The sequence below is a fragment of the Oncorhynchus tshawytscha genome, linkage group LG24, assembly GCF_018296145.1.
Source record: "Oncorhynchus tshawytscha isolate Ot180627B linkage group LG24, Otsh_v2.0, whole genome shotgun sequence".
Classification (NCBI taxonomy): Eukaryota; Metazoa; Chordata; class Actinopteri; order Salmoniformes; family Salmonidae; genus Oncorhynchus; species Oncorhynchus tshawytscha.
Window position 1 is genome coordinate 26,016,245 of NC_056452.1, and position 247,500 is coordinate 26,263,744.

At 43.8% G+C, this 247,500-nt stretch overlaps 4 protein-coding genes across 12 annotated transcripts in view; 2 read left to right on the forward strand and 2 right to left on the reverse strand.

Moving 5' to 3' along the window:
* Nucleotides 1-36,271: 36,271 nt before the first annotated feature.
* On the forward strand, nucleotides 36,272-204,052 carry LOC112223358 (myocardin). 8 transcript variants are annotated; one of them, XM_024386346.2, is made up of 14 exons: nucleotides 36,272-36,477; nucleotides 48,330-48,708; nucleotides 122,971-123,176; nucleotides 167,338-167,403; nucleotides 193,364-193,578; nucleotides 198,964-199,059; nucleotides 199,181-199,497; nucleotides 199,635-199,791; nucleotides 199,997-200,521; nucleotides 200,629-201,129; nucleotides 201,461-201,604; nucleotides 201,946-202,074; nucleotides 202,407-202,464; nucleotides 202,757-204,052. In XM_024386346.2, the coding sequence occupies exons 3-14, from the start codon at nucleotides 123,014-123,016 to the stop codon at nucleotides 203,359-203,361; spliced, it is 2,976 nt and encodes a 991-aa protein (XP_024242114.2). In that variant the 5' UTR covers nucleotides 36,272-36,477; nucleotides 48,330-48,708; nucleotides 122,971-123,013; the 3' UTR covers nucleotides 203,362-204,052. The 8 variants fall into 8 exon arrangements, with proteins under 8 accessions (XP_024242114.2, XP_024242118.2, XP_024242115.2 ...); XM_024386350.2 differs by having other exon boundaries at nucleotides 202,826-204,052; XM_024386347.2 differs by having other exon boundaries at nucleotides 48,333-48,708.
* Nucleotides 110,524-112,182, reverse strand: LOC121840664 (histidine-rich glycoprotein-like). The gene is made up of 2 exons (XM_042305246.1): nucleotides 111,177-112,182; nucleotides 110,524-110,546 (listed from the first exon to the last, which is right to left on the reverse strand). Exons 1-2 carry the CDS (start codon nucleotides 112,180-112,182, stop codon nucleotides 110,524-110,526), a joined length of 1,029 nt encoding a protein of 342 aa, XP_042161180.1.
* A 7,306-nt stretch (nucleotides 204,053-211,358) lies between the features above and the next one.
* Nucleotides 211,359-225,220, reverse strand: LOC112223363 (dual specificity mitogen-activated protein kinase kinase 4). 2 transcript variants are annotated; one of them, XM_024386356.2, is made up of 12 exons: nucleotides 224,906-225,217; nucleotides 224,242-224,277; nucleotides 218,376-218,487; nucleotides 217,728-217,902; nucleotides 217,141-217,260; nucleotides 213,074-213,193; nucleotides 212,916-212,967; nucleotides 212,683-212,810; nucleotides 212,490-212,567; nucleotides 212,150-212,298; nucleotides 211,929-211,974; nucleotides 211,359-211,829 (listed from the first exon to the last, which is right to left on the reverse strand). In XM_024386356.2, exons 1-12 carry the CDS (start codon nucleotides 225,027-225,029, stop codon nucleotides 211,716-211,718), a joined length of 1,254 nt encoding a protein of 417 aa, XP_024242124.2. In that variant the 5' UTR covers nucleotides 225,030-225,217; the 3' UTR covers nucleotides 211,359-211,715. The 2 variants fall into 2 exon arrangements, with proteins under 2 accessions (XP_024242124.2, XP_042161520.1); XM_042305586.1 differs by lacking the exon at nucleotides 213,074-213,193 and having other exon boundaries at nucleotides 224,906-225,220.
* A 14,567-nt stretch (nucleotides 225,221-239,787) lies between these two features.
* LOC112223362 (growth arrest-specific protein 7) overlaps nucleotides 239,788-247,500 on the forward strand; it is a 94,324-nt gene continuing 86,611 nt past the window's right edge. Inside the window, exon 1 of the mRNA XM_024386355.2 lies at nucleotides 239,788-240,266. Within this exon, the coding sequence (XP_024242123.1) occupies nucleotides 240,087-240,266 (180 nt within the window). The 5' untranslated portion in view covers nucleotides 239,788-240,086. The remainder of the gene's footprint in view (nucleotides 240,267-247,500) is intronic.

A 247,500-nucleotide genomic window follows, 5' to 3' on the forward strand; every position in this document is an offset into this window, starting at 1 on the left:
GAAATCATTGTTGGCATTGATGATTTTCATTCAAAACATAGTGAAGTATGAAAGCATAACCGGTGAGGGAGGGTTAGGTTTCTTTTCACAATCTGGGATAACTTTTGAAAGGATCGTGTTGTTCAGCCACTAAAACTAAAACGTTTATGACTTTTCTCTGTTTTTCTATTTCAGCCAGACACAAAAGCACTTCATTACACAAAACCCCACCAAAAGCAACACGCATGGCTAACATCAAACTGAGAAATTATTGGATTCCTCTAAAAGCGACCATCACTTTTCAACATGTTCTCCATCCATACTCGAGTACGGTACGTGCTGTTTCTCCTCCTCTCCTTCATCACTGTTCAGACACTGACAGAGCGGCCAGTCACATTAGAGGTTCCACTGGGCTTTAGCCCCACAATTACTCCTTACCTGGACTTTACAAAGGGAATGGCAGCAGTGACGGCTAGAGTTAGGCAAACCAAGGGGTTGTGGCCCGCCGAAGGGTCGGCCATGTTGTTTCTGCTAAACTCTGTCTACTGGCCATGTAATCAGGCCACAATTAGGAGTCAATTAGAGCACAAGAATTCACCCATGAGGTCAGCGAGGAGAATGTTCCTGGACACACACCAGTTTACCCTTTTATAAACTATAACAAAGTCTTTCAGACTTGGACGGTGGAGGCAAAGGCAGGGGAGGCGGAGAGGGAGGCGGAGAGGGAGGCGGAGAGGGAGGCGGAGAGGGGAGGCAAAGGCAGGGGAGGCGGAGAGGGAGGGAAAGGCAGGGGAGGCGGAGAGGGAGGCAAAGGCAGGGGAGGCGGAGAGGGAGGCAAAGGCAGGGGAGGCGGAGAGGGAGGCAAAGGCAGGGGAGGGGAGAGGGGGAGGCGGAGAGGGAGGCAAAGGGGAGGCGGAGAGGGAGGCAAAGGCAGGGGAGGGGAGGGAAAGGCAGGGGAGGCGGAGAGGCAAAGGCAGGGGAGGCGGGAGAGGGAGGGAAAGGCAGGGGAGAGGAGGAAAGGCGGAGAGGGAGGCAAAGGCAGGGGAGGCGGAGGGAGGCAAAGGAGGGGAGGCGGAGAGGGAAAGGCAGGGGAGGCGGAGAGGGAGGCAAAGGCAGGGGAGGCGGAGAGGGAGGCAAAGGCAGGGGAGGCGGAGAGGGAGGCAAAGGCAGGGGAGGCGGAGGGAGGGAGGGAAAGGCAGGGGAGGCGGAGAGGGAGGCAAAGGCAGGGGAGGCGGAGAGGGGAGAGAGAAAGGCAGGGGAGGCGGAGAGGGAGGCAAAGGCAGGGGCGGAGAGGCGGAGAGGGAGGAGAGGGAGGCAGGGGAGAGAGGAGAGAGAGAGGAGAGAGAGGGGGGGATAGAGTGGCTGAGGGAGTGAAAGGAGAGAGAGAGGAGAGAGAGAGGGGGATAGGGAGCGGCTGAGGGAGAGAAAGGCAGGGGAGGCGGAGAGGGAGAGAAAGGAGAGAGAGAGAGAGAGAGAGAGGGGGATAGGCAGCGGCTGAGGGAGGGAAAGGAGAGAGAAAGGAGAGAGAAAGGAGAGAGAAAGGATAGAGAAAGGGGGATAGAGCGGCTGAGGGAGGGAAAGGAGAGAGAAAGGAGAGAGAGAGGAGAGAGAGAGGAGAGAGAGAGGGGGGATAGAGCGGCTGAGGGAGGGAAAGGATAGAGAAAGGAGAGAGAGAGGAGAGAGAGAGAGAGAGAGGGGGGATAGAGCGGCTGAGGGAGGGAAAGGATAGAAAAAGGAGAGAGAGAGGAGAGAGAGAGAGGAGAGAGAGGGGGATAGAGCGGCTGAGGGAGGGAAAGGAGAGAGAGAAGGAGATAGAGAGGAGAGAGAGAGGGGGATAGAGCGGCTGAGGGAGGGAAAGGATAGAGAAAGGGGGATAGAGCGGCTGAGGGAGGGAAAAGGATAGAGAGAGGGGGATAGATCGGCTGAGGGAGGGAAAAGGATAGAGAGAGGGGGTAGAGTGGCTGAGGGAGGGAAAAGGATAGAGAGAGGGGGATAGAGTGGCTGAGGGAGGGAAAAGGATAGAGAGAGGGGGATAGATCGGCTGAGGGAGGGAAAAGGATAGAGAAAGATAGAGGGAGGGAAAGGAGAGAGAAAGGGGATGGAGGGCTGAGGGAGGGAAAGGAGAGAGAAAGGAGAGAGAGTGGGGATAGAGCAGCTGAGGGAGGCAAAGGCAGGGGAGGCGGAGAGGGAGGGAAAGGAGAGAGAGAGGAGAGAGAGAGGGGGATAGAGCGGCTGAGGGAGGGAAAGGAGAAGAGAGAGAGGAGAGAGAGAGGGGGATAGAGTGGCTGAGGGAGGGAAAAGAATAGAGAGAGGGGGATAGAGTGGCTGAGGGAGGGAAAAGGATAGAGAGAGGGGGATAGATCGGCTGAGGGAGGGAAAAGGATAGAGAGAGGGGGATAGAGTGGCTGAGGGAGGGAAAAGGATAGAGAGAGGGGGATAGATCGGCTGAGGGAGGGAAAAGGATAGAGGGAGGAGGAGAGAGAGAGGGGGATAGAGTGGCTGAGGGAGTGAAAGGAGAGAAAGAGGAGAGAGAGAGGGGGATAGAGTGGCTGAGGGAGTGAAAGGAGAGAGAGAGGAGAGAGAGAGGGGGATAGAGCAGCTGAGGGAGAGAAAGGCAGGGGAGGCGGAGAGGGAGAGAAATGAGAGAGAGAGAGAGAGAGAGGGGATAGAGCGGCTGAGGGAGGGAAAGGAGAGAGAAAGGAGAGAGAAAGGAGAGAGAAAGGGGGATAGAGCGGCTGAGGGAGGGAAAGGAGGAGAGAGAAAGGAGAGAGAGAGGAGAGAGAGAGAGAGAGAGAGAGGGGGATAGAGCGGCTGAGGGAGGGAAAGGATAGAGAAAGGGGGATAGAGCGGCTGAGGGAGGGAAAAGGATAGAGAGAGGGGATAGATCGGCTGAGGGAGGGAAAAGGATAGCGAGAGGGGGTAGAGTGGCTGAGGGAGGGAAAAGGATAGAGAGAGGGGGATAGATTGGCTGAGGGAGGGAAAAGGATAGAGAGGGGGGATAGAGTGGCTGAGGGAGGGAAAAGGATAGAGAGAGGGGATAGATCGGCTGAGGGAGGGAAAAGGATAGAGAGAGGGGGATAGATCGGCTGAGGGAGGGAAAGGAGAGAGAAAGGAGAGAGAAAGGAGAGAGAAAGGATAGAGAAAGGGGGATAGAGCGGCTGAGGGAGGGAAAGGAGAGAGAAAGGAGAGAGAGAGGAGAGAGAGGCTGAGGAGAGAGAGAGGGGATAGAGCGGCTGAGGGAGGGAAAGGATAGAGAAAGGGGGATAGAGCGGCTGAGGGAGGGAAAAGGATAGAGAGAGGGGGTAGAGTGGCTGAGGGAGGGAAAAGGATAGAGAGAGGGGGATAGATTGGCTGAGGGAGGGAAAAGGATAGAGAGATGGGGATAGAGTGGCTGAGGGAGGGAAAAGGATAGAGAGAGGGGATAGATCGGCTGAGGGAGGGAAAAGGAGGAGAGAGGGGGATAGATCGGCTGAGGGAGGGAAAGGAGAGAGAAAGGAGAGAGAGTGGGGATAGAGCGGCTGAGGGAGGGAAAGGAGAGAGAAAGGAGAGAGAGTGGGGGGATAGAGCGGCTGAGGGAGGCAAAGGCAGGGGAGGCGGAGAGGGAGGGAAAGGAGAGAGAGAGGAGAGAGAGAGGGGGATAGAGCGGCTGAGGGAGCGAAAGGAGAGAGAGAGGGGGGATAGAGTGGCTGAGGAGGGAAAAGGATAGAGAGAGGGGGATAGATCGGCTGAGGGAGGGAAAAGGATAGAGAGAGGGGGTAGAGTGGCTGAGGGAGGGAAAAGGATAGAGAGAGGGGGATAGATCGGCTGAGGGAGGGAAAAGGATAGAGAGAGGGGGATAGATCGGCTGAGGGAGGGAAAAGGATAGAGAGAGGGGGATAGAGCGGCTGAGGGAGGGAAAAGGATAGAGAGAGGGGGATAGAGTGGCTGAGGGAGGGAAAATGATAGAGAGAGGGGATAGATCGGCTGGGGAGAGAAAGGTTTAAAGAGAGGGGGATAGAGTGGCTGAGGGAAGGAAAGGAACAGAGAAAGGGGGATAGAGTGGCTGAGGGAGGGAAAGGAGAGAGGGGGATAGAGCGGCTGAGGGAGGGAAAGGAGAGAGAGAGGGGGATAGAGAGGTTGAGGGAGAGAAAGAGAGAGGGGGATAGGGTGGCTGAGGGAGCGAAAGGAGAGAGAGAGAGAGAGAAAGTGGAATTTTCTGCTCTTTTTACCATCTCTGCAACAAGGGGCAGATTTAAGGTGAAAGAGGCTTATACTTGCAGAGCAGTGTTCATAAGGGAAAGGGGAGTGCTGTGCAGACGTGGTGTGTGTATACTTCACTGTGTATACTTCACTGTGTGTACTTCACTGTGTACACTTCACCGCATATACTTTACTGTGTATACTTCACTGTGTATACTTCACTGTGTGTACTTCACTGTGTACACTTCACCGCATATACTTTACTGTGTATACTTCACTGTGTATACTTCACTGTGTGTACATCACTGTGTACACTTCACCGCATATACTTTACTGTGTATACTTCACTGTGTATACTTCACTGTGTATACTTCACTGTGTGTTACTCACACGGTATTATTCAGTTTGTATGCTTCACTGTGAATACTTCACTGTGTATACTTTGTGTATACTTCACTGTGTATACTTCACTTTGTACGCAATATGTGTATTCACACACTATAATGATAGTCACATCGATTTGGACTAGGCTAACATGCAGTAGTTGGTCTTCAACTAACTCTACACTGTTTCCTGTCTACTCCAACGGTAGGGGGTCTTCCTGCCGTTAAAACGTTGGTGATGTGACATTTCAGTGATGCCAATGCCCCCAGGGCTGTCCAGTGTCCCGTACCTGACAGATTTCTGTAATTCGCCTAAAGTAAACGTGGGCCTAGTTGTATCCAGAAGTGCACTGTTTGTTTAACATGGCCACTGCTCTGAGTAATGGTTGGTAATGATTACTCAAATGCCCAGTTGTTTGGGTTATTGTACGAGGGCAGCCTCCAAACAGGCCCACTGGTGTTTATTTGAATTTTCCATTTTATATTGCCACGTGTCATTTGGCTGTTTACAGTTTACCTCGGGTGATGGATCTCTCTCTCTCTCTCTCTCTCTCTCTCTCTCTCTCTCTCTCTCTCTCTCTCTCTCTGTCTCTCTCTCTCTCTCTCTCTCTCTCCAAAATCTTCTCACTCTCTCTCTGAACTCTCCCCAAACTCTCTCTCTCTCTCCAAACTCTCCCCAAACTCCCTCTCTCACCAAACTCTCCCCAAACTCTCTCTCCAAACTCTCCCCACTCAAAATATGAGAGGATTGTACAGAGCAGAGCTGTGGTCAAGTGTGCAACACTCCCAACAACATGCTAATGTGTGCTTTCCCACAGGAGTCTATGGTTCAATTCCTGCCTCTGCCTTTTGTGTCTGTCTCAATGAAACAAAAATACTTATGGTAGAGTGGAATTCCACTTTCCATAAAATGAATGAGAGGTTTATTAATTCAGCAATTAAATTAACACTTTGTTGTCAAATAACCTGTTGATGTTAATAACCGGAGTTGAGTGTGATTGTGTCATATTTCCTCTGAAGAAAATCACTCAGACACTCAAAACCAAGCCCATCATTATCATATTTCCCAGCATGCTTTATTGCAGGTTGATTTTTAGAATAGTTTCTTTCAATATCTGTGTTTTTGTGTGAACATTGGTTGATTGATCTTATGCCGTAGAAAGATAAATAACATACATTTTTCTAAACTAATCCAATCCGTCAGTAGTTGGATTTATTGCACCGGTTACTGAGATAGTTGTTCCAGTTTAAATGGTTTAGGTAGTCTCATTTGCTGAAATTCCTTGGACATTGGCAGTCATTCTAAATGCAGGTTGCAGGTGATTAAAAGTTCCAGTTGTTGGAACTCTGGTTGGGTTCCAATAGGAATTGCATATACATTCGCAAGACAACATGTATATACTGTGTGGTCCCCACAAGAACCATCAGGGTATTTCCGAAGGACAAACCATGGATTAATGGCGAGATCAAAAACTCATGAAGCATTTTTATTTTACTAGGCAAGTCAGTTGAGAACAAATTCTTATTTTCAATGAGGGCCTAGGAACAGTGGGTTAACTGCCTGTTCAGGGGCAGAACAACAGATTTTGTACCTTGTCAGCTCAGGGATTTGAACTTACAACCTTCCAGTTACTAGTCCAATGCTCTAACCACTAGGCTACCCTGCCACCCCAAGCATGAAGAAGATTGCGTTCTCCCATCGGGATATGCAGTCCCTACGCCAACTCAACAGTTCCCTCAACCATCCAACAAGCCAAACTAAGGTACAAGGACAAGATGGAGGAGGAACTCAGAAATATGAATGCTAAACAGGCCTTTAAAAAAGTCAGGAAGTTGGCAGGCTACTCTGACAAACCATCTCCACCGGCCAATGATGACCCATGCACCTTGTCCAACAACCTCAACCACTTCTTCTCACATTTAGTGAGGACTGTGAGCAATGACATCAACCACTTCTTCTCACGTTTAGTGAGGACTGTGAGCACCTGCTAGAAGCTACTCTACTTCACAGACTCCCCAGCCCCACCCTTCAGTGTGGAGGAGGTGGTGCTACAGCAGTGGAAAGCTAAGTGCAAGGCACTGGGGCCAGACGGGATACTGGGTCAGAACTAAAAGCATGTGCTGCTGATTTCAGCCCCGTCATCCACAGACTGTTTGACCAATCGCTATCTACTTGCATAATCCCCACCCTATGGAAAACATCTACCATCATCCCTATTCCCAAAATGAGTTCAACCATTACCGGCCTGTTGCCCTCACGTCACTGATCATGAAATGCTAGGAAAGACTGGTTCTTTAACATCGTACTGCCCACCATTCACTCCTCCCTTGATCCCTGCCAGTTTGTTACAAAGCGGGGAGAGGAACGGATGACATGGGCTGCATGCAGGCTCCTGGAACACTTGGAGAGAAATGGGGAGTTACGCATGCATTCTGTTCATGGATTTCAGCTTTACCTTCAACACCATCCAACGGCACACTATGATCCAGAATCTCAAAAAACCTGGACATATCTCCCGCTGGATCCATAAACAAATAAAGTGTTGTGTGAAATTGCGCAAACATGTAAACAATGTGGTGCGTTATGGGATACCGCTTTGCTCTGAAGCCGGCTGCGTAGCTGACTCAGTCGAATAAGGCTATCGGAGGTTCTAATTCCTTACATTTTCACCTTTCACTTCCTGTCTTTGGGATACTTAGGGCGGAGGCGTGCGTGAATGCACAATGGAGGGCCAAGTGGTGAGGGAAAGGAGGTGTTTTGGGATTCTGCCATAAGGTGCATAGTTTGAGCTACTCCAGGAAGTGACGTTGCAGGCTACCTCAGGGTGGGGATTGTGCAAGTGGATAGCGATTGGTCAAACAGTCTGTGGATGATGGGGCTGAACTCAGCAGCACAGGCTTTTAGGACTACCCAGTATCCCGTCTGGCCCCAGTTCCTTGCACTTAGCTTTCCACAGCTGTAGCACCACCTAGCAGGCTGCCAGTAACATCTAAATTGTCCTTATAAATTCTTCTGCGATTTTAAAATAATTAATTCATGGACATACATCTGGTGTAACAGAAGCAATTATTGCTACCATAATTGAGTTAGATTTTTTTTGTTTTATTTACACGAAGATTGACCAACAATATTGCCATTTTCCCATTCACTATAATGGGGTCTGCTGTTTTCTGAGAATTATGCCTGCAATACTGTGGTCGGCCTTGAACTTTGTGGCTTGAATAAGGCTGACTAACATCACTTGCTAGCTAGCTAGCCACCTTCAGCTAACAGTCATGTCAAACATTGCATCTGGAATGACAGTAAACAAGCCACAGCTTTTTTTTCTATTGGTGTTGACTTGAATAAATCCATGATAATATAATATACACTCAGTGTACGCAGCTGGGTTTTCTACGCTCAACAGTTTCCTGTGTGTATCAAAAATGGTCCACCACCCAAAGGACATCCAGCCAACTTGACATAACTGTGGGAAGCGTTGGAGTCAACATGGACCAGCATCCTTGTTGAACGCTTTAGACACAGTGTAAGAGTCCATACCCCCGACCAATTGAGGCTGTTCTGAGGGCAAAAGGGGATGCAACTCAATATTAGGCAAGTGCTCTTAATGTTTTGTACACTCAGTGTACTGTATAATTATATATATGCCATTTAGCAGACACTTTTATCCACAGCAACTTACAGTCAATCGTGCATACATTTTACATATGGGTGAACCCTGGCATCACAAGCACCATGCTCTATAAACTAAGCTACAAAGACTTGATTTAGCCTGGCGAAGAAAAAGTACATTTCTCGTCTGGTCACCATTTACTCTGTATGGCACAGGGCAGATCGCATTCCAAAAGTGAAACATTGTTACCGAGATCGGACAGGCAGACAGCAAGACTTATATTAACCTTGACTGTACCAAACCAAATGGTAGGTTTATGTTAACCTCCACTGTACCAAACCAAATGGTAGGTTTATGTTAAACCTCGCTGTACCAAACCAAATTTATGGTACCAAACCAAATGGTAGGTTTATGTTAAACCTCCACTGGTAGGTTTATGTTAACCTCCACTGTAAAACCAAATGGTAGGTTTATGTTAAACCTCGCTGTACCAAACCAAATGGTAGGTTTATGTTAACCTCCACTGTACCAAACCAAATGGTAGGTTTATGTTAAACCTCGCTGTACCAAACCAAATGGTAGGTTTATGTTAACCTCCACTGTACCAAACCAAATGGTAGGTTTATGTTAAACCTCGCTGTACCAAACCAAATGGTAGGTTTATGTTAACCTCCACTGTACCAAACCAAATGGTAGGTTTATGTTAAACCTCGCTGTACCAAACCAAATGGTAGCCTAGAAGAAAGGGGAAATAATGTGAGAGTTGAGATAAATTCAAGAGATGATTCGAACAGCAAAACACACATGATGATACTGTTACAGAGGCGTAGTGATAATTCAGATGGTCCTGTCAGCAGGCATAGGTGTGTCTGTGTTGGTGAATACAACACGGCCGTGACCGCCGCTCGTTAGTATGACTAAATGCATTGTATTCATCTTAATCGTAAAATGATATGAGTCTGAGAAAAAATATGTTAATCAAAGAATTGTGAAAAATGTGAAGAACTAAAAGAATGTAAAGGATAATGTCAAATATCAAAACGCCTTAGCTATGTTATGACTCCTATAAACCTGGAGAGTGTCAGAGAGACATCCATTATTCCAGCAGCATTGCCTCCGTGCTCCATCAGCTATGGAACTTCTGAAGTGAAGACCTTTGTAGAGGACTGAAAACACAGAAGACATGGATTCTTCTGTAAGCTGTGCAACCTAGCTTGTCTGTGTTGAGATGTCCCAGTAGATTTAGAAACAACAGTTTATGTTGGCTACGAAGGGATACGTTTCAAACTCCTTTGACATATTAAAGTCACTGACTGCATGATGTTTAGACACCTGGGAGAAGAATTTCAATTGTATTTGTCACTGTTTGTCATAAACCTTTAAATATACGTATACACACACGCCTGCTGAGTTACGGCCTTAGACTCACTCTATCATAGCTTTCAAAGTTAGTTGCGCCAATTTTTTATTTGTATTCCTTTATGAGGAACTGTTTGTTGAAAATATACCATTCAACATTTCTGAAATGGTTCCCTTTTCCTCTGAAATACTTTGTTTTCAGCCTCCCAAACCAATGCACCGTAAAGGTAACATGTTTCACACATTACAGAACAAACATGTGTATTCCTATATGATGTCAGCCTATACGCTAACATTGTATTCTTACATGTGATTTGCAATGTGAAATCTGTTAATCGCCACACTGACGAACCATGGAAAGAAAACACAGTAATGTGTAGCAGAACAAACAAATTACACCTTAAACAACTAGAGACGTTGAAAGGAAGTTGATTCTAAAAGTTAATCAAATGAAATCTCGTGCCTTAGCGTGTGAACACTTTCCAAAACCCTTGATACATGTTTTGGATTTATTGAATAAACCGCCTGTGTGACCAAGTGATAAATACATGTAAAGGCATTTTCTATTGAACAGCTTGAACGTATCACTCCCTGACATAAGATAGTTGTTATGTGCCTTCGTCACATTATAAACACATTTTGGGGGAGTCAGGTGGTTTCTAACTTGGGTAATTCAATACAGGATTAATATAGTTCAATAAAGGCGACCATGGCAGCATTTGGGATCCATTGCCTCATTCCTTAAGGGGGAAACAAGTCAAATTGCATCTGATTCAATGGGAGACAGACACAGAAAACAAAAGACTCCACCAAACAGGACAGATAATTTAGCCCATCTCCTTTCAACATTTTTGATGTTTATTATGTTGATATGGAAAGAAGGGAACTTCTCAGGCATTTTCTAAGCTGTTCGTGCCAATATGTCTAGCATAGTGTTAGCCCTGTGATAAGAATCACCACACAGTGAAGCAGCATCCTAGCATCTGTATGTAATTACTGGGATGTAGTGTGTGGGAGGCAGCGTAGTCCAGTCACAGTTGGAGGACAGTAATACCTACAATGTTCCAAACCCAAAGAGTCCCTCTGAATGTTTCTAATAATATTGAAGAGCATGTTTTGCAACTCTTTTACCTTTTCTCAAATGTTGTACAGTTAGACTTCCCTACTTGTAGGGGCAGCAGGTAGCCTAGTGGTTAGAGTGTAGGGACGGCAGGTAGCCTAGTGGTTAGAGTGTAGGGACGGCAGGTAGACTAGTGGTTAGAGTGGAGGGGCGGCAGGTAGCCTAGTGGTTAGAGTGGAGGGGCGGCAGGTAGCCTAGTGGTTAGAGTGTAGGGACGGCAGGTAGCCTAGTGGTTAGAGTGTAGGGGCAGCAGGTAGCCTAGTGGTTAGAGTGTAGGGACGGCAGGTAGCCTAGTTGTTAGAGTGTTGGGACGGAAGGTAGCCTAGTGGTTAGAGTGTAGGGACGGCAGGTAGCCTAGTGGTTAGAGTGTAGGGGCGGCAGGTAGCCTAGTGGTTAGAGTGTAGGGACGGCAGGTAGCCTAGTGGTTAGAGTGTAGGGACGGAAGGTAGCCTAGTGGTTAGAGTGTAGGGACGGCAGGTAGCCTAGTGGTTAGAGTGTAGGGGCGGCAGGTAGCCTAGTGGTTAGAGTGTAGGGACGGCAGGTAGCCTAGTGGTTAGAGTGTAGGGACGGCAGGTAGCCTAGTGGTTAGAGTGTAGGGACGGCAGGTAGCCTAGTGGTTAGAGTGTAGGGACGGCAGGTAGCCTAGTGGTTAGAGTGTAGGGACGGCAGGTAGCCTAGTGGTTAGAGTGTAGGGACGGCAGGTAGCCTAGTGGTTAGAGTGTAGGGGCGGCAGGTAGCCTAGTGGTTAGAGTGTAGGGACGGCAGGTAGCCTAGTGGTTAGAGTGTAGGGGCAGCAGGTAGCCTAGTGGTTAGAGTGTAGGGACGGCAGGTAGCCTAGTGGTTAGAGTGTAAGGACGGCAGGTAGCCTAGTGGTTAGATTGTAGGGAGGGCAGGTAGCCTAGTGGTTAGAGTGTAGGGACGTCAGGTAGCCTAGTGGTTAGATTGTAGGGAGGGCAGGTAGCCTAGTGGTTAGAGTGTAGGGACAGCAGGTAGCCTAGTGGTTAGAGTGTAGGGACGGCAGGTAGCCTAGTGGTTAGATTGTAGGGAGGGCAGGTAGCCTAGTGGTTAGAGTGTAGGAACGGCAGGTAGCCTAGTGGTTAGATTGTAGGGAGGGCAGGTAGCCTAGTGGTTAGAGTGTAGGGACGGCAGGTAGCCTAGTGGTGAGAGTGTAGAGGCGGCAGGTAGCCTAGTGGTTAGAGTGTAGTGGCTGCAGGTAGCCTAGTGCTGTGGGGGCTGTGCTTTGTCAAAGTGGGTGGTGTTATATCCTTCCTGTTTGGCCCTGTCCGGGGGTGTCCTCGGATGGGGCCACAGTGTCTCCTGACCCCTCCTGTCTCAGTGTTGTGCCAGTAACCGTAAGGTTGCTAAATTGAATCCCCAAGCTGACAAGGTAAATATCTGTCATTCTGCCCCTGAACAAGGCAGTTAACCCACTGTTCCTAGGCCATCATTGTAAATAAGAATTTGTTCTTAACTGACTTGCCTAGTTAAATAAAAGGTTAAATAAAAATAAATAAATAATTGTAGCCCACCAAGACATGTCTGATCAATGCCCCTCTAAGGGCCTTCACCTAAGAGTCCAGGCTTGTAGAAAACAGACATTTGGCCACCAGCTGGTTGCTGTTCAATGCCTTATTCAAGTACAGCAGATTACAGATAAATTTAACTATGTGGCTCGATGCCACATTTGTGAACAACATTTACATTTCATAAGACTATATGGTTCCCCTTGGAGCATTCAGACAAATACTCTGTAAAGGAATTTGTCAGTAGATGTTATTTTTGCGTTCATATTTTTTTTAATACGGAAAATCGACCTATTCCACCTCTACACAAAAGGCCTTGTCTTTATCCACAGTGATAGGAATGTACGTAACAAATTGTTAATAAAGATTTCAGGACTTTGAATGGGGCTTCGAGGCAACCGATATGTCTGGCTTCTCTGGCTTTGCATACATCCCTTTGTGAACAGACAGGCACTAATATGAGCATGTTTTCAGTTTGCACCGGATAAGGTATGATATATCTGGATGTGAATTATCGTGTTTGTTTTGTCATTATATGCTGGGTCAGGTTCAGCATACCAACAGTTTTTTGTTATGATTGGAAAACATCACCCTCTCAGCTCAGTCCTCCAGCGCACTCACTCAAAACGGCTAAAACTGAGGTAATATCTGGGTCCCTGGCCAGATAGACCGACCGGGGGAGAACAGAAATACAGAATCAGATCTAAATTTAGACAATTGTTAGATTGTTATGTAGACCCTGTAACAGTTTAGTTCGTTTTCTAAAAATGAATTAGATCATGTTTTGCACAGTTGTATTCGAGGTAGAAAAAACCTTGAACCGAACATTTGTCTTCAGTAACAGCTGAATCTTTGGAGCGGAGGAATGACACGCGAGATAGCCCGGACGCCAGTCTGTTTCTGCTTTGGATTTACCCCCTTTTGTCTTCAGCCTTGAATGTCTGCCTAGCGATTTGACTAAGGCAGGAGGAACAGTCAGGCACTCAGGCTACATGAATGATTAAAAACATTCAAGGTGAAATGCACCATCAAAATGATACGGCAGCACACTAGCTACACCTCAGACTGTTTTGATGCTTTCGTGTTGACCAGAGCTTTACTGTTCTAGCTTCCTGTGATTACCAGACAGACTTGAACATATTTTTATTTATTTTATTTAACCAGGCAAGTCAGTTAAGAACAAATTCTTATTGACTTATTTGCTCTTATCCAGAGCAACTAGGGTTAAGTGCCTTGTTCAAGGGCACGTTGGCAGATTTTGTACCTAATCGGTTCTGGGATTCGAACCAGTGACTTTTCATTTACTGGCCCAATGTGCTTATCCACAAGTTTACCTGCCGCCCTAAACTGTACTCTTGATAAAAGTGTGTAACAAATGGTATTACATCATGTATACTGCCTGATTGCCCTCAATTAACTGCTATTAAATACAGTGAGGGAAAAAAGTATTTGATCCCCTGCTGATTTTGTACGTTTGCCCACTGACAAATAAATGATCCGTTTATAATTTTAATGGTAGGTTTATTTGAACAGTGAGGGGACAGAATAACAACAAAAAAATCCAGAAAAACACATGTCAAAAATGTTATAAATTGATTTATTTTAATGAGAAATAAGTATTTGACCCCCTTTCATTCAGAAAGATTTCTGGCTCCCAGGTGTCTTTTATACAGGTAACGAGCTGAGATTAGGAGCACACTCTTAAAGGGAGTGCTCCTAATCTCAGTTTGTTACCTGTATAAAAGACACCTGTCCACAGAACAAATCAATCAGATTCCAAACTGTCCACCATGGTCAAGACCAAAAAGCTCTCCAAGGATGTATGGGACAAGATTGTAGACCTACACAAGGCTGGAATGGGCTACAAGACCATCGCCAAGCAGCTTGGTGAGAAGGTGACAACAGTTGGTGCGATTATTCGCAAATGGAAGAAACACAAAAGAACTGTCAATCTCCCACGGCCTGGGGCCCCATGCAAGACCTCACCTCGTGGAGTTGCAATGATCATGAGAACGGTGAGGAATCAGCCACGAACTACACGGGAGGATCTTGTCAATGATCTCAAGGCAGCTGGGACCATAGTCACCAAGAAAACAATTGGTAACACACTACGCCGTGAAGGACTGAAATCCTGCTGCGCCCGCAAGGTCCCCCTGCTCAAGAAAGCACATATACATGCCCGTCTGAAGTTTGCCAATGAACATCTGAATGATTCAGAGGACAACTGGGTGAAAGTGTTGTGGTCAGATGAGACCAAAATGGAGCTCTTTGGCATCAACTCAACTCGCCGTGTTTGGAGGAGGAGGAATGCTGCCTATGACCCCAAGGACCATCAAACATGGAGGTGGAAACATTATGCTTTGGGGGTGTTTTTCTGCTAAGGGGCAGGACAACTTTACCGCATCAAAGGGACGATGGACGGGGCCATGTACCGTCAAATCTTGGGTGAGAACCTCCTTCCCTCAGTCAGGGCATTGAAAATGGGTCGTGGATGGGTATTCCAGCATGACAATGACCCAAAACACATGGCCAAGGCAACAAAGGAGTGGCTCAAGAAGAAGCACATTAAGGTCCTGGAGTGGCCTAGCCAGTCTCCAGACCTTAATCCCATAGAAAATCTGTGGAAGGAGCTGAAGGTTCGAGTTGCCAAACGTCAGCCTCGAAACCTTAATGATTTAGAGAAGTTCTGCAAAGAGGAGTGGGACAAAATCCCTCCTGAGATGTGTGCAAACCTGGTGGCCAACTACAAGAAACGTCTGACCTCTGTGATTGCCAACAAGGGTTTTGCCACCAAGTACTAAGTCATGTTTTGCAGAGGGGTCAAATACTTATTTCCCTCATTAAAATGTAAATCAATTTATAACATTTTTGACATGCGTTTTTCTGGATTTTGTTGTTGTTATTCTGTCTCCCACTGTTCAAATAAACCTACCATTAAAATTATAGACTGATAATTTCTTTGTCAGTGTGTTACGGTTTTCTTCCGTCGAAAGAGAGTCGGACCAAAATGCAGCGTGGTTAAATCGATACATCTTTAATGACGATGAAACACGAACAATACAAAACAACAAACGGAACGTGAAAACCTATACAGCCTATTTTTTTTAAATAAAAAATATTTTATTACCTTCAATACCATTCATTCTTTACAACTCATAATTTTCATACATACTCCAACAATGGTATTTTAATTTAACTAAACAAAACAAAAACCCCAAACAAAAACTCAGGGGAGCATCTTCCCTCCCCGTCACCCTACAAACTACTTTTCCCCATCTCCCCGTCCCTAATCTATCCCCTTACAAATCTAAATGACACCCAGCCCTAAACCCCCCTTCCACCTCTCCCGAGCAGCATGCTGCCCCCACTTCTTCTCCTCCCTCTTCATTCTCCCCCTCAAATCTCCTTCCACCCTCCTCACTATCCCTTCCACCCCCAATCTCTACCTGTCTTCACCATGTTCTGCCTGGCTTCCCACAGCCCCCGTTTAAAGAGACTCATGAGAAGCCAGAGCAGAAACCTGTCCCTATCCGTCCCTCTCGCTCTCCCTACACCTCTCTCTAACCTGGCCCACGTCAATACAAAATCCCCCCTTACCAAACCTAACAACACCCGTGCCCTAGCCCATACTACTCCGGCAAAGGCACAGTCCCAAAAGACATGGCGCACAGTCTCCTCCCTGCCACAAGAGGATCTTGGACAGGTGGGGGATTGCACCAAATTATACCGGTACATGATGGAACGTACCGGCAAGCACTTATGGAGGCTCAACCAATTCAGGTCTTTGAGCCTGTTGTCCAGACCCCGCGCCTGCACTCCCTCCCAGACCACTTCCGAGATGCCCACTACAGGCGCCGGACTCCCTGCCTTTCTGACCTCCTCGTACAGGTGCCTGTGATCTAAACCTACTCGGGCAACTTCAACCTCAGGGTGTACACGCAGCCACTTGGGCCGCATGACCAAAGTGCCACGGCAGCTGTTCCGCCCGAGGACCCGTGTTAGACCACACCATTTCGCTTCTCGCCTGATACGAGAAGAACACACGCAGGAGGTAAACGGACGGGTGTATCACTGGATGAGCAAGCTCCGTTAACAAGAAACAAAAATTGCATCCAGCTTGAGGGGGAAATGTGGTACTCCCCTACCTCCCTCCCCGATGGGACAGAGCATGCGTGCCCTGGCGACCCACTCGCACCTGCCACTCCACATGAACTGAAACACAAGCCTCACTAGAGGCCTCCTCAGACAAGCCGGCAATGGGTAGATGTACGCCAAATACAAAAGAGACGGCAACACATCCACCTTTAGGACCAGGACTTTGCCCATAAAAGACAAATACCTAGCCTTCCACATTGCTAGCTTCCTCTGTACCACTGCGATACGCATGTTCCAGTTTAGCGTCGCTGAGCCGGAGGTCTCAAAATGGACCCCGAGAATCCTCAGGGCCCCCTCACAGAGAGATAACCCCGGGCACATCCGTTCTACCGCGCCATCTTCCGAAAAACTTGACGGAAGACTTTGCATGGTTCAGAACCGCTCCCGACGCTCGGGTGAAATCCCCAAAGATGGCAAGGGACCTTGTCAGGCACGAGTCCTTGCACAGCAGCAAGGAAGTGTCGTCGGCGTACTGCGTCATCTTAACACGCAGCCCACCACTTCCAGGGATCAACAAGCCTTCCACCCCTGTGTCTGCCCTAATGGCAGCCCCCAGAGGCTCCATGTACAGAACGAAGAGGAGAGCCGAGAGTGGGCATCCCTGCCTGACCCCAGACGAGAGGTCAAAAACGTCACCCAAGTGACTATTTACACTAACTCGGCACCCCGCTCCGACATATAATGTACGAATCCATCCTATGAACTTCTCCCCAAATCCTAATCGACCTAACACTCTGAATAAAAATAATCTATTCACGCGATCAAAGGCTTTCGCCTGATCTAGCGCTGCTACCATTAAAGGCAGTCCTCTATCTTCAACCCAAGCGATGGAGTCCCTGATTAACTGTAGGTTCCATCTAATAGAGCGGCCCTCTACCCCGCACGTCTGATCCTCATGGACGACGTAGGGAAGGGCTGTGCGCATCCGGTCTGCTAAAGCCTTTGCAAGTAGCTTGTAATCTACACACAGCATGGTCAACGGCCGCCAGTTGCCAAGGTCTGTTACTTCCCCCTTCTTATATAAAAGTGACAGCACACCAACAGCCATTGATCCCCCCGGGACCCCCGTCTCAAGGATGGCCTTCAAGACTTCGAGGACCACTGGTCCAAGTATACCCCAAAACTTGAAATAAAACTCAGCCGGCAGCCCATCCATCCCAGGCACCTTCCCTTTTCCCATCCTCCTAAGAGCGCTCTCAACCTCTTCTAGCCTCCATCACTTCTCTAATGTCCTCCGGCAACCGCCTGGACAAGTGTTCTAAAAACACATTTCCCTGCTCTACATCTATTTCCCTTTCCTTAAATAAACCTTGGAAATGATCAGTTGTCACCCTGACCATATCCTCTGGTTCTCTAACTATACTACCATTTTCTTCCCTAACCCCATGCATTACCTTCCTACTCTGTCTGGCCCTAACCGACTTAAAGAACATAGCAGAACAAGTCTCATTATGTTCTAGAAAGCCACTATGCGCACGCTCCAGGAAAGCTCGAGCCTTCCGCTCCTGCAACTCCCTGAGCTGCGCCTTTAGGGTTGCGGATCTCTCCCAGTCAAACGACCCGCCGAGGTTGCCTGCCTCGTACTCGAGTTCAATTAACCTTTGGATACGATCCACCTCCCTCCTCTCCTCCCTTTGTTTCCTCTTGCAATACCCTATTATAAAAGCCCTAATCCTCACCTTAACTAATTCCCACCACTCTAACACCCCCTCGCACATGGACCGGAGGCCTTCAAGCCTCCAAAAGAAACCATGAAACCCATCAACAAAAGCCTGCTCCTCCAGCACATCCCGATGTAACTTCCAGTACCCCCTACCAAAGAGGCAGACTGGCGACCCCACCTGCAGGAGCACCCCGTCGTGATCCGAAAAGAAAACAGGCAACAGCCGCCCAGACAACTTACCCAAAGACCTGGGTACAAAAATATAGTCGAGCCTCCGCTCAACCCCCCTGGAGTTGCGCCATGTAGGACCGGCCATTTTCGGAGTAGTGTGCAGACCACCATCAACCAGAACATGGCAAGCCATTAGCCTGGTGATGGCGCCTGCACTGCTATCCCCCCCTATTCCTAAATCTGTATTAAAATCCCCCCTATCACTAATTTCCTATTTGTGACACACAGGGGCGTCAGACAGTCCACCATCTCCCTCCTGTCTGCCACCACCTGTGGCCCATACACCACCACTAATCTAAATTTACAATCCCTTATCGTGACATCCACCCCTATAACCCTCCCCTGCATTACCACAAAAGAATCCTCCACTTTTACCTCCCTGTGCCCACACAAAATCCCTACCCCGATGAGTGCACCCCCCAATACCCCAAACCGACTCCCCTCGTCCCACTCCCTCTTAAACCTACTAACATCCCCTCCATCCCTCAGGTGAACCTCCTGTAAAAAAACAAAATCAAACCCCACACCCTCCAAATAACTAAAAACCACCCTCCTCTTAACAAAATCCCTTAAACCCCTTACATTTAAACTAACAAAAGTAAAATTAGACCCCATGAAATAATAAAATAAAAACATGTAATACACTCAAATTCTAAACCCAGACAGAAAAAAAACAAAAACAGGAGACTCACCCGATCTCACACCATCTGTACTCCCGACATCCCCCCCTCTTCCTCCATCTCATCAACCCAGGATGCAGGAATAGTGTTTGGCTCCGGGGTGCCCTGCACCCTGGGTCTATCCCCACACTCCTCCCCCTCCCCAGTGCTGCAGCTGGTTTGGAAAAAAATCGGGGAGGCTGAGTCCCCAAACAAAAAACTCCCCACCTCCTCCTGTACCCAGTCTTGAGTCTTGTTAGGTGTGTCCCCACCCAACAGAAGTTGAGGGCCTGGGGAAACCAGCAGCAACCCAGAGGTTTCTCCCACCCCCATCACTCTCTTGGCCATCCCCTCCCTCTCACTGTCGGCCAATCGCACCCTCCTCTTCATTCTTCTTTGGTGATGGCGGCAGTGGAGAGATACCACCCTCCCCCCCCGCCAGCTCCTCCACCATACCCCTCATCTCTTCCACCAGGGCACTTTCCCCCCAGTCCACTTGCTCTTCCACCGTCTCCTTCTCCAACACTCCTCCCTCGCTTTCTTCTCTCTCATGCTCCTCCACTCGTTTGCCTTCTTCCGCCGCTTTTCCTGGTTCTCCTACTCCCGTGCCTTCTGTTTCCTTCTCTCTTCCATCCGCCTCTTCTTGCTCCTCCTCCTTCCTTGCGGCCTTCCCCTCTGGACCTGTACTCTGGTCATGAGGCGTGCTTCCTTCACCTCCTCTTCTTCCCCCATCCCCGGCTCCTGCTCCCCCCCCAGCCGCAGACGCATATGACCTCTGACGAGCCGGGCACCCCCGCCACAGGTGTGCAGACGAGCCACACCCGTGGCATGCCTTAGGCTTGTCACAATCCCTCGCCTCGTGTTCCTCAGATCCACAAAATCTGCATTTTCTTGTGCTGCACGAGGCGAATATGTGGCCGTAGGCCATACAGCGCCTGCAAAATGGGGGCTGACGTGCATAAAACAACATCCCCCTGTCAGCCCCTAGGGAGAACATAGCAGGAGGATGGAGGTAGCCACCATGTCCCTTTGGGTCCTCCCTGAGGAGGGCCTGGAAGCCTCTCCTCCCATTCCAAAACCCAAGGGAGTCTTTGAGGTGCCTTGCTGAGGAGACGTTATCCATGTATCTCCCCAGAAAGGCCCTCACCTCTTCATCCTTAACGTATGGGTTGTAAATGTTGACAGTTACAACCCTAAAGTTGTTCTTCGCCAGGCTTGTTATTTCATAGTGGCTCATCGGCCTCTCACCTCCCACTGCTCTTGCCTTTCTCAGGATATCATCGTGTTTCTCCTCTGTATATAGTGCCACGTCGTATGCTCCCTCCAACGAGTTGCCTTGGAAACAAAACACGTCCTTCACCGTCAGCTTTAGAATCCCCATCAATATTATCCTTCCAAAAGTTTCCCGTCCTAAAGGCTCCAACTCCTTATCCTTCCAAGCAAACCGAATCGTGTTGGCCAGCCCAATCCCAGGGACCGACCGTGTTGATGGATTTAGCACCATCTCCGCAAGGAGAATGGCGCTCGTTCTCTTCTCTTACAAAACAAGGAAAAAAGAAAAACCAAAGTGACTGAGCCTATCTGGTGAATACAAAACACAGAGACAGGAACAATCACCCACAAAACACTCAAAGAATATGGCTGCCTAAATATGGTTCCCAATCAGAGACAACGAGAATCACCTGCCTCTGATTGAGAACCGCCTCAGGCAACCATAGACTTTGCTAGAAAACCCCACTACATCCCAAAACCTACGAAAAACCCCCATACATAAACACAACACAAAATAAACCCATGTCACACCCTGGCCTGACCAAATAAATATAGAAAACACAAAATACTAAGACCAGGGCGTGACACAGTGGGAAAACGTACAAAATCAGCAGGGGTCAATACTGAGAGAAATGTAGAGTGTGGAACAGACATGAAGGTTTAGTCAATACTGTGGGAGAGCTATGTACTGTACACTCTTAGAAAAAAGGGTGCTTTCTAGAATCAAAAAGGTTCTTTGGCTGTCCTCATAGGGAACCCTTTGAAAAACCCATTTTGATTCCTAGTGGAACCCTTTTCGGTTCCATGTAGAAACTTTTACACAGAGAGTTCTACATGGAACCCAAAAGAGTTGTACCTGGAACCAAATGGGGTTACACCTGGAACCAAAAAAAGTGCTCCTACTGGACATGCGCAGAACCCTTCTGAAACTCGTTTTTTTTAAGGGTGTGAAGTATGGGGCAGTGTGGACCAGACATCAAGGTCTAGCCTAATATCTGACATAACTATTCATGTTCATCACATTACTTGTGTTCTTGTTGCGAAATAAAACACATTGCATTCCATGGCCCCCCCTCTCCCTAGTTGTCACGATCTTCGTAATGAGCGGACCAAGGCGCAGCATGAGTATAGTGCCACATATTTTTAATCTCCGTGAAACAAACAAAACAATAAAGAAACAACAAAACGTGTAGTCATGACGTTCACACGGGCAACTAAACACAAACAATATCCCACAAAACACAGGTGGGGAAATGGCTACCTAAATATGATCCCCAATCAGAGGCAACAACAAACAGCTGCCTCTCATTGGGAACCATATTAGCACCAATATGGAAATAGACATACTAGAACACCCCATAGTCAAACCCTGACCTACTACTGTCACACTCGTCTGAAGAAGTGGACCAAAGTGCAGCATAGTGAGCGTACATCATCTTTTCTTTTAAAATGTCGCCAACAAAACAACAAAAAGCAACCACTTTGAAGCTTACAGGGCTAAGTGCCACAAACAAAGTTAACTACCCACACTGAAAGAGGGTAAAAGGGCTACCTAAGTATGATTCCCAATCAGAGACAACGATAGACAGCTGTCCCTGATTGAGAACTATACCCGGCCAAAACATAGAAATAAAGAAACATAGAAAACAAAACATAGAATGCCCACCCCACATCACACCCTGACCTAACCAAATAGAGAAATAAAACGGCTGTCTAAGGTCAGGGCGTGACAGTACCCCCAAAGGTGCGGACTCCGGCCGCAAAACCTGAACCTATAGGGGAGGGTCTGGGTGGGCATCTATCTGTGGTGGCGGCTCTGGTGCGGGATGTAGACCCCGCTCCACCTCTGGCTCACCCCACTTTGGTAGCGCCTGGTGTGGGGATCCTCACCGCCGACCCCGGACTGGGGACCCTCGTTGCTGGCCCCGGACTGGGGACCCTCGCTGCGGGCCTCAGACTGGGGACCCTCGCTGCGGGCCCTGGACTGAGCACCCTCGTTGCGGGCCCCGGACTGGGCACACTCGCTATGGGCCCCGGACTGGGCACACTCGCTGTGGGCAACCCATCATCATCATAGGCTACTAAGACCTGTTTGTAGTACTTTATGTACTTGTCCTCAGTGGTGTAGACTATGGGTCTCATTGTATGGAAACTCTAGAGATAAGCCAATGGAACGAAGGTTGACATTTATTTTCAGGAATCTTGCACTGGAGGCCGAACTGAGCCATTTCCGCTAGTTGGGCCCGCTGCAAAGTCAAAATTGGCTATATTGTAAAAATTCATTTGTTTTTGCTTTTTAATTTAAGGTTACGTTTAGGCATTCGGGTTAGTAGTGCGGTTAAGGTTTGTGTTTAAAATGAAGAAAAATTTGAAGAATTTCAAATATATTTTGATTTGTTTAACACTTTTTGGTTAACAACATGATTCCATTTGTGTTTTTTTTATTTTTATAGTTTTGATGTCTTCACTATTTTTCTACAATGTAGAAAATAGTTTAAAAAAAATAAAGATAAACCCTTGAATGAGTAGGTGTGTCCAAACTTTTAACTGGTACTGTATAAATCATTGGTATGAATAAACTCAGAACATCAGAATAGTTTGTCTAAGTTTTGTATTGTTTCTGTCTTGTATCGTTACCAAAGTAACCACCGGTTCTCATGTATTACCTGTCACCTGATTTTCTAGAAATCACTTCTGTACGATTACCTCGCCAATCTCTCAAACCGAACTCCTTGAGGCCCCGGATCCGGTCGGGCCCCGGTTCCGGTCGGGCAAACAGCAAACAATATTTTGATGAACATAAATACAGTGCCTTGCGAAAGTATTCGGCCCCTTGAACTTTGCAACCTTTTGCCACATTTCAGGCTTCAAACATAAATATATAAAACTGTATTTTTTTTGTGAAGAATCAACAACAAGTGGGACACAATCATGAAGTGAAACGACATTTATTGGATATTTCAAAAAATTTAACAAATCAAAAACTGAAAAATTGGGCGTGCAAAATTATTCAGCCCCCTTAAGTTAATACTTTGTAGCGCCACCTTTTGCTGCGATTACAGCTCTAAGTCGCTTGGGGTATGTCTCTATCAGTTTTGCACATCGAGAGACTGAAAGTTTTTCCCATTCCTCCTTGTAAAACAGCTCGAGCTCAGTGAGGTTGGATGGAGAGCATTTGTGAACAGCAGTTTTCAGTTCTTTCCACAGATTCTCGATTGGATTCAGGTCTGGACTTTGACTTGGCCATTCTAACACCTGGATATGTTTATTTTGAACCATTCCATTGTAGATTTTGCTTTATGTTTTGGATCATTGTCTTGTTGGAAGACAAATCTCCGTCCCAGTCTCAGGTCTTTTGCAGACTCCATCAGGTTTTCTTCCAGAATGGTCCTGTATTTGGCTCCATCCATCTTCCCATCAATTTTAACCATCTTCCCTGTCCCTGAAGAAAAGCAGGCCCAAACCATGATGCTGCCACCACCATGTTTGACAGTGGGGATGGTGTGGTCAGGGTGATGAGCTGTGTTGCTTTTACGCCAAACATAACGTTTTGCATTGTTGCCAAAAAGTTCAATTTTGGTTTCATCTGACCAGAGCACCTTCTACCACATGTTTGGTGAGTCTCCCAGGTGGCTTGTGACAAACTTTAAACAACACTTTTTATGGATATCTTTAAGAAATGGCTTTCTTCTTGCCACTCTTCCATAAAGGCCAGATTTGTGCAATATACGACTGATTGTTGTCCTATGGACAGAGTCTCCCACCTCAGCTGTAGATCTCTGCAGTTCATCCAGAGTGATCATGGGCCTCTTGGCTGCATCTCTGATCAGTCTTCTCCTTGTATGAGCTGAAAGTTTAGAGGGACGGCCAGGTCTTGATAGATTTGCAGTGGTCTGATACTCCTTCCATTTCAATATTATCGCTTGCACAGTGCTCCTTGGGATGTTTAAAGCTTGGGAAATCTTTTTGTATCCAAATCCGGCTTTAAACTTCTTCACAACAGTATTTCGGACCTGCCTGGTGTGTTCCTTGTTCTTCATGATGCTCTCTGCGCTTTTAACGGACCTCTGAGACTATCACAGTGCAGGTGCATTTATACGGAGACTTGATTACACACAGGTGGATTGTATTTATCATCATTAGTCATTTAGGTCAACATTGGATCATTCAGAGATCCTCACTGAACTTCTGGAGAGAGTTTGCTGCACTGAAAGTAAAGGGGCTGAATAATTTTGCACGCCCAATTTTTCTTTTGTTAAAAAAGTTTGAAATATCCAATAAATGTCGTTCCACTTCATGATTGTGTCCCACTTGTTGTTGATTCTTCACAAAAAATACAGTTTTATATCTTTATGTTTGAAACCTGAAATGTGGCAAAAGGTCGCAAAGTTCAAGGGGGCCGAATTCTTTCGCAAGGCACTGTAGACACACAGTTAGTATCAGAACAGGGCTGGAGCAGTGCAACACTTCAGTACATCCCTACACTCGGTCAGGATTACCCTCCTTTACTGCAGCAGGGTAGCCTAGTGGTTAGAGCGTTGGACTAGTAACCGGAAGGTTGCAAGTTCAGACCCTCAAGCTGACAAGGTACAAGTCTGTCGTTCTGCCCCTGAACAGGCAGTTAACCCACTGTTCCTAGGCCGTCAATGAAAATAAGAATTTGTTCTTAACTGACTTGCCTGGTTAAATAAAGGTAAAATAAAAAATAACAGGTCTTCTGCTGAATGACCACACTGCACTGTACTGTCTTTTCCTCTAGCCTTGCATCTGTGGAGCAGGGTGGGGGTCAGTACATCAAGTTACTCCATGTTAGTGAGTGAATTTAAATGGAATTCAATTCAACTCATGAATTGAAGTAAAAGTGTATTAACGAGCTGAAATGAAATACAATTAAATGCAGTATATTGTTCAATTCAATTCATGGATTGAATTGAACAATCCAATATGCCACTTTTTCAGTTGTTGAACTCTTTTTCAGTTCTCCTAAATTGAGATGGATCGCCTGGGCTCAATTGTTGGTATGAAGAGTATGTTGAACCTCTTTTCACCTGGGGTGATACAGATTTATCTATCACAACAGTCTAGTTATCAGGAAACAAGGTAAGACCCAAGTGCAGACTGTGTGAAGTAACAATGTTTATTATAACACCAGGGGCAGGCAAACGACAGGTCAAGGCAGGCAGGGTCAGGGACAGGCTCAGGGTCAGGCTCAGGCTCAGGGACAGGCAGAGTTCAGTAACCCAGAGGTGGAGCGAAGGTTCCGTTACGGCAGGCAGGCTCAGGGTCAGGGACTGTCAGAGTGGTCAGCGAGGCAGGTACAAGGTCAGGACAGGCAAGGGTCAAAAACCAGGAGGACGAGAAAAAGAGAAGCTGGGAAAAGACAGGCGCTGACAAGACAACCGCAGGTAAGCTTGACAAACAAGACGAACTGGCAACAGACAGACAGAAAACACAGGTATAAATACACAGGAGATAATGGGGAAGATGGAGGACACCTGGAGAGGGGTGGAGACAAGCACAAGGACAGGTGAAACAGATCAGGGCGTGACACTAGTAGAGTCATTATTATAAAATAATAGTAAAGAACAGAGTTTATAACATAAATATCATCCATATATTAACATGAATATGTTCTTGTTCCATTCCTTTACTTAGAATTGTGTGTACTAAGTAGATGTTGTAGAAATGTTAGATCACTTGTTAGATATTGCTGCACTGTCGGAACTAGAAGTGCAAGCATTTCGCTACACTCGCAATAACGTCTGCTAACCATGTGTATGTGACCAAAACAATTTGATTTGATTTGAAATATCATGAAATAAAAAGACTCGTAACATAGCTGTCCGATACTTGACTAGCTCATTATCAAAAGCTTGTAGCAGTTTGTTGATTGACTCTTAATTTAGTGAAAATATTTCATTGAAGTATGCTGTGTGATACAGGCTTCTAAGATGTTTCACTAAAGTACGCTGTGTGATACAGGCTTCTAAGACATTTCACTAAAGTACGCTGTGTGATACAGTGTTCAAAGGCAGGTGTATTAAAATGTGTAACTGTAGGCTTTGGAAGGGTAATCTAAGAAGATAATAATAGCCCCTGCAGATGCTAGGGTGATAATGCAAAATTGAACCACACTTTTTTCTTGAAACATTGAAACAGCAGTAGGGGAAAGAGCACCACTGTCCACCCCACCGTCGTTGTTTTTGTTTTGTTGACAGAGCAGAGGTGAGGACTATTCTATCCAGTGGCGACCCGTCATTCAGGGCAGTTGGGGCAGAGCCCCACATCTTTAGCAAAAAAAATATAATACAAAATAAATAAAACATTTTTGGGGGCTTGCCTGTTTTGCATGTTATTTTGGCTTTAATACGTGTCACATATCAGTTTGCAAACAATGTAAAATATATATATATATATATATCATTGAGTTAATAAAGCTGCATACAAACATGGACTCTTTTTTGTTTTCTTGAGTGAGGCAGCTCCAAAATGCAGGTGTTTCAGCCTAGCTCAGTGCTTTCTGTGGTGGTAGGGCAAGCCAGCAGAAAATTTGGAGCATTGCACCGTGATTGGCTCAGTCTTCTGTCAATCAAGGGGAAACTACATCACAGTGAAGTCTAAGGGGAGACCTCAAAATTTAGAGCCCTTTGGGTATTAACATTAACATTAGAAGTGCCCATCCAAGAAGGCTCAAGGTCATTGGCCATAGATAAAGTTAGGTCAACTCACATTATATGTACCATAGCTTTGATTGGACTGATCATGTCAAGATCAAGTCAACTTTCCAAATCTTAGCTAGCAGTCATTATCATGAATCAAGTCAACAATCTACTGGCAAATCCTTTTTAATGCTTGTCATATGAAGATAAATAATCGAAGATGAATTATAGATAAAACGTATCGGTGCTCATCAGCCATTGGACATAAACGTTACACAGAGGATGAGAGAGGGAGGGATAGAGGAAGAGAGAGAGAGAGAGAGAGAGAGGGGGATAGAGGAAAAGAGAGAGAGGGATAGAGGAAGAGAGAGGGATAGAGGAAGAGAGAGAGAGGGATAGAGGAAGAGATATAGAGGAAGAGAGAGAGAGGAATAGAGGAAGAGAGAGAGAGGGATAGAGGAAGAGAGAGAGAGGGATAGAGGAAGAGAGAGAGAGAGGAATAGAGGAAGAGAGAGAGGGATAGAGGAAGAGAGAGAGAGGGAGAGAGAGAGAGGGATAGAGGAAGAGAGAGAGAGGGAGAGAGAGAGAGGGATAGAGGAAGATAGAGGAAGAGAGAGAGAGGGATAGAGGAAAAGAGAGAGAGGGATAGAAGAGAGAGAGAGAGGGATAGAAGAGAGAGAGAGGGATAGAGGAAGAGATAGAGAGGAATAGAGGAAGAGAGAGAGAGGGATAGAGGAAGAGAGAGAGAGGGATAGAGGAAGAGAGAGAGAGAGGAATAGAGGAAGAGAGAGAGGGATAGAGGAAGAGAGAGAGAGAGAGAGAGAGAGGGATAGAGGAAGAGAGAGAGAGGGAGAGAGAGAGAGGGATAGAGGAAGAGAGAGAGAGGGAGAGAGAGAGAGGGATAGAGGAAGAGAGAGAGAGATAGAGGAAGAGAGAGAGAGGGAGAGAGAGAGAGGGATAGAGGAAGAGAGAGAGAGAGAGAGATAGAGGGATAGAGGAAGAGAGAGAGAGGGATAGAGGAAGAGAGAGAAGAGATAGAGGAAGAGAGAGAGGGATAGAGGAAGAGAGAGAGAGGGATAGAGGAAGAGAGAGAGAGAGATAGAGGAAGAGAGAGAGGGATAGAGGAAGAGAGAGAGAGAGGATAGAGGAAGAGAGAGAGAGAGAGAGAGGGATAGAGGAAGAGAGAGAGAGGAAGAGAGAGAGAGGGATAGAGGAAGAGAGAGAGAGGGATAGAGGAAGAGAGAGAGAGAGAGAGGAAGAGAGAGAGAGGGATAGAGGAAGAGAGAGAGAGGGATAGAGGAAGAGAGAGAGAGAGGATAGAGGAAGAGAGAGGGGATGAGGAAGAGAGAGAGAGGGAGAGAGAGAGAGGGATAGAGGAAGAGAGAGAGAGGGAGAGAGAGAGAGGGATAGAGGAAGAGAGAGAGAGGGATAGAGGAAGAGAGAGAGGGATAGAGGAAGAGAGAGAGAGAGAGATAGAGGAAGAGAGAGAGAGGGATAGAGGAAGAGAGAGGAGGGATAGAGGAAGAGAGAGAGAGAGGAATAGAGGAAGAGATAGAGAGGGATAGAGGAAGAGAGAGAGAGGGATAGAGGAAGAGAGAGAGAGGGATAGAGGAAGAGAGAGAGAGAGGAATAGAGGAAGAGATAGAGAGGGATAGAGGAAGAGAGAGAGAGGGATAGAGGAAGAGAGAGAGAGAGATAGAGAGAGAGAGAGAGGGATAGAGGAAGAGAGAGAGAGGGATAGAGAGAGAGAGAGGGATAGAGGAAGAGAGAGAGGGATAGAGGAAGAGAGAGAGAGAGATAGAGGAAGAGAGAGAGAGAGGGATAGAGGAAGAGAGAGAGAGGGAGGAAAGTTTGGAACTGTTTGTAAATATTGCATGTCGGTTTGGAATTTAGAGGGAGCAAGTCAGTAAGTGACAGAGAGAGAGAGAACAAGAACGAGAGAAAGAACGAAGAGGAGAAGGAGAGGAGAGCATGAGTGAATACATGGCACGTTGAATAAATATCAAAATGGAAGCACTTGAGTGCTGTTTCAGAACGATGACAGTGTGATAGCGCTGGTGTTGACGTTGCTGAGAGTCACTGTGACACATTGTGTTTAGATCTATCCTGGCACACACAGTTAACTTCAGGGATGCTTGCACTGTGACGTCAACCAATGTTCAAAATAAGATTATAAATCAAAAGTGTAGCGAGCAGTGAAGCCTCGTAGACGTTTTGGCTGGGGTGAACGGGGCGAACAGCAGAGAGGGGGTCTGGGTCTAATGAAACCAAGTGTATCCGTGTGTGTGTGTGTGTGTGTGTGTGTGTGTGTGTGTGTGTGTGTGTGTGTGTGTGTGTCCGACGAGGCCCAGTCAGATCAGAAAGTAGACGGTTGGGTTGCTTATAGAAGGAGGTATGCAACGTCGGTTCAGAAGGAAGGTATCTGCTGCTAATTACAAACAACTGGCCAGAACTCACTTCAATGGCTGGAGATTGAGAGAGATCTGTGTGTTGTGGAGCTTGGCTGGTGGCTCGGCTGGCTGACAGAAAGAGGCAGGCAGGCTGACAGGGTGCACCTCGGGGCATCTCTGTCCGTTAAGACCCTCCTGGGTCTGTCTGTGTTAGTGTGGGTTTTACAGACGGTAAAGACAGAATTGAAGTCGAAAGGCCACCTGCCTAGCTGGAACACACAGAGAGATGTACACAAACACACACACAAAGGCTACATATCCTACATAGACACACTGTAAATTCCAAATGTCAAATTCTTTCATGTGTTAGTGCTTGCCCTATTGCCATCCAGAAACATGACATCATACAGGGGTCTGGTCAGGCAGTACTGTAGCTCCTCATTGGTTTCTACTCTTTCACCACTCATCATTACTAACGCTGTTATTATGATCAATCTTTATTCCTAACCAAACAAGAGCTGAAACTGCCACGCCACTAAGCCAGACAAGGTTTGAATAATATCTACAGCTCTACACTACAGGGGAAGTTGACCTGAAAATGGCACTATATATCCCCCAGTGATTGTCTCCAAGTCAGGCTAGAGAACTTCAGTCAGGCTATAGAACTTCAGTCAGGCTAGAGAACTTCAGTCAGGCTATAGAACTTCAGTCAGGCAATAGAACTTCAGTCAGGCTAGAGAACTTCAGTCAGGCAATAGAACTTCAGTCAGGCAATAGAACTTCAGTCAGGCTATAGAACTTCAGTCAGGCAATAGAACTTCAGTCAGGCTATAGAACTTCAGTCAGGCTATAGAACTTCAGTCAGGCTATAGAACTTCAGTCAGGCAATAGAACTTCAGTCAGGCAATAGAACTTCAGTCAGGCTATAGAACTTCAGTCAGGCAATAGAACTTCAGTCAGGCTATAGAACTTCAGTCAGGCAATAGAACTTCAGTCAGGCTATAGAACTTCAGTCAGGCAATAGAACTTCAGTCAGGCTATAGAACTTCAGTCAGGCAATAGAACTTCAGTCAGGCAATAGAACTTCAGTCAGGCAATAGAACTTCAGTCAGGCAATAGAACTTCAGTCAGGCTATAGAACTGCAGTCAGGCTATAGAACGTCAGTCAGGCAATAGAACTTCAGTCAGGCTATAGAACTTCAGTCAGGCTATAGAACTTCAGTCAGGCAATAGAACTTCAGTCAGGCAATAGAACTTCAGTCAGGCAATAGAACTTCAGTCAGGCAATAGAACTTCAGTCAGGCAATAGAACTTCAGTCAGGCAATAGAACTTCAGTCAGGCAATAGAACTTCAGTCAGGCTATAGAACTTCAGTCAGGCTATAGAACTTCAGTCAGGCTATAGAACTTCTTGTGGCGCTGCGATCCAGACATAAAATATCCTAGCTTTCAAGTCAATCTAATTCTGTGGTCAAATCATGACATGGAAGAGCTCCTCATTGACTTGGCATCGGGACTCTGAACGTCTGCTGGCCGGGGCACTACATCCAAGGTTGTAATATTTCAACTATAGGATGAGATTCCACGTCAATATTCATCATAATGTAGATGAAAATGCTATGGTATACTATACAGTGCGATAGTGTTACTGTTAAAAAATATCTTTACATTTCAATTATAAGGCTAAATCTCACCAAGGATATTAATTAGTGTAGATAGAAAATGGAAGAAGGGAAAGATGTTTTGAGGGAGGGAAAAGGGAGTGTTGAAAGACTGTGGAGGCATGGGGTGTCCCATGCCACCCAGGCCATCATTGTAAATAAGGATGTTTTCTTAATTGACTCGCCTGGATAAATAAAGGTTAAAGGAAGGTTAAATGAAGATTAAATAAAGGTTAAATCAAGGTTAAATCAACGGTAGGTAAGGTTAACTGAAGGTTAAAGGAAGGTTAAATAAAGGTTAAAGGTTAAATGAAGGTTAAATAATAATACAGTAACCAGAGCATCCAGCCAGATACCTGTTGCTTATTTGAGTCTAAAATAAAGAACATACAAATCAAGGTATTTTTCAACAAAACATTTCACTTTTGGATACTACTGTACAGACTCACAATTCTGCCTGAAAGTAATACCAGCGACTGAGTCTGGTTAAGCTAGTCATTTAATGGTTGAGGAAATGTCAGACTCAGATCTCGAATGGTCAACACTGCCACAATCCACAATCCAAAGGCTCAGTTAATGTATATTTATACGCCTTCTGATGCAGTATGTCATACCACATATCACTGTCAGACTGTTGTGGTGTGTGTGTGTGTGTGTGTGTGTGTGTGTGTGTGTGTGTGTGTGTGTGTGTGTGTGTGTGTGTGTGTGTGTGTGCACTGGAAGTTATTTTAGCTACAGGCTTTTAAAGGCTAAAAGGTCTCACTTTAAATACTGTAGGACATCATAGAGAGACGGAGAGAGGGAGAGAGAGAGAGAGAGAGACACGGAGAGAGGGAGAGAGAGAGAGAGAGAGAGAGAGAGAGGTACTTAAACTATTTGTACATCATAACACTGTACATAGCCGTAATATTACATTTGAAAGTGTATTTCTTTGAAACTTGTGAGTGTAATGTTTACTGTTCATTTTCTATTGTTTATTTCACTTTTGTTTATTATGTATTTCACTTGCTTAGGCAATGTAAATAATGTTTCCCATGCCAATAAAGCCCATTGAATTGAATTGAGAGAGAGAGAGATTGAGAGAGAGCCAAAGAGAGAGAGAGAGTGAGTGAGCAAGAAATAGAGAGAGGGAGAGAGAGAAGGAGAGAGAAACAAGAGAGAGAGTGGGAGAGAGGGAGGAGGGAGGAGGGAACCAGTCCACTTGGAGATGGTGATTAACTGTACATCATGGTGATTAATTGTACTGTAACTGCAGAGTGCAGTTTTCAGAGTGGAGAATTAAGATTCACTATGAAAAACGACAGAACTCCTGACCTTCGTCACAATCACGTAACACAAACTATGAGAGTAGGGGTTGTTAGAAGTAAGTCCAAACCCACTGTTGCAGTCTGAGGGATTGTGGGGAGCTTTGTATATTAGACTAAATCAATTTACTCTCTGTTATTTAAAATACACTCCTAGCCGGAATGAAAGAGAAAAGGGCAAGAAACCAAGTCCTGGAAAAAACAACACATTTCCAAATATTAACATTTCTTCACTCTGGACTTTTGCATGGAGGAGAACTGCTCTTCAATCATAAAAAAAAATTAATGATTGTTAGTAGTTTGCTGCAGATTGAGTATGATTGAGAATGGTTCTGTGGGTAGTTTGCTGCAGATTGAGTATGATTGAGAATGGTTCTGTGGTTTAGTTTGCTGCAGATTGAGAACAGTTCTGTGGGTAGTTTTCTGCAGATTGAGTATGATTGGGAACGGTTCTGTGGGTAGTTAGCTGCAGATTGAGAATGTTCTGTGGGTAGTTAGCTGCAGATTGAGAATGGTTCTGTGGGTAGTTTGCTGCAGATTGAGTATGATTGAGAATGGTTCTGTGGGTAGTTAGCTGCAGATTGAGAACAGTTCTGTGGGTAGTTTTCTGCAGATTGAGTATGATTGGGAACGGTTCTGTGGGTAGTTAGCTGCAGATTGAGAATGTTCTGTGGGTAGTTAGCTGCAGATTGAGAATGGTTCTGTGGGTAGTTTGTTGCAGATTGAGAACGGTTCTGTGGGTAGTTTGCTACAGATTGAGAATGGTTCTGTGGGTAGTTTGCTACAGATTGAGTATGATTGGGAATGGTTCTGTTGGTAGTTTGCTGCAGATTGAGAACGGTTCTGTGGATAGCTGCAGATTTAGAATGTTCTGTGTGTAGTTAGCTGCAGATTGAGAATTGTTCTGTGGGTAGTTTGCTGCAGATTGAGTATGATTGGGAATGGTTCTGTTGGTAGTTTGCTGCAGATTGAGAACGGTTCTGTGGATAGCTGCAGATTTAGAATGTTCTGTGTGTAGTTAGCTGCAGATTGAGAATTGTTCTGTGGATAGTTAGTTGCAGATTGAGAACGGTTCTGTGGGTAGTTAGCTGCAGATTGAGAATGGTTCTGTGGGTAGTTTGCTGCAGATTGAGAACGGTTCTATGGATAGTTAGATGCAGATTGAGAATGTTCTGTGGGCAGTTAGCTGCAGATTGAGAATGGTTCTGTGGGTAGTTAGCTGCAGATTGAGAATGGTTCTGTGGGTAGTTAGCTGCAGATTGAGAATGGTTCTGTGGGTAGTTAGCTGCAGATTGAGAATGGTTCTGTGGGTAGTTAGTTGCAGATTGAAAATGGTTCTGTGGGTATTTAGCTGCAGATTGAGAATGGTTCTGTGGGTAGTTAGCTGCAGATTGAGAATGGTTCTGTGGGTAGTTAGCTGCAGATTGAGAATGGTTCTGTGGGTAGTTAGCTGCAGATTGAGAATGGTTCTGTGGGTAGTTAGCTGCAGATTGAGAATGGTTCTGTGGGTAGTTAGCTGCAGATTGAGAATGGTTCTGTGGGTAGTTAGTTGCAGATTGAAAATTGTTCTGTGGGTATTTAGCTGCAGATTGAGAATGATTCTCTGGGTAGTTAGCTGCGGATTGAGAATGGTTCTGTGGGTAGTTAGCTGCGGATTGAGAATGGTTCTGTGGGTAGTAATCTGCAGATTGAGAACGGTTCTGTGGGTAGTTAGCTGCGGATTGAGAATGGTTCTGTGGGTAGTTAGCTGCGGATTGAGAATGGTTCTGTGGGTATTTAGCTGCAGATTGAGAATGATTCTCTGGGTAGTTAGCTGCGGATTGAGAATGATTCTCTGGGTAGTAATCTGCAGATTGAGAACGGTTCTGTGGGTAGTAATCTGCAGATTGAGAACGGTTCTGTTTGCTCTCTCTTTTTTTTCTCCTTTCCTTCTTTTTCTTTGAGGGGAAAGAACGAGATACAAAACACATTCTCTTGACGAAAAGCATCCAACAGGAACACAGCAAACCAAAATAGAAGCAGCTATTTCTGCTGTTATTTTTTAGAAAAAGTGACATGCTCTATGTTAAATTACAACATCATAAGGTCAGTCTGAACTCTTTTGTCTGCCTTCTAGCCTCCAGCCTATGACTCATGAGAAGTATGCAGTGACGTCAGTCCATAGTACTCACCCCTAGTACCGATTAAGCATTGATATTCAACTAGCTTGTTCATTGACCATTGATTTGATTCGACCAATCAAGAGGATAACTCACTTACCGTCACTTAGTCAACATACCTCAGGAGGTTGGGGAGGACGGGCTCGTGGTAATGGCTGGAGCGGAATCAGTGGAATGGTATCAAATACATCAAACCCATGGTTTCCATGGTTTCCATGGGTTTGATGGCATTCCGCTCACACTGTTCCAGCCATTATTATGAGCCGTCCTCCCCTCAGTAGCATCCACTGCTACATATCAATCTGCTTCTTGTTTGAACAGATGGTTTGATATATTATATTACCAACAGGTAATTCTCTACAGCGATTATCTTTAGAATTAGATTTACAGTTAATGAGTTGACGTCGATTACACTTGTTTTATGTTGCCCATCGGGGCAAAATTGGAATTGAAATGCTTTGATGGACAAGCTTCAGTCATATATTGGTTGTACAGTACCTTCAGAAAGTCAAAACATGTGAGGGTGTTACAGCCTGAATTCAAAATGTATTAAATATATTTATTTTCTATCAACTATCTGCACACAATACAGAGTGAAAACATGTTTTTAGAAATCGCTGTACATTTATTGAAATTAAAAACAGAAATATCTCATTTACATACTGAATGTATTCAACCTCCTGAGTCAATACGTGTTAGAATCACCTTTGGCAGCTGAGTCTTTCTGGGTAAGTCTCTAAGAGCATTGCACACCCGGATTGTACAATATTTGCACATTACTCTGAAAAAAACATTCCTCAAGCTCTGTCAAATTGGTTGTTGATCACTGCTAGACAGCTATTTTCATGTCTTGCCATAGATTTCCATGCCGATTTAAGTCAAAACTGTAACTTGGCCACTCAGGAATATTCAATGTCATCTTGGTAAGCAACACCAGTGCAGATTTGGCTTTGTGTTTTAGGTTATTGTCCTGCTGAATTTGTCTTCCAGTGTCTGTTGGAAAGCAGAGTGAAGCAGGTTTTCCTCTAGGATTTTTTACTGTGCTTGGCTCCATTCGATATATTTTTTTATCCTAAAAACTACAATGTTGTTGATCCATCCTCAGTTTTCTCCTATCACAGCCATTAAACTCTATAACTGTTTTAAAGACACCATTTGCCTCATGGTGAAATCCCTCTTCAGCAACTGAGTTAGGAAGGACTCCTGTATGTCTGTAGTGACTGGGTGTATTGATAAACCATCCAAAGTGTAATTAATAACTTCACCATGCTCAAATGGACATTCAATGAATGCTTTTTATTTTTTATTTTTTACCCATCTACCAATACGTGCCCTTCGTTGCAAGGTATTGGAAAACCTCCCTTGTCTTTGTGGTTGAATCTGTGTTTGAAATTCACTACTCAACTGAGGGTTCTTACAGATAATTGTACGTGTGGGGTACAGAGATGTGGTAATCATGAAAAAATCATGTTAAACACAATTATTGCACATGGAGTGAGTCCATGCAAGATGCCCTTGTTGTCACCCCTGGAAGACACCCCGGGAAGATGCCCCCTGGTCACGCCCCTTGACCTTTTCCACACTTTGTTGTGTTACAGCTATATGTGTTGCTATACAGCCATTATGTGAAAATGAAATTGTGTTTAAAGATTTTTTTACAAGTAAATAAAAAATGAAAAGCTGAAATGTCTTGAGTCAATAAGTGTTTATGAGTCCGCCAGATCAGAGGCAATAGGTAAGTGCGTGAATTGGACAATTTTCCTGTCCTGTTAAGCATTCAAAATGTAAGGAGTACTTTTGGACGTCAGGGAAAATGTATTGAATAAAACGTACATTATTGTCTTAAAAAAAATGTAGTGGAGTAAAAGTTGTAAAAAACATAAAGAGTAAAGTACAGATACCACCCAAAACTACTAAAGTAGTTCTTTAAAGTATGTTTACGCCACTGGCTGCCACCACAATCCTATTTTCATCGGTTTGAAGATTGAATGACTCGGCTTCACTCCGACACTCGGCTGTTTCCGTGAGCGTCGAGCAGTTGAACCGCTTCGAAATCGAAACACCTTCAAGGACTTTTGAATTAAGTGGAATGGCAGTCTCGCTTCACTCCCGACATCTCCTATAACATACAACAGAGAGTTATCCCTCTTACCATCAGGTTCCTACAGGTATTTTGGGGTTTTTATACAAAAGTTACAGCTTTATCAGAAATATTCAATGGAATGCGAAATGAAACAAACGTATACCTGTGCGAGAGAGAGGAGTGTGTAGGTAGTGAATTCTCAGCGAAATGTGATCTTTGCTACAGTTTAACGAGTTCGCTTATTATTAATATAACGTTTTAATTTACGTTTAGAATATGAAATACGACTCAAGCGGGTGCAATTCTGGCATCTCACATCAATTGAGAAAGACAAAGTCATAGCGCAGCGCTATTCTATACTGGCCCATGGAGATAGGTCTGACTTGTGTTGTAGTGTGAGGTAATACTATTTATTATAACATGTCTCTTTGAAAGTATCCCTGGAGAATATATGATATGGGAGAGTACATTGAATTGTTAGCTGATTTGCCTGTGAAAGAACAAGGCATATTGTGGCTATAGTGGACAGTCAACATAGTATAACTGTTTTAAAATGACAGTTGGGCTACTGGCAAATTTGGTTCATTAAATGTCAGAATACCGTTTTGTGTTGCAAGGGGTCTGCTCTACACCTGCAATATTATCGACTGGGTATGACAGTAGTCAGTCAAATTAAAGTAGGCACATGTGTGAAGGCTTTCAAATGTTATTCATCTCTCCTCTTTAGGTCATTACTGAAAAGGAAATTGGACATAAAGCTGTTGGATAACCATATTTCTGAGTTGTGAACAAAGCTACAGTAGTGAGCTAAATTCAAACAAGTGAATGCAATTAGTGATGATTAAAAGCAGCTCCTTAATTCCCCGCTAGTGGAGACTGAGGGATCTACTTGTACACGATTTTATCTAATACGAATTTCAATTAGTTGTTTCTGTGTTAGCTAGGTGGCCAACGTTAGCTAGACTAGGGGTAAGGGTTAGCTAACATGCTAGCTAAGTAGTACCAAAGTACCGTAGTTAGTAGTTTCAAAGGTGGCTGAAATGCTAAAGTTGTCCATCATGGGATTCGAACATGCAACATTTTGGTTGCCAGACCTTTGCGTTATACGCACAACCGTTCTGCCCGACAAACCTCCCTCCTATCGTTTCTGTATTAAGTGACTTACTGCGTTTATCTGTATGTAAATGAATTGTCTATAACATAGTGTGGTGGACATGTTAAGAAACAAATACATGTTTGTCGTTTTCATGAATTTCGCATTAAATAATTGGTTTATTTCACGATAATTTGTCGTTTATAGGATATCTTGGCTCTCTAGGTCCACACAGTGTTCATGTACAACCCACCTCTTGCTCTTATCACCTGTTTATTGACTGTGAGTACACTGAATCAATGAATCTGTAATATAGCTAACAGTCATGTCCTGGATCAACGTTAATTTCAAAACATTTGGATTGAATTATCATGGAGATATGATATCCAAACAAACTGCTTTCATCTATTAGTAACACGATTGCATCGTGCAATGTGAGCTAACCAAATGCATTCAGATGTTTTATCATATCTTAAAAAATAGAAGTAGTTAACTTGCCATTATGGGCAAAATACGATTTAGAACAATGACACAGTTGAATTTTTTTTTTTTTTGCTTCGGGAGTGTCCTGAACTTGTTCAAACTGCCTTCTTTGTGATCAGATTTAGAATCTGTTTCATAGGTATTGTTCTGTAATCAGATTTAGAATCTGTTTCATAGGTATTGTTCTGTAATCAGATTTAGAATCTGTTTCATAGGTATTGTTCTGTAATCAGATTTAGAATCTGTTTCATAGGTATTGTTCTGTAATCAGATTTAGAATCTGTTTCATAGGTATTGTTCTGTAATCAGATTTAGAATCTGTTTCATAGGTATTGTTCTGTAATCAGATTTAGAATCTGTTTCATAGGTATTGTTCTGTAATCAGATTTAGAATCTGTTTCATAGGTATTGTTCTGTAATCAGATTTAGAATCTGTTACAAGGATTACATGCTGGGTAATTCCACATTAACAGAATTACACTGAGACTCAGATTTCTCACTGTAAAAAAATGTATGCCAAACCAAAAAAACAAATGATTTTAAAAGTTTAAACAAACCGCACAGCTCTATGCACAAGGACTATTTGGAACAATTTACACAGAATTTACTGGCTTTGCATCTGCTCAGTTCTTCCAGTAAATGTGTTTTTGTGAAATTTTCGGTGTAAATCTCCTTCCGAGTTTATGCGAACACGTTTTTCCAAAAACTCAGTTAAATATCTGCGCCGAATTAAGATTCAAAGATGCCTGCAGAAAGAATGAGGTGTCTGCACACTGTAACATTACTGCATAATTGTAGCGGGTTTCCAAACACGTTAGCTCTATTAGCTATGCTGTCTACGATGTTACGGTGTGTGTAGCGGTTTGACTTGGAACAGCTCTATTAGCTATGCTGTCTATGATGTTACGGTGTGTGTAGTGGTTTGACTTGGAACAGTTTTTTTTCCGCTTGGTCACATACTGCTGATGTGTTGTGCATTTAGAATTTGATTCTGTCTTAAAGTTTCTTAAATGGAACAAAACAGGAATTAACATACCTGAATTTGTCCAATGTACTAATGATTACACCCTATATCAGCTAGATGCAGTCGAGTGTTTTAGGCGAGATTGAATGGACTGTCTGTCACCTCAAATTTGTCTCTCGACCTATGCGCATCTACATTGTAAACTTTAATTTGAAGGCTAGGATGTGGCAACCTCATGATGAGCACAGGGAAAATGTGAGTATCATGTAGTAGCCTAAACCTATCAATGTTACATTAAACTGGGTGTATGGAATATGAATGACCAGGTTCACCTGGAATGCTTTTCCAACAGTCTTGAAGGAGTTCCCACATATGCTGAGCACTTGTTGGCTGCTTTACCTTCACTCAGCAGTCCAACTCATCCCAAACCATCTCAATTGGTTTGAGGTTGTGTGATTGGGGAGGACAGGTCAACTGATGCAGCACTCCATCACTCGTTCTTGGTCAAATAGCCCTTACACAGCTTGGAGGTGTGTTGGGTCATTGTCCTGTTGAAAAACAAATGATAGTCCACTAAGCACAAACCAGATGAGATGCCATATCGCTGCAAAAATGCTGTGGTAGCCATGCTGGTTAAGTGTGCCTTGAATTCCAGATAAATCACTGACTGTGTCACCAGGAAAGCACCATCACGCCTCCTCCTCCATTCTTCACTGTGGGAACCACACATACAGAGATCATCCGTTCACCTACTCTGCGTCTCACTAAGACACAGCGGTTGGAACCAAAAATCTCAAATTTGGCCCAAAGGACACATTTCCACTGGTCTAATGTCCATTGCTCGTGTTTCTTGGCCCACACAAGTCTCTTCTTCTTATTGGTGTCCATTAGTAGTGGTGTCTTTGCAGCAATTCGACCATGAAGGCCTGATTCATGCAGTCTCCTCTGAAAAGTTGATGTTGAGGTGTGTCTGTTACTTGAACTCTGTGAAGCATTTATTTGGCCTGTAATCTGAGGTGCAGTTAACTCTAATGAATTTATCCTCTGCAGCGTAGGTAACTCTGGGTATTCCTTTCCTGTGGCGGTCCTCATGAGAGCCAGTTTCATCATAGCGCTTGATGGTTTTTGCGACTACACTTGAAGCAACATTTAACATTCTTGATATTTTCTGGATTGACTGACCTTCGTGTCTTAAAGTAATGATTGACGGTCATTTCTCTTTGCTTATTTGAGCGGTTCTTTCCATAATATGGACTTGGTCTTTTACCAAATAGGGCTATATTCTGTATATCACCCCTACCTTGTCACAACACAACTGCTTGGCTCAAACGCATTAAGAAGGAAATCAATTCCATAAATTAACTTTTAACAAGGCACACGTGTTCATTGAAATGCATTCCAGGTGACTACCTCATGAAGCTGGTTGAGATAATGCCAAGAGTGTGCCAAGCTGTCAAGGCAAAGGGTGACTACTTTGAAGAATCTCAAATATAACATATATTTTTATTTTTATCTTTTTAGCTTACTACATGATTCCATATGTGTCATTTCATAGTTCTGATGTCTTCACTGTTATTCTACCATGTAGAAAATAGTAAAAATACAACTCTGGAATGAGTAGGTGTTTCCAAACTGTTGACCGGTACTGTATATAGGGTTAGAATATAAACAAATATATGTAAAACATTGTAAAACGTGTGTGTGTGTGTGTGTGATAGATATATTATATATTTAAATATACACACAATGTTTTACATATTTGTTTATATTCTAACCCTATATATATATATATATATATATATATATAAGTGCCTTCAAGAAGTACTCCTACCCCTTGACTTATTCCAAATTTTGTCATGGTACAGCCTAAATTCAAAATGTATTAAATATATATTTTTAAAATTGCACCCAACTGCACATAATATTGAATAATGACAAAGTGAAAATATGTTTTTAGAAATATTTGCACATATCTCAATTTCAAAAGTATTCACACCCCTGAGTAAACATGTTAGAATCAACTTTGGAGGCAATTACAGCTGTGAGTCTTTCTGGATTGCACAATGTTTGCACATTATTCTTTAAAAAAAAATTGTCAAGCTCTGTCAAGTTGGTTGTTGATCATTGCTAGACAGCCATTTTCAACTCTTGCCATAGATTGTCAAGCTGATATAAGTACAAACTGTAACTAGGCCACTCAGGTACGGATGGGCGATTTGATATAGAATTAATTCAAATTGATGTTTTAGTGCAATGTTCCAAAAGCCAGTATTGCAAGAAACTAGGTTTTAAAATAAAAAAAATAAAAAACTTTTTATGTTCCAACTGCCACATTTTAGAACAAAGCAGACTCCATTGAAATGGGACTATCAATGAACATGATTGTAGAATATTAATGCTCAGTTTCTGTCGCGCCTACCACGCACAGCTAGCAGCATTTTAGTCACAGACTGTTATGTGCTAGCTGTCATGTCTGTGTTTTATAAATGTGCAATGAGCATAAAATATGAATTTATATAAGGAATTGGCACCTCATTCTGATAAATTAACATCTTTCTATCCAGATAGCTTGTTCACTTTGTTTTGATGTTACTATGTTGTTCAAACAGTTGTAGACGGACATGAGGGTGTATTCATAGCAGTTCTACCTTGTTAGCGAGAAAATAGCTCCAAGTAATCTAGAAAGATGGCTACTCATTAGCGTGTGGGCTTGTGCTGGAGAGATTATTTGAGACCTGTGTTAATTGTCTCTAACGCCTGCTACAAGAAGTTGGTCATTATCAGTAGCATTGTACATGATTCTGGTTACATTTTAAACTAAATGGGCATTTTCATAAGACAGACTTGAAAGCCAGATATTTTGATTGTGTCAAAAAAGCAGGTTAAACTGTCCTAATATAAAATAATTTAATTATTAGTGTGTCTTTTATGGTTATGTCCTGAATTCATTAGATTATTCCAGACTGTTTGACATGCAGTGTGTTGACCTTTTTTAATTGTGCAATTAACCTTAATTAGAGAACTTTAAAAACATTGAGCTATATCGTGAATCACTCAGGAACATTCAATATCATCTTGGTAAGCAACTCCAGTGTAGATTTGGCCTGTTTTAGGTTATTGTCCTGCTGAAACATGAAATTTGTCTTCCAGTGTCTGTTGGAAAGCAGACTGAACCAGGTTTTCCTCTAGGATTCTGCCTGTCCTAAAAAACAACCTTAGTTTTTGCTGATGGCAAGCATACCCATAATTGATGCAGCCACCACCATGCTTGAAAATATGAAGAGTGGTACTTAGTAATGTGTTCAATTGGATTTGCCACAGACAATGTTTTTATCTACCAATAGGTGCCCTTTGCTAGGCATTGGAAAACCTCCCTGGTCTTTGTGGTTGAATCTGTGTTTGAAACTCACTGCTCGACCGAGGGTTCTTAGAGATAATTGTATGTGTGGGGTACAGAGAAGAGGTAGTCATTAAAAAATCATGTTCATCATTATTATTGCACACAGTGTGTCCATTTACTATGTGACTTTTTAAGCACATGTTTACCCCTGAACATATGTATGCTTGCCACAATAAAAGGGTAGAATTCTTATTGACTCAGCATTTCAGCTTTTTAATTTTATTTATTTGTTAACATTTTTTAAATAATAATTCCACTGACATTTTTGTGTGTTGTGTGTTGGCCAGTGACACAATCAAAATGGTATGAAATTCTAATTCAGGCTGTAACAACAAAATATGGAGAAAGCTTAGGGGTGTGAACTTTCTGAAGGCACTATATGCCTCATCATAAAATAAAAAGTTATATATAAAGAGAGAATGTGTTTTAATGGATTTACAAGGCAATGTTTCTTAAAATTACAGAAGGGAAATCCTTTCTCAAACTATATACAGTGCATTGGGAAAGTATTCAGACCCCTTGACTCTTTCCACATTTTGTTACGTTACAGCCTTGTTCTAAAATGGATGACATAAAACAATTTCCTCATCAATCTAACACAGTACCCTATAATGACAAAGCAAAACCTGGTTTTTAATTTTTATTGCAAAAAAAATAAACAAATACCTTTTTTTACATAAGTATTCAGACCCTTTGCTATGAGACTTGAAATTGAGCTCAAGTGCATGCTGTTTTCATTGATCATCCTTAAGATGTGTCTACAACCTGATTTGGAGTCCACCTGTGCAAAAATCAATTGATTGGACATGATTTGGAAAGGGATACACCTTTCTATATAAGGTCCCACCGTTGACAGTGCATGTCAGAGCAAAAACCAAGCCATAAGGTTGAAGGAATTGTCCGTAGAGCTCCGAGACAGGATTGTGTCGAGGCACAGATCTGGGGAAGTGCACCAAAAAATGTCTGCAGCATTGAAGGTACCCAAGATCACAGTGACCTCCATCATTCTGAATTCAAAGACGTTTGGAACCACCCAACTACTACTGTAGAGCTGGCCGCCTGGCCAAACTGATCATTCAGGTGAGAAGGGCCTTGGTCAGGGAGGTTACCAGGAACCTGATGGTCACTCTTACAGACCTCCAGAGTTCCATTGTGGAGATGGTTGTCCTTCTGGAAGATTCTCTCATCTCTGCAGCACTCCACCAATCAGTCATCTATGGTAGTGGCCAGACGGAAGTCACTCCTCAGTAAAAGGCACATGACAGTCCGCTTGGAGTTTTCCAAAAGGCACATAAAGACTCTCAGACCATAAGAAACAATATTCTCTGGTCTGATAAAGCCAAGACTGGATTCTTTGGCCTGAATGCCAAGCGTCACGTCTGGAGGAAATCTGGCACCATCCCTATGTTGAAGCATGGTGGTGGAAGCATTATGCTGTGGGGATGTTTTTCAGCGGCAGGTACTGGGAGACTAGTCAGAATCGAGGCAAAGAGACCTCTCTGGAGAGACCTGAAAATAGCTGTGCAGCGATGCTCCCAACTTGACAGAGCTTGAGAGGATCTGCAGAGAAAAATGTGAGAAACTCCCCAAATACAGTTGTACCAAGTTTGTAGCGTCATACCCAAGAAGACTCGAGGCTGTAATCACTGCCAAAGGTGCCTCAGCAAAGTACTGAGTGAAGGGTCTGAATACTTATGCAAATGTAATATTTCAGTTTTATAGTTTTAATGCATTTGCTCAAATTTCTAAAAACCTGTTTTTGTTTTGTCATTATGGGGTATTGTGTGTAGATTAATGAGGGGAAAAAAACAATTCATCCATTTTAGAATAAGGCTGTAAATGTGTAAAAAGTCAAGGGGTCTGAATACTTTCCAAATGCACTGTATGTGTTGATATTATTTGGCAGGGGTCTTTAAATGTATTTTCATCTGTGCATTTCTACACATTTTGCTATGTGACAAAGAGAAAGATCTCCAGTTTTATAGCTAATCTCATGCTGTTGTACACATTTTGCCATGAGAATTCTAAATATTTGAAGCTAACTAAAGCAAAAAAAAATTGGTGTGTTGACTGATAAAGTCACTAGATTAAGAGCTGTCTTGTTTGCTAAATGAACAAATGAAGTCACTGGCAAGTGGTGGTCCTGTCTATCTCTAGTGACATCTGGTAACAGCCGAGCTGTAGTGGAGAGGTGTGTGTGTCTTCTCCTGGGGTTTGTCTTTGATTTCATACAAATTCCTCTCAACTGAAGTAACAATATCATTGCGCTTCATGTGTTCCTCTCTCAAATCCAGCAGAGCCCAGAGAGAGGCTCGATTTAGGCTGAATATCACTGGGAGAGGTAAGCCATTAGGGCCTGGAGTCATTTCTATATTGGATATACTTGGGAGCGGGACATGGCTTTTGTTAACTTCAATGTTCCCTATCTGTGGCCCAGATAAAAGCAGCTTTGGATGGAGGAGAAGTCACATCGCAGACGTTTTATTTGCAGACAGATCATTTAAATGAAGTGAATGCCGTTTCAGTCTTTGAGGCTTAGGCTGAGTGCTTCACTAATGTTTCATAGGGCTCTTTCTCTGTCGTCACACAGCGTCTCTAGATCATCATATTGGATACATAGCTGGATATATATATATAATATTAAACAAGAATGACTCAGACTGCTACTGTCAATTTTATTAAAACATGCAGGAGGTCTCTGTTGGTAGAGGAGGAGCTAAGATGTGAAAAATGTACACCGTAGTGTCTTTTCACAGCAGTGTGACTGACACGCAAGGTTATACACACAATGACTGCTATGAGTATCACCACACCTCACATGTTCACCCTACATCCCATTTTATGTTCTAATTTGTCAATAGGCCTAACTTTCCTGGCAGATAAGTTCCATGTATCCATTTAAGTTAGTCAATGCCCTGCCATTCTGTCCAAAAGTTGCTATTCTCCTGAGTAAGGCCTGTTCCCACTCTGGTTTCCATGGCATCCAGCTCCTTTTAACGTCCTCTGATAACTGTCTCTTGTTCTCTTCTGTCAGAGACACTCTGATAACTGTCTCTTGTTCTCTTCTGTCAGAGACACTCTGATAACTGTCTCTGGTTGGCGTCTGTCAGAGACACTCTGATAACTGTCTCTTGCTGGTGTCTGTCAGAGACACTCTGATAACTATCTCTCGCTGGCGTCTGTCAGAGACGCTCTAACTGTCTCTTGCTAGCGTCTGTCAGAGACACTAACTGTCTCTCGCTAGCGTCTGTCAGAGACACTCTAACTGTCTCTCGCTGGCGTCTGTCAGAGACACTGATCCATTTAGCACTGGCTAGCAAATAGGCTGTAGGTCTATCTTGGGAAGCTTAAAAGTAATATCTGACCATCCATATGAAAATAGTAATAATGTTTAAATATATACATATATTGTCGACTATTTTAGTTCAACTTCATTGTCTTTTACGTGTGTACCATGAACTAATGTTTACACTACAGGAAATGAGAGGGGGGTGGGCCACGCCCCCATCCACATCGATGGGGCGACAGTGGATCGGGTCGAGAGCTTCAACTTCCTCGGTGTCCAAATCACTAAGGACTTCAAATGGTCCACACACACACGTGTACAGTCGTAAAGAAGGCGCAACAGCACCTCTTCCCCTTCAGGAAGTTGGAAAAGTTTGGCATGGGCCCTCAAATCCTCAAAGTTCTACAGCTGTACCATTGAGAGCATCTTGACTGGCTGCATCACTGCTTGGTAAGGCAGAAGCACCGCCCTCGACTACATGGCACTACAGAGGGGGGTGAGAATAGCCCAGTACATCATTAGGACCGAGCTCCCTGACATTCAGGATCTATATCAGGCAGTGTGAAAGGAAGGCCCAGAAAATCGTTAAAGACTCCAGCCACCCAAGCCTTAGGCTGTTCTCTCTGCTTCCACATGGCAAGCAGTACCGGTGCATCAAAGTCTGACACCAACAGGCTCCTGAACAGATTGTGTCTCCATGCTATAAAACTGCAAAATAGCTAACTTAATAGCTAACAAAATGTCAACACAGACTGAGTTGACCCTTGTATTTTATTTATTTTCAGTACAGGCTCTACACACATGGACACCACTCAAATACAATCATCATTTACGCTGCTGCTACTATGTGTATCATATATCCTGATGCCTAGTCATCTTACCCCTATACAGATCTACCTCTATCACTCCAGTATCCATGAACATTGTAAATATGGTATTGGAACTGAGCCTGTATATTGTTTACTTACTTCTCCTGTTCTTCTTATTTCTTTATTTCTTGTGTATTTTTGTTCAACCTTATGTTATTGTTTGTATTATACCGAACAAAAATATAAACGCAACATTTTCAAAGATTTTACTGAGTTACAGTTCATAGTAAGGAAATTGGTCAATTTAAATAAATTCATTAGGCCCTAATCTATGAATTTCACATGACTGGGAATACAGATATGCATCTGTTGGTCACAGTTTATGGTAGAGAAATTAACATTACATTCAATGGCACACCTCTGGTGGTCATTCCTGGAGTCAGCATGCCAATTGCATGCTCCTTCAAAACCTGAGATATTTGTGGCATTGTGTTGTGTGACACAACTGCACATTTTAGAGTGGCCTTTATTGTCCACCCAGCACAAGGTGTACCTGTGTAATGATCATGCTGTTTAATCAGCTTCTTGATATGCCACACCTGTCAGGTGGATGGATTATCCTGGCAAAGGAGAAATGCTGACTAACAGGGACGAAAAACAAATGTGTCCACAACATTTGAAAGAAATAAGCTTTTTGTGCATATGGAACGTTTCTGAGATATTATTTCAGCTCATGAAACATGGGACCAACACTTTACATGTTGCATTTATATTTTTGTTCAGTAATACATTGATATTTATTACTGCATTGTTGGGTTTAGTTCTTGCAAGAAAGGCATTTCACTGTACTTGTGCATGTGACATTAAAACTTAAAGTAGGAAACTAACACTACATACTTAACAGCGCATACTAGCAAAGTTGTGTAATGTGCGTGTCGATTAGATCCTTACATGTATTTTCACATCCAATTGTGATTTTAAAGTTAAGGAGATTTGAATTACCGATATATTTTTCTGAGATCATATTTGTGACTCCGTTGGTTGAATACTATGAGTATTTAAGTTCTGCAGAAGCAGACTCAAATGAAAAGCATCTGTTTTTGACCACGCGTCTGTGCTTAGTTTTTAATCTGTATTGTGTGAGGTACTGTCAATTTCATTCAATACCTCACGCGCACATTCTGAACCTGCACAGGATGTGCGTGTGCAGGTCCAGGATGTGCAGGTCCAGGATGTGCGTGTGCAGGTCCAGGATGTGCAGGTCCAGGATGTGCGTGTGCAGGTCCAGGATGTGCAGGTCCAGGATGGGCGTGTGCAGGTCCAGGATGTGCAGGTCCAGGAGGTGCAGGTCCAGGATATGCGTGTGCAGGTCCAGGATAGGCGTGTGCACATCCTGGACCTGCACATCCTGGACCTGCACACGCCTATCCTGGACCTGCACATCCTGGACCTGCACACGCATATCCTGGACCTGCACATCCTGGACCTGCACATCCTGGACCTGCACACGCCCATCCTGGACCTGCACACGCACATCCTGAATCTGCAGTAGATGCATGATATTATCCTTCTCTACAACATCTAGCTCATTTTAAAGTGAACTTCAGTGTGTTGTGACCTGAAGAACTACGAGTACTGTTGACATGTTGACAGAGTGTAGTTGTAGCAGTAGTGTTTTTATTAGCATGAGTATACCCTTCCCCAGACTACTAAGTAAATTACTTATTAATTGTGTTCGCTTAGCCTATGTTATATACGTTCACAGTAGCAGGATGGTTCTGTGGCCATAGAAAACAGCTAAATTGCATTACTGAGGGTAGATGAAGACAGGAACCTCTAAAATTGCACCAATCACTGTCAGTTTCAAACACATTCACATATTTACCCCCTCCTTCTCCTCAGCAGCAGCCACCTCTGAGTTCAACTGAAGTCTCTCCTGTACCAAATAGTTGAAAACGAGACTGCCATCGCTCCAAGTCCAGAACTGACCTCACTGGGGTGCTCGGGTAGAGGAAGACATCCCAATGATCGGAGCCCCAGCAGTCCAAGATCCTTCGCTAAAGCAGAGAGACCAGAAGACCACAGCCTGAACCAACCCTTTGTCTTTCAAACCTAATTCAACTTGAAATATCTTTAAAAAATAATAGCCCGTGTTCATCTGAGAGGGAGGGGAGAAACAAGCATCAGACTCTGGTCTGACTGGAAGACACCCATACACAGTCACCCTACTGTCCTCGGATGGAGACCCTCGCTGGATGCAGACTCAGCTGCAACATTACAGGTATGTCTTAATGATGTTTTTAGGGTTGCGATCGGTTTATTTCCAGTCATAATATACACTAAAGTAGATCGTTGAGGGTTTTGTCTTTCATAATTCTCCTAGGTGAGATCGGCAAAGTTATTTGGTGTGTAATTAACACTTTTCATATAAAAATGATTAATATTACAATATTTATAGCAGAAGCTTAGTACCTAATATGGACATAAACTTTAATTGAAAATGTGGCATTTTGATAAGGGGGATGAAACATTTTAAAATAAGCTTCAAAAGTAGAGACATAGGCTCCTGCCAGGTTCAGCAACACCTTTACAAATGTTTTAATATGTTTATTCTTCTACTTTGTGCAAAATGGTTTAAGTTGTCATTATGGAATGTTGCTGCTGAATTTGGTTAATATTTTGGCGTTTTTTTTTTTTTGTGTGACAAGGTTTTAAAGTGGTTTGAGTTGATGAGAAAGAATCCAAGTTTGCACTGAGATGTTATAATTCTTCGCCATTCCCTTGGTTAATTCCAGCTTCCTTCGCCCCGTACATTGATAAACTGTAAACGGCTCCAAATAGAAGACATTGGACGGCTTTATGTTGGTGGCGTCAGTCTCTTCTCTTCCGTAGCGGATCAACTACCTCGGGCTGAACCCAACCGGTCACACGTGGTCAATGCCAGCTGCATGATATTGCGCTTCATAATGAATTTTGCTGTATTTTATGTCTCTAAATATGTCAATTACATGTATCAGAAATCCTAGATGGATTCATGTGGTTATGTTGTGTCAAATCTGCTCTTCGGTTGTCTTCCATTACTCCCCATACCGAATGCTTAGGGTATTTAAACTCAACATAAACATCTTAACGATAGATGTAGAATTGTGGGTATGATGGTGCTGCTTCGCTTCTAGTAAACAAGCATTTTGCTACACCTGCAATAACATCTGCTAAACATATATATGTGACAAAGAATTTGATTTGATTTATTTTGGCATTCATGTCAATGTTGTCACGTTTCACCAAAGCTGTTTGACCCCAGTGTTCAGCATCAGTAAACATCGTCCACAAAGCTGATAAGATCTCTGGAGTAAACCTGACAAAATAACTGGAAATAAATACAGCATTATTGGGCTTATCGAGATCTAGCCACTGATCATCAAGACCTATAAAAAGGCACAACAGGGAGAGTGGCCATAAAACCAGATAGAGCGAACCATCTTGACCATAATACTGGTTCTATATTACACACACACACACTACATCCCAGTAATTACAAACAGATGCTAGGATGCTGCCTCACTGTGTGGTGGTTCTTATCACAGGGCTTACACTATGCTAGAAATATGGGCACGAACAGCTTAGAAGATACCTTGACGAATTGAGGCTGTTCTGAGAGCAGAAGCGGTTGCAACTCAATATTAGGAAGGTGTTCCTTCCTATACTCAGTGTATGAAGATTGAGATTCTTAATATTTGTGTCAGTTAATCAATTTTTTTTAAATATTTTTTTTTAGCGCTTTTGAGGCCTCATCGTAAAAGTGCATTCTGTTATCCACTAATGGTTGTGGGTGTTCTTTTTACTGCTTTATTGGACAGTAAACTCAGGCTTCATATCTCTTTTCAAATCCTCAGAGATTTGTGTAAAGTACATGCTACGTTACACTTGTGAACAAATGATGTCAGCAACAAGATACCATTAAGCTGTCAAATGTTTATAGAACCTCTTAAGAATTAATCTTTGAAATAGTTTTTTCCCTCTTTGATCGAACAACGTTTCCTTTTATAAAAACAAATGTTTACCCTTTCTAATGCCATAGAACTAAACAGACAATTTGAACTGGGTTGTAAGTGACTAAAAGCATATTTGGCATTATGATTAAATGGTTCTTGTCTATACATTGGTAATGATGTAAGATTGAGTAGAGAGATGTGGTATCTACAGATTACAGTGGTGTTTGAAAATAATTGGCTGTGGAATGTATCCATTGGTGTAAAAAATACTTTAATGTTATACTTCAGTCGTTTTTTTTTTTCTCTCTCTCTACTTTAGTAGTTCTTTTTTTTGACATTTACTCATGAGAACATCCCTGGTCATCTCTACTACCTCAGATCTGGTCGACTCACTAAACACATGCTTCATTTGTAAATAATGTTGGGAGTGTGCCCCTGGCTATCCGTAAATAAATACAATTTCTGGTTTGCTTCATATAAGGAATGTAAAATGGTTTATACTTTTGATACTTAAAGTAAAGAGTCGCCCAACCTGACAATAGGGGAGTCCTTGTCCTGTTGCACATATTCCTAAAGCTCTAAACTGGATAGATTGTAGGACAGAGATCATCAACTTGATTCGATCCACAGGCCACCAGTTGGGGAACCCTAATTTACTGGATCATTCAAACTAAGAGCTTGATTGACCATGTCCTGACTAGTATAGGGGAGTCATTGTCTAATAGGAAGAATACAATAGTTTTGTTTTCTACTGTATTGTTTTTGTGCATCTCTGAGTGATGTTATATCGATTCCCTGGGTCATTTCATGTTTTCATGTGTATCTGAGTTATGTTATATCGATTCCCTGGGTCATTTCATGTTTTCATGTGTATCTGAGTTATGTTATATCGATCGCACTGTGATAAAGTCTCTCTCACTACACTGGAAGTTAATAGGAATATGACTTTTGGCCTGTGAAAACATCTATCATACATTTCAGATTCCAGTACTAGCCGATGTCATAACGCGTTAGGGTGTCCTCTCTCGAATGAGCCATTGATCATATTTTTGCGATATTCTGACCTTGAGAAATGTGTAATTTAACAGAGGGTCTAGCACGTTTTTCCTGTTTGTCTGCCTCTGTAGTCCAGGGTGCATTGCATGGTACCGTTGTGAATGTCAGACTCTACTCTCTGAGGCACATCAATCTGTCAGGTTGAACATGGTGAGATTATAGACTCCTAAATTGATAGTGCAGTTTGTTTTAGGAGATTCTACAGCTAACTAGCTACTTTACATGCATTTACTTATTTACATACATTTGCTTGCTAGCTAGCTACCTATTGTGGCTAGCTAGCCAGCCAGCTAACTACCTATTGTGGCTAGCTAGCCAGCCAGCTAACTACCTATTGTGGCTAGCTAGCCAGCCAGCTAACTACCTATTGTGGCTAGCTAGCCAGCCAGCTAATAGAGAGAGCATTGCGGGTTTTGTAGTTGACTTAAGCTGCAACAGATTTCCACATACATTTTTCACATGTTGCTAACAACCGTATTATAACGACAAAATTAAAAATTTGGTCACAAAAATATTGTTCTCAGATCTTAGTGTTATGTAACACTGTAAATAAAGGATTGGGTGGATTTTGACTTATAAGTAATTATATTATAGCAATTACATTTACTTTTGATATTTAAGCACAGTGTATTTAAAACCATACTTTTAAACTTTTGCTGAGGTTGTATTATATTGGGTGACTTTCACTTTAACTTGAGTCATTTTCTATTAAGGTACCTTTTACTTTTACTCAAGTATGACAATTGTGTAATTTCCACTACTGAATGTACCTAAACATCTGGTCAAATTAAGTGGACAACATCACCACTATCAGATGTAAATATTTAGTTGAAAGAATGCTTCAAAAACAACACTACTTAGTGTTTATAGTGGAAATATAATCCTGAATTTACATGACGATGCACTCCGTCCACACAACTTAACATTCTAGACACTTCCAAACTCTTTTTGTTGTTGTATGTTTGTTGTAATGAACCACTACAGCATTGGCATATGTTAGAATCTAACTGATAACTTTGTTTAAAAAAAAAAAATCTCCACCTTGTCTGAGTGATTGGACTAGTGTTGTATTGCAAAATTCTCCGTCTGTAAGAACGCAGTGAGCTCACACATCACCCAGATGCTTTCAGTCAATATTTGTTGACACGAAGAACCATTAGCTTACTAATCACATTTGCATAAACATTTCAACATTTTCTTATTTACCTTGCATGTTTTCTAAATGAGTTTTCGTACCGAGTTTACATACGGTGGCCCTGAAGTACAAACATGTATAGAACTTAAGTACTACGGGGCCTACCAGCCACACACAGAAAACATCAACAGCTTCCCGCCCTAAACAGCCTGCATTCCCCACCAATGACCTACTCTCAACAGAAGTAAACAAATGTCTATATGAGCTGTGGTGTGAGGGGCTCATCTGTTTGTTGGACAGCCCAGCCCCGAGTAAACAAACAATACAACTGGCTTAGTTAATGTGGGGTTCCCCTTGTTTTCTTCCTTCCAGCGTTGAACTCCCTTACGGTTTACATGGAGAAAATACTCATGTCTTGGCTATTTACTTTGCTGTTATTGTGTAGTTACTTGACAGAGATCAATAAGGGCTTGCTTGACAAAGCTTGGCATTTTTATGTCAAGCATACAGTACCAGTCAAACATTCAAGGGTTTCCTATATTTGTACTATTTTCTACATTGTAGAATAATGGTGAAGACATAAACTATGAAATAACAGATGTGGAATCATGTACTAACCCCCAAAAAATGGATAAAATATATTTTAGATTCTTCAAAGTAGCCAACCTTTGCCTTGATTACAGCTTTGCACACTCTTGGCATTCTCTCAACCAGCTTCCAACCGCTGTGTCTCGCAAAGACACGGCGGTTGTAACCCAAAATCTCAAATTTGGACTTTCAACCGGTCTAATGTTCATTGCTCGTGTTTCTTGGCCCAAGCAAGTATCTTATTGGTGTCCTTTAGTAGTGGTTTCTTTGCAACAATTCGACTATGAAGGCCTGATTGACACAGACTCCTCTGAACAGTTAATGTTGAGATGTGTCTGTTACTTGAACTCTGAGAAGCATTTATTTGGGCCACAATCTGATGTGCAGTTAACTCTAATGAACTTATCATCTGCAGCAGAGGTAACTTTGGGTCTTCCTTTTCCTGTGGCGGTCCTCATGAAAACCAGTTTCATCATACCGCTTGATGGTTTTTGTGACTGCACTTGAAACTTTCAGTTCTTGAAATTTTCCGGATTGATGACCTCCATGTCTTAAACTAATGATTGACTGTAATTTCTCTTTGCTTATTGGAGCTGTTCTTTCCATAATATGGACTTGGTCTTTAACCAAATAGGGCTATCTTCTGTATACCACCCCTACCTTGTCACAATACAACTGATTGGCTCAAACGCATTAAGAAGGAAATCAATTCCACAAATGTAACTTTTAACAAGGCACACCTGTTATTTGAAATGCATTCCAGGTGACTACCTCATGAAGCTGGTTGAGATAAGATAATGCCAAGCTGTCAAGGCAAAGGGTGACTACTTTGAAGAATCTCAAATATAACACGTTTTTTGTTTTGAATAGATATGTACTGTTAGACTTAGAGACCTACAAAGTCACAAGTCATAGTCATCTGTTGTCTGCAATACCAGCTGTTTGTAGCGCTTAGCGGGAGATGTCCTATGTCTACTCTGTATTACATGAGCCGTTATGACATCTTATCATTGTTAGACGAGAGAGGGAGGGTGTGGGGAGAGAAAGTAGAGGAGGGAGAGAGCGATGGAAGCTTAGAAAGGGGGGAGTGAGACATGGTCCAGGTCCTTGTATGCCTGCTGTCTGGGCTCAGCCAGGATAGGTGAATATGCTCCATCTGCTCAGAGAGAGAGAGATGGATTGGTCATATGGTCACACAGAGGAGGAGTCTCACCATGGAAACAATGTAATAACAAACTATCATAGAAAGCAACTGTTATTCTCTATAATATTTGGTTGTATATTTGTCATTTTTATGAGTGAAAATGCAACAATTGTTAATTTATCCCCTAATAGAAATGAGGTAAAACTGATTTAAGTTTCCATGCATTAGAGTCCCCGGGCCACTAGGAGCGCCACCTCTGGATGAGCGTTTTCCTGTTTGCTTATGGCAGAATACAGCTCATCATTTAGTGCCAGGCTCGGTCTGTGGTGCTATGTAGACAGCTACGAAAAATACAGATGATAAACTCTAGGTAGATAGTGTGGTCTCTAGCTCATCATGAGATACTTTACCTGAGGCGAGCAAAACCCTGACACTTCCTTAGATATCGTGCACCAGATATTGTTTACAAATATGAATAATCCCCACCCCGTGTCTTACCAGAGGCTGCTGTTCTGTCCTGCCGATAGGTTATACATTCTTTCTAGGGCAGGCGTCCCGCTAGCGGAACCCCTCGACAACATTCCACTGAAAAAGCAGCATGCGAAATTCAAAAATATTTTTTAGAAATATGTAACTTTCACACATTAACAAGTCCAATACAGCAAATGAAAGAAACTTCTTGTTAATGTACCCATCGTGTCCAATTTTTAAAAATGCTTTACGGTGAAAGCAAAACATGATTATGTTAGGTCACCGCCAAGTCAAAAAAATATACAGCCATTTTTCCAGCCAAAGATAGGAGTCACAAAAAGCAGAAATATAGATGAAATTAATCACTAACCTTTGATCTTTATCAGATAACACTCATAGGACATCAGGTTACACAATACATGTATGTTTTGTTCGATAATGTGCATATTTATATCCAAAAATCTCAGTTTACATTGGCGCATTACGTGCAGTAATGTTTTGATTCTAAAACATCTGGTGATTTTGTAGAAATACTCACAATAAACATTGATAAAAGATGCAAGTGTTATTCACAGAATTAAAGATAAACGTATCCTCTATGCAACCACTGTGTCAGATAAAATTTAAAAAAAAACTTTACGGAAATTCCGTAATCTGAGAACGGCGCTCAGAACCCAAAGAAATAGCCGCCGTTTTGGTGTCAACAGAAGCTACAAAAAACAATATAAATATTCACTTACCTTTTTGAATATCTTCATCAGAAGGCAGTTCCAGGAATCCCAGTTCGACAATAAATGACTGATTTGTTCCATAAAGTTCCATAAAGCCCACCATTTAGCCACTTGTTGTTAGCTTGTTCAGCCCAGCATTCAATCCTCAAAAAGCACGAACAATTCCTCCAGACAAAAGCTCAAAAAGTTCCGTTACAGGTCGTAGAAACAAGTCAAATGATGTATGCAATCCATATTTAGGATGTTTTAAACATTAATAAGGTTCCAACCGGAGAATTTCATTGTCTGAAGAAACCCATTGGAACGCAAGAACACGCTCTCGTGACCGCGCGCAATGAGACCGAGGCTTTCTGCCAGACCATCCACTCAAAGAGCTATTATGAGCCCCGCCTTTATAGTAGAATCATACAACCAGAATCTAAAAACGGTGACATCTTGTGGAAGCACTAGGAAGTGCATAAACATCCATATCTAAGCTGGACTTCATGGCACTGTTTTCTAAATTGAGTTCTCACTTCTTGTTTGGATTTCTTCTCAGGTTTTTGTCTGCCATATGAGTTCAGTTATACACACAGACATAATTCGAACAGTTTTAGAAACTTCAGAGTGTTTTCTATCCACCAGTAATAATAATATGCATATATTCCCATCTGGGAAAGAATAGGAGGCAGTTTACTCTGGGCACGCCTTTCATCCAAAAGTGAAAATGCTGCCCCCTAGCCCCAACAGGTTTTAATAAGTGTATCGAGAACATCGTCCCCACAGTGACTGTACGTACATACCCCAACCTGAAGCCATGGATTACAAGCAACATTCACACTGAGCTAAAGGGTAGAGCTGCTGCTTTCAAGGACTGGGACTCAGAACCCAGAAGCTTATAATAAATCCTTCTATGCCCTCCAAAGAACCATCAAACAGGCAAAGCATCAATATAGGACTAAAATCAAATTGTACTACACCAGCTCCGACACTCGTCGGATGTGGTAGGGCTTGCAAACTATTACAGACTACAAAGGGAAGCACAGCTGAGAGCTGCTCCGTGACACAAGCCTAACAGACGAGCTAAATAACTTCGCTATGAGGCAAGTTAAACTGAAACATGCATGAGAGCATCAGCTGTTCCGGACGATTGTGTGATCATGCTTTCCGCAGCCGATGTGAGTAAGACCTTTTTAAACAGGTCAACATTCACAAGGCCGCTAGGCCTGATGGATTACCAGGACGTGTGTACTCTGAGCATGCGCTGACCAACTGGCAAGTGTCTTCACTGACATTTTCAACCTCTCCCTGTCTGAGTCTGTAATACCAACATGTTTCAAGCAGACCACCATAGTCCCTGTGCCCAAGAACACATCACTAAGCTAAGGACATTGGGACTAAACACCTCCCTCTGCAACTGGATCCTGGACTTCCTGACAGGCCACCCCCAGGTGGTAAGGGTAGATAACAACACGTCTGCCACGCTGATCCTCAACACTGGGGCCCCTTAGGGGTGTGTACTTAGTCCCCTCCTGTACTCCCTGTTCAGTCATGACTGCACGTCCAGGCACGACTCCAACACCATCATTAATTTTGCTGATGACAACAGTGGTAGGCCTGATCACCGACAATGATGACAGCCTATAGGGAGGAGGTCAGAGACCTGACCATGTGGTGCAAGGACAACAACCTCTCCCTCAATGTGATCGATACAAAGGAGATGATTTTGGACTACAGGAAAAGGAGGACCGAGCACGCCCCCATTCTCATCGACGGGGCTGTAGTGGAGCAGGTTGAGAGCTTCAAGTTCCTTGGCGTCCACATCACCAACAAACTATAATTTTCCAAACACACCAAGACAGTCGTGAAGAGGGCACGAGAACCTGTTTCCCCCACAGGAGACTGAAAATATTTGTCACGGGTCCTCAGATCCTCAAAAGTTTTTACACCATTGAGAACATCCTGCTTCACTGCCTGGAAATGGCAACTGCTTGGCCTCTGACCGCAAGGCACTGTACAGAAACCCAGCCTAAAACCCCAAACAGCAAGCAATGCAGATGTAGAAGCATGGTGGCTTGGAAAAACTACCTATAAAGACCGGAACCTGGGAAGAAACCTAGAGAAACCAGGCTATGAGGGGTGGCCAGTCCTCTTCTGGCTGTGCCGGGTGAAGATTATAACATAACATGGCCAAGATGTTCAAACGTTCATAGATGACCAGCAGGGTCAAATAATAATAATCACAGTGGTTGTAGAGTGTGCAACAGGTCAGCTCCTCAGGAGTAAATGTCAGTTGGCTTTTCATAGCCCATCATTGAGTTTGAGACAGCAGGTGCGGTAGAGAGCGAGTCCAAAACAGCAGGTCTGGGACAAGGTTGCACGTCCGGTGAACAGTTCAGGGTTCTATAGCCACAGGCAGAACAGTTGAAACTGGAGCAGCAGTATGACCAGGTGGACTGGGGACAGCAAGGAGTCATCAGGCAAGGTAGTCCTGAGGCATGGTCCTAGGGCTTAGGTCCTCAGAGAAAAAGGGCGAGAGAGAGGGAGAGATATTACTTAAATTCACACAGGACACCGGATGAGACAGGAGAAATACTCCATATATAACAGACTGACCCTAGCCCCCCGACACATTAACTATTGCAGCATAAATACTGGAGGCTGAGACGAGGCTACCCTGAGACGAAGCTACCCTGAGACGAAGCTGAGTATAGCCCACGAAGATCTCCCCCACTGCACAAACCCAAGGTGGTGCCAACCCGGACAGGAAGATCACGTCAATGACTCAACCCACTCAAGTGACACACCCCTCCTAGGGACGGCATGGAAGAGCACCAGTAAGCCAGTAACTCAGCCCCCGTAATAGGGTTAGAGGCAGAGAATCCCAGTGGAGAGAGGGGAACCGGCCAGGCAGAGACAGCAAGTGAGGTTCATCAGTCCAGTGCCTTTTCGTTCACCTTCACACCTCTGGGCCAGACTACATTCAATCATAGGACCTACTGAAGGGAAGAGTCTTCAATTAAGACTGCGTCTCTCACATGAATAGGCAGACCATTCCATTAAAATTGAGCTCTATAGGAGGAAGCTCTGCCTCCAGCTGTTTGCTTGGACAGTAAGGACATTAAGGAGGCCTGCGTCTTGTGACCGTAGCGTACATGTAGGTATGTACGGCAGGACCAAATCAGAAAGATAGGTAGGAGCAGGCCCATATAATGCTGTGTAGATTAGCAGTGAAACCTTGAAATCATCCCTAGACTTAACAGGAAGCCAGTGTACAGAGGTCAGCACTGGAGTAATATGATCAAATATTTTGGTTCTTGTCAAGATTCTAGCAGCCGTGTTTAATACTAACTGAAGTTTTATTTAGTGCTTTATCCGGGTAGCCAGGAAGTAGAGCATTGCAGTGGTCTAATCTAGAAGTGACAAAAGCATAGATACATTTTTCTGCATAATTTTTGGACAGAAAGTTTCTGAATTTTGCAATGTTACGAAGATGGAAAAAAGGGTCCGGAGTAACGCTGAGGTCCTTCAGTTTTATTCGTGATGACTGTACAACCGTCAAGATTAATTTTCAGTTGATTTCTCAGAAGACCATCCACAGAGACAAACTGATATCTTTCCGACAGATCTAAACCAGGCCAGAACTTGTCCGTGTAGACCAATTTGGGTTTCCAATCTCTCCAAAAGAATGTTGTGATCGATGGTATCAAAGCAGCACTAAGGTCTAGGAGCACGAGGACAGATGCAGAGCCTTGGTCTGACGCCATTAAAAGGTAATTTACGACCATCACGAGTGCCGTCTCAGTACTATGATGAGGTCTAAAACCATACTGAAGTGTTTCTTATACATTGTTTGTCTTTAGGAAGGCAGCGCAACAGGTTTTTCTCAAATTTTTGAGATCGACGATAGATTCAATATAGGCCTATTTTTTAAAATCTTTTATTTTGAATGTTTTTTTATATATAATTTTTTTCTGGGTCGAGGTTTGTCTTTTTCAATACAGTCTTTATTACTGTCACTTTTAGTGAGTTTGGTACCCATCTGGTGGATAGGGAGCCGTTTATTATATTCATCATAGGAGGGCCAAGCACAGGAAGCAGCTCTTTCAGTAGTTTAGTTGGAATAGGGTCAAGTATGCAGCTTGAAGGTTTAGAGGCCAAGACGGTTTTCATCAATGTGTCAAGAGATATCGGATTAAAAAACTTGAGTGTCTTCCTAGGTCCTGGCAAAGTTGTGCAGACTCAGGACAACTGAGCTTTGGAGAAATACGCAGCTTTAAAGAGGAGTCCGTAATATGCTTTCTAATGATCATGATTTTTTCATCAAATAAGTTCATGAATTTATCACTGCTGAAGTGAAAGCCATCCTCTCTTGGGGAATGCTGCTTTTTAGTTAGCTTTGTGACAGTATCAAAAGTACATTTTGGATTGTTCTTATTCTCCTCAATTAAGTTTGAAAAATAGGATGATTGAGCAGCAGTGAGGGCTCTTCGATACTGCACGGTACTGTCTTTCCAAGCTAGTCGGAAGACTTCCAGTTTGGTGTGGCGCAATTTCCGTTCCAATTTTCTGGATGCTTGCTTCAGGGTTCAGGGTATTTTCTGTATACCAGGGAGCTAGTTTCTTATGACAAATGTGTTTAGGGGTACAACTGCATCTAGGGTATTACACAAGGTTGATTTTAGTTCCTTATTTAGGTGGTTAACCGATGTTTGTACTCTGACGTCCTTGGGTAGGTGGAGGGAGTCTGGAAGGGCATCTAGAAATGTTTGGGTTGTCCAAGAATTTTTAGTACATCTTTTGATGATCCTTGGTTGGGATCTGAGCAGATTATTTATTGCAATTGCAATCGTAATAAAATGGTGGTCCGATAGTCCAGGATTATGAGAAAAAACATTAAGATCCACAATATTTATTCGACAGGACAAAACTAGGTCCAGAGTATGACTGTGACAGTGAGTAGGTCCGGAGACATGTTGAACAAAACCCACTGAGTCAATGATGGCTCCGAAAGCCTTTTTTATAGTGTGTCTGTGGACTTTTCCATGTGAATATTAAAGTCACCAAAAATTAGAATATTATCTGCCATTACTACAAGGTCCGATGGGAACTCGGTGAGGAATGCTGTATACGGCCCAGGAGGCCTGTAAAAAGTGATTGAGTAGGCTGCGTAGATTTCATGACTAGAAGCTCAAAAGACACAAATGCAGTCTTTTTTTTGTATATTGAAATATAGTATCATAAATGTTTGCAACACCTCCACCTTTGCGGGAACGTTAAGGGATATAGTCACTGGTGTAACCAGGAGGATAGGCCTCATTTATCACAGTAAATTCATCAGGCTTAAGCCATGTTTCTGTCAGGCCAACCACATCAAGATTATGATCAGTGATTAGTTCACTGACTTTAACTGCCTTGGAAGTGAAGGATCTAACATTAAGTAGCCCTATTTTGAGATGTGAGATTTCACAATCTCTTTCCATAATGACAGGAATGGAGGAGGTCTTTATTCCAAATCAAATCAAATTTATTTATATAGCCCTTCGTACATCAGCTGATATCTCAAAGTGCTGTACAGAAACCCAGCCTAAAACCCCAAACAGCAAGCAATGCAGGTGTAGAAGCACGGTTGCGAGGAAAAACTCCCTAGAAAGGCCAAAACCTAGGAAGAAACCTAGAGAGGAACCAGGCTATGTGGGGTGGCCAGTCCTCTTCTGGCTGTGCCGGGTGGAGATTATAACAGAACATGGCCAAGATGTTCAAATGTTCATAAATGACCAGCATGGTCGAATAATAATAAGGCAGAACAGTTGAAACTGGAGCAGCAGCACGGCCAGGTGGACTGGGGACAGCAAGGAGTCATCATGTCAGGTAGTCCTGGGGCATGGTCCTAGGGCTCAGGTCCTCCGAGAGAGAGAAAGAAAGAGAGAAGGAGAGAATTATAGGACGCACACTTAGATTCACACAGGAGAAGTACTCCAGATATTACAAACTGACCCTAGCCCCCCGACACACAAACTATTCCAGTGAGATTGCTAAGGCATAAACCGCCATGTTTAGTTTTGCCCATGTTGGCCCAACCTAGATCGAGTCACAGACACTGTCTCAAAGGGTGATAGCTGAGCTGACTACACTGACTATGCTCGTGGCAGACTCCACTAAGCTGGCAGGGTGATCTCATTGTGGAGCTAGAGGAGCCCTGTCTATGTTCATAGATAAAATGAATGCAGAGCTAATGGTGGGAGGCTTCGGTGTCTCAGACTCTGTAACGGGTGGAGGAGAGACCAGAGAAGACTGACTCGTTGCTTAATGGGGAGAACCGGTTGAGAGTTTCTGTCGGCTGAATGAGCAACACCGGTTGAGCATTACTACAGCAATTCCTTCCAGAAGCCATGAGAAAATGATCAGCTGTGATGACTGTGCGAGGAGATTGACACTACTCTCTGTACTTATTGGTGGCACAGACGCTGTTTCATCCTTTCCTACACTTAAATTACCCTTGCCTAAAGATTGCATCTGAAGCTGGGCTTGCAGCACGGCTATCCTTGCCATAAGGCGATCGTTTTCCTGTATATTGTGAGAAGCTTCGGCTGATGGAGGTCTTGTAGAACCATGTCCAGATAAATCGTCTGGAATGAAAAAGTTTAATGAAGAAAGTTGAGCGAGGCAAAAAATATAAAACGGTAATTAAAAAGAAAAAAAAACATAAAGTTAGCAGGTAGCAAAGAAACGTTAGCAACAAACCGCACAGCAGTATGTAAACAAGTCTACAAGTTGTGACCGGAAATTATGATAACGTATTGGAAGGTACAATAAGACTCCTGAACAGCTAATCAAATGGCTTCCCAGAACATCTCTTAAAAATACCTTTTTTATATACTCAACTGTCACCACCTTTTAAACAACCATCACACCCGAGTCGTCTTTGTCTCAGATCAGATCTCATATTCAGACCGACTCAAAGGGTTCAGGCTAAACAAATGTTGTGGAACAAAGAGATTTAATTGTCTTCCCTCCCCCTACTTCGCTCCACCTGAGTCATCTCACCCCTGTAGGGGCCTTTAGTACTTTAGTTCCCCATTCCATCGCCAACCACTCGGATTAATGGCTGTTTTGGCAACAAATGAGATCATGGCTAATTTGGCTGTGCTGATGTTTCCTGCTGAATGCTACCTGGTTCCATTGTGGCTGGTGTCGTGGCTGGCTGCTTCCAGCTCAGGCTGGTAATTGAGCAGCTGTTTAGTGACACTGGTCGTGAACCGTGCAGAGGTTAGGACGTTAGAGGAGGAGCCTCAACCTGTCATTGGACAGAAGAAGAAGAATGTGGATTTTCTGCATTTTGAATGTTTAAGTGTATAATGCTATGGTTTGATGCACCATTTACCCTGAGATTGCTTTAATTAAGATGTTAGCCAAGTTGTGTTTTGGGTGGCAGTGTTGGCTGAGTAGAAGGCTAGGCTGTAAAGACCTGTTCTAGACTTGGCACAGAGTTCTTAGTTCCCTCAAAGCTGTTTCAGGATCAATAGAACCTAGAATAGAACAAGTTAGAATCTGGTTGCTCCGTTATAATCTGAGAGTTCCATTAGCATCAAATGTCTGGTGTGTTTACTGTAATCATGTGTAATAGAGGAGGTCTTAGCGGTGCCCTGGCAGTGCTCCTTGGTGGGTAACCAAAGCCTCACCCTGGCTGACCAAACACTCGCAAAGATCAAAACAAGCAGCCTGTAAAAGACCAAAGGAAAGCTGTCATGAATGGGTACTAGGATGGATGAGGGGACATGGATAATGTTATGGATATTGGGCCATTTTAAGGAGCACTTGAGATGGACAATGGGATGCCACCTTTTCAGTAACTAGTACCCTAGACCCACTCCAATTCGCATACCGCCAGATCTACAGATGACTCAATCTCAATCGCACTCCACACTGCCCTTTCCCACCTGGACAAAAGGAACACCTATGTGAGAATGCTGTTAATTGACTACAGCTCAGCATTCAACACCATAGTGCCCACGAAGCTCATCCCTAAGCTAAGGACCCTGGGACTAAACACCTCCCTCTGCAACTGGATCCTGGAATTCCTGATTCCTGAATTCCTGACCTTTTGGTTACTAGTCCAACGCTCTAACCACTAGGCTACCCTGCCGCCCCGTATTGACACCCCTGGTATTGCAACTGCCCATTAACATCGACGGGGCTGTAGTGGAGCGGTGTCCACATCACCAACAAACTATCATGGTCCAAAACACACCAAGACAGTCGAGAAGAGGGCACTACAACACCTTTTCCCCCCTCAGGAGACTGAAAATTTTTTGGCATTGGTCCCCAGATCCTCAAAAAGTTCTACAGCTGCACCATCGAGAGCATCCTGACCGGTTGCATCACCCCCTGGTATTGCAACTGCTCGGCATCTGACCGTAAGGTGCTACAGAGGGTAGTGGGTAAGGCCCAGTTTCCTACCATCCAGGACCTACAGTGGCAAGAAAAAGTATGTGAACCCTTTGGAATGATCTGGATTTCTGCATAAATTGGTCATAAAATTAGATCTGATCTGATCATCTACATCACAACAACAGACAAACACAGTGTGCTTAAACTAATAACTCACAAATTATTGTATTTTTCTTGTCTATATTGAATACATAATTTAAACATTCACAGTGTAAGGTTAGAAAAGGTATGTGAACCCCTAGGCTAATGTCTCCTCCAAAAGCTATTTGGAGTCAGGAGTCCGCTAACCTGGAGTACAATCATTGAGATTGGAGATGGTTACAGCTGCCCTGCCCTATAAAAAAACACTCACAAAATTTGAGTTTGCTATTCACAAGAAGTATTTCCCCACGTGAACCAATATCTCAGAAGACCCAAGATTAAGAATTGTTGACTTGCATAAAAAGGATTACGAAGTATCTCTAAAAGCCTTTGATGTTCATCAATCCACGGGTAGACAAATTGTCTATAAATGTGTTCTGTTCTGCACAGTTGATACTCTCCCTAGGAGTGGCCGTCCTGCAAAGATGACTGCAAGATCACAGGTCAGAATGCTCAATGAAGAAGATTCCTAGAGTGTCAGCTAAAGACTTAAAGAAATCTCTGGAACATGCTAACATTTCTGTTGACGAGTCTACAATACGTAAAACAATAAACAAGAATGGTGTTCATGGGAGGACACCACGGAGGAGCCACTGCTGTCCAAAAAAACATTGTCTTAAGTTCGCAAAAGAGCATCTGGATGTTCCACAGCGCTACTGGCAATATGTTCCGTGGACAGATTAAACTAAAGTTGTTTGGAAGGAACACACAACACTGTGTGGAGGAAAAAAAAGGCACAGCACACCAACATCACAACCTCGTCCTAACTATGAAGTATGTTAAGGGGAGCATCATGGTTTGGAGCTGCTTTGCGGCCTCAGGGCCTGGACAGCTTGCTATCATCGATGGAAAAATGAATTCCCAAGTTTATCAAGACATTTTCCAGGAGATTGTATGGTTATCTGTCTGCTAATTGAAGCTCAACAGAAGTTGGTTGATGCAACAGGACAACGACCCAAAACACAGAAGTAAATCAACAACAGAAGAAAATACGCCTTCTGGAGTGGCCCAGTCAGAGTCCTGACCTCAACCTGATTGAGATGTTGTGGCATGACCTCGAGAGCGTTTCACACCAGACATCCCAAGAATATTGCTGAACTGAAACAGTTTTGTAAAGAGGAATGGTCCAAAATTCCTCCTGACCGTTGTGCAGGTCTGATCCGCAACTACAGAAAACATTTGTTTGAGGTTATTGCTGCCAAAGGAGGGTCAACCAGTTATTAAAACCAAGGGTTCACATACTTTTCCCACTCTGCACTATGAATGTTTACACGGTGTGTTCAATAAAGATATGAAAACATATAATTGTTTTTGTCTTATTAGTTTAATCAGACTGAGTCTGTCTTTTGTTGTGAGTTAGATGAAGATACAATAAAATGTTATGATCAATTTACGCAGAAGTCCAGGTAATTCAAGAGTTCACATACTTTTTCTTGCCACTGTATATACTAGGCGGTGTCAGAGGAAAGCCCCCAAAATTGTCAAAAACTCTAAGCCATAAGACTCCTGAACAATTTAATCAAATGGCCACCGGATTATTTACAATGACACCCCACCCTTCCATTTGTTTTGTACAGTGCTGCTACTCGCTGTTTATTATCAATGCATGGTCACTTCACCCTTACTTACATGCTCGTTGAACATCTCATTCCAAAATCATGGGCATTAATATGGAATTTGTTGATGTAACAGCCTCCACTCTTCTGGGAAGGCTTTCCACTAGATGTTGAAATATTGCTGGGGCTCGAGCATTAGTGAGGTCGGGCACTGATGGTGGGCGATTAGGCCTTGCTCGCAGTCGGTGTTCCAATACATGCCAAAGGTTTTTGATGGGGTTGAGGTCAGGGCTCTGCAGGCCAGTCAAGTTCTTCCACACCGATCTCGACAAAAACATTTCTGTATGAACCTCGCTTTGTTCACTGTGGCATTGTCATGCAGAAACAGGAAAGGACCTTCCCCAAACTGTTTCCACAAAGTTGGAAGCACAGAATTGTCAAGAATGTAGCATTAAGATTTCCCTTCAATGGAACTAAGGGGCCTAGCCCGAACCATGAAAAACAGCCCCAGACCATTATTCCTATTCCACCAAACTTTACAGTTGGCACTATGCATTCAGGCAGGTCGTGTTCACGTGGCATCCGCTAAACCCAAATTCATCCGTTGGACTGCCAGATGGTGAAGCGTGATTCATCACTCCAGAGAACGCATTTTCCCTGCTCCAGAGTCCAATGGCGGCTAGCTTTACACCAGTCCAGCCGACGCTTGGCATTGAGCATGAGGATCTTAAGCTTTGCGGCTGCTCGGCCATGGAAGCCCATTTCATGAAGAAGCACCCGACGAAAAGTTCTTCTGCTGACGTTGCTTCCAGAGGCAGTTTGGAACTCGGTAGTGAGTGTTGCAATCGAGGACAGACGATTTTTACACAATACACACTTCAGCACTCGGCGGTCCCGTTCTGTGAGCTTGTGTGGCCCACCACTTCGCGACTGAGCCGTTGTTGCTCCTAAATGTTTCCACTTCACAATAACAGCACTTACAGTTGACCGGGGCAGCTCTAGTAGGGCTGAAATTCGACCAACTGACTTGCTGGAAAGGTGGCATCCTAATGACGGTGCCACGTTGAAAGTCACTGAGCTCTTCAGTAAGGCCATTCTACTGCCAATGTTTGTCTATGGAGATTGCATGGCTGTGTGCTTGATTTTATACACCTGTCAGCAACTGGTGGACTGTAGCTGAAATAGCAGAATCCACTCATTTGAAGGCGTGTCCACATACTTTTGGCCTTGTAGTGTACATGCTGTTATCAGTGTGGTGGAGAATATTGGCATTGCTCTACCGTGCGGTCATTTCCGACTGAACTGTTTAATGGAGGTCTTATCACATGGGAGTATAGTGGATAATAGCAGGCCACGGTGGCCAGGACGTTTTTATGTGATTTGACCTGTCATAATGAGATGCAATTTATACTGAATATATTATGTAGGTTATGTTTTATCTTCTCAACAGAAGGTGAAATGAACCTAGTTACTCATGTCCTTTATTTTTTATTTATTTGTATTTATTTAACCTTTATTTAACTAGGCAAGTTGGTTAAGAAAACATTCTTAATTACAATGACGGCCTACACCGGCCAAACGAGGACGACGCTGGGCCAATTGTACGCCATCCTATGGGACTCCCACGGTTGGTTGTGATACCCTGGTTTGATTCCAGGCTGTGTCTGTAGTGACGTGTCTGTAGTGACGTCTCTAGCACTGAGATGCAGTGCCTTAAACCGCCATGCCACTCGGGAGCCCCTATTGTCCACCAATACAAAAGTATTCTGCGTGTGTTTGTGTGTGCATGTTTCAGGAATGAGAAAATGTGAGAAAAACATTCATCAGAAAATGGACAAATTCAAATGACGCTGAATGTTGATCAGATCACCTTTTATTTTTTACATGTACTTAGTTATATGTTGTTACTAGCAATAGACATCTGGAGACAGAATACATACTGTATATTTATATAAAAAATGTATCCGAATTTTTGGCACAATACAAAAAACAATCCATTAAACACATGCAACACTGTGGCTGATCTCTTTTTGCTCTCTGGCTGTCGGTCTGTCTCTCTCTCTCTGTGTCTCTGTCACTTTCAATTTCAATTTAAGGGACTTTATTTACATGGGAAACATATGTTTACATTGCCAAAGCTAGTGAAATAAACAAAAGATTTACAATAAATATTACCCTCAAAGTTCCAAAAGAATAAAAACATTTCAAATGTCATATTATGGCTATATACAGTGTTGTATACAGTGTTATAATGATGTGCAAATAGTTCAAGTACAAAAGGGAAAATCAATTCAAATCAAAGTTCATTTGTCACTTGCACCGAATACAACAGGTGTTGTGACAACAGTAAAAAGACATTTGAAACTAAGAGCAGCAAGGCTGTATACAGACACCGGTTAGTCAGGCTGATTGAGGTAGTATGTACATGTAGGTATGGTTAAAGTGACTATGCTTATATGATGAACAGAGAGTAGCAGAAGCGTAAAAAGAGGGGTTGGTGGGTGGTGGGACACAATGCAGATAGCCCTGTTAGCCAATGTGCGGGAGCACTGGTTGGTCGGGCCAATTGAGGTAGTATGTACATGTAGGTATGGTTAAAGTGACTATGCTTATATTTATTTTATTTTTATTTATTTTACCTTTATTTAACCAGGTAGGCAAGTTGAGAACAAGTTCTCATTTACAATTGCGACCTGGCCAAGATAAAGCAAAGCAGTTCGACAGATACAACGACAGAGTTACACATGGAGTAAAACAAACATACAGTCAATAATACAGTATAAACAAGTCTATATACAATGTGAGCAAATGAGGTGAGAAGGGAGGTAAAGGCAAAAAAGGCCATGGTGGCAAAGTAAATACAATATAGCAAGTAAAACACTGGAATGGTAGTTTTGCAATGGAAGAATGTGCAAAGTAGAAATAAAAATAATGGGGTGCAAAGGAGCAAAATAAATAAATAAATTTAAATTAAATACAGTTGGGAAAGATGTAGTTGTTTGGGCTAAATTATAGGTGGGCTATGTACAGGTGCAGTAATCTGTGAGCTGCTCTGACAGTTGGTGCTTAAAGCTAGTGAGGGAGATAAGTGTTTCCAGTTTCAGAGATTTTTGTAGTTCGTTCCAGTCATTGGCAGCAGAGAACTGGAAGGAGAGGCGGCCAAAGAAAGAATTGGTTTTGGGGGTGACTAGAGAGATATACCTGCTGGAGCGTGTGCTACAGGTGGGAGATGCTATGGTGACCAGCGAGCTGAGATAAGGGGGACTTTACCTAGCAGGGTCTTGTAGATGACATGGAGCCAGTGGGTTTGGTGACGAGTATGAAGCGAGGGCCAGCCAACGAGAGCGTACAGGTCGCAATGGTGGGTAGTATATGGGGCTTTGGTGACAAAACGGATTGCACTGTGATAGACTGCATCCAATTTGTTGAGTAGGGTATTGGAGGCTATTTTGTAAATGACATTGCCAAAGTCGAGGATTGGTGGGATGGTCAGTTTTACAAGGGTATGTTTGGCAGCATGAGTGAAGGATGCTTTGTTGCGAAATAGGAAGCCAATTCTAGATTTAACTTTGGATTGGAGATGTTTGATATGGGTCTGGAAGGAGAGTTTACAGTCTAACCAGACACCTAAGTATTTGTAGTTGTCCACGTATTCTAAGTCAGAGCCGTCCAGAGTAGTGATGTTGGACAGGCGGGTAGGTGCAGGTAGCGATCTGTTGAAGAGCATGCATTTAGTTTTACTTGTATTTAAGAGCAATTGGAGGCCACGGAAGGAGAGTTGTATGGCATTGAAGCTTGCCTGGAGGGTTGTTAACACAGTGTCCAAAGAAGGGCCGGAAGTATACAGAATGGTGTCGTCTGCGTTGAGGTGGATCAGAGACTCACCAGCAGCAAGAGCGACCTCATTGATGTATACAGAGAAGAGAGTCGGTCCAAGAATTGAACCCTGTGGCACCCCCATAGAGACTGCCAGAGGTCCGGACAGCAGACCCTCCGATTTGACACACTGAACTCTATCAGAGAAGTAGTTGGTGAACCAGGCGAGGCAATCATTTGAGAAACCAAGGCTGTCGAGTCTGCCGATGAGGATGTGGTGATTGACAGAGTCGAAAGCCTTGGCCAGATCAATGAATACGGCTGCACAGTAATGTTTCTTATCGATGGCGGTTAAGATATCGTTTAGGACCTTGAGCGTGGCTGAGGTGCACCCATGACCAGCTCTGAAACCAGATTGCATAGCAGAGAAGGTATGGTGAGATTCGAAATGGTCGGTAATCTGTTTGTTGACTTGGCTTTCGAAGACCTTAGAAAGGCACGGTAGGATAGATATAGGTCTGTAGCAGTTTGGGTCAAGAGTGTCCCCCCCTTTGAAGAGGGGGATGACCGCAGCTGCTTTCCAATCTTTGGGAATCTCAGACGACACGAAAGAGAGGTTGAAAAGGCTAGTAATAGGGGTGGCAACAATTTCGGCAGATAATTTTAGAAAGAAAGGGTCCAGATTGTCTAGCCCGGCTGATTTGTAGGGGTCCAGATTTTGCAGCGCTTTCAGAACATCAGCTGAATGGATTTGTGAGAAAGAGAAATGGGGAAGGCTTGGGCGAGTTGCTGTTGGGGGTGCAGTGCTGTTGACCGGGGTAGGAGTAGCCAGGTGGAAAGCATGGCCAGCCGTAGAAAAATGCTTATTGAAATTCTCAATTATGGTGGATTTATCAGTGGTGAAAGTGTTTCCTATCTTCAGTGCAGTGGGCAGCTGGGAGGAGGTGTTCTTATTCTCCATGGACTTTACAGTGTCCCAGAACTTTTTTGAGTTAGTGTTGCAGGAAGAAAATTTCTGCTTGAAAAAGGTAGCCTTGGCTTTTCTAACTGCCTGTGTATAATGGTTTCTAGCTTCCCTGAACAGCTGCATATCACGGGGGCTGTTCGATGCTAATGCAGAACGCCATAGGATGTTTTTGTGTTGGTTAAGGGCAGTCAGGTCTGGGGAGAACCAAGGGCTATATCTGTTCCTGGTTCTAAATTTCTTGAATGGGGCATGTTTATTTAAGATGGTTAGGAAGGCATTTAAAAAAAATATCCAGGCATCCTCTACTGACGGGATGAGATCAATATCCTTCCAGGATACCCCGGCCAGGTCGATTAGAAAGGCCTGCTCGCAGAAGTGTTTCAGGGAGCGTTTTACAGTGATGAGTGGAGGTCGTTTGACCGCTGACCCATTACAGATGCAGGCAATGAGGCAGTGATCGCTGAGATCTTGGTTGAAGACAGCAAAGGTGTATTTAGAGGGGAAGTTGGTTAGGATGATATCTATGAGGGTGCCTGTGTTTAAGGCTTTGGGGAGGTACCTGGTAGGTTCATTGATAATTTGTGTGAGATTGAGGGCATCAAGTTTAGATTGTAGGATGGCTGGGGTGTTAAGCATGTTCCAGTTTAGGTCGCCTAGCAGCACGAACTCTGAAGATAGATGGGGGGTAATCAGTTCACATATGGTGTCCAGAGCACAGCTGGGGGCAGAGGGTGGTCTATAGCAGGCGGCAACGGTGAGAGACTTGTTTTTAGAGAGGTGGATTTTTAAAAGTAGAAGTTCAAATTGTTTGGGTACAGACCTGGATAGTAGGACAGAACTCTGCAGGCTATCTTTGCAGTAGATTGCAACACCGCCCCCTTTGGCAGTTCTATCTTGTCTGAAAATGTAGTTTGGAATTAAAATTTCTGAATTTTTGGTGGTCTTCCTAAGCCAGGATTCAGACAGCTAGAACATCCGGGTTGGCAGAGTGTGCTAAAGCAGTAAATAGAACAAACTTAGGGAGGAGGCTTCTAATGTTAACATGCATGAAACCAAGGCTATTACGGTTACAGAAGTCGTCAAATGAGAGTGCCTGGGGAATAGGAGTGGAGCTAGGCACTGCAGGGCCTGGATTCACCTCTACATCGCCAGAGGAACATAGGAGGAGTAGAATAAGGGTACGGCTAAAAGCTATGAGAATTGGTCATCTAGAACGTCTGGAACATAGAGTAAAAGGAGGTTTCTGGGGGCAGTAAAATAGCATCAAGGTATAATGTACAGACAAAGGTATGGTAGTATGTGAATACAGTGGAGGTAAACCTAGGTATTGAGTGATGAAGAGAGAGATATTGTCTCTAGAAACATCATTGAAACCAGGAGATGTCATTGCATGTGTGGGTGGTGGAACTAATAGGTTGGATAAGGTATAGTGAGCAGGACTAGAGGCTCTACAGTGAAATAAGCCAATAAACACTAACCAGAACAGCAATGGACAAGACATATTGACATTAAGGAGAGGCATGCTTAGTCGAGTGATCAAAAGGGTCCAGTGAGTGGAGAGGTTGGTTGGGGGTCACGGCGATTTAGACAGCTAGCCAGGCCATCGGTAGCAAGCTAGCATACGATGGAGGTCTGTTGTTAGCCACCTCTTGCGTTCCGTCAGTAGATGGTAGAGGGGATTAATCCAAATCACACAACAACAACAAAAATAAAAACAATAGTCATAGAGGCCCAAGAAGAAAACATAATAATAATAAAAATAAATAAATTGTCCGATTGTCTATTCAGATAGCAGCCGGTAAGACAGCTAACGGTTAGCAGACCGCAGATGGGCGTTCAGGTAACGTCGCGACGGAGGAGCCAGCCGGATCTCCCTCGGGTAGATAACGTCGGCAGTCCAGTTGTGAAGGCCCGGTGGGGCTCCGCGTAGGCAGTAAAACGGGTCCGGAAAGGTGACTGCAGCCCAGTAGTGATTGATGGAACTCAGGAGTGATTGACGGAGCTGGCTAGCTCCGGAATAATTGATGTTTGCTCCGGAATCGACGAAGGCCGATAGTCACACGGATAGCAGCTAGCTAGCTGTGAGATCCGGGTATGAATGTCCAAAGAGCAGTCGAAATCCAGGGACATGGAGAGAAAAATTGGTCCGGTATGTTCCGTTCCGAGCCGCGCTGCGCCGTACAGAACTGGCGATAGATTTTCGAGCTAAAGGATAGCTGATTACCACAAACCGTGGTTAGCTGAATACCAACGATTTGCCAGTAAAGAAGCTAACTAGCTTCTGAACTAGCTTCTGATTAGCTTCTGGATTAGCTTCTGGCTAGTTTCAGGCTAGCTTCTTGGAGTTTCTGGCTAGCTTCTTGGAGGATTATAGATTTGAGGTAAATAATACTTTTTTTATAAATATAAATTGGTGAGGCGGGTTGCAGGAGAGTGTTTTGAAGATGAGTTGATAGAAAATAAAATGTATCTAAAAAAAGTTGTGTGTGTGTATATATATATATATATATACACACACACACACAGGACACGACAAGACGAGGACAAAAGACGTCTGAACTGCTATGCCACCTTGGATGATGTGTTATATGATGAACAGAGAGTAGCAGCAGCGTAAAAGAGGGGTTGGGGGGGCACACAATGCAAATAGTCCCGGTAGCCATTTGGTTACCTGTTCAGGAGTCTTATGGCTTGGGGGTAAAAACTTTTGAGAAGCCTTTTTGTCCTAGACTTGGCATTCCGGTACTGCTTGCCATGCAGTAGTAGAGAGAACAGTCTATGACTGGGGTGGCTGGGGTCTTTGACAATTTTTAGGGCCTTCCTCTGACACTGCCTGGTGTAGAGGTCTTGGATGGCAGAAAGCTTTTCCCCAGTGATGTACTGGGCCGTACGCACTACCCTCTGAAGTGCCTTGCAGTCGGAGGCCAAGCAGTTGCCATACCAGGCAGTGATGCAACCGGTCAGGATGCTCTCTCTGTTGCAGCTGTAGAACCTTTTGAGGATCTCAGGACCCATGCCAAATCTTTTTAGTTTCCTGGGGGGGAATAGGCTTTGTCGTGCTTTGTCGTGCCCTCTTCACGTCTGTCTTGGTGTGTTTGGACCATTCTAGTTTGTTGTTGATGTGGACACCAGGGAATTTGATGCTCTCAACCTGCTCTACAGCCCCTTCGATGAGAATGGGGACATGCTCGGTGCTCCTTTACCTGTAGTCCACAATCATCTCCTTGGTCTTGGTTACGTTGATTAACATATAGGTTGTTTTTACAGTGGTGTTTGTTCTTTACTGGTTGCCCTTTTCTTGTGGCAACAGGTCACAAATCTTGCTGCTATGTTTGTGAATTCGTGGGTCTGTGGAATCTGAGGGAAATATGTGTCTCTAATATGGTCATACATTTGGCAGGAAGTTAAGAAGCGCAGCTCAGTTTCCACCTCATTTTGTGGGCAGTGAGCACATAGCCTGTCTTCTCTTGAGAGCCAGGTCTGCCTACGGCGGCCTTTCTCAATAGCAAGGCTATGCTCACTGAGTCTGTACATAGTCAGAGCTTTCCTTAATTTTGGGTCAATCACAGTGGTCAGGTATTCTGCAAATAGCATTCTAGTTTAATCAGTAAAAAAAAAAATGTGTCAAGTAATTCTCTTTTTAGTTTTCTTATGATTTGGTTGGGTCTAATTGTGTTGCTGTTCTGGGGCTCTGTGAGGTCTGTTTGTGTTTGTGACCAGAGCCCCAGGATCAGCTTGCTCAGGGGGACTCTTCTCCAGGTTCATCTCTGACGGTGATGGCTTTGTAATGGAAGGTTTGGGAATCTCTTCATTTTATGTGGTTGTAGAATTTAACAGCTCTTTTCTAGATTTTGATAATTCGGTATCGGTCTAATTCTGCTCTGCATGCATTATTTGGTGTTTTATGTCATACAGGGGGGATATTTTTGCAGAATTCCACATGCAGAGTCTCAATTTGGTGTTTGTCCCATTTTGTGAATTCTTGGTTGGTGAGCAGACCCCAGACCTCACAACCATAAAGGGCAATGGGGTTCTATAACTGATTAAAGTATTTTTTGCCATATCCTAATTGGTATGTTGAATTGTATGTTTCTTTTGATGGCATAGAAGTTACCTGTGGCGCTGATGTTTAGGCAGAGGTATGTATAGTTATTTTGTGTGATCTAGGGCAACTGTATCTAGATGAATTTGTATTCGTGGTTCCTGGCAACTGGACATTTTTTGTAACACCATTATCTTTGTCTCACTGAGGTTTACTGTCAGGGCCCAGGTCTGTCAGGGCCCAGGTCTGTCAGGGCCCAGGTCTGTCAGGGCCCAGGTCTGTCAGGGCCCAGGTCTGTCAGGGCCCAGGTCTGTCAGGGCCCAGGTCTGTCAGGGCCCAGGTCTGTCAGGGCCCAGGTCTGTCAGGGCCCAGGTCTGTCAGGGCCCAGGTCTGACAGAATCTGTGAAGAAGATCTAGATGCTGCTGTAGGCCCTACTTGGTTTGGGACAGAAGCACCAGATCATCTGCAAACAGGCATTTGACTTCAGATTCTAGTAGGGTGAGGCCGGGTGCTGCAGACTGTTCTAGTGCCCTCGCCAATTCGTTGATATATATGTTTAAGAGGGTGGGGCTTATAAGCTGCATCCCTCTCTTATCCTCCGGCCCTCTGGAAAGAAAGCTGTGTGTTCTTTGCCAATTTTAACCGTACAACCTGTTTGTGTACATGGAGTTTAGAATGTCGTGTGTTTTTCACCCAACACCACTATCCATTAATTTCAATAGCAGACCCTCATGCCAAATTGAGTCAACCTGCTTTTTTTAAATCAGCAAAACATGAGAAGACATTTTGCCTTTCTTTTGGTTGGTTTGTTTGTTTGAATGTCAATTAGTGTGTGCAGGGTGAATATGTGGTCTGTTGTACGGTAATTTGGTAAAAAGCCAATTTGACATTTGCTCAGTTTGCTTTTGTTTTCACTGAGGAAATGTACGAGTTTGCTGTTAATGATAATGCAGAGGATAATGCAGAGGATTTTCCCAAGGTTGCTGTGTCTCTGTCTCTCTCACTGTCTCTCATCTGCTGACTTTTCTTTTCTTCAATTCTCTGGAGAGTCATAAAAGAAGATGCATGCCGACAGGCTCTTATCTTGTCTGTCAGCGCAATAAAACAGTTACATAAACAGAGTAGGGCGTGTGCGTAGTTCATGTCTACTTCCATGTCTGTGTGTGTGTGGAGCTGTCGCTACTCACTTTCAAATGTTTCGTGGAGCACCAACTAAAAGCAAATAAGTTCAATAGACAGTAGGATTTTATCCTTCTGTGCTGTCGGAAAACTGGCAGAATTCTTCTGTGTTGTATTTTAGTCTTTGGAACCACCAGGTTGCATAATGAACAGAAACACTGGGTCTTGATCTCTCAAATCAAGCCTTAGTCCAACAGCTGGACAGTGGCCATGACATGGCTCCGCCTCCCACTGTCTGCTCGGTAAAATCAGTGTTGTCGGCGAAGCCGCAGATTGACGTCCATTGTGCGAACATTCTTCTTATTCTTGTGAGTTTACGGGTGGACCTGCTGATTTACATGGATGTTTACTTGGCAGCTTGTTGCCTCAGCAACCGTCTGTCACCATATGATTAAAAGTCTCTGGACTGATCTCATTCAATGTCTGATGTAAACGAACCTTCCACAGTACAGTAACAATATGATTGGTTCAGATCTCTGAAATCCAATAAAAATCCCTTGGAAGGATTTTCAGAATGCTCTAAATATCACTGTACTAAATGAACAATCTTCACGTGTTTGTGACAGGTTTGAAGACACAAAGCTGTGGCATGAATCAATGTGGGCGGGGAGTGTCAAACTACTACCTGTGAACATGTAAGGTCTTTTTTTCCCGAATGACTGGAAGCCTCTTGCATTGTATGAACGTTTGCTTGAGCCCCCAAAAATGTATTTTACTGGTGTTTTCTGTGTTATGTACTGAATATTGCTGTCTGTGAGATATAAGTATATGTCTGTATTTATCTACCTGTGTGTGAGTTAGCACGGTATAAAAATAGTCAGTGATCTGAGACACATTCACGAGTCCATAGGTTCAAGTCCACCATCAGTCAGAGATATTTGGCCTGTGTGGGGGAAAAATAAGCTACAGTGGAATATGATTGTGTATTTGTGTGTGTGTGTGTGTGTGTGTGTGTGTGTGTGCATTCACTTGTCTGTGTGGGTGCATGCGTTTGTCCCGTGTGAAAGCCAGTGGGCAGAATATGAATTGCCCTCTTCTCTCTCACTGTTTCATAGCTTTAAGTCCTTATGCACCAGATCCAGTGCTCTTCATATTAAACCATCAGGTATTTCACACAACATAGATGTTATGTTCCCATTACATACAATATGTATAGAGAAATGTTTAATACCAATAATACCAATTTATAAGTGTTATTTTTTACTTTCTCAGTATTTTTTTCAATTTGTAACTTTTTTCTCTTCACCAATACTTTTTTGTGGAATGGAGTTTGGTAAAAAAAAAAAGGAAATAGAATGGAATTGCTTGAGGATGTGACACACTGCATTCGGAAAGTATTCAGACCCCTTGACTTTTTCCACGTTTTGTTAAGTTAACATTATTTTCTAAAATGGATAAAAAAAAAAAAATACAAATACAATCTTCAAGCCCCATAATGACAAAGCAAAAACTGTTTTTATTTTTTTGGAAAGGCACACACCTGTCCCACAGGTCCCACAGTTGACAGTGAATGTCAGAGCAAAAACCAAGCCACGAGATTTGAAGGAATTACCCGGTAGAGCTCTGAGACATGATTATGTCGGGGGACCGATCTGGGGAAGGGTACCAAAAAATGTCTGCAGCATTGAAGGTCCCCAAGAACACAGTGACCTCCATCATTCTGAAATCAAAGAAGTTTAGAACCACCAACTACTACTGTAGAGCTGGCCGCCTGGCCAAAATGATCAATCGGGTCAGAAGGGCCTTGGTCAGGGAGGTTACCAGGAACCTGATGGTCACTCTTACAGACCTCTGGAGTTCCTCTGTGGAGATGGGACAACCTTCCAGAAGGACAACCATCTCTGCAGCACTCCACCAATCAGGCCTGTATGGTAATGGCCAGACGGAAGCCACTCCTCAGTAAAAGGCACATGACAGCCTGCTTGGAGTTTTCCAAAAGGCACATAAAGACTCTTAGACCATAAGAAACAATATTATCTGGTCTGATGAAACCAAGATTGGTCAGGAGGAAACCAGACACCATCTCTATGGTGAAGCATGGTTGTGGCCGCATCATCCTTTGGGGATATTTTTCAGCAGCAGGTACTAGGAGACTAGTGAGGATCGAGGGAAAGATGAACGGAGTAAAGCACAAAGATCCTTGATGAAAAGACCTGCTCAAGACCTCAGACTGGGGCAGAAATTCACCTCCCAACAGGACAACGACCCTAAGCACACAGCCAAGACAACGCAGGAGTGGCTTCAGGACAAGTGTCTGAATGTTCTTGAGTGGCCCAGCCAGAGCCCAGACTTGAACACAATCGTAAATCTCTGGAGAGGCCTGAAAATAGATGTGCAGAGACACTACCCTTCCAACCTGACAGAGCTTGAGAGGATCTGCAGAGCAGAATGGGAGAAACTCCCCAAATACAGGTGTGCCAAGCTTGTAGCGTCTTAACCAAGAAGACTTGAGGCTATAATCTCTGCCAAAGGTTCTTCAACAAAGTACTGTAAATTTGATATTTGAATTTTTTTATTGCAAAAATGTCTAAACCTGTTTTTGCTTCGTCATTATGGTTTATTATGTGTAGATTGATGAGGTGTATATATATATATATTGTAAACATCTATTTTAGAATAAGTCTAATGTAACAAAATGTGTAAAAAGTCAAGGGTCTGAATACTTTACGAATGCACTGTATGTCAGTATGATATACTGTAACAGCATACTCGTAGTATACAGTTGCGTTTTGCTAGTTGTAGGACATTTACAGAGTTGTGCTTTCTCTTGTCTGTCACAGACAAGACATGAGGCCTTGTCCAGGTCACAGCTTGGTGGTAGAAGCCTTATTTAAAATTTAAAAAAAGCTCGGCCTCAGGAGACGTACATCATCTAACTAGCTGCCTTAAAACAGCCCTCCGCTTTTCTTACATCTGTTTTTGTTTGCTACTCTCTGTGCAGGTGTTTTGACCGGTAGGCTATAGCTCATATATTTCCCTCGAATAAAATGTCTAGGCTTTCATCGTTTATCCTAAATAAAGACCCGTTCTCTATGCAAAGCCACAAATCATTCCTATTTATTCCTATTATCGCTTCCAGAAAAAAACACTATATATTTATTCATTCAAGGACTGGTTTGGATTTTGACCCGTTCTCCTCTTAGCTAGCAGTTTCTTACTGTTGATAAAACATTACAATACCGTTAGGAAAGGTGATGTCAAAATCCAAACCAGTCCTTGAATGAATAAATATATAGTGTTTTTATGGTCTACCGTCCAGCTACAATGCATGTAGTTATGATGGAACCTAAAGACCGTAAAATGTACTGGTTCATCTCCTGTCCCTGACATGGTGATCTATGAAAAAGATACAAGATATGTGGATCCTCATAAACGTGTTACAGCAGGGTAAAGATCAGGTGGAAGAGGATCGCTTTGTACTGTACAACACCTATATACAGCTGAATGACTCGGTCTCCTCTTGTTTCTGTTTATCCACTGTTTTTATGGATAATATACGTTCACTGTTCAACTTTACCCTTTAAAGTGACTTTTAGGTACAGATAGCAACAGTTTAAAGGCAGTGCTTTGTCATTAGAGGCAATCTGGCACAAAATCTGTCAATTTCCCCCCTCTTTTTTTATCTGGCCCGTCTCTTGATGATCTTGGTGCATGAGGGGTGTCTGGGCTATACCCTGCCCACCCACGAGGACCTCCAGGCGGGGAGAATCTGAGGCTGTTGTCTCCCCTCTGGATCTCTGAGCATTCTCCATGTAAACAGCCTCCCTACAGGGCCAGAGACACGGAAAACTGACTGTTATTATTACAGCAGATGACAGACATTCACCTCTGAAGAACTTCACATTTAGATTGCTCTCTCACTCTAATTTCTCTCTCTCTCTCTCCACCTTTTGTCTCTCTCGTACCATGTTCAATTATTGGAGGATTATGAATAACTTTTCAGCAGTGGAAAAAGCGAGTCATGGCCAAAACAGAGTCATCACCATTTAACTAGAGTGCAGCCTGAGAAGACAGGGAAAGGTGTACCGGTCGCTCTCGGTGTGTGTGTGTGTGTGCTGCGCTCCGGTTCAACGGATGCCCTACTGTCGCTACAGCAACCGGACAGTTGACTAATTTCCATGGAATCTCCTCCAGCCAATCACACATTTTGGAAGTTTATTTAGAGTTTAATGGAGATGCTCAAAGTATTTTGGAGATCTGTTTCCTTATAATAAACGGTTGTTGCACTGTGTGTTGTGTAAATGTTATTGCTGTAGCTAGCAGTGTGTTTGCCTTGGAGATAACGGGTAGTCCATTGGCTTGATCCTCCTTCGCTTCTAATCTTACTGGTTTATTCCTCCTCTCTCATTGGGAATCTTAAGACAAAGCCACAGCGCGGTCCTTCCTCGTAGGGGCCTCCAGCTATGCAAACATACACTACCACTTAGAAATGTCCTTGTTTTTTAAAGAAAAACTATTTTTATTGTCCATTTTAAAACACTATCAAATTGATGATCATAAATACAGTGTAGACATTTGTTAATGTTGTAAAAGAAAAAATATTTCAACTTTATTTAACCAGGTAGTTGAGAACAAGTTCTCATTTACAACTGCGACTTGGTCAAGATAAAGCAAAGCAGTGCGACACAAACCTCAACACAGAGTTACACATGGAATAAACAAACATACAGTCTACATAGGCGTACAGAGGCCCATTATCAGCAACCATCACTCCTGTGTTCCAATGACATGTTGTGTTAGTTAAAGTTTATCATTTTAAAAGGCTAATTGATCATTAGAAAACCCTTTTGCAATTATGTTAGCACAGCTGAAGCAATAAAACTGTCCGCCTTTAGTCTGGTGGAGTATCTGGAGCATCAAATCAAATCATCAGCATTTGTGGGTTCGATTACAGGCTCGAAAGGGCGAGAAACAAAGACCTTTCTTCTGAAACTCATCAGTCTATTCTTCTTCTGAGAAATGAAGGCTATTCCATGCGAGAAATTGCCAAGAAACTGAAGATCTGGTGCAATGCTGTGTACTACTCCCTTCACAGAACAGAGCAAACTGGCGCTAACCAGAATAGAAAGAGGAGTGGGGGACCCCGTTGCACTACTGAGCAAGAGGACAAGTACATTAGAGTGTCTAGTTTGAGAAACGGATGCCTCACAAGTCCTCAACTGGCAGCTTCATTAAATAGTACCCGCAAAACACCAGTCTCAACATCAACAGTGAAGAGGCGACTCTGGGGTGCTAGCCTTCTAGGCAAGGACCCCAAACTTTTGAACGGCACACACTCCCCCCCCACCCAGACTTTCACGACCACCGTATTTACCCACCAAAGATGAATCAAATCAAATGTTATTAGTCACATGCGCCGAATACAACAGGTATTGTGTCTAAACGGTGAAATGCTTACTTGCAAGCCCTTAACCAACAATGCAGTTAAAAAAAAAAATATGGATAAGAAATAAATGAACATGTAATTAATTAAAGAGCAGCAGTAAAATAACAATAGCGAGACTATATACGGAGGGTACCGGTACAGAGTCAATGTGCTGAGGCACCGGATAGTTGAGGTAATATGTACATGTAGGTAGAGTTATTAAAGGGACTATGTATAGGTGACAACAACAGAGAGTAGCAGCGGTGTAGTATTTGATGTATTCTCTATAATTTCTCCTGTTCAGATGTTAACAGAGAGTTTGACGTGGTTCCCATGACAGAGGTCTCTCCAGTGCAGCTTTCCCTGCCTCTGTTTTTTTATTTTAGGCCCAAAGCTCATGGGAAAGCTATTTCTGTCCTCTCAGGCTCAGAAAACAGCTAGGGCCCGTGGTTTATTAGCAGGTGTAATGTGCCCAAGGCCCAGATATAACCCATTTACCAAACACACTGGGAATAAATAGACTATTTGGAGGGGAAAGTTATGGATGTTATAGATTTGAAGTTTGAGCAATGACTGCACAGACTGCGTAAATGTAGAAAAGCTGCACATACGCAGAAACTTAGGATGTTTTGCTATCGGGAAGAGGCTTCCAGAGAATTCCTGAAATGCAGCCCCTCCATAATTTGAACAGGAGTTTGTTTTTCCATTGTTATTATGATACAATGAAGGATATTGTACCATCCATCACATGTAAGTACTGTATAATAACACATTGTGGGACGGGGACCTAAAAGGCTGTGGGAATCAGATCACGATCAAATCACTAGCGACTTTTTGTATACATTGTTACCATGGCAACACTGCCAGATGTACTCGGGACATAGAGTACACAAGCAATATATAGACGGAAGGCAGTTTGTCATAACTTCAAGCCTTTGGCGTGTTATCAGATAATTCCCCGCAGTCGCAGCGTTGTACATACAAAGCTGGTGATCTTAGGTTTCTGAACATGTATTTTCTGCAGATCTGCAGTCGAGTAAAATCAAGCGGTGTAGGTCGGTCCCACAGAGAAGCTTGGTTTGACAAAGAACTCCTTACAAGACATACAGTAAAGAGACTATTGAAAGTCAAGGTTTCTGATGCTCTTGGATCCCTGGTCCATGTGAGCGGGTGGATGTGATGACTGGTTTGCCCAAGCATTCTAGCCCTAACATTTTATCACTGGCACCCTGACATTCAGGCCTGGGTATTTTGGCAGTGTCCCCATCCTGTGGGTCGGTCTGGGTCTCAGTGTCCCCATCCTGTGGGTCGGTCTGGGTCTCAGTGTCCCCATCCTGTGGGTCGGTCTGGGTCTCAGTGTCCCCATCCTGGATCGGTCTGAGTCTCAGTGTCCCCATCCTGGATGGTCTGAGTCTCAGTGTCCCCATCCTGTGGGTCGGTCTGGGTCTCAGTGTCCCCATCCTGGATCGGTCTGGGTCTCAGTGTCCCCATCCTGTGGGTCGGTCTGGGGTTCAGTGTCCCCATCCTGGATCGGTCTGGGTCTCAGTGTCCCTCAGGACCTCCAGAGAATGCTGGTCCGCCTTGTTTCCCATATGATGTTCCTCAAACAGACCCAAACAGACACGGCCACGGGTTCAACATAGCAGCCAGCAGCTAGTCAGAGGTCTCCCACTGTCTCTGCAGCTGCTGAGTACATCAGGGTCCTTAGCTATAGGCTGGCTGGATGAAATCCACACGCATACACTCACACACACACATTCACACAATCTGATTCCACACTCCAAGACTGCTTCCATCACGTGGACTGGGGTATGTTCCGTATTGCGTCAGACAACAACATTGACGAATACGCTGATTCGGTGAGAGAGTTCATTAGAACGTGCGTTGAAGATGTCGTTCCCATAGCAACGATTAAAACATTACCAAACCAGAAACCGTGGATTGATGGCAGCATTCGTGTGAAACTGAAAGCGCGAACCACTGCTTTTAATCAGGGCAAGGTGACTGGAAACATGACCGAATACAAACAGTGTAACTATTCCCTCGGCAAGGCAATCAAACAAGCTAAGCGTCAGTATAGAGACAAAGTAGAATCTCAATTCAACGGCTCAGACACAAGAGGTATGTGGCAGGGTCTACAGTCAATCACGGATTACAAAAAGAAAACCAGCCCCGTCACGGACCAGGATGTCTTGCTCCCAGGCAGACTAAATAACTTTTTTGCCCGCTTTGAGGACAATACAGTACCACTGACACTGCCCGCAACTAAAACATGCGGACTCTCCTTCACTGCAGCCGACGTGAGGAAAACATTTAAACGTGTCAACCCTCGCAAGGCTGCAGGCCCAGACGGCATCCCCAGCTGGGCCCTCAGAGCATGCGCAGACCAGCTGGCCGGTGTGTTTACGGACATATTCAATCAATCCCTATACCAGTCTGCTGTTCCCACATGCTTCAAGAGGGCCACCATTGTCCATGTTCCCAAGAAAGCTAAGGTAACTGAGCTAAACGACTACCGCCCCGTAGCACTCACTTCCGTCATCATGAAGTGCTTTGAGAGACTAGTCAAGGACCATATCACCTCCACCCTACCTGACACCCTAGACCCACTCCAATTTGCTTACCGCCCAATTAGGTCCACTAACGATGCAATCTCAACCACACTGCACACTGCCCTAACCCATCTGGACAAGAGGAATACCTATGTGACAATGCTGTTCATTGACTACAGCTCGGCATTTAACACCATAGTGCCCTCCAAGCTCGTCATCAAGCTCGAGACCCTGGGTCTCGACCCCGCCCTGTGCAACTGGGTACTGGACTTCCTGACGGGCCGCCCCCAGGTGGTGAGGGTAGGCAACAGCATCTCCACCCCGCTGATCCTCAACACTGGGGCCCCACAAGGGTGCGTTCTGAGCCCTCTCCTGTACTCCCTGTTCACCCATGACTGCGTGGCCACGCACGCCTCCAACTCAATCATCAAGTTTGCGGACGACACAACAGTGGTAGGCTTGATTACCAACAACGACGAGACGGCCTACAGGGAGGAGGTGAGGGCCCTCTGAGTGTGGTGTCAGGAAAATAACAAAACTAAGGAGATGATTGTGGACTTCAGGAAACAGCAGAGGGAACACCCCCCTATCCACATTGATGGAACAGTAGTGGAGAGGGTAGTAAGTTTTAAGTTCCTCGGCGTACACCACAGACAAACTGAATTGGTCCACCCACACAGACAGCATCGTGAAGAAGGCGCAGCAGCAACCTCAGGAGGCTGAAGAAATTTGGCTTGTCACCAAAAGCACTCACAAACTTCTACAGATGCACAATCGAGAGCATCCCGTCGGGCTGTATCACCGCCTGGTACGGCAACTGCTCCGCCCACAACCGTAAGGCTCTCCAGAGGGTAGTGAGGTCTGGACAACGCATCACCGGGGGCAAACTACCTGCCCTCCAGGACACCTACACCACCCGATGTCACAGGAAGGCCATAAAGATCATCAAGGACAACAACCACCCGAGCCACTGCCTGTTCACCCCGCTATCATCCAAAAGGCGAGGTCAGTACAGGTGCATCAAAGCTGGGACCGAGAGACTGAAAAACAGCTTCTATCTCAAGGCCATCAGACTGTTAAACAGCCACCACTAACATTGAGTGGCTGCTGCCAACACACTGACTCACCTCCAGCCACTTTAATAATGGGAATTGATCGGAAATGATGTAAAATATATCACTAGCCACTTTAAACAATGCTACCTTTAACTATGCCACTTTGTTTACATACTCATCTCATATGTACATACTGCACTCAATACCATCTACTGTATCTTGCCTATGCCGCTCTGTACCATCACTCATTCATATATCTTTATGTACATATTCTTCATCCCCTTACACTTGTGTCTATAAGGTAGTAGTTTTGGAATTGTCAGCTAGATTACTTGTTGGTTATTACTGCATTGTCGGAACTAGAAGCACAAGCATTTCGCTACACTCGCATTAACATCTGCTAACCATGTGTATGTGACAAATAAAATTTTATTTGATTCGGTCGAGGGGATTTCCTCCCAGTCCAGTCCAGCAACCCTTGTCTGTGACCAACAGGAGAGAAAAAAACTCTCCAAGCCAAACCTTCGTACCATAACCGCTAACTGCTACACAGCCTACATTGTCACCATATTAATTAACATCAATGTCTACATAGTTCTAATAGCTAACGCGTTAGTAAACCTACAATCCATGTGTACAACCATGCAGTACAGTGTACAGCAAGCAGTTTAGCAGTCATACCGGCGGGCACCGGTGGCAATAAATGAATAAAACCGACAGTTTACCTTAACATAAATGCCATTCCTCTCTGTTTGAGTCAGGTTGTTGCGTAGGCTAAATTAGCTGCATTAGCTAAGTAAGTGAAAGGTAAACTAAGAAGAAGAAAGGAATACAAAGAAATATAGCTCGCTCTCTCTGCTGCCTCTCCTTAATTTTTTGATAAACATTTCTTTTCAAAATTGTTAAACTATTCTCTTTCTCTCTGTTTGAGTCAACTACTCACAGAGGTGGAACCAAAGTCCGAAGGAAGTCACAAAGTCGAGTCCGAAGAAGAACGGGTCCAGTCTCGAGTCAAGTCCAAGTCCTGCATTCTAAGAGCAAGTAGAGTATTTGTATTTTTTTCCCAAGTTAAGTAAAAAATAAAAATCTATACTGGTTCAACAACAAATCTTTGTCTCTTTATTGAGACTACAAAGTACAGATAACGCTTTTCATATAATTTTCTTCAGCACATTTTTATTATGTAAATGCAGTCTTAACCTCTTGAAACTAGGGGGCACTATTTTCATTTTTGGAAAAATAACGTTCCCAAAGTAAACGGCCTATTTCTCAGGACCAGAAGCTAGAATATGCATATAATTGACAGCTTAGGATAGAAAACACTCTAAAGTTTCCAAAACTGTAAAAATATTGTCTGTGAGTATAGTTGAGTCAGACTGCAGTACTGCAGTCCTAGTTGATAGCTCATGCTTTCAGTATTAGATTAATTCTCTGATCCTTTGATTGGATGGACAACAAGTCAGTTCATGCTGCAAAAGCTCTGATAGGTTAGAGGACATCCTTCAGAAGTAATAATAATTACTGTGTAAGTCTATGGAAGGGGGTGAGAACCATGAGCCCCCTAGGTTTTGTATTCAAGTCAGGGTACCTAGAGGAGGACGCAAAATAGCCGTCCTCCGGCTACACCATGGTGCTACTCTAGAGGGTGCTGTTGAGGCTACTGTAGATCTTCATTACAAAAGAGTGTGTTTTGTGGTTTTCTCTTGCTCTAAGACAATTAAAGACCTTACGGATATTGTTGATATGAGACTTGATTGCTGGTGGTGTCCTTTTATATCGTTATTAATTTGAAATTATGCCTTCATTGACTTGAATGGGGACACCTGTTCTATTGATTCTGTTTCTATGGCAGCATGGTTATTTGACTGACCAATCACTGTCATCCAAAATTCCATGACTGTCACAGTGGTTTTCATGGGTTCCACTGCCTCTTAGCCCCCTGTGACACATTCTCTCTCTGGAAACTGAACGATGTGATTTCCCATACAACAACTGTATATTCATGGTATAAGATAAGGGAATACTAATGTCCTTTTATCAGCCTATATCGTTCCAAGTCTTGATACTTCACCCCTCTTTCTCATTTGTGTGAATTGTCTCTGTTAGGCTTGTTATATATGATAGATGTTTCTGTTGTTATTAAAATAATATGAACATTTAACAATACAATAAATCCAGCGATTTAAAGCACATTCATAACCGGAGCTAGGTCTAAATGTGTGTGTTTTGCAGGCCATAGCTGGAATGGTTCAGCTTCAGAGCCTCTGTGACACAACAAAACGTAGCGCAAATCCCAGAGGCGCGTCGTTAGCTTAGGTCCAGCTCGTAACACACACACAGGAACACACTGCTCCCTGACTCCTGTTCTGCTCCAGCCCTACTGGCTCTGGGGGACTGGACAGGATTGGATTGGGTTATGGGATACACTGTTCCCAACCCAGGATCCGGGCAGGAAACCTCCCCTGCATTTCTTGGCCGTCCTGGCTGATCCATGTGTCTGGCATGGAAGCCCCCCTCTATCCTCCCCGCCTTCATCCCTCCATATCTGGCACCCGTCTATCCTCCATCCAGCTCATCTTCATCCCTACCTCCCTGGCACCCCTCCATCTCTGGTCCCCATCTGCTGGTCTGTTTCAGAGAACATGTCTAGTCTTTGTCGTTGGGTCCTGACCTGACCAGTGTTTTCCCTCATCAAGCAGAGAGAGAGAGAGAGATCCTAACATTGGTCATATTCTGCAAGCTAGCTGAGATTGATGAGTAAATTAGATCCAATCTTAACTTTCATTTGTAACGGAGTGTGGTGTGGTATTCTCGTGTGATGTTTAGTCTGATTGATCGATTTGAATATCTGAAGAAATATTTAGAATGGCCACCAGGGGGCAGCTGGTAGCGGTGTTTGTAAACGTGCAGTATCTACATTGAACCTTCTGTAGGCTACGTGCAGGCTACAGCGCATCTTGTGTGAATACTTATGTGCGTTTATAATAAATTGACATTTGTAGTGGATAGATGTATTTTTTGGGGAGGAAATCAGTTTTTATTTATATCAATTGTTTTATTATATGTTGAAGGCAAGCAGTATAGGCAGAATTAATCATTTACAAAACAAAGTGTCTCCGCTCAATGAAATCGTCTTTGGATAGGCTCAAATACATAAACATCCTGACAGCTTTACAAAATTAAATATTAAAGTCACACAATACAGGCTTTCAATCCACACCAAAGACCAGAACTATATTGACAAATTATACAAATCCTAACTATAAAACTTGGGCGAGCATCCACACTGGAGGAAAGTGTATCGTTCAACAGTAGACCTACAGTACATCTGTCAACTGATGGCCAAATCAGCTCATCAACTCAGCCTGCTGTTTGTTTTTCTCTGACTATCTAATTATGCAGGTCAGAAACAGTAGGCTATATAATTATACAGGTCAGAAACACAAACAGTAGGCTATTTTAATTATGTTGGTCAGAAACACAAACAATAGGCTATATAATTATACAGGTCAGAAACACAAACAGTAGGCTATTTTAATTATGTTGGTCAGAAACACAAACAATAGGCTATATAATTATACAGGTCAGAAACACAAACAGTAGGCTATTTAATTATGTAGGTCAGAAACACAAACAGTAGGCTATTTTAATTATGTAGGTCAGAAACACAAACAGTAGGCTATTTTAATTATGTAGGTCAGAAACACAAACAGTAGGCTATTTTAATTATGTAGGTCAGAAACACAAACAGTAGGCTATTTAATTATGTAGGTCAGAAACAGAAACAGTAGGCTATTTTAATTATGTAGGTCAGAAACACAAACAGTAGGCTATTTTAATTATGTAGGTCAGAAACACAAACAATAGGCTATATAATTATACAGGTCAGAAACACAAACAGTAGGCTATTTAATTATGTAGGTCAGAAACAGAAACAGTAGGATATTTAATTATGTAGGTCAGAAACACAAACAATAGGCTATTTAATTATGTAGGTCAGAAACACAAACAATAGGCTATTTAATTATGTAGGTCAGAAACACAAACAGTAGGCTATTTAATTATGTAGGTCAGAAACACAAACAGTAGGCTATTTAATTATGTAGGTCAGAAACACAAACAGTAGGCTATTTAATTATGTAGGTCAGAAACACAAACAGTAGGCTATTTAATTATGTAAAGTAGGTCAGAAACACAAACAATAGGCTATTTAATTATGTAGGTCAGAAACACAAACAGTAGGCTATTTAATTATGTAGGTCAGAAACACAAACAGTAGGCTATTTAATTATGTAGGTCAGAAACACAAACAGTAGGCTATTTAATTATGTAAAGTAGGTCAGAAACACAAACAATAAGCTATTTAATTATGTAGGTCAGAAACACAAACAGTAGGCTATTTAATTATGTAGGTCAGAAACACAAACAGTAGGCTATTTAATTATGTAAATCAGAAACAGTAGGCTATTTAATTATGTAGGTCAGAAACACAAACAGTAGGCTATTTTAATTATGTAGGTCAGAAACACAAACAATAAGCTATTTAATTATGTAGGTCAGAAACACAAACAATAGGCTATATAATTATGTAGGTCAGAAACACAAACAGTAGGCTATTTAATTATGTAGGTCAGAAACACAAACAATAGGCTATGTAAGTATACAGGTCTATTTAAATGTAGGTCTACAATATAATTATGTTGAGATCTGCAATTTTTATCTGGTATTTTTATCATAGGTCAGGTACACTTCAATGTAGGTCAGAAACAATAAAATCAGCTAGGCTTTAGTATTATGTTTTAATTATGGGTCTGTGAGAGACGGAATCTAAAACAAAAATCCAAAAAATCACATTGTATGATTTTTAAGTAATTATTTTGCATTTTATTGCCTGACATAAATATTTGATACATCAGAAAAGCAGAACTTAATATTTGGTACTGAAACCTTTGTTTGCAATTACAGAGATCATACGTTTCCTGTAGTTCTTGACCAGGTTTGCACACACTGCAGCAGGGATTTTGGTCCACTCCTCCATACAGACCTTTTCCAGATCCTTCAGGTTTCGGGGCTGTCGCTGGGAAATACGGACTGTCAGCTCTCTCCAAAGATTTTCTATTGGGTTCAGGTCTGGAGACTGGCTAGGCCACTCCAGGACCTTGAGATGCTTCTTACGGAGATGCTTCTTACAGAGCCACTCCTTAGTTGCCCTGGCTGTGTGTTTAGGGTCGTTGTCATGCTGGAAGACCTAGCCATGACCCATCTTCAATGCTCTTACTGTTAGGAGGAAGGTTGTTGGCCAAGATCTTGCGATGCATGGCCCCATCCATCCTCCCCTCAATACGGTGCAGTCGTCCTGTCCCCTTTGCAGAAAAGCATCCCCAAAGAATGATGTTTCCACCTCCATGCTTCACGGTTGGGATGGTGTTATTGGGGTTGTACTCATCCTTCTTCTTCCTCCAAACACGGCGAGTGGAGTTTAGACCAAGAAAGCTCTATTTTTGTCTCATCAGACCACATGGCCTTCTCCCATTCCTCCTCTGGATCATCCAGATGGTCATTGGCAAACATCAGATGGGCCTGGACATGCGCTGGCTTGAGCAGGGCGACCTTGCGTGCGCTGCATGATTTTAATCCCTGACGGCGTAGTGTGTTGCCAATGGTTTTCTTTGAGACTGTGGTCCCAGCTCTCTTCAGATCATTGTCCAGGTCCTGCCGTGTAGTTCTGGGCTGATCCCTCACCTTCCTCATGATCATTGATGCCCTATGAGGTGAGATCATGGAGCCCCAGACCGAGGGTGATAGACCGTCATCTTGAAATTCTTCCATTTTCTAATAATTGCGCCAACAGTTGTTGCCTTCTCACCAAGCTGCTTGCCTAATGTCCTGTAGCCCATCCCAGCCTTGTGCAGGTCTACAATTTTACCCCTGATGTCCTTACACAGCTCTCTGGTCTTGGCCATTATGGAGAGGTTGGAGTCTGTTTGATTGAGTGTGTGGACAGGTGTCTTTTATACAGGTAACGAGTTCAAACAGGTGCAGTTAATACAGTTAATGAGTGGAGAATAGGAGGTCTTCTTAACCTCTCTTAACTACCCATCCCGGATCCGGGAGTGTTGTCATCAACTGACACTAATTAGCATAACGCAACGGACATAAATATTACTAGAACATATTAATATTCATGAAATCACAAGTGAAATATATTGAAACACAGCTAAGCCTTTTGTTAATCACCCTGTCATATCAGATTTTGAAAATATATGCTTTACAGCCAAAGCAAGACAAGTATTTGCGTAAGTTTATCGATAGCCTAGCATAGCATTATGCCTAGCTAGCAGCAGGCAACCTGGTCACGAAAATCAGAAAAGCAATCAAATTAAATCATTTACCTTTGATGAGCATCGGATGTTTTCACTCACAAGACTCCCAGCTAGATAGCAAATGTTCCTTTTTTCCAAAAATATTATTTTTGTAGCCGAAATAACTCTGTTAGTTATTCACCTTTGGCTGCATAATATCGACAGAAACATGGCAAACGTTGTTTGTAATCAATCCTCAAGGTGTTTTTCAAATATCTATTCGATAATATATCAACCTGGGACAGGTGGCTTCTTAGTAGGAAAGAGAGAAACAATGGCCGCATTTGTCTTTTACGCACAAAACACTCTGAGAGACTCCAGCTGACCACTGACGCAATGTTGACGTTCAGGCTCATTTTTCAAAATAAAAGCCTGAAACTTTGTATTGTGACACTAGACACATTAGGGAAGCCATAGAAAAAGGAGTCTGGTTGATATCTCATTCACTGCTCAATAAGGACGTATAGGAACGCAAAGGTTTCTAAATAAGAGTCACTTCCTGATTGGATTTTTCTCAGGCTTTCGCCTGCAATATCAGTTCTGTTGTACTTATACTCACAGACAATATTTTTTACAGTTTTGGAAACTTTAGTTTTATATCCTAAGCTGTCAATTATATGCATATTCTAGCATCTTGTCCTGACAAAATAGCCTGTTTTTTTCCCAAAATTGAAAATAGTGTCTGTGAGAGCTGGAATTCTTACCGGTTGGTAGGTGATCAAATACTTATGTCATGCAATAAAATGCAAATGAATTACTTAAAAATCATACAATGGGATTTTCTGGATTCACAGTTGAAGTGTACCTATGATAAAAATTACAGACCTCTACATGCTTTGTAAGTAGGAAAACCTGCAAAATCGGCAGTGTATCAAATACTTGTTCTCCCCACTCTATGTAGGTCAGAAACACAAACAATAGGCTAGCTTCTTATGCAGGTCAGAAACAGAGCCATTTATTTGTTTGGCCGAATGTCCTGATTAAACCCTATTTAGGCAACTGACTTACCTAGCCACCCATAGGATTACTTTGAACGTTGTTGAAACGTGTCATTTTTGGCCATTTGTAACGAGACGAGTTGTTAAATCAAACACAATTGTCTGACCTTTGAATGTATATGACTGGTCAAAATTCATCACATTTTACACTTTCATTGAGGCAACGTTTATAAGAGGGTTCCATTCCCTAATGTAGTGGTTTGTCCCGGCCGCAAATCCGGTCACATTGAATAACATCTAGCCTTCATAACGTCTCTGCTTTGGTTGTGTTTGCTTGGTTTTGACACTTCAGTTGATGTACCTGTGTATTGAATTCCTCTTAGGCAGCCAAAGTACAGTACCTCAGTGGCCAAATCAGTATCCAATTGGCTGTATGTTTTGAGACCCACACAAGTTGACAGTTTACAGTCAAATGTACAGAAATGCAAGCCGACTAGTCACATCGCTGGAAACATTACCTTAAGGCACCTACTACCCTTTACTTTAGTTACACTGAGTTAAGGAATGTAGAATGACAAACCTAGCTGGAGGTTGTCGTGTAAGGACATAACACTAGCTGGCGATGGCTAGGAAACTGAGGGAGAGGACTGGAGAGTCCTAATAGAAGATGGGACAGAGAACCTGAAGGGCAGAGAGGAAGGAGACAGGGGGAAAGAAGGCCTGGAGGGAGAGAGAACCTGAGAGAACCTGAAGGGCAGAGGGGAAGGAGACAGGGGGAAAGAAGGCCTGGAGGGAGAGACAACCTGAGAGAACCTGAAGGGCCAAGGGGAATGAGACAGGGGGAAAGAAGGCCTGGAGTGAGAGACAACCTGAGAGAACCTGAAGGGCAGAGGGGAAGGAGACAGGGGGAAAGAAGGCCTGGAGGGAGAGACAACCTGAGAGAACCTGAAGGGCAGAGGGGAAGGAGACAGGGGGAAAGAAGGCCTGGAGTGAGAGAGAACCTGAGACTAGAGTAAGGAGAAGAACTAGGTGAGGAAACCAGGGAAAAGAGGGGGAAATCTGTGGGGAAGAGGAGACGAACCAGGGGAGAGAACCTGGGGGGGTGGGGGGTCTGTTGTCTGTTGAATCCTCCAGGGCACGGTACGGATTAGAGTGGACAACTCTGGCCGAGGGCCTGTGGAGAGTGTGCGGCGTAATTTAATTTCACGCTCGCTGCCTCCTCCTGATGTCGTTTAGCAAAGCGGTCATTTGAAAAGAAAGCTATTAGTCAAGGTTTCTGCCAAGCCCCAGCTGGCCCGTACCTCCCACTATAGGAAACCAGGGATTTCTGCGGCAACAGCCGTCAATGCTCAGTCAAAAAACACAGTCGTTGCCACAATGGGAGGGAGTGAAGGGGACAGAAACCATATGAAACCATAATACTAATAAAACTACTAGTGCTAATAATAATATACTGTACATGGATTTATTCTACAGTATAGCTAGATACATTTACAGGACTGAAGGCTCTCTCCTTTGAGGTATTTCTGAGTTGTATTGATTCCTTCTATCTGTCCTTGGGATCAAGGTTGAGGTTTTAACTGTGTTTTTGCATACTATGTTTGCATGTCAAACAATGGGGAAAAGACAGAGCTTCGTGCCAAGTCTCAAAAGCCTTCAAAAAAAAGTAAACACAATCGTCCATTTTTGGACACAGAGCGATGTCAGTAAAGAGAAAGCTCTGCTCATTCAGATGTACTATGCTGGAGTCTTATCGTTGGAGTAGACTTTAGATTTCTCCTCTGAATTGGTTTGGACTTTTGCCCTGTCCAATCCTTATCAGATCCTTCTAATATCATCTTTAATCCAAAGAGAAACCATCTCATTTAGATGATATGAGATACTGTCATATTAATCAATAGGTACACTACATGACCAAAATTAGATGGACACCTGCTCGTCGAAACATCTCATTCCAAAATCATGGCCATTAATATGGAGTTGGTCCCCCCCCTTTGCTGCTATACAGAAAATGGGGGACCAGCCTCCACTCTTCTGGGAAGGCTTTCCACTAGATGTTTGAACATTGCTGCGGGGACTTGCTTCCATTCAGTTACAAGAGTGTTAGTGTGTTCGGGCACTGATGTTGGGCGATTAGGCCTGGCTCGCAGTCGGTGTTCCTATTCATCCCAAAGATGTTCGATGGGGTTGAGGTCAGGGCTCAGTGTAGGCCAGTTCTTCCACACCAATCTCGGCAAATCCGTTCTATATGGACTTCTCTTTGTGCCCGGGGCATTGTCATGCTCAAACAGGGAAGGGCCTTCCCCAAACTGTTGCCACAAATTTGGAAGCACAGAATCGTCTAGAATGTTATTTTATGCTGTAGCGTTAAGATTTCCCTTCACTTGAACCCAGATTTGTTTGTCAGACTGCCAGACGGTGAAGCGTGATTCATCACTACAGAGAACGCATTTCCACTGCTCCAGAGTCCGATGGCGGAAAGCTTTCCACCACTCCAGCCGAATCTTGGCATTGCACATGGTGAACTTAGGCTTGTGTTTGGCTGCTCGGCAACGGAATCCCATGGAAACCCATGGAAACCCATGGAAACCCATTTCATGACACACCCGATGAACAGTTCTTGTGCTGATGTTGCTTTCAGAGGCAGTTTGGAACTCAATAGTGAGTTTTGCAAACGAGGACAGATGTTTTTTACATGCTACGCGCTTCAGCACTCTGTGGTCTCGTTATGTGAGCTTGTGTGGGCCTTTCACTTTGCGGTGAACCGTTGTTGGTCCTAGACATTTCCACTTTACGATAACAGCACTTGCAGTTGATTGAGGCAGCTCTAGTAGGGCAGAAATTTTATGAATATACTTGTTGAAAAGGTGGCATCCTATGAAGGTGCCACGTTGAAAGTCACTGAGCTCTTCAGTAAGGCCATTCTACTGCCAATGTTTGTCTATGGAGATTGCATGGCTGTGTGGTCAATTTCTTTTTTTTATACACTTGTTCAGCAACGGGTGTGGCTGAAATAGCCGAATCAACTAATTTTAAGTACACATACTTTTGTATATATAGTGTATATTTATTTATAAATATATTGGCTCTGAAAGTGGACTGGGCCTAAAGTATATTGAGAACCTGATTTTGATGATGGTGGTTGTTATCCATGGAACATGAACCCAGTATTATGAAACACTAATCAGGGGTCCAGTCATTGCTCTGCAGTGCTGAAACCTAGTTCGTCAAGAATTGATTAACAAACTAGAAAAACATAAACCTTAGACTTAATTGGTGTCTCGATGACGTATACAATTAGAAACAAATATTTCCCAAAATTAGTGTCAGGAGCCCCATCAATATTCCAGAACAAATAACAGAACCCCTGTAACAAAAACAATGGAACTCAATAATCATTAACAATTCCCTGCCATTATTATTGTGATCAATTCTATTTATTTTCTTAGTCATATTTGGAAAATCCATTTAGGTGATTGACAGGTAGGAGGGCAGGTTTGAAGGGCTCGTTAGAACAGATTGAAATACCACAGTCCTGCAGTTACTGGGCTATTTCCAGACCTCGAGAATATTCCATTAGGCCACATCTTTACTTTTGTTTCAACTCGCTCTGATTTGTGAACTGATAGGTATGTGGATTCTAAACCTCTTTGTGACATCTGTAACAGACCCTGGATCAGCCTCCTGTCTATTATGATTACACATTTATTTAAGGACACAATCACTTTCACAACAGGCCTACTGTGGGACGATCCTGTTTATTTAGTTATGCAGAAGGAGGAAAATAAACCTAGTAATGGTGCATTTACCCAGAAAAAAAAACAGTTGCTTCTCACTGCCTAGGCGCTGTTTGCTCTCAGTTTGACTGAGACCCATGGCCAGACTGGTCGGCTAAATGTGGTGCCGCGCTGTGCTAAGCATCCTCCTATTGTTTTACATCACATTTTATAGTTGTTGTTGCAATAATATTGGTCTCCATAGACGAGACTGGATTAAATATATAGAATTTATATAGTGTTTTTCTATCTGAAATTCAAAGCGCTTTGGAGGCGAAACACACCTCATCCACATTCTCTGTTGTTTGACGTTGGTGTTTATAGATGAACCGTGAGCTGACAAGAACGGTTACCTGGACATTCATAATCTCTGTATAGCTCACCCTCTAAACTCATAACAACTGTCTGAATATTGGTGTTCATTGGTGACGTCAGCATGCCATTACCAGGTATGTAGCATAGTTATGCTGCGTTCACATGCTAGTCAGAATTAGGAATCTCTGAAATGTCAGACCTGGTAACTGCTTGAATGTGGCACGTGAATAAATATCCGTAACACAAATATAAACGCAACATGTAAAGTGTTGGTCCCATGTTTCATGAGCTGAAATAAAATATCCTGACATTTTCACAATCAACAGCCTGATTAACTCTCAGCGAAAGAGATGTGTGGTCACACCAGATACTTACCGGTTTTCTAATCTACGTCCTTACCTTTTATTTAAGGTATTTGTGACCAACAAATGCATAGCTGTATTCCCAGTCATGTGAAATGCATAGATTAGGGCCTCATGAATTTGTCAATTGAATGATTTCCTTATATGAACTATAACTCTGTAAAATCTTTGAAATTGTTGCATGTTGCGTTATTATATTTTTGTTCAGTGTACAACCAATTAGCCATTCGGAAATTTAATCTCTAATTTCAGTTCTGATCAGACGTGGCAACATGTCTACATTTATTACCATGATATCAACTATGTAGCATATTTTGCTTCATGTCCCCAGGACCGACAATCATTACCATGACATCTATGGCAGTGGTTCCCAACCTTTGGTGGTTACTGTACGACCAAGAGGCTTTTGTTTTGCCCGGTATACCCCTGAAGTACCCCCTCATGTGCATTTTTACCAGTAGCGCTATGGTCTCATGACCAATGTTCCATCTAAACTACACACCTTTCCCTGCGGACTGCCGCGCAGAAGAAATATCAGCCCGTGCAGAGATGCATGAGATTGAACATTATTCAACTTTCTAGAGTTAGTTTAGTTAACACTATCAATGTTTCAATGTCCAAGAGATTTTCTTGTAGGTAGAACGCATCGGAGTAGGATTCTATTACATTGACAGGCACGACTCATGCCCTTACTCTACACAGACCCTGTGCGCAATAACCAATCAGAGCTGCAGTAGGCCTATATGCAAATAGCCATTGCTATATATGGATCTGTCTATTGAAAGATTTGTGGTCATACGAACATCCTCAAAAACATAGGTGCTGGGTTAGTATAGCTATACTAGTATAGCACAAGAAGGCCCGCACACTGTTAAAGCTCCCAATTCACCGATTTATTGACAACATTCTGATCTGAAGTCAATATATCAGTGAATTGGGAGCTTAAACAGTGTGCTGGTTTTGTTATACACGTGTATGGATCTGTGACATTCTCTTTGAACTGGACTGTGTTTACAGCATGAGCGGTCGTCTACATTCACTACCATGCGGTAGCGTAGTTAGCTGCATGTCCCCAGGACCTACATTCTAGTGTACAGTCGTTGTAATGATCAAAATTAATCAAATGCATGAAAAGGGTAAATCATATGCTACCTGTCTAAATTAACAGGCCAACTTGTAATTCAAAGCACAAAGGCATTTTGAAGTTAATCAGAGTTTCTCATTGGTATGTTGCACTCAAACAACAAAGTTTACCGACTAAAAGCCAGCAGAGGTTTAAAGTAAACAGTTTACACTGCGTAGTGTAACTTCTCGGAACCATACCGTTGAACTTTTGCACAGAAATGACACTTGCTTTTTACGAAAATGTACTTTTATTTGAAATGCGCTTAGAAGATGAAAGGTCTTGTGTAACCGACTATATGGGTGGAGTGTTCTGCTCAGATCAATCAGTTCACATTAGGGGCATGGATTTTTCTTTAGGTCAGGCTGAAGAGCTACTGTTTTACTGTAAACTGCAACAATAGCATCAGATAGTAGGAGTCTATCATGAAATATGGGTATTTTTCTGGAATCCTGTGAGTTACACACTGACTTGCAGTCATCCTGAGAATACCTTTTAAAAGTTCAAGCTAAGACATCACAGACAGGCTTACTGTCCTCCGTTCTCATTCACCTGTCACCTTGGTTCACTGTATGTGTGATGGGCCTCCAACCATAGAAATAGAATGAATAGAACAGGCTTGGACCCTCTAACCCTGGCAATTTGACTGGTAAACACACAGATACACTCGCAATGACTGCCTGGTATTGTGATGCAATCATTTCTGTGGTAATGTAGAATCTTAATTTTAAATGAAGCTAACTGATGTGGCTCATGCAATTAGAATGTATTTGTTATGTTAGTTGAGGTGAATCAACAAATCACAGCACAGATTGATGGGTACACTTCCTGCCTTTTACTTTGTGCTTTACTCCTATGGGTACACTCGCAATGGCCGCCAGTCCACCCATTATGCCATCATTGACTTGAATGGGGACACCTGTTCTATTCATTCCATATCTATCTCTCCAACCTTCTGACCCTTGTTAGACACAGCCCTCTCAGAATGACAACCAGAGTTTGAGACCAGAGACCTATTTGTTAATTAGCAGCCAATTAGTGGGTGCAGGTCTCACTGTGACTCCTCACTGTTTGTTTCCCCCTTGGGGGGCGGGGGGGTCCTGTAGAGCTATGACCCCTCTCCAGTATCCATGGTTACACTGTGGATCGCTGCCCCCAGGTGCTTCACATGACACACACACACATCCACACGTTGACGTTGTGGGCCATTAAACTGTAAGGCTAAATCTTAATGATGTGCACACATCCAGTATTCCTAAGGTGCTGGGTGAGTAAAACACTACATTTGAAGGATGTGTGTGTGTGTGTGTGTGTGTGTGTGTGTGTGTGTGTGTGTGTGTGTGTGTGTGTGTGTGTGTGTGTGTGTGTGTGTGTGTGTGTGTGTGTGTGTGTGTGTGTGTGTGTGTGTGTGTGTGTGTGTGCGTGCGCTTGCGGAGCGAGTGTGTTTGCTCGTTTTATGATTTAAAGTGCCGCCTTCCACAAATACAGTGCTTTTTTTTCCCCCCACATTTTGTTGTTGTTACAAAGTGGAATTAAAATGGATTGAATTGTCTTTTTTTATTTGTCATTGATCAACGCAAAATACTCTAATGTCAAATTGGAGGAGAAATTTTAACATTTGTGAAATATTCATGAAAAATAAACACTAATATATATTGTTTAGATAAGTATTCAACCCCCTGAGTCAATACATGTTGGAATCACCTTTTGGCAGTGATTACAACTGTGAGTCTTTCTGGGTACGTCTCTAAGAACATTCCACACTTAGATTGTGCAACATTTGCCCATTTATTATTTTCAAATTCTTCAAGCTCTGTCAAATTGGTTGTTGATCATTGCCAGACAATCATTTTCAGGACTTGCCATAGATTTTCAAGCAGATTTACACTACCAGTCAAAGGTTTGTACACACCTACTCATTCCAACATTCACTGTTGGTAAGCAGCTTCAGTATAGGTTTGGCCTTGTGTTTTAGGTTGTCCTGTTGAAAGGTGAATTCTTTTCCCATTGGCTGGTGGAAAGCAGACTGAACCCGATTTTCCTCTGGAATTTTGCCTGTACTTAGCTCCATTCCGTTTATTTATTTTTTATCTTAAACTCCCCAGTCCTTAATTATTATAAGCATACCCATAACATGATGCAGTTGCCACTATGCTTGAAAATATGGAGAGTGGTACTCAGTGATGTGTGTATTGGATTTTCCCCAAACATACCACTTTGTGTTGAGGAGAATAAGTGAATTAGTTTGCCACATCTTTTGCAGTATTACTTTAGTGCCTTGTTTGCAAACAGGATGCAGGTTTTGGAATTTTTTATTCTGTACAGGCTTCCTTCTTTTCACGCTGTCAATTAGGTTAGTAATTGTGGAGTAACTACAAGGTTGTTGATCCATCCTCAGTTTTCTCCTATCACAGCCATTAAAATCTGTATCTGTTTTAAGGTCACCAATGGCCCTGATGGTGAAACACCTGAGCATTTTCCTTCCTTACCGGCACCATAGTTAGGAAGCACACCTGTGTCTCTGTAGTGGCTGGGTGTATTAATACACCATCCAAAGTGTAATTAATAACTTATCCATGCTTAATGGGATATTTAATGTTTTTAAATTAAATAAAATCATTGGTGCCCTTCTTTGCAAGACTTTGGAAAACCTCCCTGGTCTTTGTGGTTGAATCTGTGTTTAAAATTCACTGCTTGACTGAGGGACCTTACAGATAATTGTATGTGTGGGGTACAGAGATGAGGTAGTCGTTCAAAAATCATGTTTAGCATTCTTATTGCACACAGAGTGAGTCCATGCAACCTATTATGTGACTTGTTAAACACATTTGTTCTCCTGAACTTATTTAGACTTGCCAAAACAGAGGTGTTAAATACTTATTGACTCAAGACATTTCAGCTTTTTATTTTGTATTAATTTGAACATTTATATAAATACATAACTCCACTTTGACATTATGGGGTATTGTGTGTCCCAATCCCAATTTAATACATTTTAAATTCAAGCTGTAACACAACATGATGTGGGGGAAAAGTCCAGGGCTGTGAATACTTCCTGAAATACAATCTTGTCTGTGCTTCCTCAGACAAAGCAGTAATGGAAGCTCTGTATGTTTGACTGTAGCTGACAAGACACCTTCATATGGTAAATCATGAGCAGCACACTCCTCTCACTTATTGTATATGAAAATGGCAGCTCCCTATAAGCTGATATCAAAGACCCTGTGTGTGTGCATGGCGTTCAGTGGGCACAAAGGGAAAACAACATCTTGAAATGGAAAACTTCAAATGAAGTTCAGGTTCTATTATGTACTCAAGTGTTTTCTTTGTTTTGGCCCTTACATGTAGATGCAGTCATTTTGGCAAGCTAGAGGAACATTTAACGAGTAAAACAAGGCAAATTGTTCTACTGTTTACTAATCACTCGTGCCAATTAGACACAATACAATTACCATATTAATCCTTTTGTCTGCTCACTCGAATTGAAATGTAAAAAAAAAAAAATGTCCCTCTGAAATAAAATTCATTATTATATTATGAACGTAATTTTGAAACAGGCTCCGACATTGAAAAATGTTCTTAATGTTTAAACATTTGTTTTATTAGTTTTCTGTTCAAACGATTGAAAAAAAAATCATAAAATTCCATGTGAATTCACAATGCAGCTGTTCTGCTTTTACAACTATGGTTTTGGGTCTCACAGTGCGTTCTACCATTACCATCACGGTGCTTTCTACCATTACCATCACGGTGCGTTCTACCATTACCATCACGGTGCGTTCTACCATTACCATCACGGTGCGTTCTACCATTACCATCACGGTGCGTTCTACCATTACCATCACGGTGCGTTCTACCATTACCATCACGGTGCGTTCTTTTTTCTTTTTCTTTTCCGTTAAGCATTACCTCAATTCCACCTCGCAAAGTTTGCATTTCCTCATTTTAACTTCTCAAAGTATTGTCATACAGGACTTCGTGGATGTTGCTTGCCTTTCTCTGCCATTATTCCAACTGTTAACGATGATGACGTAGTGGTAGAGAGTCGACTCGTCTCCTTGCACGATTTCTCGTCTCCTTGCACGTCGACTCCCAATTCTGAGTGTCAAGATTCGATTCCACTTAGAATCGACTCCTAAGATTCTTTATTTTTGGAACGGAACAGACTGATTAGTTGCCGTACTACCGAGAACACGAAGACCGTGTTCGAGCCCGTATTGTATCATGGGTAAATTGTGATTTGACTAATTTATTTTACCTTTATTTAACTTGGCAAGTCAGTTAAGAACAAATTCTTATTTTCAATGACGGCCTAGGAACAGTGGCAGAACGACAGATTTGTACTTTGTCAGCTCGGGGATATGAACTTGCAACCTTTGTTACTAGTCCAACTCTCTAACCACTAGGCTACGCTGCCGCCCCATAACTATTCTATGCTATTCTATAAAATAATTTCTCCGTAATTAATATCACCTGATTGAGCTAATCATGTAAATGTAATTAACTAGAGAGTCGGGCACCACAAAATAATATTTACAGAGCTGTTATCTTCCGAATAAACTCTTAAAGACCTAGTAATATTTTACATCAATAGCAGTCGATGTCAATCATCTTACTTCAGTCTCATAATCTGAAATTTTTGAATTATTGGTTATCTGCAAACCCAAAATTGGGTTTAATCATTTATTTACTAAATGCCTAACTAATTACACATACACATAATTAATCAGAACTTGATTACAAATTACGTCATAAAGGAAAACGTCCCTAGCGGGCGGAACAGATATGACAGCTTGTTTTACAAAGGAAAAGGGGCTGGGTTTGAGTGAAAGAGCAGGAAGACTGAGGAACAAAGGAAAAAAGCTGTGCTATCGTAAATACAGTTTCTTATGCATTCTGAATTTCCGCCCATTTGGAAAAGGAAAATGCAATAAATATTTACTCTGAGCTGCGCTTCGGTAGGTTGGTGGTAGATGGAAGACCGTGTTGCTAAACCGAGTCCTTTGTCCTTTGAAGAATGTCTCTGGTGGTCAATTGGATATGTTGTACTAACGTCGTTGTGCGGTAGATAGGATACTGTCTGTTCCTTCCTAACCTGCGTTTGCAGCTGTGATCGCTAACTCAACGGCTAGGAGGTATCACTTCTGTCGTGAATAAGAGTTTAAAAGTTCATACCATTCGCATCCAAAGCTCATGCTGATGTTGGCTTCGTTCTGTAGTTATTATCTGAACCATTCTGAAATAGGACCGCGATCCTACCTCATCGGAACAGGAAGTTATGTTGTCGTCAAGGCTTTATATAGGAAGGGAGAAACGGGGTGTGTGTCATAGTTTAAAACCTCTGTCTCTTCATGTGGGCGGCCCACTGAGTGAGCAGCAATATCTTATGAAAACCCACATCTCATATTTTAGAAGCTAAAATCACATTTCATCCCATCACAAATAATTTCAAATGCAAACATTTAAATTGAACAACAATTCCATATGAATCCGATAACTCTGATGTGTAGACTTTCCACTGTAGAGTTTGTCATCTTATCATTGATGAGAATGTCTCAGATGACAACCGAACTGACATCATATCCACCGCATATGTTCAATTGGTTGGATTACCAGATATAGTTCATTTCATTTTTTATAGTTAATTTCCCCCCACCTTCTGATATTCCCAGAATCTCTATGTTAACCAAGTGTTTTGCAAATGTAACCTCAGTAGGGTAGAGAGGAAAAAGGGGGGGAAGAGGTATTTATGACTGTCATAAACCTATCCCCCAGGCCAACGTCATGACACTGTTTACTTTCTGCTTCTAAGTCATATCGCTAAGTCTACCTTTTAAATGACACAACTTTCCTCAGGCCTTTACAGCCGATCGTCTAGTTAGCCTATAACACAGAAGATATGTTTTGTGATTTACATTTTGTTGGAATTAAATTTAGATTACAAACGCAAACATACACAGACCTTCTGGCACGTGTCCCCCCCACACACACACACACACACACACAGACCATTACAGCATATTGATATAGGTCTAGGACTCTTGCATATCAAAGATCCACAGAACGCTTCAGTTAAAGTTAATTCTAATTCATCTGAATGATCCGAACACGGAATGGTGCTGTGTGTTTCTCACAGCCGGTTGACACCTATTAAACAAGAGCAGCACCTTGATAGTCTCCACCTTGAAAGGGTCCGATAAAGCCGACACTCACCGACACACAGCTCCCTCAGACCTGGCAGCCCAGCTGACATTTACAGTTCCAGATACACACGTATTCATAACCGCTTGGAAAATAGACATTTGAAGAAATATTTCCACACATGGTCCTTGTCAAGTGGCTTCACAGAGCCGCTTAGAGCCGAGAGTGTAGACGTTCCTGTGTCAAACTAAATTGTTTGTGTGGAGGAATGTACTGGGTTGTGTTAGTGGACGGGCCCTGTTCTGTGTTGTTACAGTGGAACTCGTTAGCGCTAAAGGTTGAAGCTTCGTGATCGGCAGGCAGGTGGCAGGTAGTGACATTGATAATCAGTTAGTGTTGGGGGTCGTAAAACCGGTCACCCAACAGAGATGGGCTGTGTTGGTCACACTTTAAAAAAAACATTTTTTTACATGGGCTCCATGTATCAGATTGAACAGCAGGGAACTTTAACGTTGCACTTTGACAATAGTATGCCACTAAAGAGTTTTACGTAAACACGTGACCTCTAGCCTGGCCCTTTGTAGACTAAAAAACACATCTGAACTACTAAAGTTGTTTTCTTTTTATTCATTTATTGCTACCATGTATATGTTTCTCATATTTCTTATGTTAGAAACATTTCAATCTGTCCATATAGGCCAATTTCCACATATTTAAAGGGCTATGGTAGCTAGTGAGGTAATTGCTGACAAGGTTATGTTGTGTTGCAGGTCTGGTCCTCTGGGGTTGCCAGGCCTAGCTCAGGGGGGGTTCCCCTGGATCGAAATGATATTTGTTTTTCATTTTCAATACTTGAGCTTACGTTGTTTGGGCAGGTTTTTGCACTCAGGAATATTATTTTGGTTCCATTCTGCCAGGCAAGCCAAATGAAGCATACCTAATGTATTTAGATTTTTTTTTTTTACAATATTTCAATCCAGGTCTGCTACGGTGTTGCCAGGTCAGGGATTGTACTGTAGGGTTGCCAGGTTTGCTATGGTTTCTTGAAGCGTCCTAATTGAATGAGACCTTGGATGTCAGGGATATATATGTTCAGTGTCACTCATAACTACTGTTGCTGTTTCCTGTTTCCTTCAATCTAGAGTAGAGCTGTTTCAGGAGAACATTACATCATCATTAAGAGGCCTGAGGTGTCCATGACAGGCTTAACATTCAGATTGATGACATCACCATTGAAATTGTCAAAAAGTTGCATATACAGTGCATTTGGAAAGCATTCAGACCCCTTGACTTTTTCCACATTTTGTTATGCTACAGCCTTATTCTAAAATGTATTCAATCGTTTTTTCCCCTCATCAATCTGCACACAATATCCAATAATGACAAAGCAAAAACAGGTTCTTAGAAAATGTATTACAATTAGAAAACTTAAATATCACATTTACATATATATATATATATATATTTAATAATACATATAATACATATGTATTCAGACCCTTCACTCAGTTCTTTGTTGAAGCACCTTTGGCAGCAGTTACAGCCTCGAGTCTTCTTGGGTATGACGCTACAAGCTTGGCACACCTGTATTTGGGGAACCATTCTTCTCTGCAGATCCTATCAAGCTCTGGCAGGTTGGATGGGGAGAGTCTATTTTCAGGTCTCTCCAGACATATTTGATCGGGTTTAAGTCCCTGCTCTGACTAGGCCACTCAAGAACATTCAGAGACTTGTCCTGAAGCCACTCCTGCATCAAGGATCTCTGTACTTTGCTCCGTGCATCATTCCCTTGATCCTGACTAGTCTCACAGTTCCTGCCTCTGAAAAACATCCCCACAGCATGATGCTGCCACCACCATGCTTCACCGTAGGGATGGTGCCAAGTTTCCTCCAGACATGACAATTGGCATACAGGCCAAAGAGTTCAATCTTAGTTTCATCAGACCAGAGCATCTTGTTTCTCATGGTCTGAGTCCTTTAGGTGCCTTTTGGCAAACTCCAAGCGGACTGTCATGTGCCTTTTACTGAGGAGGGACTTTCGCCTGGCCACTCTACAGTAACGGCCTGATTGGTGGAGTGCTGCAGGGATGGTTGTCCTTGTGGGAAATTCTCCCATCTCCACCGAGGAACTCTGGAGGTCTGTAAGAGTGACCATCAGTCCCTTCTCCCCCGATTGCTCAGTTTGGCCGAGCGGCCAGCTCTAGAAAGAGTCTTGGGGGTTCCGAACTTCTTCAATTTTAGAATGATGGAGGCCACTGTGTTTTGGGGACCTTCAATCCCGCAGACATTTGTTGGTACCCTTCCCCAGATCTGTGCCTCGACACAATCCTATCTGGAAGCTCAATGGAAAATTCATTCGACCTCATGGCTTGGTTTTTGCTCTGACATGCACTGTCAACTGTGGGACCTTTATAGACAGGTGTGCACCTTTCCAAATCATGTTCAATCAATTGAATTTACCACAGGTGGACTCCAATCAAAATCTTTCGGGTTGATCAATGGAAATGTCTTATATCAAAGGGTCTGAATACTTGTGTAAATAAGGTATTTCTGTTTTTTTTATATACATTTGCAACAAAAAAAAATTGTCATTATGGGGTATTGCTTGTAGATTGATGAGAAAATGTTTTCATTTAATACATTTTAGAACAAGGTTGTAACAGAATGTGGAAAGGTCAAGGGGTCTAAATACTTTCCGAATGCACTGTATGTGATGCTAATTGAAAATGAAAGAGAACCGAAGAGATCAGACAAAGTATGGATGCAGCAAATAGCCATTAGATTTAGTCGGCAACGAGAAAAGTCTGACAGCTCATTGACAGTCATATCAGCTCATTTGCCAGACACCTTGGAACCACAGCTGAACTAAGAGTCCGATAAAGAAAATATACAAAGTCTGAGAGTCTGTGACAAAGACGAGATCTGGTGAACTCTGAGCGCACAACTCCCGCAGCACACTATAGGCTCAGACTAACATGAAGCAGATGTACACTTTAGTTAAGTCTGGGTTTTTAAGGTGTTTTTGTATTTATATTAATCATCCTGCGTCAGTTGTTCATGGTTCACGGAATAACCACGCTTCCAAGTGGATGTTTTCATAAGTCGTCTGGCCTGTGAACTCAGTGTGTATTTGAATGGTTGTGCTTCCAATATTATCATTATTATGGAGGTCTGTTCGTGTGGATTTTAAATTAAACAAGGCATGTTATTAAATCAAATGTTATTTGTCACATGCAGATGTTTAATGCGAGTGTAGCGAAATGCTTGTGCTTCTAGTTCCCGACAGTGCAGTAATATCTAACAAGTAATCTAACAATTCCCAACAACTACCTTATACACACACATGTAAAGGGATGGAATAAGAATATATACATATAAAATATGGATGAGCGATGGCCGAGCCACATAGGCAAGATGCAATAGATGGTATAAAATACAGTATATACATATGAGATGAGTAATGTAAGATATGTAAACATTATTAAAGTGGCATTATTTAGTGACTAGTGATCCATTTATTAAAGTGGCCAATGATTTGAGTCTGTATGTAGGCAGCAGCCTCTCTGTGTTAGTGATGGCTGTTTAACAGTCTGCTGGTATTGGGAATTTTCCAGTACATATGTGCACATTATCCATCTTAGTAAGCAGAATCAATACAAACCATATGTTTCTGGGCCATTAGACGTGCGCTCTGAAGCCATTAGACGTGCGCTCTGAAGCCATTAATCGATAGGTCATTAGGTTAAGGGTAGTTATATGTGTCTGGGTCATTAGGCTAAGGGAAACCAATAATAAATTGGTCATTAGGATAAGGGAAGCCATTACCTAGTCCCATAAGGTTCATTAGATGTGCATTAGAAGCATAGGTTTGTATTACTAAAAGCACGATTAGACATGCACCTACATTAGAAGTGTGCGTGTCTGTTTATTTTTTGTATCATTGCTATGGATATGCCACCAATAGAATCCATGCCCTAAGGTCCGTGCCAAACAAGAAAATGGAAACCAAGCTGAAATAAGTGCAAGGCAAAAAGATAATGGTGGCTAAATGCCCAAGGGGATGAATCATTAACATAAAGAGGAGTGACTATATGTGTGACGTAAGGATGAAAACTGTATAAAAAGTATGTGCCGAGGCTGGAAAGGCAGTTGATCCATGGACCAGCTCGGCTTGTTACTGTAACTTGTGATTTCAAATAGACAAAGTATCTGAGAAATATTATTGAGCAAATATTTCTACGACAATGTCCTTGAGATAGAAGCTGTTTTTCAGTCTCTCGGCCCCAGCTTTGATGCACCTGTACTGACTTCGCCTTCTGGATGGTAGCGGGTGAACATGCAGTGGCTCGGGTGGTTATTGTCCTTGATTATCTTTCTTGCTGTCATGGAGGGCAGGTAGTTTGCCGCCCCCCCGGGTGATGCATTGTGCAGACCGCACCACCCTCCGGAGAGCCTTGCAGTTGCCGAACCAGGCGGTGATACAGCCCGACAAGATGCTCTCAATTGTGCATCTGTAAAAGTTTGAGGGTTTTAGGTGACATGCCAAATTTCTTCAGCCTCCTGAGGTTTAAGAGGCGCTGTTGTGCCTTCTTCACCACATGGTCTGTGTGGGTGGACCATTTCAGTTTGTCCGTGATGTGTACGCCGAGGAACTTAAAACTTTCCACCTTCTCCACTACTGTCCCGTCGATGTGAAATAGGGGGGTGCTCCCTCTGCTGTTTCCTGAAGACCAGGATCATCTCCTTTGTTTTGTTGATGTTGAGTGAGAGGTTGTTTTCCTGACACCACTCTCCCAGAGCCCTCACCTCCTCCCTGTAGGCTGTCTCGTCGTTGTTGGTAATAATTCCCACTACTGTTGTGTTGTCTGCAAACTTGATGATTGAGTTGGAGGCGTGCATGGCCACGCAGTCATGGGTGAACAGGGAGTACTGGAGGGGGCTGAGCATGCACCCTTGTGGGGCCCCAGTATTGAGGATCAACAAAGTGGAAATTGTTTTCTACCTTCATACCTGGGGGTGGCCCGTCAGAAAGTCCTGAACCCAATTGCACAGGGCGGGGTTGAGACCCAGGGCCTCCAGCTTAATGATGAACTTGGAGGGTACTATGGTGTTGAATGCTGAGCTGTAGAAAATGAACAGCATTCTTAGGTATTAGTTTTGTCCAGATGGGATAGTGCACAGTGCAGTGTGATGGCGATTGCATTGTCTGGACCTGTTGGGGCGATAAGCAAATTGAAGTGGGTCTAGGGTGGCAGGTAAGATGGAGGTGATATGATCCTTGACTAGTCTCTCAAAGCACTTCATGACAAGCTGCTATCCAGCAAATACCTCAGAATATCATATTCCTGAATCTCTGTCTTTTTATCTCTCTCTCGGTCTCTCGCTCTCTCAATTTCAATTAAATTCAAAATGACTTTATTGCCAAGACATTCAGGCAGTATGTATTGCCAAAGCATACAAAACATTTACAATACAAGACATACAGATGGAAAGAAAAAGACATATGAATGAAAAACTTATGAAGTGTAGTGTGTGTTGTCCCTCTCTCTCCCTCTCAAAATAGGTGCTCTAGAAAGTGTAATTTCAGTGTGACCTTATAGTTGACATGGCTGGCTTGGTGTGATGCGAAGTACAGTTCAGAAGACCAGTCCTGCAGACGTTTGAAGCATAAATTCATTGTTTTTCTTTTGATTCTATCCATTCTAGAATGTGACGCATGACAGAACAAAAAAACCCAAGACAAATACTCTCAGCCTGAGAGTCAAATATTAATTGTCAACAGAACTTTTCTGAGACTGGGAACAATGGAAGCTGGACACTAGAGAACACATCCCCTATCCCATCTGGACAAGAGGAATGCCAAATAAAATTTGATTTGATTTGAAAATAAAAATGCATGAATGGAAAGGTTGTGTGTGTCCAGGGAGTGGTTGTTTCGCGGCTGATGGGTATTCTGCATCAAAGCTTGTCACACAAATCTAGGCAGAAGTACCACTCTGTTTAAACTTTCGGGGAGCGAGTTTTAAACACAGCCAGTGCCAGTCAGAGACGTATTGCAGTCATACATACAAACACGGTCATAGTTTCAGTGACGCTCACTCTTAAGCGTGCACGTACAAACACTACCGTCTGCACAATATTTATTTAAATTACCTCATGTAATTAGATTACCTCCTGTATTTAAATTACCTCATGTATTTAGAATGCCTCCTGTGTTTAGAATGCCTCCTGTGTTTAGAATGCCTCCTGTGTTTAGATTACACATCTTATTTGTGTTGAACAAGTTAAACACGCAGGACACTCACAGTGCCAGCATCAGCAGGGAGTCTGTTCAACTCCCAGCCCCAAGCCCTCAGCCCCATCCTCGGTCTCCATCCCCGGTCTCCATCCCCAGGTTAATTGGTGGTGTGTCCAGGACCCAGGCGTCTATCGGTGACATCAGTCCCCAGCCACACACAACAAGGCCAAGCTGCTATCAGCCAGACATTTCTCTGACTGCTGTCACTGACTGTGTTGCTAAAGCAATCACAGCACTTCAGGGCTTAGCCGTGGTGTCACATAAATAAATAAATCATACGCTGATAGGGGAGTCTAGCTGTGTGAAAGAGATGCTATCATGCTACGCTATAGCTTAAAGCTACTCTGTGTAACATCTTTGTCACAACAATGCTGATTTACTGAGCGACCTTGAAATATTCATATACATAGGCCAACTATCTTGTTTATAAAATGTTGAAATGAGTGAATACAATTTACAGTGCTAGCAGATCTACAATTTATACCACATTGTTCAATGATAGCCATCTACTGGAGTATATAAAATAATGATGTAATATTATTCAGATTTCATTTTTCTTAACCTTTGCCCTTGATGAGACCTGAGGAATGGGAACATCAGACCATCTTATTGAGAGGGTTTCTGTCCATGTAGCTGTAGACAATATAGTTACGAAGATATCAACCTCTTCCCCTTTGAAAACTGACGTCACGACGCCAAGAAGCATTCATTCCCTCACATGTACATCCAGATGTAGGATCTTAATTTGAGCCAGTTTGCAACAGCAGGAAAATAATCCTGCAGCAACAGGAAATGTGAATTATTATGGGGATTATAATTAATTAACATTTTTGAAGGGGTTGATACATTTTTCATAAGTCAATATAAAGTCTGACATTTCAAAGTGAACATTTCCGCCACTACACCACAAGTTTTAGATTTCTTCATTGCAGGAAGATTCTCCTGCAACAAGGTGTTCAAATTAAGACCCTACATCTGTACGTGTTCACATTCAGTTCAACATTCCAGTCTCCCAAAAAACAAAACTTTTACAAAGTTATTTGTGTTCCTCAGATTTGGACCAAGTTTAGACCATAATTGTGGGGTCACGTCATTCTTCCTTAATTTAGTAAAATAAAATAAAATCCTAAATTAGTCGGTGTGGTTTGGCGTGCTCTGCTGTGTTGTGGTCTCGTGTGCTCTGATCTGCGGTGGTGAGGTGAGGTGTGACATGGTGTGATGTGTGGCGAGGTGTGGTGTGGCGAGGTGTGGTGTGGCGAGGTGTGTTGTGATGTGGCGAGGTGTGTTGTGATGTGGCGAGGTGTGATGTGGCGAGGTGTGGTGTGGCGAGGTGTGGTGTGGCGAGGTGTGTTGTGATGTGGCGAGGTGTGTTGTGAAGTGATGTGGTGAGGTGTGATGTGGTATGGCGAGGTAAGGTGTGGTGAGGTGTGGCGAGGTGTGATGTGGCGAGGTGTGATGTGGCGAGGTGTGTTGTGGCGAGGTGTGATGTGCCGAGGTGTGTTGAGGCGAGGTGTGGCGAGGTGTGTTGTGCCAAGGTGTGTTGTGCCGAGGTGTGTTGTGCCGAGGTGTGTTGTGGCGAGGTGTGGTGTGGCGAGGTGTGGTGTGGCGAGGTGTGATGTGCCGAGGTGTGTTGAGGCGAGGTGTGGCGAGGTGTGTTGTGCCGAGGTGTGTTGTGCCGAGGTGTGTTGTGCCGAGGTGTGTTGTGCCGAGGTGTGTTGAGGCGAGGTGTGGTGTGGCGAGGTGTGGTGTGGCGAGGTGTGTTGTGGCGAGGTGTGTTGTGGCGAGGTGTGTTGTGGCGAGGTGTGGTGTGTTGTGGCGAGGTGTGTTGTGGCGTGGCGAGGTGTGTTGTGGCGGGGCGAGGTGTGTTGTGGCGAGGTGTGTGGCGAGGCGAGGTGTGTGGCGAGGTGTGTTGTGGTGAGGCGAGGTGTGTTGTGGTGTGTTGTGGCGAGGCGAGGTGTGTTGTGGCGAGGTGTGTGGCGAGGCGAGGTGTGTGGCGAGTGTGTTGTGGTGAGGCGAGGTGTGTTGTGGTGTGTTGTGGCGAGGTGTGTTGTGGCGTGGCGAGGTGTGTTGTGGCGAGGTGTGTTGTGGCGAAGTGTGGTGTGTTGTGGCGAGGTGTGTTGTGGTGTGTTGTGGCGAGGTGTGTGGCGAGGTGTGGTGTGTGTGGCGAGGTGTGTTGTGGCGTGGCGATATATAGGCCTAATCCCACAGAATGACATCATGTAGAACACGTGATCCACAATATGTAGACTACATAGAAGTAGATTTTGGAAATTCTTAGAAGTAGATTTCAGAATGTTGAGGTGTATCAGTTTTTTTTTGTAAAGTCCCTCATTACTAAATATCACACGTCTAAAGTCTTTGTTGTTAGATATATTTTGGAGGGGAGGAGTTGATGGATTCATGGTTAGGATATTTGTCATAACACCCGGGCTACATCTGGTGAACTGTAAAGTATTAGAGAATTATATTTTCTCCCTTATATTCATCTTTCTTGGCGTTTGTTGCCAGACAGAGACGCAAGCTCTTAGCGCTGTGTATTCCAGTTATTTTTCTGTTGAATTTACACTTAAGAGGTCCTGGCCTGGGACATATTCCACTGTTTTGCTGTGTAGAGGGTTGATGAAACACCCCAGCCCAATTCCTCTGGTGATTGATGCCTATGAAATCCATAGAGCTAAACAGTGTTGAAGGAGGAGAATACCAGAAGCTACAGCTGCGTTGTTACCGTAGATCACAGACAGACTGGACAGTGGTAGTATGTAGCTGCCTCATATTCATCACAGATACATACTCAACCACTTTGCAAACAGGTGGGGCAAAAAAAAGTTTGACAGTTGGTTGGTTGTATTGTATTGTCTGTCGGGTTCTGAAATGGTGTGCACACTATGCTGAGAAAAAAAACCTTGATTTAGATTTGATTGTCAGATATCCTCCAAAGCAACGTTCTATGTTTTGTCCCCATTTCACCTCCAATCGAAACATGGCCTCGCTTTCCTCACTGTTTTTGAGTGAGTGTAGATAGTGACAAAGCAGCCTGGCCTCAGAGTTAACGTAGCAAAATGTATGTTTACCGTGCCACATTTACCCAAGTCATTTCAAGGTTTATTGGTCGCGTACACAGATTTTCATGTTATTCGCAGGTGCAGTGAAATGCTTGTGTTTCTAGGTTCCGACAGTGCAGTAATAATCCCCTAACAACACAAAACAATACGCACATCATCCAAAAAGTAAAAAGAAAAATTAAGAACTATCAGAGCGAGCGATGTCGGTGTCCGGAATACAAATATATTACAACTATGAAATATCACATTTGGAATCATGTAGTAACCAAAAATGTGTTTAAAAATCAAAATATATTTTATATTTGAGATTCATTAAAGGAGCCATCCTTTGACTTGATTACAGTTTTGCACACACACTCTTCACATTCTCTCAACCAGCTTCATGAGGTAGTAACCTGGAATGCATTTCAATTAACAGGTGTGCCTTCTTAAAAGTTAATTTGTGAAATTTCTTTCCTTCCTAATGCATCTGAGCCAATCAGTTGTGTTGTGACAAAGTAGGGATTGGTATACAGAAGATAGCCCTATTTAGTAAAATATCAAGTCTACATTATGGCAAGAACAGCTCAAATAAGCAAAGAGAAATGACAATCCATCATTACTTTAAGACATGAAGGTCAGTCAATCCGGAACATTTCAAGAACTTTGAAAGTTTCTTCAAGTGCAGTCGCAAAAACCATCAAGTGATATGATGAAACTGGCCCTCATGAGGACCGCCACAGGAAAGGAAGACCCAGTTACCTCTGCTGCAGAGGATAAGTTCATTTAAAAAAAAAAATATATATATATATATATATATATATATATATATATATATATATATATATATATATATATATATATATAATATATATATATATATACATACACACACACACACACACACACACACACACACACACACACACACATCTTCCCAAATGAATAAGCTAAAATATTATTTGTTGAATGACCTCGAATAATTCTGAGATCTATGAGAACAAGGGGAGTTGGAAGATTTGCTGTTGTGGATTGAACGCAGAGATTGTTTATACAGTTTTATTTGCGTTTAGCACATCACTGACAACTGATGAAGAGAATCGAGACAGTTTTATTGTGTTTCTGTCGACTTGTCACCAAGATCTGAATGATGAACTGAATCAAATTAGCTTGGATAGAAAAACCCACATTTATTTCAGCAAGTATTGTCTTTGATTTACCATTCAACAATAATCACAACCAACTGCCACCTTTCCAATACTGTTGATGGATGGAATTTTGAATAGATACATGCAGTAAACCAACATCCTCAAATCTGTCTGATCTCTACCAGCATAGGTGGATATCAAAGCAACAGGCAGGGAAGACATATATTTGGTCAACTCATCCAGTCATCACCTACTAGAACATTTTGCTAAACATTCTGCAACTCTGTCATCGTTTTATAAACCCCTCCCCCAAGATGGGAGTAATAAAAAATAAATAAAATGTTTTTTTTTTCCCTGGATAGTTCTTCTACTGGTTGCGAGAGGGCAAGGGTTTCCGAGGGGGCCAGGGTTTCCGAGGGGGCCAGGGTTTCCGAGGGGGCCAGGGTTTTCAGATCTGGAGTCTGCGGTCAACATTGTCTTGTCTGTCACCTGAAAGTTGACTGCTGTAGCTGCTTAGCAAACACTCCTGTTATATTTTCCATTGGAACAAGCCGAGGGGTCACCAGAGAGGGCTGCCTGTGTTAGCCAAAGCCAGATGGGCTTTTCCTATAAACAAGTGTACAGGCAGCGGCACCTGACGCCATAACACTCCCCACTCTGTTTAGTGACCAGCGTTGCCATAAGTCACCTTGGAGAATTAAGTAAATATTTTCAATATGGCCCATGCCATTGTTTATTATAGAATGGCAAAAGTTCTAAATCCTCTGTTAAAAAACAATTGAATAACAACTTGTCAGAGCGGCAAAGCGTGGCGTACATAGAACCGATACTTATTCATTAGTCCAAAGTTACTTTAAAACAAATCCTTTTTTAATCTCTCTCTCCAGCATGTGGAAGGGCTCATGTTGTAGTCGTCTATTACACAGACTAGGACGAGGATTCTACAGTTTGGGATAAAAGCATGCCTTCGGCTTGCCAGGGTCCTGCGTGAAGTTAGAACCAAGTAATGACGTAAGCCATAACATAGAATAACATAACATAGAACTTGAATAGGCATGGATTCTATTTCTATGTTTAAAACAGTGCGTCACCACTTGATACAGGCTCGTATTTCATCCTCATATTACCCATCATGTTGCTGGGTTCAAGCTCCTCCATCCTCTCCTACCTCATTTGCTCCACAGAATGCCCAGCAGGAAGCATTAGGACATGTTAGACATTGTGAGACCGCAGGAAAATACTCAGAGAATAGACACCATGTTAGTTAGAGAGGCCAATACTCTACATACTGCTTCTTACCCTACATATCCACTGGGAGCCTGTTTTATACGAGAGAAGAGACACAAACATGGACCAGAAATAACAACTTTTTTTCTCCAAACTCTGTGTTCGAAGTAAGTCGTGGTAAAACGGAGGCACTTAAATAATTAGCTCAGGATAAGATGCCGGTGTAACTGTCACATTTAGTCATTTAAGAAGATCATGTTGTCTAGAGCACAATAGGTGTCTCTACAATAGTTGCCTCTACACTAGGTGCCTCTACAATAGGTGCCTCTACAATAGGTGCCTCTACAATAGGTGCCTCTACACTAGGTGCCTCTACAATAGGTGCCTCTACACTAGGTGCCTCTACACTAGGTGTCTCTACACTAGGTGCCTCTACAATAGGTGCCTCCAAATGACATGGTTAAAGAAGGACTACAGTTTGTGTGCCAGCAACTATCGCAGGACTATAATATAATACTATAAGCGACTAGAATATCCTGATTAGCTTCAATTGAAAATGTATTAATTCCCAGTGGTGGAAGTCTTTGCTTAACCCTGACATAAATAAGACCAGTCATGAAAGCATGCAGCCGTAAATGTGGCCAGCCAGCCAGCCCTCAGCTCAGCTCTGGTGGTCCAACAGGAACAGAAAATAACAACATTCCTGGATATAATAATCTGTCAGTGAGAGGAGCCGGGGATTTGGAGGATATCTCTGTAAGCTAATACTGTAACCTGTAACCTGCGTTGAACTGTTTTCCCCCTGAAAGCCATCATGGGATAGCCCACACAGTGAAACCATTGACTAAACAAGATGAACGTATGTCATACATAGCATATAGGCCTATAAACATTGACTTTGACCACACTAACAAACAGGGAGCTAGCTGTCTCTGGTGCTATAAGACTTCATGTATCACCACTAAAACCAATGCAGGCACCGACAACGGGAAAGTGAAATGTAGCTCAGATTACTACTTTACATTACTCCTCTGTCTGTTTACCATTAGAGAGAGGGTATGATGACACATCCAGGGTTCTTTCTCCAAACTGAGGGAATCGATAAGGTCAGGAGAAACTCTAATTGCCACATGTCCAAAGACAAGACAGTGACTTACTCTTCATAATACTTACTCTCCAGGGCACAGATGATAATTCAACGTCTATTCCACGTTGGTTCAACGTCATTTCATTGAAATGCCGTGGAAACAACGTTGATTCAACCAGTGTGTGCCACGTCTTCAGCCATACTGAGGAAATCAATAAGGAGATCTTGGAGAAGTCCTCTCTACATCTTTATAGGAAACCTAATGACATTTTAAATGGCAACCAAATGTCTTACCCCACTCTGTCTTACCCCACTCTGTCTTACCCCACTCTGTCTTACTCCACTCTGTCTTACCCCACTCTGTCTTACCCCACTCTTTCTTACACCCACAATAGGTGCCTCTTACCCCACTCTGTCTTACCCAACTCTGTCTTACCCAACTCTGTCTTACCCAACTCTGTCTTACCCAACTCTGTCTCTCTCTGTCTTACCCAACTCTGTCTTACCCAACTCTGTCTTACGGGATAGCCCACTCTGTCTTACCCCACTCTGTCTTACCCCACTCTGTCTTACCCCACTCTGTCTTACCCCACTCTGTCTTACCCCACTCTGTCTTACCCAACTCTGTCTTACCCAACTCTGTCTTACCCCACTCTGTCTTACCGGATAGCCAACTCTGTCTTACCCAACTCTGTCTTACCCAACTCTGTCTTACCCAACTCTGTCTTACCCAACTCTGTCTTACCTCTACAACTCCGTCTTACCCCACTCCGTCTTACCCCACTCCGTCTTACCCCACTCCGTCTTACCCCACTCCGTCTTACCGGATAGCCAACTCTGTCTTACCCCACTCTGTCTTACCCCACTCTGTCTTACCCCACTCTGTCTTACCCCACTCTGTCTTACCCCACTCTGTCTTACCCCACTCTGTCTTACCCCACTCTGTCTTACCCCACTCTGTCTTACCCCACTCCGTCTTACCCCACTCCGTCTTACCCCACTCTGTCTTACCCCACTCTGTCTTACGGGATAGCCCACTCTGTCTTACCCCACTCTGTCTTACCCCACTCTGTCTTACCCCACTCTGTCTTACCCCACTCTGTCTTACCCCACTCTGTCTTACCCCACTCTGTCTTACCCAACTCTGTCTTACCCCAGTGAGAGGAGCCGTCTTACCCCACTCCGTCTTACCCCACTCTGTCTTACCCCACTCTGTCTTACGGGATATTGACTCTGTCTTACCCCACTCTGTCTTACCCCACTCTGTCTTACCCCACTCTGTCTTACCCCACTCTGTCTTACCCCACTAAAACCCCATGCAGGTCTTACCCAACTCTGTCTTACCCAACTCTGTCTTACCCAACTCTGTCTTACCCCAGGGTTCTTACCCAAACTGTCTTACCCCACTCTGTCTTACGGGATAGCCCACTCTGTCTTACCCCACTCTGTCTTACCCCACTCTGTCTTACCCCACTCTACACAGGGCAAACCCCACTCTGTCTTACCCCACTCTGTCTTACCCCACTCTGTCTTACCCCACTCTGTCTTACCCCACTCTGTCTTACCCCACTCCGTCTTACCCCACTCTGTCTTACCCCACTCTGTCTTACGGGATACCCCACTCTGTCTTACCCCACTCTGTCTTACCCCACTCTGTCTTACCCCACTCTGTCTTACCCCACTCTGTCTTACCCCACTCTGTCTTACTCTGTCTTACCCAACTCTGTCTTACCCAACTCTGTCTTACCCCACTCTGTCTTACCCCACTCTGTCTTACCCCACTCTGTCTTACCCCACTCTGTCTTACCCCACTCTGTCTTACCCCACTCTGTCTTACCCCACTCTGTCTTACCCCACTCCGTCTTACCCCACTCTGTCTTACCCCACTCCGTCTTACCGGATAGCCAACTCTGTCTTACCCCACTCTGTCTTACCCCACTCTGTCTTACCCTTACCCCACTCTGTCTTACCCCACTCTGTCTTACCCCACTCTGTCTTACCCCACTCTGTCTTACCCCACTCTGTCTTACCCCACTCTGTCTTACCCCACTCTGTCTTACCCCACTCCGTCTTACCCCACTCTGTCTTACCCCACTCTGTCTTACCCCACTCTGTCTTACCCCACTCTGGGATAGCCCACTCTGTCTTACCCCACTCTGTCTTACCCCACTCTGTCTTACCCCACTCTGTCTTACCCCACCCCACTCTGTCTTACCCCACTCTGTCTTACCCCACTCCGTCTTACCCCACTCCGTCTTACCCCACTCCGTCTTACCCCACTCTGTCTTACCCCACTCTGTCTTACGGGATACCCCACTCTGTCTTACCCCACTCTGTCTTACCCCACTCTGTCTTACCCCACTCTGTCTTACCCCACTCTGTCTTACCCCACTCTGTCTTACCCAACTCTGTCTTACCCAACTCTGTCTTACCCCACTCTGTCTTACCCCACTCTGTCTTACCCCACTCTGTCTTACCCCACTCTGTCTTACCCCACTCTGTCTTACCCCACTCTGTCTTACCCACTCTGTCTTACCCCACTCTGTCTTACCCCACTCTGTCTTACCCCACTCTGTCTTACCCCACTCCGTCTTACCCCACTCCGTCTTACCCCACTCTGTCTTACCCCACTCTGTCTTACGGGATAGCCCACTCTGTCTTACCCCACTCTGTCTTACCCCACTCTGTCTTACCCCACTCTGTCTTACCCCACTCTGTCTTACCCCACTCTGTCTTACCCCACTCTGTCTTACCCCACTCTGTCTTACCCCACTCTGTCTTACCCCACTCTGTCTTACCCCACTCCGTCTTACCCCACTCCGTCTTACCCCACTCTGTCTTACCCCACTCTGTCTTACGGGATACCCCACTCTGTCTTACCCCACTCTGTCTTACCCCACTCTGTCTTACCCCACTCTGTCTTACCCCACTCTGTCTTACCCAACTGTCTTACCCAACTCTGTCTTACCCCACTCTGTCTTACCCCACTCTGTCTTACCCCACTCTGTCTTACCCCACTCTGTCTTACCCACTCTGTCTTACCCCACTCTGTCTTACCCCAACTCTGTCTTACCCAACTCTGTCTTACCCCACTCTGTCTTACCCCACTCTGTCTTACCCCACTCTGTCTTACCCCACTCTGTCTTACCCCACTCTGTCTTACCCCACTCTGTCTTACGGGATAGCCCACTCTTAAGCATCCAGATACCATCGGCAAATAACATAAACATGTTTTGAAGAGGCCAACTCTGTCTTACCCAACTCTGTCTTACCCAACTCTGTCTTACCCAACTCTGTCTTACCCAACTCTGTCTTACCCAACTCTGTCTTACCCAACTCTGTCTTACCAGATACTGTCTTACCCCACGCTGTCTTACCCAACTCTGTCTTACCCAACTCTGTCTTACCCAACTCTGTCTTACCCAACTCTGTCTTACCCAACTCTGTCTTACCCAACTCTGTCTTACCCAACTCTGTCTTACCCAACTCTGTCTTACCCCACGCTGTCTTACCCCACGCTGTCTTACCCCACTCTGTCTTACCCCACTCTGTCTTAGCCCACTCTGTCTTAGCCCACTCTGTCTTAGCCCACTCTGTCTTAGCCCACTCTGTCTTAGCCCACTCTGTCTTACCCCACTCTGTCTTACCCCACGCTGTCTTACCCACGCTGTCTTACCCCACTCTGTCTTACCCACTCTGTCTTACCCCACTCTGTCTTACCCCACTCTGTCTTACCCCACTCTGTCTTACCCCACTCTGTCTTACCCCACTCTGTCTTACCCCACTCTGTCTTACCCCACTCTGTCTTACCCCACTCTGTCTTACCCAACTCTGTCTTACCCAACTCTGTCTTACCCCATTCTGTCTTACCCCATTCTGTCTTACCCCATTCTGTCTTACCCCACTCTGTCTTACCCCACTCTGTCTTACCCCACTCCGTCTTACCCCACTCTGTCTTACGGGATAGCCCACTCTGTCTTACCCCACTCTGTCTTACCCCACTCTGTCTTACCCAACTCTGTCTTACCCCACTCTGTCTTACGGGATAGCCCACTCTTAAGCATCCAGATACCATCGGCAAATAACATAAACATGTTTTGAAGAGGCGGATCGTTTTTTTTTTACCGCTTCGGAGTTGGGTGTTTTGGGCCACGTTCTGCACTTCAGTCCCACCTTACCCTGGACATGGGCTGGGCAGGTATCTATAATGGAGATCAGAACATAGCATTAGAACCCGTTCTAGAACTTTTTCCAATGTTTCATCACATTGACTGAAGCACCTACAATCTATGGATTGAGGGGATTTGTTTGTTCTTCTCCTGTAATTGTCATCCTATAGCTAACGCCAATGTAGGCCACACACTATGCCAGCCATATCAGACCCGTCCCGCCCTGGCCTTGGTTAGGCTGTCACTGTGATATAACATGGCCAGGGTGGGCTCCCTCGTTCCTTGGCGATGGGTGGGCTTTCAACCTCCGGCCCATCAGTTAAGACCTCATTAAAAGAGGAGTGCATAGAGGCATGTTTTCTGTTCTACTATTTTATGGAGGGTAATTTACTACAAGTGTTGTCTTGTTTCTGACGTAAATGCTTGGTTTTGTTATTGTTTCCCCCCAGCTCGTGTTTATGGGCCGTATACAAGCCCCCTTTTTGTCTGCTCAACGTGCACTACAGAGATACTGTATCTGTCTTACCACACAGATAAGTACATTTCTGATGGGCTCTCCTTTCCCTCTCATGGTTGTTTGGTCAAGTCTTGGCGAATGGCTGTGGCGTCATTTTGTAAGGCAGCTAACCTTGACTTGTAATGAAAATGGTCTGCTATGTGTCAAGCAAATGTGTCATATTATGAATGTAACTAACTATAAATTGTCTAGTCGTGAAAGGCTTGTATAAGTTGACAGGTTTGGGAAGGATTGCATTAGGACTATTAGTTTAACACGTTGTCATTATAAATCTACTCACTAATATGTTTTCATTATAAATGTACACGCTAATATGTGTTCATTATACATCTACTCACTAATAGGTTTCCATTATTAAAATATTTAGACCTTTACTTATCTGACACCCTGTAACCGGGCAGACTGGCCGACTTAGCTTTTTTATACCTCAGCTGTTTTCAGGAGGCGTGACATATGAGGGAATGCTTGTCCTCTTAAGCATCAGAGTGGTTCTCCAAACAGAGATTATTAAAGAAAACAGTGATGCAAGTTCACGGTGCCCTGTGAGACCCCTTAGTGGACGATGATGTACGGGGCCCTGTGAGACCCCTTAGTGGACGATGATGTACGGTGCCCTGTGAGACCCCTTAGTGGACGATGATGTACGGGGCCCTGTGAGACCCCTTAGTGGACGATGATGTACGGGGCCCTGGGCAGAACAGAACACGTGGCTTGTCTATGGACGAGAGTGAGGGGCCTCGTTTTTCACCTCGACGGTTTTCTCTCAATGCTACTGAATCCGCTGAGCATGGAGTGTTTATTATTTGGGAATAAGGAAGAAGGGGGAAGAAGGTCTGCTCTTTATAAACTCTGTAAATGAAGAAGTTGGCTGATGTGGAGGGCGGATGACGAGAGAAGCAGGACTTCTTAAGCTCTGTAAACAGACGGACGCATGCAGCATGCTGGTCGCTGTGCCGTCGCTGTGCCGTCGCTGTGCCGTCGCTGTGCCGTCGCTGTGCCGTCGCTGTGCCGTCTCCAGGCTCAGATGGATTCTAAACTAAAGACAATCAAATCAAATTTATTTATATAGCCCTTCGTACATCAGCTGATATCTCAAAGTGCTGTACAGAAACCCAGCCTAAAACCCCAAACAGCAAGCAATGCAGGTGTAGAAGCACGGTGGCTAGGAAAACCTCCCTAGAAAGGCCAAAACCTAGGAACAAACCTAGAGAGGAACCAGGCTATGTGGGGTGGCCAGTCCTCTTCTGGCTGTGCCGAGTGGAGATTATAACAGAACATGGCCAAGATGTTCAAATGTTCATAAATGACCAGCATGGTCAAATAATAATAATAAGGCAGAACAGTTGAAACTGGAGCAGCAGCACGGCCAGGTGGACTGGGGACAATACAAAACACTGTTGGAACGGCACACACTAACATAATGGTTAACAACCACAGGGTGTAGAAACACACGGTCATTGAAAATGTGAAGGCATAGATTTCTCGTTGTGTGACGTGTCTGTGGCGTATATATTTCTCGTTTTGTGATGTCAGTTGGATTTTAATTGACCAGCTGTTGTTTTTAACCTGGAGTGGACAGACGCTGAGGCAGCAACAATATCCTGCACGGTGGCCTCTGTGATATTATAATATCAGCCAATTAAGTTGTGAAAGGATGTCCTCTCGCTCTCTTTCTCTCTTTCTCTCTCTCACTCACTCACTCACTCACTCACTCACTCACTCACTCACTCACTCACTCACTCACTCACTCACTCACTCACTCACTCACACAGGGGAACTGATTTTGACAGGATTTGTCCTCTCTCTCTCTGACAGGATGTGATTCCCAGTAAAGTAGTCATACAGAGAGAAGCGCAGCATGAATGCAGTGAAAACTACTGAGCTGTCTGTCCACGGTAAGGAGAACAGGCAAAGTCCTGGACACCTAAAGACTAAAGAGGACAATGAGGACCCCCAAGACAAGAAGGACCTCAGCAACCACACAACCAGGAAGCAGCCCTCAACCAATGTGAGCAAGAAGGGTGAGTTTTAACACTATTAGTTACAATTCAAATTAAATGAAAACATATAAACAGGAATAACATTTTCTAAGTATTATATAAAACGCTTGCCATAGTACAAGGTCGCTGATTTGAATCCTGATCCAAGGTATTATCTTAAATTTGCCAGGTTTATCTGGCTAAAGACCAATTCAATTTAGACATTGACAATACTAATGATAGTGATCATCAGATTGATGGGATTGGCTGAATCAATCACACGAGATAACAAATCATATGAAGATTCCCGTCAATCCAAGAATAAAAATAATTTATCTTATTTTCCTCCGCAACTTCAAAATTCCATAAAGGCCTTCTGAAAGAAAGTGACTAATAATCTCTGCCATGGATTCAATTGAGCTTGTTTTGTCACTGGCCTACACACAATATGGAATTATATTTTGAATGAATAAAAAAGGAAAAGCTGAAATGTCTTGAGTCAATAAGTATTTAACACCTCTGTTTTGGCAAGTCTAAATAAGTTCAGGAGAACAAATGTGTTTAACAAGTCACATAATAGGTTGCATGGATTCACTTTGTGTGCAATAAGAATGCTAAACATGATTTTTGAATGACTACCTCATCTCTGTACCCCACACATACAAATTATCTGTAAGGTCCCTCAGTCAAGCAGTGAATTTTAAACACAGATTCAACCACAAAGACCAGGGAGGTTTTCCAAAGCCCTGCAAAGAAGGGCACCAATTGGTAGATAGTAGATGGGTAAAAAAACAAAACAGACATTGAATATCCCTTTGAGCATGGTGAAGTTTTTAATTACACTTTGGATGGTGTATCAATACACCGTCACTACAGACATACAGGCATCCTTGCTAACTCAGTTGCTGGAGAGGAAAGAAACCGCTCAGAGATTTCACCATAAGGCGAATGGTGACTTTAAAACAGGCAAAGAGTTAAATGGCTGTGATAGGAGAAAACTGGGATCAACATTGTAGTTTCTCCACAATACTAACCTAAATGACAGAGTGAAAAGAAGGAAGCCTGTACAGAATAAAATATTCCAAAACATGCATCCTTTGCAATAAGGCACTATATTAAATCTGCCAAAAATGTGGCAAAGAAATTATCTTTATGTTCTGAATACAAAGTGTTATGTTTGGGGCAAATCCAACACAACACATTACTGAGTACCACTCTCCATATTTTCTAGCATAGTGGAGGCTGCATCATATTATGTGTATGCTTGTCATCGGCAAGGACTGGGGAGTTTTTCAGGATAAAATAAACGGAATAGATCTACAGTAATCACAGGCAAAATCCTAGAGGAAAACCTGCTACAGTCTGCTCTCCAACAGACACCGGGAAACAAACTCACCTTTCAGCAGGACAATAACCTAAAACACAAGGCCAAATATGCACTGGAGAGTTTCTTACCAAGACGAAATTGAACGTTTCTGAGTGGCCCAGTTACGCTTTTGACTTAAATTTGTTGAACATCAATGGCAAGACTTGAAAATGGCTGTCTAGCAATGATCAATAAACTTGACAGAGCTTGAAGAATTTTAAAAAGAATAATCTACAAATATTTTACAATCCAGGTGTGGAAAGCTCTTAAAGACTACCTGTAACGGCATTCTCACCCAGAAAGACTTGCTGTCATCACTGCCATGTAACGTATTTACGTATTTACGGTGTGAATATTTTCTGCATTTGATTTTCAATAAATTTGCATATTTTCACTTTTTCATTTAGGTATTTTGTGTAGATGGGTGAGGACATTTTTTTTATTTGATCACTTGAATTCAGGCTGTAACACAACAAAATCAGGAATAAGTCAAGGGGTATGAGTACTTTCTGAAGGCATAAAACCTGATGATTAATCTGTGTTGAAATATCTGTACGCTCTGCTTTTTAACTTCACAGCCCTAATCAAACCAGTTTAAATGCCACTGGCATGACAAGGGTCTGAAGATGAATTCCAGTGATATAAGCATGTATTTTTAGAATGATGTATCCCCCTGGACTCCCTGCGGAACGAACGGGTCGGTGAGAGAAATACAGCCTTTTCCTACTTCAGTCCTCCTGAAGCCCTCTCCTCTCCTCTCCTCTCCTCTCCTCTCCTCTCCTCTCCTCTCCTCTCCTCTCCTCTCCTCTCCTCTCCTCTCCTCTCCTCTCCTCTCTCCTCTCCTCTCCTCTCTGCTTTTCCATTATGTCCATTATGTCATGTGTGGTCGTAGTCTGAGATTAATGGAAGAGGCGGACAAACAAACTGGAATCTCCTCAACTTTAGCCAATCATTTTTTTTTCTCCTCGCTCGTTCTTCTTCTCCTCTCTTCTCCTTCTCATTCTCCTCTCTTCTTCTCCTCTCTCCTTCTCCTCTCTTCTCCTTCTCCTCTCTTCTCCTTCTCATTCTCCTCTCTTCTTCTCCTCTCTCCTTCTCCTTCTTCTTTCATATCAGGCCCGGGATAGATAGAGAGGGAGACCGAGACGGAGAGAACTAAATAAAACAGTAAAATGCTTCAGAATCTTGTCCATGTCTCCTGGTTCTCTTGCCAAGGACTAGATGACAGAGTTCTAATGTAATGTAAAGATAAGTCTGATTCGTTCATAGCAGCCTTTCTTAATTTACTCAAGTATATAATGGTGATGCGAGAATCCCCATATTTTATTTCTTAAGCTCGTTGTAAATAAAGATGTTGTAAACGTCTGCAGGCCAAAAAAACATTCTGCTGTGTGCGTCTGTGTGTTAACATGAACACAGCAGCGTCTCAGACTTGGCCCCTATCCAGAGAGTCGTAGTTGGCATGTTGTCATGAGGACTGCACTGTTCTCTCTCTCAGGATGGTGGAGTAAATGAATTATCCTCACATGTGATTCTAGTAGTTGTATTAACCTTGTAACTCCTCAATGTGCATCACATATGACCACCCTAAGTGGAAAAGCATAACCTGACAAAAACTTGTTTTGATCAGTAAAACGGGGCGGCAGGGTAGCCTAGTGGTTAGGGCGTTGGACTAGTAACCGGAAGGTTGCAAGTTCAAACCCCCAAGCTGACAAGGCACAAATCTGTTGTTCTGCCCCTGAACAGGCAGTTCACCCACTGTTCCTAGGCTGTCATTGAAAATAAGAATTTGTACTTAACTGACTTGCCTAGTTAAATAAAGATTTAAAAAACTATTGTGAAGGGGGGACTTTTAATCTAGACTTTTGTATTGTTAAAAAACCTCTAACAAAGTCGTAGATGTTTAAAATGCAACATTCCTCATTTCGAAGAAACTTTTTTATACACATTTATACTTAAAAATATTTTCATTTGTATCTTGTTTAGATGGTGAGTTAGACATGAAAAGAGGACTAGATCCCTTCTTCATGTCAAGTCTGTCAAGGTGTTGCGGGAGTCCACAGGATGGCATCGTTCACACACATTTGGCATTAGATGCCTATACCCTCCCATTGTAGCTCATAGGACAACTTTCACTGCAATGACAGAATACTGCAAGCTGCCTCCTCCACTAGTTAGTATAGGATGACGTGATTCAGTCATAGGACTGTATGGGTGCACCTCCATTGTCTTAAATGGTTTCCTCTCCTTGTCTCATTTCCTTAATCCTGCACTGACATAAAATAGCTGGACAACGAGTCTAATGCGTCCAGATGCATTGCTTCCAGATCAATGCAGATGATGGAAATGAAGTCGATTACAGTATGGAGATACAAGTCAGCCCCTTCAAGTGGTTATAGGAAAAAAGCTTTCTGTGATTGTTATATCCATTTTTTTGACTTAAGTTAATGATATATACCCATAGATTTTTTTTAAAAGAATATAACTTATAAATACATCATAGTGTTAGTTCAACTGTTGTACCCCATCAGAAGCAAAATATAGACTTGTTTTACTCCAATAGACTCCACCCATGGCTAGCCAGTCCTTGCGTTCATAGCTCTATCTATGAAGTTAAGAGAGGTGCCATTTCTCCAGCCAAATATTCCACAAGCTGTTTGTTTACCAAGAACGGCTTTGTTGTTGTTTGAATGGCATCATATGAACTTATCAAGAGCAGGTTGATTCAAATGATCGATTACTCCCGTCATGTGAGACTTGAAACAATTCAACCAAGAACTGACTTCCTGATATTCAGATTGAACTGTCCATTAGTGATATCCTTTTATATAAAGGAGAGGTATTTACAGACTACAAGCCTCATACCCTTGCAAACAAGTCTCACTGGCCCCACATCAAAGATCTTGATTGGGTAGCGTTCCGGTTACGATTTGTAAGGGGGTTCAGTCCGAGTGTAATTCTTCACAGGGTTTTCATGTGAAAACATGCAGCTTTACCTGATAGAAATCTGGGAAATACTACATTAATCTGGCCAAACGAGGGAGGAGGAGAAGGAGAGGATGAGGAGGAGGAAAAAGGTTGTTTGGCACGGGTGGGTTCTCCCGACACCTGCAGCGGAGAACCGTATTGTTCCAATCTGTTCCTTGGCGTGCCGCACGTTCACCTCCCTGAATGCCTTGCTTTCATGTGAATTCCATGGTGATTTGGAGGAGGATGATTGGTCCACGGACTGAATATTACACCCATCTGGACCAATAAAGCGAGGGGAGAAGATCACTTGATCACTGCGGTAATTGGGATCTTGGGTTGGGGTCAACTAAGTGCACCCACTGTTCTAATACTATAGTAGATCAAAATTTAATGAATTTTAATTTATTTGGGGTAACAGACATATATACTACAAAATGTACAATGTGGACCCAGAGGATATCACTTAAATGTATTAATTAACACGCTTGTTTCCCAAGTGGTCCTCGATGGTAAAAAATAATAACACAAATAATGACGGAAAAACAAAATTACAAACAAGGAGTGATTGATGAAATGTCAATGGATATAGAGAGGGATGTAAAGATTCACCAATACACATCGGTCCCCGATTAAAAATCGGTCTGCGGACCCCAATCTGATCCAAATGTAGCATGCACCGGTCAGAAAATCGATTCAAACCTTGTGAATCACGGTTCACATTTTTTTAGGGGGTCATGTTACATTATCTCTACCTTCTGAAAATAGGTCGCCTATCATCTTTTGTGACAACTGATTTCGTCTGCTCCTTCAGTGTCGAACTGCTTGTAACAGTGTTCACAGTCATTGATCTACAAGTTATTTTTGTTCAGGCCGAACAACCCCGGGGCAATATCAGTAGCATAGTTAAACTGCGCCATGACCAACGCGAGATAGGTGGCCTGTTCCTGAAATTTGATCGGCACCTTCAGCATACTATTGATGAAATGGCTTGCCTGATATTAGGATTTGTTAGTTGACTGACAGACTGTCATTTGCTAGGTTATTGTTCAATGCGCAGTTGAAAATTGTGTTTTACTGGAATAAAAGTCAAGAACCGGAGACGCAAATTTCATCTGGTAATACCTGCTAATCGAGGCTTATAATGTATTTTATTTAGATTGTTTAGGTTCACCATCAGCAATAGTTTTGGTAGTTTTGCTTTAACCAATCAGTGTATGGTAATGTTTTGATATACAGATATAGCAGTCACTGTTACGAAGCATGCCTGATGCCAGAGGAAAAGTGAAGATCACTCAATAGCTACCAAACGGTCAAAATCATTCGATTTTGAGATGGGGTGAAATTTAAAATTGTGATATATATAGATTTTCATTGCCTATGTTATAGCAAATTTGTAAACAATACATATTTATACATTACTAGCTCAAACACTTAATCTGCATGAAGGACAAGTTAATTAGGGTGATGGTGATTTCAGAACCAAGGTGGGGGATGAAAACAGGCTACATTGACCCCCTAATCTGCTAGTTGTAGTGGGGTGGTAGATGCCTAGTCTCCTTTATGGCCCTAATCTGTTAGTGGTAGTGGGGTGGTAGATACCTAGTCTCCTTTATGGCCCTAATCTGTTAGTGGTAGTGGGGTGGTAGATACCTAGTCTCCTTTATGGCCCTAGTCTGGTAGTAGGGTGGTAGATACCTAGTCTCCTTTATGGCCCTAGTCTGGTAGTGGGGTGGTAGATACCTAGTCTCCTTTATGGTCCTAATCTGGTAGTAGGGTGGTAGATACCTAGTCTCCTTTATGGCCCTAGTCTGCTAGTTGTAGTGGGGTGGTAGATACCTAGTCTCCTTTATGGTCCTAATCTGGTAGTTGTAGTGGGGTGGTAGATACCTAGTCTCCTTTATGGTCCTAATCTGCTAGTTGTAGTGGGGTGGTAGATGCCTAGTCTCCTTTATGGTCCTAATCTGGTAGTTGTAATGGGGTGGTAGATACCTAGTCTCCTTTATGGTCCTAATCTGCTAGTTGTAGTGGGGTGGTAGATGCCTAGTCTCCTTTATGGTCCTAATCTGGTAGTGGTAGTGGGGTGGTAGATGCCTAGTCTCCTTTATGGTCCTAATCTGGTAGTTGTAGTGGGGTGGTAGATACCTAGTCTCCTTTATGGTCCTAATCTGGTAGTTGTAGTGGGGTGGTAGATACCTAGTCTCCTTTATGGTCCTAATCTGCTAGTTGTAGTGGGGTGGTAGATGCCTAGTCTCCTTTATGGTCCTAATCTGGTAGTGGTAGTGGGGTGGTAGATGCCTAGTCTCCTTTATGGTCCTAATCTGGTAGTGGTAGTGGGGTGGTAGATACCTAGTCTCCTTTATGGTCCTAATCTGGTAGTGGTAGTGGGGTGGTAGATGCCTAGTCTCCTTTATGGTCCTAATCTGGTAGTGGGGTGGTAGATGCCTAGTCTCCTTTATGGTCCTAATCTGGTAGTTGTAGTAGGGTGGTAGATGCCTAGTCTCCTTTATGGTCCTAATCTGGTAGTGGGGTGGTAGATGCCTAGTCTCCTTTATGGCCCTAATCTCTTAGTGGTAGTGGGGTGGTAGATGCCTAGTCTCCTTTATGGCCCTAATCTCTTAGTGGTAGTGGGGTGGTAGATGCCTAGTCTCCTTTATGGCCCTAATCTCTTAGTTGTAGTGGGGTGGTAGATGCCTAGTCTCCTTTATGGCCCTAATCTCTTAGTGGTAGTGAGGTGGTAGATGCCTAGTCTCCTTTATGGTCCTAATCTGGTAGTGGGGTGGTAGATGCCTAGTCTCCTTTATGGCCCTAATCTCTTAGTGGTAGTGAGGTGGTAGATGCCTAGTCTCCTTTATGGCCCTAATCTCTTAGTGGTAGTGGGGTGGTAGATGCCTAGTCTCCTTTATGGCCCTAATCTCTTAGTGGTAGTGGGGTGGTAGATGCCTAGTCTCCTTTATGGCCTAATCTCTTAGTTGTAGTGGGGTGGTAGATGCCTAGTCTCCTTTATGGCCCTAATCTCTTAGTTGTAGTGGGGTGGTAGATACCTAGTCTCCTTTATGGTCCTAATCTGGTAGTGGGGTGGTAGATACCTAGTCTCCTTTATGGTCCTAATCTGGTAGTGGGGCAGTAGATGCCTAGTCTCCTTTATGGCCCTAATCTCTTAGTGGTAGTGGGGTGGTAGATGCCTAGTCTCCTTTATGGCCCTAATCTCTTAGTGGTAGTGGGGTGGTAGATGCCTAGTCTCCTTTATGGTCCTAATCTGGTAGTGGGGTGGTAGATGCCTAGTCTCCTTTATGGCCCTAATCTCTTAGTGGTAGTGGGGTGGTAGATGCCTAGTCTCCTTTATGGTCCTAATCTGGTAGTGGGGTGGTAGATGCCTAGTCTCCTTTATGGTCCTAATCTGCTAGTTGTAGTAGGGTGGTAGATGCCTAGTCTCCTTTATGGTCCTAATCTGGTAGTGGGGTGGTAGATGCCTAGTCTCCTTTATGGTCCTAATCTGCTAGTTGTAGTGGGGTGGTAGATGCCTAGTCTCCTTTATGGCCCTAATCTCTTAGTGGTAGTGGGGTGGTAGATGCCTAGTCTCCTTTATGGTCCTAATCTGGTAGTGGGGTGGTAGATGCCTAGTCTCCTTTATGGTCCTAATCTGCTAGTTGTAGTAGGGTGGTAGATGCCTAGTCTCCTTTATGGTCCTAATCTGGTAGTGGGGTGGTAGATGCCTAGTCTCCTTTATGGTCCTAATCTGTTAGTGGTAGTGGGGTGGTAGATGCCTAGTCTCCTTTATTGCCCTAATCTCTTAGTGGTAGTGGGGTGGTAGATGCCTAGTCTCCTTTATGGTCCTAATCTGGTAGTGGGGTGGTAGATGCCTAGTCTCCTTTATGGTCCTAATCTGCTAGTTGTAGTAGGGTGGTAGATGCCTAGTCTCCTTTATGGTCCTAATCTGGTAGTGGGGTGGTAGATGCCTAGTCTCCTTTATGGCCCTAATCTGTTAGTGGTAGTGGGGTGGTAGATACCAAGTCTCCTTTATGGCCCTAATCTCTTATTGGCAGTGGGGTGGTAGATGCCTAGTCTCCTTTATGGCCCTAATCTGGTAGTGGTAGTGGGGTGGTAGATGCCTAGTCTCCTTTATGTCCCTAATCTCTTAGTGGCAGTGGGGTGGTAGATACCTAGTCTCCTTTATGGTCCTAATCTGGTAGTGGCAGTGGGGTGGTAGATACCTAGTCTCCTTTATGGCCCTAATCTGGTAGTGGCAGTGGGGTGGTAGATGCCTAGTCTCCTTTATGGCCCTAATCTGCTAGTGGTAGTGGGGTGGTAGATACCTAGTCTCCTTTATGGTCCTAATCTCTTAGTGGTAGTGGGGTGGTAGATGCCTTGCCTTTCTTATGGCTCAGATTAGGTGTCTACATAGTACATACACCATAGACATACATAATTCACACATACAGAAGTAGTCTCAGACAGATCCAGCTCAGAGAGGCCCAGCTCATGAGCTCCATCAGTAGCCAATTTTAATTTAGAATTGAAAATGAATGTGTTTTTGCAACAAATGTTAGTGCATCGTATAGCATCAAACCGAATCGCATCGATTCGTTCTCTAATCAAACCGAATCGCATCGATTAATTTTCTAATCAAACCGAATCGCATCGATTCGTTCTCTAATCAAACCCAATCGTACTGAATCATTTCAAACTAAAACGTATGGTTCCTGTATCGGAGCCCATGTATCTACATACATATCGAGGCGTCTTGAAAAGGAAAGATGCACATCTCCAGTACTACAGCCGTGGACAAAAGTTTTGAGAATGACACAAATATGAATTTCCCCAAAGTTTGCTGCTTCAGTGTCTTTAGATATTTCTGTCAGATGTTACTGTGGAATACTGAAGTATAATTACAAGCTTTTCATAAGTGTCAAAGGCTTTTATTGACAATTACATGAAGTTAATGCAAAGAGTCCATATTTGCAGTGTTGACCCTTCTTTTTCAAGACCACTGCAATCTGCCCTGGCATGCTGTCAATTAACTTCTGGGCCACATCCTGACTGATGGCAGCCCATTCTTGCATAATCAATGCTTGGAGTTTGTCAGAAGTTGTGGGTTTTTGTTTGTCCACCCACCTCTTGAGGATTGTTCTCAATGGGATTAAGGTCTGGGGAGTTTCCTGGCCATGGACCCAAAATATCGATGTTTTGTTCCCCAAGCCACATAGTTATGACTTTTGCCTTATGGCAAGGTGCTCCATCATGCTGGAAAAGGTATTGTTCATCACCAAAATGTTCCTGGATGGTTGGGAGAAGTTGCTTTCGGAGGATGTGTTGGTACCATTCTTTATTCATGGCTGTGTTCTTAGGCAAAATTGTGAGTGAGCCCACTGCCTTGGCTGAGAAGCAACCCCACACATGAATGGTCTCAGGATGCTTTACTGTTGACATGACACAGGACTGATGGTAGCGCTAACCTTGTCTTCTCCGGACAAGCTTTTTTCTGGATGCCCCAAACAATCGGAAAGGGGATTCATCAGAGAAAATGACTTTACCCGAGTCCTCAGCAGTCCAATCCCTGTACCTTTTGCAGAATATCAGTCTGTCCCTGATGTTTTTCCTGGAGAGAAGTGGCTTCTTTGCTGCCCTTCTTGACACCAGGCCAAAAGTCTTCGCCTCACTGTGTGTGCAGATGCACTCACACCTGCCTGCTGCCATTCCTGAGCAAGCTCTGTACTGGTGGTGCCCCGGTACCGCAGCTGAATCAACTTTAGGAGATGGTCCTGGCGCTTGCTGGACTTTCTTGGGCGCCCTGAAGTAGAGGTCGACCGATTATGATTTTTCAACGCCGATACCAATATCGATTATTGGAGGGCCAAAAAAAGCCAATACCGATTAATCGGACAATTTTTTATTTTTTTTATTTATTTGTAATAATGACAACAACACTGAATGAACACTTGTTTTAACTTAATATACTACATCATTAAATTAATTTAGCCTCAAGTAAATAATGAATGCAAAAACAAACGTTTCAGTTCCTTGCTCAGAACATGAGAACATATGAAAGCTGGTGGTTCCTTTTAACATGAGTCTTCAATATTCCCAGGTAAGAAGTTTTAGGTTGTAGTTGTTATAGGAATTATAGGACTATTTCCCTCTATACCATTTGTATTTCATTAACCTTTGACTATTAGATGTTCTTATAGGCACTTTAGTATTGCCAGTATAACAGTACAGCTTCCGTCCCTCTCCTCGCTCCTCCCTCGGCTCGAACCAGCAACACAACGACAACAGCGTTACCCATGCAGAGCAAGGGGAACAACTACTGAAAGGCTCAGAGCGAGTGACGCTAACTAGCTAGCCATTTCACTTCGGTTACACCAGCCTCATCTCGGGAGTTGATAGGCTTGAAGTCATAAACAGTGCAATGCTTGACGCACAACAAAGAGCTGCTGGCAAAACGCACGAAAGTGCTGTTTGAATGAATGTTTACGCGCCTACCACTGCTCAGTCAGATACTTAGGTACTTGTATGCTTGTATGCTCAGTCAGATTATGTGCAACGCAGAACACGCTAGATAATATCTAGTAATATCATCAACCATGTGTAGTTGACTGGTGATTATGATTGATTGTTTTTTATAAGATAAGTTTAATGCTAGCTAGCAACTTACCTTGGCTTACTGCATTGGTGTAACAGGTAGGCTCCTTGTGGAGTGCAACGAGAGAGAGGCAGGTCGTTATTCCGTTGGACTAGTTAACTCTAAGGTTGCAAGATTGAATTCCCCGAGCTGACAAGGTGAAAATCTGTCGTTCTGCCCCTGAACGAGGCAGTTAACCCACCGTTCCTAGGCCGTCATTGAAAATAAGAATGTGTTCTTAAAGGGGTGCACATTGTTGTTTTTGCCTGATCACTACAAAGCTGATTCAAATGATCGTCATCCTGCTATCCTTGATCCTGCTATTGTCACACGCTACACATGCACATGTATCTATCTATCCAATGTTATCATGATTTGTTATAAGGACTATTATACTTATATTATACAGGGAGAATTATTAAAGAGATGCTTTACATTGAAATACAGATAGTGCTACACTGGCTTTCTGCAAGGGCTGATTTCAAGGTTTTACCTCTACCCGGGATGGGTAGTTCCAAGAGGTTAACGGACTTGCCTAGTTAAATAAAGGTATAAACATTTTTAAAAATCGGCATTTCCGATTGTTATGAAAACTTGAAATTGTCCCTAATTAATCGCCCATTCCGATTAATCGGTCGACCTCTACCCTGAAGCCTTCTTCACAACAATTGAACCACTCTCCTTGAAGTTCTTGATGTTCCGATAAATGGTTGATTTAGGTGCAATCTTACTGGCAGCAATATCCTTGCCTGTGAAGCCCTTTTTGTGCAAAGCAATGATGACGGCACGTGTTTCCTCGCAGTTAACCATGGTTGACAGAGGAAGAACAATGATTCCAAGCACCACCCTCCTTTTGAAGCTTCCAGTCTGTTATTCGAACTCAATCAGCATGACAGAGTGATCTCCAACCTTGTCCTCGTCAACACTCACACCTGTGTTAACGAGAGAATCACTGACATGATGTCATCTGGTCCTTTTGTGGCAGGGCTGAAATGCAGTGGAAATGCTTTTTTGGGGATTCAGTTCATTTTGCATGGCAAAGAGGGACTTTGCCATTAATTTCAATTCATCTGATCACTCTTCATAACATTCTGGAGTATATGCAAATTGCCGTCATACAAACTGAGGCAGCAGACTGTGAAAATTAATATTTGTGTCATTCTCAAAACTTTTGGCCACGACTGTAGATAAGAGGACTAATTTAATGAAATGTCAGTATGAGCACGTACGTTGATGTCCCCTTGATGTCATCCTATTGATGAATGGCTCTGTTTCCAAACAAATGTGTCTAACTCGTTGTAACTATAACTACTAGAGGACCGTGTGCAGCTCAGAGATCAGACGCCATGGTTACAGGGGTAATACTTCAGTGGTAATAGTAATGTTCTGTTCTAAGCATTTGTTTACTTCTTGGCAAGCGCTCTCATCTTACAAAAGTGCTCTCTACACAATTGCCAAAAGCTATATCTCAGATTTGATCGGGACTATGAGAGCGAGGAGTTAATAAAAACACACTAACAACTAGGGCCGGGCATTTTCTTTATAGGCAGCAGGTGGAATGTGTTTCCTTTGCGGTTGTTTTAAGCTCCTAATTCAACCGTGAAATTTAATTCATCATCGAACCACCGCTCACCTCCGAACGGAGAAAGGCTTGAAGACGACGGAGGATTAGTTGACATAAATAAATCATCATTACCTTTGTTGCTAAAACAATCTGTATTACGCCAAGAGTGCTGCCTGCATGTTGACTGGACATCGGTTGGCTTTTTGCAGTAAGTTTGGAAGTATTCGGCTTCCCCCTTCGCCAAGCCAATGCTCACCTTGCTGGAGTGTGTGTGTGTGTGTGTGTGTGTGTGTGTGTGTGTGTGTGTGTGTGTGTGAGATTCCACTCCATTGTATCGTGTGTTCTAAGAGATGGGCCAGCTATACTGTACTTCTGAAACATGGTGTCATTGGCTGGACTGAAACTGTGATGAACTGTCATATTTTCAGTCATCAATCCAGTACAAACGATTAACAGTATCGTGTGATACCACATGCTCTATTTCAGCAAAGCTGATATATTGGAGATATACAGTATATTTGTCTGTATGAATGCATGTCTAAACTAATGATTGACTCTCTGACCAGATGTAGAACCTAAATTCAGAGAAAATGAAGACATAATTGAATGTTTTTACTCCTCTATGCCTTTGCCAACAGGAAAGCAGAAATAAGATGGGAGTACTGTGGATTGATCTTTAGTGGTTTGTAAAGTAGGAAAGCATGGATGAATATGAGTGAATTAGAAGAGGGATGGTTGCCTACAAAACATCAATCACTACAGACAGATCTATTAACTTCATTAAAGAAGCTTAAAGGTTGCCTGGAATTAATGTTCAATTCAGGCAGGCAGGCAGGCAGGCATGCAGCTAGCTAACTTACTTTACCCACTCTAAGTGAGCAGACCTATTATAGTATAGTCTCTGAGGTATCAGTAAGATGCGATATGATTCTGTTACGTAAATAATGACATTGATCTAAGCCATGACATAATTATTCATTCATCAGCTGTTCGCCAGGAAGAATTAAAAAAAATTTAAAACCTGTCAGAAATGTAAATCTTTCTCCCAGACCCTCGCCTTGAGCTCTGCAGGAACAATGAGCTCATCCATTTCAGTGTATTCTATTATTAGGTGTGTAACAAAATGCTCAAAAACAGCTCTCGCACGTGGTGAAGACGGCACCAGCTTTCAAACCCAAGGGCAGCAGAGGTAAACGAAGAGTTTATTTTTCCAGGTGTTGTATTATGGATACGAGACAGAATCAGATGAGCTTTGTATGGTGAATTTTTTATCATATTATTATGACCTTGATCATTTATTGTTAAAACGAGAGGCTGCCTGGATCTTTAATCTAAAGACCCTTGCGCCCTTCGGTCTCAACGTAGACTTTGATCTGAAGCCATTCTTGTGATTATTGTGACTTTGCCATTGTAATTGTGTGTAAACTTGTATAGTCAAATGAATCTATGATCGTATGCTATCCATTTGTTTGTATGCTGTTCTTTGTATGACATTTTAATATTTGATTATTAACCAATGATATTAGGCCACTCCTGGCCATGATTACAGACACCTGTGTCTTTTGACACTATATAAACGAGTCATCCCGCAGTGTTTGTAATTATACCCTGATGAAGACAGCTTGGCATTACATTTTTGCATCTGAGCTCCAAGAGTTTTTTTTTATCAAGGACAGAAAATCCTCTTGGTGGAAAGGAAACCAGTATGCAGCTTGAATTCAGCTCGCAGGAGAGGAGGAAGGAACGAGAGAGACCTCATAAGAGACAAAGATATAGACCGCATTCTGTGTTCTCAGTTATTGATAATATCTGTGGCATTTAAGTGAATGGATAAAGGCTGTATGAGGAAGTTGATTAAATCGTTTGATCTGTTTTGGATGTAGGGGCTCCATTCTTCACTGTTTTCCTGAGATGGTGTAATGATAGAGAGACTAAAACGGAAGCTACATATAGAACAACAGGAGAATATAGACATCATGGTGGCACCAGCTATAACAGACTATTTAATAAAGGGTAAAGAGAGATGGAGCTGGGTTGCATGCAAGGTGAAATCATTCTCAGTAACATTCCTCCCTCTCCGCTCCCAAACCATCCTCATGTGTTGCAAATAAAAGAAGAAACATTCATTTTAGGGTATTACTAGTCAGAAACCCAGGTATGTATTAGTCAAAATAGGGGGGGAAGTTAGAACCATATGTTCATTTGAATGGGGAAGCACATGGTTGTGATTATAGACATGCTGTGGATGATAGGAGTGCACACAGAACCCTGGCCCAAAGACTGTCCCGTTTCCAGGACAACGATGAGTAAATCAAAACAATTATAGAATATAAAGAACTCGTGTCAACAAGCAGGCCCACAAACACAAAGTGGCGTCGCCAGGTCCCACATGCCTCCTTTTCAAGCAATGTGATTTGTGTGGTAGACATCAACACACTCTCAACATCAAGGCATTTTATTATTCTATTAAAAAAAAAGTTATATAATGTGTTTTATTATTTTTCTCCCAGCTAAGGCTTGTATGCTCCGAACTGTCTCACCTGTCCTGGGGACCTAACATAGTCTGTGAGGCGGACGGAAACTACAACAAGGTTTTATATTTGATTTTAAGGCAACCAAACCTCAACATGTGTTCGGAATAAGGCTTACTGTGGTTAGATGGGAATTGTTCCCCCCAAAATGAAGTTGTGAAAGCTGTATGGTGTTTAATAGAAATATTTCCCAGTTTCCTTCCTCACCTTTATTCTCTTGATGTAGTTGCAGACTCGAGAGAGCACATGATGTAGTTGCAGACTCGAGAGAGCACATGATGTACATGTAAGTTGCAGACTCGAGAGAGCACATGATGTAGTTGCAGACTCGAGAGAGCACATGATGTGATGTTGCAGACTCCGAGAGAGCACATGATGTAGTTGCAGACTCCGAGAGAGCACATGATGTAGTTGCAGACTCGAGAGAGCACATGATGTAGTGATGCAGACTCGAGAGAGCACATGATGTAGTTGCAGACTCCGAGAGAGCACATGATGTAGTTGCAGACTCGAGAGAGCACATGATGTAGTTGCAGACTCGATGATGATGTAGTTGCAGACTCGAGAGAGCACATGATGTAGTTGCAGACTCGAGAGAGCACATGATGTAGTTGCAGACTCGAGAGAGCACATGATGTAGTTGCAGACTCCGAGAGAGCACATGATGTAGTTGCAGACTCCGAGAGAGCACATGATGTAGTTGCAGACTCCGAGAGAGCACATGATGTAGTTGCAGACTCGAGAGTGCACATGATGTAGTGCTTGACTTGTAAAACCACTAACACAATACAAAGTGCTTTAGGAGACAATTGAGTGAAAAGCCATCTATTACCTCCCACAATAGAGCCAATGTGTGGTTCACCTGCAGATACAGTAGAATGAACCAGTGGAAGGCCTACACAACCAGTCAGCCCAATAGACTCAGCTTCCTCCTCATCTGTTGGAAGGCCTACACAACCAGTCAGCCCAATAGACTCAGCTTCCTCCTCATCTGTTGGAAGGCCTACACAACCAGTCAGCCCAATAGACTCAGCTTCCTCCTCATCTGTTGGAAGGCCTACACAACCAGTCAGCCCAATAGACTCAGCTTCCTCCTCATCTGTTGGAAGGCCTACACAACCAGTCAGCCCAATAGACTCAGCTTCCTCCTCATCTGTTGGAAGGCCTACACAACCAGTCAACCTCCTCCTTGTCTGATTATGGACATGGGCTTCATTTAGTGGAGAGCAGAGAATCCATCACATGCTGCCTTAGATGTCTCCAATTGAAAGCTGCCTATCCCATAGGCCAAACAAAACACGGCAGAGAGGCTGCGAGGATCGTATTTTTTAAAGGTTTTAGCTGACATACCAGCCGTTGGCTAGGGGAGCCGGCTAGAGCAAAAACAACAGCATACCAACTCCTATATTAAGATTTTGGTCAGCCCGAGCCAAAACTTTGGAGATCCTATCAGTGAAGTTGACTGTTCATCACAGGTCAGATTGGCTGTTCTGTAATTACATCTTTGGGAGGAGTATGGTAGTTTCATAATATGTCGTTGATTATTTACGTTGTTCATCATGTCCAACACACCTGAGTGGAATTTTCATTAAAATTGAAGAAGTTTTTGGGTCGCTTTTGTTTTATATGGACCACTGTCTTGTGATATTGCAAGTGGAAAGTCCAATGAAATCCAGAGTAAGAGGGATGTTCGAGGGAGAAAGACACTGATTGTGGATTGACTTTTCAGCTGCATGCAATACAGTACATCATATACGGCAATATTTGACAGACATAGATACTATGTTAGACCTACTGTGTTGAAGTCATTTCAATGAACCATACTTTGCTGAAACCTGAGGACTTGTGTTCTCTGCCAGAGCTAATGCACAGTCTTGAGTTGCATGGACATCCTGGGTTTGAAAGCCAGTTGGTCACACAGGAATTGAACATCTCATATCCTTCAAATGTCTTCCTTCAAATGTCTTCCTTATCTTATCTTCCTTCCCATTCATCTCTCCGGGCTCCACACGTCTCCCAGAAACCTACTGAACATCTTATTATCCATCTCATCTCCACTCATGGTGCGTTCAAGGCAACTGGGAACTCGGTCAAATCATGACATAAGTGATATTGAAGTCGGAGCTCTAGAAAGAGGCCAGAGTTAACGACGTGGAATTCCGAGTTGGATGACCGTTCAAAATGATTTTGCCCAGTCAGAGCTAGTTTTTTTTGGTTTCAGTTCCCAGTTGTTTTGAACTCATCATTTCCTGTCTGCGTGGAGTTTGACCAGCATCCTGACAGGTGACCTCTGATTTGTCGTGTTCAGCCAATTATAGACGTTTCCAGCAGGACATTCCAGGCCAGGCAGCGATCCCTCCAGGCAGGCGATGTGTGTTCCACTCCAAAACAGACAGGGGAGATAAGAACCTCCACGCTGCTTCATGTTCCACCTAAATACAGAGCCAAGCCCTACAACACAAGGTCACACACACACAGAGACGACACACATGTGCACACACACACATGCACACACAGACAACACACGCGCACACACACACGCAGACAACACACCACCACACTCACTTGTCTGTCTCAGTGTATACTACAATCTCCCCCACTGAAAATCTATCCATGTTTTTTTTTAATGAGATTTCATAAATGTGACATGTCCTAATTAGATGCATCGCTTCGGTATCTGTAATTAGAATAAATTAGGTTTGTTTTGGCGTACTTGTAGATTGGGCCAAAATGATGATGGGGAACTGACTATGTTTTACTGTATGTATATTGATTACATAGCTAAAACAAGCTTGTCCCTCTCTCTCTGTCTGGACATGTCAAAGAGTATTGTGATCATTGTGTGCAAGTTAACCCTTCTCAGGATGATATGGGCCTCTGGAAATGTGTAGAAAACTAAGAAGATAAGATGTACCAATGCATACAAAACCTTCAGTATTATCTAGAAGCCATATGTTGCCATGGTGACCATTTCACAAATTGTTCATGTAAATGACCAATGAGAATGTGTAGGTGTTTCTGTACCTGACCAATGAGAATAGTTGTTTCTGTACTTGACCAATGAGAACGAGACCAATGTACAGTTGAAGTGGGAAGTTTACATACACTTAGGTTGGAGTCATTAAAACTCGTTTTTCAACCACTCCACAAATGTCTTGTTAACAAACTATAGTTTTGGCAAGCCGGCTAGGACATCTACTTTGTGCATGGCACAAGTCATTTTTCTAACAATTGTTTACAGACAGATTATTTCTGTATCACCATTCCAGCGGGTCAGAAGTTTACAAACACTAAGTTGACTGCCTTTAAACAGCTAGGAAAATTCCAGAAAATTATGTCATGGCTTTAGAAGCTTCTGATAGGCTGATTGACATCATTTGAGTCAATTGGAGGTGTGCCATGTGGATGTATTTCAAGGTCTACCTTCAAACTCAGTGCCTCTTTGCTTGACATCATGGGAAAATCAAAAGAAATCAGCCAAGACCTCAGAAAATAAATTGTAGACCTCCACAAGTCTGGTTCATCCTTGGAAGCAATTTCCAAACGCCTGAAGGTACCACATTCATCTGTATAAACAATAGTACGCAAGTATAAACACCATGGGACCACGCAGCCATCATACCGCTCAGGAAGGAGAGACGTTCTGTCTCCTAGAGATGAACGTACTTTGGTGCGAAAAGTGCAAATCAATCCCAGAACAACAGCAAAGGGCCTTGTGAAGATGCTGGAGGAAACTGGTACAAAAGTATCTATATCCACAGTGCAACGAGTCCTATATCGACATAACCTGAAAGGCCGCTCAGCAAGGAAGAAGCCACTGCTCCAAAACCACCATTAAAAAAAGCCAGACTACGGTTTGCCACTGCACATTGGACAAACATCATAGTTTTCGGAGATATGTCCTCTGGTCTGATGAAACAAAAATAGAACTGTTTAGCCATAATGACCATCGTTATGTTTGGAGGGAAAAGCGGGAGGCTTGCAAGCGAAGAACATCTTCCCATCCGTGAAGCATGGGGGTGGCAGCATCATGTTGTGGAGGTGCTTTGCTGCAGGAGGGACTGGTGCACTTTGCAAAATAGATGGCATCATGAGGTAGAAAAATTATGTGTATATATTGAAGCAACATCTCAAGATGTCAGGAAGTTAATTAAAGCTTGGTCGTAAATGGGTCTTCCAAATGGACAATGACCAAAAGCATACTTCCAAAGTTGTGTCAAAATAGCTGACCTCAATCCAATAGAAAATGTATGAGCAGAACTGAAAATGCGTGTATGAAGTAAGGCCTACAAACCTGACTCAGTTACTCTAGCTCTGTCAGGGGGAATGGGCCAAAATTCACGCAACTTATTGTGGGAAGCTTGTGGAAGGCGACCTGAAACGTTTGACCCAAGTTAAACAATTTAAAGGCCATGCTACCAAATACTAATTGAGTGTATGTAAACTTCTGACCCACTGGGAATGTTATGAAAGAAGTAAAAGCTGAAATAAATCATTCTCTCTACTATTATTCTGAATTTCACGTTCTAAAAATAAAGTGGTGATCCTAACGGACCTAAAACGGGGAATTTTTACAAGGATTAAATGTCAGGAATTGTGAAAAACAGTTTAAATGTATTTGGCTGAGGTTTATGTAAACTTCTGACTTCAACTGTACATGTTGTCTAAGTTGGCAGTATATGACAAGATTTAATGTATATTTGGTGTTTCGTCTGAGCACGATCCTTCCATCGCGATGTAAAAAAAGACTTGAATTGGATTCAAGCATTTGTCGTTTGTTCTCAATATCGTCATTACCGTTCACTCAGAACCCTACAGTGATGAGATGGTTTTTCTTCACCTGCAAGTGAAAAATACTGTTTTTCATAATGGGCCCTGGAAATGGTATGGTAATATTTGTGTTTAAAGCCTATTGTCACAGATGTGGGTCTGGTTTGACTGTTGCACCCAGAATGTAGATTTCCCATGGAAGTCAAGAGATGAAACCATTCCAGACTGTAGAGGTGTCACCACTCTCACAGAGCAACCGGTGTGTTAGTTCCATTACTAAAACAGACACGCTCACACAGATAACAACTTGTTTCTCTGATTCTGTCTCACTAATCCAGTATTCACCATATATTTTACTCTTTTAATTTTATGTAAGATTTTTTTTTACCCCTTTTTCTCCCCAATTTTGTGGTATCCAATTGTTTAGTAGCTACTATCTTGTCTCATCGCTACAACTCCCGTACGGGCTCGGGAGAGACGAAGGTTGAAAGTCATGCGTCCTCCAATACACAACCCAACGCAGCGCGCATCCAACCCGGAAGCCAGAACCCGGAAACACTGTGCACCTGGCAACCTTGGTTAGTGTGCACTGCGCCCGGCCTGCCACAGGAGTCGCTGGTGCGCGATGAGACAAGGAGATCCCTACCGGCCAAGCCCTCCCTAACCTGGACAACGCTAGGCCAATTGTGCGTCGCCTCACGGACCTCCCGGTCGCGGCCGGTTACGACAGAGCCTGGGCGTGAACCCAGGGTATTTTATATTTATTAATTTGTTAAATATATTTTATATTTACCCATATATTTTACTCTTCATACAAATCACTTGCTGTCTGATTCCAAGTCAAATCGGTTGATCTGTAGTGAACTGATGTCTCAGCCAAGATAGTCTACAGAGACAGAAACATTTCTTTAACTCTCTGTCAAATTTTCAGATGGCCAGACACACACACACACACACACACACACACACTCACCTAAACACAAACAGAGGTCAGTTACTGTAGCATGTCTGTGTGAAGTATGCTGTTAGTGAATGGCCTCCTTATCCCACCAGAGACAAACAACATGGCTGTCAAATCTGTCAGTCAGTCAGTCAGACAGGTAATTGGGGGAGTCTCTCCCCCAGGAGCCTCCTCAGACTGCTGACACATGTCACGGCATATCAGAGATGGGCTGTAGAGAGTGTGTTTTGGGGGTTGGGTGTGTGGTATTCATTGGATTACCAGTGGGGTGGTTGATCTACTGTATCGTATGCCTTTTGGGACATTATAGTGACTTTAATCATCTATCTACTCTAGTGGGTTATAGGGCCTTTAATCATGTCTAGTGGGTTAATTCAGGCTGTCTAGTGGGTTAATTCAGGCTGTCTAGTGGGTTAATTTAGGCTGTCTAGTGGGTTAATTGAGGCTGTCTAGTGGGTTAATTGAGGCTGTCTAGTGGGTTAATTGAGGCTGTCTAGTGGGTTAATTGAGGCTGTCTAGTGGGTTAATTGAGGCTGTCTAGTGGGTTAATTCAGGCTGTCTAGTGGGTTAATTCAGGCTGTCTAGTGGGTTAATTCAGGCTGTCTAGTGGGTTAATCCAGGCTGTCTAGTGGGTTAATCCAGGCTGTCTAGTGGGTTAATCCAGGCTGTCTAGTGGGTTAATCCAGGCTGTCTAGTGGGTTAATCCAGGCTGTCTAGTGGGTTAATCCAGGCTGTCTAGTGGGTTAATCCAGGCTGTCTAGTGGGTTAATTCAGGCTGTCTAGTGGGTTAGTTGATGCTTGTCCCTGAACACCATTTGTCTATACCGTAGCCTGAACTTTGGTTGTTGTTTTTCCCCCTCCTCCTCCCTCCTTCCTGATCGAAGTCTGTAAGTCGTCTGATCATGGACAGGCAGCCAGTGACTTCATCCTCCTCCCTGGCGGGGGGACAGAGGGTGTCACAGTACGCTATCTCACCCTGCACGGCCTGCCTTGGGAGTCCCACTACTGAGCACAGCTACAGGACTGTGTGTGTTCCTGCGCGGCGTGTAGGTATCTGCTTGTGCGTGCGCGCGTGCGTGCGCGATTCCTTGCGCTAAAGGAAAATATATGTGTGTGATCAGATGAGCACAGGCCTTAGGGCATGTCTCATCTCAGAGCAACTGTTACAGGCTTGGCTCTGCGTACTTGGCTTGCTGTATGACATGGAGCCATAAGTACAGTTTGTGTATACCTAACTGTTTTGAACCTGTTTTACAATAGAATGCCGTTTTTCAGCCATTTCTGAATACTCTATTCTACATGTAATGGTTGAATTACACATTTTAATGTTAACAACTACATAGTAACTCTAACTTGTCCTGAATCTGGTTCCAGAGGCAGAATTCTGCCTGGACATGGATATTGTAAAAGCCATGAAGGTAAAAAAAAAAAAACATTTACGCTGTGTTTCATAATACGATGTACACAGAATCAGCTTCAGTGTATCCAGTCACCTGTCAAACAACACGGTAATGCAAGTTGGATGTGAGTGTGTGTTCGTGTGCGCACACATTCGTTCCTTCGGTCATGCGTGTGTATTTGTGGGCATATGTGCATTGACGCTTAACAGCTGATTCTTTTCAGACCCTAAAACAACATTTGATCAGAGTCCAGTGACGGTCCTCTTGGTGTTCAAAACAACCATGATCCCGTGGCTGTTAGTTCTCTGTTGTTTCAGGTTCTGGAATCAGGAAAGGTTTGTTACCTAGTAATAAAAAACCTTATCAAAGGCAGCGTGACGATAGTGTAATATTCTCACTGACAACGTGCATAAGTCAAGCCTCTCAACATATCCAGGAACAGAGATAGCTATGTGTTTTGGTTTGAACGCCAAAACGGCCATTCCTGATGAATGCCTGAGTCTGAACATAAAAACACACACACTCACACACATGCATACATACAAACATACACAGACAGACCTGGGGGTCGATGGCGTCTATGACCCCCATACACTCTCGACTATAACACACACACACACTTCCAGGCCTATTAATAAGCATGTGTTTGTGTCCTGAGGGGTCAAGTGGAATCCATTCCAACGGATAACCGTAATAGACCCAGGGTGCGGTCTGTGGCCTATGGCTGCCTCTGGCAAAACACTGCTTCAGATAAACCTCTCCCCTAGACGCTGATCTGGAGTCTGTTTGTCTGTTATCCGCCTAATGGCTCTGGGGAGGGTAAGCTGATCTTAGATCTGTGCCTTAGGGTAGCATTCAACTAGTCTGCTCTGTCAGCAACCTTAGGCACAGGTCTAGGAACAGATTTTCCCATCACTGTCAATCAAAACCTTAACTATTAGCGTAATCCGTAGTTAGGGGAAACATTTACCTTGTCTATACTGATTTATACAACGGATGTGTCTAATCCTGAATGCTGATTGGTTAAAACTGCATTCCAGCCGGTGTGTATACCACAAGTTACCACCAGCTAAATCTATGGCGTTAAAATACCTATTTACTCTGTTCCATCTGACTGAGCAATCCACTGTCTCATCAGCCCAGCCAGGCAATTTATAAACTTGATCTTCACTATAAAAAGCATCTATACATTATCTCACATTTATTTTCGACTAACATTTAGTTTTACAACAGCAGAGATTTGTATAAACCTTGCTGTCTGTCTCTCTGACATTTGCAACGTTGTTTCAATATTCAAATTCGATCTCCAGCCGTCCCATAGTAATGAACGTGTCGGGACGAGACAGACAGGCAGGCAGTGTGACAGTCGAAATCATGAATCAGCTGCTGTCATTTTTATGGATATAAACAAAGAAATATCAATTGAAAAAAAGGTAAAAACGAAACAAAGTGCAGCTAGTTTTCAGTCTTTCGTGTTCCAGTTTGAAGTGATTGTGTTACAGTAACTGTGTTGTTGGCTGGAGGTGGCTAGTTCATCTGAACAAGTGTCCTGATGTGAGAGCAAAATTTCTATGCCAGGTGAAATGCGCCTCGTTAGCTCATTGCTATGAAATGTCACTAGAAAACAGCATAAACAAATGCAAATACAACTACTGTTGTTATTCTGGCTGCACTGTTTGACGTGACTGTAAATTAGCCGTAGTTGGCTAGCTATCAAGCATGGGTTAAGAACGTCGCGTCCATAGACACAGAACAAAAAGACTGAACGACTGGGTCGCTGGCAACCGAACCAATAGAACGAACGACCAGCCGGCTTGGGTAGCAACCCTAGATTTGTGGCACTATATCTTGTGGAAGGATGACAGAGTATGAATAAATTAATCAAAATAACGTTTTTAATGAAAATATGTCAATCATTGTTTGAATATGTTGGTAACCCGTTGTGTAAAAGTGATAATGCCCTTGAAGCCTGTGTTTGGAGGATATATTGGCACAGTTTGAGGATACATTGGCACACTTCGTCTCGGGCCTAACAACACCCGTGCCAATATCCGCCAAACACCGGCTTCTCGGGCATTATCACTGAAGTGGGACCTGGCGGAGGGGGGTCGATGGAGCTTTGGTGGGTTAATTCAAGCTGTCTCCAACAATAACATGGGCATGGTCTCTGTTCGATGACTGAGAGAATGTGCCGGTTGACAGCTCATTTTAGCCAGGCCATTTGGAAGTGTTGGACTCGTTCTGAAGACACGGAAAGACATATATTTCTAGAACCATCTGTGGAAAAGGTTCTAAATGGAACCTAAAAGGGTTCTCCTATGTGTACAGCCGAATAGAACCATTTTAGGTTCTAGAGAGCACCTTTTTTTTCTAAGAGTGTAAAGACTTGAAGCATTGTGCTGACTCATAATCCACCAGCTCTAAATATAACCATCTGATACTGAGGAATCACATTTTCCAATAACGTAAAATTGTCTCTTTAAATATATCTATTTTTTTTGTGCTTTTCATCTATCGAAAACTGTTAGTCATAGACACACAACAACAACAAAGTGGACCGTCAGATATGACATTTTCAAATATTAAAGTGTACAGAAATTTTGGAGAATACCTCTCAAAGCCTGTCCGTAGCCCACGATATCAACCAGGAGTTAGGCCTAAGCTGTAATGAAGCAGCATTCGCGCAATCCGGCTTCAATCTGTGCCTGGGACAGTGCGTTCAACCCTCTGACCCCAGGGTCTGTGAGGTTGAGGGGAAAAGTTGACAGAGTGAAGAAAGCGAGAGGGGGGTTTAGCAAGAGTGAATCAGAAATGATGCTAGAGAAGGGGATGGAGAGACATCGGTAGAGAAAGAGGGAGTGAGAGATGGAAGGAGAGAGAGAGATAGTAACAGTGGTCCTGGGTGTCTGTTGGCCCCAGCCCTATTCTCTACCACGTCTAGTTTGGGTTCTGTGTGTTCCCCTCTGGATGCTTAATTAGAACTCGGCACAGAACAGCGCCAGAGTGGGATTTAACACTCGTCTCCAACATTTTTTCTCTTACAGAAAGGGAAAAGGGAGACAGAAAGGGGGAAAGTGAGACAGTAAGAGACTGTCTTTCTCTCTCTCACTGTCTCCCTTTCTCTCTTTCTGTCTCTCTTACTGTCTTTCTCTCTCTCACTGTCTCCCTTTCTCTCTTTCTGTCTCTTACTGTCTCCCTTTCTCTCTTTCTGTCTCTCTTACTGTCTTTCTCTCTCTCACTGTCTCCCTTTCTCTCTTTCTGTCTCTTACTGTCTCCCTTTCTCCCTTTCTCTCTCTTACTGCCTCCAGTTCTCTCACTTACTGCCTCCCTTTCTCTCACTTACTGCCTCCCTTTTTCTCTTTCTGTCTCTTACTGCCTCCCTTTCTGTCTCTTACTGCTTCCCTTTCTGTCTCTTACTGTCTCCCTTTCTCTCTTGCTGTCTCTCTTACTGTCTTTCTCTCTCTCACTGTCTCCCTTTCTCTCTTTCTGTCTCTCTTACTGTCTTTCTCTCTCCCACTGTCTCCCTTTCTCTCTTACGGTTTCCCTTTCTCTCTTACTGTGTCCCTTTCTCTCTTACTGTCTCCCTTTCTCTCTTACTGTCTCCCTTTCTCTCTTACTGTGTCCCTTTCTCTCTTACTGTCTCTCTTACTGTCTTTCTCTCTCTCTTACTGTCTCCCTTTCTCTCTTGCTGTCTCTCTTACTGTCTTTCTCTCTCTCACTGTCTCCCTTTCTCTCTTTCTGTCTCTTACTGTCTCCCTTTCTCCCTTTCTCTTTCTCTCTTACTGCCTCCAGTTCTCTCACTTACTGCCTCCCTTTCTCTCACTTACTGCCTCCCTTTTTCTCTTTCTGTCTCTTACTGCCTCCCTTTTTCTCTTTCTGTCTCTTACTGCCTCCCTTTCTGTCTCTTACTGCCTCCCTTTCTGTCTCTTACTGTCTCCCTTTCTCTCTTGTCTGTCTCTCTTACTGTCTTTCTCTCTCCCACTGTCTCCCTTTCTCTTACTTCTGTCTCTCTTACTGTCTTTCTCTCTCCCACTGTCTCCTTTCTCTTACTTTCTGTCTCTCACTGTCTCCCTTTTCTCTTTGCTGTCTCTCTTTCTGTCTTTCTCTCTCCCACTGTCTCCCTTTCTCTCACTTACTGCCTCCCTTTTTCTCTTTCTGTCTCTTACTGTCTCTCTTTCTGTCTCTTACTGTCTCTCTTTCTGTCTTTTTCTGTCTCTCTTTCTGTCTCTCTTACTGTCTCCCTTTCTCTCTTACTGTCTCCCTTTCTCTCTTACTGTGTCCCTTTCTCTCTTACTGTCTCCTTTTCTCTCTTACTGTCTCCCTTTCTCTCTTACTGTCTCCCTTTCTCTCTTACTGTCTCCCTTTCTCTCTTACTGTCTCCCTTTCTCTCTTACTGTCTCCCTTTCTCTCTTACTGTCTCTCTTACTGTCTCCCTTTCTCTTTCTTTCTGTCTCTTCTGCTGTCTCTCTTACTGTCTCTTTTCTGTCTCTGTCTCTTTCTGTCTCTCTTACTGTCTCTCTTTCTGTCTCTTACTGTCTCTCTTTCTTGCAATCTGTCTTCTTTCTGCCTTTCCCTCTTCTCCACTATCGCTGTGTATCTGTTTTACTCAATCATGTCATTTTTCCCCCTCTGGTGGTGAACAAGTTATTGTGCCCCTGATAAGCCTGATTAGCTCTGATAAAAGGATGCATCAGTCAGACATAATTTTTGGAGCCTTTGTTTCCTAACTATTTAATTCACAATACTGACGGTACAGGGCAGACATTTAATTTCACATCCAATGTGTGGGAAAAAAAGAGTCACGGTAGAAAAAATATCCTGGTAGTCCTTTGTGTAAACCAGCCTGGTAGTCCTATGTGTGGGGAAACCAGCCTGGTAGTCCTTTGTGTGGGTAAACCAGCCTGGTAGTCCATTGTGTGAGTAAACCAGCCTGGTAGTCCATTGTGTGGGTAAACCAGCCTGGTAGTCCATTGTGTGGGTAAACCAGCCTGGTAGTCCATTGTGTGGGTAAACCAGCCTGGTAGTCCATTGTGTGGGTAAACCAGCCTGGTAGTCCATTGTGTGGGTAAACCAGCCTGGTAGACCTGTGTGAGTAAACCAGGTCTACCGGTCTAACCAAAAAATGTCCTGGTAGTCCTTTGTGTAAACCAGCCTGGTAGTCCTTTGTGTGGGGAAGCCAGCCAGGTAGTTCTGTATAGTGTGTGGGTAAACCAGCCTGGTAGTCCTTTGTGTGAGTAAACCAGCCTGGTGGTAGTCCTTTGTGTGAGTAAACCAGCCTGGTGGTAGTCCTTTGTGTGGGTAAACCAGCCTGGTGGTAGTCCTTTGTGTGGGTAAACCAGCCTGGTAGTCCATTGTGTGAGTAAACCAGCCTGGTAGTCCATTGTGTGGGTAAACCAGCCTGGTAGACCTGTGTGGGTAAACCAGCCTGGTAGACCTGTGTGGGTAAACCAGCCTGGTAGACCTGTGTGGGTAAACCAGCCTGGTAGTCCTGTATAGTGTGTGGGTAAACCAGCCTCGTAGTCCTTTGTGTGGGTAAACCAGCCTGGTAGACCTTTGTGTGAGTAAACCAGCCTGGTAGTCCTTTGTGTGGGTAAACCAGCCTGGTAGACCTGTGTTGGTAAACCAGCCTTATATTCCTGTATCGTGTGTGGGTAAACCAGCCTGGTAGTCCTGTTTAGTGTGTAGGTAAACCAGCCTGGTAGTCCATTGTGTGAGTAAACCAGCCTGGTAGTCCATTGTGTGGGTAAACCAGCCTGGTAGTCCATTGTGTGAGTAAACCAGCCTGGTAGTCCATTGTGTGGGTAAACCAGCCTGGTAGTCCATTGTGTGGGTAAACCAGCCTGGTAGTCCATTGTGTGGGTAAACCAGCCTGGTAGACCATGTGTGGGTAAACCAGCCTGGTAGACCTGTGTGGGTAAACCAGCCTGGTAGACCTGTGTGGGTAAACCAGCCTGGTAGACCTGTGTGGGTAAACCAGCCTGGTAGTCCTGTAAACCAGCCTGGTAGTGTGTGGGTAAACCAGCCTGGTAGTCCTGGATAGTGTGGGTAAACCAGCCTGGTAGTCCTGGATAGTGTGTGGGTAAACCAGCCTGGTAGTCCCGTGTGGGTAAACCAGCCTGGTAGTCCCGTGTGGGTAAACCAGCCTGGTAGTCCCGTGTGGGTAAACCAGCCTGGTACTCCTGTGTGGGTAAACCAGCCTTATATTCCTGTGTGGTGTGTGGGTAAACCAGCCTGATAGTCCTGTGTGGGGTGTCGGTAAACCAACCTGGTAGTCCTGTTTGGGGTGTGGGTAAACCAACCTGGTAGTCCTGTTTGGGGTGTGGGTAAACCAGCCTGGTAGTCCTGTGTCAGTAAACCAGCCTGGTAGTCCTGTGTGGGTAAACCAGCCTGGTAGTCCTGTGTCAGTAAACCAGCCTGGTAGTCCTGCGGGGTCGTCTGTAAACTAGCCTGGAAGTCCTGTGTGGGTAAATCAACCTGGTATTATTTGTGTGGGGTGTCGGTAAACCACTCTGGTAGTGGTGTGTGGGTAAACCAGCCTGGTAGTTCTGTATCCTGTGTGGGTAAACCACTCTGGTAGTGGTGTGTGGGTAAACCTGCCTGGTAGTCCTTTGTGGTATGTGTGGGTAAACCAGCCTGGTAGTCCTGTATCCTGTGTGGGTGGTAAAACCACTCTGTTAGTGGTGTGTGTAGGTAAACCAGCCTGGTAGTCATGTGTGGGGAAAAACCTGCCTGGTAGTCCTTTGTGGTATGTGTGTTTAAACTGGCCTGGTAGTTGTGTGTGTGTGTGTGTGTGTGTGTGTGTGTGTGTGTGTGTGTGTGTGTGTGTGTGTGGGTGTGCTGCTGGGGTTGCACACACACACACACACACACACACACACACACACACACACACGTGTACTGTGATATGCCAAGCATGGAACACTTCCTATCAGTGGCTATTTCGCATAAACAAAGCTGGATCCCAGAAATGCGCTGTGCAGTGTAGTTTGAAGAACACAAGCTAGGTTAGTGCCATTGTTTTGAAATGAAAGAACAATTTCCTTGCAGTTAATCCATGCAAATGTAAGTTTTTTTTTTTGTCTGACCAGTCATTGGTTGAAAGGGTAAGGACTGGGTTTAAAAGTTCATCCTAGATGTGTACGTCATTTTCACTTCACATTATTAGATTTGTTTGTAACTCCCAACTAGGGTTGCATAATTCAGGGAACTTTCAATAAAAATCCCTGGTTTTCCAGAAATCCCGGTTGGAGGCTTCTAGAATCAGGAGAGAATAAGCAGAAAATCCAGATTTCTGGAAAACAAGGGAATTTATTGAAAGTTCCAGGAATTTTGCAACCCTACAGTCCCAACTTTTAAATATATATGTATCTGTAAGACTACAAAAAGCAAGTGTACATAAAATGTTCACAATTTTTTATTTTTTGATAAATCAGTCTGGACAATAAACCCTAGTCTAGTTGTTGGTTAACCTGGCTGATGAGTTCAACGTGGTTTAAAGAAACTCGTGATACAATCCTGTATGTTATTGGCGCCGAGTACTTAATTACTTAAATTATGACAGTGTAGCATGTCTAAAATGACCATTATATACTGGGTGGTTCGATCCCTGAATGCTGATTGGCTGAAAGTATGACAAAACATTTATTTTTACTGATCTTATTACATTACGTAACCAGTTTATAATAGCTATAATGTACCTCTGGGGGTTGTGGTATATAAGGGCTGTATGTCGTGCTTAAGAACAGCCCTTAGCCGTGGAATATTGGCCTTATACCATACACCCTCATGCCTTATTGCTTAATTATACTGCAGAGCATATGGGGGCCAGGTCATGCTGTACTACTGAACACAAACATAAATCATAAACCCAAGGTAATTAATCTATTTGTGAGGAGACACACACACACACACACTTTAAATTCTTTATCCACAAATCACATTACATTTTAAAGGGTTCACTCACACACACACACACACACACACACAGTTTCTGAGTTTCCAGACAGTTCAGATGAGACTTGTCACGTCCGTTGACGCACAATTAAAGGGTAGGATTAGTCCAGGGCTGGGTGAACTCTACAGGAATCTCCCTCCCATGCTGTGTGTCAGACCCAACCACCAACCCTCCCTTTAAGCACTCTGGGTGGGTGAGTGTGTCCCCGTAAATATGTGTGTGTGTGCTTCACTCTTGTGTATGAATTCTTAGTCATTAAACCCAAGCAGTGTTGTGCGTATGGTGGGGATAACCAGGATAGAAACTGGAACGAGGAACCTGTGTTATTTACTTGGTGACACTGTAAGACACAGGGACAGTGGTGGGAATGGTTTACATGAGACATTCACCTTTAGGTCCTAAAGCAAAGCCTCTGGGAGTGAAATTGATTGAAGCAATGGCTCTGGAAGTGTAATTGAGTGAACTTGGGTTTGTTTTACCTGAATTGAAGCAGGCCTTGAGGAGCTGTGAGTTGAGTGATGATAGGCTATATTTGAACACCACCGCAGAAGCTTCGCTATTCGGCATCTTCCCAGCTAAGTAGCTGAGTTTTGTTGTTAGGCCATAGTTCTCTTCAAATAGCCAATCACTTGCAGCCCACCTCTTCCAATGGATTGTGGGAAAAGTGTGCGAATTTTACTAGCTGAAGAGTCAAAAATAGTAATTTATTTGTATTATAATTGAACCTTTATTAATAAAATATATATTTTTTACATATTGAGAGCTAGGTCTCTTTTACAAATGTGCCCTGTATATGCAACATAAATATACAAATTATACCCAAACATACAGTTGAAGTTGGAAGTTTACATACACCTTAGCCAAATACATTTAAACTCAGTTTTTCACAATTCCTGACATTTAATCTTAGTAAAAATCCCCTGTTTTAGGTCAGCTCGGCTCAACACTTTATTTTAAGAATGTGAAATGTCAGATGAATAGTAGAGAGAATGATTTATTTCAGCTTTTAGGGCCTTCTTGCTCGCACATGTTTTTTCAGTTCTGCCCACAAATGTTCTATAGGATTGAGGTCAAGGCTTTGTGATGGCCGCTCCAATACCTTGACTTTGTTGTCCTTAAGCCATTTTGCCATAACTTTGGAAGTATGCTTTGGGTCATTGTCCATTTGGAAGACCCATTTAAAACCAAGCTTTTAACTTCCTGACTGATGTCTTGAGATGTTGCTTCAATGTATCCACATAATCTTACCTCCTCATGATGCCATCTATTTTGTGAAGGCCACCAGTCCCTCCTGCAGCAAAGCACCCCCACAACATCATGTTGCCACCCCTGTGCTTCACGGTTTGGATGGTGTTCTTTGACTTGCAAACTTCCCCATTTTTCCTCCAAACATAACGATGGTAATTATGGCCAAACAGTTCTATTTTTGTTTCATCAGACCAGAGGACATTTCTCCAAAAAGTACGATCTTTGTCCCCATGTGCAGTTGCAAACCGTAGTCTGGCTTTTTTATGGTGGTTTTGGAGCAATGGCTTCTTCCTTGAGCAGCCTTTCAGGTTATGTCAATATAGGACTCATTTTACTGTGGATATAGATACTTTTGGACCTGTTTCCTCCAGCATCTTCACAAGGTCCTTTGCTGTTGTTCTGGGATTGATTTGCACTTTTCACACCAAAGTAAGTTAATCTCTAGGAGACAGATCACGTCTCCTTCCTGAGCGGTATGACGGCCGCGTGATCCCATGGTGTTTATACTTGCATACTATTGTTTATACAGATGAACGTGGTACCTTCAGGCATTTAGAAATTGCTCCCAAGGATGAACCAGACTTGTTGAGGTCTACAATTTTTCTTTTATGAGGTCTTGGCTGATTTATTTTTATTTTATTATTATTTTTATTTTCCCATGATGTCAAGCAAAGAGGCACTGAGTTTGAAGGTAGGCCTTGAAATACATCCACAGGTACACCTCCAATTGACACAAATGATGTCAATTAGGCTATCAGAAACTTCTAAAGCCATGACATACTTTTGGGGAATTTTCCATACGGTTTAAAGGCACAGTCAACTTAGTGTATGTAAACTTCTGGACCACTGGAATTGTGATACATTGAATTATAAGTGAAATCATCGGTCTGTAAACATTTGTTGGAAAAATGACTTGTGTCATGCACAAAGTAGATGTCCTAACCGACTTGCCAAAACTATAGTTTGTTAACAAGAAATTTGTGGAGTGGTTGACATTCGGCCATTTAAAGTATACTCACACACTATTACATTGAATTTTTTTGCATACTCAAACGGCCTACTATTTATGACACAATTATGGGTATTAGGACATGGCCATAGTCAAAGCAGTAACATATCCAGAAGGTCAGAGGGAGTCTCCAGCCAGCAGTCCTCTTCTCCCTGGAAGGAGGAGCTACCAGAAACTTTAGCTCCTAGCCCCTCCCCACGAGGGCATTATTACCCACTAAAGGAGGGGCTAGTGGAACCTTGGGAGGGGCTATAGGAACCCTCAGTGGTTAGCTCCTCCCAGCAGAGGTATATCACTCCACTCCCTCTAGAGTGGAGACTCAGAGCTACATGAGACCAAAGCCTGACTGTCTACCTCACTATCGGACTCCCACAGCTACCCAAGGGAGAGAGAGAGGAGTGAAGAGAGACACCACTTTTTTTTGTGTGTCTTTTCTTGTAGTAGCTGTTAACTGTTGTTAATGACGCGCGTTTGGACAGCTCTGGTCTCGGTCTCCGGTCCCAGGAAGGGCCAGGGGCATTAAAGTGAAAGTGTGTCCGCCTGTTCTCTTTTTCTCTCCTGTACACTGGAACCATACAGTTAGCATCATGACTTTACTGGGCTCTGAACACTCCATACTGATACGAAGCAAGTTTAGATCAGGTAAGATCCTATCGTGTGTGTTCATGTCCACTCACCTATCAGAAGCATTTGTTCCACCCCTTGGACTGGCACTTTGTTGATATGTACTATATAAACATCCTCTCCTGATGATACAATGTTTGCACTTGCATTGATTAAATGTTTAATTTTTTCAATGCCATTTGTCCATCAACCGTCAGTACTTGTATTTGATTTATAGTGAACAGTAGTACAGGTACATGCTTTTTGTATATTGCTTATCAAATCAAATGTTATTAATCACAAACACATATTTAGCAGGCGTAGCGAAATGCTTGTGTTCCTAGCTCCCAACTGTGCAGTAATATTTAACAATACACACATCTAAAAAGTAAAATAATTTAATTAAGATATATAGAGAATTTAGGATGGGCAAAGTCGGAGTCCGGAGTATAAATGTATGTACTGAGTATACAAAACATTAAGAACACCTGCTCTTTCCTTGACAGACTGACCAGGTGAATCCAGGTGAAAGCTATGATCCCTTGTTGATGTCACTTGTTAAATCCACTTCAATCAGTGTAGATGAAGGGGAGGAGACAGGTTAAAGAAGGATTTTTAAACATTGAGACAATTGAGACATGAATTGTATATGTGTGCCATTCAGAGGGTGAATGGGCAACACAAAACATTGAAGTGCCTTTGAACAGGGTATGGTAGTAGGTGCCAGGCACACCGGTTTGTCAAGAACTGCAACAGAATGGTCCACCACCCAAAGGACATCCAGCCAACTTGACACAACTGTGGGAAGCATTAGAGTCCACAATGGCCAGAATCCCTTTGGAACGTAGAGTCCAATGCCCTGACAAATTGAGGCTGTTCTGAGGGCAAAAGGGAGAGGTGCAACTCCATGTTAGGATGGTGTTACTAATGTTTTGTACACTCAGTGTATATATGTGATGGGATGTATAGACAATATGGACAGTATATGGACAGTATATGTATATGTATAGAATATGTAGTATATCTGAAGAATAGTATATGTACAGCAATAATTAAATAGAATAGGCCTTGACTGGAATACAGTATATACATATGAAATGGGTAAAACAGTATGTAAACATTAAAGTGACCAGTGTTCCATGTCTATGTACAGTACATAGGACAGCAGCCTCTAAGGTGCAGGGATGAGTACCGGGTGGTAGCCGGCTAGTAACAGTGACTACATTTCAGGGCAGGGTACTGGGTGGTAGCCGGCTAGTAACGGTGACTACATTTCAGGGCAGGGTACTGGTCGGAGGCCAGCTAGTAACAGTGACTACATTTCAGGGCAGGGTACTGGGTAGTAGCCGGCTAGTAACAGTGACTACATTTCAGGGCAGGGTACTGGGTGGTAGCCGGCTAGTAACAGTGACTACATTTCAGGGCAGGGTACTGGTCGGGGGCCAGCTAGGAACAGTGACTAAATTTCAGGGCAGGGTACTGGTCGGAGGCCAGCTAGTAACAGTGACTACATTTCAGGGCAGGGTACTGGTCGGAGGCCGGCTAGTAACAGTGACTACATTTCAGGGCAGGGTACCGGGTGGTAGCCGGCTAGTAACAGTGACTACATTTCAGGGCAGGGTACTGGGTGGTAGCCGGCTAGTAACAGTGACTACATTTCAGGGCAGGGTACTGGGTGGTAGCCGGCTAGTAACAGTGACTACATTTCAGGGCAGGGTACTGGGTGGTAGCCGGCTAGTAACAGTGACTACATTTCAGGGCAGGGTACTGGGTGGTAGCCGGCGAGTAACAGTGACTACATTTCAGGGCAGGGTACTGGGTGGTAGCTGGCTAGTAACAGTGACTACATTTCAGGGCAGGGTACTGGGTGGTAGCCGGCTAGTAACAGTGACTACATTTCAGGGCAGGGTACTGGGTGGTAGCCGGCGAGTAACAGTGACTACATTTCAGGGCAGGGTACTGGGTGGTAGCCGGCTAGTAACAGTGACTACATTTCAGGGCAGGGTACTGGGTGGTAGCCGGCTAGTAACAGTGACTACATTTCAGGGCAGGGTACTGGGTGGTAGCCGGCTAGTGATGCCTATTTAACAGTCTGATGGCCTTGAGTTGTTCAGTCTCTCAGTCCCAGCTTTGATGCACCTCTACTAACGTCGCCGTTTGGATGGTAGCGGGGTGAAGATGCTATGGGTGCTATAGATGCTGTGGATGCTATGTATTTAATAGATGCTATGGATGCTATAGATGCTGTGGATGCTATGGATGCTATGTATTTAATAGATGCTATGGATGCTATAGATGCTATGTATTTAATAGATGCTATGGATGCTATAGATGCTATGTATTTAATAGATGCTATGGATTTAATAGATGCTATGGATGCTATGTATTTAATAGATGCTATGGATGCTATAGATGCTGTGGATGCTATGGATGCTATGTATTTAATAGATGCTATGGATGCTATAGATGCTATGTATTTAATAGATGCTATGGATGCTATAGGTACTATGGATGATAACGATACTATGGTGTATGGGTGACAATGCCTTGTTGGTGAGATGCTGGTAAAAGCAAACACACGTGGGTATGGTTTGGTGTCAATCCTATTTACATTTAGTTTATTCTGATAGAGATTAGTGGTAGGTTAAAGGTTATCATCATTAGGCTGTGATGAGAGTGGTGTGTGTCCTAACCTGCCTGTGTAAGAACAGTGTGGACTACAGCACTGATTTAAATCCCTCTAACACACTACAGCTCTCTCTCTTTCTCTCTTTCTCTTTCTCTCTCTCTGAATTGAAATTGAAAATTTTCAGGTTTTTATTGGCATGGAAAACATGTGTTTACATTGCCAAAGCAAGTGAAATAAACAATACAAAGTGAACAGTAGACACAAACATTTCAAAAGAATAAAGACATTTCAAATATCAGTGTCTATATACACTGTTGTAATCATATTAAAGTACAAAAGGGAAAATAAATCATCATAAATATGGGCTATATTTACAATGTTTGTTCTTCACTGGTTGCCCTTTTCTTGTAGCAACAGGTCACACATCTTGCTGCTGTGATGGCAACATCACACATACAGAACTTTCAAAACAATAAAGACATTACAAATGTCATATTACGTATAGATACAGTGTTGCAACGATGTACAAATGGTTAAGGGTACACTAGGGGAAAAAAATAAGCATAAATATGGGTTGTATTTACAATGGTGTTTGTTCTTCACTGGTTTCCCTTTTCTCGTGGCAACAGGTCACAAATCTTGCTCCTGTGATGCACACTGTGGTATTTCACCCAGTAGATATGGGAGTTTATCAAAATATATATATATTTTTTAAAATTATTTGTGGGTCTGTGTAATCTGAGGGAAACATGTCTCTCTAATATGCTCATACATTTGTCAGGAGGTTAGTAAGTGCAGCTCAGTTTCTACCTTTTTTGTGGGCAGCGTGCACATAGCCTGTCTTCTCTTGAGAGCCAGGTCTGCCTTCGGTAGCCTTCTCAGTAGCAATGCTCACTGTACATAGTCAAAGATGTTCTTAAGTTTGGGTCTGTCACAGTGGTCAGGTATTCTGCCACTGTGCACTCTCTGTTTAGGGCCAAATAGCATTCTAGTTTTCTCTCTTTTTTTGCAAATTCTTTCCAATGTGAAGTAATTATCTTTCTGTTTTGTCATGATTTGGTTTGGTCTAATTGTGTTGCTGTCCTGGGGATCTGTGGGGGGTGTTTGTGAACAGAGCAAGAACAAGACAAACTTGCTTAGGGGACTCTTCTTCAGGTTCATATCTCTGTAGGTGATGGCTTTGTTATGGAAGGTTTGGGAATCACTTCCTTTTAGGTGGTTGTAGAATTGAAGCTCTCTTCTGGATTTGTATAATTAGTGGGTATCGGCCTAATTCTGCTCTGCAGGCATTATTTTGTGTTTTACGTTGTACACCAAGGATATTTTTGCAGAATTCTGCATGCAGAGTCTCAATTTGGTATGTGTCCCATTTTGTGAATTCTTGGTTTGTGAGCGGACCCTAGACCTCACAACCATAAAGGGCAATGGGTTCTATAACTGAAAAGTAAAAAGTCTATAAAGTATTTTTAACCAGATCCTAATTGGTATGTTGAATTTGATGTTCATTTTGAAGGCATAAAAGACTCTTTCCTCTTAGATAGTTCACAGCTTTGTGGAAGTTACCTGTGTGGCTTCATGTTTAGGCCGAGGTATGTATAGTTTTTTTTTTAGCTCTAGGGCAACGGTGTCTAGATGGAATTTGTATTCGTAGTACTGGCAACTGGACCTTTTTCAGAACACCATTATTTTTTGTCTTACTGAGATTTTCTGTCTGTGCCCAGGTCGGACAGAATCTGTGCAGAAGATCTAGGTGCTAGGTGTAGGCCCTCCTTTGTTGTGGACAGAAGCACCAGATAATCAGCAAACAGTAGGCATTTGACTTCAGATTCTAGTAGGGTGGGTGCTGCAGACTGTTCTAGTGCCCTCGCCAATAGTTTATTTATATATATATATAAATATAAAAAAATATATATATATATGTGTTGAAGAGGGTGGGGCTTAAGCTGCATCCCCGTCTCATCTCCAGGCCCTGTGGAAATAAATAAAAAATTGTCCATTTTAACCGCACACTTATTGGATTTTATAATGTTGTATGTTTTTCACCCAGCATCACTTTGCATCAAGTTGTATAGCAGACCCTCATGCCAAATTGAGTCTCAAGCTTTTTTGAAAATCAACAAAGCATGAGAAGACTGCATTTGTTTTGGTTTGTTTGTTTGTCAATTAGTGTGTGCAGGGTGAATACGTGGTCTGTCGTACGGTAATTTGGTATAAAGCCAATTTGGCATTTGCTTGGTTAATGAATATGCAGAGGAGTTTTCCCAAGGTTGCTGTTGACAGATATGGTGGTTATTGGGGTCAAATTTGTTTCCACTTTGGTGATCAGTCCTTGGATCCAAATATTGGGGAAGATGCCAGAGCTGAGGATGATGTTAAAGAGTTTAAGTATAGCCAATTGGAATTTGTGGTCTGTATATTTTATAATTTAATTTAGGATACCATCAACCCCACAGGCCTTTTGGGGTTGGTTAATTTTCTTAGGTTGTCTGCTTCAATTGTTTTAGTTGATAGGGAAGCTGAGAGGTCAAATATACTGTTTAGGTTTTCTACTGCCAGGTTTACACCTTCACCATTACAGTGAAACCTTTTGTCCAGGAAATTATCAAGAAGGGATTGAATTTGTTGTTGCCTAATTGTTATTTGGTAGATTTTCACACTACATTCCCTCCATCTATAGCATTTCTCAATATTATTCAGTTCTTTTGGCCTTGATTCCTCATGATTGAGCATAGCTCTGTTCAAGTAGTGTGATTTTGCTCTGATCTGTTAGGGGTGTCAGTGGACTGACTGTGAACGCTCTAAGAGACTCTGGGTTGAGGTCAGGGATAAAGTAGTGCCAAGTCTCTCTCCCTGTCTCTCTCTCTCTCTCTGAAGGGGGTGTTAATGTTAGCCAGAGCTACAGCCAGTCTAATGCTTGGGTCTTTCTCCCTGTCCTGCTCAGTCACAGTTTATTTGTTTGATACACACAGTTTACAGTCAAGCAGCATTTTATCAAGTGATTCATTTCACTGAAAACAAAGAGTAAGGAACATCAATACTTAAAGTGCTCTTACCAACTGTTTTTCTCTCTCGCTCTTCAGTGCAATCTCTATGCTCGGTACGGTAATTGCTTACCAGCAATCACAGGCTAAATTGCGCTTTCCCTCAGTGTTGTTTACACCAACGCCCACGCAGTGGGAAATGACCTCTGGAGGGAGAGAGAGAGGGAGAGAAGGGCTGGAGTCATTGTAGTGTATGACCAGGGGGAGAGACTTTCACAGGGGTGTTTGCTGTGACACACACACATTATGCTTATAGGCCGGTTATTAATGCCATGCAGATGTCGGGAGACTGTTCAGTCTTACATGCTGGGTCACAGAGAGAGACAGAGTCACATCACTCTGAGCCTGGCTGAAGTTATTACTGTTGGTGACGTGGGTGTTTTGCGATGTTTCCTTAGACCTTTCATATACCGTATGTTATTTGTATGAAGTTAAAGTACGATGGCCAGTCAATGGACATGGATAGCTTGATGTCGTGAGGACCATACATTCATGCAGTTAACGTGTTTATTTAGTGGCCAATGCAGGAATCAAACCCACAACTCTGCTATTGCCAGCTCCATGCTCACACCAACAACAGTAAGCTATGGGAACCACTACTGGTATTTTAACAGCGAGAGATGAGGGTCTCAGAGTGGTCCCAGGAGACGTGTTTGTGTGGTTTCCTTCTCTCTAGTATTACATAACTGTCAGAGAAGTTGAAGTTGTACACTGAAGAAACATATAAACGATGTGTAAAGTGTTGATCCCATGTTTCATGAGCTGAAATAAAAGATCCCAGAAATGTTCCATACCCACAAAAAGCTAATTTCTCTCAAATTTTGTGCACACATTTGTTTACATCCTTGTTAGTGAACATTTCTCCTTTTCCAAGATTATCCATCCACCTGACAGGTGTGGCATATCAAGAAGCTGATTAAACAGCATGATGATTACACAGGTGCACCTTGTGCTGGGGACAATAAAAGGCCATTCTAAAATGTACAGTTTTGTCACACAATACAGTGCCACAGATGTCTCAAGTTTTGAGGGAGTGTGCAACTGGCATGCTGATTGCAGGAATGCCCACCATAGACGTTGCCTGAGAATTTAATGTTAATTTCTCTACCATAAGCCACCTTCAACTTCGTTTTAGAGAATTAGGCAGGATGTCCAACCAGCCTCACAACTGTGGGGGGTGCTCATTCTGATTGGCTGGGCCTGGCTCCCAAGTGGGTGTGCCTATGCCTGCCCAGGTCCACCCATGGCTACGCCCCTGCCCATTCATGTGAAATTAATTTATTTCAATTGACTGATTTCCTTCTATGAACTGTAACTCTGTAAAATCTTAGAAATTGCATTTATATTTTTGTTCAGTATATATTATGTCAACACTGTATCAAGGCTAGTGGCGGTTGGTGCCGTTCAAGAAGGGATGACAAACAATTTATGAACATGGCCTTATTTTTATTACATCACATTGCATACCTGTCATTCATATTCCATTCAGCCAGTTCAGTGTAACATTGATAGGATTAGGCTACTACATGATACTCCAATTTTCCCTATACCCATCACGACGTTGCTACAATTTAACCTATGGATGAAACAGGTGCAAAGACCGAATGGAGTAATCAGGTAAACAATGAACTACCCTGCATGAATCTGCAAGTAGCTAACCAACCAGGTTCAATGTTGGCTAGCTAACATTAGGCTATAACTAGCCAGGCAAATGGCTCTGAGATACGAATAATAAGTTCATACACATAACTTTAGCTAGCTAGCCAACCAGCTAACATTAGCTAGCTAGCTAACAGTACACTTTAACTTGAAATGAAAATGACTTTCTGTCAAAATTAGAAACGTGTATTATCTGAAATGTAGCTAGCATGGATGGATGCCTCTCCCTGTCACAGATGCCATGGTTGCCCTTAGTTTGAAGAAGTTTTATCCATCTCCTTAGCTATCATACTCTAATTCCACTGATTTCAAAACTCGATCCTCCAGAAAGTGGAGAGCAGCACTTGTGCAGTTCTTCTACGTTAGACAGGATTACCTAGACATACTGGCCAGCTCAAAAAGACAGAAACGTGCTATATGGCAGACCAACCCGAACTCATCTCTCGGCATGTCTATTTATCTCAGCCAATCATGGCAATGATCATGGCGGGAAGGTTGCTGTTTTTTTTTTTTTTTTACATTTGTATTTACAGATGGCATACACTGTTAGTAAGGCACATGAAAGTTCACATGTTCCAGAAAGACATTTCTGCCCCAATTTTCTTTTTTGTACGTTTACTTCCAAACGGCTCTCCTGGGAAGTAGTGACCCGCAACATATGCCTGTCTCTGCTGCCTCTGGAGAGGTTCATGGCATATAAATGCCAGGTTATGTTGTAAACATAACCTTGTTATAAACCCTGATTTAAGCTTCCAGTAGCTTCCACCTGTTTTGTTGTATGGAATACCAAAGCTTTCAGAATTAAAGGTGTATTTTCTCTCACCCTGAATTGTGTGTTAACAGTAATGTAGCGTTGGTGTTTTTTCAATGCCATCTCTGTGTGGTGATATTAAAGCAGGGTTCAGAGCCAACTGTTACACACTGACAAGCAGCAATAATCACCGAGGATGGATCTGATGAGGATGTGCCCCAGTGACATAAATGAAACTGTCTGTTGATGGTGTGTTTATCTGCGTTTATCTGAAAGAGAGAGGGAGAAACATCTCAAGTTAGTGGGATGTTAGAGATCGTAGTCTTGTTTAGGCAACTGTGACAAAGCTGGCCATTATCTCGTGCACATGAAAATGTTTCTTGAAGTCAGCAACAGTTTTATTCCAAAATGGAGAATTTATTTGAATAAATAGACAAATACACCAACGGTTAAAACAATCAAAAGGAGAGAGCATAAAATCTGTTAAAATCATGCTGATGGGATAAAACAAGAATCAAAAGATAAGAGCATAAAATCTGTTGCACATGCTCTCCTCTACCCTTTCCTTCAGCTACTTACGCTGCCTCTTTCTCCACAAACACATATACACATTCAATCAACTCAAATTGGTGGGAGAGGCTACAATTATCTCATTAGCCAATCCTGATTGAGAGGGGCTACAATTATCTCATTAGCCAATCCTGATTGAGAGGGGCTACAATTATCTCATTAGCCAATCCTGACTGAGAGGGGCTACAATTATCTCATTAGCCAATCCTGATTGAGAGGGGCTACAATTATCTCATTAGCCAATCCTGACTGAGAGGGGCTACAATTATCTCATTAGCCAATCCTGACTGATACAATTATCTCATTAGCCAATCCTGACTGATACAATTATCTCATTAGCCAATCCTGACTGATACAATTATCTCATTAGCCAATCCTGACTGATACAATTATCTCATTAGCCAATCCTGACTCAACACATTTGTTTTCACACAGATTCAATTAACACACTTGACTGTAGCAGATTATGAAACATTACTGAACAGGTCCTTTTAATAAATAAACATTAACACATTCACACACACAGTGGGGAATGTATGAGTCTTTAGGTGAGGATGTCCAATCACAGGAACTCCTCTTTAGAGGAACTAAACCCTTTGACCTCTCCAGGAGCATGGCAGCTGCTTTGACAACAGGTCGTTAAGACTGTGTTATGAGATATTATATTTCTGCGATATTGTATTTATAGATTCATGAGGTATTAATACTATTGAATTTCAACTTGGCTAGGGTCCAGTGGGGTAGGGATTTGATTCATTGACAGAAAGAGAGAGATATTCAAAAGTGATTTGAAAGGTTAGTATAATGAAAAATAGTTTGCACTGTGACATGTTTTGTCCGTCTAGTCAGAGTGAATGGCTGTGCTGCTGCCAAACTGTAAATCTCAAGCAGATGTTTAGAGAATGATGTAATTATGTAATGGAGGTAGATGAGAGGACAAGCATCGCTCGGTATGTGTCCAGTGTTGACAGTGTGACATTGTTCAAACATGCTCCCGTGGTGTTCAAACATGCTCCCGTGGTGTTCAAACATGCTCCCGTGGTGTTCAAACATGCTCCCGTGGTGTTCAAACATGCTCCCGTGGTGTATTGGTGAAACAGAGCCGTGAAACTACATAGCAGCTCTGTCCATTCAACGGTCCACTATAAACTCTGAGCCATCCCAGAGTGCCGAGAGAAACAGAGATAATCATCACGTCACACTCAACCAGTTCTCAACCAGTCTCACGTCATAGTTAGACGTTTATCCATGTTGCTACAAACATCAGATTTCAAAGTGTTTTAAGCTTTCATTTTGGCGTCATCTCTGAATTCTTAACGATAGGCAGGCATTAACTCTGAATGGTTAAGGTAAGGGTTAAGGTTTGGGAATACCCTTAAAACTGGATTCGAAACTTGCTACCTTTGGAATCAGAGGCATAGGCTTACGCCCATCCGCCATCCCTGTCCACAATGCCCTAGCAAAACCACAAACTAGGTTTCCCCATCATCTCCCTACATGGATTGACGTTGAATACTGACTTGAATCACGGGTGACCTGGCTGATCATCTCAGCTGGAGGGTCCCGTTGTGAGACCTCTTCTGCAGGGGAGCACAGAACACACACGTGCACACTGACATGGGGTTAACTGGCGTCTACGACCCCCACACACACACCAGACTCCACACACACACACACGAGGGACTTTGGATGGAGGCTAAGGGAGGATCGGCAGACGAGGGCCAGTGTGTGTGTGTCAGAACACAGACAGACCACACACTGCCTAGCAGATCTGTTTAAAGGCCAGGAGGGAGCTGTGTTTATCATTCCCTACATCCTGTTCACAGAAATATTTGTCAGCCCACAGCATAATTTTTTACTTTGTGTCTCTGCGACTATTCTATGCACACAGAGATTGGCATGAGGCTTGTGTTTTATTTGTTTAACCCTTATTTTACCACATTTACAGCAATGACCTGGGAAATAGTTATAGGGGAGAGGAAGGGGATGAATGAGCCAATTGGAAGCTGGGGATGATTAGGTAGCCTTGAGGGCCAGATTGGGGATTTAGCCAGGACACCAGGGTTAACACCCGTACAATAAGTGCCATGGGATCTTTACTGACCGCAGAGCCGTTTAACGTCCCATCTGAAAGACGGTACCCTACACAGGGCAATGTCCCCAACACTACCCTGGGTCATTGGGATATTATTTTTTTAGACCAGAGGAAAGAGTGCATCCTACTGGTCCTCCTGCACCAATTCCAGCAGCATCTGGTCTCTCATCCAGGGACTGACCAGGACCAACCCTGCTTAGCTTCAGAGGCAAGACAGAAGTGGGATAGATGGTGGCATGCTGCTGCATTTTTCAGGATGTTAATGTAGCATCAGAACTTTGAGAACTTTCATACAATGATTTTGGTTCATGATTTGTCAAACCCCATTCTCTCACTGGCACACAACCATAGCAATACTTTCTCTGCTGAAATTAGAATAGTTTCTCAACCCCTCTGTATCTGCTTCCCCCACCCTTTCCTACCCTCCCTCCTCTCTCTGTCTCCCTCCTCCATCTCCCCCCTGTAGTTCTGCAGTTCAGACTCCAGCAGAGGAGAACTGGAAAGCAGCTTGCCGACCAGGGCATCATGCCTCGTGAGTAACACTTTTACATACACGTGCAAGTGTGCGTGCAAACACACACACACCTCTCAGCCACCAACGTGACAAGTGTGTCTCATAAGCGTGTGTGACATCATGTACTGCGTTACTAGAGAGAGAGAAAGTGGGACACCATGTACTGCGTTACTAGAGAGAGAGAGTGGGACACCATGTACTGCGTTACCAGAGAGAGAGAGTGGGACACCATGTACTGCGTTACTAGAGAGAGAGAGTGGGACACCATGTACTGCATTACTAGAGAGAGAGAGAGTCGGACACCATGTACTGCATTACTAGAGAGAGAAAGAGGGACACCATGTACTACGTTACCAGAGAGAGAGAGGGACACCATGTACTACGTTACCAGAGAGAAAGAGGGACACCATGTACTACGTTACCAGAGAGAGAGAAAGAGGGACACCATGTACTACGTTACCAGAGAGAGAGGGACACCATGTACTACGTTACCAGAGAGAGAGGGACACCATGTACTACGTTACCAGAGAGAGAGAGAGGGAGAGAGTGGAACACAATGTACTGCGTTACTAGAGAGAGAGAGTGGGACACCATGTACTGCATTACTAGAGAGAGAGAGAGTAGGAAACCATGTACTGCGTTACCAGAGAGAGAGAGTGGGACACCATGTACTGCATTACTAGAGAGAGAGAGAGTGGGACACCATGTACTGCGTTACTAGAGAGAGCGAGAGAGAGAGGGACACCATGTACTGCGTTACTAGAGAGAGAGAGTGAGTTTAATTGAACTTGCAACATCGGACAACGGCTCTGAAACACGTCACCCTACCTGACCTCACTTTTTCAAGCCGCTCTTACCTCATGATAACACAACCTAGTCCTTAACACTGTGTAACCAGACACCCCTCGTCCCCATAACACTGTTAAAGGTGATCTATACCTCTAACCCCATGATATGATACAAGCGGATCTATGATCTATACCTCTAACCTCATAATATAAACTGGAGTCATGAAATTGACATATTTCGTCTGCATTTAATGCTCCTATAAGTATAAACTGGCTAACATCTGTTAGAGAAACAAGGGCATCTCCACTATAGAGGCCAGAGCTGTATTCTGTGTGAGTGCACTTGCCTGGGTATTTATAAACAATGGTGTGTGCAGGGGGAATGCAATCCAGAGGGAAAGCTGTGTGTGTGTGTGTGTGTGTGTGTGTGTGTGTGTGTGTGTGTGTGTGTGTGTGTGTGTGTGTGTGTGTGTGTGAGAGAGTGAGAGAAAGTTAATAGATGCCAAAACCCTTTTCATGTGTACCGCCGACCTCTCGCCTACTATCACCAGATAAACGTCCAATCGAAAAACATTTCTAAAAGAGTATCTGCCCTGTCAACCAATCACATTTGCCCATGCTGCTTGCTTTATCTCCGGGAGACTCCCAGAAACTGATAGGCCATGCCGGGCCTCTGGTTTCTGTTCCTCCGCACACTTACCACTGGTTACACACACACGCACACACTATATTATCCTTCAGAGTACTGGAGAGTCAAAGCCAAACCTCTGACAGTGTGACAGAGACACAATGAGCTCTGTTATTTTTCATTCTGTACGGTTATATTAAGGCTTCCCTTTGTTGTCCGTAATAGTTGCAAGCCATGCCACATCCGACGAACGTCGGAGCCGGTGTAGGAGGATTCAATCTTAGTCCTGTATTTACGCTTTGCCTGTTTGATGGTTCGTCGGAGAGCATAGCGGGATTTCTTATAAGTGTGTCCGGGTTAGAGTCCCAGATACAAATCCTGATGCTCCAGATACTCAGCTAGTCTAAAGAAAGCCAGTTTTATTGCTTATTTAATCAGCACAACTGTTTTCAGCTGTGCTAACATAATTGCGAAAGGGTTTTCTAATGATCAATTAGCCTTTTAAAATGATGAACTTTGGATTAGCTAACACAACGTGCCATTGGGACACAGGAGTGATGGTTGCTGATAATGTGCCTCTGTTCAACTATTTAGATATTTCATAAAAAATCTGCCATTTCGAGCTACAATAGTCATTTACAACATTAACCATGTCTACACTGTAGACATCTGATTAATTTGATGTTATTTTAATGGACCAAAAAATGTGCTTTAAAAAAAAAAGGACATTTCTAAGTGACCACAACTTTTGAATGGTAGTGTACATATGGGATAAGTAATGCAAGATAGGTAAACATCATTATTAAAGTGGCATTAATAAAGTGACTAGTGATCCGTTGTTTGAGTGGTCAGTGATTTCAAGCCTGTATGTAGGCAGCAGCCTCCCTGTGTTAGTGATGGCTATTTAACAGTCTGATGGCCTTGATAGAAACTATTTTTCAGTCTCTCGGTCCCAACTTTGATGCACCTGTACTGACCTTGCCTTCTGGATGGTAGCGGGGTGAACAGGCAGTGGCTCGGGTGGTTGTTGGCTGTCCTGTGACATCGGGTGCTGTAGGTGTCCTGGAGGGCAGGTAGTTTTGCCCCTGGTGATGCATTGTGCAGACCACACCACCCTTTGAAGAGCCCTGCCGTTATGGGTGGTACAGTCTCCGTACCAGGCGGTGATACAGCCCGACAGGATGCTCTTAATTGTGCATCTGTAAAAGTTTGTGAGGGTTTTAGGTGACAAACCAAATTTCTTCAGCCTTTTGAGGTTGAAGAGGCGCTGCTGCACCTTCTTCACCACACTGTCTGTGTGGGTGGACCATTTCAATTTGTCCGTGATGTGCACGCCGATGAACTTAACTTTCCACCTTCTCCACTGCTGTCCCTTCGATGTGGATAGGGGGGTGCTCCCTCTGCTGTTTCCTGAAGTCCACGATCATCTCCTTTGTTTTGTTGACGTTGAGTGTGAGGTTGTTTTCCTGACACCACACTCCGAGTGCCCTCCCCTCCTCCCTAAAGGCTGTCTCGTTGTTGTTGGTGATCTAGCCTTACTACTGTTGTGTCGTCTGCAAACTTCATGATCGAGTTGGAGGTGTGCATGGCCACGCAGTCATGGGTGAATGCATTCAAACGAAATATGTCTTCATCATTTAACCCAGCCCCTCATTTGTGATTCAAAGAAGAGTGTTCGACTATGAGTTTTTTTTTAGCTTTGCCTTGGAGCAACTACAGAAACAATATATGATAAACTTTCTACTGACAATTGAGATGTACAAACTATGGCATAAGGAGATGACAAGCGGATAAGAGGAAATCCGTCATTTCGATTAAGACATTAATGAGCGATCTATGACATAATTCAGAACTTGGGCCGCTCTTACAGTGTTCTCCCTGTACACCGAGTCAGAACCATAGGATAAATGAAGGGACCATATAAACTGACAATGAAAGTTCTTACAATATTCAATGATGACATTTCTCTAAAACAGGTTATAGGCTACATGTGCACCACCAGGTCAGAACAGTAGGTGAAATTAAGAGGTGAAAATAGACCAAATTATTAGGGTGTGGCACATGGGCTACTAACAGTTTACTACACAACATACACTTAGTATTTATTACTTTCTTAGCTACAGTCTACATGTCTCCCTGGCCAATTACATCATTTAAGCAGCAGCATACAGTACATTTTTGGACTCGCCTTCTTGTGCTCACTTGCACAGGAAGGTGGCGCGGCGGTGCTTCATAGGCAAATTTTGCAATCAAACTTTGTCATCAAAGTCAGGCATTCTCTGGATTTATGGTACTTTCAAGACTACTTGGAACTCTGGGAAAAAAAACAAGGTAAAATTTAATGATCACTCACTGCTTGGAACTGGCTCAAACCAGGAAGCTTACAAATAGTGAATTGGAAACCAAGGCTTTCTGAAGGCTTCGCTGCTTTCACCAAATTGTGCCAAAAAAGGGAGCTTCATTAGCTGTTCACAATGCACATTAGTGGCATCTGCTGGTCAGCAATAAATAGCAGCGTGTGATTATGAGATTGTTTTTCATGTGTTGTGTGAAAAAACTGTCGATTTGAGTGGCCTTTTATTGTCCCCAGCACAAGGTGGACCTGTGCAATGATCATGCTGTTTAATCTGCTTTTTAATAGGCCACACCTGTCAGGTGGCAGGATAATCTTTGCGAAGGAGAAATGCTCACTAACAGGGATGTGAACATATTTGTGCACATAATTGTAGAGAAATTAGCTTTTTCTGCATATGGAACATTTCTGGGATATTTTAGTTCAGCTCATGAAACATGGGACCAACACTTTACATGTTGCTTTTATATTTTTGTTCAGTGTATATTTGGAAGTATGGTGTCCAGTAGGGGTCACACTGGAACCACAGCGAAGTCAGTGGGATTTTGCAACACACGGTTTAAAAAAGAAGAAGCATGTGATCAAACAAAGCTTCAGACGTCATTGATGATGTATTTCTGATAAAGTGAGACGCATCGGCACACTACTTCGAAGTTAGCGATTTCGATAAATGCCTCGAAGCTCCGGTATCAAATGTAACGTCACTACTTATACGTCATCAGTGAATGTATTGGCACTGGAGATTCAGATGAGCAGCGAGCCCAACTGGCCTGAATCAACTCCTATACAAAATAGTTAACAGTCCAGGGAGGTAACAGTCCAGGGAGGTAACAGTCCAGGGAGGTAACAGTCCAGGGAGGTAACAGTCCAGGGAGGTAACAGTCCAGGGAGGTAACAGTCCAGGGAGGTAACAGTCCAGGGAGGTAACAGTCCAGGGAGGTAACAGTCCAGGGAGGTTACAGTCCAGGGAGGTTACAGTCCAGGGAGGTTACAGTCCAGGGAGGTTACAGTCCAGGGAGGTTACAGTCCAGGGAGGTTACAGTCCAGGGAGTTAATATTTGGTTTTGCTTGCTGGGTACATGTTGACCGGGCCGGGGACGTTTCTTCCGTGGAGGCTCAGCTGAGGCTGAAGAGAGCCTGTCTGGCAGATGACCTCAATGACAAACTGGCCCTGAGACCTGGCCCCATGGAGCTGATGCACAAGAATATCATTCCACTTGACTGCTGCCTTCAGACAGGCAGCTGCCACGACATGTATCACTGAGGAACACCTATCTGCCTGCATCTTGAGGTGTGTGACTCACATGAACCTGTGTGTGATTTTTCACAGATAAACATGACTTTGCTTTGAGTTTGTTTTTGAGTTTGAAAATGGTGTGTTTTAACTCTTCAGTGGAGTGAAGATGAGGCTATACAGCTGCAGTGAAATACTAAAAGTAGTCAAACTTTTAAATTTAGTGTGAATCACAAGTAACCACAAGAATGCATTGAATAGCATGCAGTGTTGGTAGTATAGTTTGCAACAGTCATAGCTTCCCCATAGAAGTTATGTGGTAACCGTAGCAACACTATTTAAGCATACCATTTTGTATACTAGCTGGAGAGAGAAAAACTTCAGCAAACAATGAAGGGGTCCCTTAACCCAAAGTATGTGATTGGGACATATGCAAAAGTTTCTCTTACATCCAAGTATGTTAGTCCTGCTCTCTCTCTCTATGTGACCAGCCAGGGTTTCTGTATACGCTGGTTTTATGTTCTCTTCCTCTGTCTCTTCAGTAAACATATTGTGGTAAATAAAAGGCTGGAGTACTGAGGTTTACTCTACCTCCCTAGGAACAGCGACATGCTTTATAGAGACAAACAGCAGCTGTATTTGGGTCCAGGGGAGAGGGCGAGTGTGTGTTTGTCTGTGTGTGTGGGTGGGTGTCCCTCCCCACATCTCTGTTTTGACTGTGTCTGATTTACATGGCTCCAGTGAGTCACCTACGAAGGTATCTGATTGAAGACTGCTGTTGTTCAGCTGTCCGGTAATGTGCCAATGACCTCTTCCATTTTCTTTATCATCTTTGAAAATATTAGATCTCTGACACTTCAAAACAGTTGAGGTCTGCTGATAGAGAGATTATAACATCAATACAACAACATACACAGCAATACTAATAGTTACTGAGTTAGAATACCTCATGATAAGCTGTAGATCATACTATTTACCAAGAGCATTTCAATCCATATTTTTCGTATTTACCACAAACCGATGCTGGCACTAAGACCGAACTCAATGAGCTGTTTAGGGCCATAAACAAACAAGAAGTCCTAGTGGCTGGTGATTTTAAAGCAGGAAAACTGAAATCCGTTTTACCTCATTTCTACCAGCATGTCACCTGTGCAACTAGAGGTGAACCACCTCTAGATCATCTTACTCCACACACAGATATGCATAAAAAGCTCTCCCTCACCCACCACTTGGCCAATTTGACCATACCTCTATCCTCCTGATTCCTTCCTTACAAGCAAAACCTCAAACAGGAAGTACCAGTGACACGCACAATGTGGAAGTGGTCAGATGAAACGGATGCTAAACTACAGGACTGTTTTGCTAGCACAGACTGGAATATGTTCCGGGACTCATCCGATGGCATTGAGGAGTACACCACATCAATCACTGGCTTCCTTAATAAGTGCATCGATGACGTCATCCCCACAGTAATCGTCACTAAGCTAATGAACCTGGGACTGAAGAACTCCCTCTGCAACGGCATCCAGGACTTCCCAGGTGGTGATGGTAGGCAACAACACATCTGCCACGCTGACCCTCAACATGGGATCCTCTCCTGTACTCCCTGTTCACCCACGACTGCGTGGCCAAGCACACCTCCAACACCATCATTAAGTTTGCAGAAGACACAACAGTGGTAGCCATGATCACCGACGACGATGAGACAGTCTATAGGGGGGGGAGGTCTGGTGCCAGGACAACAACCTCTACCTCAACTTCAGCAAGACAAAGGAGCTGATCGTGGACTACAGGAAACATGCACTCATTCACATCAATGGGGCTGTAGTGGAGTGGGTCGAGAGTTTCAAGTTCCTCGGTGTCCACATCACTAAGGATCTATCATGGTCCAAACACACCAACACAGTCATGAAGAGGGCACGCCAACACCTCCTCTCCCTCAGGAGGCTGAAGAGATTTGGCATGGGCCCTCATATCTTAAAAAAGTTATACACCTGCACCATTGAGAGCATCTTGTCTGGAACCAACAGCTGTAAGTTGCAAAGGGTGTGAAACTTTCCAGGTAATTTTCCATGGAAAGTTATGCCCTGGAATATGGGGAATTTTGCTTAAATTCATTAAAAAAAAGATTATAACAGTGAACCTTTTTTTTGTGGGATACACATAAGTCAATTCTAGGTATTGTGGCATATTTTGGTTAAACTATCCCCAATTCAATGGAATTGCAGTCCCTCTACTTCTATTCGAGGTGAAAATGATGAATCAGACCCCAGTATTCTACAAGAGCACAGACACAAGGGACAACAGACACACCGGTCTCTACATTGCAGATGAGCTGAAAGGCAGTCATCAATGACCTTGGACCACAGGAGGTATTTGCACTGGTGACAGACAATGCTGTGAGCATGAAGGCTGCTTAGTCTGAAGTGGAGGAGTCCTACCCTCCCATCACACCCATTGGCTGTGCTGCTCATGCATTGAATCTGCTCCTCAAGGACATCATGGAACTGATAACAATGGATACACTCTATAAGAGAGCCAAGGAAATGGTTAGGTATGTGAAGGGTCATCAAGTTATAGCAGAAAGTGAGAAGAATAAGAGCACCACATTGAAGCTTCCCAGCAACACCTGTTGGAGTGGTGTCATTTATTATACTTTTTTCTTTTTTAAATTTCACCTTTATTTAACCAGGTAGGCTAGTTGAGAACACCTTTATTTAACCAGGTAGGCTAGTTGAGAACACCTTTATTTAACCAGGTAGGCTAGTTGAGAACACCTTTATTTAACCAGGTAGGCTAGTTGAGAACACCTTTATTTAACCAGGTAGGCTAGTTGAGAACACCTTTGTTTAACCGGGTAGGCTAGTTGAGAACACCTTTGTTTAACCGGGTAGGCTAGTTGAGAACTAGTTCTCATTTACAACTGTGACCTGGCCAAGATAAAGCAAAAGCAGTGCGACACAAACAACACAGAGTTACACATGGGATAAACAAACAAACATAGTCAATAACACAATAGAAAAGTCTATATAGAGGTGTGTACAAATGGCATAAGGAGTTATATAGAGGTGTGTACAAATGGCATAAGGAGTTATATAGAGGTGTGTGCAAATGGCATAAGGAGTTATATAGAGGTGTGTACAAATGGCATAAGGAGTTATATAGAGGTGTGTACAAATGGCATAAGGAGTTAAGGCAATAAATAAGCCATAGTAGTGAAGTAATTACAATTGAAATTACAATTGAGCAAGTTAACACTGGAGTGATGTGCAGGTGGGATGTGCAAGTAGAAATACTGGAAATACTGGTGTGCAAAAGAGCAAAAAAGTTAATAAAACAATATGGGGATGAGGTAGGTAGTTGGATGGGCTATTTACAGATGGGCCGTGTACAGCTGCAGCGATCAGTAAGTGGTGTTGTCATCATGTTTGACAGTCTCCTGGTGGGGAAGGAGTCTCCAAGAAATGGCCATATCACATATCACAATATGGACAAGACCCATCAAGAGGACCCTCCTGGATGATGTATTTTGGGAGAGAGTGGTAAGCATCCTGAAACCTATAGCAGCAGTCATTCCATGGATTGAGGGAGACAATGCCATCCTGTCTGATGTTCAGACTCTGCTTGCAGATGTAGGAGAAGAAATCTGTACTGCCCTGCCCACTTCACTGTTGCTCCAAGCAGAGGAAACTGCAGTTCTGAAATATATCAAAAAGCGTGGACTTCTGCCTGAAGGCCATACACACCCATACACACCCATACACCCCCATACACCCATATACACCCATACACACCCATACACACCCATACACACTCATACACACTCATACACACTCATACACACCCATACAGACCCATACACACCAATACACACCCATACACACCCATATACACCCATACACACCCATACCCACCCATACACACCAATACACACCAATACACACCCATACACACCAATACACACCCATACACACCAATACACGCCGCAGCGTACATATTGGACCCCAAGTATCTTGGCAAGAGCATCCTGTCTGGCGCAGAGATCAACAAGGCCTATGGTGTCATCACTACCGTGTCTCGCCACCTTAGCCTGGATGAGGGCAAGGTTCTTGGCAGTCTGGCGAAGTACACTTCCAAGCAAGGGCTTTGGGATGGAGATGCAATATGACAGTCGTGCCAACATCAGCCACCTGCTGGAAGGGACTTTGTGGATCTGAGGCTCTTTCCCGTGTTGCCTCCATCATCCTCCAAATCCCACCAACATCAGTCGCCTCAGAGCACAACTGGTCCTTGTTTGGGAACACACACACCACAGCACGCAACAGGCTGACAAATACAAGGGTTGAATAATCAGTGGCCATCTGGGCAAATTTGAGGCTTTTTGAGCCTGACAACGAGCCATCCTCAACAAGGTTGGAAAGTGACAGTGAAGATGAGGCCTCAGTCTGATGTTCCAGAGATGGACATTGAGGAGGTCCAGGGAGAAGACATGGAACCCTGAGAGGAAGACAACCAAAGCCTTAGTTTCTAGACTATCATTTTACAGATGTATGTTGAAAACGTTTTTTAGGAAATGCGATGGATCATTGGAGATCATTCAATATTCCCTTTCTTTTGTTGTTCAGTGAAATTATCCCATGTGAAGAGTCAACTCATTTAATTAAAGTTCAATTCGTAACTAAACTTTTTTTTTCTATTGGATTTAATCATTTGCAATTATGTCTACTTATGATAAGGTTTATGTTTCTGTCTCCATATGATATGATGAATATATCCAATGCAAAAACATCTGCATTTAAATGGTATTACTATTAATTTGCATATATTCCTGTTAATTCCCACAGAAAGTTTCCAACTCTGAATGTTCCCAAAAATGTGCAACCCTAGCCATAAGACTGCTAAATAGTTAGCCCGTGTAGCTATTTGGTTAACTATTTAACTATCTGAATGGACCCTTTTTGCGCTAACTTTTTTGACTCGATCACATACGCTGCTGCTACTGTTAATTATCAGTCACTTTATTCCTAGTTATACGTACAGTATCTACCTCAATTACCTCGTACCCCTGCATATCGACTAACTGGTGCCCCTTGTATATACAGTATCTCCCTCAATTACCTCCTACCCCTGCATATCGACTGTAACTGGTACCCCTTGTATATACAGTATCTACCTCAATTACCTCCTACCCCTGCATATCGACTGTAACTGGTACCCCTTGTATATACAGTATCTACCTCAATTGCCTCGTACCCCTGCATATCGACTGTAACTGGTACCTCTTGTATATACAGTATCTACCTCAATTACCTCCTACCCCTGCATATCGACTGTAACTGGTACCCCTTGTATATATAGTATCTACCTCAATTACCTCCTACCCCTGCATATCGACTAACTGGTGCCCCTTGTATATATAGTATCTCCCTCAATTACCTCCTACCCCTGCATATCGACTGTAACTGGTACCCCTTGTATATACAGTATCTACCTCAATTACCTCGTACCCCTGCATATCGACTGTAACTGGTGCCCCTTGTATATTGCCTCATACCCCTGCATATCGACTGTAACTGGTACCTCTTGTATATACAGTATCTACCTCAATTACCTCGTACCCCTGCATATCGACTGTAACTGGTACCCCTTGTATATACAGTATCTACCTCAATTACCTCCTACCCCTGCATATCGACTGTAACTGGTGCCCCTTGTATATACAGTATCTCCCTCAATTACCTCCTACCCCTGCATATCGACTAACTGGTACCCCTTGTTTATACAGTATCTACCTCAATTACCTCCTACCCCTGCATATCGACTGTAACTGGTACCCCTTGTATATACAGTATCTACCTCAATTGCCTCGTACCCCTGCATATCGACGAACTGGTACCCCTTGTATATACAGTATCTACCTCAATTACCTCCTACCCCTGCATATCGACTGTAACTGGTACCCCTTGTATATACAGTATCTACCTCAATTGCCTCGTACCCCTGCATATCGACTGTAACTGGTACCCCTTGTATATACAGTATCTACCTCAATTACCTCCTACCCCTGCATATCGACTGTAACTGGTACCCCTTGTATATACAGTATCTACCTCAATTGCCTCGTACCCCTGCATATCGACTGTAACTGGTACCCCTTGTATATACAGTATCTACCTCAATTACCTCCTACCCCTGCATATCGACTGTAACTGGTACCCCTTGTATATACAGTATCTACCTCAATTACCTCCTACCCCTGCATATCGACTGTAACTGGTGCCCCTTGTATATACAGTATCTACCTCAATTACCTCCTACCCCTGCATATCGACTGTAACTGGTACCCCTTGTATATACAGTATCTACCTCAATTACCTCGTACCCCTGCATATCGACTGTGACTGGTACCCCTTGTATATACAGTATCTACCTCAATTACCTCCTACCCCTGCATATCGACTGTAACTGGTGCCCCTTGTATATACAGTATCTACCTCAATTACCTCCTACCCCTGCATATCGACTGTAACTGGTGCCCCTGTATATACAGTATCTACCTCAATTACCTCCTACCCCTGCATATCGACTAACTGGTGCCCCTTGTATATACAGTATCTCCCTCAATTACCTCCTACCCCTGCATATCAACTGTAACTGGTACCCCTTGTATATACAGTATCTACCTCAATTGCCTCGTACCCTGCATATCGACTGTAACTGGTACCCCTTGTATATACAGTATCTACCTCAATTACCTCCTACCCCTGCATATCGACTGTAACTGGTACCCCTTGTATATACAGTATCTACCTCAATTACCTCCTACCCCTGCATATCGACTGTAACTGGTGCCCCTTGTATATACAGTATCTCCTCAATTACCTCCTACCCCTGCATATCGAACTGTAACTGGTACCCCTTGTATATACAGTATCTACCTCAATTACCTCGTACCCTGCATATCGACTGTGACTGGTACCCCTTGTATATACAGTATCTACCTCAATTACCTCCTACCCCTGCATATCGACTGTAACTGATGCCCCTTGTATATACAGTATCTACCTCAATTACCTCCTACCCCTGCATATCGACTGTAACTGGTGCCCCTTGTATATACAGTATCTACCTCAATTACCTCCTACCCCTGCATATCGACTAACTGGTACCCCTTGTATATACAGTATCTACCTCAATTACCTCCTACCCCTGCATATCGACTGTAACTGGTACCCCTTGTATATACAGTATCTACCTCAATTACCTCCTACCCCTGCATATCGACTAACTGGTGCCCCTTGTATCTACCTCAATTACCTCGTACCCCTGCATATCGACTAACTGGTACCCCTTGTATATACAGTATCTACCTCAATTACCTCCTACCCCTGCATATCGACTGTAACTGGTACCCCTTGTATATACAGTATCTACCTCAATTACCTCCTACCCCTGCATATCGACTGTAACTGGTGCCCCTTGTATATACAGTATCTACCTCAATTACCTCCTACCCCTGCATATCGACTGTAAACTGATGCCCCTTGTATATACAGTATCTACCTCAATTACCTCCTACCCCTGCATATCGACTGTAACTGGTACCCCTTGTATATACAGTATCTACCTCAATTACCTCCTACCCCTGCATATCGACTAACTGGTGCCCCTTGTATATACAGTATCTACCTCAATTACCTCCTACCCTGCATATCGACTGTAACTGGTGCCCCTTGAATATACAGTATCTACCTCAATTACCTCGTACCCCTGCATATCGACTGTAACTGGTACCCCTTGTATATACAGTATCTACCTCAATTACCTCGTACCCCTGCATATCGACTGTAACTGGTGCCCCTTGAATATACAGTATGTACCTCAATTACCTCGTACCCCTGCATATCGACTATAACTGGTACCCCTTGTATATACAGTATCTACCTCAATTACCTCCTACCCCTGCATATCGACTAACTGGTACCCCTTGTATATACAGTATCTACCTCAATTACCTCCTACCCCTGCATATCGACTGTAACTGGTGCCCCTTGTATATACAGTATCTACCTCAATTACCTTCTACCCCTGCATATCGACTAACTGGTGCCCCTTGTATATACAGTATCTCCCTCAATTACCTCCTACCCCTGCATATCAACTGTAACTGGTACCCCTTGTATATACAGTATCTACCTCAATTGCCTCGTACCCCTGCATATCGACTGTAACTGGTACCCCTTGTATATACAGTATCTACCTCAATTACCTCCTACCCCTGCATATCGACTGTAACTGGTACCCCTTGTATATACAGTATCTACCTCAATTACCTCCTACCCCTGCATATCGACTAACTGGTGCCCCTTGTATATACAGTATCTCCCTCAATTACCTCCTACCCCTGCATATCGACTGTAACTGGTACCCCTTGTATATACAGTATCTACCTCAATTACCTCGTACCCCTGCATATCGACTGTGACTGGTACCCCTTGTATATACAGTATCTACCTCAATTACCTCCTACCCCTGCATATCGACTGTAACTGGTGCCCCTTGTATATACAGTATCTACCTCAATTACCTCCTACCCCTGCATATCGACTGTAACTGGTGCCCCTTGTATATACAGTATCTACCTCAATTACCTCCTACCCCTGCATATCGACTAACTGGTACCCCTTGTATATACAGTATCTACCTCAATTACCTCCTACCCCTGCATATCGACTGTAACTGGTACCCCTTGTATATACAGTATCTACCTCAATTACCTCCTACCCCTGCATATCGACTAACTGGTGCCCCTTGTATATCAGTATCTACCTCAGTTACCTCCTACCCCTGCATATCGACTAACTGGTACCCCTTGTATATACAGTATCTACCTCAATTACCTCCTACCCCTGCATATCGACTGTAACTGGTACCCCTTGTATATACAGTATCTACCTCAATTACCTCCTACCCCTGCATATCGACTGTAACTGGTGCCCCTTGTATATACAGTATGCATATCGACTGTAACTGGTACCCCTTGTATATACAGTATCTACCTCAATTACCTCCTACCCCTGCATATCGACTGTAAACTGGTGCCCCTTGTATATACAGTATCTACCTCAATTACCTCCTACCCCTGCATATCGACTGTAACTGGTACCCCTTGTATATACAGTATCTACCTCAATTACCTCCTACCCCTGCATATCGACTAACTGGTGCCCCTTGTATATACAGTATCTACCTCAATTACCTCGTACCCCTGCATATCGACTGTAACTGGTGCCCCTTGAATATACAGTATCTACCTCAATTACCTCGTACCCCTGCATATCGACTGTAACTGGTACCCCTTGTATATACAGTATCTACCTCAATTACCTCCTACCCCTGCATATCGACTGTAACTGGTGCCCCTTGAATATACAGTATCTACCTCAATTACCTCGTACCCCTGCATATCGACTGTAACTGGTACCCCTTGTATATACAGTATCTACCTCAATTACCTCCTACCCCTGCATATCGACTGTAACTGGTACCCCTTGTATATACAGTATCTACCTCAATTACCTCCTACCCCTGCATATCGACTGTAACTGGTGCCCCTTGTATATACAGTATCTACCTCAATTACCTCCTACCCCTGCATATCGACTGTAACTGGTACCCCTTGTATATACAGTATCTACCTCAATTACCTCCTACCCCTGCATATCGACTGTAACTGGTACCCCTTGTATATACAGTATCTACCTCAATTACCTCCTACCCCTGCATATCGACTGTAACTGGTACCCCTTGTATATACAGTATCTACCTCAATTACCTCCTACCCCTGCATATCGACTGTAACTGGTGCCCCTTGTATATACAGTATCTACCTCAATTACCTCCTACCCCTGCATATCGACTGTAACTGGTACCCCTTGTATATACAGTATCTACCTCAATTACCTCCTACCCCTGCATATCGACTAACTGGTGCCCCTTGTATCTACCTCAATTACCTCGTACCACTGCATATCGACTAACTGGTACCCCTTGTATATACAGTATCTACCTCAATTACCTCCTACCCCTGCATATCGACTGTAACTGGTACCCCTTGTATATACAGTATCTACCTCAATTACCTCCTACCCCTGCATATCGACTGTAACTGGTGCCCCTTGTATATACAGTATCTACCTCAATTACCTCCTACCCCTGCATATCGACTGTAACTGGTACCCCTTGTATATACAGTATCTACCTCAATTACCTCCTACCCCTGCATATCGACTGTAACTGGTACCCCTTGTATATACAGTATCTACCTCAATTGCCTCGTACCCCTGCATATCGACTGTAACTGGTACCCCTTGTATATACAGTATCTACCTCAATTACCTCCTACCCCTGCATATCGACTGTAACTGGTACCCCTTGTATATACAGTATCTACCTCAATTACCTCCTACCCCTGCATATCGACTAACTGGTACCCCTTGTATATACAGTATCTACCTCAATTACCTCCTACCCCTGCATATCGACTGTAACTGGTACCCCTTGTATATACAGTATCTACCTCAATTGCCTCGTACCCCTGCATATCGACTGTAACTGGTACCCCTTGTATATACAGTATCTACCTCAATTACCTCCTACCCCTGCATATCGACTAACTGGTGCCCCTTGTATATACAGTATCTACCTCAATGACCTCCTACCCCTGCATATCGACTAACTGGTGCCCCTTGTATATACAGTATCTACCTCAATGACCTCCTACCCCTGCATATCGACTGTAACTGGTACCCCTTGTATATACAGTATCTACCTCAATTACCTCGTACCCCTGCATATCGACTGTAACTGGTGCCCCTTGAATATACAGTATCTACCTCAATTACCTCGTACCCCTGCATATCGACTGTAACTGGTGCCCCTTGTATATACAGTATCTACCTCAATTACCTCCTACCCCTGCATATCGACTAACTGGTGCCCCTTGTATCTACCTCAATTACCTCCTACCCCTGCATATCGACTAACTGGTACCCCTTGTATATACAGTATCTACCTCAATTACCTCCTACCCCTGCATATCGACTGTAACTGGTACCCCTTGTATATACAGTATCTACCTCAATTACCTCCTACCCCTGCATATCGACTGTAACTGGTACCCCTTGTATATACAGTATCTACCTCAATTACCTCCTACCCTGCATATCGACTGTAACTGGTGCCCCTTGTATATACAGTATCTACCTCAATTACCTCCTACCCCTGCATATCGACTAAACTGGTGCCCCTTGTATATACAGTATCTACCTCAATTACCTCCTACCCCTGCATATCGACTGTAACTGGTACCCCTTGTATATACAGTATCTACCTCAATTACCTCCTACCCCTGCATATCGACTAACTGGTGCCCCTTGTATATACAGTATCTACCTCAATTACCTCCTACCCTGCATATCGACTAACTGGTACCCCTTGTATATACAGTATCTACCTCAATTACCTCCTACCCCTGCATATCGACTGTAACTGGTGCCCCTTGTATATACAGTATCTACCTCAATTACCTCCTACCCCTGCATATCGACTGTAACTGGTGCCCCTTGTATATACAGTATCTACCTCAATTACCTCCTACCCCTGCATATCGACTGTAACTGGTGCCCCTTGTATATACAGTATCTACCTCAATTACCTCCTACCCCTGCATATCGACTGTAACTGGTGCCCTTGTATATACAGTATCTACCTCAATTACCTCCTACCCCTGCATATCGACTAACTGGTACCCCTTGTATATACAGTATCTACCTCAATTACCTCCTACCCCTGCATATCGACTGTAACTGGTGCCCCTTGTATATACAGTATCTACCTCAATTACCTCCTACCCCTGCATATCGACTGTAACTGGTGCCCCTTGTATATACAGTATCTACCTCAATTACCTCCTACCCCTGCATATCGACTGTAACTGGTACCCCTTGTATATACAGTATCTACCTCAATTACCTCCTACCCCTGCATATCGACTGTAACTGGTACCCTTGTATATACAGTATCTACCTCAATTACCTCCTACCCCTGCATATCGACTGTAACTGGTACCCCTTGTATATACAGTATCTACCTCAATTACCTCCTACCCCTGCATATCGACTAACTGGTACCCCTTGTATATACAGTATCTACCTCAATTGCCTCCTACCCCTGCATATCGACTGTAACTGGTGCCCCTTGTATATACAGTATCTACCTCAATTACCTCCTACCCCTGCATATCGACTGTAACTGGTACCCCTTGTATATACAGTATCTACCTCAATACCTCCCCTGCATATCGTATGGTGCCCCTTGTATATACAGTATCTACCTCAATTACCTCCTACCCCTGCATATCGACTGTAACTGGTGCCCCTTGTATATACAGTATCTACCTTTACCTCCTACCCCTGCATATCGACAACTGGTATTGTATATACAGTATCTACCTCAATTACCTCCTACCCCTGCATATCGACTAACTGGTACCCCTTGTATATACAGTATCTACCTCAATTACCTCCTACCCCTGCATATCGACTGTAACTGGTGCCCCTTGTATATACAGTATCTACCTCAATTACCTCCTACCCCTGCATATCGACTAACTGGTGCCCCTTGTATATACAGTATCTACCTCAATTACCTCCTACCCCTGCATATCGACTAACTGGTACCCCTTGTATATACAGTATCTACCTCAATTACCTCCTACCCCTGCATATCGACTGTAACTGGTACCCCTTGTATATACAGTATCTACCTCAATTACCTCCTACCCCTGCATATCGACTGTAACTGGTGCCCCTTGAATATACAGTATCTACCTCAATTACCTCCTACCCCTGCATATCGACTGTAACTGGTGCCCCTTGTATATACAGTATCTACCTCAATTACCTCCTACCCCTGCATATCGACTAACTGGTGCCCCTTGTATATACAGTATCTCCCTCTTTACCTCCTACCCCTGCATATCGACTGTAACTGGTGCCCCTTGTATATACAGTATCTACCTCAATTACCTCGTACCCCTGCATATCGACTAACTGGTACCCCTTGTATATACAGTATCTACCTCAATTACCTCCTACCCCTGCATATCGACTGTAACTGGTACCCCTTGTATATACAGTATCTACTGGTACCCCTTGTATATACAGTATCTACCTCCTACCCCCCCTGCATATCGACTGTAACTGGTGCCCCTTGTATATACAGTATCTACCTCAATTACCTCCTACCCCTGCATATCGACTGTAACTGGTGCCCCTTGTATATACAGTATCTACCTCAATTACCTCCTACCCCTGCATATCGACTGTAACTGGTACCCCTTGTATATACAGTATCTACCTCAATTACCTCCTACCCCTGCATATCGACTGTAACTGGTACCCCTTGTATATACAGTATCTACCTCAATTACCTCCTACCCCTGCATATCGACTGTAACTGGTACCCCTTGTATATACAGTATCTACTTCAATTACCTCCTACCCTGGTGCCCCTGCATATCGACTAACTGGTGCCCCTTGTATATACAGTATCTACCTCAATTACCTCCTACCCCTGCATATCGACTGTAACTGGTACCCCTTGTATATACAGTATCTACCTCAATTACCTCCTACCCCTGCATATCGACTAACTGGTACCCCTTGTATATACAGTATCTACCTCAATTACCTCCTACCCCTGCATATCGACTGTAACTGGTACCCCTTGTATATACAGTATCTACCTCAATTACCTCCTACCCCTGCATATCGACTGTAACTGGTACCCCTTGTATATACAGTATCTACCTCAATTACCTCCTACCCCTGCATATCGACTGTAACTGGTGCCACTTGTATATACAGTATCTACCTCAATTACCTCCTACCCCTGCATATCGACTGTAACTGGTGCCCCTTGTATATACAGTATCTACCTCAATTACCTCCTACCCCTGCATATCGACTAACTGGTACCCCTTGTATATACAGTATCTACCTCAATTACCTCCTACCCCTGCATATCGACTGTAACTGGTACCCCTTGTATATACAGTATCTACCTCAATTACCTCCTACCCCTGCATATCGACTGTAACTGGTGCCCCTTGTATATACAGTATCTACCTCAATTACCTCCTAGCCCTGCATATCGACTGTAACTGGTGCCCCTTGTATATACTTACTTTTTTAAAACTCTATATTGTTGGTTTAAGGGCTTATTTTTCTATGTTCTTTCTCTCTGCGTTGTTGGCAAGGGTCCGTTAAATAAGCATTTCACTGTTAGTCCACACCTGTCGTTTACGAAGCATGTGACAAATTGTCACGTATACTCCCTCTCTGGCCTCTAGGTCGCCAGACTGCTGATTATTACGCACACCTGTCACCATCGTCACACGCACCAGCACTTAATGACACTCACCTGGACTCCATCACTCCCCTGATTACCTTTCCTATATATGTCACTCCCTTTGGTTCCTTCCCTATATATGTCACTCCCTTTGGTTCCTTCCCTATATATGTCACTCCCTTTGGTTCCTTCCCTATATATGTCACTCCCTTTGGTTCCTTCCCTATATATGTCACTCCCTTTGGTTCCTTCCCTATATATGTCACTCCCTTTGGTTCCTTCCCTATATATGTCACTCCCTTTGGTTCCTTCCCTATATATGTCACTCCCTTTGGTTCCTTCCCTATATATGTCACCCCTTTGGTTCCTTCCCTATATGTGTCTCCCTTTGGTTCCTTCCCTATATATGTCACTCCCTTTGGTTCCTTCCCTATATCTGTCACTCCCTTTGGTTCCTTCCCTATATCTGTCACTCCCTTTGGTTCCTTCCCTATATCTGTCACTCCCTTTGGTTCCTTCCCTATATCTGTCACTCCCCTTTGGTTCCTTCCCTATATCTGTCACTCCCTTTGGTTCCTTCCCTATATATGTCACTCCCTTTGGTTCCTTCCCTATATATGTCACTCCCTTTGGTTCCTTCCCTATATCTGTCACCCCTTTGGTTCCTTCCCTATATCTGTCACTCCTTTGGTTCCTTCCCTATATATGTCACTCCCTTTGGTTCCTTCCCTATATCTGTCACTCCCTTTGGTTCCTTCCCTATATCTGTCACTCCCTTGGTTCCTTCCCTATATCTGTCACTCCCTTTGGTTCCTTCCCTATATATGTCACTCCCTTTGGTTCCTTCCCTATATCTGTCCTTTTGGTTCCTTCCCTATATCTGTCACTCCCTTTGGTTCCTTCCCTATATCTGTCACTCCTTTGGTTCCTTCCCTATATCTGTCACTCCCTTTGGTTCCTTCCCTATATCTGTCACTCCCTTTGGTTCCTTCCCTATATCTGTCACTCCCTTTGGTTCCTTCCCTTTATCTGTCACTCCTTTGGTTCCTTCCCTATATCTGTCACTCCCTTTGGTTCCTTCCCTATATCTGTCACTCCCTTTGGTTCCTTCCCTATATATGTCACTCCCTTTGGTTCCTTCCCTATATATGTCACTCCCTTTGGTTCCTTCCCTATATCTGTCACTCCCTTTGGTTCCTTCCCTATATCTGTCACTCCCTTTGGTTCCTTCCCTATATCTGTCACTCCCTTTGGTTCCTTCCCTTATCTGTTCCTTCCTTCCCTATATCTGTCACTCCCTTTGGTTCCTTCCCTATATCTGTCACTCCCCCTTTGGTTCCTTCCCTATGTCTGTCACTCCCTTTGGTTCCTTCCCTATATATGTCACTCCCTTTGGTTCCTTCCTTCCCTCCTTTGGTTCCTTCCCTATATCTGTCACTCCCTTTGGTTCCTTCCCTATATATGTCACTCCCTTTGGTTCCTTCCCTATATCTGTCACTCCCTTTGGTTCCTTCCCTATATCACTCCCTTTGGTTCCTTCCCTATATCTGTCCTCCCTTTGGTTCCTTCCCTATATCTGTCACTCCCTTTGGTTCCTTCCCTATATCTGTCACTCCCTTTGGTTCCTTCCCTATATCTGTCACTCCCTTTGGTTCCTTCCCTATATCTGTCACTCCCTTTGGTTCCTTCCCTATATCTGTCACTCCCTTTGGTTCCTTCCCTATATATGTCACTCCTTTGGTTCCTTCCCTATATCTGTCACTCCCTTTGGTTCCTTCCCTATATCTGTCACTCCCTTTGGTTCCTTCCCTATCTGTCACTCCCTTTGGTTCCTTCCCTATATCTGTCACTCCCTTTGGTTCCTTCCCTATATCTGTCACTCCCTTTGGTTCCTTCCCTATATCTGTCACTCCCTTTGGTTCCTTCCCTATATCTGTCACTCCCTTTGGTTCCTTCCCTATATATGTCACTCCCTTTGGTTCCTTCCCTATATCTGTCACTCCCTTTGGTTCCTTCCCTATATCTGTCACTCCCTTTGGTTCCTTCCCTATATCTGTCACTCCCTTTGGTTCCTTCCCTATATCTGTCACTCCCTTTGGTTCCTTCCCTATATCTGTCACTCCCTTTGGTTCCTTCCCTATATCTGTCACTCCCTTTGGTTCCTTCCCTATATCTGTCACTCCCTTTGGTTCCTTCCCTATATCTGTCACTCCTTTGGTTCCTTCCCTATATCTGTCACTCCCTTTGGTTCCTTCCCTATATGGTCACTCCTTTGGTTCCTTCCCTATCTGTCACTCCCTTTGGTTCCTTCCCTATATCTGTCACTCCCTTTGGTTCCTTCCCTATATCTGTCACCCCTTTGGTTCCTTCCCTATATCTGTCACTCCCTTTGGTTCCTTCCCTATATCTGTCACTCCCTTTGGTTCCTTCCCTATATCTGTCACTCCCTTTGGTTCCTTCCCTATATCTGTCACTCCCTTTGGTTCCTTCCCTATATCTGTCACTCCCTTTGGTTCCTTCCCTATATCTGTCACCCCCTTTGTTCCTTCCCTATATATGTCACTCCTTTGGTTCCTTCCCTATATCTGTCACTCCCTTTGGTTCCTTCCCTATATATGTCACTCCCTTTGGTTCCTTCCCTATATATGTCACTCCCTTTGGTTCCTTCCCTATATATGTCACTCCCTTTGGTTCCTTCCCTATATATGTCACTCCCTTTGGTTCCTTCCCTATATATGTCACTCCCTTTGGTTCCTTCCCCAGGCGTTATTGTTTCTGTATCTGTTTCCTGTTGGTGCGCTGTTTGTGTTTTGTTTGTTTATTTATTAAATGTATTCACTCCCTGAACTTGCTTCCCGACTCTCAGTTTACATCGTTACAGAATAACGCCTCACCATCAGGGAGTGTTTTTTGTTTTTGTGTTGGAGGTGACGTCGGGTCTGGGCTCTGCTGCCGGAGCAACAGAGGATGCCTCAGGCGGCTCTTCAGGCTTTCATGCCTCAGCCGGTATATCGGGGTGTCAAGACTCGGTTTTGGCGGTTCAAGCGTCTGTTGCCTCGGTAGGCTCACCAGGCTCCCATGCCACAGCTGGCTCACCAGGCTCCCATGCCACAGCTGGCTCACCAGGCTCCCATGCCACAGCTGGCTCACCAGGCTCCCATGCCACAGCTGGCTCACCAGGTTGGCTCACCAGGCTCCCATGCCACGGCTGGCTCACCAGGCTGGCTCACCAGGCTCCCATGCCACAGCTGGCTCACCAGGCTCCCATGCCACAGCTGGCTCGACAGGCTCCCATGCCACAGCTGGCTCACAAGGCTCCCATGCCACAGCTGGCTCACAAGGCTCCCATGCCACAGCTGGCTCACCAGGCTCCCATGCCACAGCTGGCTCACCAGGCTCCCATGCCACAGCTGGCTCACCAGGCTCCCATGCCATAGCTGGCTCACCAGGCTCCCATGCCACAGCTGGCTCACCAGGCTCCCATGCCACAGCTGGCTCACCAGGCTCCCATGCCACAGCGGGCTCACCAGGCACTGGCGCATCTGGCTGCTTGTCAGGTTCCTGTGCTTCTATGGAGGTGAGCGGTCTGCTCCTGATCTCCGGGAACTTCTCTCTGGTCGGCGTCTTGCAGCTGGAGCCGCGAGTCGGAGAGGGGGTGCTGTTTCGTCTGTTCCTTCTTCGGTGCTCTAGGTCGCCAGGCTCCCGTGCCCCAGCCGGCTCAACAGGTTCCCGCGTTTCGGCAGAGGTGGCCGGTCCACTCCTAATCCACGGGCTCATCCCTGTTGTCAGCGTCCCAGCCGCACGTCAGGGAGGGGGTACTGTCACGTATACGCCCTCGCTGGACTCTAGGTCACCAGACTGCAGATTATTATGTACACCTGTCACCATGGTCACATGCACCAGCGCTTATTGACACTCACCTGGAGACTCATCACCTCCTTGATTACCTGCCCTATATATGTCAGTCCCTTTGGTTCCTTCCCCAGGCGTTATTGTTTCCTGTCGGTGTGCTGTTCGTGTTTCTTGTTTTGTTCGTATATTTATTAAATGTATTCACTCCCTGAACTTGCATCCCGACTATCAGCGTACATCATTACACAAATAAAATGTTATTTTATTTGATAATAGCCCCGTAGTAACTTGTTCTGTCCCTGACTGGGACTAAAGTAGGCAACCCTACTTCTTGAATAGAGAGAGAGAACTGAGACCACAGGGCATACAATTTTGCTAAAACTAATTGAATGTGTCATTGAACTGATTGCGCTTGGGAGTGAGGTGTAGGGTTTCACCCAATGGGACAAACACCCCATGACAGAGTTCTGTAAGATTGCATGGAGGGCAGAATTTGGCCAATAATAACAACAAAAAACCAGAGCAATTCAGTTTTGGAAACATCTCAAATATAATGACCCCCTCGCATATCATTACCAAGCCCAGCAATGCCAAGAGCTGAGAAAAGAAAATAGTCCCCTCATCAAATAGTCCCCTCAACCGTAAGGCTCTCCAGAGGGTAGTGAGGTCTGCACAACGCATCACCGGGGGCAAACTACCTGCCCTCCAGGACACCTACACCACCCGATGCTACAGGAAGGCCATAAAGATCATCAAGGACATCAACCACCCGAGCCACTGCCTGTTCACCCCGCTGCCATCCAGAAGGCGAGGTCAGTACAGGTGCATCAAAGCTGGGACCGAGAGACTGAAAAACAGCTTCTATCTCAAGGCCATCAGACTGTTAAACAGCCACCACTAACATTGAGTGGCTACTGCCAACACACTGTCAATGACACTGACTCTACTCCAGCCACTTTAATCATGGGAATTGATGGGAAATGATGTAAATATATCACTAGCCACTTTAAACAATGCTACCTTATACAATGTTACTTACCCTACATTGTTCATCTCATATGCATACGTTGATACTGTACTCTATATCATCGACTGCATCCTTATGTAATACATGTATCACTAGCCACTTTAACTATGCCACTTGGTTTACATACTTATCTCATATGTATATACTGTACTCGATATCATCTACTGTATCTTGCCTATGCTGCTCTGTACCATCACTCATTCATATATCCTTATGTACATATTCTTTATCCCCTTACACTGTGTATGACAGTAGTTTTTTTTGGAATTGTTAGCTAGATTACTTGCTCGTTATTACTGCATTGTCGGAACTAGAAGCACAAGCATTTCGCTACACTCGCATTAACATCTGCTAACCATGTGTATGTGACAAATAAAATTTGATTTGATTTGAGATTTTGATCCAGCTGGTCCTGGGGCTGAGTTCACAAACCTGTTCTACTAACACACTGAAGCCACAGTCCCCTCATCCAGCTGGTCCTGAGTTCACTAACCTGTTCTACTAACACACTGAAGCCTCGGGACCAGAACATCGAATAAATCAGAATAAACAAAGTTACAACACAATCAAAACAAAACCACATGACCTATTGAGAAACACAATCACAAAGCAAAATGCAGTGCTATCTGGCCCTAAGTCGACAGTACACCATGGAAAACTATTTGACCTATTGACTATTTGAGAGAGATCCAACCAACAGGATATAACAGGTGAGTGCACAAGGCCATGTGTGAAGACAGAGGAGGACACAGAGCGGAGCTGATGGTGTGATTGAAACCAGGGTTGACTCTTGGCAGGTCACATGTTCTCATACTAAAGGAAACACACACACACACACATTACCACCCTCCTCCCCTCTCCTGGCTCTGTCCCAGTGCTAACCTCAGGCTCTGCACCTCCAGATAGCACAGTCTCTCTCAGCTAAACCAATAAAGGCTCTCTGTTCACTATCACTTCAGCCAATCAGGGCTGTGTTTACTGTGAAGAAGAGCAGTGTGTGAATACTGATGATAAACAATAGAGCAGATAGGGACTGTGTTGTACAGAGCAGTGTGTGAATACTGATGATAAACAATAGAGCAGATAGGGACTGTGTTGTACAGAGCAGTGTGTGAATACTGATGATAAACAATAGAGCAGATAGGGACTGTGTTGTACAGAGCAGTGTGTGAATACTGATGATAAACAATAGAGCAGATAGGGACTGTGTTGTACAGAGCAGTGTGTGAATACTGATGATAAACAATAGAGCAGATAGGGACTGTGTTGTACAGAGCAGTGTGTGAATACTGATGATAAACAATAGAGCAGATAGGGACTGTGTTGTACAGAGCAGTGTTGTGGCACACAGGCAGTACACAGACAGGAACATATTGTACATTCACACAGAGACCATATCTTCCACTAACACACAACCCTACAATTTGGGTTTTGTTTTAACCTCTGTAAATATTTAAAGATATGAACTTGTTCATGTTTTAAAATCCTTGAATTCTAAGCCCTCTTTGCCATTTATCTCACCATGTGTCAGGTTTCAGTCGACTGTTTCCCTGTGTGCGATTTAACTGTGTGGTTATCTCTGTAGTGAACCGCGTGAACCACATCAACTTCTCATCACCCCCTCTCCTCCCTCTCTGTCTCTCCCTCTCCCTTCTTTCTCTCTCTCCTCTCGCCCTCTCTCCAGTAAAACATGGGACACTTCCTAAGCAGGAGGACTCGTATGCATTCGAGGAGGACAGCAGCAGTGACAGTCTGTCTCCAGAGCAAATCCACAGTAGCAGTCTGTCTCCAGAGCAACCCCACAGTGACGAGTCCCAGGGGTCCGCATGCCCCTCTTTTGAAGCCATGGGCAGCACCCCCTCCTCCTCCTCATCACCAGCCCTCACTAGACCTAGACAGGTAATCCTCCTCATCACCAGCCCTCACTAGACCTAGACAGGTAATCCTCCTCATCACCAGCCCCCACTAGACCTAGACCGGTAATCCTCCTCCTCCTCACCAGCCCTAGACAGGTAATCCTCCTCCTCCTCACCAGCCCTAGACAGGTAATCTTCCTCCTCCTCCCACTCACCAGCCCTAGACAGGTAATCCTCCTCCTCCTCCTCCTCACCAGCCCTAGACAGGTAATCTTCCTCCTCCTCCTCACCAGCCCTAGACAGGTAATCCTCCTCCTCCTCACCAGCCCTAGACAGGTAATCCTCCTCCTCCTCCTCACCAGCCCTAGACAGGTAATCCTCCTCCTCACCAGCCCTAGACAGGTAATCTTCCTCCTCCTCCTCACCAGCCCTAGACAGGTAATACTCCTCCTCCTCCTCACCAGCCCTAGACAGGTAATCCTCCTCCTCCTCACCAGCCCTAGACAGGTAATCCTCCTCCTCACCAGCCCTAGACAGGTAATACTCCTCCTCCTCCTCCTCCTCACCAGCCCTAGACAGGTAATCTTCCTCCTCCTAGACAGGTAATCCTCCTCCTCCTCACCAGCCCTAGACAGGTAATCCTCCTCCTCCCCCCTCACCAGCCCTAGACAGGTAATCCTCCTCCTCCTCAGGTAATCCTCCTCTACCAGCCCTAGACAGGTAATCCTCCTCCTCCTCACCAGCCCTAGACAGGTAATCCTCCTCCTCACCAGCCCTAGACAGGTAATCCTCCTCCTCCTCACCAGCCCTAGACAGGTAATCCTCCTCCTCACCAGCCCTAGACAGGTAATCCTCCTCCTCCTCCTCACCAGCCCTAGACAGGTAATCCTCTTCCTCCTCACCAGCCCTAGACAGGTAATCCTCCTCCTCACCAGCCCTAGACAGGTAATCCTCTTCCTCACCAGCCCTAGACAGGTAATCCTCCTCCTCCTCCTCCTCACCAGCCCTAGACAGGTAATCCTCCTCCTCCTCACCAGCCCTAGACAGGTAATCCTCCTCCTCCTCACCAGCCCTAGACAGGTAATCCTCCTCCTCCTCCTCACCAGCCCTAGACAGGTAATCCTCCTCCTCCCTCACCAGCCCTAGACAGGTAATCCTCCTCCTACTCCTCACCAGCCCTAGACAGGTAATCCTCCTCCTCCTCCTCCTCACCAGCCCTAGACAGGTAATCCTCCTCCTCCTCCTCACCAGCCCTAGACAGGTAATCCTCCTCCTCCTCACCAGCCCTAGACAGGTAATCCTCCTCCTCCTCCTCACCAGCCCTAGACAGGTAATCCTCCTCCTCCTCCTCACCAGCCCTAGACAGGTAATCCTCCTCCTACTCTCACCAGCCCTAGACAGGTAATCCTCCTCCTACCCTCACCAGCCCTAGACAGGTAATCCTCCTCCTCCTCCTCACCAGCCCTAGACAGGTAATCCTCCTCCTCCTCACCAGCCCTAGACAGGTAATCCTCCTCCTCCTCCTCAGCCCTAGACAGGTAATCCTCCTCCTCCTCACCAGCCCTAGACAGGTAATCCTCCTCCTCCTCCTCACCAGCCCTAGACAGGTAATCCTCCTCCTCCTCCTCACCAGCCCTAGACAGGTAATCCTCCTCCTCCTCCTCACCAGCCCTAGACAGGTAATCCTCCTCCTCCTCCTCACCAGCCCTAGACAGGTAATCCTCCTCCTCCTCACCAGCCCTAGACAGGTAATACTCCTCCTCCTCACCAGCCCTAGACAGGTAATCCTCTCCTCCTCACCAGCCCTAGACAGGTAATCCTCCTCCTCACCAGCCCTAGACAGGTAATCCTCCTCCTCCTCACCAGCCCTAGACAGGTAATCCCTCCTCCTCACCAGCCCTAGACAGGTAATACTCCTCCTCCTCACCAGCCCTAGACAGGTAATCCTCCTCCTCCTCACCAGCCCTAGACAGGTAATCCTCCTCCTCACCAGCCCTAGACAGGTAATCCTCCTCCTCCTCCTCACCAGCACTAGACAGGTAATCCTCTTCCTCACCAGCCCTAGACAGGTAATCCTCCTCCTCACCAGCCCTAGACAGGTAATCCTCTTCCTCACCAGCCCTAGACAGGTAATCCTCTTCCTCACCAGCCCTAGACAGGTAATCCTCTTCCTCAGCAGCCCTAGACAGGTAATACTCCCTCCTCCTCACCAGCCCTAGACAGGTAATCCTCCTCCTCCTCCTCACCAGCCCTAGACAGGTAATGCTCCTCCTCCTCACCAGCCCTAGACAGGTAATCCTCCTCCTCACCAGCCCTAGACAGGTAATCCTCCTCCTCCTCACCAGCCCTAGACAGGTAATCCTCCTCCTCCTCACCAGCCCTAGACAGGTAATCCTCCTCCTCCTCCTCACCAGCCCTAGACAGGTAATCCTCCTCCTCCTCCTCACCAGCCCTAGACAGGTAATGCTCCTCCTCCTCACCAGCCCTAGACAGGTAATCCTCCTCCTCCTCACCAGCCCTAGACAGGTAATCCTCCTCCTCCTCACCAGCCCTAGACAGGTAATCCTCCTCCTCCTCACCAGCCCTAGACAGGTAATCCTCCTCCTCCTCACCAGCCCTAGACAGGTAATACTCCTCCTCCTCACCAGCCCTAGACAGGTCATACTCCTCCTCCTCCTCACCAGCCCTAGACAGGTAATACTCCTCCTCCTCCTCCTCCTCACCAGCCCTAGACAGGTAATCCTCCTCCTCTTCCTTACCAGCCCTAGACAGGTAATCCTCCTCCTCCCCCTCACCAGCCCTAGACAGGTAATCCTCCTCCTCCCCTCACCAGCCCTAGACAGGTAATCCTCCTCCTCCTCACCAGCCCTAGACAGGTAATCCTCCTCCTCCTCACCAGCCCTAGACAGGTAATCCTCCTCCTCCTCACCAGCCCTAGACAGGTAATCCCTCCTCCTCCTCCTCACCAGCCCTAGACAGGTAATACTCCTCCTCCTCCTCACCAGCCCTAGACAGGTAATCCTCCTCCTCCTCACCAGCCCTAGACAGGTAATCCTCCTCCTCACCAGCCCTAGACAGGTAATCCTCCTCCTCCTCCTCACCAGCACTAGACAGGTAATCCTCTTCCTCACCAGCCCTAGACAGGTAATCCTCCTCCTCACCAGCCCTAGACAGGTAATCCTCTTCCTCACCAGCCCTAGACAGGTAATCCTCTTCCTCACCAGCCCTAGACAGGTAATCCTCTTCCTCACCAGCCCTAGACAGGTAATACTCCTCCTCCTCCTCACCAGCCCTAGACAGGTAATCCTCCTCCTCCTCCTCACCAGCCCTAGACAGGTAATGCTCCTCCTCCTCACCAGCCCTAGACAGGTAATCCTCCTCCTCCTCACCAGCCCTAGACAGGTAATACTCCTCCTCCTCACCAGCCCTAGACAGGTAATCCTCCTCCTCCTCACCAGCCCTAGACAGGTAATCCTCCTCCTCCTCCTCACCAGCCCTAGACAGGTAATCCTCCTCCTCCTCCTCACCAGCCCTAGACAGGTAATGCTCCTCCTCCTCACCAGCCCTAGACAGGTAATCCTCCTCCTCCTCACCAGCCCTAGACAGGTAATCCTCCTCCTCCTCACCAGCCCTAGACAGGTAATCCTCCTCCTCCTCACCAGCCCTAGACAGGTAATCCTCCTCCTCCTCACCAGCCCTAGACAGGTAATACTCCTCCTCCTCACCAGCCCTAGACAGGTAATACTCCTCCTCCTCCTCACCAGCCCTAGACAGGTAATACTCCTCCTCCTCCTCCTCCTCACCAGCCCTAGACAGGTAATCCTCCTCCTCTTCCTCACCAGCCCTAGACAGGTAATCCTCCTCCTCCCCCCTCACCAGCCCTAGACAGGTAATCCTCCTCCTCCCCTCACCAGCCCTAGACAGGTAATCCTCCTCCTCCTCACCAGCCCTAGACAGGTAATCCTCCTCCTCCTCACCAGCCCTAGACAGGTAATCCTCCTCCTCCTCACCAGCCCTAGACAGGTAATACTCCTCCTCCTCACCAGCCCTAGACAGGTAATACTCCTCCTCCTCCTCACCAGCCCTAGACAGGTAATCCTCCTCCTCCTCCTCCTCACCAGCCCTAGACAGGTAATCCTCCTCCTCTTCCTCCCTCACCAGCCCTAGACAGGTAATCCTCCTCCTCCTCACCAGCCCTAGACAGGTAATCCTCCTCCTCCCCCCTCACCAGCCCTAGACAGGTAATCCTCCTCCTCCCCCTCACCAGCCCTAGACAGGTAATCCTCCTCCTCCTCTTCCTTACCAGCCCTAGACAGGTAATCCTCCTCCTCCCCCTCACCAGTCCTAGACAGGTAATCCTCCTCCTCCTCCTCCTCAGTCCTAGACAGGTAATCCTCCTCCTCCTCCTCCTCACCAGCCCTAGACAGGTAATCCTCCTCCTCACCACCCCTGAAAGGTAATACCTCCCTCCTGCGGTGGCTGGGAGAACTACAGCATCCTACCCAAGGGTTCTCTAGTGACCGTTGGAACGTGAGTGACTGCTCTTTTCACATTTTACATTCCTCCCTGCCAGTTAGTCTGTCTCACACAGACACAGTGTTTTGCTGGCTACTGCTTCCTGTGTTTTATCATCTGTTACTCCCTGCATTCCACACCCCTCTCCTCACTCTCACTTTGTGGACAGAGATGATGACATCGTTCCCAACAGTCAATAGAAGTTTCTGCCATAAACTGTTTGTTTATTTAAGTGTTAACCGAAAGTCAGCTCGGACTTTAGTACTCAGTTCCTATTTTCAAATGTCAACAATTTTGTTCATTTTTTTCAATAATTTAATTTATTTGGGTTGTCTTTGAATTCGTCTTGTTGTTTTCAGGTTGGCCAACCAATGAATGTAGTTGGCAAAGCTAGTGGACACTATAGTTTCTTGTCGTTTTCTTGGTAGCTAGCTACTATAGTCTATTGTTATGTTTAGGTAGGTTAGCTAGCTAGTAGCTAGACACTATAGTCTCTTGTTGTGTTTTCTAGGTAGCTAGACACTGTAGTCTCTTGTTGTGTTTTCAAGGTAGCTACCTAGTAGCTAGACACTGTAGTCTCTTGTTGTGTTTTCTAGGTAGCTAGCTAGTAGCTAGACACTATAGTCTCTTGTTGTGTTTTCTGGGTAGCTAGCTAGTAGCTAGACACTATAGTCTCTTGTTGTGTTTTCTAGGTAGCTAGACACTATAGTCTCTTGTTGTGTTTTCTAGGTAGCTAGACACTATAGTCTCTTGTTGTGTTTTCTAGGTAGCTAGACACTATAGTCTCTTGTTGTCTTTTCTAGGTAGCTAGACACTATAGTCTCTTGTTGTGTTTTCTAGGTAGCTACCTAGTAGCTGGCATTTTCTGCATTCATGTCTTTCTACTGACTCCCTGGCTGTCTTTGTGTTCCAGGGGTGTCAGAACAGAGACCCGTCTGATCAGAGCCAGGAAGATGGCTTGTCTGTGGCTAACGATAGGCAGTCTGCAGCCCCACCAGCCGTAGTCAACGTAGGAACAGACCCTATACTGTCATAGACCTGTTTATAGACTATGTATCCCATGAGAAAACATCAACTTGTATTGGATTTAATAGTATGTTCCTCACTATTTCTCCCATTTGATTCTACAGTCCAAGACCCCAGACAAGAACCGCCACAAAAAGCCCAAAGACGTGAAGCCTAAGGTGAAGAAGCTGAAGTACCACCAGTACATCCCTCCGGACCAGAAGGCCGAGAAGTCCCCCCCTCCCATGGACTCGGCCTATACCAGGCTCCTGCAGCAACAACAGCTCTTCCTACAGCTGCAGATCCTCAGCCAACAGAAACATGCACACACACATTCACACACACACTCACAGTACACACACTCCCGACATGCCCAACACACACAGCAACGCCAGCATAGCTTCAACTACCAGCCTCTGCACCAGCCGGCCCTAGCCCAGAAGTGAGTAACTCGGATAGGGAGTGGTCTAACCCTAACCCCATGTCTCAGATCTGGCCTTCAATTTACTGAATGTTGCATAATATTGTTGCCTTTTGTGGTGTTTATCTCCCAGAGATCTTCTGTTCCCCTATCTGTAGACAATCCAGTGAGCAGCTGATGGTGTGTACCTCGAGTGTTCCTACTAACACAGTCAACAGTAGCTCCTTGTCTTCAGTGAAGACCACATACTCCGGTCAAACCAACGTCTCATCAGTCAAACCTGCTCCTCTCCCACCTAACCTGGATGACCTGAAGGTAGGTACTCTCTCTCTCCGTAGAGTGAGGGAAATATTCCTTAGTACAAGTTGGAAAGAGAACTCACATACTGTTTTTTCTCTCTCTCCATCCCTCTCTCGCTCTCCCCCTCCTTCCCTCTCTTTCTCCTCTATCCCTCCTCTCTTCTCTCCCTCTCTCCCTCTCTCTCTCTCTCTCTCTCTCTCTCTCTCTCTCCATCCAACAGGTGTCACAGCTCAGACAGCAGCTGCGCATCCGGGGCATGCCAGTCTCAGGAACCAAGATGGCACTCATCGAGAGACTCTGCCCCTTCAAGGACCACACCTCAAGCCCCTCCCATTCAGGCTCCAATGACATCACCACAATCACCTTCCCTGTCACCCCCTCGGGGTCCCTGTCCTCCTACCAGTCCCCCTCCTCCTCCAGCACCCTCTCCCAGGGCGGGTATTACCCCTACCCCAGCACTTCCTCCACCCCACCCATATCCCCCACTTCCTCAGACCTCTCCCTCAGCGGCTCACTCCCAGACAGCTTCAGCGGCATGCCCATGTCCTCCTCGCCACTGTTTTGCATCCAGCCGTCCCCAGGCCAGCTCAGCGCTGAGGAAGGCCAGGGGGGAGGGGGTTTGAGCGGGGTAGGACTGCAGGGAGGGGAGGTTGGAGGAATGGAGCGGGAGAAGGATAAGATTTTGGTGGAAAAACAGAAAGTGATTGAGGAGCTGACGTGGAAGTTGCACCAGGAACAGAGACAGGTGGGTAAACCACACCTACTGTTAACAGTCTGTTGTTCAACAGCTGACCTACTGTTAAGTCTGTTGTTCAACAGCTGACCTACTGTTAACAGTCTGTTGTTCAACAGGTGGAGGAGCTCAAGATGCAGCTGCACAAGAGGAAGCGTTGCCATGGCGCCACACAGGAGGGTGTCCTGGCTCCATCCCAGCCCCACCACCTTCCCCTCCAGCAATCCCCGTCCCTGATGGGGCAGCACTTCTTTGGGGTGACAGTCAAGCAGGAGCCCATGTCCCTCTCCTCCAGCTGCCCCTTCTCCTCCCCCAAGCACCTAAAGAGTCCTCCAATAAGCTGCATGGAGGAGATGGGCCATTGCGGTGCCTCCCTGCCCAGTATGGGGGGCCCTGATGGGCCACGATGCCTGGACCAGACCACCTCCTCTGGAAGTCCCTCAGGCATGTGTGCCTTCCTGAGTCCCCAGTGCTCTCCTGAAGACTCACCCATTACCAAGAAGTCCAACAGCCCCCAGCCTTCCTCCCCCAACAACCCCTACCTGCTGTCACTGCCGCTGGGCAGAGACAGGTGCAGCCAGCCCCTCAACCAGGCCAGCACCAGGCCCTGCAACATGCAGGTATGCCTTAGGCAGTATGTTTGTTACGAGGTAAAAGCCCTTTATATTGTTTGTTGTGACTCTATTCTCAGGGGTCATGATCAGGGGCGCAACTTTGGTTTTAGAAGTGGGGAGGGGGACATTTTCCAGTCGGATATACACTTCAAAAAGTCTACCTGATTCCTCGAAGGCGTCCGTATGGTCCTAAAGCACACCGCTGCCTCGTTTTTGTATCACATTCCAATGATAAAACTGAGGGGGGGGGCAAGAATTCAATTTCTGAATGTGGGGGAGACATGCCCCACGCCCCCTGCGCCCTTGGTCGTGATAGTCACATCTGCTCTCCTAACAGATTCACCAGAAGAATGAAGGCCAGGCTGTAAACTGCTCCTATCCCTCTGACCAGAGAGGGCTTCAGTCAGCGCTCCCCAACTCAGCCGACAACAGCCTGAACCACAGGGTCAACCTTAAGTCCAAGAACCCAAATATGCAGCAGGTGAGAGCTATTATTCTGTCTGAACTTGGTCTGTGACGGATTTACGTGGTTGTGTGTCACATATTCACCCATCACATTTCTGCCTTCCATTCATGTGTTGCTTCTCTCTAAAACTTCCATCATGAGGTTCATGATACTCTTCACAACTCAATCTTTTGAGAAAATGAAGCTGTTCCCAGCTGTTCCCTCCCACTATATCCTTTTGAGCTAGAGATCTCATTTTCTCAGTAACTCCACAACTTTTTTTAAGCATCTTGTTTTAAAAAAAATCAGGATTCGTAGATTAAAGTTTCTTACACTAAATCAAATCAGTAATACAACCTTTTTCGCCTTTCATATAGATACCTATATTGCCCTGTCCCCAGCACGTTGGCCAAAAGTGCCCGGTCTCGTCCCCCGCCTTCTGTAGCTCAGATTCAGCTGCATCCGACTCTAGGCAGCCCCCTTGCTATGAGGATGCAGTCAAGCAGGTAAACTAAATGATACACCAAACTCTGCTCCTGATCATGGCTGGCCAACGCTTTTTGTTTCATTGTTGTAACCTCCAAGGTGTGTCCTCTCTCTCTCTCTCTCTCTCGCTTTGTTTATCCATCCATCACATTGCACCCGTGACCAAGTTTGACTGTTTCTTCAGAGCTGACTGCTGTGTGGTTGTGTTATGTAGAGTTGTGGTTGCCGACAGCAATAACATCAATAGTATATCCATATTACAATCATAATCTTTGGACTGGGTCTAAAGAATTGATAAAAGCACAAATGTAACAAGTCTTATTAACATTTGTATTCTTTTTTTTTTTTTTAGCAACTGACCAGAAGTCAGCAGATGGATGAGCTTCTGGATGTGCTTATAGAGAGTGGAGGTGGGTGAACTGACTCAGAATCAGTCTCAAATGTGTGTGATGTATACAATTGTGTAGTCTTAGAAATTGGGTAGCGATATAGCTGTCAGTGCATGTTGTTGCTATGATTACCAATGACTAATGGCTTAGTACCTGCAGCAATTTAGTCCCCCTTCATAAGGTACTAGTCAGTTTGCCTGCCTACGCACCATCCTTCACCCCTTAGTTAAGTAACTCCAGATTTCCCTCTTACATGGGTATTAAATCACACTCTGTGCTGTGACTCCCCCTCCCCCCATCCTCTTCCTTCAAGAGATACCAGCTAACGCCAGAGAAGAGAGGGAGAGGTCCTCTGTAACCAAAGTTGTGCCTCACATTACAGTGTCCCCTGGAACCACCGACCTTGCCGACCCAAAGTTCCACCGAAGACACTATGAACACCTGTCCCCCTCCCAGCTCAATTACGACCACACAGCCAATCACATTGCAGACAGCCACCTGGAGACCCTGCTGGGAAGCCCTCTAGGCCGAGGGGGTGAGGTCGCCCTTCTCAAGATGGGCGCAGAGGAATCAGGACAGGGAGAGGAGGGGGATATTGGACTAGAGGGCTACCCCGGTCCGAACCACCACCACCAGGACAAACTGCTCTCCAACAGGGGCCTGATGAAAACCCCAACACCTCTATCTCCCATCCACTCCAAAGTGACGTCTGTGGCCGAGGTGCAGGGGATGGTTGGCATGACGTTTAGCGAGTCGCCGTGGGAGACGATGGAATGGCTGGACCTGACGCCCCCGAGCTTGGCTACGGGATTCAGCTCTGTCCCTCCCACCGGGTCAAGCATCTTCAACACAGAGTTCCTGGACGTTACAGACATCAACCTGAATACAGCCATGGACCTTCATCTAGAGCACTGGTGAAACACCGGAGACTAGCAACCTACAAAAATAACAATATTTTATTAATTCAGCAGACTCTCTTTTCCAGAGTGACTTACAGGAGCAATTAGGTGCCTTGCTCTGAGTTTTCACCGAGTCGGCTCAGGGATTCAAACCAGCAACCTTTTGGTTACTGGCCTTACGCTCTTAACGGGCGGGCTACCTGCCAGCCCCCAACACAGCAGGATACATGCTAGCTACCTGGAAAACACAACAAAAGACTATAGTGTCTAGCTACTAGCTAGCTACCTAGAAAACACAACAAGAGACTATAGTGTCTATTAGCTAGCTACCTAGAAAACACAACAAGAAACTATAGTGTCTACTAGCTAGCTACCTATAAAACAGAACAAGAAACTAGTGTCTACTAGCTAGCTACCTAGAAAACGCATCAATAGACTTGTGTCTAGCTACTAGCTAGCTACCTAGAAAACACAAGAGACTGTTGTCTACTAGCTAGCTAGCTACCCAGAAAACACTATAGACTGTAGTGTCTACTAGCTAGCTACCTAGAAAACACAACAAGAAACTATAGTGACTAGCTACCTAGAAAACACAACAATAGACTATAGTGTCTAGCTACTAGCTAGTTACCTAGAAAGCACAACAAGAGACTATAGTGTCTACTAGCTAGCTACCTAGAAAACACAACAAGAGACTATAGTGTCAACCTAGCTACCTAGAAAACACATCAATAGACTCGTGTCTAGCTACTAACTAGGTACCTAGAAAACACAACAAGAAACTATAGTGTCTACTAGCTAGCTACCTAGAAAACACAACAAGAGACTATAGTGTCTACTAGCTGCTACCTATAAAACACAATAGACTGTAGCGTCTACTAGCTAGTTACCTAGAAAGCACAACAAGAGACTATAGTGTCTACTAGCTAGCTACCTAGAAAACACAACAAGAGACTATAGTGTCTAGCCACTAGCTAGTTACCTAGAAAACACAACAAGATACTATAGTGTCTAGCTACTAGCTAGTTACCTAGAAAACACAACAAGAGACTATAGTGTCTAGCTACTACTTAGCTACCTAGAAAACACATCAATAGACTCGTGTCTAGCTACTAACAAGGTACCTAGAAAACACAACAAGAGACTATAGTGTCTACTAGCTAGCTACCTATAAAACACAATAGACTGTAGCGTCTACTAGCTAGCTACGTATAAAACACAACAAGAAACTATGGTGTCTACTAGCTAGCTACCTAGGAAACACAACAAGAAACTATAGTGTCTAGCTACTAGCTAGCTAAGCTACCTAAATACAACAAGAGACTATAGTGTCTAGCTACTAGCTAGCTAAGCTACCTAAACAAAACAATAGACTATAGTAGCTAGCTACCAAGAAAACAACAAGATACTATAGTCTACTAGCTAGCTACCTAGAAAACACAAGAGACTAAGGTAAACTCACCCCATTCTGTACAAATGTGCGCAACCGCGACATTCAAAAGAGGCTGCAAAGAAAACTAATGGGACTGTAGCGAATGTGTTGACTTCAAAATCTGGGGTGTGAACTAGGTTTCTATTCAAGCGTTGATCGACATGGTAATGGCTCTATAATATTGGAGAAAAGTTTAAATAACGAACCATCCGTTACATCGTGACGTGTCATAACGTACAGCACGCATAAAGCTACTATTTCTGTTTTACAATCTCTCTCCACCAGGTGTAGCACTTCTCTCATCGTTTAAAAACAAGACAGGGACGGGGGTAAGGGGGGGATACTTAGTCATTTTTTGCGTCGTCACTGTAAGCGATCACGATTCTCAAAAAAACCTGTTTACCTCTAAGATCACTTTAAAACCGTCCTAAAAACCCGATTCAAATTTGACACAAACCTTCAAATAGGTATGTAATGACATATTATATAAACTCTTTATAGTGTTTTATTGACATTTTAGAGGCGATAAGGTGATACATTGGACAGATTGAGTGGGGGGAAAAGCCATTTTCCCACACGACATCTCTCCTTCTCACTATCACGCATTAGTTTAGCTTCCCCACCCGCCAAAGACCCAAAGGAGCTCTTTGCCTTCTTGAGTCATGCAGAAACGGGCAGCATGGAGGTCATGTCATTGATTGTGTTGGAAAGGGGAGAAATTGTGTTTTACAATGGTATTGACATTACAGTTGATCTGGAAGTATTACATTTTTGGGGGCGCTAAAATAAGGTCAATTGTACGGACCAAGGCGATGTACAAACGTGAGTGAGATTACATTAGTGTCTAGCTAAAGTTACTAGCTAGCTAACGTAAACTTGCGTAAACTCGTACATCGCATTGGTCAGTACAATTGCCCGTATTTTAGCACCCAAAAACGTAATACTTCCAGATCAACTGTAATGTCAATACCCTTGTAAAGCACAATTTCTCCCCTTTCCAACAGAATAAATTACATGACATAAACGCTGCCTGTTTCTGCATGATTCAAGAAGGCAATGAGCCCCGTCGGGTCTTTTTAAAAATGGCGGGTGGGGAAGTGAAACTAATGCGTGATAGTGAGAAGGAGAGATGTCGTGTGTGGAAAATGGCTTTTTTTCACTCGATCTGTCCAACTTATCACCTTATCGCCTCTAAAATGTAAATAAAACACTATAAAGAGTTTATATAACGTGTCATCACATACCTATTTGAAGGTTTGTGTTGAATTTGAATCGGGTTTTTAGGGCGGTGCTAAAGTGATCTTAGAAGTAAACAGCGGCTTTGAGAATGATGATCGCATGCAATGATGACGCAAAAAATGACTAGGTATCCCCCTTTACCCCCGTCACTGTCCATTTCTTGTTTTAAAAGGATGAGAGACGTGCTACACCTGGTGGAGAGAGATTGTAAGACATAAATAGTTGCATTGTGCGTGCTGTACGTTACGGCATGACACGTCCCGATGTAACGGAGGGTCCGTTTTTTAAACTTTTCTCCAATACTATAGAGCCATTACCATGTCGATCAACGCTTGAATAGAAACCTAGTTCACACCCCCAATTTTGAAGTCAACACAGTCGCCACAGTCCCATTAGTTTTTCTTGTAGCCTCGTTTGAATGTTGCGGTTGCACACATTTGTACGGAATGGGGTGAGTTTACCTTACCTAGAAAACACAACAAGATACTATAGTGTCTCGCTAGCAAGTTACCTAGAAAAAGACACCGAAGGAAACCAGTTAGCAAAATAAAATAGCTAGAGACAAAATACTGACCAGCAACCAAAGACCAGCTGAATAAATCTCGCCAAATTTGCCCTGGATACCAAAACCGCTTCCAGGTAAATTTACAATGGGATTTACCAAAGAACCACAAGCAGGGTCGCGGCCCGGCAAAGGGCTATACAATAAGCAGTCACCGGGTGCTGTTTGAAATTATCTTTGTCTTCTTGGACAATGATGCGCACAACTCTAAAAGCAGTATGACTCTGGATAGATCCAACAACGATGTTCATTAAATTAATACTACGGCCCCAAAAAATATTACAACGTTGCCTTAAGAAATCTATAGAATATATGCAAGTAGTTTCGTACAGTTTTAAGTAATATGGCACCTAGACTTGAAGATACATATTTGGACAATCAATGTGTTATTTGTGAACAGTGAGTTTTTGTTTTTATTACTGGAAACCAAAAGGAGATTACAAACTGATTTAGATGACATCGAATGCCACATTTGTAAATATTATATTGTTCGTGACGGAGACAAATTGAGGTCTGGATATTTGTCTGTGGTGTGGGAGAGAACACTTTAGAAACTATCACATAATCAAATGTGTCATTTTAGTATGTCGTTTGATATTTTCTTTGTAAATATTTCAAAATCTCACATTTTGCACCTTGATTAGCATAGATTATTGGCACACTTTGCTTAAACCTAGAATGTATTTGCAGTGAAAGAAAGTTCCATGCAAGTGTTTGTTGTGTTTTTTTTCTCACACTTTACTAGTGGATTTATTTACAATATAATAATATGAAGACTAAATATGTACCTTTAGTGTGGAAAACCCCTTTGTCTCAGTTTCGATAAAAGTGTCTTCAGATGCAGAAATGCATGGATTGTAGGACGAGAGAGCAATATTTAACTCAAGATTGTGCCTTAAACACTTAACAAGAACGCTCTTGGTATTTCAAATGGAGCACTCTGTCCATATCCCATCACACCAAACAATGCTGTTACTCTGGCCACACAAAGCATCCACAATCATTCAAGACAACATGCATGTGGAACGCTATGGTACTGCACAGTGCGCCACCTTTTATCACACAGCTTTGATAAATCACATCACATTTTTAGTGCAAGGATCCATCATAGTAAGTCAGAAGTATGGCAATAAAATCTGTCTGAATGTCATCCTATATTATTTATTGTTTTTGTATTTGCCCTTTGGAACATTCACCCATTTATATCTTCGAGAGACTCACTTCTTAGTTATTTATTTTTCATGTATGTTTTATTTATACATTGATCATATTTATATTTGACATTCCTTTATGATAAAATTAGATTAACATAAACTCATATTCTGCCTTTTTGATCTTGCATTGTTCTTCCCCCAAAAAATATGTTTTCCATGGAGAACAATATGATGTAAAAGTACTGCATATGCAGAGTAAATATCCATTCTTACCAATACTAACTGTGAATCTAGCACAGAATAATCCGTGTTCAATATGTTAAAGTACGTGTGACCTTTTTATAAACTTGGTTCTAAAGCCACCGGTATGCTGCAGAGGTTTAGGGTAGGATCTGTAGAATGATTATGAATCAGGAATGAAAAATAGTTTACTGAGATGTAAATATACCAAAATAACTTCCCATCTGCAATACATGTAAGATGTGGTCTATAGCTAAACAAATAGGGACTGTTAGAATATGTAAACGTAACTATGGGTATAATTTTAAGACCATGGCTGTGGGAATCAATTTTTCACTGACCTTTTTTTTTTGAGCGCTAAAGGTCCCCAAGCTTCTGCACACGTGCGGAATATGTTCTGCGCACGTGTTTCTTTACCTTACGCACACATTTGTGTGGTCTCTTTCCCTTCACATTCCGCACCGTCAATCGTGAATGATAATTATTTTTTAAAGGTTTTACGGGTGAAATGTCCATGCAGCATCTGTTTTGGCCACATGAGAGAAATATTCGGGTGGGGTTTTTGTTTCACAGTAACGTTATAATATGTCATTATATTCCGTTCTGTTAGTAGTCTACATATCATTGTGATCTTGCAGACATAACTTTATTAAATGAGCAACATTCGCCAGAGTAGCCTGTTCTCTACTAGTAGAGGACAAAGCAAATGCCAGAAGCGTCAAGACCTTTAATGCTCTGAAAAAAAGGTGAGTGGGAAGCCACTCCGTAATTTAACCACCATAGTGCCAATGAGATTGTCTGAGATATTGTGATGTTTAGGTCATCTGACCGCTGCTCTACCATTGGCGCAGGCTTGGCTCATATAGATTCACTTCAGGAGCACGAACTAGAGCTGTTTTCAAGGAATGAGTTTAAGGTTCTGCCTTGAAGAAAAGAGGTTGTGTTCCCCTGCTCAGACATTGCATGCGGTTAGCTGATACGTAAAATACCTATCCAGGCGTTGTAAGATCTGACATACGTCAGCAACGTCTGAACAGAGGAACACGACCAGAATCTTCAGTCTCTGTTCAATGTACACCGAAATGCAGAAGAACGTCCAAAACACTAACTTTGTCTTGGATTATAGCTATCAGTCAGATTTGGTTCAGTATCATTGTTATTTTATTTTATTTTTTACCAAATATTTCCCTCAAAACAACTTTTTTCCCCTCTTGTTACTTCTTAATTAAACTGTCGCACCCTTGTTTATAGGATTTCACCCAAGATCAGTTGAGGTTTGTCACCACGCCATTGGGCATTTACAACAGCCACACAGGTCATGTGCTCCATCCTGATCACCTAATGTAGAGGGATGACTTTCTTTCTCTTTTTACATCAACATTTCCCATCTGACAAAAAGCTTCCCTGTTGCTTGGCCACTGAACAGCTTTCCATAGCAGTGCATTACTGTAGAAGAGAAAGCAATAAACTTTAAACACAAATAATCATTGTTTCTGTGTTGTACCTTCGTCTATGACCCAGGTTCACAATACAGCGCTATGTATTTTCTCAATGTGAACTTTATTTTATTTTTTTACCCTTGATCAATATACAATATCATACTCATTGCCCTTAACATTGTATGATCTATAATATGAACATTCCAATAAATTGCAATTCACCATGTAACCATAAGTTTTCCACATCTCAGCTTATAAGAGCATAGGCTTCTTCAGATGCAAAGTTTAAAACTATTCAGACAGAAACGCAATGAATAGAGACGACTGGATTCCGTACTCCACATAACAGGGAATCAGGTCAGGTCTATGTAGTACATTTCTATCCGAATATTCTGTAAATTTCCTCTCTCCTGAATAAACTGCATATGTACGTGACATTTCTGTACGAAACACTTGTCCCTGACCCCTGGCTTTTCCAAGGGGGCATTTCGTGAAGCACAATTTAGCTTCATGAAATGTTAGCCAGCTACATTTCCTAAACATTCAAAAACAATTGTGTATTTTTCTAGTTCTTAATATCACATATAGTAACCTGGTAGTTACATCTGAAAGGGTCATTGAAGTTATCTGGCAAAAGCATCGACTGTGCTTAGTGAAACAACCCAGGTTCCAACATAGCGATGCTGAACCCCTGCAGTTTGGTTCACTAGCTAAGGAGTTCCATGTTTCTTTTGCTTCGCTATACTATTATACACTGAACGTGGGTGACCTGACAAGACTGACGCCGTGGATTTCTGAACGCGAAAGAGTGTGACTTCCTCACTTCTCATTCATCTTTTTATTTTGCCGTTATTTAACTAGGCAAGTCAGTTCAGAACAAGTTCTTATTTACAATGACGGCCTAACCCGGATGACGCTGGGCCAATTGTGCGCCGCCCTATGGGACTCCCAATCAGGGCCGGTTGTGACACAGCCTGGGAACGAACCAGGGTCTGTAGTGACGCCTCTAGCACCGCAATGCAGTCCCTTAGGCCACTCGAGACCCAAATACACAACAATCTGCACTGATCAGACTACACAGGATAGGTGAAAGCCTATCAGTAACATCTATTCAATGATAACCTGTCTAGGTCTTTCACATTAGTGGAAAAGGAGACGAGGATTTCACTAGACACTATTGAGATGCGCCCTACATGTTGCCTAAGGGTTGACGAGGGAAACAGAACCTTCCATCAGTGCGAGCCTCGTATCATGGCGAGCGGCCTGAGCCACATGCCGATTTTATCTATGATTATGTGTGTGATCAGGCAGGCTGGGCAGCTGAACAGTGCTGTAGTATAACATGACTGTCGTGGGGGTCGGACACTCCTTTTACACAGACAGATGCAGCACTGACCTGGTCAAGCAATGAAATGTATATCCGACACATGTTCAACTTGTGACGTCTTGCAAAGTGATAGGTTTAATAGCTAGCCGACTGGCTGTAACTTCATCCAGTTTGAAACGTGTGGCAGGTGGAGAACTGTGTACTCTTATAACTGCTTGAGGAGACATTGTCGAATGCGCCCGTGGTAACAAGTCCTAACTGCTGAACGGAACCGGTGAACAATAGCAGACTGTTTTGAGATGTACACACACATATAGATTTACAATCCTACTGTACAGTTAGCAGAGAACAACATTTGGAGTCATACTGTAAAATTGCATATTAAGAAAATAAAGCCACGTTTACACCATCGATCTGTGTTTCAGGGAACGATAACTTTTAGATCATCAGACCCCTTCATTTACAATGAGGTAAGGTGCCCACAGCATACTGAGAGATTCGAGTGTCTCGCTCAGACAAGTCTGTCTGCATTACATCTGTAAAAAACAAACTTCTGACGACGTAGAGGTGAGCACACAAACGCATACATACAATCCAAATAGATGACTCTTTTCATAACGTCATGAGCGGCACTTTCCAACATGTTTGTTTATTTGGTAACATCGATTTTCAAGTATACACCATATATTGACTCTAAACCGTTTTTTTCCTAGCACATAAAAAAGATGACCCGTTGTGTATATACGTTGAGCCAATTGAATGTCTTCAAGTTTAGCTGTCTGAAGACGGGAGGATAATCTAGATGTTTTTATGGACATTGAACAGGGTGGCTACAAGTATGTGTGTATTATCGTATTGCACAGAGCGATTGGTTTGGAATCTGGAATTGTTCTCATGGAAACGAACACCTTGTTACTATAGTAACTGAGGGCACGGGATGTCATGCGTTGTGTGTCGCGGTGTACTGATTCCCCCCCCCGTCAGTCCACATACATAGGGGAGATAGGGGAGGCAGGGATCTGGTCCAGGATACGACACACGTAGCTGGCCACGTCCACAAACCGCTCCTCGTACATCAGGATGAACGGGTGTTTCTGGAGGAGACAAACATTTATCTCAGCCACATAGAAACTAGGTCAAGCTTTGCTGTTGCCCGCATAGCAGTCAATACACAGTGAAATCCACAAACTTACCAGGAGCTCCTTGTACTTGGGCCGTTTTGACTCATCCTTTGTGAGGCTGTAGAACAAGAGAAGAAGCAATTGGTAAGACAACAGAAAGAGCAATGTTGCCTTTTCACCATTCTACCAGGAGAGGGAGGAAAAAAGCAATGGTGAATCCTCTAGGGTGAGAGTCTAATAGCAATGTCCACTGGAGGGAGTGGTAGACTGCTTTCACCAGAGGTGATACTCACCATAAATTGACAAAGTTGATGAACTTAGGGGAGAACTGCCTGTCCTCAGAGTTGCAGAGCTGCGGTGGCTCGCCCTTCACCACCTGGGTCAGCTGATCAAACACGCTATTCCACTTGGGGTACGGGAATCTGCCGGTGGCCAACTCATACTGAAGACACGCAGAAATGCAATTACTCATTGACTACCACCAACAAGGGTTTAGAAATAGTTAGATTGTGTATTTCTTAGTGTACAAATTGTTATCAATAACAGTGCAGCTAGGTTATAACATAGTAAACCTGTTTTTCCCCATTGGAGGCCATCAAATCAATGTATGAATTAACTGAATTAAATAACTACCAGGGTTATCCCCAAACTCCACACGTCAGATCGGACGTCGTAGCCTTGTCTGGATGCACTGGGGTCTATCCTCTCCGGCTGAGCAACAGGAAAAGAACAAACACAACTTTTCCACGATATACTGGACAATTCAGGAACCGAATCCTAGCTTGACATTTTAGTGAGATTTTCGCAAAAAAATGTACAGACTTACTGCCATGTAGGGTCTGCAGCCTGCGTCTCTGGTCTTGGCTATAGAGTCCACCAGCTGACCACTGATGCCAAAGTCACACAGCTTGATGTTGCCGTTACGGTCCATGAGAATGTTGGAAGGTTTGATGTCTGTAAGATCACAAACATACTGACGTTTTAGACTTCATGCATCACACACAGCTGGAATTTGCATAAATATGGCCAAAACTCTAAAAGATGTATCTGGCAACTTACCTCTGTGAATTATTTTCAAGTTTTCTTTTAAGTGGTTCAGCGCTTTAACGGTCTGTAAAGAAACAAACACATTTCATTACAATCTGTGACCAACAACTGCATTCATATAAATATGTTATAAACAGATTAGAGTCACAGAAAATAAAATAACCACTCACTGCTAATGTAATTTTGCCTAATATTTCCTCTGGAATGACGTCATCTAACGAACAATATACACATTTGTAGAATTTGTCGAATGAGGTAGACATTAGTTCCATACATATCCAACAGTCACCCTAAAGAGAAAGAAATGTCATTATTGATCCACATTGTAACAAAACAACATGTCCAGACCAAACATTGGAGAATTACTACTGCCCCAGAACTGAACCTGTCTAATGAGTTATTCTCACCTTTATTCTCACCTATAACTGGATGCTATATACAGAACTAACATGCACTGTATACACAAAAGTATGTGGACATCCCTTAAAATTAGTGGATTAGGCCATTTCAGCCACACCCGTTGCTGACAGATGTATAAAATCAAGCATAACAGCCATGCAAACTCCATAGACAAACATTGGCAGTTGAATGGCCTTACTGAAGAGCTCAGTGACTTTCAATGTGGCACCGTCATAGGATGCCACTTTTTCAACAAGTCAGTTTGTCAAATTTCTGCCCTACTAGAGATGCCCCGGTCAACTGTAAGTGCTGTTATTGTAAAGTGGAAACATCTAGGAGCAACAACGGCTCAGCCGCAAAGTGGTAGGCCAACACAAGCTCACAGAATGGGACCACCGAGTGCTAAGGCACGTAAAAATCATCTGTCCTCGGTTGCAACACCCTCTACCGAGTTCCAAACTGCCTCTGGAAGCAACGTCAGCAGAAGAACTGTTCGTCGGGAGCTTCATGAAATGGGTTTCCATGGCCGAGCAGCCGCACACAAGTCTAAGATCACAATGCACAATGCCAAGCGAGATGAATCAAGCTTCACCATTTGGCAGCCCAACGGACGAATCTGGTTTGGCAGATGCCAGGAGAACCTTACCTGCCGAATGCATAGTGCACTGTAAAGATGGTGGAGGATGAATAATGGTCTGGGGCAGTTCATGGTTCGGGCTAAGCCCCTTAGTTCCAGTGAAGGGAAATCTTAACGCTACATCATACGATGACATTCTATGCGATTCTGCGCTTCCAACTTTGTGGCAACAGTTTGAGGAAGGCCCTTTCCTGTTTCAGCATGACAATGTGCCCATGCATAAAAAGAGGTCCATACAGAAATGGTTTGTCAAGAATGGTGTGTAAAAATTTGACTGGCCTAAACAGAGCGCTGACCCCACTAATGCCCTTGTGGCTGAATGGAAGCAAGTCCCCGCAGCAATGTTCCAACATCTAGTGGAAAGCCTTCCCAGAGGAGTAGAGGCTGTTATAGCAGCAAAGGGGGGACCAACTCCATATTAATGCCCATGATTTTGGAATGAGATGGTCGACAAGCAGGTGTCCACATACTTTTGGTCCATTAGTGTATAACATGCAACAATTAACAATTTTACTGAGTTACAGTTTATATAAGGAAATCAGTCAATTGAAATGTTTTTTATTTTTTATATTACCTTTATTTAACTAGGCAAGTCCGTTAAGAACAAATTCTTATTTTCAATGACAACCTGGGAACAGTGGGTTTAACTGCCTTGTTCAGGGATAGAACGACAGATTTTTACCTTGTCACCTCGGGGATTCAATCTTCCAACCTTTTGGTTACTAGTCCAACACTCTAACCACTAGGCTACCTGCCGCCCTAATCTATGGCTTTCACATGACTGGGCAGGGGTGGAGCCGTGGGTGTGGGGGGGGGGCATAGGCCCACCCACTGGGAAGCCAGGACCGGCCAATCTAAATGAGTTTTTCCCCACAAAAGAGCTTTATCATAGACAGAAATACTCCTCAGTTTCATCAGATGTCCTCTGGTGGCTGGTCTCAGATGAGGCCGCAGGTGAAGAAACCAGATGTGGAGATCCTGGGTTGGCGTGGTTACACGTGGTCTGCGGTTGTGACGCAGGTAGGACGTACTACCAAATTCTTCATAAACGACTTGATGCGGCTTATGGTAAGAAATGAACATTCAATTCTCTGCCAAAAGCTCTGGTGGTCATTCCTGCAGTCAGCATGCCAATTGCACGCTCCCTCAAAACCTGAGACATCTGTGGCATTGTGTTGTGTGACAAAACTGCACATTTTACAGTGGCCTTTTGTTGTCCCCAGCACAAAGTGCACCTGTGCAGATCATGCAGTTTAACCAGCTCCTGCACATGCCACACCTGTCAGGTGGATGGATTATCTTGACAAAAGGACAAAAGCTCACTAACAAGGATGTAAACAAATGTAAAAATGAAATAAGATTTTGTGCATATAGAACATTTGTGAACTTTTATTTCAGCGCATGAAACATGGGACCAAGACTTTACATGTTGCGTTAATATTTTTTTGTTCAGTATAGAAACAGTCACTACTTCTAATATATAATATACAGTCATGTAGGTATTGAAACATGTACTGTAGATATTATATTAACCGATAACAGTCTCGCTTACACTCCACACTGCCCTCTCCCACCTGACAAGAGGAACACCTGTGAATGTTGTTTATTGACTCAAGCTCAGCGTTCAACACCATAGTACCCTCGAAGCTTGGGACTTAACACCTCCCTCTGCAACTGGATCCTGGACTTCCTGATTGGCCACCCCTAGGTGGTAAGGGTAGGTAACAACACATCTGCCATGCTGATTATCAACACAGGGGCCCCTCAGGGGTGTGTGCTCAATCCCCTCCTGTACTCCCTGTTCACACATGACTGCATGACCAGGCACGACTCCAGCACCATCATTAAGTTTGCTGATGACCCGACAGCGGTAGGACTGATCACTGACGATGATGAGACAGCCTACAGGGAGGAGGTCAGAGATCTGGCAGTGTGGTGTCAGGACTAGAGGTCGACCGATTATGATTTTTCAACACCGATACCGATTATTGGAGGGCCAAAAAAGCCGATGCCGATTAATCGGCCGATTTAAATAAAATGAAAACTATATATATATATTTTTTTTTAAATGTATTTGTAATAAGGACAATTACAACAATTCTGAATGAACACTTTTATTTTAACTTCATATAATACATAAATAAAAGCAATTTAGCCTCAAGTAAATAATGAAACATGTTCAATTTGGTTTAAATAATGCAAAAACAAAGTGTTTGGAGAAGAAATTAAAAGTGCAATATGTGCTATGTAAGAAAGTTTCAGTTCCTTGCTCAGAACATGAGTCTTCAATATCCCAGGTAAGAAGTTTTAGGTTGTAGTTATTATAGGACTATTTCTCTATATACCATTTGTATTTCATTAACCTTTGACTATTGGATGTTCTTATAGGCACTTTAGTATTACCAGCTTCCATCCCTCTCCTCACCGCTACCTGGGCTCGAACCAGGAACACATCGACAACAGCCACCCTCAAAGCAGCGTTACCCATGCAGAGCAAGGGGAACAACTACTCCAAGTCTCAGAGCGAGTGACGTTTGAAACGCTATTAGCGCGCACCCCGTTAACTAGCTAGCCATTTCACATCGGTTACACCAGCCTAATCTTGGGAGTTGATAGGCTTGAAGTCATAAACAGCGAAGAGCTGCTGGCAAAACGCACAAAAGTTCTGTTTGAATGAATGCTTACGAGCCTGCTGGTCCCTACCATCGCTCAGTCAGATGGTAGACTTAATTATAACATAATAACACACAGAAATACGAGCCTTAGGTCATTAATATGTTTGAATCCGGAAACTATCATTTCGAAAACAAACATTTATTCTTTCAGTGAAATACGGAACCGTTCCGCACCAAGTCTGGAACCAATAGGACCAGGAACAGCTTCAAATAGCTACCCGGACTATCTGCATTGAACCCCCTTTGCACGAACTCTTTAGACTCATCACATACGCTGCTGCTAATCTATCCTGCCTAGTCACTTTATCCCTCCCTATATGTACTCATCTACTTCAATTACCTCGCACCCCTGCCCATCAACTCAGTACTGATAACCCATGTATATAGCCAAGTTATTGTTACTCATTGTGTATTTATTCCTTGTCTTATTAACAAGGGAAAGGGGCCTTCACTAAGCATTCGTGTTAGTCCACACCTGTTGTTTACCAATCATGTGACAAATAAAATGTGATTTGAAAAGTCTCACCTCTCTGAAGAGAGCTCCGTAGAACTGAACGATGTAGAGACAGTCACTACTCCTCATCACCACGTCTAGATCCATCAGCAGCTGCTTCTGCTCCTTCTCATCCACCGTGGAGCGGATCCTCTGGGGGGGACAGAGACGACAACAGGTGTTCAGCAGAAATAGAGGAAACGATTAACAGCTCAGAGATCAGTTTTATAGTCCTAGTCGTCACCTGATGAAGACCATTAAAGCCCTGTTGTATCTCTAGGTCTACCATCCACCAAGAACCAAGACAATATTTTACCAGGTCTCATACTTGTTATGCACCATCCTTGAAATGCGCACATTTTTCTCCCCATTGTCGTGATATCCAATTGTGATCCACTACAATCTTGCCTCATCGCTGCAACTCCCCAGCGGGATTGGGAGAGGCGAAAGTCGGTGTTATGCTTCCCCGAAACATGACCCGCCGAACCGCGCTCCTTAACACCCGCCCGCTTAACCCGGATCAATCTGATTTACGAGGTGCGTAGACTACAGTATATCAACGTTAGTATTCAACTTGGAACGTCTCAGTCAGTGAGGATGAGAGCAGCTGGTGTGGTCACCTTGACGGCCATGATCTGTCCACTGGGTTTGTGCTGCATCTGGTTGACGGAGCCGTAGGCCCCGCGGCCGATCTCCCCCAGGTCTCTCAGGTCCTCGGCCGTGAAGTCACAGGCATTCTCCGTAGAAATCTTCAGCTTCCCCGACGACTCGATACTGTGTGTCCTCATACGCTCTCTGTAGGGGGAGGGAGAGGAGGAAGAGCAGGGAGGTGATGAAGAAGAGAGGAAAGGACAAAGACAGGGTGAGAGAGGGAGGAGGTGGAAAGAGGAATTGAGAGGAAAAAGAGGAAACCGAGACAATGAAGAAGAGAGTGTTTTGGGGCAAAAGGGAACATCATATGATGCACAAGGAAGTGATTTCTAACCCACCTCGTCCCTTTACAATCATAACGTCTTGGTTTCTTCCTCAATAGCAGAGCAGACCACACTGAAGAAGAGACTGAAGATGCTAACTAATCATGCAGCCATTTTGCTGTATTCTCAGAGCCGTCTTAAACACTATTCCTTCACACAGACAGTACCCTACAGACCGTGTTAAGATGTTTCTCTACAACAATAAAAGCAAACAGAAATACATAACCTTTTAGAAAGCTAAGGACTATCAGGTCTCTAAATGTGCATTTCTGATCCGCTCTCCACAACACTTACATGTGTGGGTTCTGGAAGGAAGGGGCAGTTGAAGGTGAGGGGTTGAGGGGCAACCTGGTCGCTGGCTTCACTGGAGGGTTGGCGAAGTTCAGCTTCAGGGCTTTACGTTTACCTGGCAGAGAGACACAGAGGGAAACAGTTTGTACACAACATATGCTGGTTAGGGAATAAGGGAAACCGGATGATGCTACATTGGTGAATGGGACATATAGTTATGATTCTATGGGGATGGAACCGGATAGGATGTAAGAGCATGGAATAAGAATATTTCACAATATGAAATAGTTTTCAGGACTGTATCATAAAGTGAGACCAATAACCATGTTTCCATCAACAGTTTTCACAAGAGTAAACTTTAAAGTATTTTTTTAAATCATGAGGGATGGAAACAGGAAGTTTCGGGTATAATTTAATACATTTGTTCGTTTGACACGGTGGGATTATTGTGTCGGTAAAATTTGTTATGTAAGAAATGGCGATGGAAACTCCTTAATGCACAAACATTGATATAAACACCATCATATCAAAGTAAACTTAGAATCATGTGATGATATGATGTGGTCCTCCCACTACGACTCAGGTAACGTAAAGTTTATTAGGCTACAGATGTACAGATGTACATAACTAACTTATGAACTGCACAGGGTGATGAAAACGCACGGTGATCTTGATGCTCCAATAAATATTGAGGGTTTGATTCTGGTGACATTATTATCGACTCTTGAGTTCCTTTTGACAGTCTTCTCCATAATAATCTCAGTATGTAGACTAGCCTACGCACACGTGCCAAGACCATTTGCTATTTAACGTAAGTTTGTGACAAAACTATTGGTAGAATTGAAAAAGTGTTGGAAACATTTATTCAGCACATGAAAACTCACTGATTTCTTTTCTGCAACAAGTTCCCACCACTAGTGGGAAAATTCACATTTTCTTTTTTATGCGGATTTGAAAATCTCTCACTAACTTGATGGAAACCTAGCTATTGAGAACCATTTCAATAAAAGCCACAAACTCCACTAAGTCATGTAACCAGAAGTCTCTGACAAAGTTGAGTTTCAGTGCAAATGAAATTGAATTTCAGTACATTAAAGTACCAGTGATGTTTCAGGAGACTGGAAATAATTATTATAGCTACAGATAATTCGGAAAGTATTCAGACCTGTTGACTTTTTCCACATTCTGTTAGTTTACGGCCTTATTCTAAAACGGATTAAAAATGTAATTTTCCTCATCAATCGACAAACAATACTATAATGACAAAGCAAAAACAATTTAGACATTTTTGCAAATGTATTAAAAAGTTTATAAAAACACATTTACATAAGTATTCAGACCCTTTACTCTGTACTTTGTTGAAGCACCTTTGGCAGCGATTACAGCCAAGTCTTCTTGGGTATGACACTACAAGCTTGGCACACCTGTATTTGGGGAGTTTCTCCCATTCGTCTCTGCAGATCCTCTCAAGCTCTGTCAGGTTGGATGGGGAGTGTCGCTGCATAGCTATTTTCAGGTTTCTCCAGAGATGTTCGATCGAGTACAAGTCCGGGCTCTGGCTGGGCCACTCAAGGACATTCAGAGACGTGTCTCGAAGCTACTCCAGTGTTGTCTTGGCTGTGTGCTTAGGGTCGTTGTCCTGTTGGAAGGTGAACCTTCGCCCCAGTCTGAGGTCCTGAGCGCTCTGGAGCAGGTTTTCATCAAGGATCTCTGTACTTTCTCCGTGCATCTTTCTCTCGACCCTGATTTATTCTCTCAGTCCCTGCCACTGAAAAACATCCCCACAGCATAATGCTGTCACCACCATGCTTCACAATAGGGATGGTGCCAGGTTTCCTCCAGATGTGTCGCTTGGCATTCAGGCCAAAGAGTTCAATCTTGGTTTCATCAGACCAGAGAATCTTGTTCTTCCCCTGGGTGGCCAGCTCAAGGAAGAGTCTTGGTGGTTCCAAACTTCTTCCATTTAAGAATGATGGAGGCCACTGTGTTCTTGGGGACCTTCAATGCTGCAGACATTTTTTGGTACCCTTCGCCAGATCTGTGCCTTAACACAATCCTGTCTCGGAGCTCTACGGACAACTCTTCGACCTTATGGCTTGGTTTTTGCTCTGACATGCACTGTCAACTGTGGGACCTTATATAAACAGGTGTGTGCCTTTCCAAATCATGTCCAATCAATTGAATTTACCACAGGTGGACTCCAAGTAGGGTTAGGGGTTAGGGTTAACTGTCTAGGAACAGTGGGTTAACTGGTCTAGGAACAGTGGGTTAACTGCCTAGGAACAGTGGGTTAACTGGTCTAGGAACAGTGGGTTAACTGGTCTAGGAACAGTGGGTTAACTGGTCTAGGAACAGTGGGTTAACTGCCTAGGAACGGTGGGTTAACTGCCTAGGAACAGTGGGTTAACTGCCTAGGAACGGTGGGTTAACTGCCTAGGAACGGTGGGTTAACTGCCTAGGAACAGTGGGTTAACTGCCTAGGAACGGTGGGTTAACTGCCTAGGAACGGTGGGTTAACTGCCTAGGAACAGTGGGTTAACTGCCTAGGAACAGTGGGTTAACTGGTCTAGGAACAGTGGGTTAACTGGTCTAGGAACAGTGGGTTAACTGCCTAGGAACAGTGGGTTAACTGGTCTAGGAACAGTGGGTTAACTGCCTAGGAACAGTGGGTTAACTGGTCTAGGAACAGTGGGTTAACTGGTCTAGGAACAGTGGGGTTAACTGCCTAGGAACAGTGGGTTAACTGCCTAGGAACAGTGGGTTAACTGCCTAGGAACAGTGGGTTAACTGCCTAGGAACAGTGGGTTAACTGGTCTAGGAACAGTGGGTTAACTGGTCTAGGAACAGTGGGTTAACTGGTCTAGGAACAGTGGGGTTAACTGGTCTAGGAACAGTGGGGTTAACTGGTCTAGGAACAGTGGGTTAACTGGTCTAGGAACAGTGGGTTAACTGGTCTAGGAACAGTGGGTTAACTGGTCTAGGAACAGTGGGTTAACTGCCTAGGAACAGTGGGTTAACTGCCTAGGAACAGTGGGTTAACTGCCTAGGAACGGTGGGTTAACTGCCTAGGAACAGTGGGGTTAACTGGTCTAGGAACAGTGGGGTTAACTGGTCTAGGAACAGTGGGTTAACTGGTCTAGGAACAGTGGGTTAACTGGTCTAGGAACAGTGGGTTAACTGGTCTAGGAACAGTGGGTTAACTGCCTAGGAACAGTGGGTTAACTGCCTAGGAACAGTGGGTTAACTGCCTAGGAACGGTGGGTTAACTGCCTAGGAACAGTGGGTTAACTGCCTAGGAACGGTGGGTTAACTGCCTAGGAACAGTGGGTTAACTGCCTAGGAACGGTGGGTTAACTGCCTAGGAACAGTGGGTTAACTGCCTAGGAACAGTGGGTTAACTGCCTAGGAACTGGTTAACTGCCTAGGAACAGTGGGGTTAACTGCCTAGGAACAGTGGGTTAACTTAACTGGTTAACTGCCTAGGAACAGTGGGTTAACTGCCTAGGAACGGTGGGTTAACTGCCTAGGAACAGTGGGTTAACTGGTCTAGGAACAGTGGGTTAACTGGTCTAGGAACAGTGGGTTAACTGGTCTAGGAACAGTGGGTTAACTGGTCTAGGAACAGTGGGTTAACTGGTCTAGGAACAGTGGGGTTAACTGCCTAGGAACGGTGGGTTAACTGCCTAGGAACAGTGGGTTAACTGCCTTGTTCAGGGGCAGAACGACAGATGTGTACCTTGTCAGCTCGGGGATTCGATCTTGCAACCTTTCTGGTTACTAGTCCAACGCTCTAACTACCTTCCGCCCCACAATATCAACTATTCCGCACTAGCATAGTAGATATCTGTTGACTCTTTAAGAAGTGCTCCATTTGACTATCATGGTCTTGTATCAGGGATATATGTCACATAATAACTGTTAAATACTCCACTAGATGATAATGTTGAGGATGAGATGGGAAAGTGTCGAGGTCTTATTGAACAGTGGCCTATATGGCCAAATCAGAGGTGCAGTACTAGTTGTCCCTTTAACCATATACCCAGGTGGAAATAGGTCCTCGTGAAAAAATAAAGGAGAGAGCAACTCTAGGAGCTCAGATACAGTCATTTAATAACCAACGTTTGGACAGACAAACTGTCTTCATCAGGGTATAATGACAAACACTGAGAGTCACTAGTTTATATAGTGTCAAAGGACACACACAGGTGTCTGTAATCATGGCCGGGTGTGGCTTGATATCATTGGTTAATTTACCGGTATAGCCATATTTCTGTCGAAATCAGATTGTTTATTGCTAATTCTTTTGATTCGACAGAATTGGCAGTAGGGCTGACTGTTTTTCAAGGAAAGCGGGTGACAACTATCAGCCCCCAACAAACTGTTAGGATCAGTAGGTTTCCTGTAAAGATCAGTGTATAGAACATTATCCTCACACACAATCAGACGATCAAGGAAACCGATTTGACGTGTGTCAGATTGCATAGAAAATCTCAGATGCTGAGAATAAGAGATAAGAAAAGCATGGAATGCCTGGAGTTGTTTTGAGGTACCCCTACTAGTGGTCCCTTTAACCATTATGCCCAGGTGAAAATGGGTCATCACCCAAACCAACGCTCCACCATGGATTAGATTAGTCAACATAGAACAGTGGACAGTATTCTGAAAAATGAGGGAGTAAGAGCAGTCTGAATGAGTGGACCCTGCCATGTCACAGACCTCTTTCATGCACGCGACCGAGAGAGTGCCGTTCTTGTTTACCTTTTATATTGACGACGTTATTGTCCGGTTTAAATATTATCGATTATTTAGGCTAAAAGCAACCTGAGGAGTGAATATAAACATCGTTTGCCATGTTTCTATGAACTTTACGGATACAATTTAGATTTTTTTGTCTGCCTGCTGGGACTGCGTTTGAGCCTGTGGATTACTGAAGAAAACGTGCGAACAAAACGGAGGTTTTTGGATATAAAGAGAGACTTTATCGAACAAAAGGAACATTTATTGAATAAATGAATGTCTTCTGAGTGCAAACATATGAAGATCATCAAAGTTAAGTGATTAATTTTATCTCTATTTCTGACTTGTGTAACTCTTCTACTTGGCTGGTTACTCTTTGTAATGATTTGTATGCTGGGCTATGTTCTCAATTTTTTTTAAGGTATGCTTTCGCCGTAAAGCATTTTTGAAATCTGACACAGTGGTTGGATTCAAAAGAAGTTAATCTTTAAACCTATGGGCTAACTCATAAAGTTTTTAACTCACCACGTTAATTCCAGAAAAATGTCTGTCCTCAATCTGGTAGCCTATGGACAAATATTAAGAATGAGCTACGTGGTGAGTTGATGGCTATTCGGCAGCTAGTTAGCTAGGTGAATTGATCAGGCAGCTTTGTATGCGTCGTTTATTGGCAACCTTGTACTTTACGAAGTTTTTGGAACATATTCCTGTTGGAATGTTCCACAAATTATACCCACCCTATCTGAAACCCTAAAAGGAGAGAGCGAGAGATATCTTCCTGTTGTCTGGTCATTATATAACCTGGATGGAAGTCATCAATGCACTATGACTGTGCAACTCTGGCTTTCAAGGGCAAGTGAGAGCTAGTTATGTTATTTATGCTACCCTACACATATTTGGCTGTCTGAGATTTTGGGCCTCACATATACAATAATTTATTTTCAGTAGCTATGGAATGGTGGCAAACTTCTAACATGGAACCCATAGTAATTCATGAAAACACAATGTAATACAGAATGAGGAAAGTAAACACCAAAGAGAAATGGGGAGCAGAAAACAATGGTGAATCATATTCCATCACATGAACCAAGTAATATTCTACTGAAATCCTATAAATAAAAAGAAATAGTACCTGTTTCGTTTTGACACCTCCAGCACGTGTTGCTTTCTGAAATGTTTAAAAATAAAAGAGTTGAACCTGGACAATTCCCGACAGACACACACGAAGTACATAGTAGATAGCACCAACACTGATCACAGATAGCTACATAATACAATGTCATTCAAAATATAGCACTGACAGTTAACATTTCAATGCCAATTATGTCTCATTGTTTAAAAAAGGTAAAATATATATTAGAAAACAAAGTAATTGAATCGTTATTATCTACAAATAGTGTAATTAATTGAGTAACAATACAGTAATAAATACGTAGGTTTCTCAATCTGGTAGTAGGCCTTGGGTTGAGTTGTGCATGTAGCAGCTAACATCGGTTGATGTAAACTCAATTGCGGGTGGAACGTCTGTAACTGCAACGCAACACTTTTCAGTTGGTGCGTTTACATATCAGCGGTTGTAACATTGTTACAGTACACCTCACAGAAAAACACAATGTAGCAACAAATTGCCGACGCGCTACATTTAGCAGAATATATAGTTAGCTACACTGCATCTCTGCTATGTAGCTTAGCCTCGGGGCAATGGTAGTTAGGCTAGCCAAGTCGTGTTTTTCAACAGCTAACGTTTAATAGCTCTGATCAACTTGAAAATAGACATTATGGGCATCTGGTCTAACCTTGCATGCTGCTGACGGTGGTCATGTGTTGTGTTTGCGGGTGATGGTGGTGCGAGGTGGATCCTGCAATGTTGCTGTTTCCGCTGGAGGTTGTTGAGTTGCTGCTGGAACTGGGAGTCGCCATTGTTGTGTTCGATTCCAGCAGCGCCGAGGCTGCGATGCAGGCAGAGCAAACTTCTCCCTCTCTCTCTCTCTCTCTCTCCACACGGGACACTGCGCCAGAGAACGCAGCACAGCATAGACGGCCACGTCTATGGACGTCCCGGGCCCAGTCACGGAAGTCTGTGCGTAACAAGTTACGCCAGAAAGGGTAGGGGTTTCCATTGGGCTGGTATGGGACGCCAAGCTTTAACTTTGGGCACCGCACGTACTGTGGAGGCTACTGGAGCAACCATTTTTGAGGATTCTAGTTGATATGGCTAGAGGGAAGGCTATGTACATAAATACTTTATTGAATGGGGGTAATGGAGACGTAAGGTTGGCCCAGCAGTAGAGGGGTTGTAAAGTAGGCGAATGCGTGAGCAGAAGCGGACTGGCCATCTGGCATTTCGGGGCAAATGTCAGATGGGCTGGCCCATTTGTAGCACCTAGGGCCAGACTAACAATTTGTTGTTGTTGTTGCAGGGTAGCCTAGTGGTTAGAGTGTTGGACTAATAACCGAAAGGCTGCAAGTTCATATTCCCGAGCTGACATGGTACAAATCTGTCGTTCTGCCTCTGAACAGGCAGTTAACCCACTGTTCCTAGGCAGTCATTGAAAATAAGAATTTGTTCTTAACTGACTTGCCTAGTTAAATAAAGGTTAAAAATCAAATCAAATGTATTGGTCACATACACATGTTTAGCAGATGTTATTGTGAGTATAGTGAAATGCTTGTGCTTCATAAAAATAAAATAAAAATTACCTTTATTTATTTAACCAGGTAGACTAGTTGAGAACAAGTCCTCATTTGCAACTGCGACCTGGCCAAGATAAAGCGACACAAACAACAACACAGAGTTACACATGGAATAAACAAAACATACAGTCAATAATACAGTAGAACAAATGAAAACAAAAGGTCTATCTATATACAGTGAGTGCAAGATGAGGTATGATAAGGGAGTTAATAAGGCAATAAATAGGCCATGGTGGCGAAGTAATTACAATATAGCAATTAAACACTGGAATGGTAGATGTGCAGAAGATGAATGTGCAGGTAGAGATACTGGGGTGCAAAGGAGCAAGATAAATAAACACAGTATGGGGATGAGGTAGGTAGATAGATGGGCTGTTTACTAGCTCCCACAGTACAGTAATATCTAACAAGTGATCTAACAGTTTCACAAAAAAAAAATATTTTAAAAAAAATATATATTATTATTTATTTCACCTTTATTTAATCAGGTAGGCCAGTTGAGAACAAGTTCTCATTTACAACTACTACATGGCCAAGATAAAGCGAAGCAGTGCGACACAAACACAGAGTTACACATGGAATAAACATACAGTCAATAACACAATAGAGAAATCTATGTACAGTGTGTGCAAATGTAGAGAGGTAAGGCAATAAATAGGCCTTAGAGGTGAAATAAATACAATTTAGCATTAACACTGGAGTGATAGATGTGCAGATGATGATGTGTAAGTAGAGATACTGGGCTGCAAAAGAGCAAGAGGATAAATAACAATATGGGGATGAGGTAGTTGGGTGGGCTATTTACAGATTGGCTATCTACAGGTACAGTGATTGGTAAGCTGCTCTGACAGCTGATGCTTAAAGTTAGAGAGGAAGATATAAGTGTCCAGCCTCAGTGATTTTTGCAGTTCGTTCCAGTCATTGGCAGCAGAGAACTGGAAGGAAAGGCGGCCAAAGGAAGTGTTGGCTTTCGGGATGACCAGTGAAATATACCTGCTGGAGCGCGTGCTATGGGTGGGTGTTGTTATGGTGACCAGTGAAATATACCTGCTGTAGAGCGTGCTAATGTGAGTTTGGAAGGAGAGTTTACAGTCTAACCAGACACCTAGCTATTTGTAGTTGTCCACATATTCTAAGTCAGAACCGTCCAGAGTAGTGATGCTAGCCGGGCGGGAGGGTGAGGGCAGTGAGACCTTCTCCACCACGGCCCAGTTGATGTGGATAGGTGGGTGCTCCCTCTGCTGTTTCCTGATGTCCACTATCATCTCCTTAGTTTTGTTGACGTTGAGGGAGACGTTATTTTCCTGGCACCACACTCCCAGAACCCTCACCTCCTCCCTGTAGGCCATCTCGTCGTTGTTAGTAATCAAGCCTACTACTGTTGTGTGTCTGCAAACTTGATGATTGAGTTGGAGGCGTGCATGGCCACGCAGTTATAAAATTAGCATTGTCCGGTTAATAATGGAGGCCTCAAGAAAAAGGCTGGTGTTGGGGCCTCAAGGAAAATGCTGGGAAGGAAAACAATGGGCTGGTGTGTTATTATGCAGTGATAACAAGTGGTAAACTTGCAGAATATTACTTGTAAACTGGGAGCAACAAGTTGTGTGCGTTCACGTTCTTTGAACTCGCTGAGAACACCGATTGGCTAATAGCAAAGCAACTGCGTCAACCGTCAACTAAAAGTCCAGCTATCACGCTCGTGAACAAATTATAGTGTATACACCATATTAATAGATTGTCTTTTATAAATAATGTTTCTTGTTGCATTTAACTGCTGAAAAATGCTGTTATCAAGGTAATTTCCTTAGTATGTGACGTCAGAGTTCAGCATTTGGGAGAAGTCGGTGCTCAGAGATGATAGGTGAGTTTCACCACTCGTAATTACTGGAGGAACGTTCAAGTGGATTTTTCTCAGTCGTATGCTGATATCTAAGAATTTACGAGATGTTACGAATGCCAGGGCCAATTTCTGATCCCAGTCCGCACCTACACATTAGAATTTCCCCATGGTCTTCCTTGTACCCATTTCCTCCATCCTGTTTCTGTTTCTGTACATGTATTACCTTAGTGTTCTGTACCTGTGTTACCTTAGTGTTCTATACCTGTGTTACCTTAGTGTTCTGTACCTGTGTTACCTCAGTGTTCTGTACCTGTGTTACCTCAGTGTTCTGTACCTGTGTTACCTTAGTGTTCTATACCTGTGTTACCTTAGTGTTCTGTACCTGTGTTACCTCAGTGTTCTGTACCTGTGTTACCTCAGTGTTCTGTACCTGTGTTACCTTAGTGTTCTGTACCTGTGTTGCCTTAGTGTTCTGTACCTGTGTTACCTCAGTGTTCTGTACCTGTGTTACCTCAGTGTTCTGTACCTGTGTTACCTTAGTGTTCTGTACCTGTGTTACCTTAGTGTTCTATACCTGTGTTACCTTAGTGTTCTATACCTGTGTTACCTTAGTGTTCTATACCTGTGTTACCTTAGTGTTCTATACCTGTGTTACCTCAGTGTTCTGTACCTGTGTTACCTCAGTGTTCTGTACCTGTGTTACCTCAGTGTTCTGTACCTGTGTTACCTTAGTGTTCTGTACCTGTGTTGCCTTAGTGTTCTGTACCTGTGTTACCTTAGTGTTCTATACCTGTGTTACCTTAGTGTTCTGTACCTGTGTTACCTCAGTGTTCTGTACCTGTGTTACCTCAGTGTTCTGTACCTGTGTTGCCTTAGTGTTCTGTACCTGTGTTGCCTTAGTGTTCTGTACCTGTGTTACCTTAGTGTTCTGTACCTGTGTTACCTTAGTGTTCTGTACCTGTGTTACCTTAGTGTTCTGTACCTGTGTTACCTTAGTGTTCTGTACCTGTGTTACCTTAGTGTTCTGTACCTGTGTTACCTCAGTGTTCTGTACCTGTGTTACCTCAGTGTTCTGTACCTGTGTTACCTTAGTGTTCTGTACATGTGTTACCTTCGTGTTCTGTACCTGTGTTACCTTAGTGTTCTGTACATGTGTTACCTTAGTGTTCTCTACCTGTGTTACCTTAGTGTTCTGTACCTGTGTTACCTTAGTGTTCTGTACCTGTGTTACCTTAGTGTTCTGTACCTGTGTTACCTTAGTGTTCTGTACCTGTGTTACCTTAGTGTTCTGTACCTGTGTTACCTTAGTGTTCTGTACCTGTGTTACCTTAGTGTTCTGTACATGTGTTACCTTCGTGTTCTGTACCTGTGTTACCTTAGTGTTCTCTACCTGTGTTACCTTAGTGTTCTGTACCTGTGTTACCTTAGTGTTCTGTACCTGTGTTACCTTAGTGTTCTGTACCTGTGTTACCTTAGTGTTCTGTACCTGTGTTACCTTAGTGTTCTGTACCTGTGTTACCTTAGTGTTCTGTACCTGTGTTACCTTAGTGTTCTGTACCTGTGTTACCTTAGTGTTCTGTACCTGTGTTACCTCAGTGTTCTGTACCTGTGTTACCTCAGTGTTCTGTACCTGTGTTACCTTAGTGTTCTGTACATGTGTTACCTTCGTGTTCTGTACCTGTGTTACCTTAGTGTTCTGTACATGTGTTACCTTAGTGTTCTCTACCTGTGTTACCTTAGTGTTCTCTACCTGTGTTACCTTAGTGTTCTGTACCTGTGTTACCTTAGTGTTCTGTACCTGTGTTACCTTAGTGTTCTGTACCTGTGTTACCTTAGTGTTCTGTACCTGTGTTACCTTAGTGTTCTGTACCTGTGTTACCTTAGTGTTCTGTACATGTGTTACCTTCGTGTTCTGTACCTGTGTTACCTTAGTGTTCTCTACCTGTGTTACCTTAGTGTTCTGTACCTGTGTTACCTTAGTGTTCTGTACCTGTGTTACCTTAGTGTTCTGTACCTGTGTTACCTTAGTGTTCTGTACCTGTGTTACCTCAGTGTTCTGTACCTGTGTTACCTCAGTGTTCTGTACCTGTGTTACCTTAGTGTTCTGTACCTGTGTTACCTTCGTGTTCTGTACATGTGTTACCTTCTGTACCTGTTTACCTTAGTGTTCTCTACCTGTGTTACCTTAGTGTTCTGTACCTGTGTTACCTTAGTGTTCTGTACCTGTGTTACCTTAGTGTTCTGTACCTGTGTTACCTTAGTGTTCTGTACCTGTGTTACCTCAGTGTTCTGTACCTGTGTTACCTCAGTGTTCTGTACCTGTGTTACCTTAGTGTTCTGTACCTGTGTTACCTTAGTGTTCTGTACCTGTGTTACCTTAGTGTTCTGTACATGTGTTACCTTAGTGTTCTCTACCTGTGTTACCTTAGTGTTCTGTACCTGTGTTACCTTAGTGTTCTGTACCTGTGTTACCTAGTGTTCTGTACCTGTGTTACCTTAGTGTTCTGTACCTGTGTTACCTTAGTGTTCTGTACCTGTGTTACCTTAGTGTTCTGTACCTGTGTTACCTTAGTGTTCTGTACATGTGTTACCTTCGTGTTCTGTACCTGTGTTACCTTAGTGTTCTGTACCTGTGTTACCTTAGTGTTCTGTACCTGTGTTACCTTAGTGTTCTGTACCTGTGTTACCTTAGTGTTCTGTACCTGTGTTACCTTAGTGTTCTGTACCTGTGTTGCCTTAGTGTTCTGTACCTGTGTTACCTTAGTGTTCTGTACCTGTGTTACCTCAGTGTTCTCTACCTGTGTTACCTTAGTGTTCTCTACCTGTGTTACCTTAGTGGTCTGTACCTGTGTTACCTTAGTGTTCTGTACCTGTGTTACCTTAGTGTTCTGTACCTGTGTTACCTTAGTGTTCTGTACCTGTGTTACCTCAGTGTTCTGTACCTGTGTTACCTCAGTGTTCTGTACCTGTGTTACCTCAGTGTTCTGTACCTGTGTTACCTTAGTGTTCTGTACCTGTGTTGCCTTAGTGTTCTGTACCTGTGTTACCTCAGTGTTCTGTACCTGTGTTACCTCAGTGTTCTGTACCTGTGTTACCTTAGTGTTCTGTACCTGTGTTACCTTAGTGTTCTATACCTGTGTTACCTTAGTGTTCTATACCTGTGTTACCTTAGTGTTCTATACCTGTGTTACCTTAGTGTTCTATACCTGTGTTACCTCAGTGTTCTGTACCTGTGTTACCTCAGTGTTCTGTACCTGTGTTACCTCAGTGTTCTGTACCTGTGTTACCTTAGTGTTCTGTACCTGTGTTGCTGTGTTCTGTACCTGTGTTACCTTAGTGTTCTATACCTGTGTTACCTTAGTGTTCTGTACCTGTGTTACCTCAGTGTTCTGTACCTGTGTTACCTCAGTGTTCTGTACCTGTGTTGCCTTAGTGTTCTGTACCTGTGTTGCCTTAGTGTTCTGTACCTGTGTTACCTTAGTGTTCTGTACCTGTGTTACCTTAGTGTTCTGTACCTGTGTTACCTTAGTGTTCTGTACCTGTGTTACCTTAGTGTTCTGTACCTGTGTTACCTTAGTGTTCTGTACCTGTGTTACCTCAGTGTTCTGTACCTGTGTTACCTCAGTGTTCTGTACCTGTGTTACCTTAGTGTTCTGTACATGTGTTACCTTCGTGTTCTGTACCTGTGTTACCTTAGTGTTCTGTACATGTGTTACCTTAGTGTTCTCTACCTGTGTTACCTTAGTGTTCTGTACCTGTGTTACCTTAGTGTTCTGTACCTGTGTTACCTTAGTGTTCTGTACCTGTGTTACCTTAGTGTTCTGTACCTGTGTTACCTTAGTGTTCTGTACCTGTGTTACCTTAGTGTTCTGTACCTGTGTTACCTTAGTGTTCTGTACATGTGTTACCTTCGTGTTCTGTACCTGTGTTACCTTAGTGTTCTCTACCTGTGTTACCTTAGTGTTCTGTACCTGTGTTACCTTAGTGTTCTGTACCTGTGTTACCTTAGTGTTCTGTACCTGTGTTACCTTAGTGTTCTGTACCTGTGTTACCTTAGTGTTCTGTACCTGTGTTACCTTAGTGTTCTGTACCTGTGTTACCTTAGTGTTCTGTACCTGTGTTACCTTAGTGTTCTGTACCTGTGTTACCTCAGTGTTCTGTACCTGTGTTACCTCAGTGTTCTGTACCTGTGTTACCTTAGTGTTCTGTACATGTGTTACCTTCGTGTTCTGTACCTGTGTTACCTTAGTGTTCTGTACATGTGTTACCTTAGTGTTCTCTACCTGTGTTACCTTAGTGTTCTGTACCTGTGTTACCTTAGTGTTCTGTACCTGTGTTACCTTAGTGTTCTGTACCTGTGTTACCTTAGTGTTCTGTACCTGTGTTACCTTAGTGTTCTGTACCTGTGTTACCTTAGTGTTCTGTACCTGTGTTACCTTAGTGTTCTGTACATGTGTTACCTTCGTGTTCTGTACCTGTGTTACCTTAGTGTTCTCTACCTGTGTTACCTTAGTGTTCTGTACCTGTGTTACCTTAGTGTTCTGTACCTGTGTTACCTTAGTGTTCTGTACCTGTGTTACCTTAGTGTTCTGTACCTGTGTTACCTCAGTGTTCTGTACCTGTGTTACCTCAGTGTTCTGTACCTGTGTTACCTGTGTTCTGTACATGTGTTACCTTCGTGTTCTGTACATGTGTTACCTTCGTGTTCTGTACCTGTGTTACCTTAGTGTTCTCTACCTGTGTTACCTTAGTGTTCTGTACCTGTGTTACCTTAGTGTTCTGTACCTGTGTTACCTTAGTGTTCTGTACCTGTGTTACCTTAGTGTTCTGTACCTGTGTTACCTCAGTGTTCTGTACCTGTGTTACCTCAGTGTTCTGTACCTGTGTTACCTTAGTGTTCTGTACATGTGTTACCTTCGTGTTCTGTACCTGTGTTACCTTAGTGTTCTGTACATGTGTTACCTTAGTGTTCTCTACCTGTGTTACCTTAGTGTTCTGTACCTGTGTTACCTTAGTGTTCTGTACCTGTGTTACCTTAGTGTTCTGTACCTGTGTTACCTTAGTGTTCTGTACCTGTGTTACCTTAGTGTTCTGTACCTGTGTTACCTTAGTGTTCTGTACCTGTGTTACCTTAGTGTTCTGTACATGTGTTACCTTCGTGTTCTGTACCTGTGTTACCTTAGTGTTCTCTACCTGTGTTACCTTAGTGTTCTGTACCTGTGTTACCTTAGTGTTCTGTACCTGTGTTACCTTAGTGTTCTGTACCTGTGTTACCTTAGTGTTCTGTACCTGTGTTGCCTTAGTGTTCTGTACCTGTGTTACCTTAGTGTTCTGTACCTGTGTTACCTCAGTGTTCTCTACCTGTGTTACCTTAGTGTTCTCTACCTGTGTTACCTTAGTGGTCTGTACCTGTGTTACCTTAGTGTTCTGTACCTGTGTTACCTTAGTGTTCTGTACCTGTGTTACCTTAGTGTTCTGTACCTGTGTTACCTCAGTGTTCTGTACCTGTGTTACCTCAGTGTTCTGTACCTGTGTTACCTTAGTGTTCTCTACCTGTGTTACCTTAGTGTTCTGTACCTGTGTTACCTTAGTGTTCTGTACCTGTGTTACCTCAGTGTTCTGTACCTGTGTTACCTTAGTGTTTTGTACCTGTGTTACCTTAGTGTTCTGTACCTGTGTTACCTTAGTGTTCTCTACCTGTTACCTTAGTGTTCTGTACCTGTGTTACCTTAGTGTTCTGTACCTGTGTTACCTCAGTGTTCTGTACCTGTGTTACCTTAGTGTTCTGTACCTGTGTTACCTTAGTGTTCTGTACCTGTGTTACCTTAGTGTTCTGTACCTGTGAGAACTCAAAAGAAAAGACTGTGTTGCCTCTGTTTCACCACGCTCCCCACCGGGTCTGCATCGTACCAATCGGCGGCCGTCACAAACACAAAGAATTTTCAACTTTAATTACTCCGCCTCCACACTTAATGCTACCCCAGAAATCACTCCCTTCAATGGCGCCCGATTTCTAAGAGCAAAGCAAGACACAGATCATGGCCCAAGTTACGTCGCACGGAGTGCCCGCTCCCTCTGATCTGAAGAAACACAAACAAACATCACAAGTCCACTTTGGGATACCTTCACCGACTCAACAGCACCCACCATTTTTTCCACCCAACCTCAAACCACCCATGGATAAGCCAAAAGGCCTAGATCCACTTTTTTCAAAAATCTCACTCCCACTGGGCCAAACTCATCTTTATCATAACCATGTCCATCAATGCAAGGCTCAGGCTCCGAGCTGCTCACCACACCTTCCACCACTTAAATCTTATAATCAAAATAAGATCATGGTCTGGTAAACAAAGAGAAATGTCCCTCCTGAGCTGCACTCAGTGAAAACGTTCAACATCCTGTTTACCCTGCGACAGCGCGGTAGGCCTATCAAATAGGGTGTTGTGGTCACATGGCAGGTTACAGATGAGTAGCATTCTAAACATCACCAAATGCACGAGACTGTTGTGAAATATTGAACACCAGAGCCATCTCCATAAATCTAGGAGGTGGCTCTATTGACTCATCAAAAGAATGTGAAGTAAAAAAAGGAGGCCTGTTTTTTCACAGTATTGACACTAGAGGGTAGTGACTAGTCATACTAGAACTCACTGGCTATTGAACACTGTCGGCTAGGAGGGCCCCTGTTGCTATAAAAACAACAAGAATATGGATCAATATTTTCTGACAATATACAGAATATGATTCTACTTTGTAATTACTATGACATATACAGTGTTTTCGAAGCCAACAGTTTGGTTCATGTTGAATTAACAGCATTGTAACGGCAGATTTCCTCCTCTTCGTCTGAAGAGGAGGTGTAGCAGGGATCGGACGAAAACGCAGCGTGGTATGTGTCCATATCGTTTTTAATAAGAAAAGCCTGAACACTATGAAATACAAAAACAATAAAGTGACATAACCAAACCAAAACAGTCCCGTGTGGTGACAGACACGGAAACAAACACCAACAAACCAACAGTGAAACCCAGGCTATCTAAATATGGTTCCCAATCAGAGACAACGACTAACACCTGCCTCTGATTGAGAACCATATCAGGCCAAACACAGAAACAGACAAACTAGACATCCAACATAGAATGCCCACTCAGATCACACCCTGACCAAACAAAACATAGAAAGATACAAAGCAAACTATGGTCAGGGCGTGACAAGCATAGGCAACAATTCAGGGGTTACACTCTAAGAATTCATACCGTTGTTTGTTTATTGTTGTCCATCAGATAATAGTGTGTCTAAGAGTCGGATAATGGACTGAACTACCCTGTTTAGCAGTGCTTTGTTAAGACCTTGACCTTGAGACGACTTGACATTAACTCATAAGACTAAAGAAGTTTACCATCTGTTTCATTAAAGATGAGCTTTAAAAAAAAAAAAAAGAGTATGATGCCAATCCATTGCAATCAATGTCTTTCTTTTTTCATGCCTTGTGAATAGCACCGATCACGCCCTCCAACTGTCCTGTCATGACTGTGACCTGCTGAGGGAACAGTTTGAGGAGGAGCAGGAGGCCAAGGCAGAGCAGCAGCACCACATGTCCAAGGACTGTAAGGATCAACGCTGGAGATGAGAAGCAGGTACAGGAAGTGAACATTTAATAACCAAGGACAGGAACAGAATACAGACAGCGTCTGGACAGAGGAAACAGAAATGGCAATAATGCTGACACTGGGATGAAACAGAGGAAACAGACAGATATAGGGAAGACAATCAAAACGTGAAGGAGTCCAGGTGAGTCCAATGATCACTGATGAGCGTAATGATGGTGACAAGTGTGTGTAATGAAAGGCGGCCTGGCGCCCTCGAGTGCCAGAGAGGGAGAGCGGGAGAAGGCTGACAACGCCATTGGAGAGGTGGCTCACGGACGCCTGTGAGAGTGTGGGGCTGCAGCACTCCCAGGTTAGTGTTTCAGGCTGCTTCTTAACCCAATACCTGTATGAACATATACTTATGTCAATTACAGTTGAGGAAATTCAGGAAAAACGTATTCTCAAGTTGAATAACTTGTGTTTCAGAATATCAACCTGATGAGCACAAAGAAGAAGCTGAATGCTGACCTCAACTGACCCAACCTCAACTGATCCAACCTCAACTGATCCAACCTCAACTGACCCAACCTCAACTGATCCAACCTCAACTGACCCAACCTCAACTGATCCAACCTCAACTGATCCAACCTCAACTGATCCAACCTCAACTGATCCAACCTCAACTGACCCAACCTCAACTGACCCAACCTCAACTGACCCAACCTCAACTGACCCAACCTCAACTGACCCAACCTCAACTGATCCAACCTCAACTGACCCAACCTCAACTGACCCAACCTCAACTGACCCAACCTCAACTGACCCAACCTCAACTGATCCAACCTCAACTGATCCAACCTCAACTGACCCAACCTCAACTGATCCAACCTCAACTGATCCAACCTCAACTGATCCAACCTCAACTGACCCAACCTCAACTGATCCAACCTCAACTGATCCAACCTCAACTGATCCAACCTCAACTGACCCAACCTCAACTGATCCAACCTCAACTGATCCAACCTCAACTGACCCAACCTCAACTGATCCAACCTCAACTGATCCAACCTCAACTGACCCAACCTCAACTGACCCAACCTCAACTGATCCAACCTCAACTGATCCAACCTCAACTGACCCAACCTCAACTGACCCAACCTCAACTGATCCAACCTCAACTGAACCTCCCCAACCTCAACTGACCCAACCTCAACTGACCCAACCTCAACTGACCCAACCTCAACTGACCCAACCTCAACTGACCCAACCTCAACTGATCCAACCTCAACTGATCCAACCTCAACTGATCCAACCTCAACTGACCCAACCTCAACTGACCCAACCTCAACTGACCCAACCTCAACTGATCCTCAACAACCTCAACTGACCCAACCTCAACTGACCCAACCTCAACTGACCCAACCTCAACTGACCCAACCTCAACTGATCCAACCTCAACTGATCCAACCTCAACTGATCCAACCTCAACTGACCCAACCTCAACTGACCAACCTCAACTGACCCAACCTCAACTGACCCAACCTCAACTGATCCAACCTCAACTGACCCAACCTCAACTGACCCAACCTCAACTGATCCAACCTCAACTGACCCAACCTCAACTGACCCAACCTCAACTGACCCAACCTCAACTGATCCAACCTCAACTGATCCAACCTCAACTGATCCAACCTCAACTGACCCAACCTCAACTGACCCAACCTCAACTGATCCAACCTCAACTGATCCAACCTCAACTGATCCAACCTCAACTGACCCAACCTCAACTGACCCAACCTCAACTGATCCAACCTCAACTGACCCAACCTCAACTGATCCAACCTCAACTGATCCAACCTCAACTGATCCAACCTCAACTGATCCAACCTCAACTGACCCAACCTCAACTGACCCAACCTCAACTGACCCAACCTCAACTGATCCAACCTCAACTGACCCAACCTCAACTGACCCAACCTCAACTGACCCAACCTCAACTGACCCAACCTCACTGACCCAACCTCGACTGACCCAACCTCGACTGACCCAACCTCGACTGACCCAACCTCGACTGACCCAACCTCACTGACCCAACCTCAACTGACCCAACCTCGACTGATCCAACCTCAACTGACCCAACCTCAACTGACCCAACCTCGACTGACCAACCTCGACTGACCCAACCTCGACTGACCCAACCTCGACTGACCCAACCTCGACTGATCCAACCTCGACTGATCCAACCTCGACTGATCCAACCTCGACTGATCCAACCTCGACTGACCCAACCTCGACTGACCCAACCTCAACTGACCCAACCTCAACTGATCCAACCTCAACTGATCCAACCTCAACTGATCCAACCTCAACTGATCCAACCTCAACTGACCCAACCTCAACTGACCCAACCTCAACTGATCCAACCTCAACTGACCCAACCTCAACTGATCCAACCTCAACTGATCCAACCTCAACTGATCCAACCTCAACTGACCCAACCTCAACTGACCCAACCTCAACTGACCCAACCTCAACTGACCCAACCTCAACTGACCCAACCTCAACTGACCCAACCTCAACTGATCCAACCTCAACTGACCCAACCTCAACTGACCCAACCTCAACTGACCCAACCTCGACTGACCCAACCTCAACTGATCCAACCTCAACTGATCCAACCTCGACTGATCCAACCTCGACTGACCCAATCTCAACTGACCGAACCTCAACTGACCGAACCTCAACTGACCCAATTTCAACCGACCCAATTTCAAATGACCCAACCTCAACTGACCCAACCTCAACTGACCCAACCTCAACCCCACCCAACTTCAACTGACCCAACCTCAACTGACCCAACCTCAACCAACCCAATGTCAACCGACCCAGCTCCAGGCTGAGGGGGAGGCCAACAATCTAGAGGAGAAAGCTAAGAAGGCCACGACGGACTTGAGTGACAACCAGAGGTTTCTCTGAGTACACTTTGAACTACTGTCATAGTCTCCACTCTTTGAATCCTGTATGTCCTGCTTCTTTATGTGCTAATGCAGGTGGCCATGATGGCCGAGGAGCTGAAGAAGGAGCAGGACACCAGCTCACACCTGGAGAGGATGAAGAAGAACCTGGAGATCACAGTCAAGGACCTGCAGCACCGTCTGGATGAGGCTGAGAATCTGGCCATGAAGGGAGGCAAGAAGCAGCTCCAGAAACTGGAGTCCAGGGTGAGTTAACAGCTATTGTGATTTGATATGCAAATGCATATGCAAAGGCTCTTAAATTGATGATAACCAGAAGAAGTGCCAGGCCGAGTGGTAGGAAAATATCTAGGCTACAGCAACTGTTCATCTGAATTTCCAAAATGTGTTTTCAAAATAAGTGCTTATTAATTAAACTAACATACTGGAAAGAGTGAGATTCCAACCTTTGGACCCCCTCAGTTGCAGATGCGAGGGTTGGAGGGAGAGCAGAGGAGGGGAGTTGATGCCATCAAAGCTGTCAGGAAATATGAGAGTCAAGGAACTCTCCTACCAGGTAGAGGAAGAATGTTTACTACATTGATGTAACCACTACAACTACACCTACTACTCTGACTACTATAGCTACTACTACTATGACTACTACTACAACTACTACTACTATGACTACTACAACTACTACTACTACAAGTACTACTATGCCTACTACTACTACTACAACTACTGTGACTACTACAGCTACTACTACTACTATGACTACTACTACTACAAATACTACTACTACAACTACTACTACTACTACTACTACTATGACTACTACTATTTTTATATTTACGGATAGCTACGGTCACTCCAACATTCAGACTTAATTTACAAACAAATAATTTGTGTTTAGTGAGTCCGCCAGATCAGAGGCAGTAGGGATGACCAGGGATGTTCTCTAGATAAGTGTGTGAATTGGACCGTACTTTTGGGTGTCAGGGAAAATGTATGGAGTGAAAAGGGTGAAAGGGTGAAATGCCACAGTGTGACATCACAGCAGAAAGATGTGTGACCTGTTGCCACAAGAAAGGGGCAACCAGTGAAGAACAAACACCATTGTAAATACAACTCATATTTATGTTAATTAATTTTCCCTTTTGTACTTTAACCATTTGCACATTGTTACAACACTGTATATATACATAATATGACATTTGAAATGTCTTTATTCTTTTGGAACTTCTGTGAATGTAATGTTTACTGTTCATTGTTATTGTTTATTTAACTTTGTATATTATCTACTTCACTTGCTTTGGCAATGTTAACATCTGTTTCCATGCCAATAAAGCGCCTTGAATTTAAATGACAGAAAAGGAAGCGAGACATCCCACTCGCAAGTTTTTTCTGGTTCATATACAGTCAATGAACTACGCAGACCAGACCCTGCTGCTCTTGCATTGATGTCTTATGGGAGACCCACCCATTTAAGTAGATCGGAACCGTGACCATGTTTTTCAATGGTCAACGGCCTCTGTAAGACATCTTTATTTATCCACCATCTTTGATAACTCACGTGCAAAAACACAAACGCGAGTACCGGGATATGTCTTATAAAAGCGCAATTGGAATTGAAGGAGCGCAGACTTGACTGTTGATTTCGCGAAAGGGAGTTCACACTAAATAGAGAATCTCCCGTAGGTACACACACTCAGAGAACATCAGCGCAGAGTTAAGGATTCTATTGCCTAATGTTGGATTGTTGCCATTGATGCGCTAACTAATCAACATTACAAGTTATACGATAAATTATACTGAAAGAACTAAGTGATTCTCGAGGAAGGGGGTCAGTCTGTGTGAATCTAGGAGCGGACCCGGCGTTTTCCCAGAGAAGATAACGATGTCTAGCTCTTATTGCAAAAGTTTATACTCCTTCAGCGGGGACCAACATCAGCAGGGTTTGACTTTCGAAGTGGGAGAAATCATAAGGATAGTTCATCCGTTGCCTGGCGGCTGGTGGGAAGGAGAGCTGGATGGAGTCAGGGGATGGTTCCCATCAAGTTATGTACAAGTCTTAGAGGTAAGTCGGGATGTCCACTCTCAGCAGGGCTTGATTCCCGAACGTGCACATAAGGACCTGGGGACTCCATTCCTGACACATTCCAATGGAATTCTCAGATCCCCTGCCTGTGTGCCTGTGTCTGTCTGTATGAGTACGCATGGCAGATCACTGAGGAAACACGCTACTCTGGCACAGCCGGGTCAGGCGCACACTGGTGCGGTATGCAGGTGAACACTGTAGGTCGTCATTGTAAATAAGATTTTGTTCTTGACTTGCTTAACTGACTTGCCTAGTGAAATAAAAAATGAAAAAATAAAAACACAGGGTTCAAACGGGAGCACGAGAATCATTGGCAAAGGACAGTGTCTTGAATCAGGTTTTTAGCCAAGAGCAACATCTTTCAGGTTCAATCACCCACATGGGTATATGCTCTTAAAAACCAATGAGGAGATGGGAGAGGCGGGACTTGCAGCACCTCACGCTTCACAAATAAAAACACGTTTTATTTTAGCGTCTGGCTATGCAGACACACGCGAGCAGTGTGGGTGCAATGATTGAATAACATGAATGCATAAATGTATTTTGCAATGCTTGGCATGCGACGCGAGTGGTGTGGTCATTGGACTCTGGAGCAGTAGAATTGCTTTCTCTGAGTGATGAATCACGCTTCATCGTCTGGCATTGGCGGATGCCAGGAGAACACTGCCTGCCTCAATGCATAGTGCCAACTGTAAAGTTTGGTGGAGGAGGAATAGCAGTAGTGGGCTGTTTTTCATGGTTCAGGCTAGGCCCCTTAGTTCTAGTGAAGGGAAATCTTAATGCTTCAGCAAACAATGACATTCTAGATGATTCTATGCTTCCAACTTTGTGGGAGCAGTTTGGGGAAGGCCCTTTCCTGTTTAAGCATGTCAATGCCCCCTTGCACAAAGCGAGGTCCATACAGAAATGGTTTGTCGAGATCTGTGTGGAAGAACTTGATGGGCCTGCACAGAGCCCTGACCTCAACCCCATTGAACAGCTTTGGGATGAATTGGAACAGCGACTGCGAGCCAAGTCTAATCGCTCAATATCAGTGCCTGACCTCACTAATGCTCTTGTGACTGAATGGAAGCAAGTCCCTGCAGCAATGTTCCAACATCTAGTGGAAAGCCTTCCCAGAAGAGTGGAGGCTGTAATAGCAGAGGGGGGGGCAACTCCATATTAATGCCCATGATTTTGGAATGAGATGTTTGACAAGCATGTGTCCACATACTTTTGCTCATGTAGTGTACAATAATATGACCCTCAACTACACAATTTGATCCATCAAATTTACTCTGAGGATTCAACCCTGTGGGAAGCTTCATGCACCATTGACCTCAGTGAGAAGACGGGCCCTTTGCCGTCTGGTGGGGGGGAAATGGGGCTGCTACAGGCTATATATCAGCAGCGTTTTCAAAACGTGGTTTGGCCTTTAGACGTAGTCACTAACACTGGTATGGCAGAAGCACACTTTAGAGAGCAGACATATTAAAGTCACTACGTTGTCATTGTAATAATGCATTTATTAAGATGCCTATAGAGATGCTATGGATCCATTTCATGAACCTTTAATAATGTGTTTAGGACCTGTTATAACACATTCATGAAACGCTTATAGACCTGTAATAAATGCATTATATCTATTTAGTCAAAGTAAATCGTTACCATACAGTCATATACATCCTATATTCAGACCAAGGTGTATTTAATGACAGAGTCAGAGGAATGTGTGCTTTCAGTCCTGGTGTAGTTTACTGTGCTCTCATCTACATCTGAGACACTTTCCATTGTCATCTTCAGCAGACGAAGCTTTGTTCTCCAAACATGCTTTTTCTTTTTCTTCACACTGAATCATTCAACAGAAAACGTGTCATCAGGCCTGCTCAGATCCTCATATCAGACCCTCAGATCCACACAGTCCCCAGGAACCTCCTTGTGTAGATAGATACTGCCTTCATTTTAACAAACAAATCCTATTTTATGATGAGATGTTCATAACAACTTTAACTTTCAGAGTTTAACCTTGTGCTGTTGTTATGGAAGCTGGAGAAGGTGTAATATAATTGGACCCTGGAGGCTCCTTTCAGATAAAGAGTACATGGAAGGGGATGATGGTGATGATAAGCTTTACGTATTCTGTTACTATGGCAGTGATCACTGAGTGAGGGATGACAGCTGTGTTTGATTGGGGAACTGTTTGCTTCATTTTTACTTTTATTTCCCAGCTCACTGATTGGCCAGAGAGAGAGAGAGAGGAAACGTGGTTGTCATTTAAATCAAATCAAATCAAATCACATTTTATTGGTCGCATACACATGGTTAGCAGATGTTATTGCGAGTGTAGTGAAATGCTTGTGCTTCTAGTTCTGATCTACAGTTGAAGTCGGAAGTTTACATACACCTTAGCCAAACACATTTAAACTATTTTTTTTTCACAATTCCTGTAATTTAATCTTAGTAAAAATCCCCTTTTAGGTCCGTTAGGATCACCACTTTATTTTAAGAATGTGAAATGTCAGCATAATAGTAGAGATAATGATTTATTTCAGCTTTTATTTTTTTCATCACATTCACAGTGGGTCAGAAGTTTACATACACTCAATTAGTATTTGGTAGCATTGCCTTTAAATTGTTTAACTTGGGTCAAACATTTTGGGTAGCCTTCCACAAGTTTCCCACAATAAGTTGGGTGAATTCTGGCCCATTCCTCCAGACAGAGCTGGTGTAACTGAGTCAGGTTTGTATGCCTCCTTGCTCATTCACGCTTTTTCAGTTCTGCCCACAAATTGTCTATAGGATTGAGGTCAGGGCTTTGTGATGGCCACTCCAAAACCTTGACTTTGTTGTCCTTAAGCCATTTTGCCACAACTTTGGAAGTATGCTTTTGGTCATTGTCCATTTGGAAGACCCATTTGCGACCAAGCTTTAACTTCCTGACTGATGCCTTGAGATGTTGCTTCAATATATCCTCATCATTTTCCTACCTCATGATGCCATCTATTTTGTGAAGTGCACCAGTCCCTCCTGCATCAAAGCACCCCCACAACATGATGCTGCCACCCCCGTGCTTCACGGTTGGGATGGTGTTCTTCGGCTTACAAGCGTCCCCCTTTTTCCTCCAAACATAATGATGGTCATTATGGCCAAACAGTTCTATTTCTGTTTCATCAGACCAAATCAAATCAAATTGTATTTGTCACATACACATGGTTAGCAGATGTTAGTGCGAGTGTAGCGAAATGCTTGTGCTTCTAGTTCCGACAATGCAGTAATAACCAACAAGTAATCTAGCTAACAATTCCAAAACTACTACCTTATAGACACAAGTGTAAGGGGATAAAGAATATGTACATAAAGATATATGAATGAGTGATGGTACAGAGCGGCATAGGCAAGATACAGTAGATGGTATTGAGTGCAGTATGTACATATGAGATGAGTATGTAAACAAAGTGGCATAGTTAAAGTGGCTAGTGATACATGTATTACATAAGATGCAGTAGATGATATAGAGTACAGTATATACGTATACATATGAGATGAATAATGTAGGGTATGTAAACATTATATTAGGTAGCATCGTTTAAAGTGGCTAGTGATATATTTTACATAATTTCCCATCAATTCCCATTATTAAAGTGGCTGGAGTTGAGTCAGTGTGTTGGCAGCAGCCACTCAATGTTAGTGGTGGCTGTTTAACAGTCTGATGGCCTTGAGATAGAAGCTGTTTTTCAGTCTCTCGGTCCCAGCTTTGATGCACCTGTACTGACCTCGCCTTCCGGATGTTAGTGGGGTGAACAGGCAGTGGCTCGGGTGGTTGTTGTCCTTGATGATCTTTATGGCCTTCCTGTGACATCGGGTGGTGTAGGTGTCCTGGAGGGCAGGTAGTTTGCCCCCGGTGATGCGTTGTGCAGACCTCACTACCCTCTGGAGAGCCTTACGGTTGTGGGTGGAGCAGTTGCCGTACCAGGCGGTGATACAGCCCGACAGGATGCTCTCAATTGTGCATCTGTAGAAGTTTGTGAGTGCTTTTGGTGACAAGCCGAATTTCTTCAGCCTCCTGAGGTTGAAGAGGCGCTGCTGCGCCTTCTTCACGATGCTGTCTGTGTGGGTGGACCAGTTCAGTTTGTCTGTGATGTGTACGCCGAGGAACTTAAAACTTACTGATGGCTGCGTGACCAGAGGACATTTCTACAAAAAGTACGATCTTTGTCCCCATGTGCAGTTGCAAACCGTAGTCTGGCTTTTTTATGGTGGTTTTTGAGCAGTGGCTTCTTCCTTGCTGAGCGGCCTTTCAGGTTATGTCAATATAGGACTCGTTTTACTGTGGATATAGATACTTTTGTACCTGTTTCCTCCAGCATCTACACAAGGTCCTTTGCTGTTGTTCTGGGATTGATTTGCACTTTTACACCAAAGTACGTTCATCTCTAGGAGACAGAACGCATCTCCTTCCTGAGCGGTATGATGGCTGCATGGTCCCATGGTGTTTATGTTTGCATACTATTGTTTATACAGATGAACGTGTTACCTTCAGGCATTTAGAAATTGCTCCCAATGATGAACCAGACTTGTGGAGGTTTCCAATTTTCTTTATGAGGTCTTGGTTGATTTCTTTAGATTTTCTCATGATGTCAAGCAAAGAGGCACTGAGTTTAAAGGTAGGCCTTGAAATACATCCACAGGTACACCTCCAATTGACACAAATTATGTCAATTAGCCTAACAGAAACTTCTAAAGCCATGACATAATTTTCTGGAATTTTCCAAGCTGTTTAAAGGTGCAGTCAACTTAGTGTATGTACACTGGCATTGTGATACATTGAATTATAAGTGAAATAATCTGTCTGTAAACAATTGTTGGAAAAATGACTTGTCATGCACAAAGTAGATGTCCTAACCGACTTGCCAAAACTATAGTTTGTTAACAAGAAATTTGTGGAGTGGTTGAAAAATGAGTTTTAATGACTCCAACCTAAGTATATGTAAACTTCCGACTTCAACTGTATGATGTTATGAGATGTTTAGGACCGTGTGGTTGAAGATAACCACTCCTAACTTCTCTGTCAGTAAAGTGCTACCTGTTGTCCATATGGTCTTTATACACCAGTCTAACTCTGTTGGTCATGACAACCTAACTGACAAACAGCAGTGGTCCAGGGCACAGTGAGTCCTGTTTGTTAATAGGAGAAGAGAAAGTGTCCTGTGATAGCCTCCTCCCGCCGAGGACGCACAATTGAGCTTCCTCCCGGAAGCTAATGCGGAAGTGTTTTAAAATCTGCCACACCCCCTTTGAATCAGATGTTGATTTCTCAGAGGAGAAGAGCACACATTTAAAAAACTCTACTTTACTTATTATTTTACTATACAATGTCTCGCACAACTAGCTACATTTATTTTTTCCACTTTACCCATGTATTTTGAGATTCCTCCTCTGTAAATGTAATTTGCCCGATTACACACTAGTGGAGAAGGAGAGTCTCGTTTCATACAAACGCATTGGTTTCCTCGTTTCTTCTCTTCCCCTCTTTGATTGTCAGGATGGAGGAGAGGACGCGAGGAGTCGAGCAAAACCATTTGAGAATGCCCTAGAAAGTGAAAGGTGTAGAATCTAGATGAATGGACCAATCAGACGCACTGTTGTTGACTCACAGATGTCACCATGAGGACGCTGGTGGGAGGAGCTATAGGAGGACGGGCTCATTGGAACGGAGTCTACTGTGATTTATGTATATTTTATGTGTTTGACTCCGTTCCAATAATAATAATTCCATTCCAGCCATTACAATGAGCCTGTCCTCTTATAGCTCCTCCCACCAGCCTTCTCTGATCTCAACCAATAGAAATGGCTGTCTAAGGGACAAATCATTTGATTGGTTTCGAAGAACAAGTGAATGAGTCATTGAATGTTTTTGTGGATCGTGGTTAGCTACATGTACAGCCGATTAGCACTTTGGTGAGTTGGCAACGACCGACTATTATCCAAATACTAATTAGTCTCAATGCTAAACTAATCTCGCTTGGCACTTTTGTGTAATGTAATTTTCTTTTGCCTAATAGTCTTGGTCTAGCTCACTTTAGTAACCCACTGTCACGCACACACCCTCATCTCCAACACAAAAACCTTCTACTGTGATTATCAGCACTGGTGTGACTGAGGCAGCTGGAATGGTGAGGTAAAGAGGCTTACTATATCCTGTACTGAGCTGGCACTGGGCACTGGGCATGGAGGCCACAGATCTAGTCTAGATGACAGCTGGCATGGGCACTGGGCACTGGGCATGGAGGCCACAAATCTAGTCTAGATGACAGCTGGCACTGGGCATGGAGGCCACAGGTCTAGTCTAGATGACAGCTGGCACTGGGCATGGAGGCCACAAATCTAGTCTAGATGACAGCTGGCACTGGGCACTGGGCATGGAGGCCACAGGTCTAGTCTAGATGACAGCTGGCACTGGGCATGGAGGCCACAAATCTAGTCTAGATGACAGCTGGCACTGGGCATTGAGGCCACAGGTCTAGTCAAGATGACAGCTGGCACTGGGAACTGGGCATGGAGGCCACAGGTCTAGTCTAGATGACAGCTGGCACTGGGCACTGGGCATGGAGGCCACAGATCTAGTCTAGATGACAGCTGGCATGGGCACTGGGCATGGAGGCCACAGGTCTAGTCTAGATGACAGGTGACACTGGGCACTGGGCATGGAGGCCACAGGTCTAGTCTAGATGACAGCTGGCACTGGGCATGGAGGCCACAAATCTAGTCTAGATGACAGCTGGCACTGGGCACTGGGCATTGAGGCCACAGGTCTAGTCTAGATGACAGCTGGCACTGGGCACTGGGCATGGAGGCCACAGATCTAGTCTAGATGACAGCTGGCATGGGCACTGGGCATGGAGGCCACAGGTATAGTCTAGATGACAGGTGGCACTGGGCACTGGGCATGGAGGCCACAGGTCTAGTCTAGATGACAGCTGGCACTGGGCATGGAGGCCACAGGTCTAGTCTAGATGACAGCTGGCACTGGGCATGGAGGCCACAGGTCTAGTCTAGATGACAGCTGGCACTGGGCATGGAGGCCACAGGTCTAGTCTAGATGACAGGTGGCACTGGGCATGGAGGCCACAGGTCTAGTCTAGATGACAGCTGGCATGGGCACTGGGCATGGAGGCCACAGGTATAATCTAGATGACAGCTGGCACTGGGCATGGAGGCCACAGGTCTAGTCTAG

Bases quoted from the DNA above. Each gene is read 5' to 3' on its own strand.
- LOC112223358 (XM_024386346.2), top strand. From the start codon at position 123,014: ATGAATGCAGTGAAAACTACTGAGCTGTCTGTCCACGGTAAGGAGAAC. The intron at 201,605-201,945 runs GTGAGAGCTATT...CCTTTCATATAG, and splicing joins AGAACCCAAATATGCAGCAG to ATACCTATATTGCCCTGTCC. The intron at 202,075-202,406 runs GTAAACTAAATG...TTTTTTTTTTAG, and splicing joins ATGAGGATGCAGTCAAGCAG to CAACTGACCAGAAGTCAGCA.
- LOC121840664 (XM_042305246.1), bottom strand. From the start codon at position 112,182: ATGTCATTCTGTGGGATTAGGCCTATATATCGCCACGCCACAACACAC. The intron at 110,547-111,176 runs GTCACACCTCAC...CCCATTCCTCAG, and splicing joins CTCGCCACACATCACACCAT to GTCTCATCAAGGGCAAAGGT.
- LOC112223363 (XM_024386356.2), bottom strand. From the start codon at position 225,029: ATGGCGACTCCCAGTTCCAGCAGCAACTCAACAACCTCCAGCGGAAAC. The intron at 218,488-224,241 runs GTACTATTTCTT...TCTCTCTGCCAG, and splicing joins GAGGTGTCAAAACGAAACAG to GTAAACGTAAAGCCCTGAAG. The intron at 211,830-211,928 runs GTAAGTTTGTGG...TGTCTCCTCCAG, and splicing joins CCAAGTACAAGGAGCTCCTG to AAACACCCGTTCATCCTGAT.